General features: G+C 43.1%; 3 protein-coding genes across 4 annotated transcripts; 2 read left to right on the top strand and 1 right to left on the bottom strand.

The window, feature by feature from the left end:
* The first annotated feature begins 13,157 nt into the window (after positions 1 to 13,157).
* Positions 13,158 to 139,038, top strand: LOC102457221 (formin-F-like). 2 transcript variants are annotated; one of them, XM_075901165.2, is made up of 18 exons: positions 13,158 to 13,289; positions 61,871 to 62,112; positions 87,055 to 87,174; positions 88,480 to 88,566; positions 92,341 to 92,514; positions 97,873 to 98,021; positions 102,818 to 102,994; positions 103,722 to 104,145; positions 107,491 to 107,653; positions 113,235 to 113,346; positions 120,333 to 120,423; positions 121,717 to 121,803; positions 125,243 to 125,395; positions 129,668 to 129,797; positions 129,913 to 129,945; positions 132,028 to 132,131; positions 134,684 to 134,767; positions 138,319 to 139,038. In XM_075901165.2, the coding sequence occupies exons 2-18, from the start codon at positions 62,077 to 62,079 to the stop codon at positions 138,418 to 138,420; spliced, it is 2,226 nt and encodes a 741-aa protein (XP_075757280.2). In that variant the 5' UTR covers positions 13,158 to 13,289; positions 61,871 to 62,076; the 3' UTR covers positions 138,421 to 139,038. The 2 variants fall into 2 exon arrangements, with proteins under 2 accessions (XP_075757280.2, XP_025043703.3); XM_025187918.3 differs by lacking the exons at positions 13,158 to 13,289; positions 61,871 to 62,112; positions 87,055 to 87,174; ... (1 more) ...; positions 92,341 to 92,514; positions 97,873 to 98,021 and adding an exon at positions 98,038 to 100,448.
* On the bottom strand, positions 20,172 to 24,117 carry MC3R (melanocortin 3 receptor). Its single transcript, XM_006129401.5, has one exon. It carries the CDS (start codon positions 22,851 to 22,853, stop codon positions 21,873 to 21,875), a length of 981 nt encoding a protein of 326 aa, XP_006129463.1. The 5' UTR covers positions 22,854 to 24,117; the 3' UTR covers positions 20,172 to 21,872.
* Positions 139,039 to 154,642: 15,604 nt separating the features above from the next.
* CBLN4 (cerebellin 4 precursor) lies at positions 154,643 to 165,868 on the top strand. The gene is made up of 3 exons (XM_006129403.5): positions 154,643 to 156,372; positions 159,078 to 159,194; positions 163,483 to 165,868. Exons 1-3 carry the CDS (start codon positions 156,070 to 156,072, stop codon positions 163,678 to 163,680), a joined length of 618 nt encoding a protein of 205 aa, XP_006129465.1. The 5' UTR covers positions 154,643 to 156,069; the 3' UTR covers positions 163,681 to 165,868.
* The last annotated feature ends 122,490 nt before the right edge of the window (positions 165,869 to 288,358 follow it).

Below are 288,358 nucleotides of genomic sequence, written 5' to 3' on the forward strand. Positions count from 1 at the left end.
CTTTTTTGTCCTGTTTTTGTAACTCACCTCCCGCCCCGAATGTAGTGCACTATCCATGCAGAAACACTGAGACTACCTACAGAGAGAATGAGTCTGCTGTACAGCCTAAGTTAACAGTCAGCTGGCTTTTAGCTCGTGGTAGAGCAGGGGTGGGCAATAATTTTTTGCCTGGGGCCACTTCAAAAAATTTTGAAAGTGGCCCCGGGCTTCTCCAGAAGGGATGGGGCCTAAAACAGAAGGGGTGGGGCCAGGATACTTTCAGCTTTCCTGCCCACAGACCATGATTGGTCTGGGGGTGGAGGAGCCCCTTTGCTCCCCCTCTTCCCACTAAGCACCCATGCCCCTAGCGGTGGGAAGAGACTTCCCATGCTCCTCCACCCCCATACCAATCAGGGCCTGGGGGCGGAGGAGTGTGCGAAGCCTCCTCCCGCCCTGCCAGGAGCGTGCGGTGCTTCTAAGTGCTGCGTGCTCCTTGCAGGGCGGGGGCAAGGTGGAATAAACTTCGTGCGCTTCCCCCCGGCCCCAGGCCTGGGGATGAGGGAGCAGCAGGGCCTCTGCAGGCCGGATCAACCCTCTTGGCGGGCCAAATTCAGCCTGTGGAGGCCATTTTGACCACCCCTGTGGTAGAGATTCATGAACTGAGCTCCAGAAGTCCCAGGTTAGATTCCGCCCACAGTCTTCTGGGGTCTGCCAGCGTTACACTAACACCTGCCTCTTTCACTGTACCCTTTCCAACATCTGAAACGAATGAGGCTATAACTCTGTGGATGCTTTCTTTTCAACAGCAAAATGTTTGAGCTCTCGAGCACAGCAAAACAGTGTCTTGTTATCTCACAGGAGAGGAAAGGGAGGATGTATTTGTAGGTCCCGACATCCTTCGTCTCTGTCACTCGCTCTCCCAGTCCTCACTCACTCTCTCCAGGAGGGGGAAGGAGTTTGAGTGCGGGAGGGAGTGTGGACACTGGGAGTGAAGGAGGGTGTGGGCTCTGGGCTGGGGCAGGTGGTTAGGGTACAGAGGGAGGGGGATGTCAGTGGATCAGTGCTTACCTTGGGCAGCTCCTGAGAGTGACCTGCACAACTCTCTGGCAATGGCTCATAGGCAGGAGGGAGGGGGGCAGAGCTATGCATGCAGCTGCCTAAGGCACCACCCCTGCAACTTCCATTAGTTACAGTAGCTGGCCAATGGGAGTTGTGGAGTTGGTGCTTGGGTAGGGGCAGTGTGCGGAGACCCCTCCATCTCCAGGGGCTGCAGGGATGGTGCTGGCCGCTTCCAGGAGTGGCATGGGGCAACTGCCAGGGTAGGCAGGAAGCCTGCCTTAGTCCCACTGAGTTTCTAGGGCCCTGGGCCCTTTTAAATTGTCCATGCCCCTGGGCAAGGGGCCTATCTCTTCTCCTCCCGTCCGTGGGCCTCCTTTGACCAGCCACTTATAGTCCCTCCCTCCCCACCGGTATCTGACCTGTCTCTCCCCTTCTCCTGGTTTCAATCCCAGTCTCAATTTCTTGAGTCTTCATCCAGTCTCATTCTCCCCACCTCCTCCCTAGCGCCTTGTCCCAGGCTCTTCCCAGGCCAATCCTAGTTCTCCCCCTTGTACTCCAGACCTATCTCTCCTCCCTTCTGCCCCTCCCACTTCTTTACAGTCCCACTTCTCTTGTTCAACCAGCCTGGATTAGTCCCCACCCAGCTCCTCATCCAGTTCCAGTGTTCCCACCATGAGCCAAATGAACCCCAGTCCACCCTGCTTCCCTCTCTGGCTCCTGACACTGAGGTTTCCCACAGGGCTCTCAGTCTCTTTACAGAATCCCTGCCCAGCTAGTCTCAGGCTCCCAATCCTACTTTTCTTGCCTGCCCAGTCCTAGTCCATTAGCATTCATCTCATCTAGGCTGGCAAGAGTATCTGTATCTGCATGAGTATCAGCATGCGGCTGCATGTCGCATCCCAAGAAATGCCTCTAATTCAGGATTCCCCATGGCTCCCAGTCTCCTTGCCCAGCTGGTCTGTCTCCTTGGCCTCTCAGAACCGGTCCTACACCCCAAGCTCCCTTTCACCGGATTCCTTGTCCTAATCTATGTCTTTCCCTCCCCTCCCCCCTTCCTGCTTTTGTTCTCACTGTGTCTGAGTCAGACATCTTCTTTCTCCATGCTCCGTGAGTGCCACTGAAATCCCAGGAGAGACAGCCTCCTTGCTCTCCGTTTGACTTGGATTCTGGCTCTATTTCAGCCTCACAGGAAAAAGTCCTCTCGAGCCCAGCCCCATTGGGCGGGAGCACACTCAGTTGTCCTGTGGGGACTGCATATCTACAGTCCGGTCACCTATAGAAGCTGAGAGGATGGAGCTGAGTTGTGGGGATGGTCAGACTGAATTAATTCTCTTGTGGGATTGGGGCTATGTGATTCTGTGGGGCTATGTGATCCTGTATACAAGTCTGTTTCCTAATTTAAAGCAAAATGGTTCACAGTTATGTCATCAAGGCTATTAATGCTCTACTAAATGTACCTGTTAATTAACATAAAGCTGTCCTGTGGCTACATTTCATTCTTAAAACATGTAGAAAATAGTTAAATACAGTTAATTCAGAATAGCCTACTTCTTACTTTAGTTTCTTTATGGGAGGGAATTTGGGTGCATGAGAGAGCTGCGGACTGGATCGAAGTGTTGGGGGTGCAGGAGAGGGTGAGGGGTGCAGGCTTTGGTGCCGGAGGGGGTGCTTTCCTGAGGCAGGGGGTTGAGGTGTGCGAGGGAGTGTGGCTCCCACCTATGGGTGCAGTAGGGCTCAGGCAAGCTGCCTGCCTGCCATGGCCCCTCACCACTCCTGTGAACTGCTGGCTGCTGGCACATCCCTGCGCACCCTTGGTGGGAGAGGGACAGTGTGTCTCTGTGTGTTGCTCACACTTGCAAGTGCTATCCCCACAACTCCTATTGGCCAGGAACTGGAGAGACGTGTCAGCTGTTTCCAAGAGCTCTGTAGTGCCATGGACCCTGCTGTGCTTCTGGACTTTTAGCCAGGGTCACGAGCCAGCAGCCAGTGGGCAGAGCCAAGTTTGTCAGCTGCTCCTGGCCCTGTGAAAAGATATCAAGGTTTTTTTTATTTTTAAGAATGTCTGAACAATGTGTGCTTTATCCTATCTCATTCTTGGTAGTGACTGAATCATTTTGACCTAAAACTAAAAATAAAATAAAATTCAGCCTTTGGCAGACACACTCAGCATGGAAAATTTCAGCCCAAACAGTTGCAGCTTGGAATGGCAAAGTTATACTCAACTGGAAACAAGGTCTTACAATATGAAGTGTTAGGCAACCTTTATGATAGTCCAGCCCAGTCTGTAATATTCAGCTATTGAAGTTACACATTACAGCCCCCTCTCTACAAATATTTTTATGTGCTATTGTAATAGAGGAATATGCAAATTCTGGACCCACCAAGTCTGATCTCCTTTTTCACTTCTCATTAGTTATAAAATCTGTGTATGGTGATCACGTACACTAACATTGTTCTATGGAAATATGCTAGGGAACATGGCATTTTCCCATATAATTTTGTCCGGTCTTAGAGTGTGAGTTTGCCCAGTGAAAGGTGTAGTTCAGGGGTGAGCAATAATTGTTGATGTGGGGGCACGCCAAGATTTTGGGAAGCGGTCAAAGGCTGCACTTTTCTATGGAGGGAGTGGCGAGTCTGGAATGGAGGTTCGGCGCAGAAGGGGGCTCCCAGTAGAGGACTGGGGTGCAGAAGAGGGTGTGAGGTCTGAGAGGGAGTTTAGGTGAAGGAGTGGGTTGAGACCTGGGGCAGAGAATTGGGGTGCAGGGTCTGAGAAGGGTTATGGGGGCAGGAGAGGAGAGAAGAGGGAAGGAGTATAGGAGGGGGTGCAGGGTCTGGGAGGGAGTTGGGGTGCCAGAGGCGGTGGGGTGCCAGAGGCAGGCTCTGACTGGGAGGCCCTTATTTATATGGCTCCTGTCTAGAAGTGTGTAGGACCCTCAGGTAGGCTCCCTGCTTGCCTGTAGCCTCAAACTGCTCAAAGCAGCTGACTGTTCCATGTGTGTCTCTGCTTCGTGCGCTGTCCCCTGCCCCTAGTACAATCTCTTAGCTCCCACTGGCTGAGGGTCCCAGTAGGGTGGGCCATGGGCCACATTAAAGGCTTGCTGTAGCTGCAGAATGCTAACTGAAGGTGTTGTAACTGGCTCGTGCAATTGTATGCCATAAAGCAGGGGTGGGGAATCTCAGGCTCAGGGGCCAGATGCGGCCCCCAGCTTGCCTAGATCCAGCCCTAGAAGCTCAGCACCCCCCTGCACTGTCCCATCGTGGAGCTGGAGCACAGAAAAACTAGTAGGTTGGGTCCCCCCAGGGTCTGGTGTGTGAGGGGAATGTGGGGAGTGTCTCCTTCTTGGTAAGGGGCCATGTCAATGAGGGTTTTTTGGTTTGTTTCTCACTTGCATGTGGCCCTGGGCTGATTTTAATGTGAGACCACGGCCACCAACCCAAAAAAGGTTCCCAACTCCTGCCATAAAGAATGTTATTTATTTCTATTCAGGAGGAGCCTAAAAGCTTTGGCCAAGAGGGGGGCCCAGTGTGCTAGGCACTGCACAAACGTGGAAAGCTGACTGACAATCTAAAGACAAGACCAACCAGTGGTGCTGGAATATTTTTTTAGGGACAGGGTACTTACTGGCACCCCCTTATCTTTCTCTGTCTATGCCCCTCACTGCCCCATGCTTGGGCCGGAGCTGGGGGCAGCTGTGGAGCCCCAGGTTTGGGATTGACAATCGGGGCCCTGAGCCTGTAGCAGAGCCACTGGAATCCTGGGTGGCAGGGAAGTCTCTGGCAGCTGGGACGCCAGGGCCAATAGCAAAGCACATGGGGCTGGGAATCCCTGGAGTTGGTGGTCAGGACCCCTGGTGGCAGTGGGGTCCCTAGACATCGGGTGATGGCTGGGGCTCTGGTGGGGAGAGCAAAATCTGGGGGGTGCTGCAGCAACCCCTAAACCCTTACTTCTTGTGCCTATCAGGCTAACACAAGTAGATATATGACACATTTGTGACTTTACTGTGTCTCAGTTTCTTTTTCTGTTCAACTGAGATGGTATCTCCCAATAGGGGCTTTGAAGCTTAATACATTATGTTGTAAAAGCCTATTGAGATCCTTGAATGAAAGTTGCTATGGAAGAACAAAATGTTATTACCAATATCAGCTATCCTCTCCAAAGCCAAACGCAAAGTGCTTGTTTCATCTGTTTTTTTTTTTTTCATATTATTATGGAGGAAACCTAGGGCTGTATTTGAAACTGTATTGAGAAGTGTGGAAAGAGTTAAGTGTGTGTGCAGTTCATCCAGACCTAAAGAGGCCTCCACAGCTGTTTGCTAATAGCTGAGAAAGCACTTTATTTCCTAATCAGCTATTCCTGAATTCTGATTGGACGCTTCTCTTGGTCTGCAGCTTTATTCTATGCATGCTGGCATTCATGTGCCATCCTAACCAGGCATAATACAAAGCTTGGATGAGATACATGCTAATTAGCAATTTTTCCTTCTGAAAACAACAACTCCTCATGCGTATTCAGCTGGATTGACTTTTTCCTGGTGTACCTTTTCACTATCTCAGTTATCAGCTCATTTCTGTAATGGCTTCTTTGGGTTATGTTGCTTCAATATGGCAGCTTTTAAAGCTGGACAAGCACTGAAATACCCTGGTTATCTGATCCATTAAGATTGATGGTGTTCGGGATGCAAACTCACACAAGAAAGCATGTGATAGCAGGTGCATGTGTAACCCGTAGCTCCAGGTAGGTGTTTCTTTACGTCTGTGTTACTGGGCAGCCTAAAAAAATGGTTCTTGAGGAGGACTCGTGGTATGGGCCCTTTTTAGACAGAGGATTACAAATCCAAAGGATTTATTTGATCCTCTGGCAGTTGGAATTTAAAGCAGAAACTTGCAACACAGGTGTTTAAAAGGCTGTGGATCTTGTACAAAGAGACTAGATGATCAGCAAAGCAGTAGAACGCTATTTTGCTTATGAATCACGAGTCAGCAAAATATTTAAGCACATGCTGATGTGGATGTCCTATTGGAGTCACTGATGCTTATTAAAGTTAGGCTGCTTTGAACAGCGACAAGTAGCACAGATCCAGAGCAAGCGGGAAATCAATGTGACTAACCACATTCTTAAAGTTGTGCACATGCCAAGGTATTGTGCCAAAATGAGTCTGTTGCCACACATGTTGCCTGACTGATGGATAAAGTTTCCAAATCCTATCTAAAATATCTATGTCTGGATTGTGTCACTTATGCCAGATCCTCATGGTGTAGATCAAAGAGTTTGTGGCCTTAACCTTGCCTCCAAATGGTAAATACTTCCTTGGGTGGGAGCCGGCTGGACATGCAAGGGTCTCTCACAATGTGGCACATGGACACTGGTAATGAATACATCTTGGGTTAGATACATTTCGCGTACAAAACTAAAACCCCAATACTTTATAATAGAATGTGTAACCAGACTGTGGAACTCATTGCCACAGGAGTCGAGGCCAAGAACTTAGAAGACTCAAAAAGAAACTAGACTATTATGTAGGTAAAAAGATCCAGAGTCCATAATTAACAGCAAAATCGCGAAAATGGCGATCTGGGCTTTTTTGCGGAAAACCGTGTCTAGATTGGCATGGACGCTTTTCCGCAAAAAGTGCTTTTGCGGAAAAGCATCCTGCCAATCTAGACGTGCTTTTCTGAAAATGCTTTTAACGGAAAACTTTTCTGTTAAAAGCATTTTTGGAAAATCATGCCAGTGTAGACGTAGCCTTTTTGTCTTGCCATGGTTCCTTTGTTCTTCTGTGTTCATGGGTCTTTTTCCTGTTGTATCGAAAACTTGTTTTGTGGGTTAGCTGGAGAGGCCACTCATCACATCTAATAGTTCTTTCCTTGTCCCTTAACAACTCTTATGGGTTTGCTGAGAGGAAGTTTATCTTAAGCAATCCTTTTCCTTCCTATATTTTCTTCCAGACAGATTCCTGTAAAATTAAATCAATGTAGTCCAATAGGCAGGGCAATGTGCCTTATCCATGAGTTATTATAGAATTGCTACAACTCTGTCACATTTGTCTTCTGTCTCAGTAGTTCAATTCTGATTTACTCCCAGTGTGCACTCTTGCAGGAGTGATGATTACCTCTGTAGCGTGTCGAAAGAGTGCTGCGCGCGCGGACTCCTATTATAGCTGTTGTAAACACAGAGAAATGGCTGTGGCTGCTCTTGACTTCTGAGTGTTTGATTTCTCAACCAGAACAGTGCACTAATGAAAGGATGTATAATAAAGTAAAAAAGGTACTAACAATAATTATGCTCATCTATGGATACTGAAAATGTGTGCTTGACATTTGTGGGGAAATCTGAAGTTCCTACATAGCATGCCACACTGTCTGACACATTCGATGAAAGGAAGCAGGAAGCTTTGAGATTTTCTGGATTTGTGGGTGGCTGGGCTTGTTTTATGACTCACAGTATTTTTTAAATAAAATTGTTTAAAAGAAACAATGCATGCATTCTGGCAGGAGATTTGGGGATCCCTCCTGTGACTCATGAATCATGCACATTTTCAAAACATACATGTGAGAAATTGGTCAGAAGCAGTTCTCCTTTCATCAACGAAATAAACTTAACTTTCAGTATTGTACACTTTCTATGTAATCACAAGAAATACTGGAACAGGCTCCTATAATGATAGAGATGGAACCGTGTTAGTCTGGTCTAGCCGAAACAAAAGACAAGACTATGCAGCACTTTAAAGACTAACAAGATGGTTTATTAGATGATGAGCTTTCGTGGGCCAGACCCACTTCCTCAGATCAATATGTGGAAGAAAAATGGCACGGCCATATATACCAAAGTGATACAATAAAAAAAAGTGAACACATATAAAATTGACAAATCAGATTTAAGAACAGAGGAGGGGTGAGGGGGGAAGGTTAGTATCTGTGAAGTAATGACATTAGGGGTGATAATTGGGAAAGCTATCTTTGTAATGGGTGAAATAATTAGCATCTTTGTTAAGACCCATATGTAAAGTGTCAAATTTAAGCATGAATGACAGAACGTTACCCCTCATTCCACGAGGAGTAACAGTTAATCCGAACCAAGGATTTAGTTTGGATTAATTTTAAACTGCCGCGTGTAGCCGTGGGCAGTTCGTTTGAAATAAGGGGATTTAAAAATGGTGGACGGACGGGAACATGCAAATAAAGCCTGGGATATTTAAATCCCAGGGTTCATTTGCAACTTCGGTTGCCTGATTTACCTACCTAGCTTGAATTAACGAGCTAGTGTAAACATACCTCTAGGGCTCTCTTCAAGGAGTGTGTGTGAAAGGAGAGCAGGGATGATAGAAAGGACAGGAACACTTTGGAAGCAGTTTTTGTACTATACTAATCATTAAAATTAAAATGCGTATTTTAGATAAAGGTGGTGTTTTGAAGACTTTATTTTAAAACTCTGCCTAAAGATCTAAGCATTAAAGGCTAAAGCTGAATACTCAGATTGTGCTTCTAAATATTCATACATGGATTTTTTTAGAGATGTGATTCAGCAACAAACTAATGAAATATTTAAAGCAAATTTTAAACTACTATGCCTATAGGACTTTAATGCACAACTGTTTTTGTAAGTACACTCAGGGTAGGTACATGCCTGTTAAATGGTTTCCTTACCACCTAATGGCTCTTCACAGGTTCAGTGTTATGCTAATAGATCTAGCAAGCTGAAAGGCTTTTCACTTTTAAGTGAACATCCACTTCTGGGGAAGAATTACTAGTCTGCAAGCTGCAACAGCCTGCTGTGGGAGTCTTCAGGAACTGTCCAAATAGGGATAGGAAGAGGTGGAGAAGTTGAACACTAAGACCCAAGGGAGGCATTGTCCCTTCTTGCCTTTTTAAACCCACAGCCCATGGCTATGGCTTAGATCAGTGTTTCTTAACCTTTTTTATAAAGTACCCCTTAAAAAAAATTATAAGTACCCGCAGTACCTATTGTCTTCAGACACACAAAAAATGTTTCTACCATTGCAACACATATGTTTAAACAACTTAATCATAGATAAAGTTGCCAGATACTTTCACAAAAAATCCCGAACATGGCAGGAAAAAAAAATTAGTTGAACAAATAAAAAAAAAAAGTCCGGTATTTTCTGTTTTTTTTTTACCGGACGGGGGCCAGAAATAATGGATTGTCCAGGCGAAAACCGGACACCTGGCTATCCTAATCATAGCCGGGTAGATGATTGAAATTTTTGGGTGTAAAAAATACAAAAATAATAAAGCACCCCTGGGGGTGTCTGTGTCCCAGGGGTTGGGCCGAAACTGTGCAGGTTTCATGTGACCAGGTAAGCCCCACAGTTCTCATGCCAAGGTGACGGGTGGGAGAGTCTGAGACTATTTTCCCCTTTTCACACCTTCCCTTTTTCTAAAGTCAATGGTATGCAGAAAGGGCGCGGCTGGTTTCTTCCAAGGAGTACTGGAGCCCACTATAGCAAGAGCAGCCTGGCCAAACTTTTTTACTGGGGGGGGGGGGGGCAGTTTCTTTTCTCTAACATGGTCATCTGAAGAAGTGGGTTGTGCCCACAAAAGCTCATGATACCATCTACATGTTTTGTTAGTCTCTAACGTGCTACCAGACTATTTGTTGGTTTTTTTAAGTTTTTTCAAATGTCTTATTTGTATTGCTGTAGAACTAGGAGGGCTCAGTCCTGGCCTAATTGTGCTAGGTGCTGTACAAATGCAGAGCAGAAAAATGGTCCCCAGGTCTCTACCCCAAACATCTTACAATCTAGGCATGAGACAAGAGCCAGCAGGTAACTACAGACAGGAGAGCACAAGGAAACAATGCTGGTGAGCATGACGGGGTCTCCGCTCTCCAATTGCCTATGAATGGTCACTATTCTTAAAGTACTATACATTTGTTACTGTTTTTCTGGGCTCTGCATAGATACACAGTGAACTGCATTCCCTGTCCCAAATGAGATCAGATTCTCATTGTGCCAAGTGCTGCAGAGACACACAAAGGGTGTGTTTAGACCACAGGTTTTCTTCAAAAAAAGTGGCCTTTTTATGAAAAAACTTCCCCTGCATATAGACTGCTGCTGCATTCTTTTGAAAGTAAATCGAAAGAAAGCGGTAGTTTTTTCAACCACGGAAAACCTCGTTTTACAAGGAAGAACGCCTTTTTTTGAAAGTGCTCTTTCAAAAGGAGGTGCTATGTAATGCAAACCGTGCTTTTTTGAAAGAGAGCATCCAGACTGCCTGAGTGCTCTTTTTTGAAAAGGCAGATTACTTTTTCGTAAGTACTGGTTGTAGTCTAGTGATAGAGATGCAGCCATGTTAGTCTGGTCTAGCTGAAACAAAAGACAGAACTATGTAGCTCTTTAAAGACTAACAAGATGGTTTATTAGGTGAAGAGCTTTCGTGGGCCAGACCCACTTCTTCAGATCAATATGTGGAAGAAAATTGGCACAAACATATATACCAAAGTGATACAATAAAAAAAAATGAACGCATGTGAAATTGACAAATCAAATTTTAGAACAGTGTGGGGATGAGGGGGGAAGGTTAGTGTCTATGAGGTAATGACATAGGGGTGATAATAGGGAAAGTTTCCGTGAAGTAATGACATCAGGGGTGATAATTGGGGAAGCTATCATTGTAATGGGTGAGATAATTAGAGTCTTTGTTTAAACCCATACATACAGTGTCAATTTTAAGCATGAATGACAATTCTGAAGCTTCTTGTTGAAGTCTGGAGTTAAAGTCCCTTTGAAGCAATATGCATGTTTGTCTGCTATGTACATTGGACAAACGTCTCAGACACTTCGCCAAAGAACCAATGCACACAAAACAAACATAAGACTCTCTCACAGAGAGAAAGCTGTTGCTTGCCATTTCAGCCAGACAGATCATTCCCTCAATGACCTTAAAACATGCATATTGCTTCAAAGAGACTTTAACTCCAGACTTCAACGAGAAGCTTCAGAATTGTCATTCATGCTTAAATTTGACATTTTATATATGGGTTTAAACAAAGACTCTAATTATCTCACCCATTACAAAGATAGCTTCCCCAATTATCACCCCTAATGTCATTACCTCACTGAAACTTCCCCTATTATCACCCCTATGTCATTACCTCACAGACACTAACCTTCCCCCCTCACTCCCACTGTGTTCTAAAATTTGATTTGTCAATTTCACATGCATTCATTTTTTTTGATTGTATCACTTTGGTATATATGTTTGTGCCGATTTTCTTTCACATATTGATCTGAGGAAGTGGGTCTGGCCCACGAAAGCTCATCACCTAATAAACCATCTTGTTAGTCTTTAAAGAGCTACATAGTTCTGTCTTTTGGTTGTAGTCTAGACACACTTTTTCGAAAGAGGCTTTTTCGAAAGTATCTTTCGAAAAGCCTCTTTCGAAAGAGGCTTCCAGTCTAGACGTAGCCAGAGGGAAGTGTAGACAAATGGTTCTTCCTCACACAAGGTGGTGATCAGTTTATGCCCATTGAATTCCAGTTCTCAGCATGAATGTGTGTTTAGATAAAATAAATTAAAAGATCAAATGTTTTTTCATGCATTCAAGATACAGTGAGAGTTCTAATGGTCAAGGATTCTTTTTCCTGGTTTGTCTCTGCTTCCCTATAAACCCCGCTTTCTGAAAGTTGACACATTTCTGGCCTTGCACTCATGACCTCATCTGTCAGATGTATCACATAGCTCACGCAAAACACCAGAAAAAGAATATCTTGTACCAGATCTTGCTTTAAAACCAGTTCTCTCCAGTTTTTGTGTGACAGACAAGGCCTCCCATACAAATTGTGTCCAAGAGTCTTTATGCAGTCATGCTGGCCATTTAGGTTCCTAAGGAGCCTTGTACCTCCAATCTCTCCAACCCAAACATAAAAGAGAAAATGTAGTGATGGTATAGGATTTACCACAGAGAGAGATTGAGCATTGGGAAATTTCAGCATATGACTGATTTAATAATGCTTTTCAACTAAGAACAAAAAGGAACTTCTATAGTACGTTATCATAACAAGCTGTACTAAACGTGCTGTTGTTCCCTTCAAGGTCTGAATTATGTGACCCATATGCTTTAATTACTTTTCATTATGTAAGTTTGACAGGTTTCTTCTAAGGAAAATGAAAATAGATAAATTAACTCCTCTACAGGTATTTATCCAGATGATCCAGTACATAGAGTCCTGGTCTCCGGAGAGAAGAAATTATCTGTGTTCTTACCCTGTGCCTAATACTTCAGATTATAAAAAAACTCTGGGGGAGAAAGATTCTTTGCTGTGTTTCATAGGGAATGTCACACAGAAGAGGCAGCCTGGGGGAAGATGGGCAAAACCACCTTTATGCTACCTAGATGCAGGGCTGGCAGGGGGCAGATATGGCCCCCAGAATAAATTAGAGCAGCTTTTGGGGCTGCTCAGTTTCATGGTAGCCTTACCGACATTACCTGTGGGCTGTATTCAGGGGTGAAAGTAACTTAGGTCCTGTCCTATCTCAACCCCCCTTGAGGGGCTCAGGGCAGGGAAGTTGGGTTGTGTGAGGTTGTGGTTGTGGGGGGAAGCTCAGGGCAGGGGATGTGGGTGTGTGGGGTACATATGGCACGGGAGGTGCAGGAGTCAGGGCAGGAGGTTGGAGTGTGAGGGAGGCACGGCAGGGGACTGGAATGGGGTTAGTTTAGTTCAGGGGATGTTGGGGGAACTTGGGGCTGGCAGGGGCTGTGAGAACCGAGCTGCCCAAGCCTCTGGATCCCCTAGCACTGTCTGAGGTGGCAGGTACCATCCTGCCCAGCTATCAGATCCCTAGGGCTGACTGACTGGGCCTGGCAGCATCCAGAGCACTGCCCCAGCCTGCCACGCTCTTACCGGTCCATCTTTGGGTGTATTGCAATCCACAGCAAAGCGGGTTTCTCGTAGAACCGAATGGTCTGGGTCGTAGAACCCTCCTGCCCTCTCACTATCACCCTGTGGCGGGGAGTACCTACCCTGCGCCGGGCCAGCAGGAGTTAACTGCACACTGTAGCCAAGGAAACCACACCTACCACCTCTGCTAGCATGTTCCAACTGAGACCAGAGTATAAAAGGGAGAATCATCAGCCCGGGACTGGCCGCTGATGAGAACAGATGTGTGTTGCAGGCAGTTGCTGGGAGACTTCCAGAGCTCCAGGACGCAGAAGCCAGCTGGACTCCAGCGGACCCCCAGCCAGTGCTGACAGAGGAAAGACAGCAGAAGCCGTGAGACTACCAACGCTGGAAGTAAGGGTAGGAAGTGGCCCAGGGAATGGAAACACCAGTTCCCTAGGGCCCTGGGCTAGGACCTGGTAGAGAAAGGTGGGCCTGGGTCCCCCTGTCCTGGCTGCCCCACCACTGGAGTCACTGATACCTAGAGGAAGAACCTTAACTGCAGGACTCTGGCCGCAGGGCCATACTGACTCTAGCCACAGGCCAGACTGCCCTGGACAGCAGGGCTGCTGCATAGATTCTGGCCATTGGACCACACTATCCTGAGCCACATGACCCTTGCACAGACTTGGGCCATGGGCCATGCTGTCCTGAATAGAAGGAAGGCCTTACTGACTGTCGCCATTGAGCATTACTGCCCTGACCTGCGGGGCTGTGACCTAGATCTAGACTATAGGGCTACCAAACAGACATTTTGATAAACCTCCACAATCCAACACCCTGCAGCAGGATGTAGCTACTTTGTGACAGGGCCCTGATGTGCCACCAGAGTGGAGGATAGGACAGCAGCCTTTCACTTTAATCTAAATTATGTGTGAACTACATAGTAGTTAAGAAGAGCCAGTGATGCTACTGATACTTGCTTACTTAGAGCAGATTTGGAACAAACTTTGCTGCTTAGTACTTCTGGGAAGTACATTTTAAATGAGGAAAAAGGATAAAATTCTCCTCCTCAGGCAGAGTTTGGCTATCTGAGACTCTGTTTTACTTTGTGGCACTAATGCAGTGAAACTTATTTTCATCCTTCAGTGCAAACTGGGAACTTAATGGTAAGCTCACCAATGCAGCCATGAACACAGAATATTAGAGGAGCACCTGTAATATGGTACCATCATCTGATTAATGAACTTTCCTTGTACAAACAAAAGGAAAAACTATGTAGCACTTTAAAGATTAACAAGATGGTTTAATAGGTGATGAGCTTTCGTGGGCAGACCCACTTCCTCAGATCATATTCTGGAAGAGAATTGGCATGACCATATATACCAAAGGAATATGCCAATTCTCTTCCAAAATATGATCTGAGGAAGTGGGTCTGGCCCATGAAAGCTCATCACCGATTAAACCATCTTGTTAGTCTTTAAAGTGCTACATAGTTTTTCCTTTTGTTTTAGCAAGATCAGCCTAATCCGGCTACCCCTCTATTACTATTTCCTCGTACAGGTAGGTTAAAACTGTGAACTTGGCTCCCAGACACCTCTGTCCTTTTCCTAGCTCCATGCACGTACTGACTTGCTGCGTAATTTGAAACACAAGGGTAAAAACTGGTGACCTTGAAAATGAGCAGAGCAGCATATTCCTCACAGTAATGTGTGCTGGGTGGCTTTACTAACTGACCTTCGTGAAGTGCTTTGTGATCGTTGCATATCCCCTGTGCCTTTCATCTATGGGGCGTTGGTGAACAGCTGGCTTGTGGAGGCAAGCCCCAGCCCCGCCCCTTCTGCCCAATGCCCCTTCCATGCCCACCTGGCTGCTGGCCCCTGCCCTGTGCTCCCAGCCCCTCCCAGCATGGCTGCTGGCCCTTGCCAAAGGCTAATGCCTCCTCCCTGTTCCAGGAGCAGTCATGCAGAACCAGCCTCTCCCTGGCCCTGATCCACCAGCTGGGCAGCCCTGTGCCCTGGCCCTGCTCCAGGCCTTAGAGCAGCTGGGTGGCCCCACAGCTCTAACCCCGGCCCTGGGAGCAGCAAGGCAGCCCCAGCCTTACCAGCCAGCCGGAGCGCTGGTCATAGAGGCAGCCATGCCTCGGGCTTAGCCACCTGGAACGTGGGCAGGACCACCCCAGTCTTTTTGGGAAGGCAATGCCTGCCCTTGCCTACATTTCCCACTGGCCCTGCTTTCATCTCAAGTCTTACGGAACATGACATTTGTATTGCACTAAAGAAAATCAAGTTTATTCTCACCTGTGCTAGAACAGCAGGTGGTGCCCAGAAGACCTGGCTTGCAGAGAGAAAGGGCCAACCCTGGTCCTAGCACAGCTTAGATCAGCTGATGAGCCACTGAAGCTTCATAGTCCGGGGGATCAGGCACAGGACAGGGGATGTGGTTTCTATCCAGGGCTGTAGCCTGTAGGCCTGACTCAGACCTTGGGTGAGTCACATCAGTACTCTGTGCATTAGCTTCCCCATTTGTAAAGCAAGGCTAATGATACCTTCCTTTGTAAAATGTCTTGAGATTTATGAAGGGAAAGGGGAACATAAGAGCTAACTACTGTTCTATGAGCGGCAGATCCAGAGGTACATTGAATAATATGCTTTAATGAGTCATGTTGCTGGAATAATTTGTACTCCCAAGTGTTTAAGATCCATCTATCTGACCACATCACGAGTGTTTACATAGCTTTCAACTGTGAGAAACAAATGAAAGATTCAAGGCTCAGGGAAGGCAAGCACATTTGTGAAGCTTCCAGCAGAACTCAGAGTTAGTAAATCAATAGATAGAAACAGAGTTTTTATATATAATGGATATAATCTTGCTCCAGTATTTCCCATGCTATTGCTTGATCCAACATTCATAGACTTTACTAAGTAAGCAGCATTTCTCTGACGTTTTGCAGTCTGTTAAAGGACAATGGCTCTGAGTGTTCACATTTTACTGTGACTATAAAAGCACTTCTATAAACAGAGAGAGGAGATATAGCTTTTCCTACCCATTGACTCCAGTGGAGCTCTGATGATTTACATCAGCTGAGGATGTGCCCCCAAAGTAGCTAAAAGTGATATTAGAATTTAGCAACAGATTTTCTTTCCTCCCCTTCTCACAAATATTGCTGCTTCACCTACTTGGATAACTTTTCACCACAATAAAAAATGTTCTTGTGGGATTGGATGGGGAAGTAACATTATTCAGTGCTTTTGGTAGTGGTTCTCAACTAGGGATCCGGTGCTCCTGGGGGGCTGCAAGCAGGTTTCAGGGGATCCAAGATTCATAGGCACTGACTTCCTCTCTAGCTGGGGGGTGCTCAGCCTCCCACTCTGACCCAGGCACTGCCTCCACTTTACCCCTTCTCCCAAGTCTCTGCCCCAGCTCTTCCTGTCCCTGCTCTGCCCCGTCTCCTCTCCATTCCCCCCCCTTCCGCCAGGTCTCTGCCTCAGCCTTGCCTCTTCCCCACTTCCTCCCCCAGGCATGTCCTATCCCAGCCCTGTCTCCTCCCTTCTGCGTGCTCTGAATGCAATAAAAGAGCTGTTTGCAGCCAGGGGGGTGATGCTGGGGGGAAGGAAGGGAGAGGAGTTGGTCAGTGGGGATGTTGGTGGGTGAAAGGCACTGGGGGAGGGGTAACCGTGGCTGCTGGTGGGTGTTCAGCACCTGCTAATTTTTTCCGATAGGTGCTCCAGCCTCAGAGCACCCCTGGAGTCAGCATCTATGCTGGCTTAGACTCTCTGGGACCCCAGGCAGAAAGCAGAAGCTGGAGCACATGGGGCTAAAGCCTAGGGACCTGAGCCCCACCATCTGGGGCTGAAGCCAAAACCTGAGCAACGTAGCTTCGTGAGACCCCCGGGGCCATAAGGCCTTGGGCAATTCCCTGCTTGCTACCTTCTAATGCCGGCCCTGGCTTTGAGAGGCAGAAAATGTTGTTGTGGCACAAGTGGACCAGGGAGATTTCACAGCATGATGGAGTGGGGGACTCAGAGAGAAAAAGGTTGAACCCTTGCTTTTGAGTAAAGTGGCGTGAAATGCTACTTCATCACTTAAAATGCATCATACCAGGCATGCTGCATGAGAGCCTAAAAGAATGCCACTTGTTAGACACCAAAGGCCATTTTCAGCCCACTTCATTTAAACAGAGTTGCACCCATTTAGAGAAGGACAGAATGAGGGACTGAGGTCGCCTACAGCTATTTTGGCCCTGGCTCTCTCTCCAGGGCTGTTTCTTCTGTGTTTCATGGACTCGATTTTTTAAAACGAATGAAAGGACCAAACTCTTCTCCATTCATTTATGGGAGCAGTTCGGTTGAGGGTGGCGAGCCTCATTGTGTTACTGCTGAAGACAACGGGAAGGAAATTAGCAGGATTCACCCAAAGTTTCATTTCTGCTACATTCTACCTAGAGATCCAGAACTGGGCTCTTGCTTCAGCCACTTTTCACCTCTGCTATCTTAAAACAGCAACTTCTCTGCCATTTCCCCTTCTTGATCCTGACATAGGGCCTATTGCTAGGGAAAGGGACTATGATTGGTGAGCCTCTGCATTCCTGATTCTTCAGCTGCTGTCATGGTCCTTTGGTGTTTATTAGAGTAGACCAAAGTTGCAGCTTGACACTGACCTAAGGACTGGAGAGGGGGATAGGTGACTAAAAGCTACATTCATGACTTTTTTTCTTCTGAGATGCACTGTCACATAAAAGTCATATGTGGGTCTTGCAGCTTAGCAGGCCTAGGATGGAAGTTTCCATCTCTGCTGTACCCAGTTTAGCATAGTGTGGGACGCTGCAAGCCCAAACAGCAGCTGGGCTTTATCAGCTTTAATCCATGCCTCGAGCTGGGAAACTACTAAGCAGTAAACAAGTTTGACCTCGGTCTCAGCTCATAAGAGCGATAAGAATGGCATTGAGCCAGGTACGTGCACACCCGGTAAACAACTGTAGCATAACTAGTGTAGGGAATCTCATGTCCAGTGAGTCGCAACAGGGACCTAGACCTTGAAGGGGGTCCTGAATCCCCCTAGCTGGAGCCACATCCACTGCGGCCGGGTGTGAGGTGAGCGGAACGGGATTTCCCGCAGACCTGAAAGGGCATAAGCATTTCCAGGTGCCTGTTACTCTTTTATGCATTGCTTTGCCTATGCTTAATTGTATGTTTGCAGTAGCTGTGTAACCATCTGGCAGTATTAAGCCTGTAATAGTAGAGACGTAGTGAGATTAATAAAAACAACTATCTATCCTTAATTGACTGTCTTGAAGTGAATTCACAACCCCGTTGGGCCCTGCCCCTGTGACTTCACACGCACCACGTCGAGAAGGGTGATTTGTTCCAAAGCTCTTGAATTTAGTGCTGGTCACAGAGGGCTCTATGAGGAAAATAGTTGACTTCCATCCAGGGAGTTTCGAGCTATGGTTGTTAGCTCACACCCTGTCCATGGTCCAACTCCTAGTGCATGTAACTGGCAGGGATTTGGAGGAGCCAGAGGAGATGGAGATGAAGAAGCTGTTGGGGACTGGGCCATTTCTGGGAATGGTAACTGCAGCTAACTACTCAGAGCAAGGCTGGTCCCTGGGCAGCATGTACAATTTGTGGTCTCTGTGGTGGGGGTCACAGAGGAGCTCAAAGGAAATGTATGCGGCTTGAAGCAGCAATAATGTATCAGGAATTTTAGCCTGCCTGTTAACCTGGGATGGATGAGAAAAATGCAGCACAGAGGCTCCTCTCACCTGTTTCTGGGCTTCAGCCCTTTCCCCCAAGCAGGCAAGTGGAAGTGTGACAACCACCATTGGAGCTAATGCTCTGGGGATCCAACTCTGGATGAACTATATGTATGCCTAGCTGTGGTTTGAAGTAAAGAGCCCTCGGTTGTAACACAGCCCCATATCACCTGTGCAGTGGTGCTGGCACTATTTTTAGGATGGGAGTGCTGAGCTGTGCCGCCCCCACCTATTGGCACACCACACTGCCCCAGGCTGGGGTCACACTCAGATTGCCAACTCTCTCGGACCGGATGCTGTTGCCATAGATGGTGTCCAGTCCATCCGGTCTGGGGATGTTGGCAACCTAGCCACAAGCTAGCAGAAGTGAAAAGTGGCTGAAGCAGAGGCACCTGCCAAGGAATCAGACCATGACAGCAGCTGAAGAATCAGGAATGCAGAGGCTCACCAATCACAGCCCCTTTCCCTACCAATGAGCCCTATGCTGGGGTCAAGGAGGGGAAATGGCATAGAAGTTGCTGGTTTAGCGTAATCCCTGTTAAGGTAACTTTACGGCTGCTTTAAGCTAGCAGAGGTGAAAAGTGGCTGAAGCAGAGGCAGCTGCAGAACCATGGGCTGGCAGCAGGATCCTAAGCGGCAGCAGAGCTTCTGGGGCCGGTGTCCAGGACCCTGGTGACAGCAGGCTGCAGAGCCTGCAAGAAAGGTGGGTGGCGGGACCCTGGGGGGTGCCCAAGCTAGCAGGGCCAGGAGAACTCAGAGACCAGGACCTGGAGCTGGTAGATTGGCAGTGGGGCTGGCTCCTGCTGCGTCCCTCCCTCATACCTATGCACTTGTGTGTTAGGCATGTGAGGGGCATGAAGACTTGCACTACGCAGTCACCAGTGGTTTAGGGAAGTAATGGTGATAAATCTGTTGGGGGCTACTTTCCTCTTTTTATAACCCTTTATGGCTCTTTCCATTATGTTTTTGCAACTTGGATGCAAAAGCGTAGTAGGGATTTTCCCCTTATTTCAACAGAACTTGGTAGAGTCAGTATAGGATCCAGAGTTGCTTGTCAAACAGTGATCTTACTATCCAATAATACATAAAGTGCAGACTTCTCAGAAGGTTTTCTTCAGATTATTTTATTCAACAGATAAGGTTTTTGGCCAGCAAATTCAAAAAAGGCCTTACTTTAGACCATCAGAAGCAAAGCACAGTACAAATTAAATGAGTATCACCAAAAACTATTTAAAAAGGAGACGGTACAAAAGAGATAAACACACACTAACCTGAGGCAGAATAGCATAACAAATAAAGCAATAGAACATAAAGTTACACAGACTAGACTACAGTTAGGAATATTAATAGTTCCATACAATGTTCCCATTTTCTGAGAAATTTTTGATTGTTCCTTTGAAATGATGTGTTGTTCTAGCTGATCTCCTTGTAACAGCAGCCATTGCAATGATAAAGACAAAGTTAAAGTAAGAAAATGCTTAGGTTATATCTACACTGCATAATTATTTTGGAATAAGCTATTCCAGAAGAAATACTCCGAAATAGCTTATTTCAAAATAATGCGTCTACACTACATGGAAGTCTGGAAATTAGTCCAAGACAGCCTCCCTTAATGTGGACACATTACCTTGATTTGGAGCCCTATGAAGCTCTGGGGGGTAATTACTTTGGATGGCCTGGGGGAGAATCTATTTCGAAATAGCAGCAGTGGAGCATCCCCGCTACTGTTATTCCGAAATAGCTATTTCGGAAGAGGCATTATTCCTCGTGGAATGAGGTTTACAAATACCAAAATAAGATGCCCGTTATTTTGAAATAATTTCTAAATAACGGGCTAGCTGTGTAGACGCTCGCATAGTTATTTCGGAATAATGGATGTTATTCTGAAATAATGCTGCTGTGTAGACGTACCCTTATTGAACATTGCAATATTTTGGAGGCCATTAGATATATTGAGGGTGTAAGGTGCTCAAATAAATATCCTAGACAAGAGCATTATAAATGACAGCAAAATGTCCCAGGAAACAAGCAGCAAACTAATGAAATGTCTTGAGACTAAAACAAACTGGTTCCTAAGAGTCAACTCGGATTTGAAATGTCTGAAGAGAATATATAACAGAGTATATTTGCATATGCCTTGTATATTATTTCAGTCTGTCTCTAGTTGTTTTTTACAGTAGGAAAATAACAGAAAGGAGCCAAAATCTAGTATAAAATTTCAACATTATTTAAAGATTTCATTAGAATTATCTGTGTACATTGCGTGTCCATCATAGTAAATAGAATATACTTATGATGTACATTCAATGACACACACTATCTGAAGGTCACTTATACATTTTGCATCTATGAAAAACACAGATCGCTTTAAAAGTCTTTAGTTTAAAGCATGTTATGCATTTTAAAAGGCTGGCAGCTTGCACATAGCGTGTTTGAAAAAGATTTGCAAACAGTGGATTCTCCTTTCATGTCATCAGGGTAAATCAGGAGTTGTTCCACTGATGTAAATTCATTTACACCAATGTACAGCCAGGAGGCAAATCAGACCCACGGTCTGTATGCCTCACCCCAAGAATGTTGTATTTTACCTGCACATTTTTATTTCTGACAGATATTTTCCTCGGTCAAACTGCTGTCTGTAAAAAGTCTGTTTCCATTTGCTTTGCAGAATAAGGCAAAAGCTAAGTTCATAGCACAATGTATTTTAGCTGTTCTGTAGGTTTCATTCCAAGTTTTCTTTGAAACCCTCTAGTGATAGTTCTAATTAGTAACTTCTCATTAAAAGATTACATTCTATGATTTGCTTTATTGATTTAACAATGCATTCCTCAATATATTATAATTACAAAGTTATTTCAGTGATATGATGCCCATGTACCACAGATGAGAGCATAAATGGTTACTTAGACCTCACTACTTTAACTTAACAGTGAACTGGTTGGTTCACACTGTTGTTTAAACAATATATAATTGTCTTGGTGTTCTTAAAGAAGAACTCAGCTATTTTGCACAACACTCTGGCTTCACTTCTGTTATCACTGCGAGCAACAGCAAATGATGTAAATCGCCTCCCCTTTTGAAAAACTTTCTAAAGATATCAAGTAAAATCTCTCTCTTTTTACATTTTTCCTGTGTCCGTCCTTCCTTCCTTGCCAGTTTGTAATGTGGAGCTGCTGACTCTGTTTAGATACATACAGCCAGGGTGCATAGACCCTTTCTATACCAAATACTAAACTAGACATTTACAGAATGCACCGTCCCACACTCATGCCATAACAGCAACAAACTAACTCTTTGAATGTCTTTCTCATTTCCAGGCTCCGGAAAGCATAAATCAGGGGGTCAATGACTGAGTTGCACATAATCAGGACCAGATATGTGTTGAAGTGTGAGGTATAGCAAACACAGTGTGGGTTTGTGGGGCACGAAATAATGAGGATGAGATGAAGGAAGAAAGGCGCCCAACAAACAATGAAGACCCCAAGTAATATTGTGATGGTCACAGCCCCCTTCATACAGGTACGCTGATGAGGAATCCCATCCACTGGGAGGGCAGCGATCCGTTTAACATGCAAGCGGGCAAATAAGAACATGTGGACATAAAGGGAAGCCATGAGAAGAAGCATGGTAAAGAACATGGTGATGAGACAGACAATGACAGTTTTGCTTTCCGAGTAGACAATGAACATGATGCCGCAGATTATGCAAGCAATCCAAATGACCACAATTAGAGCTATGGCTTTTTTTACAGTCATGATGCTGTGATAACGGAGAGCATAGAAAATAGTAATGTACCTGTCAATAGCTATAACCAACAGGTTGCAAATTGAGGCTACCAAGGAGATACAGATCATTGAGTCAAAGACATTGTCCATATGCTGGATAAAGTGGTCATCAATGATCAAGTAGCCATTGCTCAGGATTGCAATCATTATAGTCTCCAGGGCATTTGACATGCTCACTAGCATGTCTGCTGCTGCCAAGCTGCACAGGAAAAAGTACATGGGGGAATGTAGGTTTCCATTCTTCAGCACCACAAGGATTACGAGGATGTTTTCCAGCAGGCTGATGATCCCTAAAGCCAAGAAGACCTCAGCTTTAATGAAGACTTGCTCACAAAATCCATTGCTGCTCCTGTTGCTGAGGAGGAGTGAGTCGTTGAAGTCCTCAGTAGTGTTAACCAGCACAGGCTGAAATGTAAGCACACGGTGTGTGGTATTCATTATCAACAAGAGGCTTGCTTACACACACAATTACAGAATTGGCATCAGTTCAGTTCAAAAAAAATCCTTCCAATATGCTTGGTTTATTGAAAGGGACCAGACAGGACTTTGTTTTTGTTATTAAAATATGAATAGATCAAGTCTTTTTGTTTTAAAGTGAGTTTTATGTCAAATATTCAAAGACTTGAGTTTTCTCCCTCAAATCAAAGTGAACAGCAAATTTTTCAGTCATCCCCTTGGGGAGAAAAAAAAATCAGTAGCACTTTTAGTCTCTTTCTAGATATCCTGTCGATTAAAAGTGAATAGCTTTCTTGTCTGTTACCATGATGAGCTGGGACTATTGCCGGGCTTCCTGGTTGGAAATCATGTTGCTGCTCAGTGAAATACCTCTTGCTGTTTCAACTGCAAGAAGCGGGGGAAAGAAAATCGAGGAATTTATACATTCATGAAAGGGAAAAACAACTCCTACTTAGGCTTCTATACAACACAATGGCCATTAGAGAGCAAGCTCCTTTCTGATTGACAGCTACAAACACCAGGTACAGCATCTCCAGTAAAAAGTCCTCTTGAGTCAGATGTGTTACTGTTTGGTGCCCTCTGCAGATCAGAGATATAATCTTTTTTCCCCATGTAAAAATACAGAACTGGTTGCAAAACAGAGGCTTGGTGGGAGTGAGAAGATAGGGGACGAGGGGAGGGGATCCTTGCTGCTTGAAGAGGTGTTGTTGCAGGATACAGGAGCATCTTGCAATAGTGGTAGGACAGCCAATGGCACCCACTGGGATGGAGATTCCCAACAAGTTCTCATGGAGCAGGGGTCTGGAGCCATTAAGGTGTATTAAGGATCCCATCCCAGAGACACCAACCCTGTATTAACTGCCTCCATCCAACCCAATATTATGAAGCTCCTGAGCCCCAGGGCTCTTCTGTCTTCAGGTGTGACCCCCAAACCTTGCCAGGGCTCTGTTCTGGAGAAGTGGTACAGCAAGCCATGAGGGAACAGGCTTCTAACTTAGCTGTTATCCAGGACTGGATTACCCAATAGGCAGACTTAGCACGTGCTTAGGGCACCAGCAGGGGCGCGCACACACACACACACACACACACACACACACACACACGATAAAACAGCATAAACAGGGCTGAAATTGACACAGTTTTCAGATGTGTTCCCCTAAGATAATCTCTGTGTTTTACCCTTAGCCAAAGATGGGTCTGGGGCAGATACTTGTGAGTCAAATTATTCTTGAGTAAAACTCTTGAGAAAGAATTTAAGTCTATTTCTTTCATTTTCTTTTATACTGCATGGTGATATTTCATATTCTTTGCCATTGAAGCACAACACAAACCATTTGCATTCATCTAGCTTTCCAGTCCAGCTGGTCCAAAAGGGTTTTTAATTCCTCTAAATTCTGATTTACTATTGAAACGCTAATAGCACATTGTAATGATCCTCCATGTTTTTAATTTCATAGAATGGCTGCACTCAAGTTATACATCTACATGTGCCTTTTGCTTTCACTAATTTTTTGTATAAGATTTTTTCCCACTTTAGAAGTATCTCCCATATTTTGTTTCCTGTAAGTATTGCCATGAAAAGTAGCAGACAGTATCTAAATGAATTCCTAATGAAAGACCCTAGCTGCATCCAGGCTTCCAGTTTCATTTCAGAAATGCTTTTGTCTAATTGTTGCAGAAGCTAGCCATTATGTTCCTGTTTTGTCTTTTCCTCTTTTTTCAGTTTCTTGGTATTTGTTTACACCATCTTGCTAGTTTCTAGTTAATTCCATTCTCAGTCATGCCAGTGAAGTGCCAGCAACTTCTGCAGACTAGCCCAGGGTGGAATTTGTCCCAATAGTTGCTGATTTTAGACAGGACAGTTGGTCTTGTCATGAAAACCCCAGACTGGGACCCAACCGATTTGGGAGAGACGGCCTATTCTGCCACAGAATTCCTGTGTGGCCTCGGACTAGCTGCCCAATCTTTCTATGCTTCACTTTTCCTATTGGAATATGGTGGTAATAATGCTTCTTTTCTACCACCCGTATCTGTGTTTAGATTATTAAGCTATTTGGGAAAGCGGCTGTCTCTTGCCTGTGATATATTTACAATGCCTAACACAATGGGACCGCAGTCTGAGTCCAGGTCTTTAGGTGCTATTGCAAAACAATAGATAAACACCCTCCTCACAAATGCTGAAGTTTATATGTTAGAGGCAGTATTGCCAAGTGGTTGGAGCACTGCACCGGGACTCAGGAGACCTTCATTCAATTTCTACCTCTGCTACTGGTCTGTGGGTTGATCCTGAGCAAGAAATGTCTTTTCTTCCATTTCTTCATCTGCAAACTAGACACAATGATATTGAGGTTGGGTGTAACACTCTTGGAGATCTGCTGATGAAAAGTTAGACATTGTTATAAAAAATGTAACCATTTTCAGACTTTGACGTTCTGAACCAAATTTTCAGAGAAGCCCTAGAAACTGAGCTTACAAACAAGGTGCATGTTTACAGTCTAAATTGCTGTAAGAGGCTCTTGTGACTTTCATACTGATACTGAGCCCTGCTTGCTCTGTCTGTGTTGATTCTCTCTATGTCCTGGCTTGCAAAACAACCATGGCTTAGATTTTCCAAAACTGCTTAGCTGTACAATTGAATGTACACAATGGATGTGTTAAGTGTGTGCTAGTTTGCTCATCTATACCATGATAGCATGCACATATCTGCTATCAGCGTGCACAAATGGCTAAGTGGGCACCTCTGTCCATTCAACCATTTGCATACGTGAATATAATTATGCACATTTGAACAAGTGGTTACATATATAAAGTTTATAAAACAGCTGCCCCCTTCTCTGTTTTAATTTTGCAGAACTTAAAATTGTGATTTTATAATAAGCAAGGCAGCTCGATGATTTCCTCCTTCCCCGGATTCTCCATTCTAACTTGTGGACAAATATACTGATAATGAAAAGTTCTGAACTTAGAGAGTTCAGAAGTTATCCTAATGATACATTCTGAAGTGCTGAAACCTGCTGTTCTATAGTGTGTAAGTGCCCTGCACTAACTAGTGACCCAGTTAGGATGGATTTTCAAGAGCACCTAAGTAACTTTCAATGGGAAATATTCTTCATAGCTGCTTTGGTAGTTCTGAAAATCCTGTCTGTAAGAGTTTATAAACACCTGATTGTGAGCCAATGCCGAAAACATATATGAGTGTGCCTTATTAATTGGGAGCATCTAGCTCAGGTGAAGATGACTTATGAGGTATGTCACTTCTTTTGACCATAATGTGCCTACAGCCCACATTGGCCATTTATTTTTATCTTTATTGTTGTAAATTATTGAATTCAGACATGCTGCATCAGGAAATTGAAGCGATCTAAATTGCTGAGTGGGAGCACAGATTCCAGACTTCCTCTACTGAATATTGGTGCTGCATTCCTCTTGGTTAAGCACTGCAAAGAGCCATGTCACAGATTTGTCCAGCTGTGACTTCAATTCTGGAACCAAAAGTCATTAAGTGAACATCCCAATCTATCATAAGGCCTACATGCCATTTGCACCTAGGGCTGCAAGTGCAAGTGGAATTTGGTATGCTCCAAAGTGAATTGATTGTATTACCAATCAAGCAATTTATATGCTAAAAGTGGTGAGGGCTGGGAAACCAAACTCCTGTGATGTTTCTGATACTTGCCAGCTCAAGGTCAAGTTACTGAAGGTCCACAGAATAAAATAGGAGAAAAGCTGTGTCTGTATAAGAGAGAATCACATTTTGGTGTGTCCGTTCTTTACAGCGCTGCAGCTGCATGCTAACTATGTTGATGGGAGACTTTCTCTCATCACTCTCAGTTTAAATACCCCGCTTAGTAACTATATTGAGAGGTGAAGCCCTCCTGTTGACCTAACACAGTCTACACTCTGGGTTAGAGCAGTATAATTATTTTCTATATTCTGAATGATGTAGTTACACCTGACTACACTACCACAGGCCATCGATCTATGTTATGCAACTTCAGCTACATGAATAACGTAGCTGAAGTCAATGTATTTAGATCTAATTGTCTAACTCCTAGTGAAGCCCAAGCCTTAGGGCTTGTTTTTGCTCGCAAACTGGACAGAACAAGTTTCCCTTTCTCCCTACTGGCCCAGAAAGGTGTTTGGAGTTATTGGAGATACATGAGATGGATTAAGGGCCTGGTCAGAAGGACGCTTGTGCAAACACTGAACCCTGGAGCTGGTAAAAGAAGTGGATTCTTCTTTTACTTCAGGGAGTTGGATTACACTGACTAAATTAAATCTGAAGAGAAGGGAAGTATAGTTGTCAAGACTCTTGCTGTGAGTGGATAATTCCTGGGAATCTCTAATGGAATCTGCGGCAGGGTGCCAGGTTACAAAGGCCACAGTGGGGTACTCCAGGACAGCGCTTGACTACATTGTCTTATGACTATTTGGCTGTGTCTAGACTGGCAAGTTTTTCCGCAAAATCATCTGCTTTTGCGGAAAAACTTGCCAGCTGTCTACCCTGGCCACTTGCATTTCCGCAAAAGCACTGACGATCTCATGCAAGATTGTCAGTGCTTTTGCGGAAATACTATGCTGCTCCCGTTCGGGCAAAAGTCTTTTTCCGAAAAACTTTTGCGCAAAAGGGCCAGTGTAGACAGCAGAGATTTGTTTTCAGCAAAAAAGCCCCGATCGCGAAAATGGCAATCGGGACTTTTTTGCGGAAAAGCGCGTCTAGATTGGCCACACACGCTTTTCCGCAAAAAGTGCTTTTGCGGAAAAGTGTCCTGCCAATCTAGACGCGCTTTTCCGAAAATGCTTTTAACGGAAAAGTTTTCCGTTAAAAGCATTTCCGGAAAATCATGCCAGTGTAGACGTAGCCTTTGAGTTTGAACATTTTCTCCATGACAAATTAAGATTTGACTTTTTAGGGGAAAATCCTTTTTAAAAAGTCAAACTTCAATGTGTTTGAAAAGAAAAAAATGTCAATTTGGGTCAATTGTAAACATTTTGCTTTTTATAACTTTGAAACAGTTCATTTTTATGCCAACCCTTTCTGTCTCCCTGTGACGGTGTGTCGAGGTCCCCCCCCCCCGATTCTGCAGCCTCGTAGCAGCAAGAACAGGCTCTGCCAGCCAGTAGAATAGAGAGGGTTTATTGCTTCTCCAGGAGACAGCCCAGCATAGACGTGATGTGGCTACAGGAGTCAGGGCCAGGATGCCTCAGACCCCTTGAGATGGGGTGCCTGGGCTCCTTGACTCCCAGCCCCCTCCTTAGTCTGTCTCCTTCATGGTTCCAGCCCAAGACTGACCCTTCCCCCAACACTCACTTCCTTTGTTCTGTCCCTTCCCTTAACCAGTCAGAATGGTTTGGTCACTGTCATGGGGGCCCTCAAGGCGCCCCCCACTGGGCTGTGCTCATAGACAGAGGCCAGTAGGGGTCATCCACAGCCCAAGCATAGCAACTAGCAACGTACTGACACTACTTCACACTCCCCCCCGCCCCAATTGTGATTAGCTTACTTTTCTTAATGAAACAGTCACTCTGAACTTGACATTTTATTTAGAAACATCATCATGAAACATTTTGTCATCTCTGAAACGCTTCTCAGAATTCTTTTCAAATTGGGAGGCTTGTAACTGACCTTGTCTTGCAGAGATTTGGTTTTGCTGAACTGGTATTCAGTTTGAAAAAATCCCTCACGAGCTCTAGTTAAAAATGGAGGGAGCCTGTCTGAATTTCAAGTTCACTGCATCTCTGTGAAAGTACAGACCCATTATTTTAAATAACCTTTTTTAGTTGTTAAATCTATCAGTGAAATTTCTCTCACCGAGATTCTGCAGTTCATGGTGAATTGTCAATTTTCTAGTATTCTCCTCAAATTTTCTTAAAAACCAAGATATGTCTGACACCCAGTGAGCAATAACATTCTCCTTCCCATTCTGTAGAGTCCATCAGCAAATTCACTGCTTAGTCTTGTCAAAACTGTTGTAGAACCACCTGATGTGTTGAATGACAGATATTTTGCTAGCTGAACTCTTAGGGTACGTCTAGGCTACATGGCTCTGTCGACGGAGCCATGTAAACTAGTTTACTCAGCATAGTCAATGAAGTGGGGATTTAAATAATCCCTGCTTCATTAAAATAAACACGGCCGCTGCGCTGTGCTGATGATCAGCTGATCCAGCACAGCGCTGCAGTCTAGACGTGGATCTGTTGGCTGGGGAAGCCTTTGCTGACCAATCCTGTAAACCTCATTTCACAAGGCATAAGGGATCAGTCGGCAAAGGCTTCCCCAGCCGACAGATCCGGATCTAGATTGCCGGGCTGTGCCGGATCAGCTGATCATTGGCACAGCGCGGCGGCCATGTTTATTTTAATGAAGCGGGGATTATTTAAATTCCCGCTTCATTGACTATGCTGGGTATACTAGTTTACATGACACTGTCAATGGAGCCATGTAGTCTAGACATACTCTTAGTTGCTATGCAGCTGTGTCCATTCTCTGTTCAGTTCTGACTCCAAATTTAAATGATAATAACTAAGGCCCCAATTCTAGAATATGATCCAGTAGGGCAGACCTGTGAGGAATGTTGCTTTGGCAAAGTAAATGGAACATTTCATGAACCTTGTCTAACGTTAGGTTTGTGTGGAAGACATTAAAGTACCTCTGCTTAGCATGAACTTTTCTTGACTCTGTGTGCCTTTCATAATAAGCATCAAATGTCACTAATTTATTCTGAATTTGTTTTAGGCTCATTGCACAAGTTCTCATGGTATAAAAGGTGCAGGGCAGATTTTTTGGGTCCCTGACTGGCTAAGCCAATTTCACGAGATCGGAAGTGACAGCCATGTTGCTAGTTGTGATTGGATAGTCAGAAAATGCCCCGATTCCAGTTTGCAAAAGCACCGTGCCAGTTGACTCTGAAACTTTTCTTCCGATAATGTATTTAAGTTGTCAGACTCACAGAGTTTTTATATAGTGTGATTGGGAAATGAGACAGATGTGATGTATTTTTCCTATGTGCAGAGTGAAGGGTTTTGCCTCTATAGATGAAGTCTGAATGAACAGGTGTGGGTGTCAATTCTCCATATGGGGTCCCAGGAGGCTGGTTGGCCCTTTTCCCACCTGAAATCATTTGGAGGTGCCTAACTTGAAGGCCTCTTCAAAGCTTTGGATTGCTAGAAACCAGAAATCTTGGCCCACTTGGAAAGATCACTTTTCAAAGTGTCTAGCAGCTAAAATTCTACTTTTTGAACTGTTTTGTGTATGAATGCCAGCATATTATTTATATTTAATTAGGGGAAACTATTTTTGTAGCTCTATGATGCAATTTTTTCAAGCACCTAATTGACCTAAGCGCCTAAAAGCCATTTTCAGAAGGGATTTAGGGCAGAACCACAGAAGAATTTAGGTGTTTAAAAGTGTCAGGTCCTTATGTCTCTGAAGTTCACTAAAATAGGGTATGCCTCATTCCACGAGGAGTAAAGCTAATCCGAACTAGCTACTCCGTGCTGCGTGTAGCCACGCGGCACGGGGTTCGAACTGCTGGCATTTAAAAATGGCGCTGGCCGGCTTCATGCAAATGAAGCCCGGGAAATTCAAATCCCGGGTTTCATTTGCAAGTGCGGTATGCCTACATTACCCTCCTGGTTCGAATTAGGAGGGTAGTGTAGACATACCCATAGTTACTGCTTGTTGAATGTCATCTGTAGTATGGTTTACTCCTGCCACTAGTATACATCTTGTCATGCCTCGTTCAGTCCTGTGCAGCATTCTAGGAAACACAAGGCACATGGCTTAAGTTCCTTATACCATCACATGCCTTCCCAGCAGTCAATATTGAGCAGTGTCTTCCTCAGAATGCAAGTCCCCCAAACATAAAATTAAATCCCAGTTCTTAAATCCATCATTGTGGTAGTAAACATAACATCTCTCTCACTGCACGCTTTAAGGACAGCTCTAGGAACATCCATGGATGTTCTGAGGTATGATGGCAAAATATGCACCCAAAACAGCCCCTGCTCAGCAGAGGATTTCTCTCGAAATACGAGCTAGCATGTAGTGTCAAGACATGCACTAGTCACAGGGCATTCAGAAATGCCCTTTGTCTTCATCACCAAGGGTGAAATCCTGGCCCCAGTCAAGTCAATGCCAAAACTTCCATTGATTTCAGTGGGGTCATAATTTCATTCTATAATCTCATGCCCCGCTGGTACTAGGCAGGATTCTCCTCTCCCCATGCTGGCCCACATACCCCACAGCGCAGGGTCATCCTTACAAATTATGGATCCCTACACATTAGGGCCTCTCCCAGCTTCTGTCGGGGTCCAGATACTTCCCTTCCTCTCTCCCTGCCTCCTTTATGTGGCTCCTGCTGGGGCCTGGGACTTCCCTCCTCCCTCTCACTGCATGGCTCACGATGGGGGAAGTGGGGCTTCCCTCCCCTCATACACTTCTCAACCCCTGCCTTGAGCCCCCCACACCAACTTCCTACCTTGAGCCTCTCCTGAACCCTCACTCCAGCCCTCCCCACATCTCCCACCCCTACCCTGACTCCGGTATCCCCCACCCTCTCCTCTGAGCTCCCTACACCTCTCAATCCCCTGCCCTGATTCCTACACTCCCTGCCCTGAGCCTTCCACCCCCTCCACTAAGCTCCCCATTCCTCCCAATCCCCTGCCCTGACTCCTGCATCCCCACACCCTTCCCTGAGCTCCCCATAACTACCCACCCCTGCCCTGAGCCCCTCCATACTTCCCAACCCACTGCAATGACTCCTGTACCCTCCACACCATGCCCTGACTCCTGCATCCCATCCCAAAAAACAGTTAAGGACATGAGCAACTCTGAGTATATCTGCTAGTAGTTCTTGTCAGTCAGGCGAAGTTCCTGACAGGTCTCTGGCTTTGTCAATGAGGATAACCATAAGGCTGCATGCGTGTGTGCTCAATGATGTATGCCGTGTTGATTTATGCATTAATTAACACAGCAGACCCCAAGAGAACACCCAAAGACCACAAATCAGATAAGGATCAAAGGTGTCTGGCCAGGTGTATTGTTAAGCGAAATACAGTCATAGTTGTTAGTAGACTCTACCAAACCACTACGCACATGTACTCATAACAATGGCCTCAGCACAAGCAAAGCCTGTCCCCCCAAGACATCACTTTATATACAGGTACACACAAGTTATACATCACTCCTAACATATTAGGTTGCCATCCTCTGAAGTTGTCAGGTTACTACCCCCTGACGCTTCTTTCTTACCACCCATCACTCTGTACCTCGTGGTTTGATTAGATCAGTGATTTTCAACCTTTTTCCCATGGAGGAACAACTAAAATAATTTTTCATATTCCGAGGAACCCCTACCTATGAAAACGTTTGCTTGGCCAGAAAAAGTTGACAGTGGGGAGCACAATTCAATTACTGCTAAATTTTTTCAAGAAAATTTATTTGTAAAGAGCTGTTATATATATATATATATATATATATATATATATATATATATATATATATATATATATATATATATATATATATGTCAGCTTACACTGTAAGAAAAAAGATTGGAGCATTTTTACTGTCTCTCTTTCTCTTCTCCTCCTCTGCCTGCCTCACTCTCTCTTTCTCTTCTCCTTCCCCTCCTGCCTTTCACTCTCTCTTTCTCTTCTCCTCCTCCTCTTGCCTCTCACTCTCTCTCTCTTCTCCTCCTCCTCCTCCCTCACTCTCTCTTTCTCTTCTCCTCCTCTTCCCGCCTCATTCTCTCTTTCTCTTCTCCTCCTGCCTCTCACTCGCGGAGCCCAAATGGCCACTTGCTCCCGCGCGGTGGCCCGGCTGAGCGGCGCAGAAGTCCCTGCCCTCTTGCGCAGCTTGCGCCACTTGCTCCTGCGTGACAGCCCAGCTGAGCGGTGCAGAAGTCAGCTGAGTGCCAGGGTGGCAGGCAAAGGGCATGACAGATGCTCCAGGCCCCGCCCAGCGTTATTTATTCTGCAATTTCTCACGGAACCCCTGATGATGGTCTGTGGAACCCCAGAGTTCCGCGGAACCCTGGTTGAGAAACACTGGATTAGATCATCTCTATCCATCATGCTGTCATTTTAGACTCTTTCCTGAGCCGGGGTCTTTATCTGTGGGGATTGTGTACCAAGGTCTTTTTTGATGAGCTGGTGGTACCATGTGCTTTCAAATTATGACCAGTGCCAAATATTGTTCTACACCTGGGCCTTATACCAGTTAGTGTTTTGTACTCTGAGCCCTGTTCATGCCAAGTTCTGTGAGCAGGGGCCTGTCTCTTGCTCACGGCTTAGCTTTGCTTTATCTTTTGTCCATTGTTAGCTAGGCCTCAAGCCTCAGACCAAGCCTGTGCTACATGGGCTTATGTTTCAGGCCTTCATCTTACTACAATAGTTAATATAAACAAATGCATGTGGTTACTTGCACAGTTTCCTTCGACAGTTAATACTTCGTGCTCATGTTGAATGTTATGATAAAGTAGTGGTATGCAAAGGTTGTATCTGCCATTCATTTTACATAATTCCTGATGGCAAAGAACACTATATATAGTTTGAATTCACCAAGGCCACTTCTGCTGACTAATTTCATTTAAGAACTTAGTGTTTTATAACCTTGGTATTCTTGATGGCTTCCAAGCTGATATAACTCCATTGAAATCAATGGAGCTAAATTGATTTACATTATGCAAAGGGTTGGCCTTTATTTTTCCTCGACTCTTTTAGTACAATACTTAGTTGTATTATTGATTGTCTGGTTTGTTTTTGTTTTGTGCTTTCCAAGGCTATGTGAGATGTGTATTGATTTGAGTCAGTATGGAAGACCTAACAGGGCTTTCTCTTTCTTTCTGACTTCTGCAGTTCTCTGTCACCATATTGGTGGAAAAGCACACTCTCTGACAATGCATATGTTATGATTCGTGCCAAGCGAATTATATATTACATATTCTTGCTAAGCTAATTAAATATTCTTGCAAATTACATATTCTTGCTACACATTTTCTGTATGTGTGAGATTTGGGGCCCAAATTCTGCATTCAATCCATACCAACCCAGTATGTCCCGTGAAACGAGATTTACCGGAGCGGTCGACAAAGGCTTCCCTTGTCAACCGTGTCATGTCTAGTCTGCCGCGCTGTGCCGGATCAGCTGATCGTCGGCACAGCGCGGCGGTCATATTTATTTTAATGAAGCGGGGATTATTTAAATCCCTGCTTCATTGACTATGCCAAGTAAACGATTTTTACATGGCTCTGTTGACAGAGCCATGTAGTCTAGACGTACCCTAAGTGTCTTGGCTAAGAGCACACAGAATAACTGAGGCATGACTGTGAATTAAATCCAGATCTAACAAATCTCAGTCAAGTGTGTTAACCACAAGATCCTAGGCCCTCCCAACCCTAAGAAATCTGAGTCTGGGCTTCCTATTTTCAGTAACATTTTATGAATCCACATTAAGTGAGGGAAGTTTTTTCCTTTATAATTTCTAAATGTTCTCGGACTAAATGAGAACCTGTAGTTAAAGTGAGACTGACTAGATTCTGTAATTTTTCCCCCTGCTTTTTCAAGTAATAACCTAATGATGATTCCAGTGAAAGTGAGGCTGGAATTTTGAAAAGCTTTTAGTGAAAATTGGCCGTTGCACAAACAGTTGGTGGCTATAATTCTTAAAGGGAAAGAGGCTAAAAATACATGGAGAGAGTGCAGCAGAGTGCTCCCCACATCATAAAATATAGACACTTTCAGGAGGACAAATCAGCTATAATGCAGCAGATTGAGATCTAGATTTAGCTCATTTAATCTTTCCTCTGCAGTTGGTGAATGAAGTCTTTCCACATAATGACTGAAGAGTTACCATGCGTCTTACCATGTAATTGATCTACAGTTGCCAAAAGATTTGTTTCACCTAAACGTTAGCACATTAATCCTTCAAAAGATGACACTAACATAGCTGCTTAAAAAAGTGGGCATTTAAGATGTGCAAAATTGATTGGTCAGTAAAATGGCACAACTGGCCCATTAGATACAGAGATCCTGATTTTCAAAAAGGATATGTAACTGAGTTTGCAAATGTGTGCATAACTACATGCTTAACTTACAAACTTACCACAATTGTGTCTAGAGGAAAGGTAAGTTGGACATTCAGCTTGCCAACTATCTGTACAATTAATCTTGTGCTTTTAATGTTAATGCAATTAATGTTGCACAGCTACCTAACCAGAACATGTAATGGAAGTAATTACATTAGGGGTGGGGAACCTTTTCTGGGTTGGGGCTGCTGACCCAAAGAAAAATTAGTTGGGGGCCACACAGAAGTGATAAGCAAAAAAACCTCAAAAATAAAAACACCTCACTGACACGGCTCCTAACTGAGAAGCAGAAAGACACTCCTCACATTCCCCTCTGACATCAAAAAGGACTCCAAAAAGATCTCACCACACTGAGTGATTGGGCAACAAAATGGCAAATGAAATTTAATGTGGATAAGTGTAAAGTAATGCACATTGGGAAAAATAACCCCAACTATACGTACAGTATGATGGGAGCTAATTTGGCTACGACAAATCAGGAGAGAGATCTTGGAGTTATCGTGGATAGTTCTCTGAAAACTTCCACGCAGTGTGCAGCGGTGGTCAAAAATGCAAATAGGTGCTAGGAATTATTAAGAAAGGGATAGAAAATAGGACACAGAATATCTTACTGCCCTGTATAAAACTATGGTATGCCCACATCTTGAATACTGTGTACAGATGTGGTCTCCTCACCTCAAAAAAGATATTTTTGGCCTTGGAAAGGGTTCAGAAAAGGGCAACTAAAATGATTAGGGGTTTGGAACGGGTCCCATATAAAGAGAGGTTAAGGCGACTGGGACTTTTCAGTTTAGAAAAGAGGAGACTGAGGGGGGATATGATAGAGGTATATAAAATCATGAGTGGTGTGGAGAGGGCGAATAAAGAAAAGTTATTTATTAGTTCCCATAATAGAAGAACTAGAGGACACCCAATGAAATGAATGGGTAGCAGGTTTTAAACTAATAAAAGAAAGTTCTTCTTCACATAGTGTGTAGTCAACCTGTGGAACTCCTTGCCAGAGGAGGCTGTGAAGGCTAGGACTATAACAGAGTTTAAAGAGAAGCTAGATAATTTCATGGAGGTTAGGTTCATAAAAGGCTATTAGCCAGGGGATAGAAATGGTGTCCCTTGCCTCTGTTTGTAAGAGGCTGGAGATGGATGTCAGGAGGCAAATCGCTTGATCATTGTCTTCGGTCCACCCTCTCTGGGACACCTGGTGTTGGCTGCTGTCAGCAGACAGTCTACTGGGCTAGATAGACCTTTGGTCTGACCCAGTATGGTCGTTCTTATGTTCTTATCAGAGCCTAGGGGGGCCCAGGTTAGTAGATTTTGTGCGCCCCCCCCAATAAGGCTCTGTGGTGGGGCAAAAAATGAAGGGTTTCATTGTGTGGGAGGGGCTGCTGGGAAGCAGGCTCAGGGTGCTTCCCAGGAGTGGAGTAGAAGTGCAGGACAGGCTAAGGATGGGGAGGGGTGGGTGGGAAGTAGGGTGCTGGTCCCCCTGTGGGGGGAAGGTCACCAAGGGGTGGGATACAGGACATGAGCACCAGTGCTGGCTCCCTAATGCCTGGATGGAACCCTGAGCCTCAGTAGCTGGATTCAGGAAAGCTAGGGGCCAGACTTGGCTCCCCAGGCTGTAGGTCCTCCACCCCTGCATTACATTGACAAGTAATACATAATTGCATGCATAACACTTTGTAAATCAGATCTTAAATGCCTCACTAAAAATCAAACAAAATATGAAAATTGACAATGGAAACTCCAAAATTCATTCTTAACTACCTAGCTCGGCTGTGTCTACATTGGCACCCCTTTCCGGAAAAGGGATGCTAATGTAGACTTTGGAATAGGCAAATCCGCGGGGGATTTAAATATCCCCCGTGGCATTTGCATTAACATGGCTGCCGCTTTTTTCCGCCTTGGGGAAACGCCGGAGAAAAGCGCTAGTCTAGACGTTATTCTCCGGAAAATAAAGCCTTTTCCGGAGGATTTCTTATTCCTACTTGAAAGTAGGAACAGCAATGACTAGAGGGCTGTGTCTTGAAAGTAGGAATAAGAAATCCTCCGGAAAAGGCTTTATTTTCTGGAGAATAATGTCTAGACTGGCGCTTTTCTCCGGCTTTTCTCCAAGGCGGAAAAAAGCGGCAGCCATGTTAATGCAAATGCCGTGGGGGAATATTTAAATCCCCAGTGGATTTGCCTATTCCAAAGTGCTACATTAGCATCCCTTTTCCGGGAGGGATGCCAGTGTAGACACAGCCCTCTAGTCATTGAGGATTGTTTACAATATAGGGATTGTATTGCTGTTGCGATGCTGCCTAACACCATAGTTGAAACAAAAGACAGGACTATTCAGCACTTTAAAAACTAACAAGATGGTTAAAGTCTTTAATGTGCTGCATAGTCCTGTCTTTTGTTTCAGCAAGACCAGACTAACACGGCTACATCTCTATTACTAACACCATAGTGTGATGCAGCCGACACTGACAGATGGGGGTTTTCTATCACAGTAAGACCTAGCTACCACCATGACAGCAGCTAGGTTGACAGACATTTTGCCATCAACAAAGCTGTGCCTATGTGCTTTGTTGCTCGGAAGTATGGATTTTTCAACCCCCAATCCATCAGTGTAGCTATTTTGACTTAAAGTTTAAGTGTAGATTGGGTCTCTGTCTTTTAAACAAAGTGAATGAACATTCTAGAAATAAGGATAAGCCATAGAGACTATCGTTCACCAGTGAGGCCTCAATTCTGCCGCACTAGCATTGAGCATTAATTTGTTTCCCCCTAGAAATGTTCTAGACACAGTCAGGAATAGAAAATGTCAGTTTGTCAAAACTGAAACTGTTCATGAAAGAGGAGCCATTTTCACAAGTCTCCTGATTTGAAAAAAACTGTCTGCAGAGGCCTGGTGCAACCCTAACTATTAGCAGTGAACTTGCAGCAGCTGCAAAATTCCCTTTAAATTTTTCCATTAATGTGTGGACTAAATTTTGTTGTTTGCACCAAAGCAAGTGCAGCACCAGTAAAAACACATCTCTGTCAGCTGTGCTTGCTGTGGGCTCTCTGCTAATGAGCTGAGAGCATTTGACTCTCTCCTGGGTGGCCACCCAAGTGCTCAGCTTGCAGGGTACACTGAGCAACGGTACAGTCTTTGGCATCGACTAACTGCCTGAGGCTACAACTACACTATGGAGTTTTTCATGGATACCAGAGGTATCTGGGAAAAACTCCACCATATTCAGAGAACATGTCTGCTCTTCTGAATTTTTTTTTGGAAGAGCAGATGTGCTCTTTCAGAAGCCCTGTAAACCTCATTTCACGAGGAAGAAGGCTCTTCTGAAAGAGGAGGATTTTCCAAAATTTGGCCCAGTGTAGACAGGCCAAATTTCAGAAAAGCCTCTTCCTAAAAAGGAATCAGAAAAAGGGATTCAAATTGCGGAGTGCAATCTGAGTACCTTTTTCCGAAAAAGAAGCATAGTGTAAACATTGGGGCTGTGTCTAGACTGGCCAGTTTTTCCAGAAAATCAGCCGCTTTTCTGGAAAAACTAGCCAGCTGTCTACACTGGCCGCTTGAATTTCCGCAAAAGCACTGACGATCTCATGTAAGATTATCAGTGTTCTTGTGGAAATACTATCCTGCTCCCGTTTGGGCAAAAGTCCTTTTGCGCAAAACTTTTGCGCAAAAGGGCCAGTGTAGACAGCTCAGATTTGTTTTCCGCAAAAAAGGCCCGATCGCGAAAATGGCAATCAGGGCTTTTTTGCACAAAAGCGTGTCTAGATTGGCACGGACGCTTTTCCGCAAAAAGTGCTTTTGCGGAAAAGCGTCCGTGCCAATCTAGACACTCTGTTCCGAAAATGCTTTTAACGGAAAAGTTTTCCATTAAAAGCATTTCTGGAAAATCATGCCAGTCTAGACGTAGCAGTCTGAGTAATTACCCAAGGTTCTGGTCAGGCTAGGCCTATGTTAGTATCTGAGGGTATGTCTACACTACCCCGCTAGTTCGAACTAGCGAGGTAATGTAGGCATACCGCACTTGCAAATGAAGCCCGGGATTTGAATTTCCCGGGCTTCATTTGCATAAACCGGGCGCCGCCATTTTTAAATCCCGGCTGGTTCAAATCCCGTGCCGCGCGGCTACACGCGGCACGGACTAGGTAGTTCGGACTAGGCTTCCTAGTTCGAACTACCGTTACTCCTCGTGGAATGAGGAATAACGGTAGTTCAGACTAGGAAGCCTAGTCCAAACTACCTAGTCTGTGCCGTGTGTAGCCGCACAGCACGGGGTTCGAACGAACCGGGATTTAAAAATGGCGGCGCCCGGCTTATGCAAATGAAGCCCGGGAAATTCAAATCCCGGGCTTCTTTTGCAAGTGCGGTATGCCTACATTACCCTCCTAGTTTGAACTAGGAGGGTAGCGTAGACATACCCTCAGGCTGTGTCTACACTGGCATCCCTTCCGGAAAAGGGATGCTAATGTAGCACTTTGGAATAGGCTAATCCGCGGGGGATTTAAATATCCCCCGCGGTATTTGCATTAACATGGCTGCCGTTTTTTTCCGGCTTGGAGATAAGTCGGAGAAAAGTGCCAGTCTAGACGTGATTCTCCGGAAAATAAAGCCTTTTCCGGAGGATCTCTTATTACTACTTGAAAGTAGGAATAAGTTTGTAGTGTAGACATACTACTTGAAAGTAGGAATAAGAGATCCTCCAGAAAAGGCTTTATTTTCCGAAGAATCATGTCTAAACTGGCGCTTTTCTCCGGCTTATCTCCAAGCCGGAAAAAAGCGGCAGCCATGTTAATGCAAATACTGCGGGGGATATTTAAATCCCCCGTGGATTTGCCTATTCCAAAGTGCTACATTAGCATCTCTTTTCCAGAAGGGATGCCAGTGTAGACACAGCCTGAGGGTATGTCTACACTACAGCCCTAATTTGAACTAACTTAATTCGAATTAGTTAATCTAGTTAATCGAACTAGTGCATCTAGACCTAAAAACTAGTTCGAATTAGCATTTTGCTAATTCGAACTAGCATGTCCACATTGAGTGGACCCTGAACCGAGGTTAAGGATGGCCGGAAGCAGTGCCGGCAGGGCATCAGATTAGGACTTAGAGCGTGGAGCTTCTGTCTCAGGCTAGCCGAGGGCTGTGCTTAAATGGACCCGACCCCCACCCCAGACAGTTCTTAGGGTTCGCCGCTTGCTTGTGTACCTCGATGAGGGACAGCTAAGCAGTCCTGGCTTGGAGTGCTCTGAGTGCCCACACTCGGCACATCACGGCACTCGGCCATCAGCCCGGCTGCACTTGCCGCAGGCGGCCATCCGGGGGATGGGGGTCAATCGGGGGGCTGCAGGAGAGCTTCCACCCTGAGGAGCCTGCAGAGCCACCCCAGTCCTCCCCATCAGGGATTCGTATCCCATTCCTCCCTCACCTCCTTCCACTTTCCCCTCCCTAGCCCCCCTTCCTGATGTACAAAATAAAGGACATGTGTGGTCAAAAATAGAAACTCTCTTTATTTAACAAAACGGGGGGGGGGGGGTGATTAACCTGTGGAACTCCTTGCCGCAGGAGGCTGTGAAGGCTAGAACTATAACAGAGTTTAAAGAGAATTTAGATAAAGTCATGGAGGTTGGGTCCATGGAGTGGTATTAGCCAGGGGGTAGAAGGCTGGAGATGGATGGCACGAGACAAATGGCTTGGTCATTGTCTTCAGTCTATCCCCTCCAGGGTACCTAGTGTTGGCCACTGTTGGCAGACAGGCTACTGGGCTAGATGGACCTTTGGTCTGACCCAGTACAGCCATTCTTACGTTCTTATGTTCTAAGCTCAGGGCTCAGGGTCGGGGGTCTCACTGGACCACCCTGATTTTCCTGCAAACCTGCTCCTGGGTGGCCAGGCTGGCAGCTATCCTGACCTAGATGGCCACTTTCCTGTGCCTAGTGCGGACGTTGTGGATGAGGTCCACGATCTCCACACTAGACCAGGCGGGTACCCGCCTCTTGCGGCCCTGGGCAGGCTCCTGGGAGCCGCCAGCCTGGTCCCGGGAAGAGGCGGAGGGCTGGGTGGCAGCAGGTGTCTGGCTCATGCCGAGCCAGGTGCAGGGTCTGCTGGCTGGGTGCTGGCAGGCTTGCACCTGCCACGGGCACTGTAGCCAGACCGTGCCCCTTTAAGGGCTCCGGGGCCGGGAGGGGGGCAGAAGAGTTTCCCTGGTTGTGCCCAGAGTGGCCACCAGGGAAAGCTGGGGAGGGCTAGCCTCTCACTAGTTCGAATTAAGTGGCCACACAGCCCTTAATTCGAACTACTTAATTCTAACTAAGCTTTAGTCCTCGTAAAATGAGGTTTACCTAGTTCGAATTAAGCGCTCCGCTAGTTCGAATTAAGTTCAAACTAGCGGTTTGTATGTGTAGTGCCTATTAAAGTTAATTCGAACTAACGTCTGTTAGTTCGAATTAACTTTGTAGTGTAGACATACCCTGAGCTAGCTCAAGTGTGTCTTAGCAAGCCGCAGTCATGCCCTGCAATTGCAGCACAGGTACTGTTGCACAGGAGAGGGGGCAAAGCTTTCATTTTGAAGCCCTTGTTTAAGTGGGATATGAAGCTGGAATAGCAACCTCATCCCTCAACACTGATGTTATTGTACTCTTCTATGTTAAAAGGCCACGGGGACCCCGGTTTAGCATGATGCTTTGAGCAGCCTGATCTGAACCCACCTCTAAAGTAGAATATGGGAGACCAATGTGGAGCACCTTCCTGCAGTAACTGGAAGATCTATCGATTAATTTATAGTGCTACATAGTGGGCTTTGCCCACAGGCTGATCTGCCTCCATAACGGGTGGGTTAGTTACCACACTTATGTGTAGCTTTTAGTTTTAATATATTTTGCAAGCTGGATTTTGTAAAACCTCTTTAGTGAAGGTAAGGTAGTATTTGGCACCCCCTTGTGTGAATTTCTAGAACTATGCCAGGCAATAGTTCTTTTCATCAGCAGACTCACTTTGCTTTGGGTACCACTGGAGAAGACCCTCCACATTAAACTTGGACAGACCAGGCAGGCCACACTTTTAACCCATAAAGTCCAAGATTTGGAATCCAACATGCAGAATACAGCAGACAAATAATGTGGGGCCAAATTCTCAACTGATGTAAATTAAGGTAGCTTCACTGACTTCAATATAGCTACACTGATTCACGCCAGCTAAACCGTGACATTACATGGCCTCAGGAGCAGCCTGAGGCCGGCTTAGGCAGCTGGTGCCCCAGGCAAAACGCGTGATCGACGCCCCAGCCTGCAGGGCCGTCAATGGACTGATGTCATTATCGGGTGCCCTGTGCGCCCCGCGACATCATCATCGGGAGCCCTGGGTGGTGGCGCCCTAGGCGGCGGCCGAGGCCACCTATAATCACGGGCCACCCCTGCATGGCCTTGGGCAGATATTTTAGGACTATCCTGAAAAATACATAGACCTTTTGACTCCTATTCAACTGTCATTGACGTTTGGAGAGATGTGGAATGTTACAGATGACAAACATTCTCCCTCAAAATTCAGGAGGGAACGGAATTTTACACTACAAGACCATCTTTAGTGTTCATGTGAAATAATTTAAAGTTGAACTGCCCACACCAGCCTCTTTCATGTAAATGAAATTTGACCACAGATTAGCTGGTGTGAATCAGTGTAGATGAAGTGAAGTCAGTGAAGCTACATTAATTTACGTCAGTTGAGAATTTGGCCCCATGTCATTTTTCTGCTGTATTCTGCATGTCTGAAATAAGAACTCCTGTTTTCCACAAGGAATAATGCTTATTTCAAAGTAGTTATTTTGAAAAAATGGTAATGTGGATGCTCCGCTGCTGCTGTTTCGAAATAACTAATACCCAGAGTCATTTGAAGTAATTACTCCCCAGTGTGTCCTGGGTCTCTAAGCTGAGGTTGCGTCCACTTTAAAGGAGCCGGCCTCAGACTAATTTCAAAGCTTCCCTGCAGTGTGGACCACTATTTTGAAATAGTTATTTTGGGAGTAATTATTTCAAAATAAGTTATCACATCAATCTGCCTCCCACCTGCCTCTTCCTTCTTTCCCCCACCCCTTTCCCCAGTGCTCCGGAGCCAAGCCTGCCGAGTCCTGGCTTCTCTCCTCCCCCTCCTCTGTGTTCGGGGGGGGGGGGGGGAGGAGAAGGTACCGGGGCTGCTGCGCCGTGGCTTCAGCCCCACCCCAGTGGCCAGGAGGAGAGCACAGGGCCTGGCGAGGCCAAGGCCTGGCCCTCCTTCCCCCTGGTACCTGTGGGGAGAGTGTGGGGCAAGGAGGGGGCAGGCCAGGGCTGCCATGCCTTGGCATATATATAGTCCAGACTATAGCGCTGTGCTGACAAACAACTGATCGGCACAGCGCGGCAACCATTTTAATTTAAATGAAGCGGCGATTATTTAATGAAATAATGAAAGATATTACCTCACCCACCTTGTCTCTCTAATATACACCGCACTGCTATGTTAGCCCAGAAATGGGGCCCCCATGAACCTGAATTAGCTGATTCAGTCTCTAAGACTTGCTAGCATGAGGTGAGATGTTTGTTTATTTGTTTGTTTTCTCCCCTATGTAGATGTACAATTAGTGTCCTAGTTCTGCACAGGCCGGATTCATTTAGGAGCACTTGAGATCCTGCTGGTGGCACCACTTACCACAGACTGGTCTCTTTCCTGAGTAGCTCTGGGCTCAGGTGTGACACAGCTTCACAGGCTTATTTTGAAGCTTAATTCATTAATGTTTGTAAAATACACGGAGTTCCCCAACAGAATGGAAATTGTTCATCTAGTGTAAAGAGCAGTTATTTTTAGACACATGTAGGTGGATTTTTTCTCTGCTTGACAGCAACAATGAGCTACTATCAAAGGCAGGAGACTGGGAACCATTTTTGACTCACAGACTTTAATGGCTAAATAATATTATGATGCGTTGCCCATTCAAAAAGGGATAAGTAGTAGTCTGACTGCTAATTACTGATTTTTGCTTTATTTATACCAAATGCAACCCCATTTGGCAAAATGTAAAAAAAGGCATAGAAGAGACAGACATTTGGTATTTACAAAAGCAGTCTTAAATAAAAAAAATTAGGCCCTATATACCAGCTTTCAAATTTAAATGAATAGACATATATCCTTACTACATTATCTTATATTCTCTTATAACTATGGTCTGTTGCATCAGTATCCATCTTCTCTTAGCTTTTAATTTGCTGAGTGATTCTAGCTTTAAGAATGTGGCATGTATAAATATTGAAGCTTTGTCTTCACTGCAGAATTAAAGCTTTTTAAATTAACCTATTTTGACAACTGAAAGATCGTTTGCATTGCAGAGTGATGGGATTATCTAGCTTGATCTGTAGTCTCTACCCTCTGATGAGCCAGTGTCACTCAAGTTAATTCTGCAATGAAGACAAACCCACAGAGGTAATATCAAAGTAGTAAAAATTGCAGAGCCATGTACTGTAAAATCAATGTATTCGTAGATTTCAATGCCAGAAGGGGCCACTAATCATCTAGTCTGACCTCCTGTATAAACAGCCAGAGAACCTCCCCAACATTATTCCTGAAGCACACTCATTAAGAAAATATCCAATCTTGATTAGGGAAGTAAGCAATGAGTCGACTATCTGATAAGCAAAAGCTTATTGGATAGTCAACTAATCCCTTGGCTACTTGCTTCCCCCCCTTACTGCCTTTGATAGCAGGAGGGGAGCAGGAGTTGGTACTGGAGGGAGCCCACTTAAAAGCTGTTTTCCCCCAGCATCATCTCTATGGGGGGTGGAGGAGGCTGGGAGGTAGCGAGGACCAGGCATGAGTCAGGAATCAGCTCTTCCCTGCCAGCTCGTAATACATTTAAAAGGCTAACGTATGGCAGGAGTACCTGGCGCAAGCCAGGACAGCTGACTCCCTGTTTGTGCAGGGTCCCGCCCCCTGCTGTGCACCAGCCTTTCGAATACATTTAAAAATGTATTTAAAAAGCTGGTGCGCAGCAGGGGGAGGGACCCTGCATGAGCCGGGAGTCAGTTGTCCTGGCTCACGCTGGGTTCCTCCCACGTGCTTTAGCCTTTTAAATGTATTAAGAGCTGACAGGCTCTTAATACTTTAAAAAAGCAGATCTGTAGTGGAGTTAGGTCCCGGGCCAAGAGCTAACCCCACAGTGGCTACCCTGCTTATTGACTAATCAACAAGTCGATGGAAAATCCATCGACTAATTGATTAGTTGATTAAACTAAATTTAACGTCCCTAATCTTGATTTTAAAATTGCCAGTGATGGAGAAAACCATTGGCATAATTAACTAAGAAGAAAATTATTCTGCGTGCTAAAAACTGTTTTATTTCTACTCTGAATTTGTTTAGCTTCAACTTGAAGCCATTGGTTCATTTTGTACCTTTCTCTGCTAGAGTAAAGAGCTCATTATTTAATATTTGTTCTTGTACGTACTTGACTGTAATCATCTCGTAACCTCTTTGTAAAGAGGCTAAATAGACTGAAGGAGCTAAATCTATTACTCCAAAGCAGGTTTTCCTATGCTTTAATCATTCTTGTGGCTCCTCCCAGAACCCTTTCTAATGTATCAATATCTTCCTTCAATTGTGGACCCCAGAAATGGACAGTGTGTGTGTGTGTGTGGTGGGGGGGAGGGGGAGAGAAGTGGGAGTAGGGGAGGCTTCATGCTCCTGGAATGGGCGGGGCCTCAGATGAATGAGGTGTGGCTGAGGGCGGTCAGCTCTCAGAGCTGTCTCAACCATGGTGCCCTCCCAGCACTGCCTGCCCCCACCTCTCAGGCAGCCCTAATTGCCACCTGTATAGTGATTTAAAGGGCTTGGGGCTCCAGACATTGGCACTGATACAGCAGCACCTGGAACCTGGGCCCCTTTGAATCATCAGGTCCCAGGGCAGTTGCCCCCTTTGCACTCCCATGTTGGAGGGCCTGAGGAGGAGATACCACAGGGAGTCAGTTGGGCTGCTATGGAAGGCCTTGAAGTAGGACCTGGTAGAAGCAGGGGACTCCAGAGAGGCAGCCTGGGAGTCAGAGCTCTGTCTGAGAGAGCGGGGAAGACTGAAAGGTAGCTCACAAGGGAGCACAGGTGACTCATGGTAGCACCACCTAGAACATAAGTACGGCCATATTGGGTCAGACCAAAGGTCCATCTAGCCCAGTATCCTGCCCCAGAAGGAGGGATCACAACAGGTAATCCTCACATGATCCCTATCCTGTCATCCATTCCCACTTCCACCCACCACCTCCCCATCCTCACCCTGCTAACCTTTTAATAGCTAGATGGCATGCCTCCACATGCTCCCTCCTTGATCCTCTGCTGGCCCTCCCCGCACTCCTCCCCCCTGCAGGCACCTGTACCAGAAGATGGGCTGAAGAGGAGCCCAAGTAGGATGAAAGAACTTTTAGTTTGGTTGGACTTTTGTTTGAAAGGGACTGAACTCTGAGACTGATCCATGAGACTGAGCCACATGAATCCCTGAGAGAGATGGCAGACCTTGGTGAAGGGAAGCGAATGGAAGGAATTCCTTCATCATCATACTTGACCAACCAGGGATGCTATGAAGCCTGTGACAATGATGTATGAATGATACCTGTCTTTTACTTAGCTATACACGTGCTGGAGAATTTTGTATTGAATAGTCATAACCACTAGATGTCCCTGTTAACCTGCTATAGTTATGTGTATAAAACTGATAGATCAGTCAGAAGTTTGTATTTTGAATAATCTCAGACTTTTTTTCTTTCTTTGTATGCGATGCCCAAGGTGACCTCCAATATTTAATCTGTTCATAAATATTTTTCTTAATGAAAACCAGGATCGAAATCAGGTCAAATAGAAGCATCTGATCCTGTGAATCCTATGCCTGAGATGTTCACTGTGTACATTGACACTTGCTCCCTAGTTCGAGCTAGGGATGCAAATGTAGGCGACCGAAATTGCTAATGAGGCGGGGATTTAAATATCCTGCACTTCATTAATATGATCTCGCTGGCGCGTTACTCTGCTCAACAGCTGATTCGAACCAGGAAGTGCTTGCAAGGACACATTAGTTCGAACTAAACCCCTTGGTTTGAACTAATGTTACTCCTCATTTTTTGAGGAGTAACATTTTTTGGGGAGTAAAATTTTTTGAGGAGTCGTCTTCATTTGCATCCCTAGCTCAAACTATGGAGCAAGTGTAGATGTACCCCATGTTTAAAAAGAAAAATAAACAAAAACAAGGGGTAGAGGAGGTCCTGATTTAATAAGTTAGGATAGACTCTCATAATTTAAAAAAGAAATTGAAACTTCAATAATACATAGGCAGATAATGGCAGCAATGTAATACAGGCAGTCCCCGGGTTATGCGGATCCGACTTATGTCGGATCCATACTTATGAACTGGGCTTTTCTCGCCCCGGAGGACGCGAGCGGCGGGACTGCCCAGACGCGCCGTGGTCCCACCGCCCGTGTCCTCCGGGGCGAGAAAAGCTGCTCTGCGTCTCCCTGGTCTGCTGGAGGACCCAGGCGGTGGGACTGTGGCGCGTCTGGGCGGTCCTGCCGCCCGGGTCCTCCGCAGCTTTGCTCCGTGTCTTCCTGGTCTGCTAGGGGGGAGGGGCCAGCAGACCAGGGAGACGCGGAGGACCCGGGCGGCGGGACCGCGGCGCGTCTCGGTCCCGCCTCCCGCGTCTCCCTGGTCTGCTGGGGGGGGGGGGCGCAGCTAGTGCGCCCCCCCCAGCAGACCAGGCTTTTCTCGGGACGCCTGTGATAGAGCAGCTGGGGAACTGCCGGTTGATCCCGCAGCACCGCTTTCGGCGCTACTGGACCAACCCGGCAGCACCCCAGCTGCTCTGCCCCAGGCATCCTGATTCAGCCGCTGCTGGTCAGTTTCAGCAGCGGCTGAATCAGGACGCCTGGGGCAGAGCAGTTTGGGTGCTGCTGGGTTGGTCCAGTAGCGCCAAGGAGCGGCGCTACTGGAGCAACCCAGCAGCACTCCAGCTGCTCTGCCCCAGGCGTCCCCAAGTCAGCCGCTGCTGAAACTGACCAGCAGCTGACTACAGGAAGCCCAAGGCAGAGTTGCTCTGCCCAGGGCTTCCTGGAATCAGCCGCTGATCAGTTTCAGCAGCAGCTCACTTGGGGACGCCTGGCGTAGAGCAGCTGGGGTGCTGCCGGGTTGGTCCCCGCAGTGCGGAGGTGCGGCGCTGCAGGGACCTACCCGGCAGCGCCCCAGCTGCTCTGTCCCAGGCATCCAGATTCAGCCGCTGTTGAAACTGATCAGCGGCTGATTCCAGGAAGCCTGGGGCAGAGCAACTCTGCCTTGGGCTTCCTGTAGTCAGCCGCTGGTCAGTTTCAGCAGCAGCTGAATCTGGACGCCCGTTTCGACTTACATACAGATTCATCTTAAGAACAAACCTACAGTCCCTATCTTGTAACCTGGGGACTGCCTGTATGTTAAAGATAAAAAGCAACAAGATGCCCCTCTCAGTCCACAACGCCTTTAGCTTTGCTGCCCCTTGAAAATTTTTTGCATTAGTTTAAGATTATAGTGGCTGTCCCATAATATGATTTTTATTTCATTGCATTTTGCTTTAAAACAAAGTGTTTGTGTTATGATGGTCCATGATTTTGTCCTGCACCAAAATTCATAAGAATTTTTGTGTTGCTCTGAGACCCAATGTTGAGTTGTGATTAAACTTTTTCTTAGGCGATGCAGACGGTTTTGTAGTTACAAAAAAACCAAACCAAACCAAACCAAATGTCTTCTCCCCACATCCTCCAAAAACAAAACAAACAAACAAACAGTGTCCCCCTCAAATCCCAGAGCTGACAAAGGAGAAGGATGTACCTGACTTCCTGAATTACTTTTCCCCCATTCATTTGTAAATGCAGCTTTGCATGTTATCTCAGCAAGTGAGCCAAGCAATACCACCAACTTGTGCTCTACTGAAATATTTACTGGTTATGAGCAATGTTCTCTTGTCTTTTCTATCCATGTGTAGAATGCATTTTCTATGTGCACTGAGGCATGTGTAAATATGCACCACCAGGAGAAATAAAACCTAGCTGTGGGCACTCTGCTAACCAGCTGGACGGCATTTGACTCTCTCGTGAGCGGCCACACAAATACACAGCTTACAGAGAAGACTGGTTATGAGACCAATGCTGTAAGTGGTGTATAGCTCCAGGCAAATAATGAGCACCTTTTCTCCATTGGACCCGCCCCGTCACATGTAGAGTGGGGTTGTTATGGTTTTTTGATTGTTGTGTAACAATAGCTCCCCCCCCCCCCATTAGGGACCAGGAAGTCACAATGAAAACACAGGACCAAAAAATTTGGATTTGAAAGTTGTTCGTATCAGAGTCTCAGACATTCCTTCTGGAGAGAAGTTGCAACTTTTGTGCTGCTTCTGGAGCCTGGAGAGGTACCAGTGACTCCTGAGTGGCAATGAAGCATCATCATGTGACATGGGAGTGTTAAGTAAAACTACAAGGGCAAGGGATTGTTATGAAACGTGCTGGCAGCTGCTCACTGGAATGGCATATGTGGACTCTCTTCTCAGGCCAGCAGGGAGAAAAGTGAAAGTAACTCTTTCCTCTGTGTAGATAATTTATGGGTGCTCTCAGCCTTCAGAGTGGGAATTGTCAGGTGACCAAGTGAACTGACTCATGAGGGAAAGCAATCAGGGCTGGTTGGAGGGAAGTGCTCTCTGTGGAGGGACTGTAAGAAGAGGAAGCTCTGCTAAGTTGCTCTCTACCTCAGTTTGGACTGAATTGGGAACCAACCTCCTCCTCCCCGCCTGGAGAAAAGGGTGTAATTTACCCATTTGTTTTCCTACAGGGAATCTTTGTTGCCTTCTTACATGAGCGGTTCCTTCCAACTCAATGGAACCTTGTGTGGGGTGAAGAACCTGAGTGGATTCTAGGTTCTGCTGGAAGTTTCTGGATACTACCACGCTACTAATAACTATGGCTACTAAATAGTATTACAGGATAAGATGCATAATAAATGGTGTAATGCAGATAATGCCCAGTAAAATCCGGGTGTGAAGAGCCCCTTTGGCTTTATTTATTTGAACTGCAAATCTGTGTATGTGGCATCCCTTGGCTACCCCTTGTCCCGGTCAGTGGACAAATATAGAGTTGGCCAGGTACTAAGTCAGCCATACCTGTCATGCTAACTAGACTCATCAAGGCACTATAATACACCTCCTTGATGTTTTCTATTCCCTGTAAGCCCCTCTTTGTATCTAAAATATTAAAGCAAAAGAGTTGCATATAATTTGTCAACATTTTCATCAAAGGAGCTGGGACTGAATGGAGACAAAGCTACTTTCATCCAGGGATGTTAAAGACTAGTCGACTAGTCTACTATCCGATAAGCAAATGCTTATCGGATAGTCAGTCAACTAGTCGATTCCCCCCGCCCCCGCTGCCTCTCTTTGATAGAGGCAGCAAAATGGAGGGAAGAGGGAGCACTTGAAAGCGGCAGCTCTGCACAGCCTCAGCGTTTCAAAGTGGCAGTGCTGCACAGCTGAGCTGAGCTGGGGAGTCCCCAGCTGACCCCGGGTTCCGGGGAAATGGAACCCTGAGTCAGCTGGGAAGTCCCCAGCTGATCCCAGGTTCTGCTGAAATGCCACGTGGAGCCCAGGTTCAGCTTACCCCGGGTTCTGCATGGCATTTCAAAGCGGCAGTGCATGGAGCCTGGGATCAGTGGGGGACTCTTGTGCATTTCAAAGCTGGCTCCGGGCTGCACGTAGAGTTCCACATTCCTCCTTTGACAAGTACAAGAGCCCTGGTAGAGGCTCTTGTACATTACAAAGGAGGAATGCAGAAGTGCCTATCCACTAGTCAAGTAGTCGATGGAAATTCCGGCAACTACTCGACTAGTCAATTGACCTTTGGTTAACATCCTTACTTTCATCCCCAGTGCTGATTTCAGGCCTGGCCTTGGCTGTTATTTCTCAAAACTCCACTGACTTCAAAAGAGCCATGCAGAATCTGACTCAGGGTGGCTCCAGGTTGGGGACTGAGGCTGATGAGGTAGGATAGTGCGAGGGGGAAGCTTACAGAGTTCATAGCACTTTTGGTCAGTATACACAGGACACCACCACCAAGCTGGCAGCTTCAAAATAGCAACTACAAACGACTCCCTCTCCCCCCACAAAAAAGTGTAAAGATTTCAGTGACTGGAGGTTTGAGTGGGAAGTGAGGGGTCTATAATGCGTAAGCAGCCAATTGAAATACAATACAGCACCAGGGTTGAAGGCTTTTTTATCATTCTTCATTTTTTTTACTGGTCTTCTTTATATAAATGTTTTTCAACTTGCCTTCTCCTCTGGCCCTGAAAATCCGCAGCAGTGCTAAATGTATCATTTTCTCTTTTGCATGCCGTAGTTCAATGCAAAATCTCGGCTTTGATTTGATGGCAGAACTGTACATGCCACTATTTCATGGTGACACACACCTTTCCAATCCATAGTGTCATGATATTTCTTATTGATCTCTTAGTTCCTTCATGCACCCATTAGCTAAGGCTGCAGCATGATATTTTCAACTGCAATGTATTTCCTTTGGAATGCATATGCCACTTCTTCTGATCCTTTCAGGGGAGCTCAGTGAACTTTTCTTTTCTCCCTTTCCCTCAGAAAACTGATCTTCTCCAGGCCATTTCCTCCCATCTCTTTTTTCTTAGTTTACCACAATTTTCTCTCCCTACATCGTTCTTCCCATCAATAGTCCTGGTACAGTTTTCATTGTACAAGGTTAAAAATAATAATAATGCATATAGTAGCATCATTAGGAATTTTGCTCATCTCTTTTCAGAGGCTGCTCTAAAGATGAATGTACCCAAAGGTCGTACCATAGGGTATAGGATAACAGAGGAACCTCCAGTTGCACTGGCCCCCTAGGCGAGGTGCCGGGGAGGCCAGAGGAGGAAGGAAACAGGCTGTGAGCTTCACCTCACTCTGTAGTCTGCAAAAAGGGGAAAAAATATTCAGAGACTGTGGTAAGTGTGGCTGCAGCCCCCCGCTTGGGTTTGCAGATCTTGGGTCAGGCGGTACAACAGATCACCCTGTATCTTGAACCACGGGCCTTGGGGCCTCTCTTGGGGTGGCAGGTCCGTCGGCTCCGGTCTTCCTGCCTGCTCCCAAGCTCGGCTAAGGGTCAGATCATTCAAACGGTTTCGGTTGGCTCACGACGTGCCCTGGGCGGGCCACCTAGGCTGGGAAAAGACGTTATGCAGACTAGCCCAGCGGTTCTTCTGGTCGGGGGTACACCACGCTATGAGGGACTATTGTGCATCATGCCCCAAATGCCAGCGTGCTAACCCCGGTGGGGTTCCCCGAGCCCCATTGGTCCTGCTGCCCGTGGTAAGGACGCCTTTCGAACGGGTAGGACTGGACCTGGTTGGGCCGCTGGAGTGAAGCACCAACAAGAACAGATACATTTTGGTCATTGTGGACTACGCCACTCGGTACCCGGAGGCAATTCTCCTAAGGGTCACGACCGCCTGCGCCATTGCCAATGAACTTTTAAAAGTGTTTGCCAAGGTGGGCCTCCCTAAGACGATCCTAACAGACCAGGGAACTAACGTAACGTCCAAACTGATAACAGAATTGTGTCGCCTACTGAATATCCGATCTCTGAGAACCTCCGTGTACCACCCCCAGACGGATGGACTGGTGGAATGGTTCAACAGGACTCTGAAGTCGATGCTGCGCAAATTTGTCGAAGACGACCTGCGGCAGTGGGACAGGTGGCTGCCACTCTTCTCTTCGCCGTAAGGGAGGTTCCCCAAGAATCCATGGGATTTTCCCCTTTTGAATTATTATATGGGCAGCGACCGCGGGGGATTCTGGACCTAGTGAGAGAGACTTGGGAGGGACAAGAAAGACGCGCCCAGGGGTCCATCCACTATATTTTACAATTGCGAGAGCGGCTAGAAGAATTAGGCCGGCTAGCACAGGAGAACCTGCGGACGGCGCAGGAAACACAGGCGCGTCACTACAACCAGAAGGCGAAGGTGCAGACTTTTCAACCCGGAGACCGGGTGTTGCTCTTGTTGCCCTCTTCAGAGTCCAAGTTGCTAGCGAAGTGGCAAGGACCATTTGAAGTCGTGCGGAAGGTGGGGCTGGTCGACTATGAGGTGAGGTTACCAGGGCGGCGGAAAGACTTACGAGTGTACCATGTGAACCTCCTGAAGGCCTGGAAGGAGAGGGAGGCAATGCTGATCACCCCATTTCCCCCGGAGGACAAGTTGGGACCGCAAGTGGGAGCCTCGACGGAGCGCCCCCAGGTGGACATCGGGCAAGACCTGGAGAAGGGTCAACAGCAACAGCTGCAAGAACTCATAGCGCGGTTCCCGCATGTGTTGTCAGATAAACCAGGAAGGACCCCGTTAATTAATCATCACATCACCATAACGCTGGGGCAGAAAGTACGGGACAATCATCGACCCCTACCCAGGAAAATGTGGGACACCATGCGCCAGGAACTAAAAGAAATGTTGGCTCTAGGGATGGTGGAAGAATCCCGAAGCAAGTGGAGGAGCCCCATCGTGCTGGTCCCCAAGCCCAATGGTCAGTGAGGTTTTGCGTCGACTTCCGCAAGGTGAACGCCATCTCCCAGTTCGATGCCTACCCCATGCCCCGGGTAGATGTGCTACTGGAACGTCTGGGGAGGGCCAGATATATCTCGACACTGGATCTCACAAAAGGCTATTGGCAGATCCCGTTGACACCGATGGCGAAAGCCAAAACAGGATTTCCAACCCCTTTTGGGCTCTACCAATTCACGATGATGCCTTTCGGACTACATGGAGCCGCTGCCACATTTCAGCGGCTGATGAATCAAGTCTTGGCACCCCACGATGAGTATGAATACATCGATGATATTATTTTGCACAGCGAAGGATGGGAGGAACACCTAACCCACTTAGAGAAGGTATTAAGGAACCTAGGGGAGGCCAGGTTGACAGCGAACCCAGCCAAGTGTCATCTAGGGAAGGAAGAGGTAACCTACTTGGGGTATACAGTGGGGAAGGGACGGGCAAAGCCCGTAACAGACAAAATTCAGGCCCTCCGAGAATACCCCACTCCCACCACGAAACGACAGGTGAGACAGTTCCTGGGGTTGGTGGGATATTACCGGCGCTTTGTCCCTAACTTGTCCACCATAGCTGCCCCCCTGACGGACCTGACCAAAAACCAACACCCACGGCAGGTAGAGTGGTCAGCAGCGTGCGAGAGGGCGTTTCAAACCTTGAGAGACCACCTTATCCGGGGACCGGTATTAGCCCAGCCGGATTTTTCCAGACCCTTCATCCTACAGACAGATGCTTCCGAGGTAGGCCTCGGGGCCGTGCTATCCCAGGAGGTGGAGGGAGTAGAACACCCTCTACTGTACCTAAGCTGCAAGTTGTACCCTAAGGAAACCCGGTACTCCACCATAGAGAGGGAGGCGCTGGCAGTGAAATGGGCCGTGGACGCATTGAGGTATTATTTGCTGGGGAGTACCTTTTTGGTAGTGACGGATCACGCCCCTCTAAGGTGGTTGCAAACAATGAAAGACACCAATGTGCGTATCATGCGCTGGTACCTAGCATTGCAGCCGTATTCGTTTCGAGTGGCACATAGACCAGGGAAAGCACATGGAAACGTAGATTTTTTTTCGCGCATAGCTCCTAAGGAGGGGGAGGAAAGACTATCGGGAAGAACGCTTTTAAGGGGGGAGGTGTGTGATGGGGCTAGCCTGCCCCGCACTGAGCAGGAGGGAGGGGAGCCTGCCTATTGGGTAGAATACGCCCCTCCCCCACAGCCATACCGGGCATGCTCGCAGTGCAGCCTCACTATAAAAGGCTGCCGGGCTGCTCACTTGGAGCAGACTGCTGGGAAGGAAGGAGCTCCAGCCCCAGCTGCAGGGCCGCAGCCGGACCTGCTGCCAGAATCCGAGCCGGAGGGACCGCTGCTATTGCTGCTACTATCACCGGGGCGAGCACGCCTCCAACGCCAACTCCGGGGGGCCGCCTGTCCCGCTGCAGTGGACATCCTCTGTGCTGCTGCCCCAGAGACGGGACTGACTGACGTTGCCGCCGCCAGCCCAACATCGCCAGGTGGGACCTCTGTCGGCCACAAGTCGGGGGTAGGAAGGAACCCAGGGCAAGGGGCAGGGAAAACCCCAGTGGGCTCAGCGCGTTTCAGGGAGGATCCGCCGCTGAGCCAGTGGTGGGAACCACCTACCACTATTAGGGCCCTGGGTTGGGGTCCGGTGGAGAGGGAGGGCCCAGACCCCCCTACCCTAACTCCTCAGGGCGTGAATTAGGCCTCAGGGCCTGCTTTGACTGCGGACTAGGCCTCAGGGCCTGTTGCGGATGTTGGACTAGGCCTCAGGGTGTGGACTAGGCCTCAGGGCCTGTTGCAGATGCTGGACTAGGCCTCAGGGTGTGGACTAGGCCTCAGGGCCTGCTTTGACTGCGGACTAGGCCTCAGGGCCTGTTGTGGCTACCAGACCAGGCCTCAGGGTCTGCGAGTTGGGTGGGCCTGCTTTAATCTCGGGGAGGAGAGGACGGGGCAGAGGGGACCCCGCCACAAGCATGTAATGCTGAGTAGATATGCGTATAACACACTGTCTGCAATAGACAAGTTCAGGGAATGTCTTCCACAAGATATGAGGCAGGAGTCTGGGGCCTTCTTAGATGAAGGCAGGGTGGCCTTGGAAGCTGTGGACTTGGCTGCCTGCACTATGGCTACCGGGGTACGATCAGGAGGTGCGCAGCATCAGTCATCTTGATAGCCCCAGCGTGGCCATGTCAACACTGGTATCCCATGCTCCTGGACCTAGCGGTGGAGGTGCCCCTTGTGCTATCCTTGGTTCCAGACCTGATCACTCAGGACCTGGAGGAAGGGTGGCTATGCCACCCGAACCTATCCTCCCTCCACCTGGCAGCCTGGAACTTTTGTGACTAACCAGACCAGAAAACCTCTGCTTGGTGGCGATCAGGAGGATCCTTGTGGAGAGCAGAAAACCCTCCACGAGGTTGACATATGAAGCTCAATGGAAATGCTTCTCACTTTGGTCTAATGGGGCAAAGGGATGGATCCAATAGGGGCCCCATCCCCCTCATCCTGGACTACCTCCTCCACCTTTGGCAGCAAGGCCTATCAATGTCATCCCTATGGGTTCACCAAGCCACCGCTGCGGCGTTCCATTTGCAAACATGCTGGTTAAGCAATTCCTTAAGGTCGTGGATAGACTATATCCATATGCGCGCCAACACTTACCCACGTGGGACCTTAATTTGGTCCTTACGAAACTCATGAGCCCCCCGTTCAAACCCTTGGCTCCCTGCTCCCTGAAACACCTCTCGTAGAAGGTAGTTTTCCTGGTAGCCATTACATCAGCCAGGAGAGTGTCAGAGCTGAGGGGCCTCACATCAGAGCCCCCTTATACAGTTTTTTTTAAGGACAGGATTAGGTTTCATCTCCACGCTTCATTCCTGCCCAAAGTTGTGTAACATTTCCACCTGTCCCAGGACATCTATCTCCCTGTTTTCTTCCCTAAACCACACGCAACACCTAGGGTATGTCTACGCTACAAAGCTAATTCAAACTAATAGCCGTTAGTTCGAATTAACTTTAATAGGGGCTACTCATGCAAACCACTATTTCGAATTTAATTTGAAATAGCGGAACACTTAATTCGAACTAGGTAAACCTCATTCTACGAGGAGTAATGCCTAGTTCAAATTAAGTAGTTCGCATTAAGGGCTGTGTAGCCACTTAATTCAAACTAGCTGGAGGCTAGCCCTTCCCAGGTTGCCCTGTTGGCCACTCTGGGCCAAACCAGGGAAACTCTTCTGTCCCCCTCCCAGCCCCGGAGCCCTTAAAGGGACATGGTCTGCCCACAGTGCCCGTGCCAGTTGCAAGCCTGCCAGAACCCAGCCAGCAGACCCTGCACCTAGCACGGCACGAACCAGCCACCCGCTGCCACCCAGCCCTCCACCTCTTCCCAGGACCAGGCTGGCGGCTCACAGGAGCCTGTCCGGGTCGCAAAAGGTGGGCACCCGCCTGGTCTAGTGTGGAGATCGTGGACCTCATCGGGACTTGGGGGGAGGCCTCCAACATCCACGATCTCCACACTAGATGTGTTATTTTGAATTAGCTTATTTCAAATTAACTAATTCGAAATAAGTTAGTTCGAATTAGTGCTGTAGTGTAGACATACCCCTAGAGAGCAGTCCCTGCATTCTCTAGACGTGAGGAGGGCCTTTGCTTTCTACATCGATAGAATAAGAGAGTATAGGAGGTTACCACAACTCTTTATTTCTACAGAAGAAAGAATATGGGGTCTTCCGGTGTCGGGCCATTGCTTGTCTTCATGGATCACCTCCAGTATCAGGGCCTGTTATGAACTTGCAGGGCAGACAGCACTCCCACTTACGGCCCACTCCACGAGGGTGCAGGCCTCATCGATGGCATTTGTCGCACAAGTGCCAATCCTTGAGAAGTGCAGGGTGGCCACATTGTCCTCCATCCATATATTTACAACCCATTATGCAATTGCACAGCAGGCCAGGGACAACGCAGGCTTTGGTAGGGCTGTGTTGCAATCCGTTGCAGAGTAAGGTTCTGACCCCACCTCCTGTAGTACTGCTAGGGAGTCCCCTAACTGGAACTGACATGAGCAAGCACTCGAAGAAGAAATAATGGTTACTTACCTTGTAACTGTTATTCTTCGAGATGTATTGCTCATATCCATTCCAAAAAACCTCCCCTTTGTTGGAAGACTACGGCAAGAAGGAACTGAGAGAGTGGAGGGCCAGCAGTGGTATATCTGCACCAATATGCCGGCGCCACTCCAGGGGCCTCCTAAGGGAAAAAAGCTTTGGCATCCATACATGCGGCACGTACACATCTAACTGGAATGGACATGAGCAATACATCTTGAAGAACAACAGTTATGAGGTAAGTAACAGGTTTTCTTTGTAGTTTTGAGTTTTTTAGTTTTTTTGTAGTTAGTCTCGTTATCTAAGCTTGGACCAAAATTAGAGAACAACAATAAGCCATTTATATACAACTCAGCTCAATTAACTGCAGTCAAAATGGGTTTTCAGAGGGATTTAAAGGTGCTTTGTTGATGAGCCAGGTAGGAAGGGCTGTTCTTTCAGTTAAAGAACAATCTTAACAAAACTATAGAATGTTTTGAGGGAGGGGGAGAGATGCAGAGCAGGTTGAACCTCTCTAGTCCAGCAACCTAAAGGACCTGAGCGGTGCTGAACCAGAGAATTTGCCAGACCACAGGAGGTCAATATTGTCTAGCAGCATTACCAACATTTCCACTGCTTACTGTGCTCTTAGAAGACATTTAGGAGTAAATTAGAGCTAACTAACAGCACAGAACACAGAGTGCTTGGTCTGGTGGCTGTAAACAAACTTTATGGGACCACAGGAAAGTTGGATCACACCCATGGTAGTGGACATTTGTCTAACTAAAATCATGCCAGATCATGGATGTTGGCAGACCAAAGAGTGCCAGACTAGAGAGGTTCAATCTGTATGGGTATGTCTACACTAGCTCATTAATTCGAGCTAAGTAGGCAAATGAGGCGACTGGAGTTGCAAATGAAGCCCAGGATTTAAATATCCCAGGCTTTATTTGCATGTTCCCGTCCGGTCGCCATTTTGAAATTTCACTAGCGCCAACTCCACGAGGAGTAACAGTTAGTTCAAATTAACGTTTCACTGCTGCGTGTAGCAGCGTGGCAGTGAGTTCGGGCTAGTGAAATTTCAAAATGGCGACTGGACGGGAACCTGCAAATAAAGCCCCGGATATTTAAATCCTTGGCTTCATTTGCAACTCCTGTTGCCTCATTTGCCTGCCTAGCTCGAATTAACGAGCTAGTGTAGACATACCCTATATGATTCTATCATACCTTCTGCCAGATGGAGCTGGCAGCAGCCTGGGCCAGGTTCAATAGCTAGGGATTTGTTTTCAATATAATACATAAACAGCTTTAATTCCCACCTATTAACCTGGTACAATTTTACACTACCCCTGGGCACGTCTGAGTGCACTACTTCCCAGCTTGCAAGCACAGAGTCTGTGTATGGAAAAGAAGTGATGTCACCTGACATTAGAGAAAATGCCACAAGCAGGATACATATTTATAAAACTCTGAGCAGAATACCCACCCAAGAGGGCATGAGTCTGGGCCTCAGCTTCATGTTCTAGAGTTCTACAACCAACTTTTCTTTGCCCCTTGCTGCTTCCCCACCATACCTCACTCACAGTGGCTGTGCTTGGTTTGTGAGAACCAGGGGTTCAGAGGTGCACTTCCCACCTGTGAGTTTACTTCCCATTTGTGGGAGAAGCACCATGCATGCTTCGCCGACTGAGCACTTGCTAATCGCAGTTTCTCTCCCTGGGCTGCTCGCCAACTATTTGTTCTGCTTGTCTGCTCACCAGCCACTTGTTCCGTTCACTCATTTGTGGGTTGATTATCGGTCAGCCACCTTCTGCTGCCACCTGCTTCTCTGTTGTGACCTCTGCACATCAGTCTCTTAAGAATTTTTTTCAGCTCTCTGCAAACTGGACAGAAACACTGCTCTACCAGAAAGACAGTTCCCGCTAAGCTACATGGCAGCACGGCTCCACAGCTGCTTAATCAGCCCTGCCCAGAGGCTCAGGGCTGCTGCGCACGGAGCAGCCTGGCTGGGGGAGAGGCACTTTTCCTTCAGCTAGAGCAGCAGCTCCCTGATGAGGACAGAGCATCTAGTCTCTCCCAGCCAGTAGGGACACATCTTAAAGTGATGTGGAGGGTGGGTCAAAAGGCCAGCAGGGAAGAAATGGGGCCAGAGCCTTTCCTCTTCCAGTTCCAGTCACACTGTCTTCCTGGGATGTTGCCCAATGCATTGGCTGCTCCCTCCAAGGCAGCTGCTTTGCTGCACAGGGGAGGGGATGGAGAAAACATGAGTGGGTCAGGCTGGGGGCAGAAATAAATCATGAGGGTGCCATGTGGGGGGTTGTGTTCTTCTCCCAGCTGGGGCCCTTTTTATGTCCCTTCCACTAGTCACACCTGCTTCTGCTTCTCGCTGAGGTAGATTAATTTAGGTGATGGGACAGTGCTCTTCCATTAGCATAGAATGTCTTCACCAGATGCACTGCAATGGCACAGCTGTGCCAATGTAGCAATGCAATATAGACTTCCTACAGAATCAGTTTGTCCATCTATCTGTCAGACCTCCACTCTCCTCTGAACTCTAACAGGGGTGGTGACCTTCCAAGGAGGTTCAAGTCCTCTACCTCTTCACAATGCTCTTGCTCATAAGCAAGATTGGAAGGGGGAATTTGTTTAAATGGAGACTGTTCCCATGTGTTTGCTGCAACCCACAATCCTGGCATTTGTTTGAGTCAATTAACATAAGACCTTGGGGGAAAAAAATCTCACAAGCAGTTATTAAAGGAAGGTGTAATTATTGACTTTGGATTAATTGAAAATGTGTGCTCTAAAAGTAGCAGTTGAGCTCCATTCTGATTAATTGCTTTCTCACATATTATGGAAGTTGCAAAAAGTGCTTGTTCTACAGACAGAAGAGGGAACATGTCTAATGATTCTGCTGAATGTTTATAACATAAATCCGTAACTGCAATACTAAAAGGCTTTGCAGTGCTATAATCAGATTATAGACAAAGTTCCATGGGATTCCTTCATTCAAAAAGAAAATAGAAGTTCTTTAAGAACTGGAAGGATTCTAAGGGGAAATTGGATACTTGGATAATTAATTTTATGAATAATGTACTTTTTAAAAATTGAATGACTGTTATCAAAACAATACACCAAATTCCATACAAATGTGTGAATATGTTGTCTAAACTGTCACTTGTCAAAATAATCATTTCCACCCGATCACTTTGGATCTCAGAGAGACATGGGTAAAAAATGTTTGTGAAGAAAGACAAGCTTTTATTAAACTTTCAATAGAGCAGTGCTTGCCAGAGCTACTGAGAGAGCAGCCTGTGTCCAAGTTAATAGCCTTCCTAAAACAAGGCCTATGCTGTGTCTAGTCACATTTGGAAATCGTTTTTAGCAACATTTTTATTTGCACCTCTGTTATGCCTTTCTTCCAAGGCAGAGGCAGCAGCTTTTCAGAAATCTTGGTGGTACCCAGAATGCCCACTTAAACTCCTCCCCCCCCACACACTTGCCTCAGGCTCTAGGAAGGAGTTTGGGTACAGGAAGGTTGCAGGCTCTGAGAAGGTGTTTGGGTGCTGGGTGTGGGCTCTTGCCTGAAGTAGGGGTGCAGGAAGAGATTCGGGCTCTGGGAGGGAATGTGAGTGCACGAGGGGGTGAGGGGTTAAGGCTCTGCAGTCCTGGGAGGGAGGATATCTCCGTGCACTGGGATCTAGGTAGGTAATCTGCCCAGTGCGCTGCTGGGGAAATCAGAAATTCAGAATTTGCTGCTCTGGGGTAGCTGACTAGGATGGGCATGGGGATGTCAGGAGTTCTAGGGTTCACAGCTATACACTTTGGTCAGGGTTTATACACTTGATCAAAGGTAGGGCATGTACCTCTACCTGAGCTGGAAATTACAGCTTCAGCATAGGTGTGTTTCTGCCCTTACCCAGTCTGCTCGTGCTCAAGTTGCAATTTGAACACATGCACTTGGGGTTTCTGGGTGTGCACTGAACCAGACTTATGAAAGGTCCACTCCTGGTGGCAATAACACTTGCAATTCTTTTAGAAGATTTTGTTATACATTGCTAAAACAACATTCAAAACGAGATAAGTGCTTGGAAGTCCCATGGAATTAATGTCTAATAAAAACATATAATTCACTGATATCAGGAAGTAATGAAAAGATAAGTATCAGTTCCAGAGAAAGCAAACAAACAACTTCTACTTTTTCTTTTCTCACAGAGCAGGCTTGCCATAAGGAAGCCCAGCACCATCCTTGTTTCTGTGAGGTCCCAGTGTACAAGGAAGTAATAGTTAATAAACAACACTCTCTACAAGATTGAGAGAGCCAGAGAGAGCTGTGCTGCTGAAAAGCAGGTGTGCTTCATGAATAAACTATAGCATGTTACCCGGTGGGTACTAATGAAACAAACAGAAGTTTCGCAGCCATGGATAATACAAAGGCTCAAGACACGATTCCACAGGTAAAGGCAGAAATTGTTATTGCTTATGTAAAATGTGTGTGTTGTGCATAACTGAAGAGATAGCCTTGCAAAAACTGAGAACAAATTTGTATTGTGTTGGCAGGGAATTTACAGAAGGATTGCTTAGGGTAGTATCAGAGGGGCAGCCATGTTAGTCTGAATCGGCAAAAGTGGCAAGGAGTCCTGTGGCACCTTATAGACTAATCGAAGTGTTAAAGACGAAGTGGGTCTTTGCCCACGAAAGCTTATGCTCCAACACCATGGTTAGTCTATAAGGTGCCAGAGGACTCCTCGCCGCTTTTAGGGTAGTATGTGATACAAACCTTCATTGGGTAGTATGTGATACAAACCTTCGCTGCTTAATATGTAATACTAGCAACTGTATAGCCTAGGGGGAGTAAGTATGTAACACCTGTCACAGGAACTCTGCTTCTATAATCTTAAAAGAGCTAAATAATCAAGTTTCTATTGTTATAAAAATAGCTGTTAAATGTAATGAACATTGGTGGAAATAGCGAGATTCTCTGTCAAATCATTTAACAAGAAATCCTTCAAAGAATTTAGAACCTGTAGGATATTTGCACTGAATACCACAATATACAGAGAAAGTGGAACACATGAATCAAAATGGTTTCTGTTCAATGCAGATAAGCTCCCTGAATACCAGATTCATACCTAGTATAAGTGGCTGCAACTCCGCCAAAGGCAATAAAGTTTCACACTGAAACCAGGTTTGAATTATCCCATCGTGGCTGCCAGATGTATGTCCCTGTAGTATAAAGTCGGGTTCGGATGGTGATGTTATAGTTACAAGAACTTCATGTTTAATTGGATTAGGCCCAGAGTCAGACCCAGATCATAAATGGCCAGTGAAAAATTTCCCTTGTGAAGAGGACAGTGATGGTCTATCTCAGGGGTCAGCAACTTATAGCATGCATGTCACAAGTGGCACATGAGCCGGTTTTTCAGCGGCCCACGGGCGGAAGGTTAACCCCACCCCTCCTCCCCCGCGCTGCCGCTGGAGAGACCTCCCTCTTCCCCACAGCAGGTTAGGCTGTAGTGGGAGGAGGCAACACTGTGGCTGAGGCTCCTCAGTGGCACCTCCAGGTCTGGCCCAAGACTGCGTGTCCGCAGCAGGGACACCTCTGGCCTCTGGGGCTGGCCTGGGACCACATGGCTGCAGCAGCAGGACCTCTGGGAACAGTCCCAGACTGCTTGGCTGTGACACTGGAATGCCTGGCTGGCCCAGGACCATGTAGCCATGGCAGCGGTGCTTCTGGGGACAACCTGGGACCATGTGGCCACAGCAGTTGCTGCAAGGAGGTGTGAAGCCAAGTAAGTGTCCTGCCTCATGCCCAGACCCTCACACTCCAATCCCCCTCATTAACTTCCCCCCCACCAAGACCCTGCACCCACAGCTTGCTCTGTCACCCTCCCTTTTTCCTGCACCCTCCCTCCTGGCCAGACACCCTCCTCCCAGGCCTGGCCAGACTCCTACCTCCACCCCCATCCTGCTCCTGCATCTACCGTTGCTCCTACACCCTCCTTCCTGGCCACATGCTGCACCCTCCCTTGCTTCTCCTCCCTCCACCTGGGCAGAAACCATACTCCCAGACTGCTTCTGCACCCTACCTCCTACCCAGACCTTGCAACTTCTCCCACCCAGATCTTGCACCCCCCATCCCTATCCCCCTCACTGGCAGCCCTGTCCCACACACTGAACCCCTCATTTTGTCCCTCCCCCAGAGTCTAAGGGGGTCTATAAAATCCAGTAACTTTGGCACCCCAGAAAAGTAAATCTGGCCTATGGGAAACTCTGAACCTCAGTCCTCCTTGTCCCTTCCTCTCACCCCATGAGGCTGGAGCACCATAATAGTGAGGTGTCTCAGTTGGGGACAACATCAGTGAGGGTTGGGGGGTTTTGGAAGAGTTTTTCTTTTGTGCTTCTCATTTGTGTGGTCTCCAGCAGATTTTTCTGTGGGTCAGTGACCCCATACCCAAAAAAGGTTCCCCACTCCTGCCATAAATAAAGAAAACATTGAAACATTTTGTGTTGGACATAATATTTTACTTTATTTAAAATGAAGTTTGATAAACGAACATGAGAAAGTTAAAAAGCTTAATCTGTTTAATAATTTAAATTAAGCCATTCTCCCTAGCTGAAGCTGGTTCAGGAAATATGGTCAGCCCCTGCTCCCTTCCTTCTCCCTGCAGCACACAAATCTATGAATAAGTTAAATCTTGGCACACCACTTCTGAAAAGTTGCCAACCCTTGATCTATCCTGGGGGTTTCCTGGTTTAAAGACCATGCTGGGGGAGGGATGGGTGTATCAGTACTACTGTATGTTAGAGTGGAGCTGTATCAGCCCTCGACTGGCATAAGTTAGAGGAAGTAGTCTGTAGGCTGAGTGTGGGCCAGCAGGGAATCAGAAATCTGCAAACAGCTCCCTGATGACCCTGTCTTCCTTTCCAACTCCCTTGCATCAATCAGAGCATGGATGCTGGGGAGAACTGAATCCTGTTTGCAAGTCTAGCTTATCTTTCACTGGGAAACATGGTTGGCTTATTGAAAAATTAGGCAAAATGGAGTAAGTTTAATGCTCATTTAGCTTATGGTAAAGAACGGTAAACAAAGGAGTAAATTCTGCCCTCAATTACACACACACATTTTTAGAGTCACTGGGGGCAGTCTGGTCTTCAGAGTTTTGAAGAGAGACGTGTACTTGGTTAATCAAAGTCTGAGCTATTCAGCTTTGCAGGTGTCAGGTGTTGGACCCTGAAGCCTGATCTACACTAGAAAATTAGGTTGGTTTAATTGTATATTGGTCAGGGGTGTGAAAAAATCACCTTGAATACCACAGTTAAGCTGACCTAAGTCCCCATATGGACAGTGCTAGGTTGATGGAAGAATTCTTTCATCAACCTAGCTATTGCCTCTGAAGGGAGTGGCTTACCTACATGGATGGGAGAATTTCTCCCATCCACGTAGGTAGTGGCTACACAGAAATGCTATTGCAGCACAGCTGAGTCATTGGAGTGTTTTAGGTGTAAACAAACCCTTAAGAAAGAATGTCTCAACTCCAGTTCCATTGCATGTCCCATCTTGCACTGCACTGCACAGCATAATGTGCTGAAACTTCAGTTCCTCTGGCAAAGCTTCACCAAAGATGTCAAGAAGGCGCAAATCGAATCTTAACAATGTTCACTGTCATCTGTGTGGTGTTGCTCCTCCCTGTGTATCTCTGAAGCATTATGAAGTAAGCACAGGCCCGCCTGCCAGTCTGGATCAATAGATCTGGGTTAGCAGGGTGCACGCTAGCGCTCTAAAAATAGTGGTGCATGAAGCACTTTGAAGTTGCAGGGTTGGGACTTGCAACTTCAAAGCACTGTCTGTATAATTGCTTTTAGAGCACTTGCAAGAGTCCTGTTAATCTGAGGACTGGGACTAGGGGTGCTGGAACAGCGCCTGGCTTGCAGTGGTTTCCATTTTAACCAGGCTTTACAGTTTGTATTAAATGGCTCAGCACTCCCAATACAGGGGCGTAGCCACAAGTGAGCTTGGGTGGGCCACCTCCTCCACCTTTTTAGCATCTGGGCCCACCCAAATCTGAGTAGTGCTGCCACAACGGCCCCAGAGCATCACTCGGGCACCTGAAATCCCGATGGAGCTATGTGCCTGCCTTTCAGAAAGCTATGCTCTGGCAGCTCCGTCCTGCCGTTATTTTGAGCCACCCCATGTGTGTGCCCAGCTTGGCAGGGGAAGCCCTGTGTCCAGGGTCACCAGGGCTAGCATTGGGGAGAAGTTGAGCTAACAATCTGTCATCGGCTATATACCAGAGAGTTAGGGTCCACCCAGATTTCCGCTCCTAGGTGCTACACCACTGCCCCACTACACATTTTGTTCCAGCACCTTCCCTGTCAGCCTGGACTGAGAAGTTGTTGTGGTGGGGTATGTCTACACTTGCACCCTCTTTTGATAGAGGGATGCAAATGAAGACATTCAAAATTGCAAATGAAGCTGAGATTTAAATATCCCACACTTCATTTGCATAATCACATTATGGCACCATTTCAAAATAGCGCTATTTCAAAATACAAAATGTGGTGTAGATGAGGTTTAACAGTTATTTCGGAAGAAGGGTGTTCTCCCAAAATAACCGCATCTATACCGTGTTTTGTATTGTGAAATAGCGCTATAGCGTGATTATGCAATAAAGCGTGGGATATTTAAATCCTGGCTTCATTTGAAATTTTGAATGTCTTCATTTGCATCCCTCCATCGAAAGAGGGTGCAAGTGTAGACATACCCGTGCTGTGTAGGCATTCTTTCAGAGGCCAGAGCAGTGTCTTGGGAATCATTAATAGCACTGTTTCAGCATCCAGTGTGGGAAGAGTGGGAGACAGAGAGTTGCTATGCAAATACCTGGATGCTTAATATGACTCAGGGCTTGTAACCGCATGTAGTTATTAAAGTGCCTCAATTACAAGTTGTGCACTGAGGTATTTGCATGCATAAAGCAAGCTTTCAAATATGTACAAGCGTGTTTGAAAATCTGGCCCTAAATCTCCTTAAGGCCTCTCATGTACATGTTAATTCTTCCTGTCTTGTGAGAGCTGATAGGATCAAGTTGCTAGGTGGTACGGTTGTAGGTAAAAAATTATCCAGATGCCTTCACACCCTGTTTTGCTTTAATTTGCCACTTTAAAGAACCACATGCCCAAGGCTTCCTCACACAAATTTTGTCTGATTGTTAGTTAAAGGCCATTTCTCTTACATGATTGTTGGGTGTAAGAATGTGTGTGTATGGTTTTGGGTTTTTTTTTTTTTTTTTTTTGCTGGTCCTTTGCAAGATTGCTTAAGGCAAGTTTTTACTCATCAAATGATCAATTTCATTTAAATAAGGCCAAATAAATTCATACCTTGTGATATGCATATTCATGCACATGTAGCTGGCATCTGGAGTAGTTTTTGTAGCTGAAAAGATGGACTATTGTCATCAGAATTCCATTCAGCAGTCTATTGTCATCCTGCCCACTTGGGACTTCTAATGGGCTACTACATGACCAGAGATGCACCTCTGCCAGCTCCTTCCAGTGATTGCTTCTAAATGTGAAACAGAGCTTAGGTTTTGAGTGATAGAACAATTTCTTCTGCTCCCACTGGGGTTCAGATTCATTAATGCTTGCAAGAGACTTTGAGGTGGTTGGATGAAAGTTGCCATTTCAGTGTGAAATATTTTGGGTTTCCATCTGGGCTGAAACACCAAGCTACCTGCAGACCTGATAACAAGTCTACTTGTAAATGGTTTGACATATGTAGAGCCCCGCGTGGATACAAAATTTGTATCCACATCTGTATCTGCACAAATTGAGCTGTAGATATCCTCATTGACATCCGTGGCAGTGGACACCCGTAGATATAAAGCACATATCTGCAAATTTGCAGGGTTCTAGATACAAAAATGAGCCATGGAGATCTGCATCCACATCCGTGGATATAAAATTGATATCTGCAGATTTGCAGGGTTCTAGTCTTATGGCCTTCCCTCAACCTCCTTTTCTCCCACCTTAAATAGTAGTGGATTTCTTGGGCAGAGCAGGATTAAAAGAGTAATTGTGGGTATTGTATTTCCATGGATGGTCTATTCAACATGAAGGAGCCTGTCATACAAATAATAAAGTACTGAAGAAAACCTCTGGGCTAGAGATGAAAGTGGAGGTTAATATGTGCTGGAATTCCTGAATGAAGCCTGTCACTAGAGCCTTTTGGAGCCTTCTCAAGGGATTAGTTTTTAATGGATAATGTTTTCTCCAAAGCACTGTAGAAGTTCCTGAAATTTGGAACCCAATGGCTACATCTAGACTGGCATTATTTTCCGGAAATGCTTTTAACGGAAAAGTTTTCCGTTAAAAGCATTTTCGGAAAAGAGCATCTAGATTGGCATGGATGCTTTTCCGCAAAAGCACTTTTTGCGGAAAAGCGTCCGTGCCAATCTAGACGCGCTTTTGCGCAAAACAGTACTGTGCTGTCTACACTGGCCCTCTTGTGCAAATCATTTGCGCAAGAGGGCTTTTGCCCGAACGGGAGCAGCATAGTATTTCCGCAAGAGCACTGACAATCTTACATGAGATTGTCAGTGTTCTTGCGGAAATTCAAGCGGCCAGTGTAGACAGCTGGCAAGTTTTTCCGCAAAAGCAGCTGATTTTGTGGAAAAACTGGCCAGTCTAGACACAGCCAATGAGTATAGCATGGGAAACATAGAAGGGAAATGTAGGCGATCTAAAACTAGGAAAGGCCACCTCAGATAGAAGAAACCAGATAATCCCAGTAACATCACCCTGAAAAAGTTCATACTACTACACTTCATGGCTATCGCTAGTTTACTTGCAAGAAAGCTGTACAAGCAAATCTAATATGCATAAACATTTGTGATATTGTAATGTGCATGAAATGCAAAAGCAAAAAAGAAACATTTCTTCTCCTTTTCTGAAATAATAAATGAGAGAAACATTTTAAGACAATTCTCGATTAATAAACCAAATCCTGTGAATGCATCATGCAAAATGGTTGACCAGAAATTTTTCCCCATCTTTCTTCTCACCCATGATTTGGTGCATGGACAGAAAATATTGACAAAAGAACAGAAGATCTTTGATGGGGGCCACTCTATGAGTTAATTGTAAGGGGACTGTTAGCCCCTTACTAAAACTCTGTGGGAGTTTTTGGTTTGCCAGCTCCCAGTATCAAAAGGGGAAGGGTCCATGAGAAATCAGGGCCCTGAGACTGACAGACCCCAGAGACAATGGAAAGCAGCCAACACTCTAGCTCGGCCTGATTGACAGGTTGGACAGGCCAGTGAGGAAAGTAAGAGGCCAGGCCCCGTCCTCCCTGTGAGCTGGGATTTTTCTGGGTCTCTCTGAGCAAGGAGAGAGCTGAGATACAGCTAAGAGGAGCAAGCCGTGTGGAGAAGCAGTCCTGCAGCAACAGAACCAGGCACAGGCAGCCCAAAGAGTGCAAGCTGTGCTGAGGGGCAGTTTTGCAGCAACAGAGCCAGGCACACACAGTCCAAGGAGCGCAGACCCTGTGTTGAGCAGCAGACTGGCAGTGCTCAGAGAGCCAAAAGGGACAGAGAAGCAACGCAAGGAGCTGGAGACTGGCAAAGCAGCACAGCCTGCAGCTGGGTGTGGTGAGCAGCTGCGACCAGCAAAGTGCGGGGAAAGGCTCTGGGCAGGGAGATATCACCAGCCAAGAGGCCCAGCAGGCCAGACTGGGAGAGGGGTCTGGCCACTTAGAGCTTGAGACTGTGTGGTCACTGCCAGAGCAAGCGTGTCCTGCCTGTAGCCCCCCTGCAGCACATGCAGGGCCTCTAAGGGGCCTATAAGGAAGAGACTGTGGACTGTCCTTACACTCTGCAGGCTGCTGTTTTGATGTCCCCGTGCTACAGAGCAGGGCTGTGTGTTCTCATTTAACCATTCTCATTTTTTCTTAATCTTTTCTCTTTAATCAGTTGATGTTTAATAAATTGTATTTGCTTTGAACCTCATGAAATGATCACTGGGCCAAGAAAGCATGCAGTGTGAAGAGAGCACCTCGGAGTGCACCCTAACTCCTGCCCCTAGTGACTACAAGGTCGGGGATTAAGCCCCAAGAAACCTGGGCCCAGCCTTGTGGGGTTTCGAGGACTCTGCTACTCAGGAGCGTGGAGGGGGAGCTGTGGGGTAAAGGAAGTGGGAGCGGGGACTCAGATCCTTTCGCTGGTCCATTTCACCGGGTGGTATAGAAGCCAAGAAAGTTCCTCACAATAGTGGGACCATTCCCCCGCTTACATAATGTAATTCCAGTCTAGATGATCAATGACACAACTTTGTGAAAACACTGGACTCCAAATCAAAGGGAAAGAGGTGTCACTGTACAGGCTTGTTACAGAGTAACAATCCAGTTTTATGTCAGTAAAAAGATGCTTTTAGGAGGAGAAACTGACCAGGCCAGAACTAAGAATTAGCCCTCAAATTTGTCAGCAGCCACAGACCAGTTAAAAACCTTAACCCTCTGGCCTTTTTTGACTAGGATTTAAAGGTAAATTATTAGAACAAATTGGATAGCACATTCTAATATGCTCTATAAGTCCTGGAGACAAGGAATATTGACTTTTAAATATGCTAAACTGGTTGAGTTATAGCCTTGATTTCAATTGACCAGCTCATTACATAATGAAAGTCTACACTACCTAATATACAGTAGATTGTGGGAGCATGTTGGCTGGAATATGTTTAATATGTTCCTTTTACATTCCCTTATATTTCAGTTAAGAAACTCTCTGGCATGGTTGGCCAGCTTTTAAGAGATCTGGTACCTGGCAACCAGATTCTTCCCTGATGTATATGCTTGTTTAACAAGATAAAATGGAATGAGAAGTGTTTGCACACAAACTTACAAACAGAAATACTCATAAATTTCACCAAAATAATTTGATGTCACGGCATAATAGCCTTGTAATCACTGTTTCATCACAGAACTAAGTGGACCATCATATTAATAAGAAAATATTATCATTCTCTAAAGTTCTTATCACTATGATTTAATTACTGTAATTAAAAGACATAGGGCATTATGTTGCTTGGGTATAATTTGTAAGGCATAACAACGACAAAAACCCTTAAAAAACCTCCAAACTCAAACAAACAAATAACAACAAAAACAAAGCCAAAATGGTTGAGAACTTAAACATTGGATGGTAATAGACCATCAATTCCAGTGGTGATTGAACTTGGAGATGTTCTAAACTAGGAGAGCTCTCAATCGTGCTTGTAACTGCTTCAATCTCTACACATAAACTTAAACATTCTAGACTTCAGGAATGAGCTGCAGACAGAGTGACAGTCTTCGAATTTTTATAATATAGACTCAGTGGGAACAATTAGACTATTGTTGAGGTTTTTTTTTTAAAGTTCTACCTTAGCTTAAAGACAACCTACATGTATTTGGTTAATCCTAACGTCACCGAACCAGCACATAACAATAGCCTGGAAATATACAGTGAAGTAAAAAGCTCTTGGCAGACTTTCAGATGTTTAGGTTTTGTTTGATTAAGTTTTTGTGGGTAGTTTGTGGTTTTGAAGAAAAACAAAGAAAATGTAAGCCACTTTCTGACCTGTTTTAATAATGATTAATACGTGTAATGCTAAGCAAAACTGAATTAGCCCAAACTTCTCTGCTGAATGTTCTAAGCAGTGTATGCATACATATGTGTGTGTGTGTGGTAGTGGTGGTGGAAGGGCAGGGGAGGGAGGGCAGGAAACTGCTGTAAATGGTTCAGACTGGAAACTCATGTGGTCATACATGCTTTTCCGCATGACTGCCTTCAGTGCTTGGTTCGGTAGAGTCAACTGCACTTAAAAACTTTCATTTTTCACAGCCTATTCACAGTGGTCTTCTGATTTTGGTGTCCTAAGCCCAAGGGGATGCAGTTGTCTTTTAAGTCATAGCACTGGGTCCAGGAACAAAGAGATTGTAGCTGATCCTATAGCAGACTCACCTTGTGCAATGAGGTGTAACAGTTAACTTGAACTAAGGACTTAGTTCAAGTTAATGTTTGACTGCCGCGTGTAGCCGCGGGCAGTTAGTTCGGACTAGGGGGATTTAAAAATGGCGCACGGACGGGAAGATGCAAATAAAGCCCGGGATATTTAAATTTTAAATATTTAAATATTTAAATATTCATTTGCAACTTCGAATGCATACATTAGCCTCCCTAGTTCGAAGTAGGGAGCTAGTGTAGACATACCCTCTGAGTGTTGGGCTGGGCTAGCATGAAAGTGGAATTAATGAGTAGCTCAGCACTAAAAATTCTGTGGAAACCTTATCACAAAGGGTTACAGCTACAGGCCATTGAGAAATAAACGCTGCCTGTAATGGTAGACACTTGAGAAACAAACAGAGAGTAATTAATCGGGGCAAAATCAAAGGCAATTGATATATCCTGTCTTTTATTAAGCTTTGTGCAAGCCGGTGTTACTCCAGTCAAATCCATGGATTTTCAGTTGCTGACGCTGGTGTTCGAATTTGCTGATGGCTCATATCTCTTTCTTTCTGTAAGCAAATGAACTGATATTGGCAGATGGGGCTGGCAAAAGGGAGTTACTCTATTCAGAGACACTTTTTCCATTTGTAAAAATGACTCCCCAGTGCTTCTGGAGAGCAAGTCATAAAACTTCCGTGTTGGCCTAATCTCTCAAGAGCGAATAGATGATTAACACTTAATCATAGAATTGTAGGACTGAAAGAGACTTTGAGAGGTCATCAAGCCCAGTCTCCTGCCCTCATGGCAGGACGAAGGACCATCTAGACTGTGGACATGAACAGAAAAGTAAGATGACCATTAACAGGCCCACTCATGTGGTGGACAAAGGGGACAACTGCCCTAGGCTCTTGGCTGGCCGTCGCCAATACTGTGGCAACTGGAGCTCCAGCCAGCCCTTTAAATGGCCATTGGCATGCTGTGTGGTGCACTCTAGGTGGCTCTGAGGGCTGGCTGAGAGGGAGGGTTGGCGACAATGCACCGTGCTCTGGGCAATGTTGAGGGCTCGCTTCCCCAGCCCTGCCCCACCCTGCCTCTTCCGCCTAAGACCCTTCCCCTTCCAGAAGGACAGAGCTGGCCCTTCCTCATACACCTTTTCCAGGGGCCCGGCAACCATAAACATGATATCTGATCTTTAGTTAGCACTTGGGGGACTTGAGAGAGGTGTACCCTGGCCTCCTCACTGCCCCCTTTCATCCTCTTTGTGAAGTGGAAGATTTTTTAAAGGAAGCTAAGTTAATCAGAATGCAAAGCGGGGCTTGTCTAAGGCTCTGCACTTCGAAACACAGTTTTTCCAACACCTTTGGGACATCCCGTCCCCTTCCTCACATTGCCCAGACCATTTTTCTTGCCCTCTCCAACATGACTCAGACTGAAGTTAGAGTCTATGAAACATCAACATATTTCTTATGATGAGCTCCCCTGCTGCAAAGGGCTTTCTCTCCGGGACTTGTACTTGATCATAACAGTAATGCTGAGGCTGCGTAATAACCAGCAAAGCGCTGTCAGCTCTGATGAAATAGCATATGCTCTCTTGCAACAAGGAGTTTTTAAAGAACATCCTTCTCTCTGGGCCTTGATGGCTTGCTGCAGGCATAGGCTGTGTTATCTTTCTTCATCTGATTATCTTCCAGCCAGTTTTCTGAAATGTCCCTCATTGGAAAAAATGTTTATTGTTCATGATCAGATTAGGGCCTTAATATTCAAAATAAATATGTAAAAGTGGTAACAAGTAAATGGTGTGATGTGTGTGTATAGCATATGCATGTGGAAACAGTATGGACAGCCATTGTAACGAACAGAGCAAAATCAGTTAGGAAGCCAACATCCTAAGGCTTCCATTGGGCTTTCCCAGTGCAGATTTCTAAGGCCATGTCTACACTACCAGGTTATTTCAAAATAAGTTATTTCGAACTAATAACTCCCAAAATAACTATTTTGAAATAAGTTTATTCTTCTTCACAAGCAGGAGTTATTATTTTGAGATAACAAGCCCATTATTTTGAAATAACAGGGTTGGTAGTGTGGATCCTTGCCTTGTTATTGCAGTATAACTCCCCAGTGTAGACTTGCCCTAAAGAATGAGACTACTCATGTAGGTAAAGTTTTCCTGAATGGGACTGCTTGCATAAGCTACTCACATGCTTAAGTGTGTGCATGGTTGGGGCTTTAGACTGCAAGCTTCTTAAGGAAGGCAGCGTGGGCTGGATTTACAATGGAATCCAAGTGCCTGAAGACACATGCATTTCCTGAAGTGCCTAAGTAGGTTACATGGCTAACTCCCTTTGATCCTACTAGGTGCCAAAATACCTTTGAAAATCTGGCCCTGTGTACTGCTGCCTATTAAGTACCACACGCCTTTTTGCACTAAAGGAATAAATAATAATAATAATAATTAATACAAATATATCATTGGTCCCGTTCTTGCTCCTGTTGAGGCCAATGTCAAAACTTCCAGGGAGTCCAGAGAGAAGGGAATATATTTTGATGAATATTTTCTGTGGATAAATGTGGACAGATATTATTCAGCCAGTTCCAGAGCTGGTCAAATAATGAAAAATATTATTAGACAATTTATTTGAGGAATAGAAGCATTGTTCAAAAAATAAGAATCAGACATTCTCTTGCATGTTTACAGAAGACAGCGGTGGCAGTGAGAAATGACACATCAATCATCTGTGCTCATAGTCAGTGAAAATTAAGCTAGCTCAGAAATGGAAGTTTCCAATACCATCAGGGGAGTTGACACCCCTTGGTTGGACAAGATGGGGGAGGCCCAGCTCCATGCTCCCAGAAAGGGTGGTGCCTCAGGTGGAAAGGATGGGGCAGAGCAGTGAGCATGGCATGCCACCCTCCCCCTCCCAGTGGCCTTCAGTGCTGCCTGGAGTGGCTGCATGGTGCTCTGGCAGCAATTTAAAGGGCCTCAGGCTCCAGGCCCTTTAGAATCGCTGGACCTCAGGGCAATTGCTCCCTTTGCTCCCCCTGCCAATGGCCCTGAATTCCCTTTATCCATAAAAGTCAGAAATGAATATGTAGGGGCACAGGGATGAATGTTCTGCACCAGGCTAAGACCTGGTGTGAGTGCACCTTAACTGATAACAATGGAATTGAACCCCTATACCACAGGCTTAAATTTGGCCATCTGTCCATAAATTCACTTAAATGTAATCTCTAGCAATGGAATGCAACATAATGTGGTGAGGTCTGGAAATGCCTATGCATCTTTGCCACAGACAAAACCAGCTTCTTTAAAAACCATATTGAAACAAGCTATTCTTTCTTGTTAATGGCATGGGCTGGAACATAGAAGCTGCTATGATAATTTTTGTCAGAAGTCAATAATTGCAGTACAGTTTGGCATTTATCTTTTAAGTTCACTCTCTAAACTTGTTTTGCAGAAGGCCCTGTGTGCTGTCGCTGGAAGGCACTGAGTCAACAGGAAATCCCCTAAAGGCTTTTCCTCAAAATCACTTTATCCTGCTTTGTCAGATAAGAGCAGACCCTTTTATTGTTTCTTTAAGATGCAGTTCTGAAGCACCAGATCTTAAAATGAATGGAAGTGCAATCAGCTGCTGGATATAAAGAATCAAGCTGATGTGCTCACATAAATTCCCTTCCTGTATTTATTTCATTTTCTAAGGCTGGGATTTTCTTTGCTCGTGTAATGGTAAATTTTGATAATCCAAGAAATAATCCAAATGAAATGTTCCATTTTAGTTTCTTAGTAGTAAAATTAGAAATGTTACCCATCTTGCTGTTCTATCTACCCTGGCCAAGTGGCAGCAGCATGCCCTGCTTCTGTACAGATGCAATGACAGGAAAGCTTCCTTGGGTATTAGCACGGTTTACAGAAGTTGGTCCAATAAAAGATATTTCACCATCTGGGCTCAGGCAGCCCTGGCTTTCAGACTTCCACTCAGAAATTCATGGGATGTGAACAGGGGAGCTGGAACTGTTTGGATGGTAGGGCACTGAGTGCTGTTAAACCAAACTATAAACCTACCGATGGAAACCACTTCAAACCAAGCGCTGCAGCAGCATCCTCAGCACACATATTTTTGGCACTTGTGTATATAAGGGGCAATATGGAGAACAGTCATGCCCTGCCTCCTCTGCATCTATTTTTTCCTCCACCTCATTCTCTTTTTTTTCCTCCTAAAACCCTGATCCCATGGAACACCAGAAAGAGATGCTTATGTTTAGTCCCAAGTCCTTTGAGTCAGTGGTGCCCTGCTCTGGAGGCTCCTGCAGCCAGAGTCACTTGTTTTAGTTTTACCTTTGTGTAAGTGAAGAGGGGAATGTTGCTTTCATCCTATAATTAAGGCAGCAAAATCTCCCATTGATAACAATCTATACTTTATTTGGATTAGAATTAATGTCTGGACTGTGTATATCGGGGTGGAGAACCTTTTTTTGGGTTGAGAGGCCCTGAAAAATCAGTTGGGAGCCGCACAAAACTGAGAAGCTTGGGCTTGGGTTTCCTCCCCTCACAGTGGGGAGCTGACGCTGGCATGGGGCTGAAGCGCCAGCATGGGGAAGGGGCCCAAATCTCGGGGACTGGACCAGGCAAGCCAGGAGTTGGATCCAGCCCCTGGGCCTTACATTCCGCTCCCGTGGTGTATATGGAGAATAGGATTTTTTTTTTGTCACTGAAAATGGCATAGCTCAGTGCATTGCTGGCTCTGATTTTCAGCTAAATAAGCTTGAAAGGATACTGTACTGTGACTGTCCCCATTGTTTGCAGTAAATTAATTGAGATCACACACATTTGGCTAAACCCATTCATTAGCTGGACAGGTTCATTGCTGCACAGCTCACTGTGTTTTACTTTGCTGCTGTTATGGCAACTAATACACCGTGCTGGATATTTTCTGTGTCAGATTTGCCCCACTTTTGTTCTGATCCAAATACTGTTCTGGCGAGGTGGGATTTAACATGCAATAGAAATAACCTGAGCATCAGAGCATGCAGGGAATATCCCCAAGGGAGCTAGAGTGTGTTACTCTTTGCATTTTGCCTGTGGGTACATAGGAAATGCCCATTGTTTATAACTAAATGAATGTTACAGTTTAGAGATAAAATGAGGTATAGGTCCCATTTTGTTCCCAGATTGTTTGTTTCATAGTTGTGTATATTTTCCAAATATAACAACTTTAACTGCTTCTCTGCAGCTTATCCAAAGAAGGTCTGAAAAGATTCAAGTAAAACTTACCCTGAAGTGGAGAGATCTTTCCAGAATGCTTAAGGCCCTCTGTGTGGCTGCACTAGGGTGAGGGGAGAATAATGGAAAATACTGCAAGAGGTCATTTAGGGCTATCCATGATAACTGCCCAAAGGACACAAAGGTTAACACTAACTCACCATTGTAAAGATCCATCATTACCATACCCAATTGGCTACGTCTATATTGGCATGAACTTGCACAAGAACTCTTTTGTGGAAGAGTTCTTGTGCAAAAACTCTTCCAGAAGAGAGCGTCTACAAAAGAGATGTGCTTTTGCACAAGAGCATCTGTGCCAGTGTAGATGCTCTCTTGCGCAAGAAAGCTCTGATGGCCATTTTAACCAAAGGGCTTTCTTGCACAAGAAATTAATGTTGCCTGTCTACACTGGCCTCTTGCGCAAGAACAGTTGTGCAAGAGGGCTTCTTCCTGAGTGGGAGCATCAGAGTTCTTGCGCTAGAAGCCCTGATTTCATACATTAGAACATCATTTTACTTGCGCAAGAACTCACGGCCAGTGTAGACAGGCAGCAAGTTTTTGCTCAAAAGCAGCTGCTTTTGTGCAAGACCGCACCAATGTAGACACAGCCAAATAGTATGCAAGCACATTACCCACCATTTCAACCTGTAGGCTGAAGTACTGGATACATGAAAAGTCCCTGCACCCTTTCCTCAATTGTGAGGTTGGATTTTACTTTCAAGTCTTCCTAACTCTTTAGACACATTAATGAAAATAAATATCCAGCTCTTGTATAGCACTTTTCATCTCAAACCACTTCATAAACTTGCAATGTATTTTCCTCACCAAACATCTGCAAAGTACAGAAGAATTAGCATTAGCCTCATTTTTATAGATATGGAACAGAGTGGCTAAGTAACTTGCCCAAAGTCTGGGAATGGAATATGGTGTCCCAAGTTCTATGATACACCTCTAACCACTGGACCATCCTTGAGGCAGACAATGTAGAGAACAAGCGACCTTATCCTGGCAGTAGCTGACATCTGTTATTAATGGAATTATTATTTATTTCCATAATGTGCATTTTCTGTCATAAATACAGTTTCCTTTTTTTCCCAAGCTGCTTTGTTGCCCAGTGTCATATTAGAGTGTTACATCTGGTTGCACCAGTCACATTCTGTTAGACAACAGAAAACAATCTGACTTGGTGACATTTAGTGGTTAATTTGAGGAAAGCTGTTTTCTTTTAAGAAAACAACTGCCCTTCCAAATAAATAAAAGTGTGAGCATTACAGAAATTGTGACATGATGAGAGAAAAGCCTCTTTCGATACTAAACCTTAAAGGTCAGGATCTGCTACTCAATTCTTGTTTGCAAATAAAATAGCATGCTACCAGGTGGTTGTCAGAAACCTCAACAACCCAGACAGATTTCTGACAAATAATTTTGACAGATTTCACCAACTGAAAAGCTATCTTGTTTCCTATTTTGTCTTTAAAATGCTTTCCCCATATTGACAGTTATAATAGGAGAAAAGTAATAGAATTAGAAACTCATGCTCTTAAAGGAATTGTAGCAAGCATTATATTTTTGGTCTCCTTGGAATTTATGAAAAGGTAGCAGCTTAACTTAGTAATTAGTATTTTCAAATTTATGACACACAAAACCGCTTGTTTCCCTATTGCAGCCGTTTATCTTTGTGCATTCTTAAAAAAATTAAAAGATAGTATGTGTTGTTCTCATGTCATAGGGGCTGAGATTTCCTAATTTAAAGAGGATTTTTACCAGTGAAATGTAATTGGGGAATCAAAATACAGAGCTGGATTTTTGCATGCAGAAATGGTACTCTTTTCTGTATTCCCTAAATGAGAAAACAACTTAGTGCATGCACACAGATTAGAATTTACACATAAGCTTTGTGCAAGCATACAACATGGTTATATGCACCAATCCAGACAGTGCAAGTAAATTAAGGTATTTGCCCACTTAAACTAGGATTTGAACAAGTGAGGTGAAATTCTGGCCCTGTTGAAGTTAATGAGAGTTGTGCCATTGACTAGAATAAGGCCAGGATATTATCTTTGGACTATACATTTCATTTCTCTGTAAAATTTTTGCACCTTTATCAATAATTTTGATCACGATAAGCAGCTCCTTATAGGAAGCTTAGCAGAGGGATCTCAAATGCCAAGCCTGCGGGGCAGTCTTAGCTGGAGTGATTGCACAATTTGGCTCAGGACTGCTAGTGGGCTGGGGAGATAGAATCCTGTGAGTTACTGGTCCCTAAGTTGCACCCCTTCCTGTCATCACCCCACCCTCTCTCTCCATTGTACCCCATCCCGAGCACGCAGCTTTGGGAATTGCTGGAGGGGCCTGGTGCCATGCGGTCGCACCTCCCCACACTCGCAGTGGCAGGAGCTGCAGGGGAAGCAGAGCGCACTGGGTGGGCTGTGTAATAACTTACCATGCACTGTCAGCTCTCGGGCGGGGCTCGGGGTCTGGTAATGGACGGGCCTCCCACTGGTGCACTGGGAGTCCCAGACCAGATTGTACAATCACGCCATCTGGGACTGGAGTTTGAGACGCCTGGCTTAGCAAATGGAGACAGCAGTTAAAAGTTGGCAGAATTTAGCCTTAAGGAAACCCTTTTTAAAATTCAAATATATGCAAATTCCAGTTTGTTTACATTGAAACTGTTCAGTGGGGGATCGTCTTGTTAAGAGATAATTGTATATGTGCGTGGTAAGTATATGTACCATTTAAAATTCAAATACTGAATGTAGAGGTCATTGTAAGAACCGTATGTACCTCAGCAAATATGAAAGAATTATCGTGCTTTTATTCACTCCTCAGTTTGCATGAGTATTTGGAGCTGCGCCATAAGTTACTTTTGCAATTAGCATGAAAAATGCCAAGATCTTAGAAAGCAAAAAATGTATCGTTTTTATTTACTCTCTCTCTATAATACCTGTTCACACAGAAGCTTATTTACATGCTACAAAGTCAGTAATGCTAAGGGAGATTGACATTCGATTTGTCTACACTGCACACATTTATCAGTGGCACATAGTGTACATATGCATGTAACTTTCCAGGATGGGTATAAATGGCATTATAGGTGGTGAGGCACATCTCAGGCAGGTAAAGACACACCTGAAGAGAGTGGTGCGTGACTACATGCCTTACATAACTCTTGGGCCCACTCAAGATATGCCTTCCTGTCCACATGGCTATTTTTGACAGTGCAGAGTCCTGCTGTCACCCCACTGCTAGAGTCTTATGGCGGAAAAAAGCTCTAGTGCTTAAAGGCTTAAACTGTTCCTTGGTGCTGCAGCCTTTTCCCACAGTAGAGAGAGACTCTGGCAATGGCGTAAAGCTGATGAAGGGGATTTCTCTCACATACGTAGTTCCACACCACAGTATGGGTGGGGCTTGTTTTTCACTGCTACCTGTAGTTACACATTCACTACACATACATCATCTGAACATCACTGTCACTATGAAATAGCCAGAGTGTGGTCCATTCATAGCCGAAGCAGAGAAAGACATTTGTCATGTGACAGGGTATCAATCTGTTATAATGTGGGCCTGTGCCAGGTAACTAAGGCTAGAAAAATTTAAAAAACCCGAACAATAAAAAGTCAACACTTTACAGTGGCTATGTCTAGACTGCAGAGTTTTCCAACTCTGCTGCATCCAGGGAACGCGTCTGCTTTTTCAGAACAGTTTTCAAAAAAGCAGGTGCATTCTTTCGGCATCCCTGTATTCCTCTCGGTGAGAGGAATAAGGGATGTTCCGAAAGAGGAGGGTTTGCTGAAATTTGGCCCCGTGTAGATGGGCCAAATTTTGGAAAAGCCTCTTCCGAAAAAAAACCAGAAAAAGATACGCAAATTGGAAAACACAATTTGCATATCTTTTTCCAAAAAAACCTGTCAAGACTGCTTCCCCACTTTTGCACGATGAATGCAGAAGTGGGGTCCTGCAAAAGTACCCCAAAAACCTTATATTTCCAGGCTTTGGTATAAAACTTCCCCCCAAAATCTTAAAAACCTAGATTTTGGGGATAAAAAGTCCGCTACCACCACCCAAGTAATGGTAAGAAACCCAGGGAAGAGATCACTTGGAAAATCTTAGCCGTAAGGTAAAACCAGGACACAACAATTAACCTGCCGGTTTTTAAGCCAGTTCCTCATGGGCACTGGCTCCTGCTTCCCATCCTGGCTGTCTCTGATAGGGTATGTCTACACTACCACCCTAGTTCGAACTAGGGTGGTAATGTAGGCAACCGGAGTTGCAAATGAAGCCCAGGATTTGAATTTCCTGGGCTTCATTTGCATCTCGCTGGGCGCCACCATTTTTAAATGTCCGCTAGTGCGGACTCCATGCCGTGCGGCTACACGCGGCACGGACTAGGTAGTTCGGACTAGGCTTCCTAGTGAAACGAGGAGTAACGGTAGTTCGGAATAGGAAGCCTAGTCTGAACTACCTAGTTCGTGCCGCGTGTAGTCGCGTGGCACAGAGTCCGCACTAGTGGACATTTAAAAATGGCGGCGCCCGGCGAGATGCAAATGAAGCCCGGGAAATTCAAATCCCGGGCTTCATTTGCAACTCCGGTTGCCTACATTACCACCCTAGTTCGAACTAGGGTGGTAGTGTAGAAATACCCAAACAGATTAACCGATAATCCTGGGCATCCCTAGTACATACTGGACCCTCACAAGACCCGGGGATGGTGTTTTTGTTCATGACACTTTTAACCTTCTCGCATATGTGGCAAGGGGAAACTGTTATGATTTAGCAGTCCTTGCAACATTCTGTGTTGGTTCCAAGAGCAGCCAGAGCTGGGAGTGCCCCTTCCGTGGGCTCTGACTTCTGCATAGCACCTGGAGGCCTCACACAGAATTCCAAAAATAGGAAGAAAGGTATCCTTGGGAAGGGTCCTGGCTCGGAAAAGGAAGACGTGAATGCTGGGTTCCCAACTCTTCCTGAAAGCAATTGAAATTTGGAGAGAAATCGGAAAGCGTGAAGCCCTCCATTCAGTTGTTGTATGTGGCAGGCTCAGACCTCCTGGAGACGTTCAGTGTGTTCGAATGGGAGTACAGAAGGAGACAACAAATTGCAGTTGGGATTATTAACAATTTTTCTCCCCTTTCCTTCTCTCTCTAGCAACTCTAATGAGACTTCAGGTATTGTTGCCCTTTTAAAAGGAGCACTGTCAAGATAAAAGTTGCATCCAGAAATATAATCCTGACCTGAAGCTATTAATAATCCCCTTGAATTTTAAATTGCAAATTCACTTATGTTGTTTGTTTGCCTTGTGCATTTCATTCAGTTTGGATAATGAGCTGATCAGTTATATTAGAGAGATAAATACCAGGGAGGGAGAGGAATTATTTAAGTTTAATACCAATGTGGACACAAGAACAAATGGATATAAGCTGGCTAGTAGGAAGTTTAGACTTGAGATTAGACGAAGGTTTCTAACCATTAGAGGAGTGAAGTTCTGGAACGGCCTTCCAAGAGAAGTAGTGGGGGCAAAAGATCTATCTGGTTTCAAGATTAAACTAGATGGGTTTATGAAGGGGATGGTTTGATGAGATAACATGATCTTGGCAACTAATTGACCATTCATTATCAGTGGGAAATAGGTCAATGGAGGGATGATAGGAGTTACTATAGAGAACTTTCTGGGTGTCTGGCTGATGAGTCTTGCCCACATGCTCAGGGTTTAGCTGATCGCCATATTTGGGGTCGGGAAGGAATTTTCCTCCAGGGTAGATTGGCAGAGGCCCTGGAGGTTTTTCGCCTTCCTCTGTAGCATGGGGTACAAATCACAACTGGAGGATTCTCTGCATCTTGGGGTCTTCAAAGTATTTGAAGGCTTCAATATCTGAGATATAGGTGAGAGGATTATTCTAGGAGGGGTGGGTGAGATTTTGTGGCCTGCACTGTGCAGGGGTTCAGACTAGATGATCATAATGGTCCCTTCTGACCTTAAAGTCGATGAGTTTTAACTCCTGAGCTGCCTGCTGTAGCATAATGTCTTTATGTTTGAGTTTCTGGCGTGTCAAGAACATGCTTTAATTGAAAAGGAAAATAGGTTTTCTTTGAAAAATGTTCTGTTCACATTAGGTGTGTGTGGGGTAGAGTAGGGTGTGTGTGTGTGCGGAGTGGGGCAAACTACTGGCCCACATTGCTCAAGTCTAAATGGATCTCTCCTGGGGCACCCTTGTACTTGTTAGCTTGACCATTAGACTAATCATGGAAGCCCAGATTTTAAATGATAATGAGACATTGCTCAGGGTACAGCTACACTGTGTATTTGTGTGTGTGTGTGTGTGGGGGGGGGATTTCGAAGAAGGTATGCAAATTGCACTTGCATTTACATATCTTCTTCTGTTTTTTTTCCAGAAGAGGCTTTTCCAGTATTTGGCCCGTCTACACGGGGCCAAATGTCAGGAAAAAAAAACCTCTTTCAGAAGCCTCCTGTACACCTCGTTTTACGAGGAATAAGGGGGCTTCTGAAAGAGGTTATTTTCCCGTCATTTGGCCCCATGTAGGCAGGCCAAATATTGGAAAATCCTCTTCTGGAAAAAAACCAGAAGAAGATATGTAAATGCAAGTGCAATTTGCATACTTTCTTTGAAACCGCCCTCCTCCAATGTAGCCATACCCTCGGGGTACGTCTAGACTACATCACTCCGTCGACATGGCCGAAGCATACCAGAAGCTTCCCTTGTCGACCGCGCCGCATCTAGATTGCTGCGCTGTGCCAGATCAGCTGATCATAGGCACAGCACGGGAGCTATTTTTATTTGAATGAAGCGGAGATTATTTAAATCCCCACTTCTTTGACTGTGCTGAGTAAACTATTTTACATGGCTCCATCGATGGAGCCATGTAGTCTAAACGTACCCTCAGTGTTGCAAGGCCTAGTTAGGCCTTGAAATGCTGAGCAGAGCAATGCCTAAATGGATAGGATACTGGACCAAATCAGCCACTGGTCTGAACTGACATAGCAGTTATACATGCTGCTATAAAGAGAAATAAAGTCCGTGCAAGTGCTTTGCTAACAACATAGGCTTTGTAGTTCAAGGAGCCTGTTAACTCCAATTTCCCTTTTTGCCTTGCTTTGGAAATAGTAAAGCCCTCACTGTAGCCAGACAGGCCCCCCCTGTCACATCAATCTCGCTTGCCCCTCTGAGGTGCCTGTCTACAGGGCAGAGAAGAAGCATAAAAAATCAGCATAGCCTTTGAAGCTTCGATGCGAGACCAGGATATGCTGGCTCATCTGACCCTGGGTAAGCTGAAAACATAGATATGAGAAAGAATGATTAAGGCAATAAGGCTGCGAGAACTGCCCTGGCTGGCACCTATATTGATACGATCACACACAGTTGTCCCTGGGAGAGGAATCTCCCACTGAGAAAAGAATGCCCAGTACTCCCAATTTAGTTATCTCTCTTACAAGTGTAAATTAAGTTCACAACTCCCTTGTAAGAACTGGCATCACAAAACACAGACCAGCACCATTTGACATCACAGATAAGAAAGAGAAATACGTGACCCCATGGGTATAAAAATGGGTCCAGCAGCACACTCACTTTGAGCGTCAATCTACCATCTATCTGCTGGTCGGGTTAGGTGATTGACCTCCCGAGATCCACGGGGACGCCCACCTAGTATTTTCGTCTTTCTGAGGAATTGAGGGACCGATCCTGGCCTGACACGCTGGGACTGAGAGACGCAGAAGGGGGTAAAAATTGTACCCGTATGTGTCCTTTTGTTTTAGTGCATGCATAGAATAGAGCTCTTTAAAGATTAAGCTGTCACTTGGTGCCATTATTTTCTATCTTCCTTTTTCCTATGTAACCATAAGATCTGTATTTTCTAGCAGTTAAGAAATAGAGTAATAGCCATTGTAACCATATGATTTATAAGCTTGTTTAATAAACCTGTAACTGTTTAAGCTTTAACCTGACTCCTTAAGTTGCTGTAACAGAACCAAGCACAATTTAAAAGAACTTCAGCCGGTAATAAAGGACAGGTATAGGGAGAGCTTGGGCATTTTGGATCGTGTCACTTCCAGAGGACAGATCCATTGGGGCATCTCTCAGTCTTCCCTAGGCTGCCCACTGCGAAGGGATCCTGTATCCTAGCAGTTGAAATCTGAGATGTAATAAGCTCTTCCTATAAACTCTGGGGCATCTGTCAGCCTGTTCACTGCCCTCCGTGACAGGATCCCGGTCCTAGCGGTAAAGACACGGACGTTAAACTTCTTGGGGTGCCCTTCAGCCTCCTATGCTGCCTGCTGCGATGGGTCCTTGCGTCTCAGCAGTTGAAGACTTGGGTGTAACACACACACACTGCCCTGAGAGTTGGCTGACAGAACTGGCGTAGTCGGCAGGATTGTGCTATTGGTTCAAATATAGCAGCATGAAGCCAGTCACGATTGACATGGATTTTAGCTGTATAGAGAAAGAGTTTGCCCGAGAGGGATGGGGTAACCTTAAATGGGACAAAGAGATGTTAGAAAAAAATTGGGGACAATCAAAGGAGATCTGGGAACAGTCTTGTAACTGGCGAGCCGCTTGTAAGATCAAAAAAGGAAAAGGGAAAGGCCCTTGCATCTGGCTGTTAAAGGAAAACTGAGCTAATAAGGGTTAAAAAGGAGAAGGCAGAACTGAGGAAACAATGTCAAAACTTAGATACCTGGGTGCGGACATTAAGTAAAGACATGCAGCACCTACAGGGGCGGCTCCTCCCAATGTTAGAAAAAGAAGAGATTGCACGTAGAGAGAGGTTAGAAGCTAAGCCACGAAGCATTAATAGAGCCAAAGTAAAAACTGCTCTGTGGTTAGATCCAGATGATTGGGACAGAGACATCTGGAATTCCTCTGATGGAGAATCAGTTTCCTATTCGCCTAACGAAAGGAAAGCAACCCCAGTTCAAATGAGACCAGTTGTCACCTTTAAAATATCAGATGAGGATGGAGACTCAGATAGTCAGGAGGAGATCTGCCAGCCCAGTAGCTCTGGTCAGCGCAGCCCAGATCTTGACGGGGGAAACGGTGCCACTCAGAATGAAGGATCCGGCCACCTCTTGGCCGAATCAAGTAAAAATCACGAGATTAAAATTGATAAGAAAAAGAAAAGGGGCCAAACCCAAAAGACCACACGGTCCTATAAGCCCGCAGAGCTATGGGAAATACAGGCAGAATTTACCAGAAGATCTGAGGAAGGAATAATAGATTAGCTAGTCCGTATATGGGACAGTGGAACTGGACACACGTACTTCTCCTCCTCAGAGTGCAGTAGGCTTAATCTGGGTGCCAGAGTGTTTCTCGGCCGCCCAGACGACCGAGGCCAAAAAACTCTCTGGATTTTAGCCTAATTTAAAAGCATTGTTGTTTAGACTTACTAACAATGTCACTAGGGCTATGTCTACACTGGTGCGATCTTGAGTCAGAGCTATGCAAATAAGGCTAAGCGTGGAATATCGCCAAGCCTCATTTGCATACCTAATGAGCTGCTATTTTTGTGGAAGAGGCTCTTGCGCAAGAAGGAGCTGTCTACACTGCCCCTTCTTGTACAAGAAAAACCCTCTTGTGCAATGCTGTTACGCTGATTATTTTCAGGAATAACTTGTGCGATCTTGTGGCGCAAGATCACACCAGTGTAGACATAGCCCTTGTGTTTATATACAACTGAAATAAGCATAGTACTTTGAGGTTAACATATTTTGACAAGTTTCAGTGACAGTTAGACCTGGTGATATACAATTCAAACTTTTTCCTCCCCATTCTCCCCACAAATTTCTGATGATACTGATTTGCTTTCACACTGTTAGTTAATATGCAATATTCTAAGACACAGGCATGCATATAAAATGAATAGTCTCCTGCTAATTTTTCTAAGTTAAAAAAAAATTCCTCCCAACAATTTCAGCACCAGATACTACCAACCTTGTATTCTGAAATTGTACACACTCTTGTATATTTGATATCTTATTGGCTCACACGTTGCGTCAATAAGAGCTTATATTCATCAGCCATATTGTTAATAAAACAAAATATGAATGAAATTGAAATTTCATGGCAGATATTGTAGGTGTAACAGTTACAGCCTTCCTAGCTCAGTGAGACTCACTTCTTAAAAGTATTTCTGATTGGTTTGTGTTCTAGCTAAGCCAGGAAAAAATCCTGAAAATTATGAACATGGTGAAAAACAAAGAACTGAACATTGAAGAAGCTTTGGATTTGGCACATGCAGAAAAGGAAGCAATGAATTTGGTGTTCCCAATGGTAAGACCTCTCACTTTTAAAATATATTCTGCAATAATTTCAAACTGTTTTTGTGTCTAACACTCATATATGCTGGGCCAGATCTTGGCTCCATTCCAGCTGCTTTGTGCCATTCTGGAAGTGCATAGCAAATGCAATGGGTCTACTTTCTGGGGATTCCCTCAGTAGGGGGGGTCTTTGAGAGGGGTATAACCACTATAGAAACTCCCGTTTTAGACTTTATAGCTGTAGAGATACGAGATAAGAGAGCTGTAAGGATGACTGTAGCAAAAATTTCAGGCTGAGCTAATGCATCTCCTTAATTTTATAGCACTAAAGAGGTTGCGTTGATGTGAGCTAGTACAAAGGAGAAGTTTGTGTTGCAGAGGAAATCCCCCTCTATTATTCTATATTATCTCTAACAGGATATTTATCTAGATTATGTGTTCTAGAAATAACTCATAATAAGTGGTTTCTTTGGTACTGCCCACAGTTCTATAGTCTGTGATAATTAAACTAAGAGGTAAATCAAAATTTACACAGCTATAGCCTCACCCCTTTGGAGCACAAATACAGAGTAAAATCAGTTGCTGTACATGTGAAAGGGCAATAGCTAAGTTTACAGGCCAGGTGGTAAATTGTGCACCCCAGCATCAGTGGGCGGTGGCAAATGCTATTTCTCTAGTACAGCGGTACTCAAACTTTTTGGGCTCTGGAGCCCTTTACATGCGTAAAAATTTATGCGGAGACTTAGTGGTCCACTGATTGTATGTGTTGTACCTATCGATGTTTCCAGTTTGTCAACCTCATGGAGCCCCTGGAGATGTCTCGTTGAGCCCTGGGGCTCCGCGGAGCACAGTTTGAGAAACACTGCTCTAGTAGTTCTACTTCATCCTGTTCAGTGGTCTGATGATGAATTTGTCCTCCTATGAAGGTTGATGCCCCTTTTGTTTGCTAGTTTGATTAAGAGGCTGGCTACACATTTATGTGGTTTTAAATGCATTTAGTAGAATTCTGTGGTCTCCCTTTCCACTTTATGACCTGTTCTCAATTCCGTTTCTTTCCCTCCCTTGCTCACTTCTTCTACCTCTCGTGATATGATGTTTAGCTCTTGTCACTTCATTAGGATTTGTGAATGCTTGGCATGTGTGAAGATTTAGTCCTTATGGTGGTATAATTCTTCCCAGTGCAAAGGTCCTGACAAAGCCTCTGGCACAAGTGACATACTATGCAGAGGGGGACTTATCTGGAGAGTCTTCATGATTTTCACATTAACGTGCATTGAAATAATGTAAGGTTTTAGTTAATATCAATAATGTTTTCCAGGATTCACAGGACTGGCTGACTGGTTCACAGTTCAACTTCAGTGTCTACAAATACAAACGATATAGGTGGCAGAAACGGATTTTGCAGGTAACTTCATGAATACAAACTCCTGCCTCTGCAGAAATACTGCACACACTATATTTTTGCATAAATGAAAATGTGGGTTTAATACACTCCAAAGTCCAATATATTGCCTGAATTAAAATCCAGTGGAGATGTTTGAAATATTAAACTAATTCTCTGCCTTTTAGACCAAAAGTTCTATGCAATTAATATCTGATTCATCCTCTGTTGGAGAATTATAACCTGTAGGCTATAGGATGGACTTGAAGATCTAAAACATCTTTCATCTCTAGCTATTGTGCTCCTTGACAAAGATATCTGATTGCGAAAGGTTCCCTTTGCACACCGTTCTTCATTTATAAGTTGGCACTTAAAGAGTGATTATACCCCTTTAAATTTTCTTTGACAGCATATCTCTTTAGCAATGAGCTATAAATCCTACTTGTGCACTTTAGAACTAAGGGAGAGATTTTCAAATATGCCCGCAGGACTTAGGAGCCCAAGTCCTATTGAAAATCCTTTATGTGTTATTGAAAACCAATGCCCACTGTTCTGATCTATGGACCATTAGTTTAAAATTTAGCTATTTAGTGTCTAAAACATTCAGATATTTTGAAATCATGAATCAGATTTACTGATCAACTTAGTTTGCAACAGCTTTGCACCCTGCAACACAGCGAACTATATGGCTTTTTCCCTCTTTGGTCCTTGACTGGGCCAAGGCCTCGTCTGGTGTAAACAGACAAAGCTCTTATTCATGCCTCATTGTACCAGCAAAGCCTTGTGGGCTCAGAAGGGATTTGCACAATATGTCTTGGGATGAAGTAAGCCTAGTCAGAATAATAGGGCTTGTCCGCTCACAAATTATTCTACTTTAACTACACTCTATTCCTGTGCAGGAAGGATAACAACCTAGGCTATGTCTATATTAAAACACTACAGCAGCAGGAGGATTCATCTCTCATCCTAGCCATTGTCTCTGGGAGGGGATGGATTAAATACAGTGATGGGAGAAACCCACCCAATGCTGCTCTAAGGCCCCGTCTACACTAGGAAATTACGTTAGTTGTAATTATGTCTCTTGGGTAGGAAAAATTCATACCACTGAGCAACACAGTCAAACCAACCTAACCCCAGAGAATTTTCACAGTGACTAGCTACCACCTCGGGTAGAACCCTCCCTTCAGCATAGGCAGCATCTTCCCTGCAGTGCTGGTGTTTTAATGTAAATACAGGCAGTCCCCGGGTTACGTACAAGATAGGGACTGTAGGTTTGTTCTTAAGTTGAATCTGTATGTAAGTCGGAACTGGCGTCCAGATTCAGCCGCTGCTGAAACTGACCGCCAGTTCTGACTTACATACAGATTCAACTTAAGAACCCCAAGTCAGCTGCTGCTGAAACTGATCAGCAGCTGGTTCCAGGAAGCCCAGGGCAGAGCAACTGTGCCTCGGGCTTCTTGTAGTCAGCGCTGGTCAGTTTCAGCAACAGCTGACTTGGGGACGTCTGAGGCAGAGCAGCTGGGGTGCTGCTGGGTTGCTCCAGTAGCGCCGAAAGCGGTGCTGCGGGATCAACTGGCAGTGCCCCAGCTGCTCTGCCCCAGGATCCACAACAAAAGCCTGGTCTGCTGGGGGGGGGGGGCAAACTAGCTGCGCCCCCCCCCCCCCAGCAGACCAGGGACACAGGGAGCAAAACGGCAGCGGGGGGGGGGGGGTCCTCACCTCTGAGGCTTTGCTCTGGCGCCGGACCGCTTTGCTCCTGGTGCCCCTGGTTTGCTGGAGACGGTCCCCAGCAGACCAGGGGCACCGCGAGCGAACCCGCAGCAGCGGCGGGGTCCCCCACTTCTGAGGTTTTGCTCTGGCAAAGCCTCAGAAGCGCGGGAACCCGCCGCTGCTGCGGGTTTGCTCCCGATGCCCTTGGTCTGCTGGAGACGGTCCCCAGCAGACCAGGGGCACCGGGAGCAGCTTTTCTCGCCCCGGAGCTTGAGGTGGCTGACCGCTGCCTGTGAGCTCCAGGGCGAGAAAGCCCGTTCGTAAGTGCGGATCCGACGTAAGTCGGGGACTGCCTGTATTGTATCACATTCCACGATCCAAATCAGTGAGAGTCTGTCACCACCTGCTCTTTAACCTGGGGTACCTCGCAATGCTTGGCTGTTGTAGTTTCCACAAACAGCTAGATAGAATGCTGGTCACGCCTGAGTGTCCATGTATAGCTGCAGTTCTGGTCCAGCAACACACCAGCCAACTTTGGCTACCAGCAGCTTTGGTTATTGCTTTCAGGGAACCCTCAACACATATTTGGTCGTACATTTTCCCCAAAATGTGCATTAAGCCCAATCCAACCCATCCACGGACATTCTGATATTAGACGTCCATTGCTCCTTGTAAAGGGTCAAAGTATAACACTTTGCTACTTTAATTGGAGTTACCAAGCGAATCACTTTAAATAAAGCACTGGGTTAGTTCTGATTAAAGAAAAAAACAAGTTTATTTAACTATGAAGATTTTGGATTTAAATGAGTACACATATAGGCTGTGTCTACACTGGCATGAATTTCCGGAAATGCTTAAAACGGAATACTATTCCGTTTTCAGTTTTTCTGGAAAAGGAGCGTCTACACTGGCAGGCTGCTTTTCTGGAAAAGCCCTTTTTCCGGAAGAGCGTCTGTGGCCAATGTAGACGTGCTTTTCCGGAAAAGAGCCCCGATCGCCATTTTCGCGATCGGGGCTTTTTTTCCGGAAAAGACTACTGGGCTGTCTACACTGGCCCTTTTCCGGAATAGTGTTCCAGAATAAGGACTTATGCCCGAGCGGGAGCAGAATAGTTTTTCCGGAATAGCGGCTGATTTTGTACAGTAGAGCATCGTTGCTTTTCCGGAAATTCAAGGGCCAGTGTAGACAGCTCGCAGCTTATTCCGGAAAAGAGGCTGATTTTCCGGAATAAGTGGCCCAGTGTAGACACAGCCATATGGTATTCAAATCAGAAACACTTCAAAGAGAGAGAAGATGTAAATGCCTCTTAATAACTAAAACTTAACCAACAAGACTTATTGTAAAATTATTACTACACGTTCTCAGCAATATGCTGACCAACAGCTTTGCTGTTGAAGGGGAGGAGGGGAGGGACAGACAGAGAGAGACAGCGAGAGAGACAGAGAGAGAGACTGACTGACTACCTGACATAGTTTTTGCTCTTCATTTTCATAGTCTAGTCATGTATTTCCAGAGGGTTCCTTCCCACCCTGAGGAAAAAGACATGGAGTTTCATGGTGAAAAATGTTTGATGTTGTTTGTTAAAATGTACGTCAATCTATTATTGCTCCCCTCCATTGCTAAAGAATGGCCACTTGAACAGTGATTACCAATCAACTTTGATATGGGGCTAGAAGCATCAGCTTGTTCTTTGCCCAGTGTTTAAAGCTCCAGTCAGAATAACATTGCAGTAGCCTATGCTGCTGCTATAGAACAAGCTCTTGCAGTGGCTTAGACAAGGTATGTGGAAATTTTCAAAGAAAACGATGCTTCAGAATGATGAATTGATGTGTATTTATCAAAGAGATAAGGAAAAGTCAGATACAATACATATATATTTCTTTGGTAACTACCGTAAATACTGTACAGTAGTTGGATAAGCAAATGTTTGGTTTTTTTAATTCTAATTATCAGCAGAACAGATACATTTTCTCACTTGGCCCTTTAGCCAGGAACCAAAATATTTCACATATTAATATCGGTGATTGGCCATTCCTTGTTAAGGAAGGGAAGAGGTGAAATCAAATGAGAAAGGTCTTTCTCTTCCAGATTGATTTTAACACAGAGACCATTTTTAACATTGAGAAAGGGATCATCAAGAAACAGTTCCCATTTTCACAAGTTAAATCCTGTGAAGACAATGAAGGGAGGCGCTTCAGCATCACATTTCATGGGCGTGCGGATTATGAACTGGAAGCAACGTCTCTTGAAGATAAAAGAAAAGTAGGTTAATCGGTTGTAATAACTATCATTTATTATCATCAATTTCATATTAAGATGTGCTATTTGTGGTGCACATGGAGAGGTGGATATAGCATTAATATATTTTTTAAACAGACTTTCACCTGATTTACACCTCAATGCAAGTGCAGGGCAGATTTTTGCCTAAAATGCTTTTATTTTGCCATAGACCTATAAGGCAGCCCATTAGAGTTCCTCATGATGAGAACTCATTAGTAGATAGTTTCCCACTAAGTTAAGGAATGACACTTTCCCTTAAGCTTCAGGGGGTAGCCAAGTTAGTCTGTATAGGAGAAACTTAAAACAACAAATGGTCTTGTAGCACTTTATAGACTAACAAAACATGTAAATGGTATCATGAGCTTTAGTAAGCAGTGCACTTTTGTTCTTAGTCACACTCGGTCAGCCATCTTCAACTCAGTGGCATGTGACATAGTCATGTAGCTGTTACATATGTTGTTTTTGCATGCTGCCTCTTTAAATTACTAAGGTGCTAGTGCCATTTTGTTTTTGCAGCGTGCTAGCAAGAAGACACACTATGCTCTACCAGGGAGATGCCACATCTCTTATTTCTCTATTTTGTTAGAAGCATAGAATAGTAGGACTGGAAGGGACCTCGAGAGGTCATCAAGTCCAGTCCCCTGCCCTCAAGGCAGGACCAAATGCTGTCTAGACCATCCCTGATAGAAATTTATCTAACCTACTCTTAAATATCTCCAAAGATGAGGATTCCACAACCTCCCTGGGCAATTTATTCCAGTGTTTGACCACCCTGACAGTTAGGAACTTTTCCCTAATGTCCAACCTAAACCTCCCTTGCTGCAGTTTAAGCCCATTGCTTCTTGTTCTATCCTCAGAGGCCAAGATGAACAAGTTTTCTCCTTCCTCCTTATGACACCCTTTTAGATATCTGAAAACTGCTATCCTGTCCCCCCTCAATCTTCTCTTTTCTAAACTAAACAAACCCAATTCCTTCAGCCTTCCCTCATAGGTCATGTTCTCTAGACCATTAATCATTCTGGTTGCTCTTCTCTGGACCTTCTCCAATTTTTTTCACATCTTTCTTGAAATGCGGTGCCCAGAACTGGACACAATACTCCAATTGAGGCCTAACCAATGCAGAGTAGAGCGGAAGAATGACTTCTCGTGTCTTGCTCACAACACACCTGTTAATACATCCCAGAATCATGTTTGCTTTCTCTGCAACAGCATCATACTGCTGACACATATTTAACTTGTGGTTCACTATAACCCCTAGATCCCTTTCTGCCGTACTCCTTCCCAGACCGTCGCTTCCCATTCTGTATGTGTGAAATTGATTGTTCCTTCCTAAGTGGAGCACTTTGCATTTGTCTTTATTAAGCTTCATCCTATTTATCTCAGACCATTTCTCCAATTTGTCCAGGTCATTTTGAATTATGACCCTGTCCTCCAGATTAGTCACAATCCCTCCCAGCTTGGTATCATCTGCAAACTTAATAAGCGTACTTTCTATACCAATATCTAAATTGTTGATGAAGGTATTGAACAGAGCCGGTCCCAAAACAGACCCCTGCAGAACCCCACTTGTTATACCTTTCCAACAGGATTGTGAACCATTAATAACTACTCTCTGAGTATGGTTATCCAGCCAGTTATGCACCCACCTTATAGTATCCCCATCTAAGTTGTATTTCCCTAGTTTATTGATAAGAATATCATGCGAGACCGTATCAAATGCCTAAAGTCTAGGTATACCACATCCACTGCTTCTCCCTTATCCACAAGACTCGTTATCCTATTAAAGAAAGCTATCAGATTGGTTTGACATGATTTGTTCTTTACAAATCCATGCTGGCTGTTTCCTATCACATTGCCACTTTCCAAGTGTTTACAGATGATTTCCTTAATTACTTGCTCCAGTATCTTCCCTGACACAGAAGTTAAACTAACCGGTCTGTAGTTTCCTGGGTTGTTCTTATTTCCCTTTTTATAGATGGGCACTATATTTGCCCTTTTCCAGTCCTCTGGAATCTCTCCTGTCTCCCATGATTTTCCAAAGATGATAGCTAGAGGCCGAGATACCTCCTCTATTAGCTTCTTTAGTATTCTAGGATGCATTTCATCAGGCCCTGGTGACTTGCAGGCATCTAACTTTTCTAGGTGATTTTTACCTTGTTCTTTTTTTATTTTACCTTCTAAAATTACCCCCTTTCCCCTAGCATTCATTATGTTAGGCATTCCTACAGACGTCTCGGTAAAGATCAAAATGAAGAAGTCATTGAGCATCTCTGCCATTTCCAAGTTTCCTGTCACTGTTTCTCCCTCTTCACTGACCAGTGGGCCTACCCTCTCCTTGGTCTTCCTCTTGCTTCTAATGAATTTATAAAATGTGTTCTTGTTTCCCTTTATTCCTGTAGCTAGTTTGAACTCATTCAGTGCCTTTACCTTTCTAATCTTGCCCCTGCATTCCTGTGCTATTTGCCTATATTCATCCTTTGTAATTTGTCCTACTTTCAATTTTTTATATGGCTCCTTTTTTATTTTTAGATCATTCATGATCTCGTGGTTAAGCTAAGGCGGTCTTTTGCCATATTTTCTGTCTTTCCGATACATCGGAATAGCTTGCTTTTGGGCCCTTAACAGTGTCCCTTTGAAAAACTGCCAACTCTCCTCAGTTGTTTTTCCTCTCAGTCTCAATTCCCATGGGACCTTACCTATCAGCTCTCTGAGCTTACCAAAATCCATTGTCTCTATTTTACTGTTCTCCCTTCTACCCTTCCTTAGAGTTGTGAACTCTATGATTTCATGATCACTTTCACCCAAGCTGTCTTCCACTTTCAGATTCTCAACCAGTTCCTCCCTATTTGTTAGGATCAAATCTAAAATAGCTTTCTCCCTGGTAGCTTTTTCAAACTTCTGAAATAAAAAATTGTCTCCAAGGCAGTCCAAGAACTTATTGGATAGTCTGTGCCCCGCAGTGTTATTTTCCCAACATATGTCTGGATAGTTGAAGTCCCCCATCACCACCAAATCTTGGGCTTTGGATGATTTTGTTAGTTGTTTAAAAAAAGCCTCATCCACTTCTTCCACCTGGGTAGGTGGCCTGTAGTAGACTCCTAGCATGACATCACCTTTGTTTTTAATCCCTTTTAGCCTAACACAGAGACTCTCAACATTTCCGTCTCCTATGCCCACCTCCACCTCACTCCAAGTGTGTTCATTTTTAATGTATAAGGCAACACCTCCTCCCTTTTTCCCCCTGTCTATTCTTCCTGAGCAAGCTGTACCCTTCTATACAAACATTCCAATCATGTGTATTATCCCACCAAGTTTCCGTGATGCCAACAATGTCATAATTGTACTTATTTAGTAGCACTTCCAGTTCTCCTTAATCCAAATCAAAAGTCATTATAAATGGTTGGTCTTAGTATAGGGGAAGCATTGCATAAATGAGAGCAAAATGTGACCTGAGGACTTCTTCTATAACTCACTCTAGTGTTAAAGAAACATAAAGAAGCCTTGTGATCGGAGGTGCAACACAAAGATGTAAACATTTCCCTAATTTCAGTTGGAATGTAAGTGGGCTGGGAAACTATTTAACCTACCAAACAATGAAGGCAACAATTGTTCTTTGTCTATGTAGAATCTCATGATACCATCTACATATTTTGTTAGTCTTTAAGTGCTACCAAACTATTTGTTGTTTCCTAATTAATGATTCTTATCTGCCCCTTTTGACTATACAGTCTTAGGTACTTGTTTTTCCTATTACATTTCAGCTGGTTTTCCCCTTGATATTTTTTACCCACTGCCTCTTCTTGTTTCCCTCCTCCCATATTTTTCCTCTTCTACCCGCCCTCCCTTCTCACCTCTTTATTTTGGTCCTGGACATCCAACACTCTGGTCATCTGAAGAAGTGGGCTGTGCCCACGAAAGCTCATGATACCATCTACTTGTTTTGTTAGTCTTTAACGTGCTACCAGACTATTTGTTGTTTTTTAAGTTTATTTAAACAAACCAACACACTTTTTTCCCCATTGCCTGTATTTTAACTTATACTCAAGATTAAACTTCTCCAGACAGCTATTTCCTCTTTATATGCGAAAAAATATATGGTTGCAGAAAGACCCAGACATTTGACTTTCCTCAGGAAAATACAGTGAGTAGCAATAGCTAAATGTAGTGGGGATGAGGCATAATTGAAAACCAACTTGGATAGAGTTATCGGAGCTTGCAGTAACTCAGCGATTTAATGTTGCAAAGGCTCATGTGTAGAACCCTGCAAATCTGTGAATATCTGCTTTATAGCCATAGGTATCCACATCTGTGGATGTGGCTAGTCGAGGCTCATTTTTATGGATACAGCTGCGTATGTGAATACAAATTTTGTATCTAAAACTCTGCAAATTTGTAGATATCCACTTTATATCTGTGGGTATCTGCATCCCATGTGCAGCATAATTTTGCGGCTACACTTGGATGTAGATATGAAATTTTGTATCCTCTCAGGGTTCTACTCATGTGAATTCTTCTATGGTTTGGACAGAGGCTTGCAACTCAAGAGTTTCCCTCTGAGATTCAGGTTCAGAGAAATCCTAAATATCACCAAATTTCTCAGTGTCTAAATAGATATGAATTCAAGTATCTGGATGCAAACTCTCAATAAGCCCAGGGATGCTCAGGCCCAAAGATTTGATTCAGACCACTATATGGGAGGCTATAAAGCCAGCTGCAACGTTCGAGTTAGGACTTTCACAGTGCACATGAGTGTTCTAATTCAGCCGAATGTAGAAATGGAGCCAGCTACAGAGTTCAGGTCTGATTCTGAATGCTCTCAAATGGTGGAGGTGGGGGTTGTTGTATTTTTGGTGGGTGGTATCTCTAATTGGAGAGCTTGTAACTGAAATGGGTCACAAAGCTGTCAATTAAGCTGCTCAAAGTTTAGAGTTCAGAATGAGATCCCGAACCAGACAAATGTTATCTGTGTTTTGACTGGATGCTTGGAGATTTGCAGAAACTTTAATTGCACATTTAGTGAGGAAACAATATGAGATCAGTAACAGAGAGATCTGCATTTGACAGTAAGCGTTTTTAGGAGGAGGATTTACCATGCTCACACATGGTGAGCATGGTAGCAGCATACCAGCAAATTTGCATTGAGCTACATCACCTACTTAGTTTATGTAAGATGAAATTAATCTCCCTCTTTAGATGTCTCCCTACACTGATTTATTTCCGTATGACAATTTCTACTATTTTATTAATGGGCAAATTAAAAAAAAAAACCAAACCATTAATATAGGCTGCAAGGATGCTGATATGTAAAATGTACACTAGTGACTGTCACTTATTATACAGATATCACACCTGATGAACAAAGTTACTCAGGGTAATTCGTATAGGCGACCTGCAGAGTCCTGGGCTGGAGGACCTGCCAAATGCAATGTGATACATGAAGGACTGCTGGATTTGCAGCAAGACAGTTTGGCATCCGTTAAATGGGTGAAGTATGAAATATCTTTTTCTTTTTATAGAAATTACAGCCATCTCTCAAATGCAGTAAGGGAGTGAATGGCTTTTTCACAGGCTCTGATAATGATCTAAAACTAGAGTTTTAATGTGTGGCTCAAGAAATGTTATGCTAGTTTACTAATTCAGGGACTCAGTTCATCTGAAATGAAGAACACATAAGGTAAGCGTTATTAGTAAGCTTGAAATAACACTTAGCACAATGGAGATCAGATGCATGACCGTGGCTCCTAGATTCTACTGCAATAAAAATTAATAGTAATAATAATACATAATAAAAAAAGTGACTTTAATAGATGAGCTGGAGAATTTCCTTCTCCTTCACCTTCATGGTTTTCTTTTTTACCTTTATAACCACTCCATTTTCAACCACTAACGAAAGTAAGTAAATTTTCTGTCACAGCGGCTGAAGAAGGTAAGTACGTACCATAAGTTCTCTGCCAGAGGACAACGTTTTCTCTCACTGAACAAATGACTGTTCTGCAACCAGTAATTCATTCTCTGTCATCCTTTTGGCCTTCCTGCAGAAATGACAAACCACTGCCCTAAACGGAGTGGTGACTTTAGAGCTATAAATAATTATCTGCTAGGATTTAGACTGCAACCTCCAATTCATTTAACACAGGCCACTAAACAGCCATCTGCTGGTAACAATGACTTTTTTTGTTACCTCTTGACCATTATTGAACTAGGGACCTCTCAGTGAAGACTTGAAAATGCCTCTTCAGTTTGTTCTGTGCCCACAGTGTCATAAGATTTGGGGGGGAGGAGCCCATGGAGACCTCTCATAATGCAAAAAAGGGAAACATTTAACATTGTAATTATTTGCACATAGCAATTATCTTGAAGACTTCAGCATTCCCAGGAAATGATTTTAATTGTTTTTTAAAAGGTCACTACTGTGTTTCTTATAAACAATATCCTCAGGAGCATCTTAGGAATTGCTATCATGCTACATTTAACAGGTTCACTAACAAACAAAAATTGACTTTTATTTATCTTGCAAGGCAAAACCTTCCTTGCTTCCCACATAATATTAATCCTCTTTCTTTTTAGCACGGTAAATAATGGCAGAGACATCCAGTGATCCTATTAAGCCATAAGTCCCTGTTTTAAAAGAAGAAGTGATCAATATAATTGCCAGCTCCATTTAACAATTCTTATCACTTTGACGCAGTGTGTAGGCATAGCTGTAACTTACATTTTGTTTTATGTTTTCTTCTCCATAGTAACTAAACTTGTTTAAATTAAGCTCCTATGGCTAGTGATGAGATACAAGATGAGGAGGGTTCTGAGTTACTGCAGAGAATTCTTTCACGGGTCTCTGACTAATGGGTCTTGCCCACATACTCAAGGTCTAAATGGAGTTTGAAAAGCATTTTCCCCTGGGACAGATTGTCAGAAAAAACTGTGGATTTTTCTTTCCCTTACTCTGCAGCATGTGTCACTTGCAGATTTAAATGGTTGAATTTTCTGTAACTTGCAATCTTTAAATCTTCAGTAACTCAGCCAGAGGTTGTGAGTTTGTTACAGGAATGGGGGTGGAGGGTGAGGGGGGGTAAATGCGGTTCTGTGGCTTACAATGTGCAGGAGTCAGACTAGATGATCATGTCTGACCTCCAAATCTATTAGAGTAATTCCTCATAATCCTTTAATCAACCTGACACACCTTGGGGAGAAGTAGGGGGGGGGAGCACCATTGAAATTAGTGTTAGTGTGATAAAGAAATAAAATAATGCCTTAGAGAAGGACCTTTATTAAAGTAGGGGCTAGAAGATGCAATCAAGATCATGGTCTTCTTGTGACAGAGGCTGTCGATAGTGCAACAGTCCATGGGAGCTTACAATCTAAATAGACAAAAGAGAGGGTGAGAGAGAAACAGTCATAGAAAGGTGAAGAAACATTCCCAAGGACACACAGCAATTATGTGGCAGAGCTAAATTTACATCCCAGGTCTCCTGACTCCCAGTTCAATGCCCTAGCCACGAGACAATACTGCCTTCTCTGCCTTTAATGTCTCCTTCTATATAGTTTAACTTGCATTCACTCGGGTATTTTCTCTTCCTCCACATTGCAGAGGAGACAGTCAGGGAACGGGGAGGTGGGTCAGAACCAAGGCTAGTCTTGAGAGCAGAAGAATTTGAGCCTTATGTTGTCGTATAAAACTTACAGTAGTCCCTGGAGGCCAAGTGTCTCAAAACCCCATTGTGCTAGGTCTGTATTCCAAAGTACAGTAAACTAGAAGATGTACCCATCATTGCTTGGGTCCTTAACTCTATGTTTGTTTTTCTTCATGTAAATCATTGCACTGGGGTGAGCCTGGGGAATGAGAGGTTCATTGTGCAGGCTGCCCTTGGGAGAGAGAATAACCCCCAGCCTCTCTCACCACATCAGCTTGTGACCAGGTGAGAAGCGCCTCTTCATGGCTGCTTCAGCAGGCACAGCCCCGGGTGGGTGTATGTCCCCTGACTGGGGTAGGTCCAGTGTGTCCCTGCACTCTCCAGCCAGAGTGTGCACAGTCTCTTCACTCCCTGATGAAGAGAACAGCCAGCAATTTCCCCATAAGAATGGGGTGGTAAGGTGGGAGCTTCAGCACCCTCCCACCTTCTCCAAAAGACGGCTGGGGATGGGAGGCTCAGAGCTGGGGCAATCCCAGATTTGGTTGGGGTGGGGGATGGGAGGGAAAGGGTCATGTATTCAGCCAGGCCTTTTCACCAGCCTGGTGATTCTGTCTTTTCTGTATGGTTTTATGAGAAGCAATCCCAGGCACATCCCATTTTCCTGGCACAACCAAACCCTTATCTTGCTTTAAGCTATGATAAGTGGAAGCTATACACCAAATTTGGCAATCCTAGTGTAACCCACACACCTACTGGGTGTGGTTCACTGTCCCATGTAGTGGCACTTAGACACTTACAGAGAATAAGAATGAGTGTGTTCTACAGCCTTAGCTGAGAGTTCACTGGCTTTTACCTCAAACAGTACAGGCTCATGCTCTAAGCTCCAGAAGTCCCAGGTTTGGTTCCACCTGTTTGCATTACACGAGCTCTTACCATTTAGGAGGAGTTTTTGAACAGACAGACAGACTCTCTCAGATAGGGTATGTCTATACTACCCCGCTAGTTTGAACTAGCGGGGTAATGTAGGCATACCGCACTTGCAAATGAAGCCCGGGATTTGAATTTCCCAGGCTTCATTTGCATAAGCGGGGCGCCGCCATTTTTAAAACCCCGCTGGTTCGAACCCCGTGCAGCGCGGCTACACGGGGCACGAACTAGTAGTTCGAACTAGGCTTCCTAGTTCGAACTACCGTTACTCCTCGTGAAATGAGGAGTAACGGTAGTTCGTGCCCCGTTGTAGCCGCACTGCACGGGGTTCGAACCAGCGGGGTTTTAAAAATGGCGGCTCCCCGCTTATGCAAATGAAGCCCGGGAAATTCAAATCCCGGGCTTCATTTGCAAGTGCGGTATGCCTACATTACCCTCCTAGTTCGAACTAGGAGGGTAGTGTAGACATACCCATATAGAGTAGATGACAGTCTTTGCCACAAAGATTTCACAATCTAATAGACAAGACACAGTAGGCAGAGAAGATAAATAAGTAGTTGGGGATGGGGGTAGGGAAGATGGAGTAACAAAAATACTGGGATGTATACTGTTCGTAGTCCCGTTAATCAAGACTTCTGGGTTTTACTCCTGGATCTGTCATTGGTTCCTTGTAATATCATGCAAGTCATTCATCTCCTTTGCCTCAGTTGCCCATATATTAGATGGGGTCATAAAGCCTGCTGTAGTAAGAAGAGAGCCTAAAAGATAATCCCATATATCACAGGGCTAATCTGAGGCCTATTGGTCAAGCAAAGTTAAGTGTTTAGTGTTTAGTGTAAAGCAAAGTTAAGCTGTGAGCCAGAGGCAGGTCCTGCTCATAGAACTTGGCAAGAACAGAGCTCATATTGCAGAAACACTCATATCTAAGAGGTACAAGGCATGAGCCGTAAATACATACCAGAGGGATGGCAGCAGAGCACCTTGTTAGAAGACATCTTGGTCCCAGATTGCGTCCCTCAGATAACAGGGACATACTGACCCAGGTTCAGGTTAGGGTCTAAGATGACCGCATGATGGAGAGTGATGTGTTGATTGAACAACCGTGTACAAAGTAGTGGGTGGTATCTATGCACTTTTGAGGGTGTCACCCTGATATCTCAGGAGTGATGTGTAATGTGTTGGCACCAATGTATAAAAATGTATCCTAAGGGGGTGTCCTTGTCCAGGCTAAGGGGCAGTAGAGAGTCCCAGGACTAAATGAGCTGAGCACATTGTCAGGCGGCACTCATGTTCTAGCAGAACAGTCAACATCTGAACCAGGGAACTGGAGACTTTGCTTTGTTTGACAGTAAACCTGGCTGGGTGCTGTCCTGCTTTATCTAATCTTGTGGTTTTTGGAAGTTCTCTCACAGTCTACTGTGCTGGCTATCTGCAGAGGAAGTGCAACACACAAGGGGAACTCACACACATAACTGAATGGTTATCATCATTGTACAGAGTAAGATTCCTGTCAGGACATTACACTGGTGACTATTGACTACACCTACTTTATGGGTTTGGTGTTAAGATTAAGCCTTCCTGAGATGCTTTGAGATCCTTGAATTAAAGGTGTCATGGGAGTATGAACACTTCTCAGTAAAGGAATCTTCTTCTGTTTAGAGCCAAGACTAATGCTGACAGTGCTTATGTGAAGAATGTTCTGATATTGCTATTCTTTTGTCCTTGAGATATTTGGTGCAGCTACGTGAAGGAGAACTGAGTTTATATGGCATTGGCAACAATGGAGAGAACAAGAATGCAGAACCAGTAGCAAAGACAATTAATTTGTCAGATGGAAATGTGAGTGTCGTTAAAGAGAATGGATATGATACTTTCTCAGTCCAGACCAAGGAATGCAATTACTTGTAAGTATAACTAGAAATTAATAATTGGTTTAACAGGGCAATTAAGAATAAGATTGAATAACCATGTCTGTAGATGCCCAAAAGTAGAATCCAGCAACAGGGATAATCAGGCAGTTGAAACCATGTGGAAAAATAATTGGGGAACAGAGGTGTATACATTTAAGAGCGGTAGACATGTTAGTCTGTTTCAGCAAAAACAAAGAGGAGTCTGGTGGCACCTTAAAGACTAACAAGTTTATTAGGCTGGCTAGTCTTTAAGATGCCACAAGAATTCTCATTGTTTGAGCTGCATACGTGGGTCTCAAATTACCACAGAATGGAGTCAAATGCGTACATTTAAACCTGTGTAATGACCATGCAGTCATCCCTATAGAGGCCAGGGAGGGATTTACCCTTCCATAGCTTAGACATTGAAAATAGTTTCTGACCGGCTTGTAAGCACAAGGGTAATACTGAGGGGATTGCTCATCTTCCTCCATGAGGAGAAGATGAATTATGAGGAAACTGCACCACAAAGTCAATATATGGCAAAGCTTCAGCTCTCTAACTTTAGAAACCTAAGCAATTAACTCTGACTGAAAAGGTCAGAGTCAGCAGCGCTAGTCTTCTTTGACAAGAAAAGCTGTCTAGCACCGTTCTGCTTAAATCAGAAATACTTGTGGTTGTGTTAGTCAGCATGTTATTTACACTGTCTTGGGTTTATCTAGATGTCATTCTTAAATTTTAGGTTTCGAATACCCTTTACTGTCCAGAATAACAGGGCAGGGGATGTTAGCAAGCTCCAGAATGAATGGGTATTGCTCATAAGCAGATATTGCCTGCTGTGGAAGAATCGCCCGGAACCGCAGGAAAGCTTTGGCGAAGCCACCTCAGTGGCTGTCTATGAAAAACTCACCTTCTCTCCAAATACGCAGAGAGAAGGGGCCCGTTGTCTCCCTGTGGCTTCTGAAGCAGCTGTACTGAGTGTGTCTTCAGCGCTCCAATCTACTCCCCCCACAGAACAAGCAGCCCCAGATTTGTCATCGCTTCTGCTTGCCAGAGTTCAGGCAGGGATGCCACCTCCACCACCTTCTTTCCCTCAGCCCTCCCACCTCTCTCCAGCATCGAAAAGAATGAAAGCTTTTCACTGGGATGTTGTTCCTCAAGAAAAGGTGAGGATCAAAGTGACTGCTTTTCATCATTTATCCATTAGCTGGAGTGGGAAGGGCAAACGTTCCAGAAAAATAACAGGAAGGGCAATTGGGCAACTGTGTTTCATGTACTATACCAGTAATTATACTTGCAAGTGTTCCATGAAAGAACCTGGTCACCTAACTGCATGTGTAGTTACTCAGTTTGCAAGTGGGATTGCCGTAAATATTCATTCACATAGGTTATGAAGTTTTACACACACATTTTGCTCTGACAGTTGTACACCCACATCTTGCACAGACAGTTGTGTACAGTTGGTTTCTTAAACTTTGAGAATAGGCAAAATACATAGGCACATTAACTGAAGATGTTGTCACTGGTCAGGGTAACTGCGCCTGCTTTACTCCTTCCCGGTCTCTCAAGAACACCCACTCTAAGCACCCAGCTCCTCAACAATAACCTTTTTTGGGAAGAGACCCACATCTCTTCCTCTTTTGACTGGATTTTTGTAAAGGCTGCCCAATTCCCTGCTCACATTGTGATATTTTCAGCCAGTGGCTGTGATTTTGTTTCTTTCCAGAGTTAAGAACAGTGTAACTGGCTGCATTACAGAAAGAATGTATTAAAAACAATAAAATAACCAATATGCATGCTAAAAAGCTTACCAGAGGTCACCTCAACTCCAGCCTGGGGCTTTGGAAAGCGTCAGACCTTCAAAACCTACAACTGGGTTTTCCCTGTGGCTTCAAGTTCATAGCCATCTCCGATTTAGCAGCAGAACAACTATGTTTTTCTGTTATATAGCTTGGATGTTTGATCTTGGCCTCACATAACAGGAGAGCAGCAGACAATGACTATGCACTCCTCAGGGCATAGTTTCAAAAGGCTGAGTTTTTGCATAACGATAGAAGGGGAATTTGCATTCGCCTTCCTCCAGATAGTCTGCTGCAAAATCTCTTAATATTTTCTGTTCCAAAAGTCCATTTTTGTAGCACTTTGGTCAGTATAGTGCCTTGAACCCCAGGTCTCACATCTGTCAAGCCTCCCTCTGATTGAGGTTTCACACAGTTCTGGCCCACAACTATACATAAACTTTTCATTTAATACAATGGAGCCCCAAAATACTTGAAGTGAATTCAATAAATTCTTCCAAAGTTATGGCAGGAAATCACCGTATCTACCAAAGATGAGATTCACCCATCCCATACACATAGAATTATAGAACACAAGAACTAGAAGGGACCTCGAGAGATCATCAAGTCCAGTCCTCTGCCCTCAAGGCAGGACCAAGCACCGTCTAATCATTTCTGATAAATGTCTATCTAACCTGCTCTTAAATATCTCCAGCGACGGAGATGCCACAACCTCCCTTAACATCCTTAATGGCATCTTTTAGCCCACACGACCTGTTGTCTCTGTCATTTCCTCAGTCAGAGCTGGTGAACTCACAGCTTGGGTTGCCTTGAATTCCCTAGTTTGCTCCAGAATTCTTTGTCTAAGTGACACATTTGCTTCAGAGAAAGCAGTGGTGCATTCAGTGCCAGATTTATGCACAAGCTAAGTAAACTACAGCTTAGAGTCTATGTTTATGAGAGGCCTCTAAATGAAAAAAATGTACTTGTTTTTAGTTGCATCCTGCCCTGTGTACTGGTATATATACAAATATAAAACTTTATTATTTCTATTTCCATTGATAGAATAATACACTTTTTTCTAGAGGCTAGCAGGCCTCTTAAACATGATATAGCTTAGGGTCTCAGTATGTTTTCATCTGGCCCTGGTGGCATTCATTGTTCAGGGGCCCATCAGAGCACCAGTGCATCTACAATAAATGGGGAAGAGACCGAACATGCCACATATTCCAGAAATGAAGAGGTGGGAATTAAACTTCATAGCTGGAGAAAAGCAGTTGAGGACTAAACCTGCTGCTGAGTAACAACAGCAGTAGTAATGCTCTTCAGACACTTCCTATGATTTGACACCCTACACTGCCACATAGTCTGTGCCTAAGCCACACCTGATAACATATGAAGGCTTTCCTTCCACTTGCTAGTCTTGTTGCCTCCTTGAGGAAAACTATGCACACAGCTTTGGGCCAATCAAGCCCGGTTTCTTTGTCCTTCCTCTTTATCTGACTGTGCCTATTTGGGTTGGAGCCAATGTCCAGAAGCTCACAAGATGAGAACAGACTTTCCTGTGAAATGCCCAGAATTTCCTGCTCCCAGCAAGCCAGCAGACACACAGAGAATATTCCCCATGAATTGTTGGCACTGTACTTTGATCTGAAACACTGGGCCTTACCGTTACCTGGGACAACTCACCCATTCTGAGCTAGCTTCATTGGTCTTAGTGGCCCCCCCAAACCTGGAAACATATGCAACTTTTGACCTACAGCCTCCAGTTTGGTGCCTGGTGTTGTGTTTTCTAGTGACATAGTAGGAAGTGAGCTAAAAGAGATGTGTTGTGGCGGGTGTTGGTGAGTAGGGCAGAGCGAGAGAGCACAGTACACACCAGGTAAAAGGTGGAACTTGGGGATAGCTTTTCTCTGTAACACACTGCTCTGGGAACCTCATGCTTGTCTAGGTAGCATCTAGCTTCAGCTGCATATCTGGGTCAAATGGGAGATTTGGAGCCTGTCTCCTGTTAAAGGGAGGATTCGTCAAAAACTCCATACTGTTCATACCTTCCCATTGGAGAGTACATTATGGCCACTTATCACATGTGCAGATTATTTGCAGCTATCCCCTGGCACACACAGAGGCTGTGTCTAGACTGCATCCCTTTTCCATAAAAGGGATGCAAATTAGACACATCGCAATTGCAAATGAAGTGGAGATTTAAATCCCCCCTGCTTCATTTGCATAAACATGGCTGCCGCTTTTTTCCAGCTTGGAGCTGTGCCGGAAAAAAGCACCAGTCTAGACGGGGATCTTTTGGAAAATAAAGCCTTTTCCGAAAGATCCCTTATTCCTCTCAAAAAAAGGGATAAAGGATCTTTCGGAAAAGGCTTTATTTTCTGAAAGATCCCCGTCTAGACTGGCGCTTTTTTCCGGCAAAGCTCCGAGCCGGAAAAAAGCGGCAGCCATGTTTATGCAAATGAAGCGGGGGAGATTTAAATCCCTGCTTCATTTGCAATTGCGATGTGTCTAATTTGCATCCCTTTTACGGAAAAGGGATGCAGTCTAGACACAGCCAGAATGATTTGATATTTCCATAGAGCTTGCCAGTTTCTTTCTGGCTGTGTCTTTTCAAATGATGGGTTTACCAATGTAAGAAAGACAGCAATTTAAAGAAGCTGTTTGTATGGAGACGTTGTGGTAATATTACTGTGTCTTAAATTTATCTTGTTGCTCTTGTATTTTTAGATTCACAAGTCGATCTGGGCATCATGTAGCCTACATAAGAAAAAAATAGATGAGTCTAGAATCTATGACCAATTTCACATTCAAGACACGACAGTATTTTCAGGCAACGAAACTTCAGTGAATCGGCCCATTATGTTAAATCAAAAAATTGCACATACTTTCAGTAAGTGTAAGACTATGAATGGTACACACATATTTGGAATGCCTAAGGCTGCCTGCGTGCAGCTTGAATTTACAGCTACCACAGTATCACATAGGTTCACCTGTAAATGTCTAGAGAGAGATTTTAGGATGGCATGGCCCAATTTCTATACATTTAACTCTGAAAGATTATGTGCATGTATGCCCCTCCTCCTACCCCCCAGGATGATTTGGGAAGAAGACAAGGGCATAGTTTACTAATATTTGAAGGGTGGAAGCCCCAAAATAAGAGGAGAATTATTTGGGATGCTGAGGATTAATTAGAAGCCGTGGGATGGAACAACAACAATGACAAAAGAAGAAATGTAGGCTGAATATCAGGAAAAGCTTTCTGAGAGAGATCTATTTGGCTATAGGTGATTTTCACAAGGGAATTAGTTTTAAGCCTCATGCTTTGGACACTGAAATCTAGACTAGACAAAACATGTGAGCAGGTCCCGCAGAGCATAATCCTAATTCGATAGGGGGATGGAATGGATGATCCAAAACTTTTCCCACTATTTTCTATGGGTCCTAGTGTCTCTCTTCTTGCTGATGTTTTGGCCTTCTTTTAGGAGAGTCTTCCATGGCTACAAAAACAAGCTTTCAAAGCCAGTTCAGTTGCTGTTAACTGACCTTTTATTTTTAGAACCTGGCTTTCTCTAAGAAGTGAATATATAGTTTGGTACAGCAGAGCTCTTTCCCTCTTTTGTGCCTCTGTGGATATATTGCATCTAGTACCATGATGTCACAGAGGATGGGCATATGGGGCCTGATGCAAAGCCCATTGGAATCAGTGGCAGGACGCCCACTACACCTGGAAGGCTGGCTTAAGGTACGCAGCTCCAGCTATGTAAATAATGTGGCTGGTGTCGATATATCTTAAGCTGAGCTTGGCACCATCTCCACAGCTGGAGGTTGATGGGAGAAATGCTCCCATCGACTTCCCTTACTCCTTGCAACAGCGAGGAGTACTGGTGCCAATGGGGGCTCCCTCAGCATTTGATTTAGTGGTTCCTTACTAGACCTGCTAAATCAAACCTGGAAGATGGATCTCCAGATTATCAATCCTGTGGTATGTTGAGATGTCACTTGACTTTAAAGAGCTTTGCATGAGGCTAACGCCACATGTTACTAGTAGAGGACAGTGGGAATAGAATAAGATACAATGTGTCAGGAAAGCAACAGAACAGTCAATATTCTGAGTGCTTTAGAAATGTGAGAATGCAACTGATAAATAAGGTTGCATAGGTGCCTGTTTGTGGAGCTGCCCCCATATCTAGCCTCAGAGAAGCTGCAATTGTTCATAACTTCCTCTAAATTTCTAATAAAATGCAATAAATATCTTTCTTTTGTGGAATTTAAAACATGAACATATGAAGAGCTGGAGTAATCGGCTACGTCTACATTGGTGCGATCTTGCGCAAAAGCGGCCGCTTTTGTGCAAAAACTTGCTGCCTGTCTACACTGGCCGCGTGTTCTTGTGCAAGTACACTGATGTTCTAATGTATGAAATCAGGGCTTCTTGCGCAAGAGCTCTGACACTCCCGCTCAGGAAGAAGCCCTCTTGCACAACTGTTCTTGCGCAAGAGGCCAGTGTAGACAGGCAACATGAATTTCTTGCACAAGAAAACCCTAAGGTTAAAATGGCCTTCAGAGCTTTCTTGCGCAAGAGACTGTCTACACTGGCACGGATGCTCTTGCGCAAAAGCACATCTCTTGCACAAAGGCACATGCCAGTGTAGACGCTCTCTTCTAGAAGAGTTTTTGCACAAGAACTCTTCCGCAAACGAGTTCTTGCGCAAGATCATGCCAATGTAGACGTAGCCATCTAGTTTATCCAACCTTTGGAGAGCACTGGCTTTTTTCCATACAGGCACTAGTAGTTAAATCTAATAATGTGAACTACAAGTTTAAATGACAGATCAGGAGCCTTCCTCCTTGAATCTGGGGTACTACTCATTGGCTCTGCAGAAGACCTAAACTGGAACGAACTAATGAAACAGTTCAAGGGATATTTTGCCTTTGCTAGTAAGATGGTGGGAAACACTCTTTCACTTACCTTAATGAGGAGTGATAGTTGTACAAGGATTAAGAACAATTGTTTCTGAGGCTATTTGATTTCTCTTACAAGTTGAAATGGATTGAAAAAAGTATACAAGCTAACACCGTTTAAAGAAATGATATCAGTGTAAAGAATTTGGGCCAATTAAAATTTTGAAAGTGTAATGATATTCACCCAGATGAATACTGATAAGAAAAAGAATCTATTATGGAAGAGTTGTATAGTTTTAATTGGGACACGTGAGCTGAACTACGGTCTTGGAAATATTGTTTCCAGTGTCCAAGAGCTGAATGTGTTAAAGGAAATGGGTGATAAGTGAGCGCAGTTAGAGATAAAAGAAGATATCCTGTAACAGCATTTTTATTCTCTAAATTATCTCCATTTCCACTAGAAAATCTCTCTCTTCTGGTTTCCAAATAGAGCCATTCTTCTTTTTTCACCAATTTTTGTTGAAACTCTTTATATTGAAATATTATCCTTCATTTTCTTAACCAATTTTCCCTTAAAATTCCAGCAGTGAGTTTCAGCAAATATTTTTTACATAGGACTTCACTTTGATCAAAAATTAAATTGATTCTAAAAAGGAAGTTAGATTAATCCCAGAGTAAGTGCTGGCAAGCACAGTTCTTAAATAAATTAATGAATAACAAGATGAGTATCAAAAAACTGCTAGGTTACAATGTCTTTAAAATGTGCATGTTTTTCAAAGCAAAGAGAGAGTTGGAAAGGAATTGAAAGACAGGAAAGAATAATAAAGTGTACAATATCACCTAAATATAGCTAGAATTATAGCCTAATTTATCTTATATTTTAATGTAATTTGTTTTTAGCTATTTCATGGTTTCTTGTACAAGAAATAAATTGCTCTACAGCCTATTTACATGAGTCAGTGTGCCAGAGAGAAGAGCAGTACTGTCAGTCAACCAGAGAAAAGGACATCTAGGCAGTGGTTCCTTTTCAGGGATACGTGTGCCTCTTAGGGTATGCAGAGGTCTTCCAGAGAGTACATAAACTCATCCAGATATTTGCCTAGCTTTACAATAGGCTACATAAAAAGCAGTAGTGAAATTACTACAAGCTAAAATGTCACACAATGATTTGCTTATACCATTCTATAGACTATGTTGATATACTAGAAGACTTACCCAGCATTGCCTGGGTCCTTCAAGAAAGGGGGCTGATGGTGAAAGGTCCTGCTTGGCCTGGGGGCAGGGGATTGTGTGAAGCCTCCTCCCGCCATGCCAGGAGTGTCTGGCACTTCCAAGCACCGTGTACTCCTGGCAGGGCGGAGGAAACTTTGCGCGCTCCCCTGCCCCTGGGACATAATTGGCCTGGGGATGGGGAAGTGGCAGGGCCTCCGCGGGCTGGATTCACCCACTTGGCATGTTGGATCCAGCCCATGGAGGCCCTTTTGACCACCCCTGCTCTAGCATATTAAAACCCACCCACAAAGGGTCCCCCCCCCACTATTTTCCTAGCATGTCTACATTAGGGAATTAGTTTGAAATAACTGAATTCAAAGTAAATAACTCATGAAATAACTATTTTGAAATAAGCTTATTCCAAAAGAATCAGCTTATTACTTCAAAATAACGGGCTCGGTAGTGTGGATGCTCCACTTATTATCATATATATAGTAGCCCAATGTCTGTGATTCTGTAATGCTGAAATGCTGGCTGTTCCCTCTGGCTGGCGCTGTTGCCTCCCGCCATAGTGCTTGGCTGACTTCTGCACCACTCAGCCGGGCCGCTGCGTGGGAGCAAGCAGCTGTTTAGAGATGCTGCATGGGGAGCGTGGGGCCCAAACGGCCGCTTGCTCTGCTTGCTCCTGCGTGGCAGCCCAGCTGAGCGGCGCAGAAGTCAGCTGAGTGCCATGGCAGGAGGCAACAAAGCTGCTCAGAAGGAACAGCCAGGGGGCAGGGCCTGGATGAGCGTGCGTCTCTAACATCAGGAAAGGACTCTGGATTCGAAAGGAGGAAAGCGGAGCAGACAAGAGGACGCGGAGGAGACAGAGAGGAGGCAGAGGACAGCGAGAGAGAGAGACAGAGAGAGAGAGACGCAGCAAGAGGAGGAGAAGAGAAACACAGAGTGAGAGGTGGGAGGAGGAGAAGAGAAAGAGAGAGAGAAGAAGAGAGAGGCAGGAGATGGACGAGAGCTGAGAGAGAGAGAGGGTGAGGCAGTAAGAGGAGAAGAGAGAGAGAGGTCATTTGTGCTGCTTGCTCCCGCGCGGCAGCTCGGCTGAGCAGTGTAGAAGTCAGCCAAGTGCCACAGCAGAAGGTGAAGGAGGGCGGGGTGGTGACGTACATGCCCAGGGGTCGTGGCCTGGACGAGCGTGCATCCCTGACGGAGACAGAGGAGAGCGGAGAGAGAGTGAGAGGCAGGAGGGGGAGAAGAGAAAGAGAGAGACGGAGCGGTGAGAGAGTAAGAGAGACACAGCAGGAGGAGGAGAAGAGAAAGGGAGAGTGAGAGGCAGGAGGGAGAGAAGAGAAAGAGAGAGACGGAGAGAGAGGCAGAAGGCAGAGGAGAGCTGAGAGAGAGAGGGGGAGGCAGGAGGAGGAGGAGGAGAGAGAGAGAGAGAGACGGAGCGAGAGACCGGAGGCTCAGGAGAGAAGACCAACGTGGAAGAGAGACCTGAAAATCCCGTCTTATGATGGGCTAATTTGCTAGTTTTGAAATAAGGGGCATTATTTTGAAATAACTCCCCACTGTAGACCAGGGCTTAGAATATGCCTATGCTGCTAAAAAGGTGCATTCTTAACTCAAGTTAACAAACCCAAGTTAAAATAGTAGTGAAGACATGACAGCTCAGGTTAGCAGTTTAACTTAAAGCCTGCAGTAGAGGCTGGGTTGAGTTGAACATCAGCTGCAAAGTTGAATTTCCATGCCAACAGTGCTATTTGCTCCTGAGTTATCTAATCTGACTTTAGAATACACTTTTTGCAGGGGAGACATACCCATAAGTGTGGCCCTTCCAGGGGAGGGTTGAAGTGTAGTGCAAGAGAAGCGTATATTGATGCTGCCTTTATCTGGTGAATAAACAGATGACTAGTCTCTAGGGCTGTCAATTGGCGCCTTTGATGAGCTTTAAAAAACAAAAATAAATGGAAGGTTTGTATCTTTGATCTTCAAAGCACCACAAGAAGTAAAATAAAGATCTGTGTGTAATTGTAGGCTGCTTTTTATTCCAAACAAATGTAAGTGTACTCGGACTACTAGGCTGAGTTCAACAGTAATATCTAATAGCAAGCACTTATGTGCTTCTTCTGACAGTGTCTTGATAGTTCTGTCTAAGGCAATGGTTGCGTTCTAACAATAATAATAAGGATTTTTGATGCTCTACAGCTATTTGTACTTATATAAAGACGGGGGTATTCACCGGAACTTTTAGTGGCTGCTAAGTGAAAACTAATTTTATCAAGAAAGTAACTATGAAATGTTTCAGCATTTTCCTTCTCTTGTACATTTATGTCTAAGTAATCAAAAAATCATTCTCCCCCTAGATATTTTTCTGAAAAGTTTCCATATAAAACCAAACCAATTGAAAGAAAAATTATACATTCTACATGAAGATGGTGGCGGATTTACAGATGAGCAGATTACAGCACTAAGAAGGTAACCTTTTGGATTCAATTCTTTATTATATCTTTTAACAGATTCATTCACTTCAAATAAAGGGAAATTCAGGGAAAGCGTTTACCCAGGCATCTGATGTTCCTTGACTGCTGCATTGAAAATTAGAGGTGTTTATATAAATATCTGCTGTCCATTATTCCCCAAAGAAATCAGCAGCCACCTTGCTATTGCCAGTTCAGTCTTCAGGAAAGCAGGAGTTGGAGAAGTGACAGCAAGTCAGACATGATTTTGGTCTAATAGTTAGGAGTAGTGCACAGTTAGTGAAATGATGATGCATTGGGCTAGTGGGATTTCCTATGTCCACAGCAGCAGTATCTTTATGGGGAAAATCCACTACACCTCCAATCCAGTGTTAGTTTGTTATGCCATTAGTTATTTGTTTTAGAAGAGATACACAGAGAATTCTGGTTCTCCTTTGAATTCTGGTTTGGAGAGAGGCAAACTAGGGAGGCTTTTTTTTTGGACAGATGGGATATTCTGGACATCACACTTAGTATTTATAATGGGCAGAGATTTTTGCATTCGTCACTGAATATGAAATTTCTAAACGTATTGAATTTGTGCAGATTTGTATCCAGATGGATAGATTTTCAAAGGCACACATGGGACACAAGCACCTGTAGTGATAGAAAGTAGGTAGTATCCCTTTAAATAGTTTGTGAGTCTCTATGCTTGTCCTTCAGAATCTTCCTCATAATGCACACAGATGTGTGTGTACCTATCCCAGGGGTTTAGTACTTTTGCCATAAATTTTAAATGGTGGATTGAGCCATTGATTGGTGGATCTCATCTTCTATGACACCATTGGTAAGTGACTAAACCAGTCCTCAATTGACAAATTTGATTGCAGATGTCACACAAAAATCTGCTATCTATGGGTGCTGTGCACTCTTTTAGAATCCTATGCTTTTTTTGTAATGTCTGGATACGTTGACTCTCAAAATGTTTGAGATCCTATGCAATAGTGTGCTGCAAGAACAATCTGCCTTAAGCTATTATTTCTAGATCACTGAGAGATATACCCCTTGACTTCACGTTGGCCTTTAAGATATCTTTATAATACTTATACTGACTGCTAGTAGAGTATTTTCCACAAATAAGCTGGTTGTAGATGACCATCTTTGGTATCCATGTATCATCCATTTTCATAACATGACTAGTCTAGAAAAAACATTTGTTCATAAAAAAACTTTAAAAACGGCAATTGTCCTGTGCTGAGTAGGCAAAACACGGCGTCCATTTTTATGCAAATTAGGCACTGGATATTTAAATCCCTGCCTCATTTGCAATGCCTAATCTGTAGTGGTGGCGTTTGGCTAGTCAAGTAGTTACATGGTCACCAACGTTTATGATGAAGGACAGTAGGCTTCCAATGTGGTAGAATTTGTCAACAGCCTTAAGGATTATATCAGCAGCAGATGTCACTGGGTTTCTGGGCTCTCTCCCGACAGACTGAAATATAACCTCTATCTTGCAGCTCACAGTGAGTCCCAAATAGTGAGCAGAGGTGGCAAAATGATCAAAAACTTCTATGAATCCTTGACTAAATGAGCCAACAATGTACAATCATCATCAAACACTTTAGTGTGAACCAGAAGTCTTTGGATGCTGAAAATGTTGCCATCAGTTTGGTACTGGATGGGTATATCCAATTAGCAATCCTTGAAAGCAACTAACGGCATTCTTGCAAAGTAGACACTGAACAGAAGAACGTAGAATTCTCATGTAAAAATTGACAGGCAGATGCTTCTCATTCCTGATCAAGAACATCTTTGACTTATTTGGTGCAGATATTGTTGGGGATGGAAAGGGAGCAGATATTTAAAAAGATTAATAAAACACTGCTCCTTCTGCTTTAGGGTGTGAGCTACATCAATTGCATAGCTTATTTAGAAATAGGGAGCGTCTACTCAGCACTTATTTCAAAATAGAGCACTCTTCCTCTGGCTTCCCTTATTCCTCATACAATGAGGGTTACAGGAGTTAGAGTAAGAAGTCCTCCAGCTTGACAGTATTTTGACACTATTTCGAAATAACTGCCTGCTGTGTAGACTCAGACTAAGTTATTTCAGAATAGTGTTACAGTGTAGATGTACCCTTAGGACTCATCTAGACTATGTGGAACAGTCAAAAGAGGTTATGCAAATTTCCGGAGGCAATTTGCACATCTTCTTCCAATTGCACTTTCGAAAGCAGAGCTTTTGAAAGTGGAAGTAGTTTAGATGCAGCTTTTGTGGTGAATCCTCCTCCCCTTTGTTGAAAAGCCGCTCTTCCTCAAAAAATGAGGTTTACGTGGTTTTTCGATGGGGGGGAGTATCACCGAAAAAGCTGCATCTAAACGACTTTCACTTTCGAAAGCTCTGCTTTCAAAAGTGCGATGGGAAGAAGATATACAAATTCCCGTGGGATTTGCATATCCTCTTTTGATTGTTCTGTGTAATCTAGATAAACCCATAGAGTGTAGATTTAAATATGGCTTTTTGAAAAGTGATTTTGTAACTCCATTGGGCATCTGTCTACATATTATAAAATGTATAGCTTAGAACAGTGGTCCCCAACCTTTTGAGGTTGTCGGGCGCCAGGGGGCGTGGCCGTTCGCCCACCGGGTGCCAGGGGGTGGGGACACTTGCGCGCCTGGGGGCGGCCCCCCCATAGCCGCATGCCCGGGGGCGGCCCCCCCATAGCCGCATGCCCAAGGCCGGCCCCCCCCCGCAAGCGCCACGCACCCGGGGCCGACGCTCCCCGCAAGCGCCGCGCCATGTTCCCGGGGCCAGGCCAGCCCCGAGCAACTGGCGGGCGCATGCAAATGTCCCCGTGGGCGTCATGGCGCCCGCGGGCACCGTGTTGGGGACCACAGGCTTAGAAGATGATCAGAACAGGAAGAACAGCAGTATTGCATGTCTGGAATTAGGTGCATTGTGTGTCTGTGTGGAGGGGGAAGTTTGTACAAAACCTGCATGCTATAGAAGAGGATTTAGATAATTCAGTAACTCTCCTATATTATAGGCACAAATAAATTCATATTTATGTTTTTACAGGCATTGATAGCCTGGTGAAAGATTTCCGGTACCTGAAGTTATTCCTGGAGATTCCCACCCCCAACATAATGATATTTTCTTAAAATATCCTATTAAAATCTCCTGGATTGATTTCAACAGTTACCGGAAGATTGATGCTGATTTCAGAAGACTCCAGATCAATCCTGGAGTGTTGGCAACCCTACCCTGGATATTAAACAATGCTCTTGCCCTCTACATTACAACCTATCCCGTAGGGGCTCTGTCAGTTTGATGTTAATTTGAACAGTTGTACTGCATAGTTCTGACCAATTGCTGTTGAACACGCTGGAATACAGTTTTACCAGGTGTCCCATATTCAGCATAGAGAAATATGGCCACCCTACCCTTAAGTAATATTATAAAATGGAAAGGGATTTTTTTCAGCATTTCAAAGTGCTCTTTTATATAGTGATGATGTTGAGGGAAGCATTAGCCGATGCAGCTGTGTGAAGGGTTAGATTCTATAAGCGTGCAGCTAATCTGTTCTGTGCTTATGTATTGTCAGAGTGTAGGAATATAGTCACAAATTTCAGGAAGAGTTTGAGAGCTTATTTCTCCTTATCTGAAACAGATTTGAACAGACAATATGGCTACGTCTAGACTGGCATGATTTTCCGGAAATGCTTTTAACGGAAAAATTTTCCATTAAAAGAATTTTTGGAAAAGAGCGTCTAGATTGGCACGGACGCTTTTCCGCAAAAGCACTTTTCACGATCGGGGCTTTTTTGCGGAAAACAAATCTGAGCTGTCTACACTGGCCCTTTTGCGCAAAAGGACATTTGCCTGAACAGGAGCAGCATAGTATTTCTGCAAGAACACTGACAATCTTACATGAGATCATCAGTGCTTTTGTGGAAATTCAAGCGGCCAGTGTAGACAGCTGGCAAGTTTTTCCAGAAAAGCGGCTGATTTTCTGGAAAAACTGGCCAGTCTAGACACAGCCCACATGTGCCCAATTTTCAAAACCGTTCAGTGTCCTTCAGTTCCAGTTTAGACACCTAAATAAAGTGGACAGATTTTTAAAAGTGTTGGGTCCTAGCAGTTTCTTTGCAGAATATTTGACTCAGAGCAACACAACCTTTAAGAAAATGATAATTCCTATGTGCTGAAGAGGGAACTTTTGAAACTTGGCCTCACCTTATTTAGGGAAACTGATGTATGTTACAGGAGCCAAAATACTTTACATGTTTTCAATGAATGACGAAAAAATTTCTGAAGCATTCTTCTTCTGTGTAAAATGAACGTGTTACCACATATAAATGTAATGGGAAATCTAAATGCACAACATTTTACAGTTACATGAACATTAAAATGTTAAGGTAATGGCTAGTTGGCAAAATTCAGCTTTTAAATATGAAATAAATTCATTACAACCAATTGCATTAGTGGAGCTGGCTAAATATTATTGGAAAAAAATAGGTGTTATTTTGATTCAGAAGTCATTCCTATTTTCTGAGAGTGAATTCTCTATTTTAATTTTGGAATCAGTAGCCAAAAAAAAAAAAAAAAAAAAAAAAAAAAGGATTTGCCCTATGTCTCTGCAGTGATTCTGATTTTTCCAAATAGTATTATGAGAGTTCAATCATATAAATCCCATTGGAGGAGCTGTGTGGCTGAATCTATGAAAAGTTAAGATAAATCTTTACTTTCTCACTCCTGCACTGGCTTTCATTGTTCGGAGCTTTACATTTTCAATATTCTGTGTATATACTAGACTAATGTATACATTTTTCCATTGGAAAAAAATAGCGTGGAAAAACCAGGTTTTTTAGGGTATATCTACACTACAGCCTTATTTCGAAATATCTTATATTGAAATAGCATATTTCGAAATAACATGTCTACACACAAAATGCATTTAAAATAGCAGTTTGTTATTTCGAAATAGTGAGGATGGGAGAGGGGAGGGGGAAACCTGGGAGGAGGGAGCTGGAAGAGGGAAGCAAGGGAAAGAAGGGGGTGGGGAGGCTCAGGGTTGGGGGTCTCGCTGGACCAACTTGATTGTCATGCAAACCTGCTTCTGGGTTCGCATGTGGCCTTTGGTGGCCAGGCTGGCAGCTATCCTGCCACAGATGGTCACGTTCCTCCATCTAGTGAGGAGATCATGGATGTTGGGGGCATCCCCCCAAACCTGAATAAGGTTCATGATCTCCACCCTGGACCAAGAAGGCGCTCGCCTTCTCCAGGCCCTGGCAGGCTCCTGGGAACTGGCAGACTGTCCCCCGAGGGGCAGCGCTACGGGACCAACCCTGCAGCACCCCAGCAGCTCTGCCCCCGGCTTCCCCAATTCAGCTGCTGGTCAGTTTCAGCAGCGGCTGAATCAGGGAAGCCAGGCGCAGAGCAGCTTCAATTGTCCAGCTGCTCGGAGCACTTCCGGGTTCCTGATGGTGCCAGACAATCAGGAGTGCCGGAGCATTGGATGCCGGACCAATGGAGTTTTACTGTATTTCGAATGTGGCGTTATTCCTCATAGAATGAGGTTTACCAAATTCGAAATAAGTGCTCTGCTAATTTGAATTTATTTCAAAATAGCGGTTTGGCTGTGTAGACGCTAGGAAAGTTATTTTGAAATAAGGGCTGTTATTTCGAAATAACTTTGCTGTATAGACATACCCTAAGTAAACAAAATTTTTCTTAAGAAGTTTTTGTTTTCTTTTGATTTGTTTTTAAATCAGAAAACCTAAAATTGAAATCTTGTGTCTGAAAACCAAACATATTGGCTGTGTCTAGACTGGCATGATTTTGTGGAAATACTTTTAATGGAAAAGTTTTTCCGTTAAAAGTATTTCTGCAAAAGCGCGTCTAGATTGGCAAGTTCCTTTGCGCAAAAGATTTGCTTTTGCGTAAAAGCATCCGTGGCCAGTCTAGACGCGATTTTGTGCAAGAAAGCCCCGATCACCATTTTAGCCATCGGGGCTTTTTTGCGCAAAACAATTCTTCCCTGTCTATACTGGCCCTCTTCTGCAAGTATTCTTGCGCAAGAGGGCTTTTTCCCAAGCGGGAGTGTGAAAGCATTTGTGCAAGAAGCACTGATTTTGTACATTACAAAGTCAGTGCTCTTGTGCAAATTCAAGTGGCCAGTGTAGACAGCTGGCAAGTTTTTGCACAAAAGCACACGCTTTTGTGAAAAATCTTGCCAGTCTAGACGCACCCATTGTGATTTGATAAAAAAATTGTGTGTTTTTTTTAGCAAAAGTCACTTTTCTCCTAGGGAAATTTTATTTTCTGATCATAATTATATCTTTATAATCCCAATCCCAACAGTTATTCATCTGAGTTATTGACAGCTTTAGAACACATTTTCCTTTGTGTTATTTGTCCTGAATTTAAAACATTAAAATATTTGGTTTAGTTTCTTAATAGCTTTATTAAACTTCCCATTATTTAATTACCTTGGAATCAATTGTCATGTTTCTAATGAAGATGTAGATTCATCTCTAGGAACTTTTAATTACTTTTTCTGTAAACTGAATATGCTGTCGTTAGAAAAAAGAAAAGCAGATATTAGACCTTGACTTTTCTTAAGGTGCTTAATGCTTCTTCCCACCTATACTAGCTAAAACTTTAGTATCGTTTTTCCTTTGTATTATATGCTATGAATTCAGTGTGTGTGTCAGGTACTCTGAAAGAATAGAAGGTCACCAAGAGACAAACAGTGTGGTGTTGTGAATATATTTTTGTAGGTGGAGAATTATCTAAAGATGTAAACCTGTAAAGAAATCTTCTACTTTAGAAAGTAGGACGAACCTTGAATAGGCTTGTTTCTCAATAAACCTTGCGGAAAAGAGATAAAACAGAGAAATCTGAAGGAGTGCTCTGTTTTGGCACTACTGGGCAACACTGGGTAAATTTGCAAGTAATACAATATTTTTCTGGGATAATTTATTTTCATTCATTGTTTCTTAGATATCTGCCAACTCCACAAGATTTAGAAATGTATCAGTCCTTCAAGGGATCGCTTTCAGAGCTACATGTGGTTGATCAGTTTATGCTAGAGGTAAGCAAATGTATCAATGATTAATAACATGTAATGTGAGATTTCTGGGGTTCCCTTTTGCAGCATAGGTTAAAAATACTTCAAGAAATTGTCCTTTTAATGATATTTTGGCATTTATATGTCTAATCTCAACCAAAGTCAGGATATGGAGAAATAATGAGGAGTTCTGTGGCACCTTAAAGACTACAGATTTATTTGGGCACAAGCTTTTGTGGGTAAAAACCACTTTATCATGTTGAAGTGTTTTTTACCCATAAAAGCCTATGCCCGTATAAATCTGTTAGGGTATCTCTACACTAGCCCCCCAGTTCGAACTAGGGAGGCTAATGTAGGTATTTGAAGTTGCAAATTAAGCCTGGGATTTAAATATTCTGGGCTTTATTTACATGTTCCCATCTGGTCGCCATTTTTAAATTCCACTAGTCCGAAGTTACTGCCCGCGGCTACATGCGGCAGCGAAACGGTAATTCGAACTAATTCGAACATGGAATGAGGTGTAACAGTTAATTTGAACTAAGGACTTGGTTTGAATTACCGTTTCACTGCTGCGTGTAGCCACTGGAGTTACTTTGGACTAGTGGAATTTAAAAATGGCGACCGGACGGGAACATGCAAATAAAGCCCAGGATATTTAAATTCTGGGCTTCGTTTGCAACTTCGAATGCCTACATTAGCCTCCCTAGTTTGAACTAGGGGGCTAATGTAGACATACCCTTAGTCTTTAAAGCCTGGTCCACACTAAGACCTTAGTTCGAAATTAGCCCCCAAAGGTCGATTTTCTAAGTGATGCGTCCACACTACCAAGCCTGTTATCCCAGAATAAGAGGCCGTGGAATTTGAATTCTGAAGTCCTGCTTTTCACAAGGAGTAATGCTGCTCCTGAACTTGTAAGTCCAAAATAATGTTCGTGTAGATGCTCCGGGGCCACTTGGAGCATCTACACGAGGAGGGATTGGATTATTTTGAACCAGATTTCCAGAACTGGAAATGATACAGAACTGTGTGTATAAAGAGCCAATTGTCATTCCCAAGAGGTTGGTTTTATTTCTTTTAAAGATATCTGGCCCCAAATACTTGTGTATCTCTGCTTTATTTGCACATGCACCTTATGTGAGCAATTGCATGCCTAAATATTTAAGGGTAGTGTAAAATTAATATATGAGATCAGCGCTATAAAAATCTACACCTTGTCTGAATTAGCAAACCCATTATTAAAAGTACATGTTTGAGGCACACAGCATTTGCTGGATGATCATTTTGCAACTGATTCGGATTCAATGCTATCCTCCGCAGATGTGTAAAATTCCTCATTTGGGCCAAAGACTGGATCTCTTGCTTACGATACGAGAACTTCCTGTGTGCATGGGTGATCTGGAGCCTGTAAGTGACATGACTTCCTTATGGTTTCTATTTAACTGAAACCTATCAGTTACATTTTAAAGCACCAGATGTTTTTGATGCAAATTTTAAAAGTCAGTGTACGCGAGGTGAACTTTTCGATGGGAAAACAGTTCACCAGCCATCGTGTTGACAGCTCATATTGTAATAATGCAGGCAGCTAGATGTATAAGATGTCATTTCACTGCATTATTCAAAAGCAGTGTACAAAAAGGTTTTGATCTATATGGTTCATAGCTTTTATAGCCAAAAGAGTTGAAACTAGTAGGAAACTAAATTAGAGATGGGCTAGATGTGAAATATAATATGTATTACCTGCTGATGTGTTTAAAATACCCTTGGATAAGCCAAAACTTGAAGTCATGTATCAACCCAATGCCAGCTGTAGAAACCAGGACCTCAGCACTGAATGACATGAGACAGTTCAAACCAATCAGCACGTTTGACATTTTCTGGATGTTGTATGGAATATTATTAAGGTACTCAGTGGATGAATCCTTTATTATTTTAAAGAGCCACAGTATTCTACAATAATAATCCTCCCCCACTCAAAAGCGTAAACTAGAACAACATATTTAAGTGACATTGCAGTATTTGAGGAGTTGCTATAGTAAAATACCATAGGATTTTTTTTAAATGCTACCTCTTCTGTCCTACCTTGGTGCTGATTGGATTGGCAGCCCCGAGTGGAGTGACGGGAGAATGCCGGCTCCCATTGGTCAGCCAGCAGGGGAAGTGCTCCCCTGTTAGTTTAAATCCCTTCCTGAGTTTTCAGGCCTCTTGTTCCTGTACTAGGTTGTCAACTTTCTAATGGCACAAAACCGAACACCTTTGTCCTGCCCCTTTCTCAAGGGCACATCTGCTCCTATCATCTCTCCTCCTCTTCCCTCGCTTTCACCTGGCTGGGGCAGGAGGTTAGGGTGTGAGAGCTCAGTTCGGGGTGTGGACTCTGAGGTGAGTAGCTTGGGGTATGGAAGGGGGCTCTGGGCTGAGGACTTCGGAGTGCAGATGGGGACGGGCTTTGGGTAGGAGTCTGAGTATGGGAGAGAACTCAGGCTGCAGCAGAGAGTTGAGGTGCAAGGGGGAGGGTGCAGGCTGTGGGGTGTGGCGGAGGAGTTTGGAGTGCAGAAACAGCTCTGGTCTGAGGCCAACTTTTTCAGGGTATGGGAAGGGGCTCGGGGTTGGAGCATGAGAGGGGGTGCGGTGTCCATATGGCACTTACTTAAAGTGGCTCCTGTCCAGCAGGTCCATGTGACTCTTAGGCAGGAGGCTCAGGGAGCCTGTGCACTGCCTCCTCCTACAAGCGCCACCCCCACAGCTCCCATTGGCTATGATTCGCTTGGGGCGAGGGCAGCACATGGAGCCTCCCTGGCTGCCCATGTGCCTATGGGCCAAAGGAACTTGCCAGTCACCTCCTGGGAGCCACACAGAGTCAGGGCAGGTAGGGAGCTTACCTTAGTCCCACTGCACTGCCAACTGGATTTTTAAAAGGCCCGGTGGTACTGACTGGAGCCACTAGTATCTTTTTGACCAGGCAGTCCTGGGGGCACCGACAGCTTCTGAAGGCTCCTGGGCAAGGTGGAGGTTCAGCTTTGTGCTCTCAAAAGGGACAGGGCCTCAGGCAGAAGGAGCAGAGTTGGGGGTAGCCATCCCTCTGTGCTTCCTGGTGCATGCCATGCCGCCCCACCCCCCAGTTCCTAGAGCCACCTGGAACATGTGGCGCAGTGCTCCAATGGTGATTTAAAGGGCACGGGGCTCCAGGCTGTGGCAGTCGCTGGGGCTCTTGCGTCCCTTTGAATTGCCAGGCTCCGGGGCAACTTCCACTTTCCACTCCCCCTGCCCTGGCAGCCGACAGGAATGGTGTTAAAATCAGAGCTGGTTGGATCAATTTCATGACGTCCGAACGTTTCACAGAGATGTACTGGTTTTGGCGAAAGAGACACACATACATACACTCAGAACTAGGTACTCACTGACTCGTAGCCTAATTAGAATCCTGGACTGGCCAAAGAGCTGGGATACCTAAGTTCAACGCCCTGCTCTTGCTGAATCAGAGCGAGCCGAGAAAAAAAAATCCTCTACCCTGAGCCAGGTACAGCAGACACTGGATCCTGCATCTCCTCAGTCCCAGGCCTGAGCCCTAACCACCGGGCTGTGCACATTTGGAGCTGAAAATGGACGTTGTGACAAAATCAGGCTTTGCAAAAATGTTCAAAAGATTTTGTTTTCATGTTGTAGTGGAGTGAAAACAAATGAAAGTTGCCTCCAAATGGAAATGTCAGCTGTAATTAGGGTTGCCAATTTTGGTTGCACATATTACTGGAGCATTCATCACATGGCATCATCTTTAACTCCTGGAGTCTCCAGGACAGTCCTGGAGGGTTGGCAGTCCTAGTTCTAATTAAAACCACAGTAACACTGAGCACAGCTCAGAAGAAGAGCAGACAGAGAACACTGGAGAGACACACTTTTCTGACCCTGTCAAGCTCAGTGTTACACTCCTGCCATCCTGCACTGAAATAAAATAACTGTGAATATGTGGGGAATGTGGCATAATGATTGCTCTAAGTTATAATAAAATCAAGGGAGATTTACAACTCACTGCACAGTATTAGTTCCCTAGGTGTCTCATTACCTGGGCTTGATAACATACATGTGTATTGGATAGAATTATACATAAAATAGCAGTGTATTATCAATAAACTTGAGTACAATGCCTGATTCTGATGTACAGCTCATATTTTAACAAGGGTTTTCCCCCTTCTCACCAACTTTGTACATTTTGTATCTTGCCCATAGAAAGTGTGAGGAATTGGAGAATGTATTCACTTTTTTTTCCTATTGTTTTTTTTAAAGATCTCTCATCTCTAACCATAGAAAGAAGGCAGCATCACTAGCAAGCAGTGATATTAACTTTGATTGTTGGAAATGATTAGGTTTGTCCCTGGAAAAATGTCTGGATTGTTTTGAAGGAATATTACAGTGTCCAGCTGACATCCTTAGACAGGGAAGAAGGATAGACACATTCTGGTGGGCTCCAGGCTATCCATTTCCCCTGGGAGTTGGTACAATCTGGTTTATTCCAATAGCAAAGTATAGTCTCTTCATGGTATTTTATGAAACTAGGAATAAATCCTTTCTGGTATGAATAATTTGGCAGGATTCAGGGAGGGCACATCTTCATCAGAAACAGGGAAATCTTGCTAACACTCCTTTTATCTTGATGGCAGAATTGGAAAAAGGGGATTGTGAAAACTTCTGGCCTATCCTCCTAGATAAATTAATGTAAAGACAGGTTTACAACAGCTAAAATAAAGCTTGTATACTTTAGCTAAACAGTTAGATCTCGCAAAGAGAGAGATAAAGAGCTCATTTCATTCCCACCTTCCAGATGAACTGAAGTCAGGCTTTTGTGTTTCAGCTAATAAACCAGAAGATCCGAGCATGCAAACAGCTTCAAGCCAGCCAGAAATTTGTCGCTGTGTTGGAGTACATCTTAGCCATTGGGAACTACTTAAATGAAAATGCTGGAAGAAAGCTGGCCAAAGGATTTCGATTGTCTTCTTTGACCAAAGTAAATTCAAATTTTTCCTAGCATTGAAAACTGTGTTATGAAGCATGTTCATTAACCTAACATTAAACTTGATTTTCTTTTAGCCCGGACAAGCACATCTAGGTTCAAAACGGGTTAACAAATTGTCTTTAACTTCTGAGAGCTTCCGAACGAGGCTGTAGCCTGCTGTCCGTTGATCCATTACCCTTAAGAATCCCTTAACAAGGGGGCAGGAATGACTCAGTGAGAACAGCCAACTCCTGAGTAATCAAAGGACTTTTGCAAGGGTGTTTAGAAAGCTAGTGCAAGAGGCATTTCTTCTAAGTCCAGCTCTAGAGCAGAGACAACCCCAATGCCAGAGACAGAGCACAAGACCGAGTGAGCTAATGAGGGATGTTCAGCTGTAAGGAGTGTTCAGTGACAGGGGAGGCGGCTAAGAGATTTTAACCAAAGTGCTAGAAGGGGGCCAGAAAAGCCTTCTAGAAAAAGAAAGACAGAAGGGAGGAAAAAGGGAGAAGAGAAAGTTTCCTCCACCATACACTTAATAAACATACTCCAATCTTAGGCCAATAACTCTCCCCAATGAAAAGACCCGTGGTCATAAAAAGAATGTGGACACAAGTCCAGCAGCAAAGAGGTGCTGCCAAGTTTATTACTCTGAATTCGGCACGTACAAGGACCTGCCTTATGGGCAGTTGGCATAGGCAAGCGTAAAGCCCTAGCATCTCATGTCTGTCAGAGAGGCAGGACAGGCTCTGTGTCTGCACTGGAGGAGATAAGAGAGGCAGGTGGAGGCGGGACGTGGCTGACGGGTAGAGATGGAGGGAGGGTTAAGTGCCTTGCTCCCAGAAAGGGCGAGGTTGGAGTCAGCCAGCCCTTAGCACCACTCATACCATGCTACAGCATATTGCCCCCCAGCCAGCCCTCATAGGCACTCAGATCTAGTTGTGTGGGGCTCTGGAAGCAATTTAAAGGGCCTGGAGCTTCCGCCACCACCACTGCCACAGTAGCAGTGGTGGTGGCCTGGAACCCTAAGCCCTTTTGACTCTCTGGGTCCCGGGGCAGTTGCCCATTTCCTTCCCCCTCAATCAGTGGGCCTGTGGAGAGGAGACTTTCAGGGAACAAGAGTGTTCCACCTCCAATCAGACAACCTGTCACAGATCCACGGGGCCAGTGCTATGCCCAGGGCTGTCCTTACACTTGAAGGGGACCTATGCAGTTGAGACCCCTCTGCAATGATTTTGCCAGGGCTTGAGGCTTCCTTTGTCTCCTCCCCTAACCCCCACATAGTTTCTCCTCCCGTGTGGATTCTACCTCTGCTTGGGGGCTTGCCTGGGAACGTCGCAGAGCCACAGAGCTTCAGAGCTCCATTCCACTCCCAGCCTGGCAGGAGGGCCCACACATCTCATCAACAGTGGTCCCTGTAAACTAAGTGCTTGGGCAATCACTCGGGAGAGATCCAGGTGCCACACAGCTGATTAGTAGAGTTCCCATAGCCAGTAGCATGTGTTTCTACTGGTGGTGCACAACTGCACTGGCTATGGTGCACCTAACAAAATTTATTCCACACATAGATTAAAAAAACTACGAGGGAACATTGTTCACCAAGCATCTGCAGTGAGGCTCAAACAAAAGTTTTGTGGAAACAGTTGGGTTTCTTAGTCAACTGGAACACAGAAGGTCCTAGATTAGCACAGACAACTGCAGGTTAAAGCATTGATCATTCTGGTTAGCCCCGAACCTCACCTAGATTGTAGTGAACCCCCCTGTTCAAGCAGTGTGTCTCTATGTCTGACCTTCTTGGTCACTTTTCGGGTGACTGTCCTGACTCCTTAGAGCAGATAACTCTTATCTCCCACCTCAAACCTTCCCCATCCTTTGTTCTCAGATTAGAAGATTTCACTCAGCTTCCTTGTTGGGGGTGGGGATGTGGGGGATGGGGGGAGTCTATATTCCTCTGGGTTGTTGGTTGCGAGAAGCCAATGTCCTGGTATGTGATTGACCTCGGCCAGTCCTTTCTCAAATGACCAGCTGAGGCCCAGGTTGTTGGTAACATTCATACATCTGTCTCTTACTGCTCTGAGAGCTAACAGTTCACACCCATAGAAATTTTCTACTTTGTCACATCATCACTGTGCTATCAAGGAGGGTGAAAATCTCAGAGAAAGAGAACCTCAAACTGAAGCAAAGGGAATAAGTCCCACCACTGAACCCTCCTTTCCAATGATGTTATAGTATCCTCTTGCAGTGAGGATACCACTCCTGGAGATGGGCCCTTATTTACTAGGAAAAGCAAGGTAATAGCAATGGGGGATTTTATTATTAGAGAAACATTTGGGTTTGTATTATCAGAAGGTAAATTGTGTACTGGGTGCAAACATCACAGTTTTACGGGATGCCCACATTTGTATTCAGTGCTGGGGAGGAGCCACTGGTCATGGTACATGGTCTGGTAAGAGAGAGGTTCTGAAGGCAAAGTTTAGGATGCTAGATAAGAGATTAAAGTTTGGGACCTCCATGGTTCATTCTCTGAAATGGCCCACATGTGGTGCCAAGAAGAAAGAGAGAACTTCAGGTTCTCCATGCATGGATCAGACAATGGTGCAGGGTTTTAGGGTTACCAAGAACTGGGGAACCTTGAACCTTTGAGGAAAAAAGGAACCTATACAAGAAAGTTGGGTTCCACCTCAATCAAAATGCACTAGACTGCTCTATGTAAAATTTAAAAAGGTTCTAAAGGATTCTTTAGACTAAGGGCTGGAGGAAGGCTGCCAGGCGCAGCAGAGCTGTGCAGGAGAGGAAGGGAGATGAGCACTGGTGACAGGAATCATTACGCCTGCAGCAGTCAGAAAAGCTTGAGAGCTGCTTGGAGAAGAACCGTGTTTACTTGTGGTACCTGCTGCACCTTTTCAAAGGCAAAGGATTCAATCCCCCAGCACAGTTTACCCAGCCCAAGGTGGCATCCCTCCATCCTGATATAACCATTCTGGGCTGTTCAGAATGCTGGCCATTTTAGGGTATGTCTAGACCACAAGCCTCTTTCGAAAGAGGCTTTTTTGAAAGAATCTTTCAAAAAAGCTTCTTTCAAAAGAGAGCATCTAGTCTACAAGCAGATTTTTTGAAAAAGCGAGCCACTTTTTCGAAAGAGAGTCTAGATGCTCTCTTTCAAAAAAGCACAGTTTATATTAAATAGCACCTTTTTTTGAAAGAGTATTTTCGAAAAAAGGCGTTCTTCCTTGTAAAATGAGGTTTACCGTGATCGAAAAAACTGCCACATTCTTTTGATTTACTTTCAAAAGAACTTGGCTGCAGTCTAGACGCAGGTGAAGTTTTTTTTTAAAAAAGTAGCCTTTTTTCGAAAAAACCCCCCCAAACCCTGTAGTCTAGACACACCCTTAGTGCCCAACTGCCTCCATCAGCTATATTAACCCTATAAAACCACATCAATCCTATACACTTGCCACATTTACCCTGGGACAACCATCATTTGGCCCTTAGTTCTTAAACAATCTCTTAACTAACTTAGCACTTACAAGGGTTGAATTTTCCCTCACATCTTTCCCTGCCTCCTGAAGATTTGTCAGCAGAAAATGTTGCCACTGAGTACAGTTCCTGTCCATGCAACCTCTTCCTCGCTTCACTCAGCTCTAACACAATATACTCTGATCCCAGAACTAAGAATCGACTGCACATTCTATAAACTGCTTTGAACCTTTTAAGAATATTTTCAGGTTATGCCTGGTCTGTAACTAGAAGAGAAGGTTTTTTAAATATTCAGAATTCTTTTCCCACAGGAGACTTTAATATGTGAGTGTGTAATTTATAACGTGAGTGCCAGTTCTCAGACAGTTTCTAAGTATTGTAATGCTATATCTATATTAATGAAAAATATATTCAAAATTATATTCTGCGACAAAGCATCTTCCCAAATTCTGGGAAGGAACTTTACTATCTACATGAACACCCCATAAATGGGAGCCAGAGTGGGCACATATGTGGAGATGCAGAATCCATGGCAGTCAATTAAGAGATCTTAAGTTTCAAAGAACAAAAAAAAAAGGCAAAAGCAAAATGAGACATTACAAAAAGAAGAAAGGATCTAAGAAAATGCAAAGTTAATTTTAAGCAAAAATGTATCTGGAATGGAAGATTGAAAAGAAAAAGGTTTAATTCCATTGTGTTTTCTATTCCCATCAAATTTACCTAGGAGCTATCAACATCCCTGCTGTTCCAATTTTTTTTAAAACTTCTAATATCTCAGACTGTCAATTTATTGCTGTATTCTATTTGCAGTTATCATTGCTGCGGGGTAAGGAGAAGAAGATCACCTTGCTTCATGCCCTTGTGGAACAGATCTTCTTACATGAGCCTGATTTGGCTAAATTTTCTCAGGAGTTGACAGAATTTGAAGCTGTTCCTGGTGGTAAGAGGATAAAAAAAAAACCCGCTTTGCAAAAGTCTCCATCTTCACATTATGTGCATAATTTTTATTAACATTTTTTCCTCTCTCTCCAACCTCCCACTCTGTTCCTTTCCAGCTTCCATCAAAGGTCTCCGTGCTGAAGTTGATGGTATGTAAATATGTTTTCTAAATTCACGGAAACGCTTTCATAAGTTGTGCAGTCACTCGAAACAGGTTTTCATTGCATTTATTTTGTAGTTTGTAAAGGAAGTAAAGGTTCAAAATATTGAGGTAACAGGTTGCCATGGCTATATATAACCTGTCATGTTATCATGTGGAATTTAAAATGAAATATTTGTGTGTCCATGTGGTTTAGAAATGATCTATCAGAAATATACTGCCTGATAATAGCAAAATCCATTAAATTTGCTTGAAACTCAGATGTTAAATGATACAGGTGCTTTATCAAAATTACTTCTAGGAAAGTCACAGAAGGCAGCAGAAAAATAAGGAGAAACTGAATATAGTTAAGTAATGAAGTTCAAGAACCCATTTGAGCTAAACCAGTATCATTTAGAAAGTGACAATGCACCTCTAGTGAAGTCAGTAGAAAGGAGCAAAACTTCATATATGAGATAGCAAGTGGGGGGGTTTTGAGGGAATTTGAGGCTACATGTAAAGAGGTATTGAATTCATTGGTATGAGGACCATTGAAGTGAATGGGTTTTGGATTGGGGCCTTGAAGACCAGTAAAGGCATAAAAAACAAATAAAAATGTATTTCAGTTTTATCAGAAGCAGGAGGCTTACAAAAGCTTCATTCACCTTTTACAAAAGTGTGCTAGGGATGATGATTGAAACTATTGACCAAGATGTTCATCTTTTATGCTAGGCAAAATGACAGAAGCACTAACTATAGGAAGAGCTGGCAGTCCTTATAAAAGATCCTGGTGATATTTACTCAGAGAAGCAGGGCCAGACGAAGGATTTATGGGGCAGTACTACTAAACTGGTGCCTCTTTGCCTGACGAAATCCCAGGGAGGAAGGGGGTGACAATTTTTTAGAGATGTGATTTTATAAACTTCAGCAACACACTAATGAAATAGTTTTAAAACAAATTTTAAAATACGGACCTGTCGATGAACACAGTAAATTCAGAAACTGACGGTATATTGCTGGAGCTGGCAAATGCCTGTTAAATGGCTTCATTACCACTTCAATGGCCCTTTCACAGGTTCAAAATCTGCTGATAGCTCTTGCAGGCTTTTTCACTTTGAAGTTAACGAGAATTCTCCCTGGAGGAAGCAAAGCCACAGAACAGGGAGAGGAAGAGGCGGGTGGGTGGACAGTAAGACCCAGCGGTGCCCCCAAATTTTCAGGTGCCTTATTCAGCTGTGTATACTGAGGCATATGGACAAGGATGACCCTTCAGAGAAGCTCTTGTGTGTCTGTTTGCAGTAGGCCTTTGATCGGGCATATACCCTTGGGCTATAGAAGTGCTTTATTAGCTCGCCCTATGAAATTTCGCTCAGATTTCACTCAGCTTTTGCTATGCTATAAAATATTAAAATAGCTATTTCCCTTCTGTCACTTGTGTTTCTTGGGAGCATTTTGGCAGCCTGCCTAAATCAATGACCATTCTAAGGCCAGGCTCATGCTGCCATGGCCAAATCTGCAACAACAAACACTGTGTGCTTGGAACTACTAGGAACTGCCAGATTATTTATAGTTTTGGGGAACTTGAAAAAGAGAACTAGACTGGGCTCCCTGACAGCCCTGAACCCTTTACATGGTACATTCCCCTTCCCTCTGAAGGTACTAGATGGAGCTCCCCCATTTCTCCAGGTGAAGGAAGGAGAAAGAAATTGATGGATCAGTCTTCCCCCTCATCTAATCCCATACCCAGCATGTGGCCTCAGGGGCCAGTCCTACCTCCTGGGGGCACCACATAAGGCAGGAACTCCTCCAACTCCAGGGGTAGAGGAGAAAGAGGACGGGACTGCACTCTCAGTCAGCCCTGTAGAACCCAGCACCTGGATTCAGTGGTCCATCCTACCTCTGGAATAATAGCCTTCTCTTGCTGCCACCTGCTGCAGTTAGTCCTGTAGCTCAAATGGTAGCAGCCGCTATTATGGAGCTGAAGGTTCAAATCAGTGTGATTTTTCTGTGAGGCAAAGGCAGGCCTTTATACAGCAGAGTGTGTGCGCCTGGAATGGAAGTTCTTGCATTGATCCCTTTCTTTTGTGGTTAGTTTTAAAGAAAGAATTGGAAAACGTTATTGAGTACCGAAAGATTATCAAGTCCAAGACTATGAAAGCAAGAACTCAAGAGTCACAGTTCTGCAAAGAATTAAAGGTAACATTTACCAGAACTTAGATTTAGACTGTAAACTGCTGAGGTCTAATGTGTTTTACTTGGTTAGGGTTCAATGTAACTTGGCTTGGTATAATGGGGTACAAAGAGATGGTTGTCTCTGTGAAGGCTGCTTACTAGGGCTGGCTGCAAACCAACACTTCTGGTTCAGAAAAATTCCGGAGACTTTAGAATCTGTTTTTTTGTTCCAACACAGAACAAAACTTAGACCTTGTGAAAATTTTTTGCAAAAAATCATCAGGGGGGGGGGGGGGGAGTGTGAGCTGCTCCAAGATAGCTGATAGGTTCGTGCCGAGGACACTCACTGGGGAAATGTGAAACCCAGATTCGAGTCCCTACTCCAAACCCAGCAGAGCAGGAGTTTGAGCCTGGGTCTTCCATATGGCTGGTGAATGTGGTGACACCCAGACTCGTGATGATGCTCAGAGAGGTGTCTCTTTTCTGACTAGAAATTCCATCCTGGATCTGAGAAATGTTCCCAAAGCACTATGGTTTTGATAAAAAGGCATTTTTCGCCTGAAAAAGTTTAGTCTTTTTTTTTTCAACTGGTTTTACTACTAACAGGATAGGTAGCAGAATGAGGAAGGGAGCAGGCTCCACAGAGCTGCTATATCCCATCCTTTAGCAGCTGGGCAAGGGGGGTGGCAGAGCCCTACTCCTCCCCCACAATGAAGATGATGTCAGAGCTGCACTGGCACAGTAGGGAAAATGCTACCCCAAGAATAGATTTTGTGTGGTTGACTCTGTCCCCAAAAGCAGGGACAATGGCAGACACACAGATTTTCCACATTCCTGTCTTCCTCCTGGCTTCTCCAGTAGTAACATAACCACACACTATCTCTTAGGGTTTGTCTACACTAGCTCGGTAGTTCGAGCTAGGTAGGGTAATGAAGGCAAGCAGAATTGCAAATGAAGCCCCAGATTTAAATATCCCGGGCTTCATTTGCATGTTCCCGGGCGCCGCCATTTTTAAATCCCCCTTAGTCTGAACTCCGTGCCCACGGCTACACGCGGCACGGAGTAGTTAGTTCAAATTAAAGATCCTTATTCGAACTACCGTTGCTCCTAATTCCACGATGATGATGTCAGTGCATTGACGGCTCTGCAGGCACTAGCTGCTGCAGCCCACCTCAGACCATTCCTGCTGGCCTGTAATTGCCAGGGTCACCACTAGAGCCCTTTTTAAATATTGGCATCACATTAACTATCTTCCAGTCATTAGGTACAGAAGCTGGTTTAAAGGATAGGTTACAAACCATGGTTAATAGTTCCACAGTTTCATATTTGAGTTTTCAGAACTCCTGGGTGAATGCCATCTGGTCCTAGTGACTTGTAACTGTTTAGTTTATCAATTTGTTCCAAAACCTCCTCTAATGACACCGCAATCTGGGACAATTCCTCAGATTTGTCACCTAAAAAGAATGGGTCAGGTTTGGGAATCTTACTAACATCCTTAGCTGTGAAGACTGAAACAAAGAATTCATTTAGTTTCTCCACAATAACCTTACTCATCTTTGAGTACTCTTTTAACATCTCAATTGTCCAGTGTCCCCACTGGTTGTTTAGCAGGCTTCCTGCTTCTGATGTTCTTAAAAACATTTTGCTATTACTTTTTGAGTGTTTGGCTAGCTGTTCTACAAATTCCTTTTAAGCTTTTCTTATTAAATTTTTACACTTAATTTGACAGTTTATGTTCCTTTCTATTTTCCTCACTAGGATTTAACTTCCACTTTTTACATTATGCTTTTTTAAAAATCTCTCACTGCTTCTTTTACTTGGTTGTTAAGGCATGGTGGCACTTATTTGGTTCTCTTACTGTGTTTTTTAATTTGGGGTATACATTTAAGCTGGGCCTCTATTATGGTGTCTTTGAAAAGGTTCTATGCAGTTTGCAGGGATTTTACTTTTGGCATTGTACCTTTCAATTTCTTTTTAATTAATTTCCTCATTTTTGCGTAGTTCCCCTTTCTGAAATTAAGTGTCACAGTGTTGGGCTGCTGAGGTGTTTTTAGAAAAGAAAAATTAGAAAAGAACAGCTGTTAAGAAACATGCCATTTCAAAATATACAATGCTGTAGCCTTATTTCCAGCAGATAACTTGGACGTGAATACTTACTCTTAAGCTAAGCATATTTTTGGTGCACTAAATCCTGAATGCACAAGTATTAGAATGCAGCAACAGTGATATTAAAGTTCAGGGAGCAAATCTCCTGAAAATCAAGTCCCAATAATTTGTAACTTACATTTTGTACTTCGATCACTTTGAATAGATTTAATGCCAGTGCGCAAAATTCTGAGAGGTCTCAAATTCTGAAACTCTTTCATTGACTTCAGTGACCTCATATTTATGGAAATGCAGAAAATTGTGGGTATGTTGCATATCTTGCATTCTTTGTGGAACATTTCTGGAAAATTTGACCTGCATTCTCTTTTTTTGTTGTTATCAATGAATCATCTGACAGCTGTCAAGTATTGCTTTCATACCGTGTCCTAGTATTAATTCAAGATTGTGGGTTTAAAAAAAATGTATTACAGGATCTAATTCAGAAGTATGAAGGACACCTTTCACAACTGTCAAAAAGATGCGATGAAATGAAGAAGCTCTACAATGAAACACTGGTATATATTATATTAGAACTTAATTGAAAGACATCTTTCTTTTTAAAAGCTATTTTCTAAAAATGCACAAGGTTCCATAAATGCAACTCGCACATGACTTAGATACTTTCCTCAGTACATAAAAATTTATGTGCAACGTTGGTAAGAAATACATGTTCCACATTGTATATAGATCAGTGCTATGCACCTCCAGCTATTATCGATAACAGGAAATGCAGGGGCTCACCTTGAAATTTCTAACCATTGTTATATAACAAGTAGAGCTTAAGGGTTCATGGTAAACAAAATGAATAAATAGCTAGCATTTGAATAGACCAGCGGTTCCCAACCTTTTCCAGATGGGGACCCATTTTGACAATTCAGGAAGACTTGGTGACCCAAGGCAATTCAAAAAAGGGGGAGGAGGGAGGGCAGAGTCACCTGGGGAGAAACTTGGTGACAAAAATTTTAAAGCTTTTTCCACAATGACATTTTAAAAAAATCTGCTATCAGAGTATCACCAGCTCAATTCCTCTGGCTGTAGCAATAGTGGTGTTATGCTGGAGTTTATTAGTCACTGCCCAAAAATATCTTTGATTCCTAATCTATTACAGATGTCACAAACTGAACATGCCAGTTATCTTTCATTCAGGTGAAATAAGGAAGCAATTAAATGACCTTTTTCTTAGTGATATCTGAAACAATAGAAGCCACAGTCCAAGGCACTAGACTGTTTGTAGGCCCAGGGGAGAGGCAGGACTGTGGGCCAAGAGGTTTCCTTGGGACTGATGGCAAATGCAAAGGCATTGATTTAGTTGCTTGAGAGAGAGTGAGTGAGCCAGGAGATCATGAGAGAAACAGGAAGTGTGTCCTGAGAAGGAGTAGAGCTGGAGCTTCTTGAGCACAGGATTGACTGGAAATCAAGCTTGGATTTCTGAACAAGGAAACTGCTTCCTGAATGTGCCTACTCTGTCAGGGAAAGTACACTTTGGCTACGTCTACACTGGCACCCTTTTCCGGAAATGCTTAAAATGGAACAGTTTTCCATTATAAGTATTTCTGGAAAAAGCGCGTCTACATTGGCAGGATGCTTTTCCAGAAAAGCACTTTTTCCGGAAAAGCGTCTGTGGCCAATGTAGACACGCTTTTCTGGAAAAAAGCCCCGATCGTCATTTTCGCGATTGGGGCTTTTTTGCGGAAAAGACTACTGTGCTGTCTACACTGGCCCTTTTCCGGAATAGTTTTTCCGGAAAAGGACTTTTGCCCGAACGGGTGCTGCATAGTTTTTCCAGAAAAACACTGACAATTTTACAGTAGATCGTCATTGCTTTTCTGGAAAAGCAAGTGGCCAGTGTAGACAGCTGGCAAGTTATTCCGGAAAAGCAGTTGCTTTTCCGGAATAAGTGGCCCAGTGTAGACACAGCCTTAGTGTGCATTCATTTGTAAATAAACAGGCTTGCCCCAAAGAAATACCAGACAAATGGTCTTGCAGCAACTTAGAGACTAACAAAATATGTAGATGTTATTTATCATGAGCTTTCATAGGCGCAACCTATTTCTTCAGATGAATGGAGTTATTAAAGGTCTAGTTTCTAAATAAATAGGGGATGGGGGGAGGAGGGATAGGAGAGGGGAGAGAAGGAAAAAGAAGGGAAAAAAAGGGGCAAGAAATAATCAATGAGAGTGTCCGTGCTACATGAAGATGATAGAGAAGGTAGAAATTGTTCTTAAGTTCCCATTGTTTGTTTTTTATGGCATCAGGATGTGGAATGTAGCGGGCCATCCAGCCAATGTCTTTATTCGTACCTCTGTTATAGGAATCAAACTTGTAAATGAAGTTAAGTTCTAGGCTTCCCTGTGGAGTTGGCTTGTGAAATTGGCCTGAAACAATACTGTGACTTTGAGATCCGTTAATGAATTCCTGGGAAAGTTAAAATGGTCCCCATCAGGTTTCTGTGTGTTGCCTTTTTGGATATCTCATTTGTGTCCATTAACTCTTCTGACATCTGTATTGGCCAAACTGGACAGTCCCTACAAGACCAGGTGCTGGGGCTATAGAAGATAATAGGACAATGAGTAGAGCTGTGTAAAGAGGTTTTTTTTAAAGTTTCTGAGAAGCTAAAATCTCTGATCTGAGAGAAACTGAAAATTTCTGAATTTCTGGTGAATCAAAAGAAAAAAAAAGTACCAGGTGAAATAACTGTGTCATTCAACCTGAAACTCAATGTTTTGTTTTGACAAAAAGAAGGGACTAGAGTCAGAAAACAAAAGCAGGGGTAATGCCATCCCCTGCTCCTACACAGTAATCTAGTGGTTAGGGAATTTGTGTGGTATGTGAAAGGCCCCCTTTCTCTCATGGGAGCACTCTTACCTCTAGTTCATAGGGTGTGTGCCCATCAATCTCTTTTGCTGACGTTGTACTTTTTTTTAATACAAATAATTAAATATTAATTGGAACAGGGACTGAAATTCAATTCCCCCCCCCCTCCCAGCCCACGTGAGTGCCCTAACCATAGTGCTATAGAATCAATCTCTGTCTCATTCTTCTTACTGGATACTTTAAGAATTTTATACAAAGTGGAACAACTTCAGCAAGAAACACTGAGAGATACTCGCCCCAGAACTTTGCTATTTTTATCTGAGCTGGTTGAAATGATTGGAATTTTGCAATCTATGAGGAAATTTCATAACTTGAAAAAATAACGAAGAAAACAGTGGATGAAATTTTTAATTGTTCTTCTGACTATGTTTTTACCAAATCTAGAGCTAGTCAATTAAATATGTTTTTTTAAAATTTCAGATAAAAACAAGAAAAGATGTTCTTTATCATGAATTTCTCCTTTTTTTTTTGAATAGCTCTAATTTTTGTGGGTTGGCTAATTGATTTAATTAAAAATAGTCTGAAAACTTAATGTGGTTATTGTGTAATCTATTAAGTTGCTATCCCAGAACACAAAAGTTACACATTTAGCCAAATCACAGGCAACAATTATAATTTTAGCCACAGTGCCCCCTCTGTTGGTCTCAGTTGAGATATGAAGAAATCAGCAGTAGGGATAGCTCTATTTCCACGGTTATTTAATCCCTTTTCTCTCAGTTGTCACTGTGGTCCAGTGATCCATTCTGATGATTTCTGGCTGGATTTAGAATTTTGGTGATACATGAGTTGAAACCACAGATGAATACTAAATTGAGGGGAAGGACAACATTGAGCTAAATGCACTGTTCTGAGACGTGGGTCTCTGGGCTTGATCCTCCACCATTAATGTCAATTAAAGTTTTTAGGATGAAGCCCTTTGTTCTGTATTACCCATCTGTAAAACTGTGGTAATTATATTTCCATTCTCTGATTTGTCATGTTAGATTTTTAAACTCTTTGCAGCATGGACAATGCATTAGTATATATGTGCATGATATCTGGTCAAAGGGAGCCCCTGTCTCAACTGTGGCCTCTAGATGTTCCTGTAATCATAAACCAATAACAATAAATGCACTTAATCTTATCTTGGATTCTGCTCAAAGGATTTGGATAATGTTAAATGTTTAGTATTTTTTCTCTTTCAAATTCACAGGTAAAATTTGGGGAACTACCAGATCAAGACTCTCAAGAGCTATTTGGCTGGATTTCTGCATTTATTAGGGAATTCAGGAAGGTCTCTGCAGACATGTCATAAGTTCTCCAATGTTAAAGGCAACAAACTTTTTCTTAAATGTTGTGTCATGGAACTTTGTTGCCTGGAAAGCTTTCGGGGGTACCTAGATGGCGCATAGAAATTTTATTGGCACTCTGAATAGGAGTGAATTTGCCCTGTGTAGATATAGTCAAAATAGATTCTACACACTTAAGAGGTTTTAAAATGTGACCATCAAAATCCCAGATTGCCTATGTGCATCTTCCTGGTTGTGTTTTTAACTTTCTTACTGATGCATCTCTCTTTTTGGAGGGGAGGGCAAAATATTTTTATCCACTGACATGTCTGTAATTTGGAAGGGGAGAAAAATCTCAGCATGTTATAATTCTCTTTTTAATACTTTTCTTTGTTATCCAGTCTTTTGAGTGAATTTTATGTATTCCTCCCAAGCAAAGAATAATTTTGCGGTTAATTTTTTTATTCTTCTTACTGTAATGTTACTAAATAATGTATCATCTGCTTTGTAATAAAATGTGGACTCTCGACCCACACAGAGAAACGTTTAGCAGAAATTCATGTTCATCTGCATCTATTACAGCCTGGCAACTCAGAATGAATAATGAGAAGAGTGTAAGGCTGCGTAATTTTTTTTATTTATTTTTATTTTTTTTTACAAAACAGTGCAATGAAATTGTGCTCTTTTCATGACTAATGATTCAGGAGGCATATATTAGAGTGACTGAAGAGCTGAGATTTTAGTTGTATTGGCAGGCAGGGCACAACATCAGAAAAGCAGAATGAAAACCTCTTATGAGTCATGTAAGTATCAGATCTTGGAGAAGATCATCCATGATTTTCAACATGAAAAGCACTTTGGGTGCATAAGTTGGGAAAACTATGAGTTTAAATTTGAATACTTTGGCAGAAGCTCAACAAATTACAGATGGGGAAAATGCCTACAGCTGCAAAAAAGCAAAAGAAAGAACAAAACTTTGTTTTGCATATTGTAACCTTGAAAGCAGAAAAGTGGCACAAGTCCTTTATTGATTAGCTGTTCTGCCTATTGGTGCCGAAAGCTATGATGATTGAGAGGCCTATGTCTTCCAACTTATTTTTGGGTCTAAATGTCCAGTCCTGCAAGATGCTACTCACCTCTGAATTTGACTTCAGCCTCTGAGGCACTTACAAGCTACCAGTACACACTTGCTTAGCTTTTGGCACATCACTTCTCTCTTTGAAAATCCATTGCCTGGGACTACACATGCTTGAAGTTAAGAACTTGCAAAAGGGCTGTCAGGAGCAGGGGATTCATAGTGAAGGTTTAAAATACTCTTTCCCCCAAGGAAAAAGAACAGTACTCCAGGGAAAAAAATCTACAAATATAGGTGTCATATTTTACTCAGATCAATGTTAGAATGCTGCAGATCAGATGCTGTTGAGGCCAGTGCCATTTCATGTTGGTTAAATGCTTTAGTTATCTGGGACCAGATCATAGTTTTCTCTACATAAGGTAACACCCTGTATTTTTTATGCACCTTCAGCATTATTTCTCATATACATATTCTCGAACCAACAATATGCAATTATTAATAGCCACATAGTTTTCTGTCGATCATTACAGTCTCCAGTTCTGAATAGTCTTCATTTATATGTGAAGCAGGTAAAATAACTCTGAATACTATTGCCATTTCCATGGTATCCAGATCCCTGTGTCCCTGAACAGCATCCGTGATGGTCATGATAATTTTCACGTTTTTCTTCCATTAGGCTAGCACTAAATAATTTTCTTTTAGAGAAATGTTCCCTCCCCCCCAATTGCCTTTTTTTACTAGAAATAATAACAGCTGTCACTTGTTATATTGTTCAGTTGGCATGTTCTCTTCCAATTAAAAAAATCATATTCTGTAGTCAATATCTACAGCTTTGTGTGAATATCCTAGAGCATTAAATAAAAAAAAAAATCCAAGTAGTTCATTGGCAAGGTGCTCTAATTCTAACCCTTGTTGAGGGAATGAAGCTTTTTTGCTGAGCGGAACTTGATATGAAGACATGTTTCAATTTTCTCTAACAAGCTACTGCAGAAATGGCTGTGCCTTTCAGAGCTTCCCCTTATTTAACACCAGAAATCCCCTCCTCCTCTAGTGCCTTCTTCTTCATTGACTTTGCATCTCTCTGACTGTTTTTAAAGTCTGCTGAAGTCAAAAAGTATTGCAAATATTTATTATTTGCTTGTAAAGAAAAAGAACGACCATATCCATGCCCTCATTTGCCTTTCTGATGACTTGCTGATCATGGATTGGCATTCCTGGCAATTTTGGTCATTTCTAAGTTTCAAGGACACCTAATATTTGAGATCATAGAGAGCACTTTCAGAAGACTCTAAGGATGTGTCTACACTGCACCATAACTCAACATAAGATATGCAATTTGAACTGTGCAAATTGAATATCTTATTTGAATGCTATTCCGAAATAGCTTATTTCTTCATTTGGAAATTTCGAAATAAAGTGCTATTCTGAAACGTTCCTTACCCCTCGTAGGATGAGGTTTACAGGGACATTGGAATAGCGAGCCTGAAATAACAGGCTTGCTGTGAAGATGTGGGATAGCTATTATCAGATACTTAGGTATCCTGTAATAGCTTCGCAGTATAGATGTACTGCAAGAGTTCATTCCTGCCAATTAGTGAAAGTAGTTCCTCCTTCATGTTGTCCTTTTCATATGAACGTGTCATCAATGGCAGGAAATGCAGACAGCTTCTTGCTAACAAAACTGAAATATTGCCCTGCAACTAAATAGTGTAAACAAAAATATATGGGTATAAAATGTTCTTAGGCTGTTCTGAGCCTATAAACGTAATCGTTAGAAATGTATGCCAGCATTTTTGTTTGCATTTATATTCGAATTGCTGTAATTCAAAGTGTGGCAGAAGAAAAATTATATCAAAGATAATAAAACCATGGGCTGTCTAAGCCCTGGTCTACACTAGGGAGTTATTTCAAAATAACTCTCCTTATTTTGAAATAATAAGTGGAACTTCCACACTATCAAGCCTGTTATTTTGAAATAATGGGCTGGTTATTTCGAAATCTGTACTCCCGCTTTCCTCGAATAAGCTTATTTTGAAATTATTTCGGAAGTTATTATTTTGAAATTATTTCCTAGTGTAATCATGCCCTAAAAGAGAACCCACTGTGCTTTTTGCTACAGAGCAATAAAGAGGCTGGTGAGTAGTCCTAGAAAATGCTTACTTCCTTATGCAAGAAGTCACTGCTGGTGATGCCTCAGCAGAACCGCAAACAAACTTCAAGCTGCTGCCTTTAAAAAAGAAAAAGAGAGAATGTATCAGCAAAAAACAAGTGCTGATTCTGCATAGTGCTAAGTGGCATAAATTCAAATGGTGACCCAGATATCTTTGGGTGATATTCCACCTCACTGAAGTCAATGGAAGTTTTGCAATTTACTGCCGTGAGACCAAGATTTCACTCCTTGATTGTAAGTTAATTTCCTTCTTACTACTAGAGGGCTCCCTGATAGTAAGAACCTCTGCTGCCAAAAGTTCTGTTGATCAAACAAATTCACACATGTCCATGCTTTCAATATTAGTGGTGGTTCTATACTAAATTAAAACCAGAAACAGAACTATGAAGCTGAATGGTATATTTCATTCAAAGAACTGCTAACAAAGAAGGAGACCCTTCTTGGAAACCCATTCCTACTACTGCACGTAGCTTTTACTCGGGGTATGTCTACACTACAAAGTTAGTTCGAACTAATGGACGTTAGTTTGAACTAACTTTCATAGGCGCTACACTAGCACTCCGTTAGTTCGAATTAAATTTGAACTAACGGAGCGCTTAGTTTGAACTAGGTAATCCTCATTCCACGAGGATTAAGCCTAGTTCGAACTTACTAGTTCGAATTAAGGGCTGTGTAGCCCCTTAATTCGAACTAGTGGGAGGCTAGCCCTCCCCAGGTTTCCCTGGTGGCCACTCTGGCCAACACCAGGGAAACTCGTCTGCCCCCCTCCCGGCCCCGGACCCCTTAAAGGGGCACGGGCTGGCTACGGTGCCCATGCCAGGTGCAAGCCTGCCAGCACCCAGCTAGCAGACCCTGCACCTGGCACGGCTCGAGCCACCCACCCGATGCCCCCCAGCCCTCCCCCTCTTCCCGGGACTAGGCTGGCGGCTCCCGGGAGCTTGCCCGGGACCGCAAGAGGCGGGCACCCACCTGGGCTAGTGCGGACATCGTGGACCTCGTCCACGACCTCTGCACTAGGCACAGGAAGCTGGCCGGCTAGGGCAGGAGAGCTGCCAGCCTGGCCACCCAGGAGCAGGTGTGCATGAAAATCAAGGGGGTCCAGTGAGACCCCCGACCCTGAACCCTTAGCTTACAATGGCTGTCCTGGGTCAGACCAAAGGTCCATCTAGCCCAGTAGCCTGTCTGCCGACAGTGGCCAACCCTAGGGACCCTGGAGGGGATGGACCGAAGACAGTGACCAAGCCATTTGTCTCGTGCAATCCCTCTCCAGCCTTCCACAAACCTTGGGCAGGGACGCCACTCCTACCCCCTGGCTAATACCACTCCATGGACCCAACCTCCATGACTTGATCTCACTTCCCTTTAAACTCTGTTGTAGTTGTAGCCTTCACAGCCTTCTGCAGCAAGGAGTTCCACAGGTTGACTCTTTGATTTGTGAAGAACAACTTTCTGTTATTAGTTTGAAGCCTGCTACCCATTCCTTTCCTTTGGTGTCCTCTAGTCCTTCCTTATGGGAACTAATGAAGAACTTTTCTGTATGCACCCTCTCCACCTAACTCCTGCTTTTAGAGACCTCTATCCTGTCCCCCCTCCGTCTCCTCTTTTCTAAGCTGAGAAGTCCCAGTCTCTTTAGCCTCTCTTCATATGGGACCTGTTCCCAACCCCTGATCATTTTAGTTGCCCTCCCCTCTCCCACCCTCTCTCTTCCCCTCTCCCACCTTCTTTTCCCAGTCTCCCCCAGTTTTGTTCAATAAAGACAGATTCCATTTTTGAACACAATTGTCCTTTATTTTGTACATCAAGAAAAGGGGTTAGGGAAGGGTAAGTGGAAGGAGGTGATGGAGGACTGGGCTGGCTCTGCGGGCTTTTGGGGTGGAAGCTCTCCTGCAGCCCCCCAATTGCTCCCTCTTCCCAGATGGCAGCCTGCGGCAAGTGCTGCCAGTCTGATGGCCGAGTGCTGTGATGTGCCCAGTGTGGGTACTCCGGGCACTCCAAGCCAGGACTGCTTTGCAAGTGGGGCACCCCTGAGAACTGTCTGTCCGGGGTAGGGGTCGGGACCCTTTAAGCGCAGCCCTCGGCTAGCCTGAGACAGCATCTCTATGCTCTAAGTCCTCCTCTGATGCCCTGCCGGCACTGCTTCCAGCCATCCTTAAGCCTGGTTCAGGGTCCACTCTGTGTGGACATGCTAGTTCGAATTAGCAAAACGCTAATTCGAACTAGTTTTTTAGTCTAGATCCATTAGTTCGAATTAGCTTAGTTCAAATTAACTAATTCGAACTAAGTTAGTTCGAATTAACATTGTAGTGTAGACGTACCCTCCTTTCCTTTGGTGTCCTCTTGTCCTTCTTTATGGGAACTAATGAAGAACTTTTCTGTATGCACCCTCTCCACCTAACTCCTGCTTTTAGAGACCTCTATCCTGTCCCCCCTCCGTCTCCTCTTTTCTAAGATGAAAAGTCCCAGTCTCTTTAGCGTCTCTTCATATGGGACCTGTTCCCAACCCCTGATCATTTTAGTTGCCCTCCCCTCTCCCACCCTCTCTCTTCCCCTCTCCCACCTCCTTTTCCCAGTCTCCCCCAGTTTTGTTCAATAAAGACAGATTCTATTTTTGAACACAATTGTCCTTTATTTTGTACATCAAGAAGAGGGGCTAGGGAAGGGTAAGTGGAAGGAGGTGAGGGAGGAATGGGGTACGCGCCCCCGATGGGGAGGACTGGGCTGGCTCTGCGGGCTTCTGGGGGTGGAAGCTCTCCTGCAGCCCCCCAATTTCCCTCCTCTCCCCAGATGGCCGCCTGCGGCAAGTGCAGCCGGTCTGATGGCCGAGTGCTGTGATGTGCCCAGTGTGGGTACTCCGGGCAATCCAAGCCAGGACTGCTTTGCAAGCAGGGCACCCTGAGAACTGTCTGTCCGGGGTGGGGATCGGGACCCTTTAAGCACAGCCCTCGGCTAGCCTGACACAGCATCTCCACGCTCTAAGTCCTCCTCTGATGCCCTGCCGGCACTGCTTCCGGCCATCCTTAAGCCTGGTTCAGGGTCCACTTAATGTGGACGCGCTAGTTCGAATTAGCAAAATGCTAATTTGAACTAGTTTTTAGTTCTAGATGCGTTAGTTCGAATTAGCTTAGTTTGAATTAACTAATTCGAACTAAGTTAGTTCGAATTAGCGCTGTAGTGTAGACGTACCCTCACATATGTGTGGACCATGAGTGTGAAATAGTTTGCAGCTATGAGCGCAGGCAATGTTTAGAAACAGTGACATAGATGAAGTTGGGAACATGTGCTCTCGAAACATTCTTGCACCTCTTTGTGAAACAAAATAAAATAAAATTACTGGAGTTGTATTCTGAATATATTGTAGTTGAAAATACCTCTGCTGCTGTTTTTCATTTCTATTTTATACTGACAGGGTGAAATGCCTACCTCTGCAGGGGTGTAATCAGGCCTTGTGCTGGCTGCATGCCCAGGGGTGAATTTCACCCATGAATCTGATTTCAGTCAAGGGCAGTCAGCAATAATTACATTATGAAAAACTCCCATGAGGTAGCTAACGTTGTTTTACTTGCTTTTTTACAACCAGGGCAGTTGAGCCACACAGGGACTAAGGCCCAGTTTTCCAAATTTGTGCATTCTAGTTGGTATATGAAAATCAGGGACTAAATGACTTGCTTTAGGATAAGCAAATATCAAAGCTGGGAAAATAATTTAAGAATCCTGATTTCCAATCCCAAGCATTAACTCCTAGATGATCCTGCCCTATGTTTGTTTGCATTTATTAATTGTTTCAGTTCTTTCCCATCTTTGTCTCATACAATGCCTTAACACACTGCAGACATTTTCAGTAACGATGTCACAAACATACAGTATTCACTTAAAATATCTCCTGCTCCCCATAGGATTAAATATTGCAGTGCTTATTCAGGCAAAACTCTATGGAGCTGTTTGAAATTTTGCCTGAAAGGGCTGCAGGACTTAGCCCAGAAAAAACAAAACTTCACAAAAGCGATTAAAGTAGAAATTTGTTTGAATCTTTGATAGTTCTTCAAAACCTTAACTCCCATCCACCAGTAACAGCCTGTCATTAATGCTGCAACTGAATTGCTATTTAAAACAATCCAAATGTCTCACTTAGTTGTCAGGAATTAAGCTGATTAATAAAATTAAAAACAAACAAACCCTTTTTTTTATTATGGCTCTCCTGATCTTGTCCTACTAAAGGACAGGAATAGACTCTGTATTAAAGTACAATTCATATTGCATTTGATGGAATAACTGTGTGGGATCTTCAATGTACTGAGTTAGTTTTTCTTCCATCTTTGGATATATAACGTAGAGGGCCTAATAGTGGCCATTTCAGTGCATGTGCATGAAGGGAGAGAGAGAGTTCCCCCTGTACACGCACATAGAAGGTAGCTGTGATTTATCTGAAGGCCTGCAAGGAGCAAAAAGGGGACCAGTATCTAGTGTGGTCTACCTCTGGAAGCTTACATTCGGTTGCATGTGCTTTAGCCCTTCCTGATTTAGAGTGGGACCAATGTAGAAATATTAAATTCTCACCAGAAAATTTGTTTTTGAATGAATTAAAACAGGGGTAGGGAATCTTTTTTGGGTTGGGGTCACTGACCCACAGAAAAATCAGAGGACCACACACAGACAAGAATTTTAAAAAAAGAAGAAAAACACCCCTCCCTCAGGGAGCCCGGGGCTAGTAGATTTTGTAAAGCCTCCTGAGGATCTGGGGAGGAGCTAAAATGTGGAGTGTGTGTGTGTGTGTGTGAGAGACTACCAGGGAGCAAGCTGGGGTAAGTGTGCAAGGTATGGATGGAGGTAGGATGGAATGGGATCTGGGTGTGGGGTCGGAATGGGTGGTAGAGTGCAGAAGTTGGTTGGGAATAAGGGAGTGGGGTCTGGGTGAGAGAGAGGGTGCAGGAGCGGTCTGGGGGTGGGAGTGCAGGGTCTGGTGGGAAGGTAGGAGGGGGGGGGGGTCTTCCCATAAAATACACCAGAAATGACAGTATCATCTGTATTTTAAAAAACCTTGAGAAAGACGTTTTAAGAGAAGAAAAATAACAAAGGTATATCCACAGACAAAGAGTCTGTCCTCTGACTGATAGAAATTAGTGATTTTGATGGGCAGTGCTTGAATGAATGGAAACATTACACTACTGAATTGCTAGATAAATTTGTTTTCCTCCTTGTACCTTTTCAAAGCATTTATTTTCACCATTTAGATAACTGATATTTGTTGTATTTGACAGCTTTTTCTTTGAATTAGAAAGGTTTGCATGAAAATTACATAATGGAAGATTTAGTGAAATTATCCAGAGTTGATGGAAAATTGCTGTTAAATTGCTATTCTGATTGTCATCTCAGCAGGGGCTGTCGTTAAGTAATAGGGAAGTGATATATACTATATAAAGTTGATTTGTTAGTGTTTTGGGGTCCTCTGAAATGAACCTCTCCTTGAAATTCCAGCTCCAAATTCACTTCTTCAAAGCCTTTCACTGCTCTCCAGTACAGAATATGTCTCCATTAGAGAAGCTGATTGTTGTTGCTATTGTCTTGGTCTGAAAGACTGTAAATGCTTTGCTCCAAGGACATTTTCCAGGGGCCTGTGTATAAAATGTCACAAATACTTACTATAGTCCTTAAATAATAATGAAAAATAGTAATAATGAAAAATGATTGGAGTTTATTTATTGAGTTGATAGACTGGAATGGCAAAGCATGTTAGGAACATGGTTTATTTAATGTTCTGCTGATGCACCATTCAAACATTAAAATTATTTAGGAACAAAGCTAGAAAAATACCTTTTATAGTCTTTTACCAAGGAAATTATGTACGCCGAGTACAGGGAAAAAGCAGCACACACAGAAGGATGTCTGATTCAGTGTGATAAAATAATGTGCAGCTTCTAAATAATATGGACTTTTCTAGCATGATCTTCTTAATATTTAATTCAGTTCTCAGAATCTGTGTTCCCTTTTTTATCCATGACGCATCATATATTTGAACAGAGATAAATCAAAATGTTGTTTTGTATTCTATTCTTTTACAGCTGCTTCTGTGGGGAAAAAAGCAAAAAATTGTAAGTGATCCACAATGTTCCTCTTGCCAAAGTTCTTCTCTCAGAAGAAGAGTTTTGAAATTTTCTTGGGGAGGGAGCATCTTGATGAAAAGCTCAAATATGCGTGTGGTGTGCCTCGGCAATAAATGAAAGGTATTCTTTTCCATTAGTATTCTGTCCTAGCGATATGCAGGGCTGCCAGTGCTGAGGCCTACCAAAAGCTAATAAGCCTTGAAAAAAAACCCTCACGTTGCTTTTCTTACATAAAAAGTCATTACAATAATGGACCAGAGGACACTCACTTTCTGTTTGCTACAAGATTTAGGATACTTATTATTATTTATTATGTTAGTTCAAAAAGGCTGCTAACATATTGGCTGAAAATGATTACTACAGGTTGCACTGCCCTAAAATGGGATTCTCTGGTCTGGCTACATCCCTCCCGGGCCAGAGAGCACTGGTGGTTGGGAATCAGACAGTGGGGAGACCAGCAGCTGGGAACTCTGCTGGGCTAGGAGCCCATCAGGATTGGCAGCAGCCTGGCAGGGGTGCCAGGACCATGGCAGCCCAGCAGAGGACCTGGGGCTGAGGCCACAGCAGGGGAGCTGGTGGTGTGGCAGCCCAGCCACCAAGCAACCAGATGAACCAGGACCAGTGGCAGGCAGCCCACTGGGGTTGGAAGCAAGGCAGTTGGTGAGCTGGTGACTGGTAGCAGGGGACCATTCGGGACTGGTCAGCTCCCAAGGGTGCCTGATCAAGGAACTCCAATCTGTATAAATAATAAAAGGTAAAAAAGGAGAGTGATCAGCTGTGACTATTAAAGACACCTGCTCCATGACTTACCAAGTGGTAAAGCAAATAAATATTTGCTAGGAAAAAAAATCACTCTCACACATTATTTAGATGGAAAGCACTTTGGGGCTGGAGCCATCGTCTTGTTCTGTATTTGTACAGGACCTAGCACAACAGAGTCCTGGTACATCATGGAGCACCTATCATACAAATGATACGTAATAATATGGTGCATTATTATTCTCAGTGCTATAGATTTAGAGTCACAGAGTTTATAGATTTAGAGTCACAGAGACCATCAGTTTGTGGGCTAGTTTACGCTAGAAGCATGAGTGTAGCTGTACAACTGTCACATGTCTGGTGAAAATATTCTGAGTTGACAGGCTTTGCTGTCGGCATAATAATTCCATCCCTGCGAGAGCAGGTAACTGTTAGCAGGAGAGCATCACCTTGGGACATAGCACTGTCTACATCAGTGCTTAGGTTGGTGTAACTTGTGTCACTTAGGTGGGTGGCTTTCTCACACCCATGAGTAATGTACGTTCTGTCAACATAAGTACTACTGTTGACCTGCCCTGTGTAGTATCATCTTCTCTATATCGCACCCCCACCATCACCTGTACACTTAAACCCAACAACTGAAATGACACCAAATGAGATTTATTGTGTTGAAGTTTATTATTACCATAATTTCAGCAGTGCTCATGCATAATCATTGTGTTATGAGCTCTACAAACACACAGAACACTGTGGTTCCTTGGTGTATTGAGGGCTGAATATTTTCATGTTTCAGTTGTGCTGATTGTTGGTAGAACTAAGTCAGCAATGGAAAAATCTTTCTTGTGATATCTGGAAATAAATTTGTTTCAGCATTGTCCACAGCTGCATTACAATGCATCGCTTATTGAGTCAGTTAGTAGTACAAATACATAGGATAATGATTTTTTTCTTGAATGCTGCAAGAATCTTCAAGTATGAATTTTGACTTGTACACTGTAAATTCAGTTGTAAAATTCACCACTGATACTCTGTTGCTGCCTCTTGCTCCTATTTATACTATATTAGAAACTAATGTTTTTCTCACCATGCTGATTTTGTATTTCTCCTGCCTCGTGTTGTTTTTGGCAGCATCAGAAGCTTTGGTTCCACTGGGTGAAATTTCCCATTTTTCATTCATTAAAAGGTCATGTAAAACCTTTCTATTATGTTATCTGGCAAAATGGCCAGCACGTCACAAAGTTAATTATTTCATTCAACTTTGTAAAATGTATCAGGTCAAATTTTGTTGCAAAGTCCAAAGGAAAGAAGACTTTCTGCCTTGAGTGCAAGGAGCTGGACTTGATGAGTTCATGAAGTCCCTTCCAGTTCTAGTATTTTATGACTTTTATTTTTATAAAAGTTAACTGTGAGGTAGAATGTAAAAGGAAATTGCATTTTATTCTATAACAAGGTTAATTACAATGTATAAAGTCAATATGTAATTTGATTTTACTTTTTCAACTTTATTTAAAATAAAAAAATATCAAATTTTAGATTAACTTTGCACAACAGGAAAAAATTATGAAAGTCCAGGACTCCATTTATTTGCTGCATTTGTTATTTGCTGTTCTCAGTTATGAGTATAAATCCAGATTGGTGTCAATATAACTAGTGTAAATCTGGAGTACCGCCAGTGACACAATGGAGTAATTTCAGATTTACAGTGGCATAAGTGATAGCAGAATTTCCCCCAAAGTATTAAGATTGTTCCACATTCCTTGGCGCATTTGACTTGGTTACTGGATCTCCGATGATAGGGTGTGATGCCATGAGTTTCCTGCGGATAGTTTTCTGCATGGTTCCACTGCTGAAGCTCATTGTGGCGTCTAGGAAGTTGATACTAGTGCGAGAGTGCTACAGAGAATTAAATAGATGGGTGGTGGTTGCTGAGGTTGTGGAAATCTATGAGTATACATCATTCTGTCCAGAGGAGGAAAATATTATTAATGCATCTCAGGTATATCACTGGTTTCTGTGGTACATTTGTCCAGAAATTCTTTTTCAAGATGGCCCATGAAGAGGTTGGCATATTGAGGAGCCAGCCAAGTACCATGACAGTTCCCAGAATTTGGGGCAAAGTGTTGCTGAATAGAAAATGAGTGGGGATGTAATGGATGAGTCCGGAGATATTTTGGATAGATATCTTAGTGTTGTTATCAGTTATCTAAGGCCGCATGGCCATCATTGTGAGTGATGTTGGATAGGGAAGTAACCTCTATGGTGTCGAGCATGGTATTGTGAGGGAGGTTGTTAATGTTGCAAAATTTCTGGAGGAAGTTGTGTATTTATGGACTTTTTAAAAGAACCATTTGGCTCATAATTAGTCAGTTAAATTAGTTTTTGATTCAGCCAACAAATTGTTTATTTAGTTAAGAGCTACAGGGCCAGCTGTCTAAAAGACAAGTTAGTTTGTACAAGAGCCAGTTGACAGGGAATGAGCCAAGTCTGTCAGTAGTCTATTTAGCTTGAGAATCTGTCAGCCAGTAAAGAAAAGAACCATATAGTACGGGAGTCATCACATTGTATTTTAGAGCCACCCTTGGCATTCTTCAATCTGCACCTTCCATTCTTATACCTATAGCCCTCTATTTTATCACCCATAAATCTCACTGTTTATGGTATTGTATTGTCTTAAGATCAACAAAGTATGAAGGCTAGCTAGAACAAAAGACAGACTATTAAACCTATAAAGTGGCTAAATAGACAAGCAACCAGCTATGTACAAAACAAAGTTAAAAATTCAGCAACTGCAGAAAGTTACAGACTGATAAAAGAAAAAAATGTTAAAGATAAAGCAAAAGGCTGCAGTTATCCAGAGATAAGCAGGATTCTTAGGACCTCTGGGAACAAATTAGCACTTCAGAATACAGAGAAGAAATTTGGGGTAGATGCCTTGTCTCTGTTGTAAGCTAAGTAATTATTCAAAGTTACATATATTTCCCCAGTGATCTGGGATAGACTGTGTGCAGTATTGACACAAGCTATTTTTAATGTAAGGTTACAAGCCAACTTGTGGGAAAGATTTTTAAAGTTACATCTGGCGTTCCATCCTTTGCTCATTCCTTTGCATCTGAGTATAGAAGCATACTCTACCTAGTAGAGAAAAATCTTTGTGCAAAGAACTCTGAAGCACCTATGTATGTTGGATTCAATTAAAGATAGGTCCTGGCCTTTCCCTTTTTTATATAATACATTTGCTTAGTCTTTTCATTACTGTAATATTGTTGCTATTAATTTCCTTTTTTTTTATTAAGAGAGAAAAAACTCCCTGCTAGAGGGAGCTGTACCAAGACCAAGCAACTCTCTGCCGGATGAAATAAGAATAACCACTGATGTTGGTGCTTCAATAAGCACCTACATAGATAGGTATAGGAGGATTGATTATGCTAATTGCTGTTTATTAACTAAATAGATCATTTTAGGGATACTTTCAATGTTCACAGAATCTCAAAAGTTGTGACCCAGCTAGCTGCTCAGCATAAATAGGCCCCTGGTGCTGGCATGAAGTTCCTTTACAAGTCAGTAGGATTTTGTATGAGTGCAGGAGTCTGTCTGAATAGACCTACATCCAGGATGAAGGTCAAGATAACAAAGGCCCAATTCTGAATCTTGGGAACTTAACATAGGGTGCCTGCTTTCATATTTTGATGGGCTGATTAGTTTTTAGGCATTCAAACATCTATTTGAACTGCCAGCATCGTGCAAGATTTGTGGGTCTTGGTGCCATGTGCAAATATTTAAATAATAGTTTGTCCATTTTTTTTGTTCTGGATGATATTGATACATGGATACTGTATCTGCTTTTGCACTACCATGTGCACTAGTGTAAATGTTTTCTTTACCTGATTAGTATTTTTTCTTGATGGGAAACATTAAATTTAAAAAAAATCAGAAAACATGTTTCATTTTGACATTTACTTCTGAAAGTTTCTTGGATGACCTCCCCACTGTTTTCCCTGGACATGTTAGTGGTACAAATTTTCCTTCAGTTATTGAGCTTTGCTGCCATGTGGGATATTTTTTTTTTTTTTTGGTCCTGTATTCTGCTGCTTTCCTTCCACCCTGCAGATGGGATATTATTAAAAAAAGTTTTAGTTAAGTTCCTTAGCTCTTGAATGTGTCTTAGTAAATAATGTTACTTGGGTCATTAGTATCTTGATTTCCCTTCTATTAATGGAGTACTTTATTAAAACCTTATTAGTATATTTCCATTCTTAATAGGAAATAAAACTCCTGTGGTCTTATCAGAGTCTGTAAGATAAGTAGTCCTGATATTCTTCTGTACTGGGCTGCAAACTTTGAAGGAAAACCTAGATGTTGGAGGAGATGATGGTTGATATTGAGTGATACTACTCTTTCCTCCAAGTCGATATAATATCAATTACACCATTCATAATAATGAGCTTTTATAGGACTGGAGCCAATGTTCATTGAAGTCAATAGCACATTGTAGTACATTATGTCCAGAGATGCCTCATCAAGCCAGGTAAGTTCTGTCAGCACCATTTTACAGATGACATGCCTAAGGTGTCTCACACACAAGTTGTCAGTGCCAAGAATGGAAGCCAAGAATCTAACAGCCTAGTCATTATATCACCCACTTCCAGAGTTTGTAACAGCCCTGATGATGCCTGAGGCTTTGTTTTTCAAGTAAAATATGAAACTGGAGTTACATGTCTCACCATTTGTCCACACAGTCACAGCAACTGATAAGGGACTTCAAGTCAATTAGGAGTATCTTTCTTATTTGGAATTTACTGTGCAAATTGAGAGACAGTTTTAGCCATATTTTGTTATATTTCTTGACAATTCTTCCAGAATAGATTCTGAGCTGAAGTACTTTGTTTATGAAAAGTTTGATTTTTTAACAAGATTTTTAGTTGTGCCTGCAAAAAATTTATCTAATTATGTTCCTAATCTCCATTCCTATTTAGCACAATTAGGTATGGAAATTAGATAACTATACACACAAATGGCCATCATCAATTATGTGCATGATTCAGCTATTGATTTGCACAGCCAATCAAGATCTCTGCACTCACAAAAAGTGTGCACAATTTAAAAAAAAAATCAGACCAGCAAAGCCTGCTTTTTTCAGCATGTATGGAGTTGGGGGGAGGGCAAGGAAGGATGTTACCTCCCTGTGACTGCATGCATAGTTTGTGGGAGTGGCATAATTCAAGGGTTCAGCTGTCCCTTGTACAGCTTGAGTCACACACACCCATCTGGATAGGCTCCCTCCCACCCTCAGGGATGCTATGTCTCACTGGGAAAGGGTCAGCATTGTGGAGTCCCATGTCAGGAGCCAACCAGCAGCCCCCCAAGGGCAGAAGTGGCAGAAGACAAAGCAGAGCCACAAGCTTGTCAGTGGTGGGTTGGGAGAAGAGGGTGGCACATGGAGTTTGAAAACAATAGTATTTTTTGCATCTTATCTGACCTGTAAGACTTCTTTAAACGTGAGTCCTGTTTTCTGTAATTTATGGAGCATGACACTTATTCCTGTTGTGATTAACATTCAGGAGTCTAAAATCCAAGTATTTTATATTGTCATGGCTATTCAAAGATTTTGCAAATAATTGTGGTCTTAATATCCCATTGACTTCAACACACCCAATGTTGTTCTAAAATACAGTCCCACCATGTTTGCCCTAAGAAGACCTTAAGGTTCAAGTGCTGGTGAGTTTTTCAGACTTAGGAAGGTTTCTCAGCAAATCCACTTGAAGATTCCAAGAAACAAGGTGCCTTTCAGAGCCCTTTTATTAGGTCTTTTTGTCACAAGATTGTAGTTAGTGCCTGCTGGCAAACTTGAGCTGAGCCAACAGCTGAGTTGTCGGTTTCTCAACTGCCCTGCCCGACACAATGGCAACAATTCTTCCACTGATATGTGACACAAACTCCAATCCCTGGGTACCGCACATTTAGGAAATAGGAAAAAAAGATCCAGAAAAATATTGTTATTGGACAAGAAAGGAATGATGCTATTAGTATTGAATAGCATGAGAGTGATGTGTAATGGTAAGGGCATAGAAATCTGCTGTACTTAAAATAGTTCTGTTACCTTCTTTACAAGGGCCACAGTTTATTTGCTGTTATGGGAAAAAAAACTATTTTAGCTTGTACAACTGCTAGTAGGACTGCACCTTTTGAAAGCAATGGCTGAAAAAGGCAGGGGGCTCGTACAACTAGAACATCCAGGGGAGCCGGGGAGACTCTGTTCTGGAGGAAATACGAGCTACGGAAAACAAAACCCAGCCAGGTTTAAAATCACCTGGAAATAGGGAATCCCAGGCAACGCCACTTGCCTACTCCAATATCCGCTGTTCTGCCTCCGTCCCCCCAGCAATGCCCTTCAACCCGCGAGCAGAGCATCCTGGCAGAACGTTACCCCCAGGAGCCACTTGGCAGCGCCAGTCAGCGAAGTCCAGCCGTGGGGAGCTTCAGCGACGGAAGTCAAACCCCACGTTTTCCATGCCCTCTCCCGCCATTGGCCAGCGTTTGCTTGCGAGGAGGGCGGCGTCCGTCCGCCTGCCTGGGGTCTTCTGCAGCAGTGGGCATCGGAGGCTGCTCGAGTTACCGACCAAGCCCGGCCCCTTGGGTTCTGAGTTCCCCAGCCGCTCGCGGCAGCGTTAGACCGGGGCCCTGGCGCACTTCCATGCGGTTGGGAAGGTGCGTTCCAGGGAGCTTCCCCCCGTCTCGCGATTTTCCTCTTCGCCCCTTGCAAACAGTAACGAAAACACGCTGGAGGCATTCAAGGGCTGTTCAAAGGGGTCCTGTTGCCCTCTAGACTTTATAGCAGCTGGAAAAAAAGAAGTTGTTACGCCCGGGACGACGTAGGTGTGTGTGTGTGTGTGTGTGAGTGTGTGTGTGTGTGTGTGTGTGTGTAAAAGCTTTCGTGGGCAAAGACCCATTTCCTCAGATGTGTGTAACTCGTGCATTACTGTAGTCTAAGGCGCTCCCCGTTCAGACAGGTGATCTCTGGGCAGGTTTCTTATGACATCCCTCTTCTGGGAATTGTGGCAGAGAGCGAGAGGGGGGAAGAGCCCCGCTTGGCACGCACCCTGCCGATGGTATCGCACACAGCATCCTGGCAAGCGCTGGGATAAGTTCCCGGCTCTGTCAGCAACAGCCCAGTCCACGCTCCGGCAGGACAAGAGGGGGAGCAGGATCTGAGCGAGGGATTCCCGGCCACGGCAAATGCTTTTATTTCGCCAGGATCTCTCGCGCTTCTCTTGCTCATCAATAATTCACCCGCGGGCTTTTTTTCGTGGCATGTGAGGGGGGAGCGAGGGGGCGCCGGGAAGGGAGGGTCGCGTGTGTGTTTGCTTTGGCGGGCTGTTTTCAGGAGATCGCTAAAGGACAAAGGGTCTTTTAAAAAAACCATCTGGGAAGACTTTGACTTTCCCCCCAGAATCGCTGGAAAGGAGCGTGCGAAGCTGCCGCTGCTGCTGGTGGGTTTCCCTGCTCGCTGCTGCTGGCTGGGTGGCGTGGTGGAAGGCGAGGCTGGGGCGCTCCGAGCGAGGCTGCGCTGCTGCCGATGGTGCTGAACATGGGCGCTTCGCACAGGGCGCTGTCCATGGTGCCGACGGTGCTCCTGGCCCTGGCTCTCCCCAGCCTGCCGGTCTGGGCGCAGAATGACACGGAGCCCATCGTCCTGGAGGGGAAATGCCTGGTGGTTTGTGACTCCAACCCGGCCACGGACGCCAAGGGCTCGTCCTCCTCTCCCCTGGGGATCTCGGTGCGCGCGGCGAACTCCAAGGTGGCCTTCTCGGCCGTGAGGAGCACCAACCACGAGCCCTCGGAAATGAGCAACAAAACCAGGATCATCTACTTCGACCAGGTAAAGCGCGCCCCACACGGGGTGGGGGTGGGGGTCGGGGGGCGTGAGGTGACTCGGGACAACCCAGCCAGGCGAAGGGACGAGGGGAGTTAGGAGCTCGTGGTTACCCAAGTGGCCAGGTAGAGATTCCTCCAGCCTGCGCTCTCGCCCTTGGCCCCAGGACTTTCGATCCAGCCGGGCGGCTGGGAACTAGATAGCGGCGACTCGCTTAGCCAAAGAGGCCGAATCAACAGGTGGGAGCAGAGCTGGGAGCTTGTCAAAATCCAGGATCCCCGCTGAAAGCGACCGCCTGGAAAGTTACTTGTAGGCTGAGCCATTGTTGTGCATTTCAGACCCGCACTGTCTGGGTCTCCCACGCTCGCTGGAGGCTGATATTTTAGCCACCTCACCCCTGCAAAAGAGAGGAAACGCCAGCACAGGATAGACCAGGGAGCCGTACCAAGTCTTTGGTCTGAAGTCTAAAGTGGCAGAACATTCGCATCGAGCCTTCAAGTACTTTTTAAAAGTTGCATGTAGCTAATAGCTCGAGGAAGGGTAATTTAGACAAGCAGCAGGTTTACGGATAGTTGTGAGGGGCTTGTACTTTTGAACATGTAGATAAAGCTTTCAGATCGCATTGCTCATGAGGGCACTCTTCAAACGTGGTTCATGTGGTTATTTCGGTTAAGTTTATAAAAGATCATTTTATTTAGTACTGTAATAGCTGAGGGGAGGTTTTAAGAAGATTGGGAGACAGGCTGAGATTTACAGACGACCTACAGCTTCAAAAACCCCTCTAACAGAATGGCTTTTTGCTCCCTTTACATCAGAATGCACAGTGCAACATGGAAGGTGGAAAGGAAAATAAGTGCCAATAATTTATCATTTGCATGGACTCTAATACTAAAAACACAGGTCACACAAATAGTTTTCCAAAATATCCATTACACTTTAGTTATACCAAGTCAGTATTTTAAAACGCTTGATTTGACATTTTAAATGATATTTTTAAACCCCAATGCTTATCCCTACAAGGGTCAAATACATATTCCCAATGAATGAACAATCTGTACAGCCAAAATAAAATCATACCTGAAAAATTCCTTTTAAATTAAAAACCACTAAGAACCAACAATGCCCCCCAAAAGACAGTGTTTCTTTTTATTTTTAAAGAGCTTGTGCTCTTCTTCTGGAACCTTTGTGGCAGTTATAAATAGGGAGGGATGCCCCTTTCACAGAAATGGGATCACACACATTTTAAGTAAGTGTCTGAGTATAAATGAGAAATATAGCTGAGCTAGACATAGTCATTATATGGTGTGAACTCCAGGCAGAAATTTACATTCAGTTTTGTAAGCTGCCTTACACCCACTGTAACCAAAAAGACTTACTCCAGCCCTAGGGCATTGTATAAAATAGCTAATGAAGCTTAGGTAGTTTCTTGGAATGATTAACCTACTTGGTTATTGATCCTACTAAGTTACTGAGAGAATGGGTAACTCAGCTTAGAGATGGGTTTTCACTTGGCTTTTCTGAACCAAAATAAAGATAAAATGTGCTTGGAATTTTTGAGTTTTAGTTACCACATTGTCAATAATTTTTTCAGGATACAGGATGACATATGGGGATATGTAGGAGACCTAGACATATACAAAAAGCATCTGAGAGCCCCGTTTAAGTGAAAAAGAAGATGTAACGAGGGGTTAAAAAGGTGTTCTCAGATGCAGCTGTTGTACCTAAAGTTTCAACATTGTTTCATTCATTACGTGGAATTAGTTCACAACATTTCAAATATCCACAACTTGTCATGTTACTATTTTCATCTCAGTCAGACCTATGAATATGCACACACCTGCACTCCTGTTTCATATATCAGCCTTGTACTGGAGCAGATCCAAAGTAATTGAGATTGAGAGTTAGTTTACTTACACTGTCATATCATATTTGGCTATACATTTTCATGACATCTGAGAATATTTTAGAATTCTGGAATTTTCCAGGTTATTTTCGCTCTTTGGGCAGTGTGTTTCTTTAAGAGAACTTGAAAAGATGAATTAAAATAAAGAATAAATAATTGAAAAGAAAGAAGGTGCTTAATTATAGAAGATATTTAACATATGAAGGATGTAGTTGTTTAATGTCTGGTTGCTTGTCTTTAGTCATTTAAGAATGCCTACATTGTTAAAAAAAGTGTTTTCAGCTAGAAATAGAGCAGAAAAGAGAAATTACAAATATTTATAAATCCAACGTTGTTTAAAATAGGCAGGTCATGTATTCTGGCAACTCAGGCCAACTCAAAGTGTCATTTATACACATACTGCCTTGTAGCTGGATACTTTCAGGGATGATGGCATTGCTTTGACCAAGGCTGATTGGTCAAGGCTAATATGTTACTCCTAAAATTGTGGTGTTTTCAGTAGGTATTTTGAGACCACCCAATACCTGCTATACCCATGGAGAGAGCTAATATTTGGAGCCCCTATCAGGCAGCCAAGTTGGGCAGTTATTTCTATGCTAGTTGAAACATGACTTGAAAATGAAAACAAACCATAATTTTACATACCATAGTTTAATATCAGCGAATATAGAAATAAAAAAGAATTCTGGAATGCAATTAGATGGAAAAAATTGGATGATTGGATGCCTGCTTCTAACATTAATAATTTATATTCTTTTATGTAACATTGAATAATCGTATTAATTCCCATTATATATTTTGTTTGTAGATCCTAGTAAATGTGGGAAATTTTTTCACACTGGAGTCTGTCTTTGTAGCACCAAGAAAAGGAATTTACAGCTTCAGTTTTCATGTAATTAAAGTCTATCAGAGTCAAACAATCCAGGTATGTTGATTTAACATGAGAAATTTATATGCAAATTGTTTCCATTCCAGAATGAGAATAAAGTGGTGACTAAACAAAATATCATTATAAATGGTGCACATAAAAAGAACATTTTTCTGGTTCGTTTAGAAACCCAGTGACCTCATTGTATTATACTTCTTAATTGAATACTTTAGTGTCTACATTTGAGATAAATGGATATAAAAATGTCAGGCCGGATCCTCAGCTGATGTAAATTCTCACAGCTCCATTGCTCTGTTCATTCACACTAGATGAAGATCTTGGCTAAACTATTTAAAATAATATATATAAAGGTCACTCACCACTAAAATGCCCCTTTTAATTTAGCTCAATTGAGTGAATCCTTCAAAGCAATCCTCTGTTGCTAGTTAGCAACCAGGTGAAACCCATTGTAACGATGAGCAGGATTCTGGGGACATATTCTGTATAAATCATGAACCTCTAGAGACTACGTGATGATATCAGGTAGCGGTTTAAAAAATGACCCACAATAGACTGGGACTATACAAAATGACTACTCTGGACCACAACTATAATATTATAAATCTTCATGGGGGATGGTGGTAGTGATTGTCTTAGAGAGGTTTGCTGTTATATTACCGTGTTGTGTTGGAAAAATGCAGAAAACTGTACTTGCCTTTATAGTTCAATAGCAGTACTGGGCTCAGAGTCTGACATACACACCAGCCCGGAGAACCAACCTCTAGGATCCTGAACCAGTTTAGCCAAGAGCTAAACTGCCAAAGGGTGAAATTCACACCAGGGTCAGAATATGAGGCTACTGTGCAGCCCCTCATCACAGAGTAGGTATGCCAGGAGTGAACCAATGACTGTAGCTTTCATTGAGAAGACTGGACCATGATCTGTGGTTTCTATTTGATCTTCCTCTTTTCTCCCGTTTTTCCTGATTTGACCTTCTATATTGGCCTATATCAGGGAAATCTTTTCTGTAGCACGTCTATGATATACAGGCACCCTTGGGTGCTTGGTCTTCCTGCAGGCTTCCTGCACATCCCCTGTGCAGGATTCAGTGGAGCAGACTGGTGCAAGAATCCTCTGAATCACAGGTGAATTTCATCCTAAAGATATGGAGTGAAATCTTGGCCCCATTGAAGTCAATGGCAAAATTACCATTGATGTCTGTGGAGTCAGGATTTCATCCATAAGCTATTAAAAGGTTATATAGTCAGCTCATGCTTTCGTTCCTTCTACTCTCTTAAATGTGTATTTGATGAAAGATTAAACGTATTCTAGAATCATTCTGTTCATCTCCTATGTGCTTAACTCACCTGTTGGCAAAGGTGGAGCTAAGATGTGAATGTTGTGGTAGGGCAACAAAGAAAATTGCACGCTTCCATGGAATTTCTGCTCATAGTTTCATGTTTTTTCCTCACATATATGGGCTAAAATGCTCAGAACTGTGAGTTTCAGGTCTGTCACTGAATGTGAAATACAAGAAAATTATATAGCTAGCAGTAATTTCTGAAGCCAAGATTTTCGAAAGTACCTAAAGATATTCAGTGCCCTCCCTTGAAACTCCCCCACACTCTGAAAATCAGATCCCTTTTGAGATGACTCCAACAGTACATTCTAAAGCTAAGGCACCCAAAATCACTAGTCACTTCTGACAACATGTCTGATTCATCACTTTAAAACAAGGTCATGATGTTTGCACAGATATGTTGTAGATCAGAAATTGCTCCATTAAATCCAGTGAACATGTACCAATGTAAATACGAGTGGTACAGGTCCAAATTTTGCAATTTTTACATAACTGCCTTTTTAGCTCCATTTAATCAAGTTCATTAGACCCCTCAATCAGGTTATACTAGTAAATGGCCTTTCATTCTTAAGCCAGTAATAATGCTGGCATCCAGGTCAGCTGTTGAACTTCAGAAAGCTCTTTATGTTAAGACTAAATGAATGGAAGGAGGCCTTATATCCAATAAAAACTACATGTAGTCCTGTGGCACTTTAGAGATTAACAAATATACAGGATCATGAGCTTTCCTGGGTAAAACCCATTTTACCAGATGAGTTGGAGTCCACTTCTGATGAAGTGAGTTTTACCCATGAAAGCTCATGATCCTGTATATTTATTAGTCTCTAAGGGCATGTCTACACAGCAGGGCAACAGTCTGATTAAACTATGCAACTTCAGTTACATCAATTGTGTAGATGACATCAAAATAACTTAATTCGGCTTTTGGCACCGTCGAAGAAGAGCACTCTTCCTTCGACTTCCCTTACTCCTCGTAAAATGAGGGTTACAGGAGTCAGAGTAAGAAGTCCTCCAGCTCACCATTATTTCAAAATAATGGCTTGCTCTGTAGACATGCTTTTTGTTATTTCGGAATAACGTCAGTTATTCTGAAAGAATGCTGTTGTATAGACATAGCCTAAGGTGCCACAAGACAACTTGTTGTTTTTAAAGTTACAGAATAACATGGCTACCCCTCTGAGACTATCTCCAAGAATATAGGGACCAAACCTGCTATTTCTCCAGTACTGTGACAAGGACACTGTGAGATGCCCAGCATGGGAGCTGGTGTACAAGGAGTGAGATAGTAGCAGGGAACAGGCGGTGATCAAACCCTTTGTGCACTTTTTGCATGTATCATAGCTAAGGAGGGACTGGAAGCTATTGCAGTGGAACTAAATGACTAAACCAGCTTTAGTCTCAGACTCACACAGACTTGAAGACCACTAAATCACCAGAAGGCTTCCCACAAAACTGGAATTACCATATCCCTGAAACATCTGTTAGTGCCATTAAGTACCATTAGAGTGAAATTGGTTCCCTGGAGACATCTGATTAAGTGGATTTCCAAGATAAGCAAATCCCAATTAAGGTTCAGATTCTGCTGCCTTACTCTATAAATGCTTCTATTAAAATTAATGAGCATTCTCACCAGTTGGGAATATTTAACAGGTAAGCATCAAGTGATCCCTCTCCTGTCACCCATTTCCAGCCTCTGACAAACAGAGGCTAGAGATACCATTCCTACCCATCCTGACTAATAAGTATCAATGGATCTAACTTCTATGAGTTTATCTAGTTGTTTTTTTGAACCCTGTTAAAGTCCTGGTCTTTACAACATTATCTGGCAAGGAATTCCACAGGTTGACTGTGTGCTGCATGAAGAAATACTTTCTTTTGTTTGTTTTAAACTTGCTACCTATTAATTTCATTTGGTGACCCCTAGTTCTTATGTTCTGGGAACAAGTAAATAACTTTTCCTTATTTGCTTTCTCCATATCAGTCATGATTTTATAGACTTCTATCATATCCCCCCTTAGTCTGCTCTTTTCTAAGCTGAAAAGTCCTAGTTTTTTAATCTCTCTTCATATAACACCCATTCCAAACCCCTAACCATTTTTGTTGGGAATGGATGACAGGAGATGGATCATTGGATGATAACCTGTTCTGTTCATGCCCTCTGTGGCACCTGGCATTGGCCACTGTTGGAAGACGGGATAGTGGGCTAGATGCACCTTTGGTCTGACCCAGTATAGCCGTTCTTATGTTTTAATTTTACATCTAGCTGTCTGGCTACATGTATGTATTAGTAGAAGAGGCAGATTTTCAGAGTATTAAGATGCACAATAGGGGCTTAGTTGGGTTTTTCGAAAGCCCTTAAGCCAGTAAGGCACCTAACTCCCACTGTAACCACAATATGTGGCTTTTGTCTTTTTGATTGCAAGTTGGTTTTATAATCTAGGACAAATTGCCTCTTTATATGTCACTCTGCTGTATTTCAGTCTTGGTTCTATTCAAACCTTTGACATGAATGCATGCTTAGGCTTTTGAACCATCTCATATGCAAAAAGACTCAGCTAGCTGGTCACAAAATGGCGGAGAAAATGCTAATCTTTTCTAACTTTTTAATAAAGCAGTGAAATTTATTCTTTACCAACATTAGTTACCAAACATTTTGTCACAGTCTTAACTTTAATGCAGCCATGGGGAACTCTTATATTCTTATGAAAGTCCACATTAAATAGAGGAACGAGCATGTTATCTGAGTCAAAGCCCTATGAAGTCCACTGACAGCATTCCATTGACTTCAATGAGCTATGTAATGGGCACAATAAACCTGTCAACAAAGCAAGCAGTCATATCACCATTCATTGATCATTTGAAAGGAAATAAGGTATAGATGCTGTATAATGGGATTTGAACCAGGCCCCACCACACTTTAGATACTTGATATCGTCAGATGCTTCACTGTTAACTAGAATTTTCAGTGTTTTCTTTTTCTTGTAGGTTAATCTAATGCTAAATGGAAAACCAGTAATTTCTGCCTTTGCTGGGGACAAAGATGTCACTCGTGAAGCTGCGACTAACGGCGTCCTTCTCTATCTAGACAAGGAGGATAAAGTTTACCTGAAACTAGAGAAAGGTAATCTGGTTGGTGGATGGCAGTACTCCACATTTTCTGGGTTTCTGGTCTTCCCTCTGTAAAGTCAACTTCCTTCTGACATTCATCCAGATGTGGACCAATCATTGCCTCTGTTATTTGAAGATCATTTTATCATTGGATTGATGTTTCTTTATTGATTTCTCATGGGTAACTATGGATTCTATTTATGGATTTTGACCCTATCTGAACTACTATGAAGTTTCACAGAATTTTGTGTGTTTAAATACAGTATATTTGGATTACGACTTAAAGCAGACCATAAATATCTATGCTTAATGTTACAGTCTAAAGCTGCCTGCAAGATTTATTCAGATTTCATTTATGGGACTTATTGGATTCATGGGAGAAGTGGATTTTCTTTTCTTTTTAAAAGACTGGCAACTGGGTCTATAAATTAGGAGATTTTGAGTTCAGACTTCAATCAAGAGTTAGTGTGTTGCTGCCAAAGAACTGTATATTGATATATTTGGTTATACATATTTTTGTTCTTTTGGACACTATAGACATAATTTATTTCATTTTCTTGAAAAAGATCATTACTATTACTGATAAGTGATTCATTTTATTTCTCCTCTACATGTAGTGGATTGGATGGCTCACCAATATATTTACTCTCAGTCAAGGATCATGATGAAGATTACCCTACTGAAAGCTAAGAAGTTGTATTTTAATTGGACATGTAGTGCAAATTATAATACTAAAAAAGTGCTTATCTGAGTTAAAAGTGATCTGTCCAGCACATCTCTGCAAAACAGCTATGCCCTGCAGGAAAGCTCACATTTGTTCTTCAACTTTAATTAGCATGATTGATATCACCCACTTTATTAAAAACCGAAGGGATGCCTTCCTTAGACATAACCACTTTATTAGCTGGAGATGAGACCCCTTGTTTTTAATTATGTCTATTTTTCAAGCCTTCTGTTGTGTTAAAGGTATCATCTGTTTTATGCCTTAACTCCACAAATGTGTACATAAATAAGTCATCTGTTTAGCAAATATTAAATCCAAATAGCTGGTATCTAAATTTTGTCTTTTTGTACAGGTCTTATGAATTCATAGGTTTATTTATTAAGTTGCTATTACATAATAAAAAATTAATATATGTTAGCTGGATATTTTTTTGACCATTGGGTTTTGGATATATGTCTCTTACCCCATCTCTTAGTTAGTTGTAATTATTATATACAAAGTTAAGCTTTTTCAATTCACAGAAAGTGTTCCATAAAGCCGGTAAACTTTTCCTAAAGGTAGCCTGCATTAGCTAGAAGTAACCTATGCATTTTATTAATAAAACACTTAGGTTGAAACCCTGTCCCCATTGAGGTCAATGGCTATAGTCCCATTGACTTCACCCTTAGAGACTAATCCAAAACCCACTGAAGTTAATGGATCCTGTTGACTTCAGTGGGCTTTGAATAAGGCCTTGGTAGTGGGATTTTGCCATTCTGAATTAAAAACCAATGCAATCACAAAGAAAATCTAATGAATAAGTGCTTTTATACAGGCTGTCAGTAAAACTTCCAGTCCTGCATTCCTTGTGCATGCAAAATATCCACTGACGTCAGTGGGAATTTTGAGTTTGCATGGAATGCAGCATCTGACCCAGACTTAGAGAAAATGTGGAAGCCTTATGAAAATGAAAGTATTTATGAACCTGAGGGTGTTGACACATTGAATTCCTGATCGAAATTCCATCGAATTAAATGGAAAGTGCTCAGTTGACTTTAGTGGGGGAGTCTTACCCTTCAAGTAATCTTTTGCCACCTTTTCAGCCACGTGCAGTATTGCCACATTTTTCCTACCATTGTTGATTGGCATTCAGAAATTCCACTCATTTGGGGTCCAGTCCCAAACCTATTAATGTCCCTGATATAACTTCCATTGTTGTTAATAGAAGAAGATTGTGCATAAATGTAAAAAACTTTCAGAAGTGATGTCAACATGTAAGCAATTCAAGATTTGTGTGTGTGTATGTGTGTGAGTATGTATAATATTGCCTTTTAGGTATGGTGAAGTGTTTCCAGATAGAACATTTCAGAGCTGCAAATTGGGAGGTTACAGGAAGATATGGCCGGGAGGAATCTGATTTACATCTGGTAAAAATATGAACATATTTGTCATTACAATTAATCAAACTATATTACAACATAAAACAAGTATATATACTCATTAGAAAGTGGGACTGCAGTATCTAATGTGTATGGAATATGGGAATGGTAATTTGTTTTGTTGCCAGAGGAGTTTCCGGAGAGGTACATAAAAATTGAATAAGATCTGCAAAATCCAAAAGTTCACTTTACCTATCATTATAAAAATAACATAAAGAATTTAAAGGAGAAATAAGGATAAAACTGGCAGTATGCATTTAAACATGCTGCAAAGTGTGTCTGGTGTTTAGGCCCCATTCAATACCTTATTTGAGAAGGATCCTGTATGAATATAACTACTTTAACTTCTGAACAGATGATTTCTTAAGGCTGCCTTCAGCATTCAGCAATGATTCTAGTACATCTTAATGTACAGATAATTCCTCTTGGCAAAGTATTTCTGACTTCATGAGAGTCATTAGCAGTTATTTAAAATTTAACCAGGAAACACAAGCAGTTATTAAATATGGAGCTATGTACCGTTAAGATGTTCCTGAACTCTCTTCTTGGTGCTCCAAAAAATGCAAACACAAAAATGACTTTGACTGCTGTATTTTTTTTAAAACCTGTCCAGTGTGAACACATGTATCTTTATATGATCTATAATCTGAGGAGCTCAAAGGAGGTCTCTGAACTGATGGAACAAGGGTGCAGATGGGACCACTGAACATCTTTCATAATTTAACAATAGGAATGAAAATGATAGCAGCACATCCAAAGTGTCAATACAAAATGGCCAGTGGGGAAAACCTCCTGTGGAACAGCTGGTACATCTTTAGCAACTGGAATAGCTAAGATCCTTGATCTAAAAAAATAAGGTTGAGAAAGAGATGTCAAGTTTTCTGATTGTCTCATGATGGCCTTATTCAGCTCTTTCACAAAGCTCTCAATGATATCCCTGGGAGCTTTATCTGGAAAAGCATTCTGAATTGTGGACTAGTCTATGAAAAATGGAGTTTAGCATCTACCACTTTCTTGTTTTCTTTTACGCGAATCTAAATGTTTTTTATTGTTGAGAAAAAACAGATAAAAAGACAGCGTGTCTTTGGTCAACTGGTATCTAAAGTTAGAGCTTTATTTCAAAAGCTTCAAATACTGCATTTTCATAAAGGCAAACATTGGTTCTGACTTATGCAATGCAAACATACCCTGGATTTTCACTATAGACAGGCAATCTCTTCTGGGATGTTTACATTACAATTGCAAAACCATGGCTGACCCATGCTAGCTGATTCTAATTTTCAGGGCTCAGGCCAAAGGGGAAGGGTCCCAGCGCACAGGCTACATCCCAAGTCTGAACACTGACACTGCATTTAAACAGTCGCTTAACCCAAGACAAAGTCAGTTTCCATGGGCCAACCATGAGTGCAATGTAGAAATACTCTCAGCCTCAGTGAAATAGGGACCAGAATATCATCCTCAATTTTTAGAAGACAGCTCAAAACAGCATACACAATAGGAAAGATTCATGTTTTCTTTCCAGAACCAATGTTCTGGGATATGAATGGGATGCAATTGTTTTTCATCAAATGGAAAGGGAGGGCTCTGATAGTAGGGACAGCTATACTCCCAAATGACCACAGGGGGGCAGCAAGCACAGGGGGACAGTTATACTCCCAAATAACCAAGGAGGAAGCAGCAAGTGCTCCAATCCTGGGAAGCAGCTGGCAGCTCGACTGCACCACTCCTGCCATCTGCAGCTGGCCCCAGGGAAAAGCTGGCAAATGGGCTGTACAACCCCCTCCACCCCAGACTATCCCTGGGAGCAACTTCTGGCTACCCGCACTTCATTCCCTGAATCCCCCACCTCCACCACTGAGCCCCCAAACTTTGTTGGTTCTAGCTCTTACCATTTTGGAGGAGCTCTTGAATAAATGGACTCACAGATGGATGGACTGACACACAGACAGACACAAACTCTCTTAAATGTGTAGTAGATGCATTTTATAGTCAGATTGCTTATATAGAATGGTTGAGCATGTTAGGATCTAGATCTTTCTGGCCCATCTGTAGAAAACACCAAGAAGTATGTGGCTACGGTAGCTATCCTTCAGATCTAAGGAGAAGCTATTCACCATAATCTGCTGCTCAAAGCAACTCTTTAGTTTTGCACCTCCAAAGTCACTCAGATTTGGCCCTTCCATCCCTTTGTCATGAGAAAGGGCTGGGTGATCTATATCCTAGCAAATAGCATTTTGACCAGGTGCATGGGGTCTTAGTACCACTCAAGATTAGTTCAACCACCCTTCTTTTATAATAGAGAAGTGGGTGGGTTCATGCCTAGGTGATTTAGGAGTTCAAAGATAACATTTTCAAAAGCACCTGCTGCTTAAACCACTTTTAAAAAGGGGATGTAGGCTCCTAAAACACATAGGTGGATTTTTGAAAATTTTACCTATTTTCTTTTTCATGGAGAAAAATTGTTAAACTAATTTTATGGTATAAAAGAGAAAAAATGAAATCTTGATCAAAATGTGATTCCTTACAGTAACTTCTGCATTGCTTTGAATCTGTGTTCTATATTTCTATTGTACCCTAGCATTGTCCAAGTGCTAATTAGCGCATCGTTCCTGGAGCCCCTAAGAGGTGGATAAGTAAGGGTACGTCTACACTAACCCCCTAGTTCGAACTAGGGAGGCTAATGAGGGCGACTGAAATTGCTAACGAAGCACAAGATTTAAATATCCCACGCTTGATTAGAATATTCCCAGCCGGTCACCATTTTGGAAACTGACTAGCCGAAGTTACTGCCCGTGTCTACATGCAGCAGAGAAGTGGGATTACGAGATAACCCCCTTAGTTCGAATTAACTGTTACTCCTCGTGGAATGAGTGTAGATACTCTTATTTTATAGTTGGGACATGGAGGGAGCAAAGTTTAACGACTCACCCAAGGCCATAGAGGGGGTCAGTGTCAGAGTCAGGTTTAGAACTTCGCAACTTCTGTCTCCAATCCCATGTTCAGTTCATTGGACCACACTTTGCTGAGTTAAGGCATTTTGAATAAAAAGACAATGTCAGAATGAATGGCACATATGGGTATTTCATCTTTATATCATGTATCCTTCCATGTCTAGAAGGCTAAATGAGATAAAACAGCTCAGTTATAATAATACCCCTTTCTGAAAGTGGTGTTTTTCATAAGTAGATCTCAAAGCACTTTACAGAGGAGGTCAGTACCATTATCCTCATTTTATAGGTGGGAAAACAGAGTTGAAATGACTTGCTATGATCACCCAATAGCTACAAGTTAGAAAACTTGCTTTCTATTCCCGCCTCTCACTGGGCTAAGTGCTCCTGATCACTCTGCCTCCTCAAAGACCTAACAAGAGCCCAAAGAATTTCTAAAATGAGTTATCAGCTATTTTCTTTCAAAAGTGACATATAAACAGTGCAGAGAGTACTCTTTACACCTAGCATTTGGGATTGAGATGATAAATTCAAGAAGCAGTATGTCATAATAACAACAAGTAGCTGACCCATTAACATGAAAATATAGTCTGCAGCAAGAAAATGAGGTATGTTCTACCCTCTTTATAATGGTTGCTATGTGGACAAAATCCTTTAAAGTATTTAGACATCTAACTTTGATATTAATGGGAGTTAGGGAACTAAGTATATTTGAAGATCCAGGCCTGCGTTGTTAATACTTTAGCTTAACAGTTTTCTACATAGTTACTTTGCAAATAGCAACAGGCCTTTATATAGACCCTTTGTCTTTTAATGATAATATGAAGCAGAAGGTGAAGTATGCATAAATGAATATCCCCAATGCCAGAATTTATGGTTTGTCACAGACTGCAACAGCAAATATTTTGCATTATTGTTCAAACTGAACAAGTTCCTCTGAGAAAACACATTGTCTTTGACACTGGGCTGAGAAGTTATTTATCTGTTGCTGGTTAGTATGGTGTGTGTGTGTGTGTGTGTGTGTGTATGTGTGTGTGTGTGTGTGTGCGTGTGTGCGCGCACGTATGCATGTGTGGAATATCCTTCCTGCTCTAAAGCAGTAAGGAAAAAGCATACAAAGGTGATGATAAAAATCAGGCACTGTTATATAAGTGATGATGAGAATAATGGAAATCTGGCTTGAATAGTCTGTTTAGTGAAAGCTGTGATTTAAGGCATTTGATGGAAGCAATCACTATTTTAATCTTCACATTCTGGGGAAGGGAAAAGCTGGTTGCATTTTTTAACAGATTTTTTTTTTGCCTTGTGGTTCAGCTTAGCTGTAAAAATATGTGATCATAAATGAAGCTAAATCTTCAGAAACATTTCAGTTCTGAAGGGGGGTGCTGAGTGAATCTTTTTACTTGTGTTTGTCGAGGGAAAGAAAAGGTGTGTGAAAAGCAAAACAAGTATAAATGGTTTATGCTGAGTAACTCGAGTTTACCTGCTACATTCTTGACCTATTGTCAAATTCAGTAGATTGACTAAATATATAGTAATATATGTGCTTAATATTTTTCTACAGTGAATGATATAATCATCCCTATTTGGCCACCGTATTGTAATCAGATAACCCCAGTGATGCTGGAAGAAAGCAGCTGTAAGAGTGTGGAGCAGAATTGCTGGATCTCTGTAAATAAAAGAGCATTAATCCTTTACCTGTGTGTGTGTGTCTGGAATTATTCCCACAAGACACTGCAAACCAGAAATTAACATATTGCCCTTTAGGGTGTTGTAGTGTGGAGGACAGCCGAGTGTTGGAATGTTAAGTATTGGATTTGGGCAGATATTGCAACGGATGGAAATTTTTGTGGTACATCTGCAACACAAGGAATTGCATTGGAATTGCAATTGTGAGGATACGGTGCAAATCAATATGGTGCAAATCTCCATTCCTGAAAAGAGGCAGTCTCTGTACCCACATGGAAATGGTAAGGCCCCATGAAGGGGAAGGACTCTGACTGCTCTGAACCTATTGCAGAATCAGGCTCTTAATGTATATAAATGGGGCATTTTGGGGAGGGGCTCTTTGGATGGTTTTGAGAAGTATTGTAGTGCTGTTAATATTATTTGGAGTTCACGATTTGCATGCTAACCTTTTAGCATTACATTTAAAAATGGTTATAGCTTTGTTTTATACCATTCTTTTTCAGTTTATAATGAGTACATGGTACATTAAACCAAAGGTAATCTTTTTAGTTATCGGTGCCTTAAAATAAATGTAAGAAAAAGGTCATAGTAACCGGCAAAGCTAAATTTCTCTACATTTAAAATGTGCAAATTAAATAGTGATGCAAATTTAAATAAAAATGTACCTGGGCTTTACAATATAACTAAACATAAAGGAGCAAAGTTGATTCTGGCATTTCTCCCTATGAATGTCAGTATAAAAATGTAACTATTCCTTTGTGGAATATTGATGATAATAGATAACAGAATTTTTTCATTCTCCCATTGAAATGCTTACTTTGGTTAAATCAATGAAGTGGACTTCAATAAGAGAAACTGACTGTATCTAGACCTCTTCTGTCCCACAGGCCTGATTGCAGCTCCCTTGGAGTTTCTTAATACTTTCCTGATCTGACGAATTGGCTAGCTAAGATATTAAATACTCTCCCATTTTAAGGAATAACAAGTTGCTTACACAATACTCCCATCTTTCATTGCCCAATATGAAGAGGATGAAGCTTAATTTTGACTATAGTGGCTGGACAGAAGTTTGAAACTGAAGCTTATATTTCTGTCTCATGGTTGGAAAGGGTTAGAAGTGATGCAACTCACTGAACCACTGAGTAAGGGAGTACCTCATGTTTTTGCTCTGTCCATTCAGAAGACCACTGTGTTGTTATACATGGTGTTGGAGAGCATGGAACCTGCATACAGGACTCCTGTGATAGAAATAAAGTTTAACAAAATGTGATAACAGAGGCGTAGAGATGAGAGGGATCCTTCACACTCAGAGAGGGAATCCCTGTCGCTTTACTAAAGAACATCAAACCAATACATAACTATCTGCTGTGACAGCTATAGAGACAGTTTTCATCATAGAGACCACAGAATATCCCTATTGGCCCCGATTTTGCACCATTAAAGTCAAGGGTATCTTTGCTCTTGTATTCATTAAGAATAGGATCAAAGCTATTGAGAAATTGTAAGTCTCTCTAGCATTGTTCAAAATATTTGCAATGAAATCTGAAATCATGTTAATCTCATGTGGCTTACAAGTTCAATGGCAGGTTGTGATATTTTTGACTGAGTCTGCAGCAGAAATAGTTCCATATTTAACATGGTTCCTTTTTCTTCCCCTATCTTCACACAATCTCTGCATCCACATAGGGCTCTCTACCCCCAAAGAATAGATTAGCATAAGTTTAGTCCTGTATTGATAAAGCCAGACTCTGCCTCTCATTCTAACAGGTGCCAATCACTTTTCCAGCACTGTGCCTATACCAGTGTGATGAACCATGGCTGAAAGGTTGGAGACTTGTGTTTGCCAGAAAGCTCTTTATTTTTAATGTAAAAATGACTTTATAGCTAATGAACCTTGGCTAGTGTGAGAATCATGCAAACACAGCTGTTACAAATGTTTTACTCAGAGTATGAAGCCACATACATTGAAATTGAAGAAAATATTCACCTGAATACCTGTCAATGAAACTCATTGAAATAAAAGTGTGGCTTAGATATTTAGATTAATGACACATGCAAAATACACACCTATTTGTGCACTGTTTGCATAAGGTTACTTCAACTGCTTCTGTCATTACGGGAATTGATGCTCCTGCAGGTTCAAAGTTAAATAGTATGAGTTTGCCCATCCTTCTTAGTGCATACTGTATCTCATTATGGGTGCCCTACAAGTCTAATTGCTTTCTCCTACCCCCCTCATTCCCTACACATGAGGGCTGTGTCTACACTGGCATCCCTTTACGGAAAAGGGATGCTAATGAGACACATCGCAATTGCAAATCCGCGGGGGATTTAAATGTCCCCTGCGGCATTTGCATTTACATGGCTGCCGCTTTTTTCCGGCTTGGGGATAAGCCGGAGAAAAGCGCCAGTCTAGATGTGATTCTCCGGAAAATAAGCCCTTTTCCGGAGGATCTCTTATTCCTACTTTCAAGTAGGATTTGCAATTGCAATGTGTCTCATTAGCATCCCTTTTCCGGAAAGGGATGCCAATGTAGACACAGCCATACTGTAGTATATATTGTGTGGATTATTGAGCTCAGTGGATCAGTAGAACAAACTCTAGTTGAGAAAAGGTTAAAGGACAGTTATTGTGTTTACACAAAAATTGTTCAGTGATTGTTTTATTCTTGAAACAGTGTTACATATCACCAAAAAAGTAATAAACATTAAAATTATATATTGGTTCATAATCCACATCTTGCATGTTTATGAAATGGTATTGAAAATTTAGCAATTTACCTCATGAGTTTGAGATATTTTTTATTTTTAACCTTCGTTTCTAAGCACCCATTAAGATTATGGAGTACAGAAACAGAAATGATTGGTAATCAGGAATTAGTGGTGCAAAGGTTTCAGTACAGTGACTATTTCTTTCAGGACCTGATTTTGATTTTCACATACTTAATAGATGGAAATGAGTTTTCTATTTCTTCCAAAACTTATGGATCACAGAATCACAAAAATCACTCCAAAAAGAGATGTAATTTTCAATTCAGGAGGTGTAACAGAAAGGCATGTATGATAGGATGTGGTACTCAAAACTGTACTCAAAACTTTTTTGTTTATTACACATCACCTAACATTATGCTATTAAACAGCCAGCCCACCTTATGTATTTATCCAGGTCCCATCATTGATTCAGATTCTACAGAATGCAAGCTTTCAATTAAGAAATCCAATGTCTATCCTTTACAGTTGTAAACATAAATCCTCTTGGCTTTTGGAACTCGAATGCATAAAACATTTTGCTAGTTCTTACAGGGCATTTTTAATAAGTGTTTTGTACTGCAAATCCCTTTGCTCACATGAATATTTCATAGTGTTATGATTAGTCCCATTGACACTCCTGTGAGTAAGGACTAGGCATGAATGAGAGGTTGCAGACTGGAATCCTTTATTTCTTTTGATATTCCATGTCTTCCCCAGGCTGTTAGTTGGCTGAATATTGAAATTCACATAATTGAAATGGGAAAGTCATGTTCTTCTACTTCAGAGATTCTCAAACTTCAGTGTACCACGACCCTCTGCTGACAACAAAAATTACTTCATGGCTGCAGGAGAGAGGACTGGCGCCTGAGCCCACCCTACATGGGGAGGGGAAAACCCAAACCACACTGCTCTTGGTGGCTGGAGGTGGGAGGGTAAAAACTGAAGCTCAAGGGCTTCAGCCCCAGGCAGGGAGCCTACAACCTGAGCCTTGCCATCCGGGGCAGAAACCCTTCGGCTTTGGTTTTGACCCTGAGCAGTGCAGCTCGGGCTTCCGTCTCAGGCCCCAGCTAGTCTAAGTCAGCCCTAGTGACCCCATTCACAGGGGTTGCATCCCACTTTGGGGTCCTGACCCACCATTGGAGAACTCCTGTTCTACTTACATAAACTGTAGTTTTACATGGTGCTGGTTTAGGGTTCAGAATCATTATTGACTTCCTTGAACTCACGCTTCTCTGTAGCAACGTGTACTTGATACAGGGCTCCCAACAGGATGGGACAAAGGGGGCAGTTGCCCCATTTCAAACGGCCTGAGGCTCCCAGCTGCTGCCACAGCTACCATGGCAGCATCAGCAGCCAGAGCCCTGGACCCTTTAAGTCACCACTGGAGCCCCATGCAGTATGGTTCAGGTGATGCTGAAGGCTAGCTGGTGAAGGCTGGTCCCTAACCCCATCTCTTCTGCCACTTCCTGGGGCCCCAGAACTGAGCCCCTCCCATATTGCCCAGGGTCCAGCAAAGTGTGTCACCAGCCCTGACTGGATATCAGCACTGCATACAGACTATGTGGAAAAGGAAATAACTAACTAATGAAATGAACTAAAACTGATGTGTAACCTTGGGAAAGTCTTTGCTTCTCAGTGCCTGTATTTCCCCTCCCATCTCTTCATAGAATCCTAGAACTGGAAGGAACCTCAAGAAGTCATCAAGTCCAAGCCTCTGCACTCATGGCAGGACCAAGTACCATCCAGACTACTCCTGACAGGTATTTGTCTATCTTGCCTATTAGACTATACGTTCATTGAGACGGGACTGTTTCTTATTGTTTGTAGTGGCCTAGCATGATGGCCATGATCTGGGGCCTCTAGGTGCAAATGTTACACAAATAAATAATAATATCAAATGATTTCTCCATGCTTTTCAGCAAAGAACAAAGGGACAGAATCCCAGCTCTATCGAAGTCCATGGCGCTGAGCTGATTTAGAATGAGTGAGTTTCTGGAACGAGGAGCCCAGTGTGATAGTAAGATCTCACATTACTAAGACTTTTTTGCAGCATATACAGCTGTACAGAGCAAACAGAGCATTTTCTGATCTAATAGGAAGCATTATCTTAAGTAATTTTCTCAGACATCTGGAGAGCAGCTGAATCGGGGACTGGAGCTGGTTTGAAATACTCACCAATAGGCTGGGTTTAGTGCAGTAATTATTGCAAGGTGCATTATTACTCTATGGGTAGTTCACTTAGCTGATGTTACATTGTTCCACAATTGTTTGTTCTAAATATTGTAATGCCCAGAAAACTGGTCAGGTGCTGAAAATGTAATAAATTACTGGACTTCAAGGATAGTCAGAATCACAAAACTTGGATCTTCTCTTGGCAATAGACAAAAATCTGGATATTCCCAGAGTGGGTATTCTGGTCATTATTATTGGGGCAAAGATTGGCAGCTAGCAATGTAACAGAGATGTGTAATTAGAGCCCTGCACAGACACAAATCTGTATCCATATTCGCATCCATATATGCAAAGATGAGCCATGGGCATCCACATCCATATCTACAGATTGTGGATACCTGATGATATAAAGCAGATATCTGCAAATTTGCAGGTTTCTAGATATAATATTTGTTTCTGCATTTGTATCTACAAAAATGAGCAGTGGATACCTGTATCCACCTCCGTGGATGTGGATACCCACTGATATTAAGTGGATATCTGCGGATTTGCAGGGCTCTATTTATAATCAACGATTCAAAAGAAAAGACCTTTTTCTATAAACCTTATTCCATGGCTTTAAGAATATCCCCTAATTTACAGCACATTTCCTTGGGAGAAAGGAGCTCTGTTTCATTTTTAGAAAGCAAAATTATGACCCAAATAACTAAAGGACTAGAAGAATATTACCTAAAACAGAAAGATTTGGACAGTTAACATTATATGAGAGAAATAAATGACATATTGCCATCATGCATTTCTGATTTGTAGACTGGACTATTTAAATGTAATTTTTTTAAAAAATAAAGACTCCAAAGATAACTTTAAGATCATCTATCTTAGTTGTCACAAATTCAATATAGCTTAAGTAAGATAGTGTTGGTTTATACTGTTGAAAACAGTGATTCATTGGGCATGATTCATCTGTCATGTATTTTTTTGTAAAAGAACTACTTCACTGAATGAGCATGGAAGATGTTTTTCTTTAGGTCACTGTGCGATAGCTGAAGCTATATAGCTTTGATTGAGTGATAATCTTAGAAACAGTGTGTGTGTTGGGATTAAGATGTCCAACTTCCCAGCCATCTGTGATCTAAGCTCCTGACTTATCTAGGTTATACAGAACACCATTCATCATCTTACATATAGGTCTACTAGAACCACTACATTGGAAAGGTTGTGCACTTCTTGTTGTGATGCCAGTGTCTATTTGACCATATAAAATATAGCTTGTGTAAAATTGGGTTTTCTGTGATGGTATCATTCATGATAGCAGCCCTACTTATCCAAAGTTGCATGTATTGTTAAAAATACTCAGCCAAATATAAGAAATTTTATCATGTACATATTCTAAGAGTCTCAAAATGTCCAGAACCTGTTTACTGGGGCTGTCCAGACAACAATTCTGCTTTTGCACTGAAGGATTTTGAAGTTTTATTTTCATTCTGATGAGGAATGCAATAGCCACCTTTTGGAAAATGTCCCCGAAGAAACATGAATGAGTGCAACCACATAATTGGCAATATTGTGGAATTTGGGTTGTTCAATTAGGGTGTAAGAAACTCAGGTTCAAGCCCTGATTAGGTGCAGGGATATCAATGTCAGTCAACTTCCCTAACCACTGCACCTTTGGCTATCCTGAGCTAGGTCTCAGTCTTTCAAATTTCATCCAAGAACTGAGAATTCTTCCTGACAAAACTGTAATGGAAACTTTTCCATTTCTACACAACATTTAAGTTTTGATGCCATAAAGCTTCATCAAAATGTTTTTGACCAGCTCTACGGTTCATTTTTAACTCTTACGTAAACAGCTCAAACAAGTGCTTGTGCTGTGTTTTCTGATGATTAGACTATTAATTTTCAGGGAACAATGAAAAGGTCAAATACATTGGGAGGGCACAAGGAAATGATCATGAATCATAAAAGGCCAGGAAAGAAGTATAAACACATTAGAGATTAGGTGGAGTCTTAAGCTATGTCTAGACTGCAGTGTTAAATCGGAAAAAGATATGCAATTGTTGGTACACAAATTGTGTATCTTATTTCTATTTACTTTCGAAAGAGGCTTTTCTGAAATTTGGTGCATCTACATGGTGCCAAATTTCGGAAAAAAGTGCTCTTTCGACACATCTCTTATGCCTCATAGAATGAATTTTACAGGGATGGTGAAAGAGCGTGTCCACTTTTTCGAAAAAGCAGACGTGTTCCTTGGATGCAGCGTTGCTTTTCTGGGATATCTCTGGAATCCCGGAAAAGCAAGGTAGTCTAGACGTAGCCTTCAACAGCACTGATAGAGTTGAGGAACCAGACAAGAGGAGAAAATGTTAATTGGTTTGTTTTTATGGGTTACAGTCTCAAGTTTTACCACACAGATTTGAATTAGGGGCTAAAACTCAAGATCTTTAGTTCACAAAGCTTAGGTTTCTACCAGTTCAGATAAAGGAAAATTGCCATTAGGGGTTATTTCCCCATTGTAGATGTTGCTATTAGAAAGCAGAAAACATGTTTGACTACATCTAATATTCCATCACCAGAGTGCCAGAGCAGTTCACAATCCCACATCAGCAGAGAATTTAGCCCATGTGTTTATAAAATAAAGTTGGGCAACTTCCAAGTATATTTTAATTACAATGTTGCCAGTGGAAGGAGAAAGAACTGGTGCTTTCTAGTGTTATGAATGATTGTCAGTGGAAAACTCCTCACCTTGTTCTTAGTGAAAAGGAAGATATGATGATTTAAAAAAAATCACTAGCCATAAGCATTGGAGAGTTGTGTAATTGCTGGGTCAAGCCACAGACCGTGAGGGCAGGGGACTGGACTCGATGACCTCTCAAATTCTCTTCCAGTTTTAGTGTTCTATGATTCCATAACTTCTCAGAGCTTGATCTTTTTTACCAAATACTAAATCTAAGTTTAAGATGTTCACAGTCATTGTTATATATATATATTTAGCTTTCCTCTGGAAAGCTCAGGTAAAAAAATTGCTTTTCATGACACCCCTTAGGGCCCACACGAAGTAATAAGTCAGCATGATTTTCCAGCTGCAGTTGATAACATTTATTGCTAATTCTTAAACCCTTCTTAAAAAGAAAACAAGTCTGCAACCTGCATGGCACCCTCAGGAATAATCTTTCTTTTCTTCAGCTTGATAATTCAATTGTGACTTGTAAACTTGTGCAGTTGTATCAAAAAAAAATCAACTCTAATCTATCTTGAGCAAAGTAAAAAGCGCTTACCACTACCGAGCTAGTAAATCCAGGGTACTTAATTGAATAGATGTAGTATTTCACTAAGAAGTCTTAAGCAGGAGGCGTTTTAGAATATCTGAACAATTTAGCACACTTTAAAGCAGAATAAAGATTAATGCAATTTGGGAGTGAAATTTGAACTGAGGGTATAGCAACTCCAACTTAAATTAGCTTGAAAAGAATAAATATTATTTATGGCAGCTGGGTTCTGCAAAGCAAACTAAGCCTACTGTGTAAGGGTGGAAATAAAGAAAGAAATATAAAAATTCATAACTAGTTAAAATTATGGATTACATCTTGCAATATCTTGCACCAAAAAGCACACATAAGTAGGCTCAGATCCAGCAAAACCCTTAAGCATCTGTATATCTTTGAACATAGGAAGAGTTTCATTGATTTTATAATGGCAGCTGATTCAAGCCATGTGTGTGCTTAATTGTTTTTCTGGAGTGGGGCTGTGGTGCTACTGACTGCTATTGATTTCAGTGGGACTACCCCTATAAACAAAGCCTTGAAGACTTGGCCCCAGCCTTTGAAATTAATTTGGCATTTTAATTTCAATAAAGTTCATATCACTCGCAGTGCTCAATTGAGAGCATACCACGAAGGGGAAGGGTTTCTCTCAGTTTGCAGGAGCCTTTGTCAGTCAGGCAGACTCCTGGCTCACTGCTTATGCTTGTGTACATAGAAGAAAGAAGAAAAGTTTGTGCAAAAAGATCTGTGCAGGTAGAAATATTTATACCTGAGTCTGTTCCTCTTAAAAGCATTTTCGGAAAAGCACGTCTAGATTGGCAGGATGCTTTTCCGCAAAAGCACTTTTTGCGGAAAAGTGTCCGTGGCCAATCTAGACGCGGTTTTCCGCAAAAAAGTCCCGATCGCCATTTTCGCAATCGGGGCTTTTTTGCGGAAAACACTACTGTGTTGTTTACACTGGCCCTTTTGCGCAAAAGTCTTTCGGAAAAATACTTTTGCCCAAATGGGAGCAGCATAGTATTTCCGGAAAAGCACTGACGATCTTACATGAGCTCGTCAGTGCTTTTCCGGAAATTCAAGCAGCCAGTGTAGACAGCTGGCAAGTTTTTCCACAAAATCAGATGATTTTGCGGAAAAACTTGCCAGTCTAGACACAGCCATGGTGCACCCATCTCACAAATGGTGTGCGGCCACATTTAAAGGAGTTCTGATAATGTAGCTATGCATATCCAATTGACTGGGTAATGGGTTATTTCACCTGTTCTACTTCTTTGCCGCTGACCAAAATACACACTAAGAGTCGGCAGGTATAAGCACAGCAGCATGCCTCCCATTTCCTTTTAGCAATGCTCTGTCCCAACAGGGTCATAGAGTTTACGGCCAGAAGGGACCATTAGATCACCCAGTCTGACCTCTTGCACGAGCATCACCAAACACCCTCACACTAAACCCAACAACTGAAAGGAGATTAAAGTAAATGAGACCCCAGGAGACGAGGCCAGTGGTTCTCAAAATGCATTGCAACACCACCCCTTTCTAACAACAAAAATTATGACATGACCCCAAGGTGGGGAGCCTGAGTAAATTGGCCCAGATGGAGGGACCTTAAGCAGAAGCTCAAGGAATTCAGCCCTGGGCAGGAGGCCTCTAATCTGAGCCCTGCTCAGGGCTGAAGCCAAAGTCCGAGTTTCAGCACCCCAGGCTGAAGCCTTCAGATGGTTGGACTCGGCTTTTGTCTCTGGGGTCAGCAAATCTAATGCCTCAACCCCCAGTTAGCGAACCACTGGACTAGATTATTATGGGCCACAGGCAGTGAATACGAGGATGCCTGCGGCCCCCAGAATGGCAGGGAAATTATTAAATGAGATATACTGATAACCCTGGCAAGCAACCTGCCCCCACGTGCTGACGAGGATCTTCCTACCCCCACACAAAGTGATCAGCCTGTGCCTGAGCATGTGACCGAGAATCAACCACTGAGATAAAGGGAATGATCAGTATTACCTCAGTGCCCTGCCCTGCTTCTGATGGCCCAGCTCCACCTGTGGCCAGTCCTGATGCATCAAAGAAAGGAGACTACAAAACCCCCTCCCAGAATACACTGGGTGGCAGGATTTCCTTTCCTGACCCAGCCAATGACCAACTGAAACCCTGGTGCCTGGGCTTAGGCTACACTATTCATCCTACGAGCTCCACAGCTCTGTGTTGGAGGTGCGCGTCTGGTCAGAGGGGAGTAGGTATTCAAATCACACCTTTTCTCCAAGAAACAGGAAGTGCAGAAATACATTCCAGCTGCTTTCATCCAAAACCTGTAGGGACACTACTGCTGCTTTAGCTACATACAAGGCACCCATTTTTTGAGGCAAGCTAGATCCAGTTGTAAAACAGAACCTGTCCCTTTGTGGCTGCTCTACAACTTTAATTCTGTGCAATGGCAGCCCATCACATGGGTTCTTGGGGACTGATGGAATTGTGTTAGTTGGGAGTGGCTCCCTAGGTGAGTATTGCTCTCTGGCCATTCCCTTTCCCACCTCCAATAAATCTCCAGGTATAGGGGCCTTAAAATGAGGGATAAGGGATCTTTCAGAAAAGGCTTTATTTTCCGAAAGAGCCGCGTCTAGACTGGCGCTTTTTTCCGGCAAAGCTCTGAGCCGGAAAAAAGCAGCAGCCATTTTTATGCTAATGATGCAGGGGAGATTTAAATCCCCGCTTCATTTGCCATTGCGATATGTCTAATTTGCATCCCTTTTACGGAAAAGGGATGCAGTCTAGACACAGCCCTAGTGTAGGCCAGGACTTAGGGAAGACCAAAAGTGGGCTATTCAAATGCACATAGAAGCACAAATCCAATGGACTTTCAGTAGGTGCTAAGTCTTTTCTGAGAATCCCCTCACCCCACTAGCCTCTAGAAATTTGCTTTTAGTATATTTTCTTTCCAGGATTATGTGTGTGCTTGTGGTGGTGGGTTTTTCTTTGATTGATTGATTGGATGGAGCAACACTGATAGTTCTTGCCAGAATTTCTAACAAGGACCCTATGTCCCTGCCAAGGCATGTGCCTTTGCTAAGGTAAGCAAGGTATTGCCATGGCATAGGACACCACTTCCAGATGTGCCAGTGCCTAAAAGAAAATCTGACCTGCTTTATTCATGCCATAAAAGGGTTTCTCTGACAAAGCCATGGGAAATGGACTGTTAGGCTTTGTCTATATAGCAGCATTATTTTGGAATAACTGACATTATTCCGAAATAACATAGTTCGCGTCTACACACAAGCAGTTATTTCGACATAATGTTGAAATAAGGTTGATCTGGAGGACTGCTTACTCTGACTCGAGGAACCCTCATGGTATGAGGAGTAAGGGATGTTGGGGGAAGAGTGCTCTATCTTGAAATAACTGCTGTGTAGACAGCGCTAAAAGTCTAAATAAACTATTTTGACGTAAGCTACGTAATTAGCGTGGCTCAAGGTGGGGAGCTTATTTTGAGTTTAGCCCTGCTGTATAGATGTGCCCTTAAAACTAAGCAAATTGTGTTTCAGAGCAAAAGTGGCATTTTACATAGACTTAGTCGGAAAAAAAAGTGGAAAAAAAAAGGATTCCTTTTAGCAGATGGAAAGTGGATGTTTTGACCCTCTTATTTCTTCCTGCATAAATAGTTCAAATGGGTGAATGGCTTCTAAAGAAACAAGAATCTTCCTGAGACATGACAACTGTAACATTATATTTCACTAGCTCTTCTCAGCTGAAACATCACCAAACACTGTACAGATGGCAGAAGGAGTTATCTCCCTTGTGAAGAAGAAGAAATTGAACCATAGAAAAGTTAATGGACTTGTCCCAAGTCACATAGTGAGTCAGTAGCAGAAATGGGCACAGAATCTAGATTTCATGACACCTACTTGTCCCTACAATAGAGAGATCGCCTCTATAGCTAATATTTACAAAGTGACATTGTATCAATGAATCTAATTCCTGCATGACTCAGTGTGTTGCAGGAATAACTTCCTTGGCAGCAATAGAATTTCACAGGTGTAACAAAAGTAACCAAAAACAGAACGAGGTCCATGGGCTATTGGCCAAGTTAGTACATTCCTGGACAAGACAAACAGAGTCATCCTGGCATATGTGCATAGCAGGAAACCAGCAACTACAAATAGGTGTGCAGGGTGCAGCTTGATCATTTGGGGTGCATCTACACAGCAATATTATTTCAAAATAACTAGTGTTATTTCACAATAACTTAGTCCACATCTACATAGCAGGCAGTTATTTCGAAATAATGTCAAAATACTGTCAAGCTGGAGGACTTCTTACTCCGACTCCTGTAACCCTCCTTGTCCGAGGAGTAAGCGAAGTTGAAGGACGAGTGCTTTATTTCAAAATAAGTGCTGTGTAGACGCTCCCAATTTTGAAACAAGCTATTTTGAAATAAGCTATGCAATTGATGTAACTCAATTTGTGTAGCTTATTTTGAGTTCAGCCCTGCTGTGTAGATGCACCCTTGAAGTCAACCTGCCTTAAAAAATTGTTGGGGGTAGGGAGGGTGAACATGCCTCAAGGTACATCTACACTACAATGTTAGTTCGAACTAACGGACGTTAGTTTGAACTAACTTTCATAGGCGCTACACTAGTGCTCCGTTAGTTCGAATTTAATTCGAACTAACGGAGCGCTTAGTTCGAACTAGGTAATCCTCATTCCATGAGGATTAAGCCTAGTTCGAACTAGCTAGTTCGAATTAAGGGGTGTGTAGCCCCTTAATTCGAATTAGTGGGAGGCTAGCCCTCCCCAGGTTTCCCTGGTGGCCACTCTGGCCAACACCAGGGAAACTCTACTGCCCCCCTTAAAGGGGCACGGGCTGGCTGCGGTGCCTGTGCCAGGTGCAAGCCTGCCAGCACCCAGCCAGCAGACCCTGCACCTGGCACGGATCGAGCCACCCACCCGATGCCCCCCAGCCCTCCCCCTCTTCCCGGGACCAGACTGGCAGCTCCTGGGAGCTTGCCCAGGACCGCAAGAGGTGGGCACCCGCCTGGGCTAGTGCGGACATCGTGGACCTTGTCCACGATCTCCGCACTAGGCACAGGAAAGTGTCTGTCTAGGGCAGGAGAGCTGCCAGCCTGGCCACCCAGGAGCAGGTGTGCAAGAGAATCAAGGGGGTCCACTGAGACCCCTGACCCTGAGCCCTGAGCTTACAATGGCCGTCCTGGGTCAGACCAAAGGTCCATCTAGCCCAGTAGCCTGTCTGCCGACAGTGGCCAACCCTAGGGACCCTGGAGGGGATGGACCGAAGACAGTGACCAAGCCATTTGTCTCGTGCAATCCCTCTCCAGCCTTCCACAAACCTTGGGCAGGGACACCACTCCTACCCCCTGGCTAATACCACTCCATGGACCCAACCTCCATGACTTGATCTCACTTCCCTTTAAACTCTGTTCTAGTTCTAGCCTTCACAGCCTCCTGCAGCAAGGAGTTCCACAGGTTGACTCTTTGCTTTGTGAAGATGAACTTTCTGTTACTAGTTTGAAGTCTGCTACCCATTCCTTTCCTTTGGTGTCCTCTAGTCCTTCTTTATGGGAACTAATGAAGAACTTTTCTGTATGCACCCTCTCCACCCAACCCCTGCTTATAGAGACCTCTATCCTGTCCCCCCTCCGTCTCCTCTTTTCTAAGCTGAAAAGTCCCAGTCTCTTTAGCCTCTCTTCATATGGGACCTGTTCCCAACCCCTGATCATTGTAGTTGCCCTCCCCTCTCCCAGCCTCTCTCTTCCCCTCTCCCACCTCCTTTTCCCAGTCTCCCCCAGTTTTGTTCAATAAAGACAGATTCCATTTTTGAACACAATTGTCCTTTATTTTGTACATCAAGAAGAGGGGCTAGGGAAGGGTAAGTAGAAGGAGGTGAGGGAGGAATGGGGCATGAGCCCCCGATGGGGAGGACTGGGCTGGCTCTGCGAGCTTCTGGGGGTGGAAGCTCTCCTGCAGCCCCCCAATTGCTCCCTCTCCCCAGATGGCAGCCTGCGGCAAGTGCAGCCGGGCTGATGGCTGAGTTCTGTGATGTGCCCAGTGTGGGCACTCAGGGCACTCCAAGCCAGGACTGCTTTGCAAGCGGGGCACCCCTGAGAACTGTCTCTCCGGGGTGGGGGTCGGGACCCTTTAAGCACAGCCCTCGGCTAGCCTGAGGCAGCATCTCCACGCTCTAAGTCCTCCTCTGATGCCCTGCCGGCACTGCTTCCGGCCATCCTCAACCCCGCTTCAGGGTCCACTTAATGTGGACGCGCTAGTTCGAATTAGCAAAATGCTAATTCGAACTAGTTTTTAGTTCTAGATGCGTTAGTTCAAATTAGCTTAGTTCGAATTAACTAATTTAGTTCGAATTAGCGCTGTAGTGTAGACATACCCTCAGACCTTGAAGAATGTAATGGGCAGGGCTCGCTGAACCGTGGTGAACCCCACTTGCCAGCCGCACTGTCCGGCGATCTATGCATGTGCAGATCGCCCAAACCCGGTTCTTCTGGGTTGCAAGCTATTCGCCACAGGCGAGTAGATTGCATTCTTTGTCGAGCCCTGGTAATGGGGGATGGCTATGAGGATAAGGGAAGCACAGGTGTTCATGCACATGATAACAGAAGTTGACCCCTACATTTACGTCCCTCTATGCAGATTGTCTTATTACATCTGGAATGTGTGTAGTATTAATATAATGCTGATAAAAGCACATCTTTACACAACTTTAGTTGCATATTATTGCTGTTTGGTGTGCAGGAATGGGTGAGCAGGGGAGTCTGTAATTGTTTTCTGATATCCATCTCATCCACATGATTTAATTCTCCTCAGAACAATCAGGACAGCAGCTAATAGAGGCACCTTGGCTGTGAATGGGTTACAAAACATTCTGTATCTCAGTTTATTAAGGATGTTTTGTCAGAATTCATACCGGCATTCGGAATATACAACTTCCCTTTGGCATTCTATTTGATATGGTCTCCATGAACTGAGGTTAGTGGCTGCTATTTATCTTTGAAATAGTTAGGAGCTGGATTATTTATATATTTATGCTTCTGAGTGGCTGGATGTTAATTCCATCCCACCAGATGAGGAGAACCAGTTTGGCGTTCTAAATGCAACTCTAGATGATGTTATAGAATGGCTGTTTGCGATGATAATAGGAACTATTTAAAAAAACATAAAAATGCATGTATATTGTGAGGGCATTGACCTCAGTGTTATAATGACCAAAATGTTGCTAGAGTGGTACAATAGAGGAAATTAAGGATGACTGTTCATTTAGGTATGGGCAGGGTACTACTTTTAGATAAACAAATCTCAGAACACCTTTCTCCTGCTACATGGACATTATTTGTCATGGCCCCATTCTCCTTTTGCTTCTTCCATTGTAAATAAGGAGTAACTCAAGTAAAGTCAATGGGCACAATCCAAAGCTGTAGCTCAGTATCTTTGGGGTGAAAGAAGAGGAGCTGCTACCTCTCATCAACAATGGGAAGTTCTGTGATCAGACCAACACGGGTGAGAGACCATGCCGGGAAGGGAGTGAGAAGGCAAAAGTACACTCTTGATGAGACAGCACCTGGCATATTCTCACTCTTGGGTCTTCTGCCTCTTGGGATACATCTACGCTACAGAGAAGATCAAAGCTGCTGCTGTCAATCTTCCAGGGTTCAAATGAGAGGGTCTAGTGAAGACATGCTAATTTGAAGTGAGGGGGCACTCAAGTCAATGCCAGTTGTCCTGCTTCCATGAGGTGTAAGAGAAGTCAAAGGGAGAGTGTTCTCCCTTTGACTTCCTGCAGTGTGGACAGCCTCAAATGTTGAGTTAAGGCACGTCGACTTCAGCTACACAATTAACGTAGCTGAAATTGCGTATCTTAATTCAACCTTATCCCATGGTTTAGACGTACCCTTAGTGACCTGATTGGTTCTCCTTCCTGTCCTCATTCATGGGCTAATTAAACTCTGCCTCAGCTTTTCAAAAGCTTCTTACCCTCTTTAGTTGCCCGGCTCACTCTCGCCTTCATTGTAGTGTAGGATAGAGCCATCAATAATGCAAAAAGGGACCACAAGCTAAATATGAGTCAACAATATGACACTGTTGCAAAAAAAGCAAACATGATTCTGGGGTGCATTAACAGGAGTGTTGTGAGCAAGACACATTCTTCCACTCTACTCTGCACTGATTAGGCCTCAGTTGGAGTATTGTGTCCAGTACTGGGCACCACATTTCAAGAAAGATGTGGAGAAATTGGAGAGGGTTGAGAGAAGAGCAACAAGAATGATTAAAGGTCTAGAGAACATGATCTATGACAGGGGTCAGCAACCTATGGCTTGTGAGCCAAATATGGTTCACTAGAGAGCCAGATATGACTCTTTTGAAGCTTGCATCCAGCTCCCCCGCATTGCTCCTGCTGCAGCAGGGAACCCATGCTGATGCTACAGCAGGCCTGGGCAAAACAATCCAGTCAAGGACACAGTAGAGAGCCCCCAGGCAGACTCCCCTGTTTGCCCCCACCCCTGCACGCTGCTCAGAAAGGCAGCTGTGGGGCCATTTGTTTTTCATAAACTGTGACCTGGGAGAGGAGAGGGGAGTGGCGCTTCATGACTGCTTCTGCCCCCAGCACAATCCCATTGGCTGGTTCTGGCCAATGAAGTCTGCCTGTTTCAAGAACAGGCAGTGTGTGAAGCACCACTCCCCCCTCTCCTAGACGCTTATTCACAGAGCACGTGGTCCTGCAGTCTCTGGAGGGGAGGACAGGGCAGGCTCCTGAGAAGGGTGCTGGGCTGCTGTCTCACTGGTAAGTGTCCTGGCCAGAGCCTACCCCCCTACCCCACAAAACTCAAACCTTCTGCCCCCCTCCTGAGCCCAGACCCCTTCCCAGCCCCGGCACTCCAATCCCCTGCCCCAGATCACAATCCCCTCCTGCCCTGAATCACAATCCAAGCCCCTGAACTGTAATCCCCTGCCCTAGGTCACAATCCAAACTCCTGCACCCTAGTACCTGTGACTCGGCTTACAGCTGCCTCCTTCATCCAAACTCAGTGGTCCATGTCCCCAAAAAGGTCCCCCCCCCATTAATAAATACAAGGTTAAAACCTTTTGTGTTGGACATAATATTTTTCTTTATTGAAAAATGAGCCTGGCCAATAAGCCTCCAGTTGGGGTCCAGCCCCCATCTGGCCGCAGAAACATAACATTGCTGCACCTCCCTCATACCAATCCTGAGCCCATCATCACTCAAACCCCCTTCCCTGAATCCCTCACGTATCCCAACCCAAACTCCTGCACCACTACATTCTCAGCCCCTGACATAACACTCCTGCAACCCCCCACGCCCCAGCCGTGTGCCCTGAGCCCATCATATGCCTGAACCCCTACTATGAGCTCCTCATGTACCCCAATCCAGACTCCTGCACCCCCACATCTCCAGCCCCTTGCCATAAGATTGACAGAAGACAGTCTGAATGCGTGCATGAAGCTGGATTTGACTATTAATGATGTAAACGTCAAAGAAATGTGTGAAAAGATGCAGCAGCATCTATTAAATAAAGTCTGTAGGTATAATTTTCATTCATGCGATTATTAATCATCATGTCAATTATCAATAATATTAAGTTGTATAATTTCAGTCATGCAAATGGACTTTCTTATATGGCTCTTTGTTGACTACTTGTTCTGGATTTTGATGTAGTTTGGCTCTTTGGTTTGAAAAGATTGCTAGCCCCTGACTTATGAGGAAAGACTGAAAGAGTTAAGTTTCTTTAGTTTGGAAAAAAGAGGACTGAGAAGGGACATGATAGCAGTTTCAAGTATCTAAGATGGTGTTCCAAGGATGAGGGAAAGAATTGTTCTTCTTGGCCTCTGATGATAGGAGAAGAAGCAATGGGCTTAAATTGAAGCAAGGAAGATTTAGTTTGGACATTAGAAAAAAGCTTCCTAACTGTCAGGGTGATTAAATACTGGAATAAATTGCCCAGGGAGATTGTGGAATTGCCATCACTAGAGATATTTATGAGCAAGTTAGATAGACAGCAATCAGGGATGTCTAGATGTTGCTTGGTCCTGCTGTGAGGATGACCTCTCAACGTCCCTTCCAGTTCTAGTATTCTATGATTCCATCCTTATCTATTACACAAAATACGCAGTTGCACAGGGCACCGCAAATTTGGGGCACCACTGGGTTTTAATGTCCACCTATTTGCCTCTTCCTCTCCCTGCTCTGCTGTCTCCAGAAAGGATCTAGTTAACTTAAAAGTGAAAAAGCCTGCCAGACCTATCAGCAGACACTGAAGCTTTGAAAGAGCCAGTCAGGTGGCAATGATACCATTTAGCAAGCAAGTGTCAACCCCAGGTACACACTATCAGTTTCTGAATTTACTGCCTTAGTTGACAGGACCTTAGTTTAAAATTTGCTTTAAAAATATTTCATTAGTGGGTTGCTGAAGATTATAAAATCACATCTCAAAAAAACTGTCTATCCTCCTCGTCTGCTATTGGGCATACGAGCACTCATTTAATAGGACTGCGTGGGGCTCCATAAATCCTAAGGACATCCCTTGTCTAGGAGCTATGTTTTTCTGACTGATCACCTCTGAGATCAGCAGCATGGCAGCACAATGATGCTGAAGGGAATAGGCCTTGAAAGAGTAATATATGTTAAGAAGAGTAAGACTGTTTAGCTTGGTACAAGTCACAGCCAGTGCTCTGTGCAGATAAAGGGTAAAAGGGTCAACTTTCACCTTTAAAAGAAACCTGGAATTTTTGTTGGTGGACTTTGTGTCTATTGCAGGCCAGAGCTGAAATTTTTATGGACTGAGATCTCCCCATTGCTGGGAAAGGAAAGAGGATCCAGAAATGTTCCAAGTCCTTGAGTTAGGCCAGGGAGGACTGAACTCGAGTCATTCCTCACACTGGAACCACGTGAATACCAGGTCTGTTAGACTGTGTGTGCGTTTGTGTAAATAGTCATTATAGTGAAGATTCTGAGAGCCTTTGAACCAAACGGTAGATTCTGAATATCATGGAAACCATGAGAAGCTAGGGGGTTTGGCAGCCAGTTCCAGCACCTATGGGCCCATATAGTGCCCTTCCTCAGTGTTAAATTAATAATATTGTGTCCTGCTGCTTAAATCCACCTCTGTGTCGGTTCATTCACCTGTGTGTACAGAACAGTGCATCAGACCCAGTTTGGCACAGGAGGTTTGTATTATTATCCCAATTTTAGATTTTCTGTTATCATAATTGTTATATGATATGAAAAATCAAGATCAGAGTGAGACATTCTGAGTAATTTTGATTTATGATCTAAACCTGACTTAGAATCCAAAATTTCACTGGCATAACAGTGGTAGTAATAGTATTTCTTAATCATTTCTATAGTGCTTTATGTATTCAATAGCAATGTAAAAATATTAACTCTTATAGCTGCCCTATGAGAAAGGTAAGTATGATGCTTCTTCTGGAAGTTGGAGAAAATGAGGAACAGGATAAGCCTGGAAAAACTCCTAGCTCCCAGTCTCGCTGTCTCTCCATATCTTTATAAAATATGATAGCCTTCTATAGTACAGTTATGCATATTTTACTCACATCGCAGTCTCAGTATTTTGGTGCCATCAGCTATAGAAATGCCAACAAATGCATTAAATAAATATATTTGAATGCATTCTGTAAATACGCAGGTCCTAAGATTCTATACTTCAGAATCAGTGTGCAATGTTTTACTTCACTACAAAGGCATCTCCCTCAGCACAGTGTTCAAAAATTGATAGCTTCAGAAACCTGCAATGTAAAAGGGACTATGAAAAATCAACAGTTGCTTAGTTGGGGGCTACAATAAAGCAGGGGTCTCAGTATCACCTTGGTTACTGAAGTTGCAAACCTCAGGGTTTGTGTGTATCAGAGGAGCTGGACTGGCTGATCAGGCTGAGAGCTGAAATAAAGACAAACAAATGAATAAGGAAAAATGTGCCTTTGCTAACATTTTTTCTGCACAGTGACCTAGAGATACACTAACAGAAAACCATATGGTATTATAATAGTCTGTCCAGAACTGATCCACTCAACCGATGATCTAATGATATGCAGATTCTTAAAATACAATATTCTGTCTCAAAATAGAAAACTTCCACTGGAAAGCATTCTGTGTTATAGGGATGAGAGAAAGGTTCAAGCCACAATTTTGAATTTCACATTTCAGGTGAGAGTGGACTTGGATTCAGCTCACAGTATCCAAAGTCATTCCTGGAGTTTTGATGCACGTCATATTCAGAACTAGAATGTGTTTATTTTAAAAGAGGGTCAGCTACTGGGAAAATAATCATGGAAAATTCATGAATACTGGGGCTTTAGTTTGACTCCTTCAAACCTGTTATTATTTGCAAATTTTACAGGATTGTTTGAATAGGGTATTTGACACCTATGTGTGTTTGAGCCACCAATGCATAAGTCCCACTTCCTACCCTAAATGTTCTGGCTTGTCTTTGGCACATAATAGTGCAGCAGGATAGGTAAGGCTTGTCATCACAGATAATTAGATTGCCTGAAGTTGGAGTGAAAGTGTAACCACGACCAGGTGAATTTGAACCTGGGACCTCTGGAGCTGAGTATAGGAGCCGCTACCCTCTGAGCTCAAAACCAGCTGGCTCCCAACCCATGCTGGTCTTAGCTGTTGCTGTGGTCTAGGCACCACTTGCATTGCTCAGTAACCACACTGGCTGGCTGTGTCTACATTGGCACCCTTTTCCGGAAAAGGGATGCTAATGAGACCAGTCGGAATTGCAAATGCCGCGGGGGATTTAAATATCCCCCGCGGCATTTGCATGAACATGGCTGCCGCTTTTTTCCGGCTCGGGGTTTTGCCGGAGAAAAGCACCAGTCTAGACGGGATCTTGAGGAAAATAAACCCTTTCCCGCAAGATCCCTTATTCCTACTTTCAAGGAAGCCTAATCCGAACTAGCTAGTCCGTGCCGCGTGTAGCCACGCGGCACGGGGTCCAAACTAGCCGGCATTTAAAAATGGCACCATCCGGCTTTATGCAAATGAAGCCCAGGAAATTCAAATCCCGGGCTTCATTTGCAACTCCGTATGACTACATTACCCCCCCTAGTTCGAACTAGGGGGGTAGTGTAGACATACCCTAAGATAGGCAACTCCAGCTATGTTAATTGCATAGCCGCAGTCGATATACCTTGTTTCGAATTTCCCTGCCATCCCCACAGCAGAAGGTCAATGGGAGCAAATGCTCCCGTAAGCTTCCCTTACTTCTCGCAGGAGCAGGAGTACTGGCTGCCAACAGGAATGCCCTCTGATTTAGATTTAGTGGCTCTGAAGCAGACCCTCTAAATTGAACTCCAGAAGATCGATCATGGTAGCATTGATCTTCCACTTAGTGAAGACATACCCTTTGATCTAGTCTCTTTGAAACCTGGCTAAGGTTGGGTAGATTCATAACCTGCTTGCTGCAGACTAAATGTTTATGTAGTCTAGCCCTAAAGGATTCTATTCTGTTCTATCTAGAGTCTAGCACCAGACTCACATTGTACTGTTTGAGTGCCTCCTAATAAAAGGTTAAGCAACGTGGCTACATAACTGTCATAAATTATCCAAACTCTCATCCTTTCCTCAGAGGGAGACGCACGGATAGGGAGTGACTTGAATTGGTAGTGTGGCTTATTTTTTTTTAAAAGATAAATGTACCTGTTGCAATGTTGGTATGGTACAGATGGCTAGGTCACAGCAATGTGCCTTGCATGTAGAGCGGAAAATGGAAAGGTTTGTGATAGGCTGTTCATGGGGGAGTTCATGCCACAGGCCTGTAACATCCGCAGGGAAAGCTCTGCCTCCCTCACAGACGAGCTTTCCTCCATTGTGCCAGAGGAGCGTAGTTGTCAGCCACAGTTTTTATCCTGGAGCTTTAGACAATCGCTGAGTTATCCTCGTTAGTGATGCATGGAGAAAGCTTAGTGTGTTTTCCATGTTCCAACGTTCATCCCGCACTTATTGCTGCAGACACTGTTAATTCTATGCCTATCAGCGTGATTGTTATTTTAAGCAGCAGTAATCAGGGAACAGAAAGAAAACGACGGGTGAGCAATTTCAGAGCACCTGTGTTATATACTGATGTCAGATATTTGGGCTGTGCTCCACACACCAGCCATTAATTGCATGTGATAGGTTTTGACCACTTTCAAACACAAACTATATTTGCAAATAATGAGATTGAATCACAAAGTCCTACCTACATTGATGATTTTTTTTTAAATTTTGGATTTCCTTTTGGCTGAAACCTCATAAGGTATTCTCAGTAGATTTTAATCCCAGGTCTCCCACAATATGCATCTGAAATTCCACAAGGAGGTGAGATTTTGGTCTATATTTGAACTTTTATTTCTGATTTATTAGTGACCCCCAACATATATCTTATCTGGATCTGAACCTTTCCTCCCTGGGTCACCTCTAATATATTGGTATTTTCCCATGCCATTTCTGCTATTTGGGTAAATGCCATTTCTTCATGGGTAAGGTCTGGAGAACCTGTGGTTCATCCCTGCAAGTGCCAGTAAAAATCAAATGCATGAGCTTTGCAAACAAGGACAGGGAGAAGAAAATCTGGCTTATGCAACTTGCTTGCTGGTAAAAGGCTGTCTCTACAGTAGGTGCTAGGGGAAGATGCTAATGGGTCGATATGAGATGACAGCAAAGAAAACTCTATTATTCTCACAGTCATTGCCTTATAGGGTTACGGACCAGAAACCACACTCTACACACCCAGGATAGGGCCAGGGAATAGGAAATCCACAGTGATAACTAATAGGAACATAAAGCTGAGATGGCTCTTGCGAATGGAGTGTTCTTCAGTGAGTTTCCTTCAATGATAAATATCAAGATAAAAAGCCAAACTGAGCTGTGTATTTGTGACGCATCAAGAGATTTTGTCTCAATAACTGTATTTATAATTTCCAATTTCCTTCACCTTGAAAATGCTCAGTGTGCTGTTGAAAATACAGTCATTGTTCCAAAACAGGTAACTGAATAAGACATCAAACTATACCATATAAACCACAAATACTAAGGCCTCCAATTGCTAGTTCCTGGCCTGAGGGATGGACTGGGACTAACAGAGGGATTAAGCAAAACTGGTGGGGAAGAAAGAAGTGATGATAACTCGCTCCAGGCAATAGTCAAATTTAGTTGTCCCTCCTCCTTCTTATTGCCCTGGTCTACACTAGGACTTTATTTCAAAATAACATTCCCCCAGGTTGAATTTACAAGCAGAGTGTCCACACTACCAAGCCCATTTCAAAATAATAGTCCACAGAATTCGAAATCTGCATTCCTGCTTTTCATCAGGAGTAACGCTAGTTCCAAAATAGTTATTTTGAAATAATGATAGGCCGGTCCTTGCCCACAGACAACCCGCCAACCTGAAGCATATTCTCACCAGCAACTACATACCGCACCATAATAACTCGAACTCAGGAACCAATCCTTGCAACAAACCTCGGTGCCAACTCGGCCCACATATATACACCAGCAACACCATCACAGGACCTAACCAGATCAGCCATACTGTCACTGGTACATTCTCCTGCACATCCACCAACGTAATATATGCCATCATGTGCCAACAATGCCCCACTGCTATATACATCGGCCAAACTGGACAGTCCCTACGTAAAAGAATCAATGGACACAAATCTGATATTAGGAATGGCAACATACAAAAACCTGTAGGGGAACACTTCAATCTTCCTGGACACACAATTGCAGATCTAAAAGTAGCCATCCTGCAGCAAAAAAACTTCAGGACCAGACTTCAAAGAGAAACTGCTGAGCTACAGTTCATCTTTAAGTTTGACACAATCAACTCTGGATTAAACAAAGACTGTGAATGGCTCGCTAACTACAAAAGCAGCTTCTGCTCTCTTGGAATTCACACCTCCAGATCAGCTGCTAGAAGTGGGCCTCATCCTCCTTGATTGGATCCACCTGGTCATCTCCAGCCTGATCCTGGCCTGCATATTTATTCCTGCCTCTGGAAATTTCCACTACATGCATCTGACGAAGTGGGTCTTTGCCCACGAAAGCTTATGCTCCAACTCTTCAGTTAGTCTATAAGGTGCCACAGGACTCCTCGTCGCTCATTAGAGTTGTACCACTATAATACACCCCTAACAGACGTAGTTATATTAATAGAAAACGTATGTCAATTCTGACTTAAAAGGGCTAGAAATAATTAATTAAAAGTGAAAGAAGAAAAAACGCAGGCTTAGCTGCTGAGACCTTTTTTATTAATAAGACCAGCCAATGAATGTAGTGTCTGAAAAGCTTATTGGAATCAAACTCCATCGGCATCTCTAAGTCATGGATCAAAAAGCACTGATTGTTGACAGTCTAGTTATCTACTTCCTTAAGAATATTCTGGTCCAAATCTCAACGTCCTTACTTCATTTTGACTCTGTGATTGCTGAAGTCAATGAATAAGAAACTGGATAAATAATTGAATAAGAACTTCAGGATCTATCCCTCTTTTATCAGGGAGCAGCTTTTTCTGACAATAGTAAAATGCATCTCATTGCCTGTTATAGAGCAGAAGCAGCCGTAGGATTCAGATCTCTCGAAGAAGAGATAGGTCGATATAAAGTAACAGCTTTCTCACATGTTGCTACTTCACTCTTTTTTGAGATTCCTAGAGTGATTTATTAACAACCAAAGTCTCCTATAGCAACTTGAGGACAATCTCCTTCCCACGCCCCACGCACAGTGTTGTATATCGGGCCATAACCAAGCCTGGATTTGCAACTGCCTAATTTCATTTAATTGTGTTATAAATCAGGAGCAAAAATACATTGCTTTGACAGCCTAATAAATGCAGGTATCTCTGTTATTCTTTCACAAAGTGTAGAGCCGTTACATTTCTGAACATTCATTTTCATTTAAAATTTCATTTAATCAGCTCTTCTGTCAAATGTAAAGGAAACATATTTATGAGATAGCCATCTGAGATTTACTGTAGCATAATCATGAAATGCATGATTTTTTTTAGTGAAGTATTTGCTTTTGTTGTACATATTTCCCTACACAAGGTTTAATGAAAATCTTAATAATGCATTGAAAATGTTGCCCCTGGGTTTAATTATAGTATAAGCCACAGAGAGCTTAGCCATAACAACAAACAACAAACCCCATATATTCGATTGACAAATCCTTTCTTTAAATTCCACAATTAATTCTGTTTGAACATCCCAAAGAGTTTATTAGCAGGTGTGAAAACATTAAAAACAGCCAGTTTACCATAACTACCAAAGGAAAAATGTAAAATTAATAAAGTGTCTTTGATGGATAGTTACTTTGATTTTTTTTAAAAAGATGGTATTCTTAAAAAGATAATCTCACAAAAGAAATCTATGCATCAGAAACTGCATGTCATAAAAAAATTGTTTTACGTTAGGCTAGGACATAATTTCTTTCTTTCTGTGCCTTCAAGTATTCAATTGTACTTTACACTGGTGATCTGGATGCCAGTTTAATTATCTAATGTCAGCCTTTGTAAGACTGATAAAACTATTAAAACTGAAATCCAATGCCAGGCTAGAAAGGTGTCTCTAAAAATTTAAAAATAGTCTTTTAGGTCTTTTTGGCATTACTAAATTTGTTCCAGTAGCTAAGGCATTAAGTTGAACTACTAAGGCCTGGAGGCTCAGGACTATGCAGGTATACAAAAGTAAATTAGTGCGTTGTCCCACCCAAAACCATTGTGAGACAGATTTTGTTATTATGTATAGGGCTTTAATGATAATTTGATTGACTGCTGTATGCATCCTCTGGAATGAGAAAAAATGCTTTAAAATGTTACAGTTAAATAAAGCTCCCAGCAAATTGCTTACTGTAGACATGATGTTTACATGGGAAAGAAGCAGGAATGTAAGAGGCTCTTTCAAACTAGTGGCATATAGTCTCTTTATAAAATGTCTAATTCTCTGTTTCTCTTTGGCTGTGTCTACATTGGCCCCTATTCTGTAATAGGGATGCTAATGTAGCACTTGGGAATAGGCAAATCCACGGGGGATTTAAATATCCCCCGCGGGATTTGCATTTTCATGGCTGCCGCTTTTTTCTGGCTTGTAGATAAGCCGGAGAAAAGCGCCAGTCTGGACGCGATCCTCCGGAAAATAAGCTCTTTTCCAGAGGATCTCTTATTCCTACTTTCAAATATACCCTTTCAAGTAGGAATAAGAGATCCTCTGGAAAAGAGCTTATTTTCCGGAGGATCGCATCCAGACTGGCGCTTTTCTCCGGCTTATCTACAAGCCGGAAAAAAGCAGCAGCCATGAAAATGCAAATCCCGCGGGGGATATTTAAATCCCCGGTGGATTTGCTTATTCCCAAGTGCTACATTAGCATCCTTATTACGGAATAGGGGCCAATGTAGACATAGCCCTTGTGTGTTTTAGTTGTTGGGTTTAGTTTTGTGTGATAGCCATATGAAACTCTCACTGATTTTTATCAGAATAGTGATAGAAATGTAGCCGTATTTCAGAACAGAAGGGGGATGGGAGGGAGGAAGGTAAATGTCTGTGAGCTAATGATCTGTTCTGAAATGTGATTTGTCCTTTTCATATGTGTTCATTTTTTTAATTGTATCCTTTGGTATATATGGTTGTGACAAATTTCTTCCACTATTTGATCTGAGGAAGTGGGTCTGGCCCACGAAAGCTCATCACCTAATAAACCATCTTATTAGTCTTTAAAGTGCTACCTAGTCCTGTTTTTTGATTTTTATCAGTCTGATTTAAAAACAATACTATTTTAGGAGCCTGATTTATGAATAGGTTGTTGGGGAGCAGCTTTTATTTTGTTTAATCAATTGAATTGATTTCCCTTTGAATATAAAGAGCGCACACAGTTCAACTCCAGTTGCAACAACAGTGTCTTACAGAAAAAGACGCTGTTTGGTTTGCTAAGGTCTCTTCTTTAATTAATCACCCTTGGTTTAACAATACTCCTCCATTTCACTACAAGTAGTTGCTGACAACATATGTAAACCTCTTTTGTTTAATACTCAGTACCGTTCTGTATTTAGCTTGGTCACACCAGTTTTCTTCTTTAGTCTGGTGTTGGGAAGTGACCTAGGGGCTCACCCCGTTGAGGGGTGGCTCCACCACGCGTTGGTTCCCATTTTACTCTAGCCCTGTGCGGGGAGGGTGTCGGGACAGCGTGGCCAATGCCCCCTTGCCTGTGTTCCCCATCCCTGAGTGAACTTCCCTCTTATTGGTCCCAGGTGGACCCTTGGACCAATTCCAGGGTCCACCATTTACTACAATCTCCAGTCCTTGCCCCCTGCCACCCTTGGCCACCCCCAAGGTCCTCAGTTTGCCCTATACACTGTATCTGCACAGTAATCAGTCCCATGGCTAACAAATCCGCCTGTCACTGCAGGCTCTGTCCCGCTGCCCGGCAGGGTGGAGTAGAGGGACCCAGGCCATCCTGCTCCTCCAGGTCCCAGCCCAGGGCCCTAAAGGTAGGGGCAGCTGCTGCTACCTGGCTGGCAGGGGCAATCTCCAAAACCTGCCAATTACTCGGGCTTCAGGCCTGTCCTGGGCCTCTCCCTACCCATGTCCAGACTCACTACTCATGGCATCTTCCTTGGGCTGTTCTCTCCCTAGCCGGTCACACCTGGTTGCATCCGTGGGTCCTCCCAGTGTCTGAACGGTTAGGACACCTCCGGGGGCCGGTGCTTTCCCCTCTGGCCCTCCTCCATGCTCGGCCTCTTCACGGCCGACCTCAACCTGCTCGGCAGTAGCTGGTGAGGGTGTGATGCTCCCGTCCTCCATCGGGCAAGCTGGCATCCTCCCGGTCAGTGGTCCGACTCTTCCCTGCTCTCCGCGCTGCTGGAGTTTAAAATGCCCAGTACATGGCTTGAGCATGTGCCGCAGCAGCGCAGGGGCGGGGTTGGCTGGCTGAGCCGCTCTGCCGCGGCTCCAACCCAGTGGCAGAGTCTTTGCGCCCTGTTACATCCAGAAGAACTCTGGGAAGCTTGAAAACTTATCCTTTCCATGGGCAGAATTTGTTCCAATGTAAATATCTTACTCACCTTGTGTCTCTTAATAAGTTAATGGCTTTTTGCTTTTTAAATGTGAAAATTCCAGTACGTGCTAAAAGAAAGCATTAATAAATTTGCACTGCTGAATGTATACATATTCTGGATTACTTTTGCTAATGGTTTTTCTTTTCATTGAAGTGTAATTGTACTGGTCTAATATTGTATGTACATAGTTAGGACTTGATTGTCACACCTTTATACTGAGTAGCATTTATGCAAGCAATCATACTGAATTTAGTTGGTGAGGAAGTATTGCTTAATGTGAGTAGGGGAGTTACAGAACCAGGCTCATGTTCTTATACGTTGGGCTAGGACATAATTTCTTTCTTTCCATGCCTTCAGGTATTCTACTGAAGTGTATACATGTGCATGGTGAAGAGAGCATGGCCTAATGCTTAGTGCACATGTACTGCCAACAGGTGGAATCTAACTTGGGACCTTTGAAACTTAGTGTATAAATCGTATGACCTAAAAGCCAGCTGCCTATTGACTAAGACTGTAGAGCAGACTCATTATTCTCTCTATAATTGGTATTAGTGCCAATAGATAGGACAGAACCTCACACCCAAATGGTGTGAGGGTTATACACAATACAAACAAACTTTTGTAATACTACCACTTAACTCATCTAAGTGTATGTCTACACTTGCACCCTCTTTAAAGAGAGGGATGCAAATGAAAACATTCAAAAGTGCAAATGAAGCCAGGATTTAAATATCCCGTGCTTCATTTGCATATTTGCATTATGGTGCTATTTTGAAATAACAGACGCTGTTAAGACGCGGATATTTTGAGAGAAAACCCCTCTCTCGAAATAACTGATAAACCTCATTGTATGAGGAATAAGGGTTATTTTGAGAGAAGGGTTTCCTCTCAAAATAACCCTGTCTTAACAGCATCTGTTATTTCGAAATAGCGCTATTTCAAAATAGAGCCATAATGCAAATATGCAAATGAAGCATGGGATATTTAAATCCCGGCTTCATTTGCAATTTCAAATGTCTTCATTTGCATCCCTCTCTCAAAAGAGGGTGCAAGTGTAGACATATCCTAAGAGATTTAGCTGTGAAATGCGGTATAAGCTTTGACAAATTCATAATCAGAATGCAACTTTACATAAGAACATAAGAACGGCCGTACTGGGTCAGACCAAAGGTCCTTCTAGCCCAGTATCCTGTCTACCGACAGTGGCCAGCACCAGGTGCCCCAGAGAGGGTGGACCGAAGACAATGATCGAGCAATTTGTCTCCTGCCATCTCTCTGCAGCCTCTGAAAAACAGAGGCCAAGGACACCATTTTATCCCCTGGCTAATAGCCTTTTATGGACCTAACCTCCAGGAAATTATCTAGCTTCTCTTTAAACTCTATTATAGTCCTAGCCTTCACAGCCTCCTCTGGCAAAGAGTTCCACAGGTTGACTACACGCTGTGTGAAGAAGAACTTCCTTTTATTCGTTTTAAACCTGCTACCCATTAATTTCATTTGGTGTCCTCTAGTTCTTCTATTATGGGAACTAATAAATAACTTTTCTTTATCGGCCCTCTCCACACCACTCATGATTTTATATACCTCTATCATATCCCCCCCTCAGTCTCCTCTTTTCTAAACTGAAAAGTCCCAATTGCTTTAACCTCTCCTCATATGGGACCCGCTCCAAACCCCTAATCATTTTAGTTGCCCTTTTCTGAACCCTTTCCAAGGCCAAAATATCTTTTTTGAGGTGAGGAGACCACATCTGTACACAGTATTCAAGATGTGGGCGTACCATAGTTTTATACAGGGGCAGTAAGATATTCTGTGTCTTATTTTCTATCCCTTTCCCAATAATTCCTAGCAACCTATTTGCCTTTTTGACCGCCGCTGCACACTGCGTGGAAGTTTTCAGAGAACTGTCCACGATAACTTCAAGATCCCTTTCCTGATTTGTCGTAGCCAAATTATCCCCCATCATACTGTACATATAGTTGGGGTTATTTTTCCCAATGTGCATTACTTTACACTTATCCACATTAAATTTCATTTGCCATTTTGCTGCCCAATCACTGAGTTTGGTGAGATCTTCTTAGAGGTACATAAGCATTATCTCCATTTTAATGATGGAGAAAAACGAGACACAAAAGATGAAGAAGTAAGTTTAGCCCAGAAAAGTCAGTTACTTTTCTGAGAAAAGTATGGTATGAGAAATCAGAAATGTTGGGCAGTTATAGGTTTTCTACTGATGCACTGTGGGAGAGATTGAGCTGCAAGGCTAGCATGTAGCACCATTGTCCAAGGAAGAGCTCATGACTCAGAGTGGCCGTCATGCCGCTCTCCCACCCCAAGGCCAATCGAGACCTGGGGTGGGGGAGGATGCGAAATCTTCTCTTCCCACCCCTGCCAAGAGTACACAGCTGCTAGGGTATGGCTAGACTAAATCTGTTTGTTGGAAAAAGCTATGCAAAACACTTTCCACATTTTGCGTAGCTTTTTCCGATACTTTTGTTGGAAGAGGCTTTTCCGACATTTGGCCTATCTAGACTGGGCCAAATATTGGAAAAAAAAACCCCTCTTTCGAAAGCCTCCTTCCTCCTCCTAGAACGAGGAATACAGGGGCTTCCGAAAGAGCACGTTTGCTCTTCCGCTTTTTTTTTTTTGCGGAAGAGCAAATGCGTTCCCTGGACATGGCAGAGGTTTTTCCTCTGGTATCCCACATCCTCCCCTGCCCCCGCAGTCCAGCTGTACCTCTAGAGAGAAATGCCGACTGTTTTAAAACAGCCAGCATTTCTCTCTAGCTGCCACACGCCCCTGGCAAGGTGGTGGTAAGGGGTGAGACACTGCACACACTTCTCTTGCCCCCAGTCCCTGATTGGCATCTAGAGGGAACCGCCAGTATTTTAAAACAGCTGGCGATTCTGTGTGAGTGTGTGTGTGTGTGGGGGGGAGGGGACTTCATGTGCTCCCACACCCCCAGGCCAATCAGGGTCTGTGCAGGGGGAGCATGAGAAGTCTCCTGGCCTTGCCCCTTCTGGAGCAGCTCAGGGCCACTTTAGAAATTTGGTGTCTGTCAGTGATGACTAGCGATATTCTGTTATTTTGCTTGGTGGGCCTATCTTGAAGAAGCTGATGCCTGGGTACTTATCTGGCTCTGTCAATCTGTTTTTTCACTTCCCCAGGTGGGTATTTAACTTTTAAGAAAGCCTGATAGAGATCCCATAGATGTTTGTCTCTGACTGTGGGATTAGAGCAAATCAGATTGTATCTTAGACCCTGGCTATAAACAACTGATTGGGGAATGTGTTTTGGATGGAAGCTAGTGGCATGTAGGTAAGTATAATGGTTTATAGGTTTCGGTATAAGGTGGTGGAAATGAGTCCATCTTTTAAGTGTACTGTAGTGTCAAGGAAGTCCGGCTAGTCCGGTCTAAGGTTGGTGGTGGAGTAAAAATTGTTGAAATCCCTGTGGATTTCTTCAAGGGTCTCCTTCCCGTGGGTCCATATGATAAAGCTGTTGTCAAGGTAGCATAAGTAGAATAAAGATGCTAGGGGCGAGAGCTGAAGAAATGTTGTTTGAGGTCAGCCATAAAGATATTGGCATGTTGTGGGGCCATGCTGGTGCCCTAGTTGTGCTGCTGGTGCAGGGTAAATCATTCTCTTTCTATGTCCTGTGTACCTTTATCAAAGAACTCTGGGAAGCTGGAGATGAATTCTTCACTGCATTAATGTTTATTAAGTGCAATTAATGCTTTCACTTTCAATTTTGCACCTCAAATAAATGATTTCAAATCTATAGGTTTGTAAAAAATGTGTGAATTGTTTTATCTAACGACTGAGCATAATAACCTACATTTCCCTAAACATCTTGTATTTTAACATGTTGTCATATTCTTATTATAGTCAATGTCACAAAAAGCTAGCTATAAACATCCAGTAACTGAGTGAAATCCATCCCTGTACAGAGAGAAGGCTTAAAAGTGTGTCAGTACAAAGCACATGCAGCAATCTGCGCAGGGGTGATTTTCATCCAAAGAGAAATAAGGAAATACCTGGAAGGACTGTAAAGCATTGCACTTCGTAAAGAAAAACTATCCTGGAAAATGCCAGAGACGATCTAAACAGAAAATAATAGTAGACAAATGATGGAGCCAGAATATCAATTTTGAAGGATAATATATAAATATTTACCATGGTGACAGAAGTTATTGAACATTTCTGCCAGAGATAGTGTGGTACAGGTAGTAAGTAATGTGTGATCTCTAAGGGTATGTCTAGACTACATGCCTCTGTCAACAGAGGCATGTAAATTAGACATACCGACATAGTCAATGAAGTGGCGATTTAAATATCCTCCACTTCATTAGAATAAAAATGGCCGCTACGTTGTGCCGGCTCATCTGTTTGTCTGCACAAAGCGGCAGTCAAGACAGGGATTGGTCGCCAATAAAGCCTTTGTTGACCGATCCCTTATGCCTCGTGAAACGAGGTTTACAGGATCAGTTGACAAAGGCTTTCCTTGGCGACCGATCCCCGTCTTGAGTGCCGCTTTGTGCTGACAAACAGCTGAGCCGGCACAATGCGGTGGCCATTTTTATTCTAATGAAGCGTGGGATAGTTAAATCCCCGCTTCATTGACTATGTCAGTATGTCTAATTTACATTCCTCTGTCGGCAGAGTCATGTAGTCTAGACATACCCTAATAGTGCTATGCCACAGTTACTCCAAAGACTAATGTAGTATGTTCACAGGAATCTAGTAAATAAGCTACTTCACCCCTATGTATTATGTCTGTGTTCAATGTCAGGAAACTCATGTTATCAATATATACAGACTAGCAGATGTACCCAGTGTTCTTCAGGTCTCCAAGTGAAGTAATGCATATTTGGGGTTGTGTGGAAAATAAAACAAAAAATGTCTATTTTTCAAAAATGAAGGAAAAAAGAAGTTTGCATTAATAAAATAAGGAAAGTGATTCAAACATTAGAGAGAGCTTGTTGCTAGGCCATATTTGCAATTTTTCTGTCTTTTGCTAGACTAAAAAGGGGATAGGGTGTTGGAGTGAGGGCAGTGGAAGGTTGGGGGGGCTCAGGGCAGGAGGTGGAGGGTGCTGGAGTGAGGGCAGGTGTTGGGGACTCAGGGTTTGTTGTATGGGGGGCTCAGAGTTCAGGTGGGGGGTCAGGGCAGGAGGTGGGGTGCAGGAGTCAGGGCAGGAGGTGGGAGGCAGAGAACTGAGAATAAGTGGCTCAGGGTAGGGGTCTGGGAAGAAGGAGAAGATTACTGTAGCTACCTGTGGCAGCAAGGGTGGTGCTGTTCCAGCAGCAGCTCCTCTGGGTGGGACAAAACTGAAACCCCCATCTGGTAGCTCCTCCCAGGGGGCCAGGAATGTGCTCCCTAGCTGGTGACTCCTCCCAGCCACCAGCTGCTCCCCCCCCCAACCTGCAGCTGGTGTGGGGGGAGGCCAGGGATCCATGGACATGGCCTCCAGTCCCTCCCCCAATTTGCAGATTGTCCAGGGAGCTGGGGCTTCAGGAGCTGGCCCAGACTTGTCCACCCAGTTTTCAGCCTGTCTGAGGGGGGATGGGGTTCTGGGGGGCCAGTTTTGGCCCCCAGATCCCCATGCTCCCTGCAGATGGTTTGGGCTGGGCTGCGATTTCTGGCCTTGATGTTTCTTGGGTGAGGGTGGGGCTGCACTGCCTGGCACCAGAGGTGGTCCCGGGGAGATGCAATGGTGAGGCCAGTGGGTGGGTTGGGGTCTCCCCATTTGGCACTATTTGGAGCTGGGGGGGGGCACTTACCTGGTCCAGTGGTCAGCCATGTGAAAAGCCCCTTCCCCAGCTGACCACTCTCCGCCTGATGTAGCTGCCTCCAGTGGTCACTCTACAGTAAAACTGTCCTCTGATCAGCCCCCTCCTGTTCCATGTTATGAAAAGCAAGCCCATTCCAGGCACATTCCATTTTCCAGGCACAACCAATGCCTGACCTTGCTTTAAGTTAAGGGAAGAGGAAGGTTCTTACCAAATTTGGTGATCCTATCTCTTATCATTCTGGAGGAGTTCTTGAATGAACTGACTTGCAGACAGACAGAGTACCAACTCACAGATAGATAGACGCACTCTAAAATATAGAGTGTCAGATAGACATAGATGAATTATTTACTGTGTAGTTCAGAAGGGAAATTAAGTAAAGAAGCAACTGGAAATCTGTCAAGAACAGTACTATTCCAAAAAATGATTCAAGAGAGAACAGAACTTGTGAACAGAACTTCCTTGAAGGGTCAGTTAATCAGTGTACATCTGCTGAGAATCTGGTCCACTCTTTTTAAATAAAGAAGTGAACAGTCTTCATAGAGGTGAAAATAAATTCTTATCCAAAGAGCTCTATTTTTCAGTGCTAATCATACGAATAAGAACTCTACATAATTTGGGGATGATTCTAATTCAATTTTTTCTGTGTTTATTCAGCATGTCAATTTCATTCACTCTCTCTAAACAAGCATATCTGTTTAACTCACGGTCTTTGCTTCAACCATTATCCTGGTTAATTTATGAATTAATATATTTATTAACCTCATTGTATTACAATTCTTTATTTAGCACTACTAAATTTCCTGGTTTTTAGATTATAGATGCTTCCTCGGTGCAGTTTTCCTTGATGTAATGTAGTCTCTATCTTGAGCATGCATTTGATAATACTATATCTAGAGGGTAAACTTAAAATGCCACTTACCTAGTGAGGAAAGATTAATATATTTTCATTTGTATTTCATAGAAGCTCTTTGAAGCTTTATGTCAGGGCTTGAATGCAATCTGTCACTTTGAAATAAGGTAGGTATGGAAAATAATAGAAATACGACAGCCATATGGTAAAGGGGTATAGCATAGAAATCAGAAACAGAACTCAGTGAACAGCTGTTTTGGTTCACTGTAATTAAAAAAAATCAAAATGTCATGGTGTGTCATCTTAAAAATATTTTTCAAAGTTTTCAGCGAATCAGAAAGTTGAAAAAATTACTTTGGGTTGATCGAAACATTTTCTTCAACCCACTATAAAACAATTCACTGAGATTTCAATCACATTTTAAGATTTTATATTTAAAAAAAATAATTATTAAGATGTTCAAAATGAAGTACAATTTTGAATGGAAAATGAAAATGTTTTGTTTTGCAAAATGTCAAAGCAAAATGTTTTGATTTTTTTTCAGAATTTTGTAAAAGTTTTTTCTCTTAAAAAATAATCTGCATTTTGTGCCCAAACTAATTTTATCTGAAAAAAATTTTGCTTAGCTCTAGTTGTGTGACCTACTTTATACTCTCTCATAATCGTCACTCCCTTCAGTGAATCTTTTGGGTTAGATAGTTAAAGGTCTATAGGCATCTAAAGATGTGGAGAGACGGTGTGACTTCAAAAGTGCCGATACCTTTTTGAAAATTCCACCAGCACATATCTACTACTCCTACCACCTAATGGCTTAAAAAATCTGGCCCTTCATCTTTCTCTCAATAACTTCAGCTCTAAAATATACTAGATGGTTATAGAAACAATACTTCCTTTGTAAAGCACCTCGAGATCCACGACTGAAAGTCATACAATATAAATGCAGTGAACAATATCAATAATTTATACATTTATATATTGACTGTCTTTGCGATGGCATAGTCTGTCCCTTAAGGGCTTAATGGTCAGTCTCCACGTCTGGAGTCTTGCAGAGAGGATGGGAAGAGGTTCCCCTCTAACTCAACCAATTCCAGATGAATTAGGACAAGGGAGCAGCATAAATGCTGCCTCCTTCCTAAGAGTGAGGCAGATACCAATGGGAGAAGGCTGCATAATCCTCTGACCCTAAGGTTTGACTTGGGAAAAGAGGCTGAGGGAGAAGCTGGCTAAGGCCCTTTAGCTGGTTAGAATACACCCTGCTCCAGGAGGAGAACTGGGAGTGTGTGTACCCTGGAAGGAGACTGGAAATTTTAAGATGTCTGGAGGTCTGGGCCATAGAAAACCCAGATGGAATGACCAACAGGTGGCAACAATCAAAGGGAAGGCTAAGGAACCCCACACTCACCCACAAGTGGGTAGTGGCTATTGAGTTGCTTCTATGCCCATGGACTGGGCTTGTGGCAGACTTGCTGGACCCAGGGGCAAGGTATGAGGGGCAGCTCCTGGAAGAGGCAGAGCGTCAGACAGTAGGGGCAAGCTTAGTGGAAGCCAGCCCTCAGAGCCACCCAGAGCATGGCATGGGATTCTCTGGCAACAATTTAAAGGGCCTGGGGCTCTGACTGCCACCACTGCCATAATAGTGATGGTGGTGGCCATGCACTCCGGACCTTTTTGAATCACCAGGCCCTTGGGCAATTGCCCTCTTCGCTTTCTCCCTTCCCCCACCCCCGTGAAGGTGGCCCTGTCCATGGGACTTGTTTTTGGTGGGGCCCTATGACAGTATTCCATTAAGGGCCTACCTGGAATCATCTTGTTTCCATTACGATAAATCTTGGGCAATGGAAATATATCCTTTCTGCAATGTAGTGAACAGTTGTGGTGATATTCATGTCGAATTGCTTATATTTTCCTCTGCTCTCATCTTTGATTCCATTTTATTTATGTGGTGGGTTTTTTTAGTTGTACAATAATCTAATATTTTTCACAGTTACAGAGTATAGTGAATTCTGAGTTTGAGGTCCAAAAAAATCCAGAGCCGACATTTTGGATTTTCAGACCCATTTCCTCTATAACCATTTTCCTAATTGCTTCTCAAAACAAACAACATATGATTTCCCAACAGAAGCTCCTTCGTGCTTATATGAACATGAGAACTGTAATGTTCAATTTTCTTCCTCCAAGAAAAAAAACAATAAAAGGGACTTACAATTAAGGTGTTGTTTAATTCTGTTTTAGTTCCAGTTGCAAATGAGTTGTAATTGCTATATTTTTTTCCATATTCTACACCATTTAAAAGGGAATCAGGTATCCAAATCTCTTAAGCATCTTAGAAATCTCTGCCTAATAATATGACTTGTCCATCAAAGCAATTCACAATGGTTGCTTGCTTAATCCTCAGTCCTGATATGTTGGTAATGTCAGAACCAGCCCCCTTTGAACACACATGAAATCCAAGGCAATGAGAAGATAGATGCCTTTACCACAATCACACAAGATGGTGTCAAAGCTGGAATTTGAAGCTAAAAATGAAAATTCTGGCCCCATAAGTTGAACCTTTCTAGTCTGGCAACATCTGTAGTCTATCACATAGGCATGGACTCCAGGGGTTCTCCAGGGCTGGAGCACCCACAGGGAAAAAATAGTGGGTATGGAGCATCCACTAGTGCCCAGCTTCCCCTTCTAAGTCCCTCCCCATGTGCCTGGGACATTGGAGCCCCTAGGTGGTGGGGGGAGGGGTCAGTGTACAGGACCATGGGTGGCAGCAGGACCCCAAGGCATGGAGCCAACTGAGCACAAAACCTGGGTGTGCTGTGGCATCCCCTGCATCCCTACTTCCCATGCCTATGGAGACTCACTTGCACTCTTTACTGAGCTCCTGTGGTTTGGCAAATTCTCTGGTTCAGTACCAGTCAGGCCTGAAGGATGCTGGAGCAGAGGTACAAGCTGTACTAGACATACTACCCATCTATATTAAGGGATGGAATGTTAAGGAAAAAAGCAGTGAGTGCACCTTGGTAGCGGCATACCTACCTATTGTGCCAACAAAAAAATGAGGTGTTGCATGCACAGTTTCAAGGTGCATATGCAAATGCATGTTTGTGCATATAAATGAATGCCTTTTCAGGTACGAAAGCCACACCCATTTTGCTGTCCTTGGACAATTCAGACCAACTAGATTGATAGTGTACAGCATCCTTAGGCCTCGACCTGAATCCTTTGGCCCCGTGAGTAAACAACTTGCCTTAGTGGGACTCACAGGAGCAAGGGCTGCAAGTTTGGGCCCCAGGTCCTCTTTGATAGAAAGACAGATTTAGTTATACTAACGAAGCTAGACGAGTAGAGATACAGGTTCATTGATGCATATCTATTACCACCGTTAAACACTTCTCCGGTAACATTTGATGTATTGAACATTTTGATGAAGTCAATGGCGCTACAATGATTTATACTAGCTGGATATCTAGCGCATGATCTGTAGTGAAGGCTCAGATTAAAAGAACAGTAATCAAGACCCTGTGGGATTCTTTTCATTCAGCTCTTTTATTGTATGTCCTTCTACTTAGGTCTGAGACCCTAGGATTTATCATCAAACCTTATTAGCATTGCTTTTATAGCATACCATTTTTGATATACTATGACAATGACATTTAGTTGGTCTATATTTGACATCTGAATTATATTAAAAAAAGAAAATCATTATAAAAACCAATATGGTGAGATTCTAGTATGCTAGACCATGCCCTATAGAAGGCTATTCGTGTGCATTCAAGGACAAAGAAAGGACATTACAAATTCCTATAAAGCTTCCTTTTGACACATTCCTGCTACTGGAATATGAGCGAACACTTGTTTACTTTGTTCCATCTCACAATTAGTGAAAATCAAAGTGCCTGTAGATGCATTTTGTGATGTAAATTATTAGGTAATTAACCTTAATGCTCTCTGTTCAGAATCCCCAACTTACTGAGGGAGCAAAGAGTATTTTTCAAATGCAACAATATAGATGCGTGCACCACTGCTTAATTATGAATAAAACAAGCCTGTAACACAATGTGAGGGATTTGGAATAGTGCTAATGGAAAGTAGAGCAGAAGGGAGGGAGAGAGAGTGGAAATACTTATTTATCAAAGAGCTAGAGATTCATATCGCAATCATGCAAATAAAAGGTTCAACAGAAGGTTGCTGTGCTGCCGTACTGCTTTATTTCATTATGTCTGTTTTCTTTCATGAGAGATTGTAAAGCAAAAATTGTTTATGTTTAAAAATCATGGATAATGTACAACTAGACCTAGGCTGTGTTTAGACTGCATCCCTTTTACGTAAAAGGGATGCAAATTAGATATATCGCAATTGCAAATGAAGCGGGGATTTAAATCCCCCCCGCTTCATTAGCATAAAAATGGCTGCCCCTTTTTTCCGGCTTGGAGCTTTGCCGGAAAAAAGCGCCAGTCTAGACGCGGATCATTCGGAAAATAAAGCCTTTTCTGAAAGATCCCTTATCCCTCTTAAAATCCCTCATTTTAAATATTTAAAGCTCCGAGCCGGAAATAGCGGCAGCCATTTTTATGCTAATGAAGCAGGGGGGATTTAAATCCCCGCTTCATTTGCAATTGCGATATGTCTAATTTGCATCCATTTAACGGAAAAGGGATGCAGTCTAGACACAGCCCTAATGCTTTGGTCTCAATAACAGAGCAACCCTGCCCTGTTCATATGGGGGAAGTGGACAATGCCCATGAGTGCACATTTTTCTGTCTTTTAGAGAATTAAACTAGAATTGTCACCGGGATTTTCAAAGGGTGGTAGTTAATGTGATTGCTTTGAAGGCTGGATGGAGGAACCAGGATGCCAACAGTTAGCCTGGGTTTGCACAAAGAACCTGGGACTACTTAGATTTCTCAATGTACAGGAAGTTGCTGGCTGTGCACTTAGAACGTTAAGCATCATCGCTATAAAGATACCATGTACATGTGTTAGGAAAAGGCAAATATTAATTATTCTGTTAGCTATTTAGTTTAGAGCAATACTCCATGTATTAGGCCAAATGTGTGAAGAAGCGTGAGGAAAGGAGTTTGAACTGGAGCAGTGCTAGAATTGACTAAGCTCGACATTAATGGGAGCTGGGTGCTTAATTTTAGCAGGCACTTACATTCTACTAAGCACCTATCTGCATCTTCAGTAATGCAAATACCATTGACATTCTGACCCTTAGAGCTAATCCATTGGTTTAAGGTAGGATGATTCAAAGCAGCCCGCTTTCCCTGCAATAAACCCATGCAATCTAGGAAGGGAAAAGGTCTGCAGCAGATAGTACAAATACCTGTTTAAAGTGACATTATGCACTACAATAGATACATAGTAGGCAGGGTGGTAAGAGCATAGAATACTAGAACTGGAAGGGACCTCGAGAGGTCATCAAGTCCAGTCCCCTTGCACTCATGGTAGGACCAAGCACCATCTTCATCCCTGACAGCTGTTTGTCTAAGCTGTATCTAAATAACTCCAATGATGGAGATTCCACAACTCCACCCCCGCCCCTCCCCAGGCAATTTATTCCACCGCTTAACCACCTTGACAGGAAGTTTTTCCTAATGTCAAAACTAAACCTCCCATTGCTTCTTGTCCTATCATCAGATGTTAACGAGAATATTTTTTCTCCCTCCTCCTTATACCCTTTTAGGTTGTAGAAAGCGGTTATCATGTCCCCTCTCAGTCGTCTCTTTTCCAAACTAAACAAACCCAATTCTTTCAGTCTTTCCTCATAGGTCATGTTTTCTAGACCTTTAATCATTTTTGTTGCTCTTTTCTGGACCTTCTCTAATTTCTCCACATCTTTCCAGAAATATGGCACTTAGGGCTGGACACAATACTCCATTTGAGGCCTAATCAGCACAGAGTAGAGTGGAAAAATAACTTCTTGTATCTTGCTCACAATACTCCTGCTAATGCATCCCAGAATGATGTTTAATTTTTTTGCAACAGTGTCACACTGTTGAACCTTAAGCATAAGGAACTCCTCCTCTTTGTACCCATAACATAGCTCCTTGCATTCCCTGAACACTGTGTCAGGAGCCTCAAAAACTACCAGTAGCAGTGATGAGCAAGAAAGGGCTTCTATATTCTTAGGTGGGCTCCCCCTCTTGGTTCAACTGAGAAGAAAGGCACAGATTAAAGAAGTTGTTCAATGTCAGGTAGCAAGTCATTTTCAGAGCCTGACTGCCATTGTCTTCCTCCTTTAAACCAGGCACCACATTTTATACAATTATCCACTGTTTTTATGAAGAAGCAAATCTTTTTTTGAATCAACTCAGAAAAGTTGATGGATGTGTCACCATTTTGCTCATAACCCCAGCAAGTTGCAAAATTATGGCCCACGCCAAATACCTGTCATAGGGGAGGTTTTTGTTTTGTGTTATTTTCACATCAAGAAATTGTTTTCCTCTGTGGCATTGCTAAAGCATTGTACTTGGTCAGAAAACCCACAAATACTCCTAGAACCACACTGCTTTCCCTGTGATGCTTCCTAAAGCAAATATTGAGAGATTTGTACAGTTTGAAAGAAGAGAAAAGAGGAAAGGACTCTGATGACACAAATGAGATGTGTCATTCAATCAAAGCATTAAAAATAATAATAATTTAAGATTTCTCTGTGCATGAGAAGAACTCTGAAGGGGTATTCTTCTCTCTATGGGCATACATAACTCCTATTGACATTAATGTGATGGGTTTGATTTATGTTGAGCATAGCTCTAGGGTTAAGGCTCATTCACCCTAAGTAAAAGTGGTGAGGACTTGTAGAGGGAATGTAGTTTGAGAGGGATTTTTTGAGTTTAGCACAATTCTTCCTGTTAGATACTCTTTAAAGCAGACAGGATGGCATATCAGCCAGCTATTCATTCAGAGACCTGAGATCTTTATGAATACTTGTATGTTAAAATAAGCACCCATATTTGTGTGATAATAGCATCATAGTAACCACATACAAATGGGGGGAATAAATGTGAATGTGAAAATGTAAGAAAAATGTCTTTAACTACACAGTGTTGTGCTAATAAGAAGCACATGGGTCTTTTTAGGGGGAAAGGCATATGCTGCATTTATTAAGAATATAATAGTAAAGTAGCTACATATACACACACACACAGACACACACACAAACTGTCCCACCGATCCATGTTATATTTACCTGTTCATGGTCCGGATTTCTCGGGTGGCCAGCCAGACTGATCACAGATACGAAAGGGGCTCTATCGGTCTGGATCGAAGCTTCAGATTCTCGGCAAGAAGTACTCAAAGACAGTGGCAAAGCGACCCTTTTTATAGCAGTTTTTCTTCACTGGGATCAGTAAGTTTCACATCGTGCTGTAATCAATAGCTGTTTGACAAGTGCTCGTTTTCTTAAATTGTTCTGCCCCGCATCCCACAGCCCCTCCCTCCAATTACAGCCCCCCTGCCTCCTCCTCCCCTCCCTGGTACACTCAGGCTGGAGCCACACACCCTCTCCCCTTGAGGGGGTTGGGAGCCATGCGCCATCCCTCCTTGTGGGGGGGCCTGGAGCCATTGCCCTCCCCCCTCTATTGGCCTCCCTCCTCCTGGAGCTGCTGCCTGAGGTTATCTGAGACTCATACTTAAAGGGTTTCCCCTGTGCAGCCGTGTATCAGGCTCCTCTCCTTTGCCTACTTCCTCGAGGGACAGCAAAGCCTTTTTTCTGCCTCCTGTGGTTACCCTTGCAGACACCTCAGCACTCCTGCCATAGCGCCAGACCTGCCTCTGAGCAGTCGACAGCTATTATATGCCTTGGTGCATCTCCTGCTGCAGTTTCTATAGGCTGCTGCAGGAACAGGACTCCCAGCTCCTTGTGGGGTAATTCCTCACCTCTCTCTGTATGCTGCTCATACAGGTTGACTCCACATACCCTTCCCTGCATTGCTGCTTCTGGCAACTGGACACCAGATGCAGCCAATGGGACCAGATTGTACTGGAGCGGTGGGATGACCAGCAGTGGCTCCAGAATTTCCAGAAGCTGGTAGGCATCACCATTGGGAAACTCGCCACGCCAGACAGCTGCTGATCTTTAGGGAACCAGTTTAGCATGGGGAGATTGACTGTTGGGGCTGTGGTCATACAGGTATGACATGCTCGTGCTATTGTCCCCTTCACAAAGCCCTGAGGGGGGATGGAACAAGTTGAGATTGCTCCTGGTGTGTGGGAGGGAGGGGGTTGGGCTTGAGGGCCTCCTGAGGGCCCTGGAAACCCTATGAATCTGTTTGTTTGTCTCCTTCTACAGGTGGTAAGGGCCATCAACACTGTCCTGCTGTGCAGAGTCATCAACCTGGGCAATATGGACCCCAGTATTGCCAGTTTTGTTACCATGGTCTTCCCCAACTGCAGGGGGGCTATTGATGGCACCCAAATCCCTGGGTCATTGGGCATCTGAATGCATCAACCGGAAGGGGTACTTTTCGATGGTCCTGCAGGCCCTTGTCTACCACTGTGTCCAGTTCACGGACATCTATGTCAGGTGGTCGGGGAAAGTGTATGATGCGCGAGTCTTTTGAAACTCCAGCCTCTTCCAGAAGCTGCACTCCGGCACCTTTTTCCCTGACTGCACCATCACGGTCGGGGACGTGGACATGCTGATCCATATTGTAAGGGACACAGCCTATCCTCTGCTCCCTAGTTAATGAAGCCATATGCTGGACACTTAGACCAAAGCAAGGGATGCTTGAGTGCCTGGCTCAGCAGGGCCTGTATTGTTTTTGAGGGCACCTTTAGGCATCTGAGGGGGAAGGTACATAGCCTTCCTCGCCCAGCTGGACCTTGGTGAGCAGAATGTCCCGCAGGTGGTGGCAGCATGTTGTGTCCCTCACAATATTTGTGAAAGCAAGGAGGAGACGTTTCTGCCAGGGTGGGGCCAGAAGTGGACCAGATCGGCAGGGACTTTGATCAGCCATGCATAGCTGCCATCCAGCAGGCCTATTAGGAGGCTGTGCATATCTGTGAGGTTCTGAGGGAGAGTTTCACACAAGGATCTCAGTGACAGTCTTCTTTGGGCTTCCCCACAAGGGGCCTGTGCATTGCCCCTCTCTGCCTTTCCTCCCACGCCTTTCCCTTTCCCTGACCTCCCTTCCCCCCCATCCTCTCCCCGACCTCTTCCCCCCCACACAGACTTTTTGTTTTGGAACAATAAACTCTGTTTTTTTAAATGGGGTGAATGTAACTGGGGAGGGAGTGGGGAAAGAACCTACGAGGGTGGAAGGGAGAGGGGAGGAGAGGCTCAGGCCTGGGGCTGGGAATTGCAGCTGCTTTGGGTGGTTCACCACCTCTTGTGTGGCATCCTCGGCAGCCGCAGGGTGAGAAGACAGAAGGGGAGAAGCCAGAGAGGCAGGAGCTGATGCAGGAGTGGCCACCAGGTGGTGGATGACAATCTGAAAGGTTGTGCAGATGCTTCAGCCCTGCTGCAGCAGCTCACACCAGTTTTTGTGGTGCAGCTGGAGGTCCTTCTCAAATCTCTGGTCCTGCTGGTCTGTGGAGTGCTGCAGGGTTTGTAGGGCAGCAATATGCTCACTCTGGAGGCCCTCATGGGCTCTTTTGCACCAGCAGGTCCCTCTGGGTTGGGAGGATGGCATGGCAGGTATCAACCGCTCCCCTCTTACAGCAGGTCCAGCTGTGTAGAATAAAGAGAAGACCACTCTGCCTGACTCCAGCCCTCATCTCTGAGCCAAGACTGAAAGGTCATAGGTCAGATGAAGGTGACATGCTTCTAGCAAGGCCACCTGAGGCATAGACAGTGATCCCATTCCTGCAGGGGCACAGATGCCCAAGTGGGGAGCCTCACTCCCCCCCACATCCCGGGGACAAGAATGCATGGGAAGATGCTGGCCAGACCAGGATCCTGCAGGTGGGAGGGGGGACCACGGGATGGCTGGACTTGCCTCTGTGTCACATATAGGTCTGGCAGTGGCAGCATCCCACAGGGAGAGGACTTGTATCCCTGTCCACCAGAGGAGAGTGGGGCAGAGAGCTGGGGGGAGGTGTGTGTGAGTGGCGGATGCTCTTGTGTCTTGTTGTGCTGTCCCCAGGAGCAGATGCTGCCCTGAGAGAACGGGCAGGCCCATGTGCCATGTGTGGCACTCCTGTGCGTGTGTGTGTCTCCATGTCCCCAGCCTCCTTCTAGTGGTGGCCTGTGGTGGGAAGGGTGTAAGGCAGGGAGGGTGTACCACCCCGATGTCTCTTATTTCGAAGTACCTCCTTCTGCCCTATATACACACTCCCTATTCCAAAATAGCTATCTCGGAATAGGCGTTATTCCGCATTCAATGAAGGTTATCTGTTAATTTGAACTAAGGGGTTTATCTCAGAATCGGCTTCTCTGCCGTGTGTAGAAACGGGTAGTTATTCCGGGCTAGTCAGTTTCCAAAATGGCGACCGACCGGAAACATGCTAATGAACCGTGGGATATTTAAATCATTTGCAATTTCGGTCACCCTCATTAGCCTCCCAAGTTCGAACTAGGGGGCTAGTGTAGATGTACCCTCACAAAGTTATTCCAGAATAACGGATGGAAAAAAGACTGTACTATATTCTTCACTCATTTAAGCATTTGCAAAACTTTCTCCATAAGGAAACACAAGTATTCTGGGTAAATTCAGGACTCACCTTAGGACTTGGGCTTTTCCACTGAACATCTTTGAGTTATATATGGGAAGGAGTTTCAGACAAGTTCTCTATCCCATATAAAGATTATTTGTGAGTAGAATAAATGTCATGTGCTAAGGATGTGCTTGGATTGAGGACCAATTAGTTGGAGATGGCTCAATATCCTAGTCCTCAGTGACAGTTGGGAGATTTGATGCAGGGTTCAAATTTCAAGAGGAGGAGATGGCATCACCATGAGTGGGAACTGAACTGTGATGGTTCACCCCCCTCCATGCTTTATGAAATGGATTTATGGACAGAAATGTACATACCTCAAAGGTATTTTAAGCAAATTACTTCATGTAACCTATCAATCTTCATGTCTTAATCCGCTGGATAGGTTTATCTTATTTTGGTGTATGTATCATTGTTGTGTGCAAAAGTAGACATATGGAGTAGGGAATACTTTGAGTGTTAAACACATGAATGAACATCATCAAGGGAGGCCACAGTGTATGGGCAATCATATGAAAATAGCCTTTTGCGCTTAAGTCTTAGCAGTGGTTGGTCTGGGGAAGTCACATGTCCACCCCGCTGGCCAGATGACTTCCCATTCAAACAGGGAATCTTTAAAAACAATAGAAAAGTAGGAGTCTTTTGTCTTTGGCAGACACACCCAGGAGAGGGAACAAGAGACCCAGGGGAAGTGAAGATTTCCCTTGTTTGAAGGTGCAGCATGAACAGAAACAGTTTTAGGGTGAGTTTGTAATACATTTGTACTGAGGTTTTAGTGTTAGAGCTAGCGAAGTGTTTTCTGTTACTTTTAATTTGTAATCTACTTTGCTCTGCACTTTGCACTTATAACTAATTAAATCCTACTCCTTGTACTTCATAAAATCGCTTTTACTTACTATCAAGCCCAGTGTAAATAATTATTACCTGGGGGAGCAATCAGTGTGTACATTCCTCCTTTCATCTTTAAAGGGGGCTTACCCAAATAATTGATTGGGGGTGTTGATCCCATTTGGGGAGTGGTATCCCAGGAAGCAGGGTCTAAAACTGCACTCTCCTTGGACTTGAAGAGGTTCAGTGTCTGTACTGTTCCTCAGGGGGAGAGGAGAATAGTGATCTCAGCTTGGTGTCTTGGTTAGAGGAGACCAACGGAGCTGGCCCAGCAGGACCCAGTGGTGAGAAACCACAGAGAGCAAAAAGGAGGGTGGCAGTGGCTATGAAGCACTCTGGAAAGCACCACCAAAGGGTCTTCTGTGACCTCACCCCATCACATGAACATTAGCCCCTGCAGTGTCATTAGTCACTGGAGAGCATAAGTAAGTGCCTGGGTGTCTGCAACCCTGGGTAAACATCTCCCTCCCCCCTTTATCTGTGGGAGAGGGTTTGTGAATGTTTTACTAAGCAGGGGATGTGTATTTACTGCATATTTCTTTGAGGTTTTATTGGAGATGTTAAAGGCAGTAAATTTTTGTGGGGATGCAGTGTGGAGAGATATATTTAAAGTACTGGAGAGTGACTTACTAAGAGATTTGGAAAAAAAATTGTCTTACGTTTGTTTCCCTCTCCTCTCCTCTCCTCTCCTCTCCTCTCCTCTCCTCTCCACTGGTGTAAGTCAAGGGTAACCTCACTAAAATCGAGTGAGCCACTTACACCTGTACAAGATTGCTGTAAGTGAAAGCCAAATCAGACATTATGAGTCTGGCAATGTATTGTGTTGCTGCTTAAATTCTAAAGGGCAGTTCCTCAGCTGGCATAAACTGATTTATTCCAGCAGAGTTACGTTTATTTGTACCGGATGAAGATTTGGCCCTGAATCTGCTTTGTGGATATTTAATTTCTTCTTGGCTACTGATAGGTCTTCAAAAGTCCTCACCATCCACACAAACTGACCAAATACTAATTCCTATTTATACTATTGGCTCCATTAAAGGCTCTCTTATCAGAACAGACTTCACAGAAATCAAAAGTTTGATCTTTTGCACTGGCAATGGAAAAGTGTTTCCTCTTGAAACCTGCAAAGATCAATCTGTCTCCCTCAAGTGAGATCATTAACCTCTTTTTCATTTACAACAGCATCAATTAAAAAAATAGTGGCTGTTCCTTAGTTGCTTCCATTTTACAGTACAGGCAGTCCCCGAGTTACGCGGATCCGACTTATGTCGGATCCGCAGTTACGAACGGGGCCCTTCCTCTCCCTGGTCTCCAGCAGACCAGGGAGAGGAAGCAAAGCGGCGGAACACGCGGGCAGCAGACAGGGGGAAACGGGGGGCAAAGCAGAGCCAAGCCGCGGAGCACGCATCTGGGCTGTCCGCTGCCCGCGTGTTCTGCCGCTTTGCTCCCCGTCCCCCTGGTCTGCAGATCAGGGGGACGGGGAGCAAAGCAGAGCAAAGCCACGGAGCCCAAGGGCAGCAGGACAGCCACGGTGCGTCTGGGCTGTCCCTCTGCCCCCGTGCTCCGCGGCTTTGCTCCGGACACCTGTGGTACAGCAGCTGGGGCGCTGCCAGTTGGTCCCGTAGCGCCGCTCTGGGCGCTACTGGACCAACCGGGCAGCACCCCAGCTGCTCTGCCCCAGGCGTCCTGATTCAGCCACTGCTGGTCAGTTTCAGCAGCGGCTGAATCAGGACGCCTGGGGCAGAGCAGCTTGGGTGCTGCTGGGTTGGTCCAGTAGCGCCGAGGAGCGGCGGCGCTACTGGACCAACCCAGCAGCACCCCAGCTGCTCTGCCCCAGGCGTCCCCAAGTCAGCCACTGCTGAAACTGACCAGTGGCTGACTACAGGAAGCCTCTGCCCCGGGCTTCCTGGAATCAGCCGCTGATCAGTTTCAGCAGCAGCTGACTTTGGGATGCCTGGGGTTCTTAAGTTGAATCTGTATGTAAGTCAGAACTGGCGTCCAAATTCAGCCGCTGCTGAAACTGACCAGTGGCTGACTACAGGAAGCCCCTGCCCTGGGCTTCCTGGAATCAGCCGCTGATCAGTTTCAGCAGCAGCTGACTTGGGGATGCCTGGGGTTCTTAAGTTGAATCTGTATGTAAGTCAGAACTAGCGTCCAGATTCAGCCGCTGTTGAAACTGATCAGTTTCAGCAGCGGCTGAATCTGGACGCCAGTTCCGACTTACATACAGATTCAACTTAAGAACAAACCTACAGTCCCTATCTTGTACGTAACCTGGGGACTGCCTGTAGTAGTAACAGGCTAAGTCAAAAGAGGAATAAATGCCATGTGAGTAGCCAGCTGATCCCATAACTCTTCTTTATTATGTGGGCAATTGATTTCATCAGTGAATTAATCCAAGATGGGAAGATCCCCCCAGTTCTTCTATATGAAAAACATCCATTGTTATGTAAGAGGGATTTGAGAGGGGGACAGAATGTGCCTGAGTGACCAAAAAATGTGAGATCCATTCCAAGTTCTACCATTGCGTGACCTATAGACAGTCACTTTACCCATCTACTTCTTATTTTACTTACCTGTACAATGATGAGTTCAACATTTTCAAAAGGGGTCCACTTACTTTTAGTGCCTTGACTTTTGGGAGCCAAACCTGAGAAATCTAGGTCTGATCGCAGGGTTGTTGAACACTCATAGATCCAACTGAAGTCAATCACCCCGGGTCTCCACCCCTCTGAAAATTAGATGCCTTATGCCAGGCACTCAAAAAATAGTGGATAGGGAATGTTTAAAAAGAAGCTTATTTGGAAATGGAGGTGAATGGCCTAATTAGTTAATTAATGAGGCCCTTTTGCAGGAGTTTTGGAGAACACAACAAGATTCCTCCATTGGTTACCTCAAGGAAGGTTTAGCCACAATTACACTCCTTGTGCCTAAGGGAGTCCAGGATGGCTCTCTCTATGTGCCTGTGGCGGGGAGGGGGGAGGGAGAATTTACCTCCCCAAAGGACAATAAAAGCTGCATCCTATCTTTCTCCCTGAGGCACAATCTCTCCCTGATCTTCTCCTGGGGTAGCTTGGCTTGGGGCTAATTCCAGTGCAGCCTTAAAGAACCTTATTTCATATAACGGTACCACTGATGTGCAACAATTTTTTTTTACAGAGATTTATATGTACAGATTAACATCTTTTCAACTGCTGAATTCATCTTGCTGACACCAAATGTGACTTCAGTCCTTCAGTCAATGTTCAACTGCCTTCATGGGGTTGAAAACACTCATCTGGTGGCAAAGAAAAATGAAGCACATTGTACAAATCATTTATCTTTCATTATGTATATCATCACTGAATGATTAGCCTGTGCATTGTACCTAGTGTGACTGACATGTTCAGTTGTATAAATTTTTATTTGATCTTTTCCATTGCCAATTAGCTCATCAAATAGGGAGTCTGCAGTACTGTAAGCATCAGAAAGGTAGCTGTGTTAGTCTGAATCTGCATAAACATTGAGAAGTCCTGTGGCACCTTATAGACTTAAGTGGCCACATCCTCCCTGACTGAATTGACCTCGTTATTTCTGGCCTTCCTCTTGATTGGTACTCCTTTCTTTTCATGTGCCTGTATATATATCTCTGCCTCTGTCATTTCCACTACATGCATATGACGAAGTGGGTCTTTGCTTACGGAAGCTTATGCTCCAATAAATCTAAGGTGCCACAGGACTTCTTGTTGTTTATGTGGTACTGTAGTTTACCTTTTACCCCATGTAGAAAACCTATGTCATTGGAAGTGCTATATAGAGATCAACTGGACAAAGTACCCTTAGCCATGTCTTCACTAGATGGAAGATTGACGCTGCCATGATTGATTTTCCAGAGTTCAATTTAGCGAATCTAGTTAATACTTGCTAAATTGAACATCAGAGGGTGGCCCTGCCTGCTGCCTGTTCTCCTGCTTGTGCAAGGAGTGAGGGAAGCTGACGGGAGAGTTTCCTCTCATTGGCCTCCCGCTGTGGGGTTGGCAGGGAAATGCAAAACAAGTTACGTTGATTTCAGCTATGTAATTAACATCGTATTGCTTATCTTCATTTGATGTTCCCTAGGAGTGTAGACCTGGCATTAGACTTGAAGGACAAGATCCTTGGATGGTGTAAAAATCAGTCTCATTCCAACAGACCTATGCCATTTTATATCACTGTGAAGCTTATTTCAAAGCTTTCCCAATAATAGTTTTTTACTGTCATTTCACATATGTGAAATGAGCAGATTTCCCCCCTTCTCCCATCCTACAAAATACATATGGTTAAGAATTTACAAGTTAATGAATCTAATTTCAACAAGAAATTTAATATTTCATGGAAAATATTTTCTACCATTAGTAATATGCAAACTAATGTAAAAGGGTAACATCCTTCATACAAGAGAAGAAGGAACGTAGTGTGTAGAAAAAAAGATGAATCACACAGAAAGAATAAGATGCAAAACACTGAAAAAAAAACCCATACATATTTCTCTGAAAATGATCAATGTCTAGAGTTTGCTATAATTATAATCTAATTATGCATCCAATTTTGCAACAATTTTTAAAGTGCATAGTTATCATTTAAGTACTTTCCATGTAATTATCTGCTGTTGAACTCTCTCATTATGTGGCAATTACTGCATAAATTATCCTGTGGTTTAAGATTTTTTTTCCATTTCACAATGACTTGTAATCCAATAATACAAATAATTTGACCTGCATTCAGTGGCCCCAAAATTACATTCTGACTTCCAAGAGATGGTGGATAAATCTTGGATATGAAGGTGACCAGATGAACATAGCTGATTGACATGCCAGAGGTCGACCTTGTGGCGTTCGATTTAGCGGGTTTAGTAAAGACCTGCTAAATCGAATGCTAAAGGCACCCCCGTCGACACTAGCACTCTTACTCCTTGTGAGGAGTAAAGGAAGGCAACAGGTCTGTTTCTCCCATCAACCTCCCCCTGCGGGGATGGCACCAAAGTTCAAATTAAGGTACATCGACTCCAGCTACGTAATTAATGTAGCTGGAGATGCATATCATAAATCAAACTTAGTGCAGGTCTTCACTAGAGGATAAGACAATGAAACCTAGAGGCAGTTCATCAGCTGATGTATATTTTCATATCTCCATTGATTTCAATGCAGTGGTTACAATATACATTAGCTGAAGAACTCCTAATTCTCAGAAAGAAATTAAATTCATTCCTGACAGTGAATTAAAATATTAGAGCCCATCAGGTTAACAACTGAACCTTGAATTGGGCAGATGAACATTCTTTTGGAGGATGCATTACCTTTTTGTGGCATAGGAACTTTGCAACTCATGATGTAGTGGAATCTACCTTTTGAAAATGACTCCAGGTCAGCCTAAAATATAGCTTCTGTAGGGATAATGTTTTGTGAGCCTGCCTATGGTTGCAAAACTGTCATCTCCATGATACGGTGCCTAGAGAGCAATTTTTTCATTTTTATATCATTTGGGCAGAACAAAGAACATGCATTTTTCTCATTGTGCTTTCCAGATAATTGTATGGATTTTCCTTTATATATGGCAATAGTATAGATCTTCTTTTGAAAATTGCCTGCTGTGGCATTAGAACAATTTTTATAGTGGAGGTGCTAACAGCCATTGAACAAAACTGTAAACCCTGTACAGGATGGAAATGCTTCAAGCTAGAGAAGAGGTTGCTGCCATACTGGCCAATGCCTGAGTTCCAGCAACCCTGCTCACAGGGGTATTTCCTTAGAGGAAAAGGAGGGAAACTGGTTTTGATTTTGAACTTGGAACATCTCAAGTTTTACAAACTTGGACTTGTCTATTCAAGTTTCAGAACAATTTCTTGGTGATGAGTCAATGAACTTCTGCATGGAAATTTTAAACATAGCCAGGTAATTATGGCCTATATTTGCCACATTGTGGACTGTGAGATGTGAAATCTACATAAATAAATTTGACAGCTGAGAGAAGTTCTCTATGTGGCAGGAAATTCTGTAGAAAATTCCTTTTAGACCTTCAAATATTCTGAAGTGAGCACAGGTGTGCAGTTCCCCTAGCCCTCTCCTCAGCCCTGAGGGATGATCCAGTAAATCGGTTACCCTTTCCATTTCCAAATCAATTATCTTTGTGAGTACGGAACAAAGCTAGTGAAGGGAAGAGGTTTGAAAGGCTGAACTCCCACGTAGCACTTAGCACCCAAATTACTTTTTAAAAAATTATCATGCAGGTTGATCCAACAGAATTGCTTGAATAAATGAAAAGCAACTAATTTAACTGCTGCATTTCAGTGGATGGAAGATGAGCTGAGACTGACACTAGAAAACTAGTGAAATTATTAAAAGGGCCCCAATGAATATGAAACTCAATTGTTGCTTTGCCCTGTTTTCGAAAAGAAGCAGAAAACTCATCCATCCAGCTACATGGGTAGGAGTTAGAGTGACTCTTACATAATCTTAGATTTGCATAAATAGGATTCTTGATGACTGATGATGATACATGTAGGTGCTGTGTTGCATAACAAATAAACAAATTTTGGGCCTGATTCTTCTCCCACTTTTACTTGTTTTATACTGGCAACCCCATTGGCTTCATGCACTTGGAGTTACTTCTGAACTGTACAATGGAGTTATAGAATCATAGGACTGGAAGGGACCTCGAGAGGTCATCGAGTCCAGCCCCCCGCCCTCTAGGCAGGACCAAGCTCCGTCTACACCATCCGTGACAGATGTCTATCTAACCTGTTCTTAAATATCTCCAGAGAGGGAGATTCCACCACCTCCCTTTGCAATTTATTCCAATATTTGACCACCCTGACAGTTAAGAATTTTTTCCTAATGTCCAATCTAAACCTCCCTTGCTGCACTTTACGCCCATTACTCCTTGTCCTGTCCTCAGAAACCAAGAGGAACAAATTTTCCTTGTGACACCCTTTTAGATATTTGAAAACCGCTATCATGTCCCCCCTTAATCTTCTTTTTTCCAAACTAAACAAGCCCAGTTCATGAAGCCTGGCTTCATAGGTCATGTTCTCTAGACCTTTAATCATTCTTGTCGCTCTTCTCTGTACCCTTTCCAATTTCTCCACATCTTTCTTGAAATGTGGTGCCCAGAACTGGACACAGTACTCCAGCTGAGGCCTAACTAGTGCAGAGTAGAGCGGCAGAATGACTTCACGAGTTTTGCTTACAACACACCTGTTGATACAACCTAGAATCATATTTGCTTTTTTTGCAACAGCATCACACTGTTGACTCATATTCAACTTGTGGTCCACTATGACCCCTAGATCCCTTTCCGCCATGCTCCTTCCTAGACAATCGCTTCCCATCTTGTATGTATGGAACTGATTGTTCCTTCCTAAGTGGAGCACTTTGCATTTCTCTTTATTAAACTTCATCCTGTTTACCTCTGATCATTTCTCTAACTTGCTAAGGTCATTTTGAATTATGTCCCTATCCTCCAAAGAAGTTGCAACCCCACCCAGTTTGGTATCATCTGCAAACTTAATAAGTGTACTCTCTATCCCAATATCTACATCATTGATGAAGATATTGACAGTACGGGTCCCATTGCTAATTAATATTTTGGGTCAGGTTTTAAAGTTTTTAGGCACCCATATTTGCAGATAGATGCTTAGTGGAAGTTGCTTACCTCTCATTCATTTCCATAGGATTTAGTTACTTGGGGCTAGAGTCATCCCGGGATTTAGGCATGTAAGTGCATCTTCAGGCACCTAAATACCTTTAAAAGTCTAGTAATAGAATCATAGAATACTAGGACTGGAAGGGACCTCGAGAGGTCATCGAGTCCAGTCCCCTGCCCTCATGGCAGGACCAAGTACTGACTAGACCATCCCTGACAGACATTTATCTAACCTACTCTTAAATATCTCCAAGGATGGAGATTCCACAACCTCCAATTTATTCCAGTCTTTGACCACCCTGACAGTTAGGAACTTTTTCCTACTGTCCAACCTAAACCTCCTTTGCTGCAGTTTAAGCCCATTGCTTCTTGTTTTATCCTCAGAGGCCAAGATGAACAACTTTTCTCCCTCCTCCTCATGACACCCTTTTAGATACCTGAAAACTGCTATCATATCCCCCCTCAATCTTCTCTTTTCTAACCTAAACAAACCCAATCCAACATTCCTCAAAGTTTTATAGACATTTGGTCCCAGGGATTTCCTATGGCCTCTTATAGATCTAGATATGGACATGAGTCAAAGCTGGGGTTCAAATTTAGAATCTTTAGAACATTATGGACAGCAGAAAATATTAATACTAAATAGGTCTGATCTGAGTGATGATACTGTTGTGCTGCGAATGACATTAAGGGTGACTCTTCCATCCAAATATTGACTAGAAATAACCTACCTTAGCTTGTGAGTACTAGAAATCTGGCAAGATTCAAATTTAAGGCCTAATGTGCTTGATACTAAACCACATAATGTCACCCATAATACAAGTTTGCTCAATGTTCTAATGCAACTCTTGCCAAAAACTTAAGATAGAGCCTAATTATTTTGAAATGACAGACTTCTTTTCGTGTTTCTGTTTTAATTCATGAAGTGTCTTTCTCACGTCATAAAAGTGTTGGTGAACTGTTATGGAAAAAAATCCTTAGCCTAATTTGGAAGGCTCTTAATTAATATGTACCCAAACAGTAGGAGATTTTTACACATTTCTAATTTTACCAAGTGATGTTTATTGGGTAGAGCAAATGACTAACATAATCTTTAAGAGAGTTTGGCATCCTCAGGATGTGAAAATCATAAGTCACATACCATTAATGGAATTAACACACATGCATACATAGGAGAATAAACCCATTAAGTGTTGTTAATCAGCACTTAAACTTTGAAATCTCTTGGGATAACAATAATGTTGACAGCTTCTCTTCCTATAATGGTTTGGAATGCATCAAAAGCAACACATTTCTCTTTATGTATAACAGTTTTTCTAAGATAATTCTCTATTTTGTTATAGGCTAGATCCTCAGATGGTGTAAACTGACACAGCTTTAATAACTCACTCCTTGGCTGTGTCTACACTGGGCCACTTATTCCGGAAAATCAGACGCTTTTCCGGAATAAGCTGTGAGCTGTCTACACTGGCCCTTGAATTTCCAGAAAAGCAACGATGCTCTACTGTACAAAATCAGCCGCTATTCCGGAAAAACTATTCTGCTCCCACTCGTGCATAAGTCCTTATTCCGGAACACTGTTCCGGAAAAGGGCCAGTGTAGACAGCCCAGTAGTCTTTTCCGGAAAAAAGCCCCGTTTGCGAAAATGGCGATCGGGGTTCTTTTCCGGAAAAGCGCGTCTACATTGGCCACAGACGCTTTTCCGGAAAAAGGGCTTTTCCGGAAAAGCAGCCTGCCAATGTAGACGCTCCTTTTCCGGAAAAACTGAAAACGGAATAGTATTCCGTTTTAAGCATTTCCGGAAATTCATGCCAGTGTAGACACAGCCCTTAAGAACAGAAGGGACTATCATAACCATGTACTTTGGCCTTCTTCACATTGCAAGCTACCGAACCTTTCTCACTCACTCGTGAAATAGGCCCAGAATCTGTGGTTGAGATATGGAAGTCCTCAGATTTAAAGATGTGCAGTTACAGAGAATCCATCATTTTGTTGTTATTGACGTATATGTGGCTGGTTCACTCCTGCTCATGATCCATCTCTCTATATTTAAGAGAAAAGACTAAATATGGTTGTGAATGATTGCATTAAGGTCAGCTTTGCTTTATTATTTAGAACTGGTAAAAACAAAGTATGCATTTTTCTAAGATTTTCATGAAATCACATTCTTTTCCATTCAAAAATTTGGAACTTTGAAATTGTTATTGATCATGTCTTTACAGGGTGCTAGATCCTTGAAAATAGCTTTTGAACTCGTGAAAGTGGCTGCCATCTAATATTTTATCCTTTGGAGGAGTGACTTCTTGTGGCCAATACTTGCAGCTTTCTAAACTTCCATTTTACTGGATATAGTCCAGGGAAACTGCCACCTGATGGGCAGCATAGTGCTGGGAGGCCCTAGGGAGCCCCTTCCCCCCCCACCTCCAAGACTTGAGCCTTGAGTCCCCCATTCCCTACTATGGCCTATTGGTTTGCAATGTGGAGCTGCTATTCTGGGGTTTGTCACAGGATTTTTGTGGTGTCACTTATCGTCTTTATAAGTGTCAGAAAAATGCACGAAGGCCCAGACAGTGCTGATGTGGTTAGTGTTAGCACTGGTGTCATTGTAGGTGGGTCCAGTGCTAAGATAATTGATTCTGACCTGGACCTGGGCACTGGGATGGACCCTGGGCTTGGTGATGTGCCCAGTGAGTCCAAAAGGGCCATTGAGTCCATGGAGGAGATTACTATCCTGAGTGAGGCTGGGGACGATGGTGAGATCTTGGCCTTCTGCTACTTGACCTCTTGGTGGTAATATTCTGCATTGGAGTCCAAGGTCTCCAAAGCAGAAGACCACTGAGGAGAAGTGCTGGACAGTGCTGAAGGATAAGACCTTGGGGACCTGTATGGTCTCCCCACATGTGCAGCTGGTGCCGGTAGGGTGCATGTTGGAGATAGGGAATGGTGTGACATCATAGCAGGCTTGCCCTGAGATGGAATGGATGACCTGGCCACTATCTGCCCGTCTTCCCTCCTCCTAGAATGCAATACCATCATGTAAATTCAATCCCGCACACTTCACAAATCTCCAGGGTGGTGGGAAGCTGAATATCCCAGCCATGCCGGTCTGGGAAGTGGTTGTGGGACAGACTCAACCAGACCCCTTGAGAAGCAGGAGTTGATGAGCCACTGGGTGCCACCAGGCCTGAGATAGGATTGTGGGGGGTGGACTCTCTCTACCACTGTGTCCTTAGGCTGAGGAGTGAGAAAACACCCTTTCCTGTTTCTTCTTTTTCTGTGGCATTGCTAATGATGATCAGCACTTGCTTAGACTTATGTTCTGTGCCATGTTGGTGCCAAGAGTCCTTGGACTCCCTCCTAGGTGCTGGGTCACATGCTTTTGGCTTCAGCATGCTCTGCACTAAGGAGGAAGTGCTCGGCGCCGCACCCACCAACTCTGGGTTGGATTGTGAGAGCAGGTTCTTAGGCCTTTGCTCATGATCCTTGACTGTCCACGGTCAAAAGCTTTTGCAAATGCAGCCCTTGTTCTTTTGGTGCCTCTCCCCAAGGCCCTTTAGATAAGTTGTGTGTGGAGGGGTCACTTTCAGGCATAAGCATGCCATAGTCTTTGGAATCTTTGAATCCTGAGGACTAAAGCATGCCAGGTCGGGAAGAGGTCAGAGGAAGGAGGGCTACCCCCTAACTAAGACCTAAGACCTTATCACCCTTCAGCACTGCCCAGCACTTCTCCTTAGTGGTCTTCTGTTTTGGAGACCTTGGACTCCGATGCAGAATCTAAGAAGACTACTCCTAAACTGAATAACTTACTATTAGTGACTAATACTAACAACTATATGCACAAAGTATAGTGGGACACTGCCAATAGCATTTACTGGAGCAAGAGCAAGAAGTCCCAGTTGCCATCAAAGGCAGTAAGAAGGAACTGAGAGGGTGATGCGTCTGAAGGACCCTATATTGAGTGCCATGAAAATGCCACTCCAATGGGCATCCAGACCAATCTGGGGGTATGTCTACACTAGCCCCCTAGTTCGATCTAGGGAGACTAATGAAGGTGACCGAAATTGCAAATGAAGCGCAGGATTTAAATATCTTCATTAGCATATTCCTGGCCGGTCGCCATTTTAGAAATTGACTACCCTGAAGTAACTGCCTGCATCTACACGCGGCAGTGAAGCGGGATTCTGAATTAAAGCCCTAAATTGAATTAGCTGTTATTTCTCCTGGAATGAGGTTTACCTGCATGCACTTGAAGAAGAACTATCACCATGAACTCAAGACTAGCAGCAGTAGGGCTCTAACAGTTATTGCAACTTACGGTTGCATACAACTCTGGGGGGGTTTATGCCACTGCAAGACGGCAGGGGAAGAACAGAAGAAATTACCTTGTAAAAGATTACAGCTTCTAGTTCTCTTCCTAGCTGAAGAAGGTTCAAAATAAGGCAGATGCGTTTTGGTCACATACACTCCTTGTTTTTCCTTTTTGTGCCATCGAAGATCTCTATGGAAGCAGTAAAGGTTGCAGTTGGAGGGAATTATACACAAACTCTGGCCAGGGAGTATGTGATAACTGGAGAAGGTGGTCCATACTCTGCTTTAATGTGTGGGGGAGGATTCTATGCCAGTTATCACACCACATTGGTGTCCTGTGCAAAGCTTGGAACACAAAATGCAGATGTCACCCAGAGAAAAAAAATTCTTGCTCTTCCCAAATGTTAGAGGCTTCTGGAACCAGCTATTGCTATTGAAGCAGGGGAAAGGGTTTGAATCAGCTTTTCTGCATCCTATCAAATGGAAAGCTCCAGTCCTTCCAGGCATCTTCACATTTTGTAACTCATCAACCATCAAGTCCCTAAGGGTATGTCTACACTACAAAGTTAATTCGAACTAACAGACGTTAGTTCGAATTAACTTTGATAGGCGCTACACACACGAACCGCTAGTTTGAACTTAATTCGAACTAGGTAAACCTCATTCCACTAAGGCCTCGTTCGAATTAACTAGTTCGAATTAAGGGCTGTGTAGCCACTTAATTTGAACTAGTGAGAGGCTAGCCCTCCCCAGCTTTCCCTGGTGGCCACTCTGGGCACCACTAGGGAAACTTTTCTGCCCCCCTCTCGGCCCCGGACCCCTTAAAGGGGCACAGGCTGGCTACGGTGCCCATGCCAGGTGCAAACCTGCCAGCACCCAGCCAGCAGACCCTGCACCTGGCATGGCTCGAGCCAGCCATCCGCTGCCACCCAGCCCTCCGCCTCTTCCCGGGACCAGGCTGGCGACTCCCGGGAGCCTGCCCAGGTCCGCAAGAGGCAGGCGCCCGCCTGGTCTAGTGCAGACATCGTGGACCTCATCCACGACCTCCGCACTAGGCACAGGAAAGTGGCCGTCTAGAGCAGGATAGCTGCCAGCCTGGCCATCAAGGAGCAGGTTTGCATGAAAATCAAGGTGGTCCACTGAGACCCCCGACCCTGAGCCCTGAGCTTAGAATGGCCGTCTTGGGTCAGACCAAAGGTCCATCTAGCCCAGTAGCCTGTCTGTCAACAGCAGCCAACACTAGGTACCCTGGAGGGGATGGACTGAAGACAATGACCAAGCCATTTGTCTTGTGCCATCCCTCTCCAGCCTTCCACAAACCTTGGGCAGGGACACCACTCCTACCCCCTGACTAATACCACTCCATGGATCCAACCTCCATGACTTTGTCTCACTTCTCTTTAAACTCTGTTCTAGTTCTAGCCTTCACAGCCTCCTGCAGCAAGGAGTTCCACAGGTAGACTATTTGCTTTGTGAAGAAGAACTTTCTGTTGTTAGTTTGAAGCCTGCTACCCATTCATTTCATTTGGTGTTCTTTAGTCCTTATATTATGGGAACTAATGAAGAACTTTTCTTTATGCACCCTCTCCACACCACTCATGCTTTTATAGACCTCTATCATATCTCCCCTCCGTCTCCACTTTTCTAAGCTGAAAAGTCCCGGTCTCTTTAGCCTCTCTTCATATGGGACCAGTTCCAAACCCCTGATCATTTTAGTTGCCCTCCCCTCTACCACTCTCTCTCTTCCCCTCTCCCACCTCCTTTTCCCAGTCTCCCCGAGTTTTGTTCAATAAAGAGAGTTTCTATTTTTGAACACACTTGTCCTTTATTTTTTACATCAGGAAGGGGGGCTAGGGAGGGGTAAGTGGAAGGAGGTGAGGGAGGACTGGGCTGGCTCTGTGGGCTCCTCAGGGTGGAAGCTCTCCTGAAGCCCCCCTCCGGATGGCAGCCTGCAGCAAGTGCAGCCGGGCTAATGGCCGAGTGCTGTGATGTGCCGAGTGTGGGCACTCAGGGCACTCCAAGCCAGGACTGCTTTGCAAGCGGGGAACCCCTGAGAACTGTCTGTCCAGGGTGGGGGTCGGGTCCCTTTAAGCACAGCCCTCGGCTAGCCTGAGACAGCAGCTCCACGCTCTAAGTCCTAATCTGATGCCCTGCCGGCACTGCTTCCAGCCATCCTTAACCTCAGTTCAGGGTCCACTCAGTGTGGACATGCTAGTTTGAATTAGCAAAACGCTAATTCGAACTAGTTTTTAAGTCTAGATGCGCTAATTCGAATTAGCTTAGTTCAAATTAACTAATTCGAACTAAGTTAGTTCGAATTAGTGCTGTCGTGTAGATATACCCTGACTGAGGTTCAAATCAGACTGAGATTTTGTTAAGTGCAAAAGAATAAACGGAGCAGTGGACTCAAGCTTTATCTGTGTTTTTATTGCTAGTGCTTCATGTAGCCTACAAATCAAATTCTGGTCTCAGAGACCATGTGTTTTTGAGGTCAAATGGAAATTTGCATGTGGACCCAGAATATAGTTCTTTCTGTTGGAATGATAAGATTGGTCTGACTGTACCACTGGGGGGGCAAAAACAGTATTAATGACTTTTAAAAATGCATGGAAAAGCTTGCCCCAGAGATTTCTGTCAAAGTATGGTGCTTAAGCTTTGCTTTGGTCTTCCTCTTTTCCCTACTTCCAATAATATCATTACTGTGATTCTATGTTTCTGACACTACAATATGAGAATACTTTGCTAACATCTAATTATTGTGAGGACTCTGTTACTATCCTGCATTATATACTTGCTGGGTAAGTGATAGCACAATAGGAAACAGCAGACTGGCTGTTTTACGTGCATCCTGAATTAAAATGTGTTCCATTTCACTGGGCTATTAGGAAAAGAATCGAGTTGGACTAGCCACTGAACCTGAGAGCCACAATTTCATGTTTTGTATTTCTCTCTTTTTTTGGTATGTGATTTCAAAAGAATAAATATTTTTGGAACTATAGCCAGTGTTTTACTGAATTCTCATCACTTATTTAATACTTCAAATCAAATGCTTTCCTTTATTGCTTTATGTGAATTATACTAAACGTGGAAATACATTGCCAGTAAAATATACTACACATTTTTAATTCTGTTCTATTAAATGTATCATTATGTAGTGTAATTATTAATAATTTAAGGAGTGATTCATATATTTCCCAAGTTATTGAAATCCACACTACCCTATTTTTACCAATAGCACAGAAATGTGTTTTCCTTACTGTTAACTCAACCATTTTCTATTAAGATTAGCTAGTGATATGTATCATACAATTTTCATAAGCTTCTTTTAAAATACTTTATTAATGGGCTTAGTAAACCCAGTTTTAAAGCAAATTCCTAGATGAGGAAACATGATATGCGGTACAAGCTGCTTTTCCTGTTCAGGTAAAGAAGCAACACTTAGATCAGGGGTTCTCACAACATTTCAGTGTCCTCAGAGTGTGGTCACCAACTCTGACAATTTTTTCATAAAATACTCTAACTTTAGGAAAAACAAGTAAATAAAGTAGAATGATATGTCCATGTATATACACATATTTATGGAGAGGTTGTTTTGCAGACTCAACAACAAAAATAATAATAGAATCCTAGAACTAGAAGGAACCTTGAGAGGTCATCAAGTCCAGTCCCCTGCACTCATGGCAGGGCCAAGCATCATCCAGACCATCCCTGAGAGGTGTTGTCTAACCTGCACTTAAAAATCTCACATGCACAGTTGTCTCTATTCTTTACTGATTCTAAAGGCTACGTCTACACTGCAGATCTATTTTGGGATATCTCCGGTATCCTGAAATAGCTATTCTGCATCTTAAGAGCAAGCCCGTTATATAGAAATATAACAGGCTTGCTATCCCAATGTCCCTGTAAACCTCATTGCATGAGAGTTAAGGGATGTTTTGGAATAGTGCCTTATTTAGAAATTACCTTGAAATAAGCTTATTTGTAGGTAAGGGTGCTGTGTAGATGCACCCAAACAGACTAGAAACACACGTATGATGCTTTAAAAGTCTTGTCTTTTTTAATTGTTTCTTTTGATTTTTTTTATTAAAGACTTGCTAGCCAGTAAATCTGCGGTTATGAAAAGTAACATGTGCATGTTTGTTAATATCACTTTTCACAACAGCAGACTTACTAGCTAGCTGGGAGGCTGAGAAAAGTGTTCTTAGCAAAAGTACAAATTCCAGTTTTCATAGCAGGCTTGCTCAGCAGTGGGGAAGGAGAGGGGAGGAAGACATCAGGAGCAAGAGTAATGTGGGGTGGAGGGTGTGAGTTGAGAACCTGCACCCATGGCCTGAAGACCTGAAGCCCCTTGACTAGAACATACCACCCACCACTCCATGGCTGAGGCCCAAAGTCTGATCCTCACTTCCCCCAGGAAGGTGGGAACTCCCTGGCTCTCTGCTTCTCTGATGTTTGTGGATCCAGAGGAGGACCCTGCTGGGGTTCCTGCCACCCCAATCACTGCCCAGAAGACTGTGGCCACAAGAAAAGCCTCTGGTGGCCACATGCAGCCATAGTGGAAATATTATCTAGGAAGGAGTACTGCAGAAAGGGATCTAGGAGTCATAGTGGACCACAAGCTACATATGAGTCATCAGTGTGATGCTGTTGGAAAAAAAGCAAACATGATTCTGGGATGCATTAACAGGATTCTTGTGAGCAAGACACAAGAAGTCATTCTTCTGCTCTACTCTACACTGATTAGGCCTCAACAGGAGAACTGTTCTGAGCACCACATTTCAGAAAAGATGTGGAGAAATTGGAGAAGGTCCAGAGAAGAGCAACAGAAATGTGTAAAGATTAATCATGAGGGTAGACTGGAAGAAGAGGGTTTGTTTAGTTCAGAAAAGAGAGACTAAGAGGTAACATGATAACAGCTTTCTAGTACCTGAAAGAGTGTTAGAAGGAGGAGAGAGAAAAATTATTCTCCTTAACATCTAATGATAGGACAAAAAGCAATGGACTTAAACTGCAGCAAGTGAGGCTTAGGTTGGACATTAGGAAAAACTTCCTAAACTTCAGGGTTGGTAAGCATTGGAATAAACTACACAGGGGGGTTGTGTAATCTCCCTCACTGGAGATATTTCAGAGCAGGTTGGACAGACAGCTGTCGGGGATAATCTAAATGGTGCTTGATCCTGCCATGGGGGCAGAGGACTGGACTTGATGATCTTTCGAGGTCCCTTCCAGTTCTAGTATTCTATGATACTATGATTTGAGAAATGCTGATTCAGACTAAGGCTTTGTCTAAGCTGTATTGCCACAGCTCTGCCATTGTAAACTGTCCCATTGGCTTAATTAAATCACCCCCAGGGAATGATGGTAGGTGTATTGGCAGGAAAGCATCTCCTGCTGATATAGTACTGTGCAGAATGACACTGTTGTTGGTGAAACTTATGTTGGTCAGCACTAACAGCACTAGTGTACACATAGCCTCAGAACTCCTTGCAGCTCAACTGTGGTTGTGTGTTCTAAAGACCAAAAAATAGTGCTTTTTGGAGTTAGCAATGAGAGGGCATTAATCATAGGTCTCCTCTTATGAGCAATGATCACCTATGAGAGTAGGGTGAAAACCTGGAACTGCTGGAGTCAATAGGAGTATTGTCATTGATTTCAACTGGAGCCAGGATTTCACCACTACTCTAATAAGTAAATTGACCTACTGAAAAAATGTGGGCAAGGCTATTGAATACCTAAAGAAAATGCCTCCCCAGAAGACTGGGATGCATCGCATTTAGTTCGGAATCAGTAGTGAGCAAGAGACAGACTCTTACTGAGGCTGTGTTATTCTTGCATTCCTTCCGTTGCCTTACCTCTGTGACTGGGGTCTTCCCACAAGCTTGAACTCCTCCTTAACTTCCTCTCCAGGCATTCTAAGTGGTGGGTCATTTCCAAAGCGGTATCCGCATCCCCCATCCCTGCGGCAGATGTTGTCCTCTTAATTCACCTCTGAACGGTCTCCCCAGAAACTTTCAATTGGAAGACAGCCCAACACCACCTTCTGTCTTGGCAGGTGAAATTACCTTTGAGTCCTTTGGTTTTGTTTTACTTTTGTCTTTGCTGAGCTCTGGTCTCCTTCACTCCAGCCTCTGGACATTGGGTGAGAGCCAGTTAGCTAGTTTCTGAACATTCCATCCTAAGTCACAGAATCCAGTAGCCGGACAGGATAAATACTCTCTTGATAATGTTGGATATTTACCAGAAAGCAGCTTCTCTGTTCTTGAATATATTTGTCTAAAATCTATGTCCTTATGCAAACCTCTCTGCATTTTTATCAGCTATGTCATACATCTTTAAGGGAACGAAGGAATAAAAAATGGTTATATTAAAATATATCGAACCAAAAAAGCTGTGCTGGATTTTATGCAGGGAGAGACTAAAATAATGTTTTACTTCAATGCCTAGAATTTTATTTAAAAATAAAAACACTTTTAGTTGTGCACACAAATTTAGAGCATGACTCACTGTCATAAATAGGACTCATTCCCTATATTTAATTGAAGTTGACTGGGTCCTCAGTCTACACATTCCTCTAGCTAAAAGCTAGTGCAACAAACATCAAACTGAAAAGATTAGACATTAAAATGATTATGCTTATAATCTGTCAGTCTAAGAATGATACCATAACATTCATCATTCTAATATTTTTATAGACTTGTATATTTTTACATTAATTTCACTAATATGCTGTCTCTCAAAGAATGACTAGGTGAATTTAGAAAGCAAAGTTCAAATATTATTGTGTAAATGAAACTTGAATTTGCCTTGCTGGTGTTCATATTTGCTTATTTGTATATATTTGGACAGGTAAGTTTTAATCAGCAAGATAATCCTGTGCAATCACATTAATACATGTTTTAGAGTACTTGGTGCTTCCATACATTTGGCAATCATTTACAAATATTTGTAAATACTTTGAGAGAAAAATTAGACTCCGCTTGCTACTGCTTAGGTTGTTCAATGGGGGTGGGGAGGGAATCTAGTTCAATGTTTTTGTGGCACAAACAATGGATAGTTAATGCTTTTACTTACTAATTTAAAAACAAACGGATGGATAAAATTTGTTGGCACAAATTATCCATTGAACAATTATCAATAACAAACCAAAGGGGAAAAATCAGAACACGCAAACAGAACTAAGAGCTAGATTTAGCAGGTAGATTATTAACAATTGATTTAGTCAATTATATCTAAGGCTAAAGTACTACCCTTTTAATTTTATTTTTCCCTCAGGGATCACATTGCATTGAAATGAATTTCTCCAATCTAATTCATATGACTTTATTTAACCAAGGCAAAGGATATGGAATTTAAGTAAGTCAATTGTAGGTTTTTTTTTCCCGGATAGAGAGAAATAGCTCCTCAACAGTAAAAGCAATTTTTAACTGTGAAAATTGCTTTTTTGCAACCAAAGATAATGAGGCCATGTTTAGTGAAATGCCAAGCATTTTTGCATGTGATACAGTTGAAAAAAAGGAATACTGCAAATTGAACACTAGATACAGACATTGTGTTACAATGATTTTGCCTAGCAAATAAATTAAGGGCCAGATTTTATATCCCTTATTTGTGATGAATAGGAACTTTGTTCATGAATAGTTCCATTGAATTCAAAGAGATTATTTCTACTGGGAACAAAGATATAAAAAAGCTCAATCTAATAGTTTATATTTAAGAAAAAAATCCCGTCCATAGAATCCATAGAATCCCGTCACCCATCTGTCCTTTTCTTTGTACTTCCTGTTATGAAACAGAACTGGATTGAAGTCCAGATTCATAACACTACTTGGAACTCCTGCAGCCTCTGTGTTTGCAAAAATAGAAAGGAGCTTGAACAGCAAAACCTATATATATATTTTTCACTTTTCCAAAGTCTGTGTGAAATTTTTCACACCAGCCTAGCTATTAAACTTTGTCAGCAATACATCAGTGTGACTCAGAAGTTCTGTGTCTGGTTGTTGTTTAGCTCCCTAGAGGGAGTGTGGTTCTTAACATTATGTTACAGCTATTACTGTAATGGGTACCAAATTAAGAAAGCCCCCTTTTACTATCCTTTGAGAAACCAGTACTGCAGTATGGAATCTAAGGGTATGTCTAGACTGCATTCTTCTGCCAACAGATGAATATTAGGCAGGTAGACATTACAAATGAGGCAGGGATTTAAATATCCCACACCTAATTTACATAAAAATGGCCACGCGTTTTGCAGACTCAGCACTTTGTCAGCAAAAAGCAGCAGTTTAGAGGGGATCTGTCGAGGAAGAAAGCCTTTTTCGACAGACCCCTTATGCCTCCTGCAAGGAGGTTTACAGGATCTGTCAAAAAAGGCTTTCTTTCTTGACAGATCCCCCTCTAGACTGACGCTTTTTGTGGACAAAGTGCTGAGTTGGCAAAATGCGGCAGCCATTTTATGCAAATTAGGCACGGGATATTTAAATCCCTGCCTCATTTGCATTGTCGACCTGCCTAACCTGCATCCCTCTGTTAACAGAGGGATGCAGTCTAGACATACCCTATGAGACCCAGGCTCTCCCTTGATGGCTTTCCAAATGACCATTGATGGGTAAGTGAAGGCAAAAGTTGCACTGCTTCTCCCTTACCTGTTCTGTGGACAGAAGCCCTCATTCAGCAAAACACTTAAGAATGTGCTTGATATTAAAAACATGCTTAAGTCCAACTGGTTCCAGTGGAAATTAGACACATGCTTACATGTTGTTAGAGTAAGAGTGGGCTTAAACACATGTGGATTCTCCGCTCCACAGTTGCCAATGCTGTCAAAGACACCAAATTCACCATTGCTTTCTTGTCTGCATACAACATGCACTCATTCCTCAGTGAACATATTTAGTTTGGCTCTGGTTTGGGCAATACAGTCCTCTATCTCGTAGTCAGGAATAATCAAATAGATTATTAATTCACTGTGTGGGATTTGGTAGATGACCAGCCTCATAATAGCTCTGCGAGGGAGATAAGTATTATGCTTCTTTTATAGATGGGTAAACCAAGACACAGAGAGGCTGTGACTTTGCATCTCAACAGCAGAGCCTGGGAGGGGACCAATGGAATTCTGTGTTCAAAACATAAGACCACAATCCATTCCAGAGACGCTATTAAGATTCAGGATGTTCTTGGGGGAACAGACATTCTGGAAGACAGCTATTCAAAGTGATATGAGAAAACATCCTATCTACCACACAGGTAAGTATAAGCCCCTATAGCAAAATATTTACAGAACCATTGGTGGGTATGCAGATACTCAGAGGAAGAGAGAGTCTTTTGCCAGAGTGCCACAGTAGTTCATATCCCCACAATAGTATTTAATCTTGATATTCTTCTTTTAAAAGCCTTGCTTGGATTTCATAGTGGTTCAGTTCTTTATTGAAAGGATGATCTAAACATTTATGAATGTGGTACTAGTTCTAGGCTGGAAGATTCAGAAATGTAGTACAGGCTATACCTGGCGGGGGTAGCAGAACTATAATAATGTTTTTCCTCAATATACAAAAAACGATATATTTGACTCTGATCCAACACTATGCTATCCAAGTCAGTGCTCCTAATACTCCCAGAAGGGTTTTGTGTCTTCTTCCACAGATTTTTTTATTCTCTTCTGGTATTTTGTTTCCTTTAATTTTCTGTCCTATCCATTTTTATTTCTATTAAGCTTTGAAAAGCCTTTCTTAATATCATATTCAGGCTGATAATTAGTTTTAAAGTATTCTTTGGTCTGTAACAGCTTTTGTTATGGTGTAATTAAAAATAATTAAAATATTGCTACCCACTCAGTTTTTAGAAGCCTATAATCCAACTTCTGCAGAGGATTGAGATGTGGTGTTTGAATACTGATTCATTCTTTATGGTGCTTATGATTCTTGAATTAAAGATTTTTTTTCCAAGACAAAAAAACAAATCATAGTTAGGTTCACTTGGCAATGGTCTATAAGTTGAATGCACCTTTTTTACTCTCACTATTCATGCTTTAAGACCGCGTTACTCAAACTGTGAGTCCCAACCTCCCGGGGGGGGGGGGTCGTGGGCAACTTAGAGGGGGGTTGCGAGCAACTTGGGGGGGCTTGCGGAATCACAAAGTTTTAGAACCTCTGCTTTAAAGTATAAAATGCTCATTAACTATGGTTATGAAGAATAATTTTCTCGCACCATGAGGCATATTATTCTATGTGCATTAGGATGTAGTTTTGGGTTGACCAGGCCTTCCCTGGAACTACCAGGTAATGGTTATGACCAGATTACTGGATTTGACAAGTTATTACTCTATTCTATATGGTGTTTCTATTGTTTCGTTATGTGTCTATGTGTACTATCTAGCCAAATATATGGAATAAATATTACAAGGACCTGATCCAAAGCCCATTCAAGTCAATAGGAAGAACATTAATTCACATTCCTCAAGTGATGAATTTCAATGGATTTTTTTCATCACCAAGACTCCTCACATGGCTAAGGGAAAATTAGATTTGGTTCCTGGATAACACAAACCTCTAATACTGAACAGAGCATGAAGGAGGTGAAGTGCCTGGAAACCTTGAAGACTTCTAGACTTTTATTTAAATCTACTAGCATTTAAGGGTAGAGCTGGATGAATAATTGACCCTTTTTTGCTTTGGTAGCAATTCTGAAAAACTGAAAAATAATTCAACAGTTTGGGTTGAACCAAATCTGAACATTTTCCAATCTTTTGTTAAATCAAAAAAGTCCATTTTGTTTCAGAGTATGAATTCAAACCTGCATCCCAACCAATGTCTTAAGAACTGGGTTAAAGACTGTAAGGAGGGGAGGTGGGAGGGAGGAAAAGCAGCGTTACCACACCCTTTGCCTCCTCCAACAATTTTGTGAATTTCCAAATGCGTCAAACAAAGTTTTGTGGTTGTTGTTGAATAAACTATTAATCTGCAATTTCACCATACTCTATTCAGGGATGAATGTCATAGGGCAAAGAAAGTTAAAGAAACATGGTGGGATGGAGTGTGGATCAGAGTAGGAGACTGAGGACCAGTGAAAAGAAAAAAAAGAAATAAACCTCTTCAGTGGCTTGAATAGAAAGTGAAATCATTTATTTCAATTGTAGACATAGTTGTACATTTCTTTGCACTGATTAAACAGCAGCAAAGCATCTTTTGTTTCCCTCCTAACAAACTTTAAAAAAGAATAAGCTATCTGCACTTCAATTTTGTTCCTTTCATCTTACAAATAAATTGTCAGACACTCCTTTTTCTCTCTCATATATATCCTTTTTTTTCCTTTCCTTAAACTCTAAGGGATAAATTCTGTTCTCAAGATGAACCACATAGGTGCATTAGAAGGAGAATATGGCTCTTACAATCCAATTGAGAACAAAAGCAGTTACATTCCAGCCTTTCTAAGAGCCATAGACTCTCAAGGCCTGCTCTGAGCAAGTAGTAAGTCTACTTGTTTGCAAAGAATTCTTACTTCACTTCTAGGATAACCAAAGAAATAAGACAGAGAAAAACATACAACAGCTCTTTGAGAGCTGTTCTAAATTTAGAACACAAGGTATATATTTTTTCCACTAATGAAGAACAACTTCATAATTTTAGTCTGACAATATAAAATCAGGGGAAAACAAGAAAAATACGAAAGATTGTGTTTATGTGGGAGCACATGTTGTGTCTCTCTCCTCGGGGAGGGTCTGCATTAAACTGACCACTAAACGATGGCCTATCTCAAAAGCCAGAAAAGCCTTTAGATTCTGAGGTATGCTATGCAGTAAATAAATGTGTAATAGCTATACAGCTCACCATTTATGACCGTGTTCCAAATTTGGCAGAATGCGCGCTCCCATGCCTGGTAGAAAAACCTTTTTTTGCTCTCACCACTATTTTTTTGCCAAAAAGTTGTTTTGCAAAAAGATATTTTTGAATAATGTGCTAACCCATTTTGTCAACAGTTGTCTGGAAATCTGTATGCAATGGTTTTTGTTGTTGAAAGCACGGGTCAGTCTGGTACTCGGGGTGTAGAAATACCTTTTGCATAGTCACAGGCTCTCTGAATGTCTGCCAGAAGATAAAAAAGATACTGCAGAGATCATGTGCTTCAAAGAACTGTGTCTGCAGCTGCAGAGTTTCCCCTCCATGGCACATACAGACTACTAACCCAAACTACCTGACTTGCCAGCATTAGAGACTTTCAGTTGTGCACACATCTGCAGGAGCCATAGTGGCCTTGACAGAGATGTGATCACTGGGTATGAGTCGTTCTATTCAGTTGGAATTTTTAATGCACATTTATTACAATATGACACCCCTGTGCCCTGGTTGACTCTTTTGATGTGTGTGCATTTTTCCAAGGACAAAGTTTTTTGTGCCAATAGACACAGTTGGCAGGAGGCAAGAAGCCTACGGTTTGTAGAGCTGGCAACAAATGAGATAAAGATCATAGACTCTGAAGAGCCAGAAGTCAGTTCAAAGAGACAAGGACTGCTCTCCCTGGGAACTTGGCACCGGATGAAAAGGGCAAGTGATCACTAGTACTGCACAGCTTGACAGCAATGGACTAATCATTCTAGGCCTGACAGAAAGAAGTTGTGACCCTTCCATTCCAGGTAGGAAAGTTGAGCGGGTGGGTAGTAGAAAGCCAAGAGAGCCAGGTGACCTTGATTTTCTTCTTGGATTTACCACATTCTATCTATGGATATGTTTACACAACAGGGCTAAAGCTGAATTAAGCTATGCAACTTCAGCTACATCAATTGCGTAGCTTAAGTTGAAATAGCTCAACTTGGCTTCCGGCACTGTCTACACAGCAGGAAGTTGAAGGAAGAACACTGTTCCTTGGCCTTCCCTTATTCCTCGTGAAATGAGGGTTACCATGAATTGGAGTAAGAAGTCTTCCAGCTCAACATTATTTCAAAATAAAGACTTGTAATATAGACACGAACTATGTTATTTCGGCATGAAGTCAGTTACTTCAAAATAACACTGCTGTGTAGATGTACCTTATGTGACCTGGGGCAAATCAAATAGGAATTGATTTTTCATATAGCTCAGGGATTGGTGTCCATGATCTCCACAAAGCAGGTAATTTTGCATGTGAGTGCATCTAATTAGCCATTGATTTGCACCTGTTTGTGAATACATAAAGCTTTGTGGGATGGGGTCTGGATGAATCAAGCAAATAAAATATGTATTTGACATTTAGTACATGTAAGTGACCAATTCTGAGTACTCTTCAGAACACTTCAAGAATTCCAGCAGGGAGCAGGAACAAAACCACTGGTCTGATCCAAGACCTATTGAAATTAAAGGAAACACTCCTAAAGAATTCAGTGGGCACTGAATTAGGCTCAGTCAGATTTAGGTGAACCCTTTAAAAGTTTAAATTCTGGTATGGATTCAAAGTGTCAATTGTAATATACCATGAATTGTATCAGTTACTCAGTATTTGAAAGAAATCATGCAGGTAGTACAGAAAACAAAACCCCCACAAAAAACAAAAAACATAATGAAACAAACCAGACAACTACTTACTGACTTTAGGATTGGGCAGCTGCTATTTGGCTAGCTCTAAAATAAATGCATTAAAAGAAAAATTTGAAATTTGGACTGACTAATTTTGTTTAAATTCCTGTTCTCTGCATAAAGCTCTTATTTGAATGTTAATACGGAATATCTTTGGGAAGGCAGGGTGCATTGCAGAGGACTGTGCACATCTCCGGTGTCTTCCTGCTGTGCAGTGAGAATGAGAACTGGGTGGTAGATATCAGCCACCTGGCACACATCTAATTATATTCTGCATCTGTGAAACTCTTAGTGCGTATGTGTAGTTAAAACCTAGTTATAATTAACGTGGTATGTGCTGTATAAGTGATTTGCATCCAAAGTCAAGGGATTTATGTGTATTCAAAATAATGTTGGTTTTATCTGTTGGTAATGTTTGCTGTTTACTCTGGGACTCAGTGCCTGATTTTCAAAGATACATAGACATCAAAAGATGCCAATAGACACCTAATGGGACTTAGGAACATTAGGTCCCTAAATCCTATTGATTTCAACCTAAGCATCTTAGGTTCTTTAAAAAATATCCAGTAGGTATAGTCGGTGTCTATCTATAGCTTTAGGTGCCTCGATACCTTTGAAAACCTGGCCCTCGGTCTTGATGTCTGACTCAGGATAGCTGAATTTTGCTTGAATAAGGCAGTCTGGATTTGATCTACGAGAACCAAGCATCTAAAGGCCATATATTCAAAGGAGCTTAGATTTCAATGAGGCACTTAAATGATGAAGCCAGAGTTTCAAAAGGGCAGTCATGGGCTGAGCCCTTTTGAAAAGCTGTCCCTAACATGACATTAAATGAGTTTGATCTTCCGTAAATATCAGCAGTTATTGGTGGAAACCACTGCAGTGAACATCTGGAGTTCAGTGAACGTATCTCCTTTGTGGCAAATACTCACAGCAATCAATGGAAGTTGAGCAAGGCAATGTGAAGATATAATTTCTATACACTATGTAGCCTTAGGAGAAGGCGAAACTGCAGCACAGTGGTGGATTCTACTAAGCTAGCAGGTTCTAATGCCTATGGCTCAAAAATGTCACAATATCTTTTTGAAATATCAAGAGGCAGCAGGATCCAGGGCATAGGGACTTGGACTAGGGATATATCTACAGTGCAGTAAGAGGTGTGACTGCTGCAACATGGGAGCCAGCATGGAGCAAGCCACTCAAATACATACCTAGGGTCTCAGGAGGGCCTGCACAGCCTGTGCTGCCATGGTTTCACTGCTGTTGTTATCTGAGTGAGCTTGATTAAAGCTAGCCCTGATATGTCCACTTGTGACCTCTGATAGCAGTATAGAAACACTGTAGGATTGAGGAGATAATGTCCATTCCCAATTGTTTTGCTGTGTGACTTTGGACATGTCGCTCCATCTCTTTGTCTGATTCCCCCCTTCCATCCTTTCTTTGTATAGAATGAGCTCCTGCAAGATCACTGGGAGATCCTGTTGAATGAAGTTTAAGTATCTCTGGTATACATGATATTAAATGCAAAGATTATGTAGTATTGTGGGCCTGGATGATTAGTGGACTACATTTAAAAATGAGACAGACAAGAAAATACTTTTTGGGACAACAATTGTGAGGTGGATTTCCTGGGAAATAGCAACCTCTCCCCCAACTCCAGTTATGCAAAAACATGGCTCTCTGAAGCTATGTCCTAAGAAGAACACAACTGTCTGCTGATTACCTGTTCCTAGATCCCAAGACCCAAACAGTATAAAGGAAGAAACCACAGATTCAAGGGGGTGGTGTTCTTGGTCTGAGAAATTTTTTTTTCCTTTAATGCTTTCACCTCCAGAATAAATGTACTTGCTTAGAAAGAGCTGTGTGGTGACTCAACTGTGAGCAGTTATGCTGTTTATAGTGTCTGGGAAGAAAGCAAAGCAGTCCTACTTAAGCAGTTTGACTTTCTGGGCAGCTCACAGTATAGGCAGTGAATGTAGCAGCCTGGAAAAGCCCGGTCAGAAGTGGGGAGAGACATAGGACTTAACCCAAAAGAAGTGACTGCTAATATGTGGGAGCCTAGGGTATGTCTACACTCCCCTCCTAATTCGAACTAGGAGGGTAATGTAGGCATACCGCACTTGCAAATGAAGCCCGGGATTTGAATTTCCCGGGCTTCATTTGCATAAGCGGGGAGCCGCCATTTTTAAAACCCCGCTGGTTCGAACCCCGTGCAGCGCGGCTACACGGGGCACGAACTAGGTAGTTCGAACTAGGCTTCCTAGTTCGAACTACCGTTACTCCTCGTGAAATGAGGAGTAACGGTAGTTCGAACTAGGAAGCCTAGTTCGAACTACCTAGTTCGTGCCCCGTGTAGCCGCGCTGCACGGGGTTCGAACCAGCGGGGTTTTAAAAATGGCGGCTCCCCGCTTATGCAAATGAAGCCCGGGAAATTCAAATCCTGGGCTTCATTTGCAAGTGCGGTATGCCTACATTACCCCGCTAGTTTGAACTAGCGGGGTAGTGTAGACATACCTCTAGAGAAGGTGCCCTTGCTGGACCACTGAGGGGGAATAGAAGTGCAATTACCTTGAACTGCGATGGATAACACAAATGAATATAGAACTTGATGGAAGCCCCTGAGCACTATTCTGTTACAAATAAGGCATAACAATCCAATCTTATTTTGCTGATTTTCTCAAATCCTGCTCTGCTAGGACAATGACAGCATTTAATTTACATCTAAATTACAATCGGCCTGGCCTAACAAAGCATCACAGTTTCACTGAATGCCTGCAGCATGTGGCCACTTCCAGAGACATGACACCAGATGACACGAGCCATTGGTCTGCTCCTGCATGGCATTTCCTATGTTCAGTCTTAGACCAGTCGTATGCTGAATGGGAGTCATTAAAAAAATCACAAATCGCAGAATGTCCTGTTCTAGGCGTAGGAAGGTATGACATTTACCATGCGTGCCCAGGGCAATGAATGTTGGGCTTCTCACTATGACTATTGTATCTGTCTTACGTTCCTTTTTTGCAAACTAAATATTTGATAGAATTATATTTGTGATAACATGAAAGTTACCTGTTACTTTTTCATTGTTTCCCTATCTGGGGCAGCTAGCTTTGCAGATGACAGCAGTAACACATAGAGCTCATCCTAGTAACCTAAAGCACTTTGGCTGCCAGACACATTACAGATTTACATTTGCACTTCGCCTATACTCTGATGAAGAGAACTGCAAACTCATCATTATGACGAGATATGCAAATCCTTTTTAGGTTTCCAAAGAAACCATTTAATTGTCTATTTTTCATCCGCAGATTTTTCCCAGCAGCTTCATTAGCTCACACAAGAAAATGTCAATTCATTTCATATTTAAATATAGGACCAATTTGAAATAATATATGTTTACACTGGGAGTATATTCATCTGTTTTTGTTTTATGAATAATGTCCAAAAGAAGGAAAGATGTTAAGCTCCTTTCTCCTATTTGCATTATTCGGCAGCTATCTGAACAATACTAACTGAAGATTTGTATTTCCTACATTAACAAAAATGACATCATTATTTTTATTTTTTGTGCATCAGAAAACATTTGCAAAAAATAAATATAGGAAACAAAACATCAAAATCCTGAAGAATCTGTCGATTAAATTTTCTAAAACCCCAAAATGACTAAGAAGCCTGGATCAGGCCCTTCATCTTCTACTTTCAAAAACAATGTTAAGAGCTGACACAGTTACAGTGTGTCTGTGTCATTGTATTTCTTACTGTAGTTGTGCTTTCCCTCCTCAATTCCAGGTGCAACTGTCCTTTAATGTAATTCTCTGTCGTGCATGAATTCACCAAAAAAGAAAATTAAATGTAATTACATATCTTGCTGCTGGGTTTCATAGCAGTTATGGATTTTTCTAGGGCTAATAATAGACAACAAATGAACATAGAGACGGTGGTCTCCATCTGAATTCTAGCTTGTACAGAACTGATAAAAGCAAATTCCTACTATTTAACTATTTTTATCAGATACTGTCAATGGAAGAGAGTCATATGACTGGGTAATGGTCTTCTATCCCCAGTGCAAGATTAATGTCATAGTTAAATCCAAGCATTTATAGAGGATATATATTGTGATGAATCCTGCTTTCTATTCTCAAGTAGGGGAGGGATGAAGTGTATTTTCCAGGCTCTGTGCTCAGTTATATTACCAGTATTATACAGGTACCTAGTGATTTATTAAAAAAGAGGAGAAAATGGAATTTGGCAGTTGAGGAGGTTTGTGTTCATTGTGCTTTAGGATTAAATTAATTTAGGGGCAAAGAGCTTGCAAAAGGCCCTATGCACCACTTAAGTTCTGTTTTTAAGAACTTAAATAGAGCGTAATTAACCGATCAGTTAGGGTCTCTCTGTGGCAATGATGTCACTCTTTTAATAAGGGTGTCTCAAGACCTATTCCAAAATTCATTGATATAAATGGAACAACTCCACAGAGAAACTTCTCCAGGGGTGTGTCTAGACTACAGAGTTTTGTCGACAAAAGTCCACTTTTGTCGACAAAACTATACCTGCGTCTACACTACCGCTGAGTTCTGTCGACATAACGTCAACAGAACTCAGCAGTTTTGTCGACGCTGGTAAACCTCATTTTATGAGGCATAACGCCTTCTGTCGACAGAGTTTCTGTCGACAGAAGGTGTTATTGCATGTAAACTGTCCTTTGCGTCTACACTACCATGTCGACAAAGCAGCTTGCTTTGTCGACAGAACTGAATGTAGTGTAGACGCTCTTTGTCGATGGAAGTTTTGTCAACAGTATCTGTCGACAAAACTTCTGTCGACAAAAGCCTGTAGTCTAGACGTACCCTAGGTGAGGGAATAGAGAACCAATTCTAGTACCTACCCACTTAAGGAAAGTGGATTTCTCATGACAAAACTACTGGATAAATAAATATATAACATATGCATTTGCTGCAAGCATTTATACTGTTATGAAAACTGTACTGTTTATATTGACAGGCCAGTGCAGAATTCACCCCCATGTGCCAGAGTCAATGTTTAGAGATGAACATCTTATCAGGGAGATCTGGAATCTTCTCCTCCCCATTAAGGGTTTTTAAAATACTTTGCACCCGAAACAATTGTTCTTGCTCAGTATTTTAATGGACCTCGGGAATACATAATGTGAGGCAGGGATAAATGAGCAGCTTCAGAGATCAGGACCACATTGGAGGCATGGAGATAACTCCAAACCTCTTTCTTTAGTGGGAAAATTTTAACGGAGGGCTTTGACAAACTTTGACAGCTCCATTAAACCTTTTATTGTCTCTCTCAAGTGGGGGTGAAGCTCATGTATCTCTGTCCACTGCTGCCTATCATCTTTTAATTGCAGCTGGCTACATTCCAAAGGAAAGCAAAACTTCATCAACCAAATGCCCACATTGAGACACACAGGGTCATTTCAGAGCTAAATTATTCTTCTGGTCTTACGTTACTGTCCACTAGCAATCTGGCAAAGGCATCTTTGCAATTTACCAAAGCCATCATGATAGAAGCAGTGCTTGAAATAAGACTTGAAGAAGGACAACGTACAGGCTTTAAGGAATAGCTGAAGGAAGACTGTCTATTTTCAAGGGGAAGCATAGAAAAAGGTGCTAAGATTCTTAAGGGGAATGTGGACCTAAGAGTGATGAAAAATTTGCAGAGTAGATTAATGAATGCAATATAGCATGTTTTATAAATATAATGAAATCCTAGCCATATCATCCTACAGTACAATAAATGCTAAATCACTGCTGAAAGCTAGGGATTTCCCTCCATCGCATGTCAATTACAAAGTATGTTGTTTAGTGACATTGAAGATTATTTTATTATATCATATATCAACATTTAGGTCCTAGTTCAGTCAATTTTCAGGGCTGTGTTCCTTGATTTCCATGACCTCCAGTCTCCTAGACAGTACCCTTAGCCTTGACTATAGATAATTGTCAAAAACCTTCTACAAAAATTGCTTTTCAGGACAAAATTTGCATCTGTGTTTATAAATAACTGTACTGTACCTAGAAGAGTTAGACATGAGAGCCTCTTACTGACAATCCAAGCAAAAGAAACAATTTTCCTCCAAATTTGGGGATCAGACACCTGACCTAAAATTGTATAATTGTGACAAGGCTGACTATTTATTGGAAACACACAACACAGTTCAGCTTTATAGAAGTGTTTTTTTTTCAGCATTGGCACACGTTGCAGTTCAGAACTCATCACTAATAATATAGTCACTGCATTCTATTAACTAATCTTACCCAAGATGGCTGCAAGCTATTATGCTGTCTATTACATGGCTAATGTGAAGACAAAAGGATGTTCCTTATTAATTTTTTTTATTAATGTGGCATTCACTTTTTGACACTACAAGTTCTTATTATCCAAGTGTTATAAGCTCCACTTTGGAAGATATTCAACAATAAGGCAAAAGCTTTGATCTCTTTTCTCATGAATGATGGAAGAATTTTTAGATTTATTGCCTAAAATTTCCACTTTATTAAGCTGTCAAGTTTTGCTTGGTAGCTTACTACAGAGTGAAATACTAAATTTGATTTAAAGGTCAGAGGAGATATGTGGCACCTACGATCTGCCTTTGAATTGTTTTTGTAACACTAAATAGAGTTTACAAGGAGAGAAAATTGGAACTGGTCAGCATAAGTCATTCCTGTGTCTCTGTGTCTTTCAACAGAGAGCTTTACTTTTAACCACACTAAAATATAAAGGTAATGGATACATTAGTATGTTATTTTGGGATTTATGAAACTGACCAAAATTCGTGGACTATATTGGAACTATTATGTGGTGTGTTTTTTTTTTGTGGGGGAGGGGAAAGAATCACAAAAACACAGGGAAAATGTTGCTGTTTTCAACATTAATATAGTAATCATAATTATAGAAAATCCTAATTCCAAGAGAGGTTTTAATTTGTAATTATCAAAAGGCTAAATAATTTTGCAAGAATGAGCACTGACCTCTGTCCCAAAAGACCTTATTACTTATCTCAAGATCTCTACATCTTTTAATTCGCAGCATAAATAAGGCCCCAGAAGAAATTACTTTCATTTTAAAGTAATTTTACATCTCTGAAGCAAAATATATTATCATTTTAATTAAATATACAGTATATGACAAGGACCAAGATATACATTTCCATGAGTCGGAAGACTAATTTAATTTCCACATTTAATACATAAAACTCTTGACATGTAAAAATTCTTAATATCCTCATTTGCTTCTTAGCAGGGTCCTTTATCATGTACTCTTCATTAGTCACACAGATAAAAGAAAACAATTACAAAACTAACTGCTAGGTCTATATGAGATATTGGATGGCAATGAAAATCAGCATTATATTAAGTTGGAATCTGTAATTCTGAAATAAGGAGAATAGGCAATTTCTTGCTGTCTTATTAAAAATTGGAAGTTCATTCATTAATACTCCCTATTCTCAAGTGGTGGAGGGTTTTACTTTTCATTTCTTGCTTAGAATTTAAAACAGAGAGGCTCACTTATTGAGTAAGAATTTAGGAAAAAGAGATGAGCCTTCTAAAGATTAACTGTGTTATACGATACACTGGCATGTACAGACAGCAATTATTTTTAAAAAGCTACTGCTGAGCAAACTGAAACAATTGAAAATATTAATAATTTCAGCAGAGCAATTTTGATATAGGAAGCATTCCTTTTAATATGTTAAACATGTCCTATAAATACAAGTATTTCATGGTACTTCCAGCTCCTGAATGTGAGGCAGTGAAGGACAAAGCATCTCAGATTCCCTGTGTGATAGTAAACTGTTCTACCACTTACTGTGTGAAATATATTTTCATTTAATGTAATATTATAGCCGGTTGGAGTAGCACCCATTGGAGTAAACTTTATTTCAGCTCTTTTTCTCTCATTCTCTCAAAGTATTCAGATAAATCAAATTTGGAATGAACTTTTGATGCTCGGAGTCGGACAAAAACCTAACTACCTTTTGTAAAACAAATCAGCTGGTTTTGGGTCTTACCTACATTTTCACCTAACTCTAAACCCTAAAACCTAACCCTAACTCTTACCCTAAATCCTAACCATGCTCAATCAAAACATTGTCAGAAGTAAAAATATTCTTGAAACTAGAAGTTTCAGCCTTGTTTATGAGAAACCATTCAAACAAATAAAAAAAATCAAGCTGTGTATGAAGAAAAATGTCAGTAGTTTGAAAGTTATGAGCATCTGAATTTTTTCATGAGGATTCTCACAACACCCTTTCACTGAAAGTTAATCTAAACTATGCCATTAGTCTTGGAAATTCACTTTAGTGGTTCTCAATACAGTTCTGAATTCAGTTCAAGGAATTTAAAAGCTTTGTTGGCAAAATCAGCTAAATTTGCAAAATCCTCAAATGGAATATATGTAAATGTCCTTTATTGTTTTCTATATTTAAAAAAATAATATTTAGAGCGATTAAATACAAGAACTAATGCTAATGTGAGTATATGACAGGGAAATGAAACACTTGAAAATACAGACATTCTATAATTTGATAGGCTTGAGCCTGCAAATTCTTACATGTCAAGCTCTTACCTCAACTACAGTAGGATTGGTTTCATGAGTAAGTATTCCTTGTATGAGTACAGGTGAGCATGAAGGGAGAAAGTAGTTGCTTCTCCAGTGTTAGTTTCTCTGTGTTTCACAAATATGGGGTCAAATTCTATTCACTGGTTACACTAGTCAAAAGCCAAAGACCACAAAGTCTTCCAATTTATAGTGTTTTGATGCTGAGAAAAAATGATGCCCAAAGAGTGGGCTGTCTGTAGTCCCTGAATTAAATATCGCACTAAAGATCAAAATCAACACTGAGGTTGCCTGAATAAATATTGGCTACAGGTAGCAGCCCTGGATGCTCCTATACATATCTTGAACTAGAGATAGGGCATATAGTTCATTCCTAGGAAAACAACTATTACAGTGTAAGAAATATTTAATGTTGCTCCTCTGTAGGTTTCATTGTGGTGTAAAGTGTTCGCCCTGGTCAGTCAGCTGTGACAGAAGTGGCTGCCTTTGCCAGTTCTGTATCCAAAGTCTGCAGACCTTTTAGCAGGATTACAAACACCTGCAGTTCAGCACTATTTGTGGGTATGAGCTGCTAATCATTGCTATTGCTACAAACATTTTAGCTTTAGTACTTGTCAGGTAAGCCACTCCGAAACTAACAATATGGGCATTAAGTGAGAGCTGTCAGGGGCAAAAGAAAGTTTAAATAAAGTGCAGGCAATCTTTAACACAACTTGCAAGTGACGGATATTTCAGGGCATGTCAAGGGGAAAGTACAGCTGGAGAATGGGGAAATTGTGACTATGTAATGCTGCCCTGAGGCCATTTGTAAATCATTATGGTTAGGCTGAACAAAGAGGCACTCTCACTAGGACTGACCTCAGTGGTTTTGATTTGCAATAGAAATGGGCCTGAAACAAAATCCTGCAGCCCAACATCTCTGAGGTTTGGAGAAATTCAGATCCTGCTTAGAACACCACAGCTAAGCATCATCTCCATAGCTCTCTGAATAGCAGCTCCTGTGAATGTGCTCAGGTGCATACCAGGGCAATGTGTGCTGAATAAGAATCTATTAAAATGGAGCAAAATCACCACACCAAAACTGTGAAGTAGCTTGAATTTGGATCCTAATTTTGCTTGGTTTTAGTTTGCTGAGGTGCAAATCTTTTGTTAGTATTTTGCTTTATATAGATTTTTACCCGCGGGTGCTTGGCAAACTCAAAACAAAACCCAGTGAGAATGGACAAGTTTATCTGGGTTGTAGCCAAAACCATTTTAAACTGCCAAAGCATCAACTACCCTACAGAAATCTTTGTAAGGAAGCTGATTCTAAGAACAGAGTTAATCCTGTTTTATTCTTCTTGGTTTCTCCCCCTAGGCTACATCTACACTGGCATCTTCTTGCACAAGAACTGTTTTGCGGAAGAGTTCTTGCACAAAAAGTTTTCCACAAGAGCACGTCTACACTGGCATGTGCTTTTGAGCAAGAGGTGCTTTTGCGCAAGAGCATCCATGGCAGTGTAGATGCTCTCTTGCGGAAGAAATCTCTGCTGGCCATTTTAACCATAGGGGCTTCTTGTGCAAGAAATTCATGTTGCCTGTCTACACTGCACTGGAAGAGCTCTTGCACAAGAGGGCTTATTCCTTGTGGGGAGAGGAATAACTTCCAGAAAAAGCCCTGTTTTACAACACTATACTGTAACTTTATTTGCGCAAGAACACTCGTGCAGCGTAGATAGCCAGCAAGTTTTTGGGCAAGAATGGCTGTTCTTGCACAAGAAGCTGCCAGTGTAGATGTAGCTAGTGTGGAGAGGACTTGTTCTCATGGCTGCATGGTGACCAGGGACCAAATATAGATGGAGACCAAATTCCACATGGCAATTGCTGAAAACTCACTCAGTCTTCTTGGTGAACTTGTGTTGAGCTCTGAGTTTCCAGTGACACCTCAAAGCAAATGAGTTTCATTATGCCATTTTGCACAGTGTTGTTGAATAGAACAGATACGGCAAACATGCCCGCTCTGATCATTATTCAGTCACTTGGGATTGCCTTCAGAAACAGCATATGACAAGTAAGGAGCTGGATCTCTGGATATTTCTAAGTAATTCTATGGACTTGATTCTGCAAGACATTGAGTATCCTCAAATTCCGTTGACTGCAGGAGACTCTGAGCATGCTCTGCATCATGCACAATATAAGTGAAAAATTATCTGATTCAGGATCTTTACCCAACAGAGCAGCCCAAAATGAGAAACATTAAAGCAGCCTAGAAAAATGGAAAGATTTTCTCAATTGCAATGCCCTCAACAGTACAGTAAGAAAGAGATACGGGGGGCTTACAAAGTCTCATTATTTTGAGGCATTGCTGTATTCCTGTCTGGGAAAAGAAAGCTAAACGTGTTAAATTAGGCCTGAGATAAAGTTCCTAGTTTCTAGTACTAAAATGTTTCAATTATTCATATTGAGATCAGGAAACTAGCAAAGAGATAAACATTGTTGTTCATACACTGACAAAAGTGTGCCAACTGTTAGAAACGTGTTTCTATTTTAGACTAATCCAATTAACATTAAGAAGTGTGTAAAGTTATTAACATATTGCTCTGAATAAACTAAGTTATCAAACTCTGGTTTACACTTCTCTTTCACAGATCACACTCAGCTAAATATTTAGTCAGTTTTAGATCCCTCTTGCAATATTCTCTTTAAAAAAGTTATTTTGATAGTCACCTGGTAACTAATGGACAGTTTTTTCTATCTGTGTAATGAATCTATCTGGATAGCAGGGGAAGCACAGAGCCCAGATACCACTAATAGAATGCTTACTGCGTTAGCGTGTTCCAATGAATTAGAGATGGTGTTTAAATAGATGTAATGTTTGGGTTTATCAAAAGAAGATGCTTTCTGAGTTCAACTTTTTGGAGTAGAAGCAAGGCTTTCTTTGTTTGCCCAGCTCAGTAAAATCCAGATCTGCATTTGTGATTTTGAAACCCTTTTGCCATTGTGTGAGAGCAGGACTGCCAACAGGGAAGGGCAAAGGGAGCAGTTGCCCTGTTACTATGGCAGCAGCAGCGGCGGGAGCCCTGCGTGATGTGGTTTGGGTAGCATTGAGGGCTGGCTCGAGTCCTACCCCTGCCTCTTCCACTCAAAGTTCCGCCCCTTCTGGGGAGCATAGAAATGAGCTCCCCCCACATTTCCCAGGGCCCAGTGAAATTTGTCACTGGCTCTGTGTGTGAGTGTGTTTATGCATATAAGGCTTTGCTTTGGAGCCATCTCTACAAAATAATGAAAATCTTTTCAGTAGCTGAAATAAAGTTAGTCCTGTACTGTGCATGCACTCAAGCCATCCCCATCAAAACTAATCCCACAGCAAATAGCCTAGTAACCGCAGTATTAAACATGATTCTGATGAGCTCCAGTAAATAGCCTAGACCCCTTCCAGCTTCCATCAATGTCAATGGAAAGATTTCCATTCAGTTTGCTGGAAGCTGGCTCAAACTTCATGAGCGCCAATGAATTCCTAAGAAACAAGACTCTGTTATCCAGAAATAAAGGTCAAGAGAAGAGAGAAGCTGACAGTATATGACAAGTAAGCACTGCTTATTCTAAAACAGAATCAAAACTTTTTATGAGATTGTTTCATGTTCTCACAGCACAAAGGACCCAAATCAGACCACGAAGCAGACATAGTGTCTGATTCAAGGACTGAAAGTTCAGATCTGCTGAAAAATCATTTGCCTATCCATGGCTATATTGAGTATTGATTAACATTAATAGCTTAAGACTCTGACCACTGCAATATCTGCCTGATTTTCATTTGGCATGAAGCTGGATGAGCCATCCAAATCTTGCAAACTTTGTCAAGGATTGTGACTGTGTTGCTGTACAGATTATCTAATTATATAATATTCACCAGTGAAGAAAAATGCCCCAGACATGAGAATTATACAAATAAAGCAATAATTAACACTTGTGATAGTTTTTTCTAATCTGCAAAGAGATAACTTAAAACACAGATTCAAAAAATTAGAATTTTAGAACCAAAGCCCCTTTCAAATAACGCCTGTAATTAAATTTTAGCCATGTTTGATTTGTCATCTACATTTTGGTCCACTTAATGAAAAGAGTGGGACGTAGAATCAGAAGGCTGATATTTATTGAAGTTGCAGTTTGCTAGGTATCTTTACAATAGCCCAAGAACCACAATGATGCCGTAAGAATACGAGAAAAAAAATGGAGCATTTTGAACTGCCCTGCCAATACTCCGAAAGAGCATTAGTCTCAGCACTGGACTTATTGTTGCTCTTTCCATGAGCTTTCTAGGGTCTGCAAGCTAATCTTGAATGCCAATGATTAGATCAGAGGAGTCAGGAACTGGACCTCCCCGTAAGTGTATTCCAAGACTTCTGGAACTTCTCAGTCCTGTGATTTTTCTATTAACTGCTACAGTAGGAGGAGGTATGTTTTGCCTCTGACATTTGGCATGAGGGACTGCTCTCTGGCTGCTTTTTTGAAGCCCCCTAGAATTTCTCATGGGTGTGGGGCACTGACACTAACTTGACATCCATTCCCAATGCTGAAGGTCAGGGACCAGCTCTTTGGTAGCATCTGGCCCTCATATGGAGGCAGAAGGAATCTCAGCTTCTTGAGTGCAAAAGAAATCTGTAGTTGCCTAGAGTTTCTTGCTTGTCATCTTAGACACTTAATACTTTATAGTGACATCAAAGACACAACTCATATACACCTGCTCCAAAATGCAGCTTAAACTTGCGCTAAGGAAAACTATCCATCAGGTCTTGGCAGTACAGTGTCCATGAGAGAGAATGGAACAATTCTGGTTAACCAGTAGAAGCAAGTATTGCACATACACATGAGCTAGTTTATTGCAACTGAGAATAACTATTTAATATAGTGCTGTGTGCTTTTACTAAACAGCCCATTTATGAAACCCAACAAGAATAGCAACTAGAAACCAGACAGATCTCTATCAAACTATTAAAACAATGAAATAATTGTTTTATCCTGTTCTCAAAATGACATCCATAAAACTTTGGTCACCAATTGCGATATTTGTTAACAGCAAAATTGACATTTGTTACTTTCCTTTGTTATTGTCTTAGACTACATTTGCCAGAGTTCATTTTTGAAGCTCTCCAGATCAACCAGAACAGATAAATTAGATTAACTTAGGTTCACTGGCCAAGACAAAAACATAACTCCGAGGCTCATATTAAGTCAGAATTTGAAAACTTCATATAACCTACCATATACTGGAGGATAATAAGAAAAGAAAAGAAATAACCTCCTCTCCCTTACATTCTTACAGAGCAAGCTGCATGGTGTAAAAGATTGTATTCTAACTTCACCTATAGTTCATGGGCCAATCTATACCTGGAAAACTATATCTCCAAATAAAAGGCTGGGCCTTCCACCATTACTCATGAGAGTAGCCTGACCAATGTCACTGGGACTATGTGCCTGAGTGAAGGCTATAGATTTGCCAAAAATCTTTGAATTTCATGGGATGACATACGTTTTGTTCACATTGCTTAAAACAAGCACAAAAGACAAACATATATGCCTTAAAAAAGTATTTCAACTCCTCAGCAACAGGAATGAAGATAACAAGAGACAGTTGCATGTGTAATGCTGACAGATGGAATTCAACCTGAGACCTCTGGGCTGCGTCTAGACTGGCAAGTTTTTCCGCAAAAGCAACTGTAAGATTGCCAGTGTTCTTGCGGAAATACTATGCTGCTCCCGTTCGGGAAAAAGCCCTCTTGTGCAAAAGCATTTGCGCAAGAGGGCCAATGTAGACAACGCGGTATTGTTTTGAGCAAAAAAGCCCCGATTGCAAAAATGGCGATCGGGGCTTTTTTGCACAAAAGTGCGTCTAGATTGGCATGGACGCTTTTCCGCAAAAAGTGCTTTTGCGGAAAAGCGTCCATGCCAATCTAGATGCTCTTTTCCGCAAATGCTTTTAACGGAAAAGTCTAGACATAGCCCTGGAGCCAGTCTAGACGTAGCCATGGAGTTTAGTGCATGAGCCTCTACAGCTTGAGCTAAAAGCAGGTTTAGACCATAGAGCACACTCAGTCTTTCTCTCTCTGTAAGTGCCACTAGATGGGACAGTGAAACACACCCAATAGGTTTCTGAGCTACCCATGTGCTGCAGCTCTAATTTCCAGTTCAATACATAATGAATGTGCTAAAATATCATAGGGAGTCACCGTGTTAGTCTGTATTTGCAAACACTATGAGGAGTCCTGTGGCACCTTAAAAACTAACAGCTTCATTTGGGCATCAGCTTTCATGGGCAAAGACTTCCTTTGTTAGACGCATAGAGTGGTAACAGTATAAACATTAGCACATGAAAAGAAGGGAGTTACCTTGTCAAGTGGAGGACCAGTACTAACTAGGCCAATTCAGGCAGGGTGGATGTGGCTTACTCCCAACAGTTGATGAGGAAGTGTGAATACCAAGAGTGGGAAAATTGCTTTTGTAGTGGGGCAGCCAATACCAATTCTATTCAAACCCACATTAATAGAGTCAAGTTTGCAAATGAACTGCAGCTCTGCAGGTTCACTTTGAAGTCTGTTTTTGAAGAGCTTTTGTTGAAGGATGGCCACTTTTAAATCTCTTGGGGTATGTCTACATTGAATTCCTTCGAGAGAGGAACGCAAATACAGACAAACGAAACTGCAAATGAAGTGCGGATTTGAATTTCCTATGCTTCATTTGCATAATGGCAGCCATCCGCTTTTCCGAAATAGCGTATTTTGAGAAAAAAAGGGGTTATTTTGAAAAGAAACCCTTCCTTCGAAATAACCTTTACTCCTTAAAAATGAGGTTTAAGGGTTATTTCAAAGGAAGGGTTTCTTTTCAAAATAAGCCCTTTTTTCCCTCGAAATACGCTATTTCAGAAAAGCGGGTGGCCGCCATTATGCAAATGAAGCACGGGAAATTCAAATCCGCGCTTCATTTGCAGTTTCGTTTGTCTGCATTTGCATTCCTCCCTAGAAGGAGGAATGCAATCTAGACATACCCTTACTGAGTGTCCAGGGAGATTGAAGTGTTCTCTGACTAGGTTTTGTATGCTGCCATTCTTGATGTGTGGTTTGTGTCCAATTTTTCTTTTGCATAGAATAAATGTGCTAGTATATTTGTGCCTGCCTCTGTAATTTCCATTCCAATGCATCTGATGAAGTGGGTCTTTGTCCACGAAAGTTTATGGCCAAGTAAGTCTGTTGCTCTTTAAGGTGCTAAAAATAGTAGCATTAAGGCAGTGGCAGGAAGTATTATAAGTATTGAAGGTCTTGGATCATGCTCTGGTCAGCCAGCCTGACCTGCGCTGCTGCGGCTACACTTCCAGTTTTAGCATGTTGGCTTAAAGCTAGTGCACATACATCTACCCATGCTGGAAATTACACTTCCAGATTAAAGAATAGGCATTTCCTCCAGTTCTGGTGAGACTTCAGCCAGGAAACACAGCAGAAGTTAATGTTAGGAGCAGTATTCACTTCTGTCCTTCACTGTCCTTTCCTTCTGGGGATGATAAAGGGTTTTGCATAGCAGGGACAGAGAACAGCAGGCAACCGAAGCCAGACTCCTGAGTGATGGGTTTCTTTCCCCTTGAAATACTAGGCTTTGTGGGGGTAGTAAGGCCTGTCCATGGAACCAAACACCCTTCCTGTTTGGAAGATGCAGTTAGTGGAAACCCTCAGTGAGGAGAACGTATTGCAGAATCCTCTCTAACCCTTCTGTGGAGGTTACCATTGGAAGGAACATCCCTCTAACGATGCCACATTTCACACTGATGGTTCTAGCTGTCTGCACCGGAGAGATTTTAATACAGTACCAGTATGCACTAACCTTGGGCTCACTGTGAAACAAACAACTATTCTGATAGAAAGAGATAATTCATTTTCTCTGGCAGGCCTGTCTATAAGAAGCAGGTAATGTGTTTTAACACAGAGACTCTCTTTGGAAATTTTCCTTGACATGTTTGAGCTGGTTTATGAGCAGGGAAGTTTAGAATCCTTGGCATAAATTTAAACTGCATTAATATTCTCTTAACAATATCACAGGTGAAATTTATGTGAGAAACTAGAAGCAATGATTCGTGGAGGACATTGGTGATAGCAGGGCTGCTATGAAAATACAGAAGATGAAAAAAATCAAGAAACAGAAAAGAAACAAACCAAAGAAATCAGAAATGGAAAGTGCCTTTTACATACTCTGGCAGTGATTAAGTAATGTGTTACCAACGGAGACTTGTAGACGAAATATACCAATATTTTCCAATGCTCTGCCCGGACATTAATCAAAAGTTTTAGAAGAGCCAAAAGAGCAATTTAAAGTGCAAAGTAGCTAAGAGGGAAATTAATCCAACTGCAGCCTGGCTTTAGAAATTTTTGCCATTGCGCCAACATTTTTATTAATGGTCCAAAGGTTTCTCAAATGAATGTTACTGAGCAATCTCTGTGGATGAAATCCAGTACTGTTCAGAAAGCCAGTGCATGATCTTTTCATCACTGCAGTCCTAGCTGGCAGGTTTAAATGGTGCCAAGACCTTTTAGTGGTGCATCATGAATGGCTTAATTTCACTCTGTGTGCAGTTTGTATGATATTTCTTCCTGGCCTATTAACACAAAATGTGGCTGTGAAAACCTTCTATAAGCAGCATGAAAGCTCTGTACATTACAAATGTGTTTGATTTAATGAACCCAAGTAATGTATCAAATCTTTTAATTTTAGTGCTATTTAAAAAAAAAAATAGGTAGAAGCAAAAAATCAAGTAGAAAGGGACCTTGAATAAAACAGGAAAATCATTACAAGTCAGGAAAAAAATGCATGGACAGGCTATGGCTGGTATTTTCCCCAGGGACACCATTTCAGATTGTGTATGGGAGGGTGAATTGTGCATTCCATGATATGCGGCGGGAGGGAGAGGGAAGAGAGTGAGAGCATGGAGGGGTGGACCGAGGACAGAGACTTCAGCAGTGTTCAAGCAAAGCACCAAATGGGAGGGAACCAATCCCATTCCCTTCCCCCACACATTCCCAGAGGCTACTAAAGCACTGGAAAACTACTTTTTGGGCAGATAACTTAGTAGTTAGCTGACAGGAGCACTGTATCTGACTCCTATATAAAAGAAAGAAAATTAAATAAATATTAGACCCACTCAGCTCTGATACTAACATATTCTGGCATCTTGTGGCAAGTCACTTAAGGGACACTGGTTATCCTTAAAATTGTAATGTACATTCTTACTTTGTTGCCAATGTTGTGGAGAGAGACAGATCCCGTCAGGACTCCTGGGCTCTATCTCAGCTTTGGAAGGAGAGTGGGGTTTAGTGGGTTAAAGCAGGGGCAGATACATTTCAGCTCTGTATAAGAACATCAGAATGGCCATACTGGGTCAGACCAATGGTCCTTCTGTCCTTGTATCCTGTCTTCCAACAGTGGTCAATACCAGGTGCTTCAGAAGAAATAAACAGAAGAGGCAATCATCATGATCCATCCCATTACCTATTTTGTTTTAAATGTGCTGCCTATAAATTTAATTGGATCAGCTGAGCTACTTGTGTTATGTCAGTGAAGAAATTAATAACATTTCCTTATTCTATTTTTCCACACCATTCATGAATTTCTAGACTTCTAACATAGTGTAGCCAGACAGACCAACCCCCCATATCATCCACCTTATTTGCCTCTCTGAAGCATACAGGCAGAGAAGGAGCAGTAAAATCAGCATAGTTTATGCTGGCTCATCTGATCCTGAGAAGCTGAAAAAACAGATATGTGGAGAGAGAGCGATTAAGTCAATAAGCTGGCCTCGAGGCTGCGAGAACTGCCCCGGCTGGCACCCATGTTGATTCGAACACACACACAGTCCCTGGGAGAGGAATTTCCCACTGAGAAAAGAATCCCCAGTAATTCCAATTTAGTTCTCTCTCTTACAAGTGTAAATTAAGTTCACAACTCCCTTGTAAGAACTGATCTCACAAAAGGCAGACCAGCCCCATTTGGCATCACAGATAAGAAAGAGAAATACGTGACCCAAAATGGGTATAAAAGATGGGTCCAGCACACACTCACTTTGAGTGTCATTCTACCCTCTACCTGCTGGTTGGGTTAGGTGTTTGACCACCCGAGGTTCTATGGGGACTCCCACCTCGTATTTTCGTCTTTCCTAGGAATTGAGGGACCAGCCCTGGCCTGACATGCTGGAGTCGAGAGGCACAGAAGAGGGTAAAAATTGTACCTGGATGTGGTCCTCTGTCTTAAGTGTACACATAGAAAGAGTAAGCTGTTACTTGGTACCATTATTTCTATTTTTCTATCTTTATCTTCTTTGTAACCATTTTTAAGATCTATATTTTGCTAGCAGTTAAGAAATAGAACAATAGCCATTGCAACCATATGATTTATAAGCCTCCTCAATAAACCTGTAACTGTTTAAGCTTTAACCTGACTCCTTCAGTTACTGTAACAGAACCAAGCACAATTTAAAAGAACTTCAGCCGGTCTAAAGGGACAGTTATAGGAAAAGCTTGGGCGTTTGGATCTGTGTCACTCCCAGGTGACAGGGTCCACTGGGGCACTTCTCAGCCTTTCCTTGGCTGCCCGCTGCGAAGGAACTCCCCCCCCCCCCCGTGTTCTAGCAGCTAAAATCTGCAGTGTAATAAACTCTTCCTACACACTGGGGCATCTGTTAGCCTGTTTGGCTACCCTCTGCGACGGGACCTCGGTCCTAGCAGTAAAGTCACGGACGTTAAACTCTCGGGGCTCCTTTCAGCCTTCTGGGCTGCCCGCTGCTTCGTGTCTTAGCAGCTAAAGACTTAGGAGACACACCCACACACACTGCCCTGACCATCGGCTGACACATAGTCCCCCTCCCCCACACCCTTTAGTCATTTCGGCTACGTCTAGACTGCAAGCCTCTTTCAAAAGAGGCTTTTTCGAAAGATTCTTTCAAAAAAGAGTATCTAGACTACAACCAGTACTTTTGAAAAAGCAAGCCACTTTTTCAAAAGACAGCACCCAGGCAGTCTGGATGCTCTCTTTCGGAAAAACACAGTTCGCATTACATAGCACCTTTTTTCGAAAGAGCACTTTCGAAAAAAGGTGTTCTTCCTTGTAAAACGAGGTTTTCCACGGTTGAAAGAACTGCCAAATTCTTTTGATTTACATTCAAAAGAATGCAACAGCAGTCTAGATGCAGGGGAAGTTTTTTCGAAAGAAGGCCACTTTTTTCGAAAAAGCCCTGTAGTCTAGACACACCCTTTTAGTCCCAGTCTTCTTAATCTGTCCTCATACGGAAGCTGTTCCTTACCCCTTAGGATTTCTGGTGCCCTTTCTGCACCTTTTCCAAGGTGACCAGATGGGTGACCAGATCCACATACAGTATTCAAAATGTGGGCTTATATAGAGGCAATATGGCTTTATATAGAGGCAATATAGTATTTTGTCTTATTGTCTATTGATTCCTAATATTCTGTTAGCTTTTTAGTTTTCAGACTGCCACTGTACATTGAACAGATGTTTTCAGGGAACTATACACAAGGATTCCAAGATCTCTTTCTTCAGTGGTAACAGCTAGTGTAGATCCCCATCATTTTTGTATCTATAGGTAGGATTATATTTTCCCATGTGCATTGCTTTGCACTTATTAACATTAAATTTCATCTGCCTTTGTGTTGCTCAATCACCCAGTTTTGCGAGATCCTTTTGTAACTCTTTGCTATCTGCTTTGGATTAGTCACTGCTCACCCCCTTTTCAAGAACATTTAAAAGGTTAACAGCAGTGGCCCACATGCAGGTCCCAGCAACACAACACTCATTCCTACTCTTTTTCTCCCTTTCTTTTAAGTGGAGTACCCGGCAATATTTTCATGATGATCTAACAAGCCTTCAATTACGTGAATGCCCATCCTTTTATTATTCTTAATCACCCAACCTCCCTCTTTTAATAACAAACTCCCTGTCCCAAAGGCAAAGCTATAAGAAGCTCAAACTGTTTGGATTTGGGTATGAACCAGGGATGAAAATTCAGATCCATCTCTCGTTCCTACACATGGAATTTTGATCACCTTTGTATTTCACTGTGAATTTCTGTGGTACAGTCAGACTCTCGACATTTGCAACGAGAGACATTAGAGCTGGATTGGAGTGGCTGATAGTTGTTTAGAACAGACAAATGTGGGCTGCGTGCCGAGACTATAAAGCAGCAGCTGCACTTTAATTAAAACTTATGTCCTATATATCTTTGAGTGTTTGAGTGTTTCTTTGTTTTTAATGAAATTTTTAGATAAAAGGAGCTTTTTTAATTATGCTCCTGCCTGCTGGTGCACTCCTTTCTTATTCATTTTTTGCTATTGTGATTTTTTTCAATTTACATTAACAGATTAGGCCATATCAGAGCTTGCAAGTTTATTAAAGGTGATGGCTGCAAAACACAATACTATTTCTTGATCTACTTAGTAACTGTATTGTTAGTCAGTGTGCACCGCACAGACACATTGTTTTACTGTGACATATAGTTAGCATGTTTGACAAACAATTGTGAATGATACCTCAGTCCTTTCCATCACCCAAATGCTTCACCATTTACATAAATTAATATTATCATTGTCATTCTATGGACTGAGGGAACAGAGACAGAGAGAAATTGGCCAGAATAGCTTTGTGAAATAAACTTATTCCGTTATATTATCTAGCCATTTTGGTTAATTTTCTTAGGGAGTCAAGCTTTAGATTTTAGAGGGCTTGCATGATCACAGCTCCAATAGAAGTCAAGGGGAAGGGCTTTCCATTGGTAGGCGTGCAAAGAAAAACCTGCAGCAATAAGTCAGTTAACTGAGGTTTGTGGTACACAAGCAGTTGGAATAAAAATGCAGTGTAGATATTTGGGCTCAGGCTGGAGCCTGGACTTTGAAACCCACCAACAGGGGAGAGTCTTGGAATCTGGACTCCTGTGACGTAGTGTTGGTAACTTGCTGGTTGCTAGGCTGGGGCTGTGGATGACCTCCTCTAGTGGCTGTTTGTAGCACGGCCCAGCAGGACAGGGGATGAATCATTATGCAAGGGGGTCTCAACCTGCTGGACCAGTTGCCTCCCAGGGAGAGAAACAAAGGAAGGAGGGGAGGCTAGCCCTTGGCTGGGGGGCAGGGCTGGAAGGGACATTTTTTAGTACCTGGCTGGTATCATGGAGGAAGCAGCCTAAGCAACGGGCTGGGATTTATGGGCATCCTAGGCCTGTCCTGTAACCAGATTACATCTTTGCTGTGCTGTATCCTGGAGAAACAATAAACTCCCTCTATTCTACTGGCTGGTGGAGTCTGTTCATGCCATTACGGGGGTGCAGGAGGCGGGGGAACCCCGACGGGCCTCCACAGCTCCCACCCAAATTGGAATGTCTACAGTGCTATGTTTAGACTTGCAGCCTGAGTGCATATTTCTGAGTCAACTGACCCAGCTCCAAGAATCAGAGCCATGGGTTTTTCTTGCAGTGTCAAGCCTGTATACAGGAGAGGAGGGAGTGCGAAGGGTGCATACGCACCACCCTATAGTCTCTGATGATCCCAATTCTGACCAGGCTGGGGAAGGCTGGGGCTGATTTTCCCCTCCCCCAGGAGCAAGGCTGGGGGGCAGGACTGGGCCCTGTGCACCCCCTGCCTTCTCCTGGCAGCTCCATCTGCAGCCCATGGAGTGCTCCCCAGGATGGGCAATTGGACTGGCTGGGGGGAAGGGGCACACTGGCTGTAACAGGAAGGACCCAAGAGTGTAGCTTCCTCCCCCAGCTGAGGTGAGTGCCCCATTCCTTGCTCTTTGCCGACTGGATATATAGGAGTTGCTGCAGGAGGGGCCACTGCTGCTCTAGTGGGTGCTGTTGTTCAGCCACAGCTTAGCAGTGACAGCCTCTGCCCATCGCCTCCACTTCTGAGGGGTGAGTCCCCCCTTCACTGCTGCCACCTCAGTCCCATAGGAAGCAAGGGGACCATTCTTTTGGGTGGCGTCTGATTCTGTTGCAGCTTGCTCAGAGGGGGCAAGAGGGTACGAACAGGTTTGGAAATGCCTCTGAAGCTACTGCCCTTTTCACAAAGCCACTGCTCTGTAGCTGATCCCTCAGGCCTGGCCCTCAGAGGAAACCTGCACAACAGTTTAAAAAAGATGAGCCTGGGAACTTAAATCCAGACTTTGGCTAGAGGCTACAAAATATAAACTGAACAGACACACTGGATGTATGATTCATTACAACAATCTGTGACCCCCTTCACTAGCCCATGACTGGGGAGTTGTTAAGGGGCCAATGAACCTTAAGTGGTCCTTTGAAAAATGTGTTAACTATTTATGCTAAACCATCTGTTCCATCTTCTCTTTGACAGTGACACTGACTCTGAGTATATCTCCCAAACGTGAAGAAGAGCTCTGTGGAGCTTGAAAACTTGTCTCCCTCACTAACTCAGATTGGTCCAATACACTTTATACAAGACAGTACCTCAGCCAACTTGTTTCTGTGAGGTAACTGCAAGTCACACTGCCCCTTCTTGACAAGGCTAGTGGAAGCCCCTCAGCGACCAGCATGGGGCAGACTTGGTTCTCCACAGCACAACAGCTGGAGAACAGCTTCTGAATGTGGCTTCAAATACAGGCAGATTTCAAATTAGCAATTTGAACTGAGGACTCAGGCCCGTATGCAGGGAGGTGCAAAGGGGGCAAGAGCACCCTCCTCTGGTAAGCACGCTCTGGCCAGCTGGCGGGAAGGCAGGAGCCTGAGCCTCCCTTCCCCATGTTCTGGCTGGACAGAAGGAGGCAGGGGCTGATTTCTCCCCAGGAGGGAGGGGGAGCAGGGAATCAGACCCAGCCTTCCCCAGGCTGGAGCATTGGAGAGGGAGGCTTGGGAGCGCACTGCTCCTGCCTTTCCCTGGGCTGGACAGAGCATGCTTACTTGAGGAAGCGGGGTTGGGGTGCTCGCACCCTTACAGTCCACATTTACAAAAAAGCACCCCCCCCCCAGAAATTCCTGTGGTGGGCAACTTGCGGTCCAAGGGCCACATGCAGCCTATCAGGGTTCTATGCGCAGCCCACAAGACATTTTTTTTTACCATTGCCCGTGCACAGGGTTGCCATATTCTGCTGGCTTCTGTCTATGTCGTTTTTCCCCTAATGGCATTACTCAAGCGACAGGCATGTAAAGCAAGGGCATGTGAAGTGAAGCGTGTGCTGATTGCACACAACACTGACTGTGAGAGCTGCGTGCTCCCTTGGCATCCAATCAAAGTGCTGCTCCTGTTCAATCGGCACACCCTGCAAATTATAAGTACACGAGCTCAGTGTGCAAAACAACCTTGTACTGGGCTTGGTTATGACAATCTTGCAGCCTACTGAGATGAAGGAGGATACCTCGTGGCCCACTCAGTGGTCTAGGTTGCCCATTGCTGGTGCGGACCTACTCTCACTTGCAAGCACAGAAATCTGGAGAGAGAGGAGATGGGGGGAAAAAGTGTGAAAAGGGGAGCAGGAAACTCAAAAGAAGCAAAAGAAAAAATGAGATGTAAAGGGCAGAACAAAAATAATCCATAAATAGGCCTAAATTTACATTTACAAAATGAAAAATGATGCAACACAGAGAAAAAGTGAAAAAGGAAAAACCGAGACATAAAATAGCTATTAAGCCAAATTAATGTCTGACACCCTGCACCATGTACCCCCTTCACCTTACTGCTTACTATTTTGGTGCCACATTAGTGACAACATATGAGTCTCTGTCACTAGAATTTGGTTGGGTGACATTTAATAAAAGCAATCAAAGGAACAACTGAATTATGCTAAAACGTTGTCTATTTTATAGCTATTTTCTTGTTTGTGGTAATAAAAGCAAAAGATTCCTTTATACAAACCATCATGCAGGCCAAATTTTCTGATTTCACATGTGTGGAGCTGCAAAATTCTAGTCATTTTACCTTGAAATGCAGATAAATGTGGTTGGATTTAGGCCTTCAAGAGCCAGACAGGAAAAAAGGAAATGAAGCCAAGATTTATTCCTTAGAGTACTGAGCATGAGTGGATAAACTTTTTCTTTCCTGTTCACATTCTCATATCTTGTAAACTGTTTTCTGCCACTTTAATCTTCATGCAGAATAGCTCCTGAGTATAAACAGTGCTTACATCAATCTTTCTATAAAAGCAAGGAAAACAGAGTCCATAGAAGTATAAATGAAAACTTGATTAAGAAGTGACAGCAGAGATTTGTGATAATAAAAGTATAAACAGTGTTTGTTTGGAGACATGCCAGCTACTTGCAATTAATTTCGTTAGCCAGTCATCAGGATACCTGATGGCTTAAAAACTGAGTAGGCATTTTGTTACCCAGGTTGGGCAGGATCTGTGCTGAATGTGAGAGCTCTATAATATTGTTTTATAAATATTAGGTGAGCCTGTGGGCATTCGATGGTTATTGTGTTGCTTGCTAAAGGATAACTAAGGATTAAGTCAGTATTAGGTGTATTTTGCACACCTGCTTCATTCTGTGTCTGATTCCAACTGGCTGTGCATAACAGAGACACCTTTACAGCACTCTACTCAGACTCTGAGTTCAGCCCTTAAAGGCACAGTCCCCAATACCATGACAATTGCTTAACTGCCAAGGCCCGCCTGCCAGACTCCTTCAGAATCAGAGACTTTAGGGTCCAGGGTCCATGGCTACTTGTCCTGGAATGAGGTCTCCATTTCCTTTCATAGAAAATTTAAAAGTTGATTTCTGTTCTGAATCAGAACAAAAATCAAATGGTGAAACTTTGGAATCATCTGCAAAATGAATTCACTTTTCTCTGCACTGCTCTACTTCTACTAACTGAGCTAAAGGAGAACACTTAGCTTTTCAGATGTGGAAGGTGAGCAGAATTCACATTTTTAAAGTGCAGGATGAGTAGTGATCTCATTTGCATATTTTCTGCTGATCCTTTTTTGCACTAGGGATTTTTCCACAAAAACAAGCAGGGTGGATGTTTTCTTTTTACACAAAAACCTCTTTTTCCACAAGATCCTTATGCCCCAAAAAAGGAGGTATGCCGATCTTATGGAAAAAGGAGTTTTTGCACAAAAAGTAAATGTCCATACTGCTTGTTTTTGAGATTGTGACTCATGCAAATGAGTCCCTCATTAGCATATTTTTTGCAGAGAAAACTCATAGTATAGGCGTAGTCTCAATGTCCCCAGGCTTGCTCTGATCCTAGTCCCTCATGCCATGTGCCCTGGCTAGCTCTGAGGTCCGGCAAGGGGAGAAGAGGAGGCACTGTTCCATCCTGGTGGCACCAGGGACTGGCTGCCTTAGCCCTGCCCCTTCTACGTGAAACCCTGCCCCTTCTGGGAGCATAGAGCCCCCCATCGCCACACACACATTGCCCTGGGCCCTGACAATCCTGTTGGCTTCCCTGCTCCTTCTCCACCCCCTATTCTGCCCTCAGCTCTGCCTTCAGCCTAAACTCTTCTGCTGAGCCAACTGTTCTATAACGGGTGGCATGGACAGATTCCATTATTCTATTACTGGTAAGGGTGGGGCAGGGGGCAATGTGCAACAGAAAATTTGGGTACCTCTGCTCTAAATTGTATATAGAACGTTTCAATTAATAACTATTTTATGTATTTTTATTAATATACACACACACAAATCTTACCTATTACCTTACACTATATGCTACAAAAATTGTAGATTAAAAACCCGACAGGCTTACTTTAACGAAACCTTTGGTATCCTTTTTTAATTGCTGCTGCTTGTTGCTGAACTGATTTTTCCAACAGGGCTCTCCCTCTGCATTCTAAAACAGCCTCCCTCTCTCTTTCTCCAGAACTTTGTAGCTGTTGTTACTGTTCTATTGTTCCCCACTTGGTTATCTCTCTCTCAGCAGCTTCTTTTGCTCTTTTGAGTTAGTAGCCAGCATAGAACAGGTTTCGTTACGGCTGCTGTATGAGATTTTCAAGTACGTGTCCAAATATGAAACTGTTCTAATATTTTTTCTGTAACAGACAAAGGACATGCTGTGCTTTTAAATAAAGATATTTGAATCAGAGTGCTGAAAGTGGTGCTAGTAAGATGCAACTTTTACCTCTTTGTATGACTCAGAGCATGAAGAAAGCCAAGAGGAAGGCAGTATAAAAGTAATTGAATAAAAGGAAACCAAATGAATCATTTAATTAAAGAGCTGATTAAACCTGAAAACTTGTTACACCTCACGTTTTTCATTAGCAGTTATATTTAGACAATTTCATTTTTTCTTGATCCTCTTTCAGATACAGTGTACAATTTCATTAAGAGGTCCAGTCCAACTTCTACTGAACTCAGTAAGTGTCTTTGCATTGCCTTAAACGGAAATCAGAGCAAATCTATTGGTATAGAAGTAATAACTCTTTCTGATGAAACCTCAATACAATTTTGTAAATCTTTATCGATCCTCTACTATGATAGGCCCTGCCAAGTGTTTGGGATATGCTTAACTTTGTGCATATGATTCAATGAGGTTACTGATGGTCATCTTTCCAGACTGGGGCCCTTGTTGGAAACTGGCTCCAATATTTTGACCAGGTTTTATATTCTCTTTACAAAAATTAGATAGAGGTTGAACCTCCCAAATCCGGGACTCTCTGGTCCAGCAACATGTGGCCCTGCTGTACCACGCATGTTGCTGGACCAAAGAACCCTGGAGGCAGGAGCAGGACCCAGCTGGAGAACTCAAGGCTGGGGAGCCCTGGCTGGGCCAGCAGTGGCTGGGCCAGGTGGTGGCTGGGGAGCACCGTCTGGCTGTGGAATTCCTGGCACCAGACAGGGTGGCTGGGGAGCCCCTGCTCTGGCTGGGAAACTCACTGAAGCAGCGGGGCCAGGTGATCCCGAGCAGGGGGACCCAAGGGAACCCAGCAGAAGTGGGACTGGCCCCAGAAGTGGGGCTAGTGGCAGCTAGGCAGCCCCAGTCAGGGAACACCCCGGCGTTATCTGGGCCAGGGAAACTGGAGAATCCAGTAGCCAGAGAACCCCCAGTGGCAGCGGGCTGTGTGGTCCTGGCCGGGAAACTCCCCAGCATCATCAGGACCAGGTGGGGCTGCTCCTAGCTGGAGAACCCAGTCCTCAGTGGCAGTGGGGGTAGGTTGGTTGGGTGGCCCTGGCCAGAGTCCCACTGGTGGCAGCAGGGCCAGGCAGCAATAGGGAACTCTTAGATGGAGAGCCCTGGGGAATTCCCTATGGCAGCAGGGCGGATGGCTTCTGAGCTGGGCTGGCAGCAGCTGGGTGGCCCAAAGAACCCTGGGGAAGACTGGTGGCAGCAGGACTGGCAGCTGGGTGGGAGTCTGAGAGTGGGGCAGCCCGTGGGAGAGCATTGACCTCCTCTGGTCTGGCAAACTCCCTGGTTTGGCACTACTCAGGTCCTGAGGATGCTGGACTAGGTAGGTCCAACATATAACCACTTTATTGAGGTATCTTGCAGGGAATCAGTTCATGATAGTGATAACTTTGGACTTATTATTAGGACAATATTAACAATTACCAGAGATGTGTTTGCTTAGTCCCCAGTGATTAAATAATGCTAAACACATTTAAAATTCTAATATATGATCTTTTACTATAAAAGTTGCCAAATAAAGTCGAAAAAGCAATAAATAAAGTTAGCCAATATAATTTATCATTTCATATCTATCTATCTATCTATCTATCTATCTAGAGACAGACATTTAACTGGAATGGGACATTAGTTTATGGAGTTTTCTAAAGGAACTATTTTGGATTTTAGTGGGTAACTGAAAACTAACCTAGTGTTATTCCAAATTTTTCAGTGTTTTCATTTTAATAGAAGTCCCCAAAATTCCAGGCTTAGATTTCTACTCATATAATCATACAGCCAGTCATTAAGATTGCATGCACACATCCAGGAATATAGTGATAAAAAAACTTCTGCATGTACCTTTGCAAATGCCAAATTCTGAAAATTCAGATGCACTTTATTTATATACAATTATCTGAACTTTCCAAATTTTTGGGTCTGCAAAACTTGACAAAAAATCTTTTAAAACCAGCTCAGTACTGAGTGTATTTATGATACAGTCCTTCCTGACAGATACAGCACATCCTCAACCTCTCTCATAATATTCACTGTCCTAGGTAGAATAAGAAAAAAAAAGGTGAACATGAAATAGCAAATCAGAAAAAGTTAACTCTATAATTCAGTGTTCAGACTGAGGTTTGGGTCATTTTTATTTTACCTGTACTGGCCTATACAACACTAATAGCATAATGGGTTATACGTTTAGTTTATTTAGACTAAAACAGTTGTACCAAGATAACAATGCATCTTATCTGCTACAGGCTTGCTGTAGGTCTCCGCACAAGCCACTTCATCTCTTAGGGCTTGTCTATTCTATGTGGAAGATTGACACTGTCACAGTTTATCTTCCAGGGTTTGAATTAGCTGGTCTAGTGAAGGCCTGCTAATTTGAACTATGAGGGAGCTCCCATCAGTGCTGGTAGTCCTGCTCCACATGAGGAATAAGTGAAGTTGACAGGAGCATTTGCTCCTGTCGACTTTCCACTGTATAGATGGCGTGAAAACACAATTTAAAATAAGTCGACTCCAGCTACATAATTAACAAAGCTGGAGTTGTGTATCTGAGGTCAACTTTCCCCATTAGTGTAGATCAGATCTCAGCGTCCTAGTTTCCCTGTCTGTAAGATATATGTTTTTCAGCCACAGATCTCAAAGCATTTACAAAAGAGCATAAGTGCTATGCATTATTTTTATTATACAAATGCATTAACTTGTAACTAAAGTTGATTAACTCCAGTGCTAGAAAAGAATATCACTTGAAGGAATAGCTTTTCAGTGCACTTTGCCATATGATTGGAAAGAAAAGACATCCCATCAATAAAGTTCTTTATGTAAGCAAGTATTCTAGTGCTATAGAATGGAATAATTTGTCTAATGCAGGGTCATTCTATCATCCGTACCAAAATATAGAATCATGGACTCAGAATACTAGAACTAGAAGAGACTATGAGAGGTCACCAAATCCAGTCCCCTGCCCTTATGGCAGGACCAAGGACCATCTAGATCATCCTTGACAGATGTCTATCCAACCTGCTCTTAAATATCTCCAGTTATGGAGATTCCACAACCTCCCTAGGCAATTTATTCCATAGTAAGGAAGTTTTTCCTAATGTTCAACCTAAACCTCCATTCCTGCAGTTTATGCCCATTGCTTCTTGTCCTATCATCAGACACCAAGGAGAACAATTTTTCTCCCTCCTCCTTGTAACACCCTTTTAGATAATTGAAAACCACTATCATGTCCCCTTTCAAGGTATGTCTTCACTATATAGTTTTTTCTGAAAAACGTCTGTTTTTCTGAAAAAACTTCAATTATGTCCACAATGCCATAGCGTTATTTCAAAAGATAATCAAAAGAACAGAGGGTTTTTTCTGGAATTGGTAATCCTCTTTCTATGAGGAAGAAGCCTTTTTTCCAAAAGAGCTCTTTCAGAAAAAGGTGTAAGTGGAGGGGGAAGAGGGTGTTCTTTCGGAAGAAGAGAAGAGGAAAAAGCACAAGTGCCCTGGTGGCCATTCCATCCATAGTAATCACAGTTTAAATGCAAGATAGCATCCATTCAGTATTATCTTTCAAAAAAGCAGATCGCTTTTTCAATGGGCTTTGGCAGTGTGGATGCTCTCTTTTGGAAGAAGTTTTTTCAGAAGATCTCTTCTGGAAAAGCTTCTTTCGAAAGAAGCTTGCAGTCTAGACGTAGCCTTGGTCTTGTCTTTTCTAAATTAAACAAGCCCAGTTCTTTCAGTCTTCCTTCATAGGTCATAGACCTTCATAGACCTTTAATGATTTTTGTGGAGGGTTTGGGGTGCAATCACCCCCTCCCAGCTCGAGAGGGGGGTTCGGCGGACCCCTGTGCCCCCTTCGGTTTGTCTCACCGCCAGGCCCCTGGCCGGAAGCCCGGGAGATCGGGTGCGATCACCCCCCTCCCTGGAAGGAGGGGGGGGGTCTGCGGACCCCGTAATTGTTACCTGTCCCTGCGAGGGGGGCTCACTCCCCTTAGCGTGACCCCCTTTCCCGGGGGTGCAGGGCTCGGTTCAATCGTCCGCCTACGCCGGCGTTGCTTGGAGCTGGATGCTCCTCTGGTGGAGGGAGGAGGACCCGGTCCCACCCTCTCTCCGGGTCCCAGCCTGGGGCCCTAAGCATCAGGGCTTGCGAGCGCCCCAACGTGGTAGACGGGGGTCACTCTGCCCGTAACCCGTCTACCCACGGGTGCCAGAAGGCTTCCACCCCGGGCTGCTTCCTCCCTTCACCCCACCCCCTCGGACGATCCGTCCACTGGCCCGGCTTACCGTGCCTCAGTTGGTGGGGTCGGGTGTTGGTCCGTGCCGAAACCGGGAGCCAATCGTCCACCCCGTCTTCTCGCCTGTTCGGGCTGCTCCCTCTGTGGGCGTCACGTCCCGTCCGAGTTGCTGCCGGAGCCCGGGCTAGCGTGAAACGAGGTGTACCGGTAGTTTGGAATAGGCACCCTAGTCCGAACTACCTAGTTCGAGCCCCGTGTAGCCGCGCTGCACGGGGTTCGAAGCAGCGGGGATTTAAAAATGGCGGCTCCCCGCTTATGCTAATGAAGCCTGGGAAATTCAAATCCCGGGCTTCATTAGCAAGTGCGGTATGCCTACATTACCCTCCTAGTTCGAACTAGGAGGGTAGTGTAGACATACCCTGAGAATGGTTATCCAGACAGTTATGCACCCTCCTTATAATAGCCCCATCTAGGTTTTATTTCCCTAGTTTATTGATAAGAAGATCTTGTGAGACCATGTCAAATGCCTTACTAAAGTTTAGGTCCACCACGTCCACCACGCCTTCCTTATCCAGAATGCTTGATATCTTATCAAAGAAAGCTATCAGATTGGTTTGACATGATTTGTTCTTTACAAATCCATGCTGGCTGTTACCTATCACCTTATTCTCTTCCATATGTTTGCAGATGAATTCCTTAATTACTTCCTCCATTTTCTTCCCTGGCACAGATGTTAAACTGACTGATCTGTAGTTTCCTGAGTTGTTCTTCTTTCCCTTTTTATAGATGTGCACTATATTTGCCCTTTCCCAGTCTTCTGGAATCTCTCCCAACTTCCATGATTTTTCAAAGATGATAGCAGAACAACAGAGATACATTTCTCATGAAGGATTCAGCATATGGAAAGAATCATATTTTAGTACAACAAAGCCCACCACTCATTTAGCAACTTTCCATGTTATCACTATTTAAGTAGTGGTTGAATTTCTTAGTTTTCTTGTAAAAGATTTTCAACTGCAAGTGTTTTACTTTTCTGCAGATTTGGAGCATGATTTGCTACACTGTTCTGCTGCAGGCTATTCAGCTTGTATCTACTACATATTTGATAGAGTCGGTGTGTCCATCTGTCTGTCCGTTTATGCAAGAACTCCTCTGAACTGGTATGAACTAGGACCACCAAATTTGGGATCCATCTTCCTCTTATCATAACTGAAAGCAAGGTCAGGGTTTGGTTGTACTAGAAAAATGGGATGTGCCTGGAATGTGATTGCTTCTCATAAAACTATTCAGAAAAGAGACAGAATCACCAGACAGGTGAAAGAAACCACCTGGGGACATATTCTGTTGGGGAAGGGAGGCTGAAGTTCCCCTCCCTCCTAATTAATATGGGGATGTTGCTAACTGTTCCCCTTCATCAGGAAGCCAGGGGAAAGTGCACAGTTTGCTGAAATCCTCACTCGACCTGCACCAGCTGGTTGACATGCACCTCTCCCCTGGCTGTGCTTTCTGGAGCTACAGTGGCCATGGAGAGGTGCTTCTCACCTAGTCCCAAGTTGCTGCAGTGAGAGACAGCTGGGGTAGCCAGCATACTGAACCCCTCATCCCCAGTCCCACCCCAGAGCAATGAATTACATGAAGCAAGTACATTTGTTATTTTCCAAAGAATTAAGTTAAAGACCAGAGCAATGCCGAGTAAATATTCTAGTTTGGAAATAAAATGAATATGTTATAATTCCAGGAGTTGGAACTCTGTTGAAGAATATAGGGATGATTCCTGATATGGAACTGTAAATATCTGCGACAATTATTACAGAAACTAACCTAAATGAAGCTAGAGGAGACAGGATTGAAGCATTAACCACTGAGATCCTGCAGTCATTCCGATCAGTTATGAAAAATAAAACGTATTTAATGTGGTGTGAGCAAATGGAAGAATCAGCTTATAACAAATAACGCCAGATGTAAAGATACTCTAGCTTCTGTTTTTGAAATAAATCTTGACTGCATTGCTCAGAACAATTAAGGTTAGTGGCTGTCTAGTGATAGCTGAAATACTTTTCCTTCTTAAAGCCTGGGATGTAGTTTTCACGGCAAAATATTGTCTTCTGTATGCCTCTTTCTTGGTGCTTAGTGGCCTCAACACCTTGCCCAATAAATTTACCTATGTTTTTACTCACACTAGGGGCATGTCTACCCCGTAGGGCTAAACTCGAAATAAGCTATGCAACTTGAGCTATGTTAATTATGTAGCTTAAGTTGAAATAACTTATTTTGAATTTGGGCATGTCTACAGCACTTATTTTGAAATAGAGCCCTCTTCCTCTGACTTCCCTTAGGGTTCATCTACACTGCAGGGCTTACCTTGAATTAAGCTACGCAAATTGAGCTACGTCAATTGCGTTCTTATTTCAAAATAACTTATTTCAAAATAGGGAGCGTCTCCATAGCACTTATTTCAAAATAGAGCACTCTTCCTCCAACTTCCCTTATTCCTCGTACAATGAGGATTACAAGAGTTGGAGTAAGAAGTCATCCAGCTTGACAGCATTTTGACACTATTTCAAAATAACTGCCTGCTGTGTAGATGCAGACTAAGTTATTTCGGAATAGTGCTAGTTATTTTGAAATAGTTTTGCAATGTAGAGGTTCCCTTACTACTCATACAATGAGGTTTACAGAAGTTGGAATAAGAAGCTTGTTATTTTGAATTTATTGCAAAATAATGGGTTTGATGTATAGAGACACACTGGCTGTGTCTAGACTGGCCAGTTTTTTTGGAAAATTAGCCGCTTTTCTGGAAAAACTTGCCAGCTGTCTACACTGTCCGCTTGAATTTCTGCAAAAGCACTGACTTCCTACTGTAAGAAATCAGTGCTTCTTGCGGAAATACTATGCTGCTCCCATTCAGACAAAAGTCCTTTTGTGCAAAACTTTTGCGCGAAAGGGCCAGTGTAGACAGCTCAGATTTGTTTTCCGCAAAAAAGCCCCGATCGCGAAAATGGCGATCGGGGCTTTTTTGCGGAAAAGTGCGTCTAGATTGGCACGGACGCTTTTCTGCAAAAAGTGCTTTTGCGGAAAAGCGTCCATGCCAATCTAGACGCTCTTTTCCAAAAATGCTTTTAACGGAAAACTTTTCCATTAAAACCATTTCCAGAAAATCATGCCAGTCTAGACGTAGCCACTATGTTATTTTGGAATTATGTCCATTATTCTGAAATAACTGCTCTGTAGACATGCCCGAGCAGTCCTACTGAAGTCAGGTAAAAAAGTCTTCTAGGATATGGCCTTTGATTGGGAGCTGAAGGTGCTTGTGTATCCCACAACAAGGGTGTGGTTCACTAGCCCATGCAGTGGTACTTACATCACTTACAGAGACAAAGAATGAATCTGCTCTACAGCCTTAGCTGACTGCCAGCTGTAGAAGCTCATGAACTAAGCTCCAGCCATCCCAGGTTCAGTTCCACTTACCAGTGTTCCATTAGCACCTTGCCTGATTGAAACCAAGGTACTTCTCTCACCTGCTCTTGACCCAGTGTTCAATACATGTAATTTTTTGAACCACCTGCTCTCGTGCGAAGTTATACGAACTATTTAATGTCATTGATTAAAACAAGCCTAAGAGGTAGGACACATTAAATATGAGGCTAATTAAAGCCAACAAATGAAATCCAATCCCAACTGAACATAACAAGAGAGCTGCCATTGATTTTAAAGGGGACATTGTTTTATCCATGGTGTCTAATGTTGAACACTAATGTGTGAAAGTTTTAGGCCTAGTTTTTGTGAATACAGCTACCGTTATTCAACTCCCAAACAAATGAGAAAATCAGGGTAAAGATTCATTATTCAATAAAAATGCACAATGGTGGAATAATGGTATGATATGAAATAAGATACAGTTATCACTACAGTTATAACTACTATTTTAAAAGCACTAAAGTGCACCATTTTCTTTATATTTGGAATCTCTCTTTACCTCTTTTGGGAACATTAAACTCAGACAACTCTACTAAAATATTAGTCTTTCACAGATGTATGGTTCCTAGTAAATAAATATATAAAGTGAAGAGGGTACCTAAATTGAGGTTTTATTGGCATTGAGGGAGCAACAATATTTTCAGAACCTATATTAGTATGTCAAGTGAAATTTTTTTTGCATATTCGTGGTCTCTTTATTAGGCAATATGTATCCATAACTACATTTGTTGTTTCCTTGTACCTTTTTTCTTTAAAAAATTCTACAATTTATTATTTTCAACAGAAGATTAGTTTTAAGTTTTCTTTCCATTGTTTGTTATGAGGCACCAACACATGCTTCTCCACATTATGAAAAATAAAAAAGAATCAAAGTATGTCTACATTAGATCAGGGATCCTCCGGGGAGATAGTTTTTTATTTCTCTTTGTGTTATTTAGCCTATTCACCTAACTTCTCATTCGAGCAAATTTCTGTTACTCTCTTAGGAATCATCTTTCAATGATTGCTCCCCCAAACAAACACATGTATTATTTGTAAATGTATGATCAATACAGGATTGTTGTTAAAAAATCCTTAATCAAGATGAAACTGCAAAAATTGAAAGGGAACTTTTCTGGCTCTACAGTGAATGGCCAGGGAATTTGGATGTGGAAGAAAACAAATAGGAACATTGGATTTGCCCTACAGATGGAAGCTCCAGCCCTAATATCCTGCCTTTGGATACCTAATGTTTCAGAAGAACGCAAGTCCCATAGAACATACCTGTTGTAGCATGGTCTCTCAGAATGATTATTAAACATTTATATTATAGTAGCACCTTCATGATTCAAAAGGTCAGGATTCCTTTAGGTTAGACACTATACAACAGGCCTACTGACAGGGGGGCAAAGGGAGCAATTGCCCTGGGGGGAGCAATGATTCTAAAGGACCCCGAGCAATGATTCAAAAGCAATGATTCTAAAGGACCACCTAGTGCCAACATTACTGCAGCAGAGGTGGCAGTTGGTGCCTTGCACCCGTTAGAATCGTTGCTGTTGCATTGCAGAGCCCCATGATGTGCACTCCAGCCAACTTTGAGGGCCAGCAGTGGAGTGAGATGAAGTAACACTGAGGGCTGGCTGTTTCAGACCCAGCCCTTCTGCCCATGGTCCCGCCCCTTACAGGACTGTGGAGACAGTTCCCCCACATTGCCAGGGGCCCGGTGATCCTCTTGGCTCCCCCGTTGTACAACCATAGCAAGTTATAAGACAGGTGCATTTACCAGGGCTTATCGAGCAATGCTGTTGGGGGGGAGTGGGTGTCCTTGCCATCTATGGAAATCATGTCAAACCCTGATTTTCAGACATGCATACACACACTTTCACAGTAAAGTTGGGGGATATATATTAATTTGCCAATTGCATTAAGTAAATAAAGAAATACAATTTGCAGGAAAGTATAAAGTGTTTAAATAGGTAGTGTAGAGATTGTGTTATAGGTAAAATGAACATCTTTTCCAGTAACTCCATAAATGACATCTTAAGCATTAAGTTAGTTGTACCATACTATATGACATGACTGTTCATGTATGCTTGCAAACCGCACTATAGATTTGGGCACACAGTTCTGGCAATCTGAGTCTTGTTTACTCTGATTTTGCTTATATTACAACAAATGATGTCATATAACTATTCTGTTATTGGCTAGTTTTGAAGAAGATTCCTGTGTAAGCTCAAAAACATATCCATTTCGTCAAGAGAAGCTGTTTGAATACAAGATATTACCTCTCTACTATAGATAGCTTGCCATTTTAGAATCCAGTCACAGTATTTGGGTAGCTGAGTTCATACATGTTGACCACAGGATGGTAGGGGAGAGGGGAAACCATAACATCAGGCTGACATACTTACATATTGAAGCTACCTTGGCTAAGTTACCATACTAAATGAAATCTGTTCTCAGTGGTTATTATTTAGACAATACTTAGTCCTGCTATTTGTGCAGGGGACTGCACTAGATGAGGTCCCTTCCAGTCCTACGATTCTATGATTTTTAAGAAAGAACTTTTGAAAAAATACACATATACTGGACAATTAAAAAAAAAAACACTTTCCCATTACTTTCTGTAACACAGAATATGTAACAAATAATTGCTGTGCACCCTGGAAATTAAAATGCATTAACCATTTATCTGTGAATAAATTAGTTAATAGCCGTTTAGATTAATTTGTGCCCTTAGTCACACCACTTGATGTGCATATGCAATTATGGTAGCTATACATATAAATGAGGCATGCAATTAAGCATGTATATTGTGTGCATCAAGCAGTTAGGAATCTGTGCAGGTTAGTGGTTAGAGAGTCACACTAGGCGCCAGGGGATCTGATTTATATTTCTGTTTCACCGAAGGTCGCAAAATAGCTCCATGACAGTCACTTGGAGCCAGATTTTCAGATACTAAGAACTTAATGATTGAGATAGGTAATAGGAATTTCAAAAGGCCCTAAGCAGGTTAGATACTTAACTTACCTAGGCATCATACTAGGCATCTATCTCAATCTAGGCTCCTAAATTCCTTTGAAAATCTGGCTCTTAACCTCCCTATAACTCAATTTACTCACCTGTAAATTGGGGCTTTTACTACTTCACTTCTCATAGAGCTTTGAGACTTATGGCTGAAAGTGCCACATTATCATTATCCCTATTATTAAGGGAGAAAAGGATCACTGTTAAACATACAAGCCAAGCACACATGGAATTAACTGACTGGTTACTTTCACTGTTAATTTGATAGTTTCATAATTTAATGTGAGTGATTCAGCAATAGATGTAACATCTGACACTTGTAAGTGATTTCCTGGAAATAGCCTACATCCTTTTTAATGAAAGACCTGAAGCCATAGTCTTTCTCCTTCTTATGTAATGACCAAGCAAGCCAATGTGTGGCCTAATTTCATACGGCAGAGCAGAACTGCACCATGATGCAAGTTAAATGAAAAGTGGTGCCATGCTATTTTAATTCTTATTATTCTAAAATATGACCTACATATTGGATAAACTAGGGCAGGTTAAGACCTTGTAGAGGAAGAAATTCAGACAGTAGAGGAAAGGAACAAAACTATTGCAAATTCCTACAAAAAGACTATATCTCACTACACTTCCATTTAAAATTGCTGTCTTGAATTCTGCAGAGTGTTTTTGTACTTTATTTGGAAGATACTATAGCAGCTGTTGAAGCTGGAACCCATCCAGGAGGCTTTTTCTGTTCCATACTCTATTCTTCTATTACAAAAATAAAATAAAAACAAATTAAAAGGGAGACAGAAGTATCTTGATAATGCTTTATTTTTTAAGAACATTCTTTGTAGTGAATTTGATTTAGTGACAAAAAGACAATATGTTTCCTGCATCTCTACTTCTTCTGTTGCTTTGTTTACTGCTACAGTGTTTTAAAATATATTTATTGCAGGCTCTGTGCTCAGTTTAGAGTTTAAAGTAAACATTAGGCCCTACGCTGCCTCAAAGAAAGTTTGTAATGGAAGTAGAGAGTGACATTTCATATTCCAGAAATGTTATGAGATCTTAGTGAAAAGAAAAGCACATATTCATAGCCTTAAACCTGTTCTTAAAAATCAACATTTTGGGGGGAGAGTGGGTGTTGGTGTGTGTGTGTGTTAATTAAATAAAGCCCAATACAGCATAATAAAACTTCACCTTCATTACTTCAATAATTCCCTACAGTCCCAATATTCCCGAAAATGTATGAATAACAAAGTGCTGTTGAAATGATATCTAGATTTGCCAAACAGTAAGAATAAAATTTTAAAAAACCAACCTTACATTCCCTCTTTTTAGTTTTGCAACTATTTTAAATGTTGAAAGAGACAAAATACTACAGGGAATAAAGAAGAAAAAAATCAAATCTCTTGTTGAAAACAATTTCCAAATTAATTCTTGCAAACAGTTCTTTTACTTTAAAAATCTGGTGTTTACACTAAATTATACTTCTCTTGAAGTGGAAGTGGATTACAGATCTTGCTTTCATATTCAGCAGTACACATGCTGTCCAGCCCCATTGTTGCTTAATAAAAAATGAGTTCACTCTTATTCTATGTTCCAGATACTTAATCTCTAGGGGTATGTCTACACTACAGCACTATTTTGAATTAACTTAATTCGAAATAGTTAATTCGAATTAAGTTAATTTGAAATAATACATCTACACAAAAACTATTTCGAAATAGTGTTTTGCTATTTCAAAATAGCGCATCCACACTGAGTGGACCCTGAACTGAAGTTAAGGCTGGCCAGAACCAGTGCCAGCAGGGCATCAGGTTAGGACTTAGTGTGTGGGGCTGCTGCCTGAGGCTAACAGAGCTCCGTGCATAAAGGGACCCTACCCCCACCCCGGACAGACAGTTCTCAGGGTTCCCTGCTTTCTTGTCTACCTCGATGAGGGACAGCAAAGTAGTCCTGTCTTGGAGTGCCCTGAGTGCCCGCACTCGGGACACCACAGCTCTAAGCCACATGGAGCCAGAGCTGCCCCTGGGTACGACGGTGCATCTTGTGGGGTGGTTGCCATCCGACCGGCTGCAGGCTGCCATCCGGGGGTCTATCGGGGGGCTGTCAGGATCCAGGAGGCCCTGAGGGAGAGCGTCCACCCCGAGGAGCCATCAGAGCCTCCCTGGTCCTCCCCACCGGGGGCTCATGCCCCATTCCTCCCTCACGTCCTTCCACTTACTCATCCCTAGTCCCCCTTCCTGATGTCAAATAAAGGACACATATGTTTAAAAATAGAAACTGAGTTTATTGAACCAAACTGGGGAGGGGGATGGACCTCTGGGGAGACTAGGAAAAGGAGGTGTGAGAGGGGAAGAGAGAGAGTGGGAGAGGGAAGGGGCAAACCTGGGAGGAGGGAGCTGGAAGGGGGAAGCAAGGGGAAGAAGGGGGAGGGGAAGCTCAGGACTCAGGGTTGGGGGTCTCACCGGACTAACCTGACTTTCATGCAAACCTGCTCCTGGGTTCACATGTGGCCAGGCTGGCAGCTATCCTACCATAGACGGCTGTGTTCCTCTGTCTAGGGCTGAGAACATGGAAGTTGGGAGCATCCCCCCCAAACCTGAATAAGGTCCATGATCTCCACCCTAGACCAGGAAGGCACCCGCCTTCTCCAGCCCCTGTCAGGCTCCTGTGAGCTGGCAGACTGCTCCTGGGGAGTGGTGGAGGGCTGGCTGCAAGTGGCTTGCTGGCTCATGTTTTGGGGCCGCTGGGTTATGGGCCCCGGTGGTAACTGCTGGCTCTGGGCTGGCAGGCTTGGAGCTGGCACAGGCACTGTCGCCAGGGTCTACCCTTTTAATGTCTCCAGGGCTGGAGGAGAGGAGAGTAAGCTTTCCTGGTTGTGCCCAGAGTGGCCACCAGAGCTCTCTGTGAAGGGCTGGAGGCCCCCTATTTTGAATTAAGTGTCTACACAGCACTTAATTCGAAATAGCTTTTTCGAATTTGGCGTTACTCCTCGTAGAATGAGGTTTACCAAATTCAAAATAAGGGCTCCACATTTTGAATTTGTTTCAAAATAGCGGTTTGCCTGTGTAGATGCTATTAAAGTTAATTCAAAATAACTGCTGTTATTTTGAATTAACTTTGTAGTGTAGACATACCCTAGGGCTGCGTCTAGACTGGCAAGTTTTTCCGCAAAATCAGCTGCTTTTGCGGAAAAACTTGCCAGCTGTCTACACTGGCCTCTTGAATTTCCGCAAGAACACTGACTTCCTACTCTAAGAAATCAGTGCTTCTTGCGGAAATACTATACTGTTCCTGTTCGGGCAAAAGCCCTCTTGAGCAAATCATTTATCTATCTAAAAATAGACAGAAGTCTAAATGAACTCACATATCGCTATTTTTGAAGTTACTTAGCTCCTTAGTGTAGTTGAGCTAAGATCTTTTACCCTTTTGAACTGCTAAAACACTAGCGGTTACCAATTTGCCAATGGAATTTTAAATTTTTAAACTTTTGCTATTTAGATTTTCCTTCAGGTCAGTTTCTCCATTCAGCATACTCCAAATGAATACTGAGAAAGTGCAAAGTGAGCTATCAAGTGACATGACCTGCCTGATGCAAAAGCCAGCAGGTGGCAACTGAGATCACCACTTACATGGGTTCAAAAACCTCACAATCAAAATTAGATATCTTCTTTAAAAAACCGAAAGCAGATTTTCAAACACAGGCTAAATTGGCACTCATGCAAGTGTCTGCATACACATATAGCCCTGTGTGAATACAAAATTTATATCTGCACCTGCATCTGCAAAAATAAGCCGTGGATATCTGCATCCAGATACCTATGGATATAAAGTGAATATCCACAAATTTTCAGGGTTCTCTGCATACAAAATTTGTGTCTGCATCCTCATCCATGCCTGCAAAAATGAGCTGCAAATGTCCAAGAATATAAAGTGGATATCTGTGGATTTGCAGGGTTCTACATACACAGATTGCCCATGTGCAGAATAGACTATAGACGTACCAAGATCTTTTCTGTGAGTAAATTAATTCCTCTGTTTCTTTGCCTATCTTGCCGACCATGGTACAAACACACCACATATGGCTATAATATCCATTTGTTGAAATTGATAAGTCAGGAAGTTAGATACTTAAAAGCTAAGTCTGTCTTTGAAATAAACCCCTATGTGTATGCATGAGAACTGCAGCATCCAATTAAGGAGCGGTTAAATAATAATTAAGTACCATGTTACAATTAACTCAATGACATCTTGCTGTTCAGCCTCTATTCTTATTTAACCATACAAAAAATTCCCCAAACAACAGTTCATCACATAAAACAATCTGATAATCGTCATACTTTCCCTCTAAATGGACTTAGGCCAAGTGGAAAATCTTCACTTGGAGTTGGTGAAATAAAAGGTCTTCAGGTATACTTTTAAATGGAGCCATTAACCTTCCTTCGTTCATCCCCTATATTATGAAGCTACATGGAATATTTAAGTACTTTAAGAGGAAAAGTTAATTGAAGTCAATACTTTCCTTCCTCTTTTATCTATAAGCAACTGGTACCCTCAATAGGTTGATGGTGAAAACATCAAGCGAACTGCCCAAAGAGGAATCTCCAAGGGTATGTTTACACTGCCACCCTAGTTCGAACTAGGGTGGCTAATGTAGGCATTGAAAGTTGCAAATGAAGCCCGGGATTTAAATATCCCAGGCTTCATTTGCATCTTGCCGGGTGTCGCCATTTTAAAATCCCCCTTAGTGTGGACTCCATGCCCACGGCTACACGTGGCACGGAGTAGGTAGTTCGAATTAGGCTCTCTAAATCGAACTACCAGTATACCTCATTCCACAAGGAGTAATGGTAGTTCAAATTAGAGAGCCTAATTTGAACTACCTACTCCATGCCATGTGTAGCCATGGGCACGGAGTCCGCATTAAGGGGGATTTAAAAATGGTGGTGCCCGTCAAGATGCAAATGAAGCCCGGGATATTTAAATCCCGGGCTTCATTTGCAACTTCGAATGCCTACGTTAGCCACCCTAGTTTGAACTAGGGTGGCAGTGTAGACATACCCCATGAGTGTAGCTGTCCGGGCATCATCCAGAGAATCTAGCTGTCACTCTATCCCATTGCAGAAGCCAAGATGAAGCACATAACCCTGCTGATTTTTGTCACAGACTCACACAACACTGCTTCACCTGCCATGTATCATCATTTAAAAACAACAAAACAAATGAACACAAATCTTCACACAGAAATATACTGGTGGCTTCCAGGCTAGCTTTGCCCCGAGAGCCAACCTGAGAAATGACAGTCTGTTCATGAGTTTTCAGGGAGCATAGAGAGGCCTGAAATATGAATCTCTGGTAAGCAGCTTGCTGCCTGTCTACTCTTTGATTCTTATTTCCTTTAATTTCCCTTGACGGAATCTAAATACATGTTGTGGGTCTCTGCGTGTGATGTATTTTACCTTTAAACGTGTGTGTGTGTATGTGTGTTCATGCATGTGTGTGTGCATGTGTGCATGTATACACACACACACACACACACACACACTTTTATACAAAGGAAACACTTAATAATATTTGCTTAATATCAGCAATGTGCATGCAATTGCTTGCCAGGTTTGCACATGCAACTATTGCTTTTGCACTTGGACATTGGTGTTTACTTACACAAAGGAGTGTTTATGAAATAGAGTTTTTTCCTTTTAGTTTTTACTGATAGTTTTAAACTGAAATATAAGTACTGGGACATGCCTAGTTCCTCAGTCTCGAATACAGAGAGGTTATATATCCTATATATTTTCGAGTGTCTGTCTGTCTGTTCAAGAACTCCTAAATGGTAAGAACTAGACCCACCAAATTTGGTAGATAGCTTTCTCTTATCATAACTTAAAGTAAGGTCAGGTTTTGGTTGTGCCGGGAAACTGGGATGTGCCTGGAACTGGATGGCTTCTCATAAATGATACAGAAAAGAGACAGAATCACCAGGCAAGGGACTGGCAGGGGGCATGCCTCTCCAGGACTGCCTGAGATCTAAGCCTTCCACCCTCCAGATGCCCTTGGGGGGGAAAGGGGGCTGAAGCTTCCCCTGATTCATACAGGAACATTAGTGGCTGTTCTCCTTCACTAGAGTGTGAGGGGAAAACACACAGTTTTCTCTGTTCCTTACTCTGGCTGGGGAACATCGGGGGCAGATGAACCAGGACTTGCCTCAGCCGGGGAATATGCATCCCTCCCTTGGATGTGCCCACTGGAGCAGCAGCAGCCATGGAGAGGCACTTCTTGCCTGGCCTCAAGCTGTTGCTGTGAGAGAGTGCTGGGGTAGTTCTCGCTCCCCAGGGTAGCCTGCATCATGAACCTCAGCCCCTACCCAGAGCAATGATTTAAATGAAGTATGTACATTTTAATTTTATTTTCCAAGAAAACTAAAATTAATCCAATTAAGGACCCAAGCAATGCCTAAGTGGAAGTGTGTGTAAGTAAAGCCACTTCAGGCCCAACTCAGGGAAGATTTGGGGTGGCTCTAAGTTGAACTCAGCTGCCTATGTTCTGAACTGGCCATTTGATCTGCCAGTGATTGGTGGAGCCAAATAATGCTCTGTCCATTTCTCCTACAGCAAGAATCAGATGCAGTGTATGATGCAGCTGTTATGCCGGCCCTATAGAGCTATCTCTCTATACTAGAGGAGCTGTAAAAACTGGTGAACTTGGATATAAGATCTCTTTGTGGACAGTGGTAAAAGCGCTAGTGCGATGCCAATGATCTGGATTACTCAGTTTAAATCTATTGAAAAGGAATGTGAAAACGTCACAAAATGTACAATTGAACTATGCCAGTGTTTCTCAACTCTGAGAACTCGAGGGGGGTCATGAACTCAAGGGGGATCATAAATAGTAATAAGGAGTGACATGAGGGGCTGAACATTTTGGTACAACCTAAAAGAAAGAAAAAAATTGCTCTTCTTGCCTCCTGCACACTCTAACTCAGGGGTGGGTAATAAGTGGCCATGGGCCAGACACAGTTCACCAGAGCTAGCTTCTGGCAGGCTGCTGGCACTTTGTTTACTTGCTTGTTCGCAGGTATAGCCACTTGTAGCTCCAATTCTCCATAGAACGCCATTTCCAGCCAATGGGAGCTGCAGGAAGAAGTGTCCTGGTCCATTCCATTTCCTGCAGCTCCCCTTGACCAGGATCGGTGATTCGTGGCCAATGAAAGCTGCAAGCAGCCATTCCTACAGATGTGCGAGTAAATAAATCACCAGAGGCCTGCCAGGGTCTAGCCATGTTGAACCGTGTCTGACCTGTGGGCCACTTATTGCCTTTCTGTGCTCTAATCCTTTAGGATCAATTATTATTGGTGAACCACTGGAAACATGGCCACAAATAACTTAAATAGATGCATCACGCTTATCAATGACACATTTTTTATTTAGTTTTATAGCAAACATGAAGGGATTTATGAACATCTTTTATTTTGAATAAGGGTTCAGTAATCTGAAAGTGTGATGTAGTTCTTCAACTATTGCACACCATTTTGGGGCAAAGGTGGAAATAGGACTTCAGTACGGATTGATGATTGGCTGAAGTTATAACACAGAACAATGTCTCTAGTTTAAGTCATGCCCATCCATATTAGTCTAGTTCAGATTAATAACCTGTCATGATGATCTATCATTGGGTCTTTTAATTAATATAAATTGTGTGCTACTGTCAGATACGTAACTATTTCCTTAATTGCCTTAAGAGTGGGTAGTGTAAACTCTAATAAACCTTTTGTGGTCGTGCCCATTCAGCTAGGGTAAATTTGTAATATTCAATGTCCTGTGTTATCAGATTCTTATTCTTGACATTTAAGCCAGTTACGTGTTTTCTAATTCGCGCATTTTGATTTTGTCCAGTTAGTGTTTGGGAGTTTCTATTTTCGGCTGTTCCCCCAACTATAGTTTCTGGTGACACAAAAGTTTCAACAAATGGGGCCTCACGAAGGTGGACTTCCCACAGAAAGAAAGGAAGCTTCCAATGCTATTCAGACTTTAAATAGAAATCACACTTACTGATATTTATCCACTTAGGAAAGAGCCAGCTAAATTATGAGTGGGCCCAATGCCACTGAAACAGATGGCTTTTGAAGAAACCTTCCAGGAAAATATATATGTTTATCAAGTATGCTTTGACAGTGCACTTCCTAGCCAGGAATCTCCAAGTGGCTATCCTTTGCCTACATATCCACCGTTAATTAAGGATATATGCCATTTCAGCTTGACACTAGCATGGATTAACTTTTTAAAAGAACAATTAAAAAATGATGGAGATGCAGAACGCAGGCTTTTAGTTGCTTTCAAATTATTAAAGAAAGAAAATATAATGAGGGCTTGGTCCTTTTTTGGCCTAATATGGGAGCCTGAAATGGGATAAAATAAAAAACTCTTGTAGCTTTCTCTACTTTTTTTACACATGATAGAGGTGTTCAGTATTTATTATGGAAAATCCTACTACCAGTAATAAGGAAAGCAGAACAGCATTGTTTTGTGCCAGAGACTGTATTGCTCAGGATGAAAATGGCATATGCTTCCTTTCTCCTCTTCATTAGAGGCTTGAATATGGACCAGGATATTAATGGCCATGGAGTTTTAATTTCCATTTACCACTGTTCA

This window comes from Pelodiscus sinensis, chromosome 17, assembly GCF_052426305.1.
Source record: "Pelodiscus sinensis isolate ZL-2025 chromosome 17, ASM5242630v1, whole genome shotgun sequence".
Lineage (NCBI taxonomy): Eukaryota > Metazoa > Chordata > Testudines > Trionychidae > Pelodiscus > Pelodiscus sinensis.

Excerpts from the sequence above, each read along its gene's own strand:
- MC3R (XM_006129401.5), bottom strand. The coding sequence starts at position 22,853 with ATGAATACCACACACCGTGTGCTTACATTTCAGCCTGTGCTGGTTAAC.
- LOC102457221 (XM_075901165.2), top strand. The coding sequence starts at position 62,077 with ATGGATAATACAAAGGCTCAAGACACGATTCCACAG. Across the intron at positions 88,567-92,340 it reads GGCAGAAACGGATTTTGCAG|ATTGATTTTAACACAGAGAC; the intron begins GTAACTTCATGA and ends TTTCTCTTCCAG. Across the intron at positions 134,768-138,318 it reads AGCTCTACAATGAAACACTG|GTAAAATTTGGGGAACTACC; the intron begins GTATATATTATA and ends TCAAATTCACAG.
- CBLN4 (XM_006129403.5), top strand. The coding sequence starts at position 156,070 with ATGGTGCTGAACATGGGCGCTTCGCACAGGGCGCTGTCCATGGTGCCG. Across the intron at positions 156,373-159,077 it reads GGATCATCTACTTCGACCAG|ATCCTAGTAAATGTGGGAAA; the intron begins GTAAAGCGCGCC and ends TTTTGTTTGTAG. Across the intron at positions 159,195-163,482 it reads ATCAGAGTCAAACAATCCAG|GTTAATCTAATGCTAAATGG; the intron begins GTATGTTGATTT and ends TTTTTCTTGTAG.